This window comes from Lithobates pipiens, unplaced genomic scaffold (genome assembly GCF_037356315.1).
Source record: "Lithobates pipiens isolate NorthernLeopardFrog02 unplaced genomic scaffold, aLitPip1_a1.2 Scaffold_16, whole genome shotgun sequence".
NCBI classification, from domain to species: domain Eukaryota; kingdom Metazoa; phylum Chordata; class Amphibia; order Anura; family Ranidae; genus Lithobates; species Lithobates pipiens.
In genome coordinates this window covers 258,958,770-259,247,127 of record NW_027507748.1, presented here as the reverse complement: position 1 = coordinate 259,247,127, position 288,358 = coordinate 258,958,770, and the positions used below count along the sequence as shown (strand labels likewise).

At 44.4% G+C, this 288,358-nt stretch overlaps 1 protein-coding gene across 1 annotated transcript; it reads right to left on the bottom strand.

Moving 5' to 3' along the window:
- Window positions 1–91,860: 91,860 nt before the first annotated feature.
- EPS8L3 (EPS8 signaling adaptor L3) lies at window positions 91,861–278,652 on the bottom strand. The gene is made up of 20 exons (XM_077481329.1): window positions 278,317–278,652; window positions 231,297–231,339; window positions 208,779–208,855; window positions 194,803–194,867; window positions 185,289–185,444; window positions 177,984–178,127; window positions 177,829–177,905; window positions 175,171–175,280; window positions 146,474–146,586; window positions 145,293–145,368; window positions 143,091–143,161; window positions 136,852–136,926; window positions 136,623–136,771; window positions 135,429–135,528; window positions 131,718–131,752; window positions 122,495–122,585; window positions 113,062–113,160; window positions 112,877–112,965; window positions 110,010–110,142; window positions 91,861–92,129 (listed from the first exon to the last, which is right to left on the bottom strand). The coding sequence occupies exons 2-19, from the start codon at window positions 231,320–231,322 to the stop codon at window positions 110,019–110,021; spliced, it is 1,677 nt and encodes a 558-aa protein (XP_077337455.1). The 5' UTR covers window positions 231,323–231,339; window positions 278,317–278,652; the 3' UTR covers window positions 91,861–92,129; window positions 110,010–110,018.
- Window positions 278,653–288,358: the final 9,706 nt, after the last annotated feature.

The following is a 288,358-nucleotide window of genomic DNA, read 5'->3' as shown; positions in this document are numbered from 1 at the left end:
CTCCTCACACACCGATCGTGTGTGAGGAGGAGATTGCGGTAACATCTCGTTACCGCCTAGTGTACACAAATCACACTGATTGCGCCCTCCCAATAAAGAGGACCTGTCACCACCCCTCATAGTACCTGTCAATCACAGTCCATCAGAGTATTTGAGTACCTGTCACAGCCAGAGTACCTGAGTACCTGTCCCAGTCCATCTGAGTACCCGAGTACCTGTCACGGCCCATCTGAGTACCCGAGTACCTGTCGCGGCCCATCGGGGTACCCGAGTACCTGTCGCGGCCCATCGGGGTACCCGAGTACCTGTCGCGGCCCATCGGGGTACCCGAGTACCTGTCGCGGCCCATCGGGGTACCCGAGTACCTGTCGCGGCCCATCGGGGTACCCGAGTACCTGTCGCGGCCCATCGGGGTACCCGAGTACCTGTCGCGGCCCATCGGGGTACCCGAGTACCTGTCGCGGCCCATCGGGGTACCCGAGTACCTGTCGCGGCCCATCGGGGTACCCGAGTACCTGTCGCGGCCCATCAGGGTACCCAAGTACCTGTCGCAGTCCATCAGGGTACCCGAGTACCTGTCACGGTTTAACAGTGTACCTGTCACAGCCCATCAAAGTATCCGAGTACCTGTCACAGCCCATCAGAGTATCCGAGTAGCTGTCCCAGTCCATCTGAGTATCCGAGTAGCTGTCCCAGTTCATCTGAGTACCCGAGTACCTGTCACAGTTCATCTGAGTACCCGAGTACCTGTCACAGTTCATCTGAGTACCCAAGTACCTGTCACAGTTCATCTGAGTACCCGAGTATCAGAGGAATTTGGGAGTATGGCCTCAGTTAGGAAAATATTTATTTAGACAAAGAATGTACCATCATCCATTAATGATTCAGAAAGGAGTGTTTTGGGGTTATGGGAATGGTAGGGGAGCTGTACAGGCTAGTCTCCTTATACCAAACCCAAAAGGGTTGATGTTGGACTATACCGGTACTTTTTTACATGCATAAAAACCAAAAGAAATTATAAAATAAAATTTCATATAAAGTTTAATGAATAACAGAAATAGAAAAAATACAAAAAATAACAATTAAAAAACAAATACACCCCAGATTCGTATGTACAGTTACTCATGGTGGAGTTCCATTCTGGTGGTGTAAGTGGACAGTTCCTCGACTAGTTTCGCGGAGTTATCTGCTTCTTCAGGAGGAGGTCTATAATTAAATAAATATTGAACAATACATAACAATCAATAGTTCATATAATTATACAGTTACAATATATATAAAACCTATAAAGATAATATTTAAGATGAAGGGAATATAGGAAGATTTTGTTCACCCAGAGATACTGGGAAAAAAAAAAAAACACACAATAAAGAGGAGTTAGGTCCTCTCTGTATTTCCCCTGCGGCGGGCATGGGGGATAAAATGCATATGGTGATGGGAAGAAAAAAAAAGGGGAAAACTTTCTATAACTTGGGTACATATGTGTGCATACCTATAGTAGAGTGCACATATACTCTCACTAAGACATATATAGTTAAGTATTCCAAATAATGCATTAATTAATACCTGCCAGGGGGATATGTATAAGGCAGACACAAATATCAAATAGTGTTGCATATTTAGAATCTTGAGCCTATGGAGGTATGTAATTGCTATAGATATAAGCCGTTGCTGCAAAGGATAAAAGAAAAGGAGAACCAAAAATATGTTGTAATGTGTTGTAAAATCACAAGCTAGATCAAAAATGTATTAAAATATATCAACTACCTGGCTGATAAAAAACGTCCCAATGACAGGAGCGATAGTGTGTAATCGGCGTCGGAACTCAGTCAATGATGGTGAATGGAATGGGTGTGTATAATACCCACACCCATCCAGAGATGATTGTCATCAATTTTGAATTCCAAAGTTAAGATTGGCTTCAATAATTCCAATAGGAAGTATAATGTTACTGCAACTAAATATGCAGGAAAATCAAAGATCAGTCTATGTAATAATAAAAATGCCTCATGCAGCCATATCAAGTAGATGTAATTGTTAAAGAATGTCTAGGGAAGCATTACCTGATAAAGTAAGCAGCAGGAGCAGCAAAAGAAAAGATCCATCACATATCGCAAGCCCAGAACAGCGGTCTGAACTGACCGCTGTTTTATGGGATCCCCAACGAATGTGACGTCAGACGCCGCCGGCGGGGAAGCCCGACGTCACATCGTCGGCACCTCCACACTGCGCAGGTGCGGCGCAATAGAGCGTCGCACCGGAAGTGTGCTGGGAGGGACGAGAGACACCGAATTAACTGGTGTTGGGTCCTAAGAACCTGCAAGCCAGAAAAGAGAGAGGGGAGGAAAGAAATAACTCCCCACCCGGCCAGGAGGTGCACATGTCCGCCAGGGAAAAAAGGGGAGAGGAACAAAGAACTCCAAGACAAAAAAAAAATATATATTATTTTTCAAGTAAGTCTGAGCGAGAGGGATCTCCCGATAATACAAATGTTGAAAAATAAATTTTAATTGACATATTATTATAAATATATATATAGCAAAATACAATATTAAATGTTATCAGGCAAAAGATTACCATAATATTAGAGGGAACAAGGGACAGTAGAAGAAGAGAAAAAAAAAAGGGTAGGACATAGTTAGGGTCATATTAACTAAAGAAAATATTTGTACGAGATGGTTTCATTCAATCCCGGGGGGTGGGTAGCATTGAGACGTTCGATCCAGAGGGTCTCCCTCTGAAGGATCGTTCGATCCCAATCCCCACCCCTGGGGTTTGGGGGGACCACCTCCAATACAAAAAATTGGACAACAGAGGTGTCGAACCGATGGTAAAGACCAATATGTCTCCCAATAGTTGTGAGTTTACCATTCCCTGAATCATAAAGGTGGTCACCAATACGTTGTCTGAACTCGAAATGTACGTGAGCGTAGTAATTCACCATTGGGTAGTGTAAAATTGTTTCCTTCCATAATCCATGGGCATCAAGGACACTCGTTACATTTGAATGTTCCTCAAGTAGTGTGCCCTGCCAGAGATTGTGTAGTATAATGGCCTTTGGTTAAGTGGTCTCGTAGAGACCGTGCACTACGAAATACTAGCTCTGGGGTAGGTCAGACCAATTGAGATAATATATGATGATCAGTAAGGAGGTGCCAGTTCCTATTTAAGATATCCCGAAGGATTGAGTGATGTGCGGAATAAGTAGTAATAAATCTAACAGACTCTTTTACAGTAGATTTAGGTTGATGATGCAAGAGTGTATTACTAGGATATAGATTTACTCTATTGAAAGCTTTCCTAAGACAGGTTCGGGAGTATCCCCTCAATAAGAGGCGATCACGCAGCGCATTGGCTTGTAATTTAAAATCTGTATCTAACGAACAGTTTCTGCGTAAATGCAGATACTGTGCATAAGGAATGCTGCGTATTAGTGGTTCCAGGTGGGCACTGGTGGCATAAAGGAGCGTGTTCCCTGCCGTAGATTTGCGAAATAAGTCAGTGTAGAGAGTACCATCAGGATGTTTAATGATTAGCAGGTCTAAGAAAGAAATTCTTTCAGGATCCAAATTGAACGTGAATTTTAAATTTAAATTGGTTATTACCCAGAGTTTGTATAAATTGCAGGAGTTTGTCCCTAGTGCCCGTCCAAACCAGGAACAAATCGTCCAAATATCGATACCAAAGTAAGGTGTCTTCTAAAAAGGGGGCTAATTGATCACAGGAGTGAACATATCTCTCCCAGCCACCTAGATATAAGTTTGCATATGCAGGTGCACACGACGTGCCCATTGCGACACCTTGGGCCTGTAAACAATATTGGTTATCAAACAAGATTTTTTTTTTGGTAAGGATAAATTGCAATAGAGACAAAATGAATTTATTGAATGGCCATGTATTCAAATCCTGTTCATCCAAGAAGGATCCAGTTATCCGGATGCCCAACTCGTGGGGGATACTCGAGTACAAAGCCTCGATGTCTATCGCCACGAGGAGGGCGTCCGGAGGAACCTGGATCCCATCAAGGTGTTGTAACAAATCAGTAGTATCCTTAATATAAGATGGTAGGCTTCGTACATGAGGCATTAAATATGCATCAACCAATTTACTGGCATTATCCATTAGGGAACCCCTTCCTGAGACAATTGGTCTACCTGGGGGAAATTTAAGATTCTTGTGTGTTTTGGGGAGAGCATAGAAGGTGGGGACAATGGGAAATTTAGGAATCAGGAACTCTAAAGTATCCTTGTCAATGAGGCCTAAATTGTAAGCCTCAGTGCAAAGGTCACAGAGCTTCTGATGGAATAGTGTAGTAACCGATTGGTCAATTGGTTGATACCAGATATTATTATTAAGGATAGTCCTGCACATGTTTTTGTATTGGTCATAGGTCATCAAAACAATATTCCCACCTTTATCCGATGGTTTCACTATTAGGTCTGTATGTCTCTGTAGGGACCTAAGTGCCCGAAATTGTTGGGGATCTAGGTTAGGATGGATTTTGTGCCACTGTTGTTTTTTAAGAGATCGTAAGCGGAACTTTTTAGGAATAACTTCCAATGGATTGGAAGTAGTAGGTTCAGATAAATAGGGAGGTTGGGAGGAGGGGGGAGAGAGAGGGGAGTCCTCAATGTCACCCTCATCATAGAGAAGCATGAGATCTCGAAGTGCCCTAAATTCAGCCATAGTAAAGTGCTTAGTGCTTTCTGTGAGTTGACGCTCAAGATTAGAATTCGTGTGATCTTTACTAAACATAAATTTGAAAGTGAGGTTTCATGCAAATAAATACAAACCTTTGATAGTCTCAGTGGTTTTTAATCCATCTAATGGGCAAACGCCCAATCCTAAATGAAGTACAGATAATTCATCATTCGAAAAAGAATAAGGAGTGAGGTTTACGATATTGTGATCGGTGTCGGGTTGGGAATGTGTAGTGGGGTTTGTGAGGGTTTGAGGATGTATGAATCCAAATTGGCTTGTTGTTTTTTTGAGGTCTAAAAAAATTTGATCCTCATTAATCTTGGTGTATTTGTTCGTTATAAGTGAAGAGTTTAGAACCTTGGGAATGGTACCATGTAATGTGGACTGGCTACTAGTTGCCTCTGCAATAGGTAGTGTTCCACTAGGAGTTTGTGTGGCTGGTACACGAGTATTTTTTGTTGTCTTAGAGTTTTTTTTTATCTTTTTTTAATATTGGCTGGAGGAGTTCCTCCAGCATAGCGCAATCTTTTTCGGGATGAACTAGTCTCAGGCCTTGTATTGCTCTGTACTGAATATACTGATGATAGTGAAGAATCTGATTCATTTTCAGTGACTGTATTTGTAGTTGTATGATCTAGTATGGGCAGAAATTTTCTCCCTCTTTTTCTTCCTAACCATTGGTATGCATAACCTTCACCAAATGCAGCCTTGTCCTTACCAAATTTAATCTGTTTCTTGATAATAATGGTTTTGTTTAACGCTTCCAAACGGGTTCTCAATTCTATCCATTTACGTTCAAATAATGGATTGTCCTTTAAATGTAAATAATTCTGATTAAGACATTCAATTTCTTTGTCTAATGAGATCATATCAGAGTTATATTGTTCAATCAAGGTCCTCATCAAGTCTAGGCTGCAGTTGGTGAGGATAGTCTCCCAAGTTTTCTTAAACTCGCATGAAGATTTGATTACGTAAGCCCATTGGGCAAATACAGTTAGTGACATACATTTTAAAGTATTCTATATGCCAATATAGGTGGGACTTACGTTTTAAGTAGACCATATTGCTTGTAAAAGTATGTTTTTAAATCATCATCAATTTTATATTCATTCAAACAGGTAGTTTGTATATTCTCCATGAAACTCGCCCATTCCATATTTTGAGGTTCCATAGTGAAAAGGAGAAGACACCCCAGTGATGAGGGGACGGAGGGGAAAGAGAAAAAGGGAAACGAGCATGTGGTATCGTTATACTCAGGAAGAGTAGCAGAATGTATTTTGGGGTGTAATTTGTTGTATGCATATGTTGTGTGTGAGAAATAACCTGATAATATGACAATTTTGTAAAAAAAAAAAAAAATAATAAAAAAAATCTACATTTTGCAAAGAATTGTGGGAAAAAATGACAACTTAAAAAAACTCATCATGCTACTTACTTAATACTTTGGAATGTCTACTTTGTAAAAAGGGGTCATTTGGGGGGTATTTGTACTTTACTGACTTGTTAGGCCCCTTTCACACTGGGGCGGTGCGGCCGTCGGCGGTAAAGTGCCGCTATTTTTAGCGGCGCTTTACCGTCGTTTTAACGGCGGTCTGCGGGCGCTAGCGGGGTGGTTTTAACCCCCGCTAGCGGCCAAAAAAGGGTTAAACCCACCCGCAAAGCGCCGCCGCAGCGGCGCTTTGCCGGCGGTATTGCCGCGCTGTCCCATTGATTTCAATGGGTAGGAGCGGTTTAGGAGCGGTGAATACACCGCTCCTTCACCGCTCCAAAGATGCGGCTAGCAGGACTTTTTTCACCGTCCTGCCAGCGCACCGCTTCAGTGTGAAAGCCCTCCGGCTTTCACACTGGAGTGAAAGGGGCCGTTTTTTTCAGGCGCTATTTTTAGCACTGTAACGCCTGAAAACCGCCCCAGTGTGAAAGGGGCCTTAGTGTCTCAAGAAATGAGATACACCTGATGTACTGAAGGCCTGATCAGATGTGATACATTTTCAGCGATTGGCACCATAGTTTGTAGACTCTATAACTTTCACAAAAAACAAATAATATATACTAATGTGGGTTATTTTTACCAAAGATATGTAGCGGTATACATTTTGGCCAAAATGTATGAAGAAAAATTACTAATTAGCAAAAATTTATGACAAAAACAAAGAGGCATTTTTTTTCACAAAATTTACATTTTATTTTATTTATAGCACAAAAAATAAAAAACTCACTAGTGATTAAATACCACTAAAAGAAAGCTCTATTTGTGTGGAAAAAAGGACGCAAGTTTCATATGGGTACAGTGTTGCATGACTGAGTAATTGTCATTCAAACTGTGAGAGCGCTGAAAGCTGAAAATTGGTCTGGTCAGGAAGGGGGTGTAACTGCACTGTATTGAGGTGGTTAATAAACTGCGTGACAGTACCTCACCTATTGACATCATCCCCACAAAACTACTGAAAGAATGCTCCGACATCGTGGCTCCAACCATAACCTCCCTCATAAACCGATCATTCCACAAAGGGATTGTTCCCAGCATCCTCAAATAAGGCATTGTCAAACCTCTACTCAAGAAACCAAACCTGGACCCTCAGGATCCAAACAACCGTAGGCCAATTACAAGCCTCAACACCATTTAGAAGATCATAGAGAAAGCTGTAGTACATCAGCTACAACTTCACCTGGATACTCTCAAACTCCTGGACCCGCTGCAATCAGGCTTCCGCCCAGGTCATGGAACAGAAACAGCTCTCCTCAAGATTTGGGATGACGCCCTCGAAGCAGCAGATGACGGAGAGCCGTGTCTCCTCGTACTGCTAGACTTAAGTGCAGCGTTTGATACAGTAGATCACAATAGTCTACTCGTCCGCCTCACAGAAGTAGCCGGAGTCCAAGACATAGATCTCCAATGGTTCGTGTCCTTCCTAGGAAATCGGTCACAGACAGTGAAACTAGGAAAATTCCTCTCCGAAACTCGGGCAGTCACCTGCGGAGTCCCTCAAGGCTCTCCTTTGTCACCCGTTCTCTTCAACATTTACATTCGCCCACTCCTTCAAATCATCAGATGCTCAGATCTCTGCTTCCACTCTTACGCTGATGACACGCAACTTTATTTCCGGATCAATGGAAAAAAAGATCACCAACAACAACTTGAAAACTGCCTCAAATCAATAGAGGACTGGATGACCACTAACTCGCTCCAACTGAACGAATCAAAGACAGAGCTTCTTATCTTACACCCAAATCATAAGCCTGCAACCAAAACCTCCTGGTCTCCACCAACCGTCTTTGGGCAGACTATCTCCCCCAAAGACCAAAGCGAAGACTCTCGGGGTTATTTTAGATGCACAAATGTCAATGGATGCGCAAATAGGATCTGTAGTCAGTGGATCTCACCATCTGCTGCGCATGCTTCGCAGACTCATCCCTTTTATCCCAAAGAATGACAAAGCAGTGGTAGTTGGAACAATCATTAATTCACGTCTGGACTACGCAAATTCGCTTTACATAGGATTACCACAATATCAACTTGCGCGATTACAACTGATCCAAAACACGGCGGCAAGGCTGATAACAGGAAAAAAACCCTGGGAATCCATCTCTCCTTCGCTGAGGAGCTTACATTGGCTAACCGTAAAAAATCGGATCACGTTCAAGACCCTTTGCCTCACCCACAAATGCGTGCATAGAGAAGCTCCGCCATACCTAATGGAGAAAATAAATCATTACACACCAAACCGCAGTCTTCGATCAGCCAACAAAAACCTCCTCCTCGTGCCCAAAGCCCCGTATAAATCCAAGGGTGATCAGAGATTTGCTGTCCAAGGGCCTCGGCTATGGAATGCTCTACCAACCAACATCCGCCTGGAAGAAAATCACCTGGCTTTTAGGAAAAAACTCAAGACCTTCCTCTTTTAGCAGATGATCAAAGCTCGCCACAGCGCCTAGATGCTATTCAGTTCGCATTGTGCGCTATACAAGTATTTCATTCATTCACCAAGTCATTAGCCGTAACTCAATGTAGGATGAAAAACATCAAACTCTTTATCCAAAACACAAGTAACAACAGATATACAACTCAGGGACAACCCCCTCCCTTGGATTCAGGGCAGGTTAAAATGTCCAAACATCAATAAGGAACACAGAAGCATTGAAACATTTCAACAATAGATCACCTTATCAGCAGGGAGGTCTAATGGATCCTCCCCTCCCCTCTCTGCCCTGCTCCCGGTTTACATGCCAGGAACACCAATACAAACATCCATTCCATAATACACTTCTTCTAAAGCATACAGACACAACAGAACAATGGGACACAGCCACACCCCAAACGATCCAAGCAATGAGTTCAACAGCATGAGATAACACCCAATATATACATATATACAATATTTCAGTGTAGCTGTACAGCGAGTCCGACTAGTACAGATCAGACTAATGGACACAGGGTGATTTACACATAGGATGGGCCAGGGCAGCTGTGAGTTTCCAGAGCTCTCAAAGGTGAGCTGAGTTCCACAAGCCTCCCACCCAAAGTGACTCCTTCACACATCCCCCCTTTCAGCAGGGGACTAACACAGAAGGAGATCCCAGATGGGTTGACTCTGAAGTTAGTCAGTAGTTCCAGTCCCCCAAATTCCGGTATCCATACAGTATCCAAATTGTCGCAAACATAGCATTTCTCCCCAAGCCCACCTTTGCCTCTCTCCGAGAACATACCTGCCACTGGGGAGAAGTCTGGACCGGGCTCCCTGGAGTCCTTTCAGCCGCTGCAGAGAAGACAGGGTGACTGGGCTTACTCCTGCATGCTGTAGGGGATCTGGGCCGACTTCCCAGCATCCCTGGGGTATACAGATGGGGACTGTAGTCCCATACACTTTTGGTAGATGAGAATCTCCCAGTGCTTGCAAAGCATGGCTGACATCCTCCTGTCTTAGTGCCGCACCATTTTCTGGGGTTGTGTAAGTGGAGACTGAAGTCCCATCCACTTTCACAGGAACTCCCTCTTCTGTTAATTGAGGACAGAGGCTAGCAGCACTCTGTCCTGTTGCCAGTCCTTCTGCTGGATTGCTGGCATCATTCTGGGGTGCTGTCTGTTGCTAGGAAGGGAAGCCGGCTGCTTCATCTCCCTTACCCTCATCTGGCTGCTGGGATGACATGTCTCTGGTACTGTCTCTCAGGTGCATAGATCCTTGCTGGTGAGGAAACACTGCCGCTTTCTTACTATGGGCCCCTGGAACTGCTGCAGGTGTGGGGCAGAGGTCCAGTGGCCAGCGCTTCAGCTGGAGGAGTCTCTTGTAACTCCACAGATGCTGCTATTGGTGCTGGGCAGAGCTCAGTGAATTTTGGCCCTGATCCCAGCTCTTCTGCTGGAAGCTCATTCTTCCTCAGGAAAAAAGTCTATCAAATCCCCACTATCTATAACTGGTGTCTGGGGATAGAGGTTTACCATCTCCTGTCAGAACGAAAAAGAGGTTACTGGTGCTGGGCAGTGCTTAGTGATGTCTGGCCCTGATGCCAGCTCTTCTGCTCACCAGGCTGTTCTTCTTCAGCACAAAAGTTTATCAAATCCCCAGTCTCTGCAACTGGTGTCTGGGAATAGAGGTTTACCATCTCCTGTCTGTGGAACCCAGAAGATGCTATCAGTGCTGGGTTAGCAGAGCTCGGCCCTGTTGTAAGCACTACTGCTTTGGGGGGATAGCAATCTCTGGATTTTCCACTGCTGATTCTCTGACATGCTGCTCGACAGGCACATTCCTCCATCCAACCTTGTCTTGTGCAGAAATGTGATTGTCAAGGTCAGTCAGCACTTGCTGCATTCGCCATAAGACCTCTGCATCCAAAGCTGTGGGGGCAGGTGGGCAAAGCATACTGTTACTATGCCACATTGCCGACTCTTCAGCCAGGATTTCAGAGCTGTTGGCTGGTACTTCTGGATAGTCCCAGGCAAAGGGAGCCCCACCCTGCTGCTGAGCAGAGTCTAGAAGCTGTCACTTCCGAGACATTCAGTCTTCGCTCTCTGTAATCCATTATTTCCTCCAAACGCCACTCCAGATCACTCCCAAAGTCGGGGTCCTAGTATAGCCTCCAGTACAACAGTCCCAGGCCACCATGGTCAAAGCCTTCTGTGGGGCTGTCACCCACTGTCCATGAGCACACTTGGGGTACATACCACTGGAGGGCTCTGTAGGTCTCATCCAACCGCATCTTTGCCTGGATCAGCCTGCTCAACTCAGCTGTCCACTCCTGGTTCGGTTGTTCCCCCGATGACAGCATTTACACTTCATACTGCAACCAGTACCTTACATGGACGGAGGAGAGACTTTTTCCCCGGTGGTGTTGTTTGCGACCTGGCGCTTTCTTCCAGAGTTGTAGGCGGACAGAATCATACCATCCCAGCAGGACCTGCACTGATACTGGTCCCCTGTGCTGTATCCGCATCTCTTGCAACCTCCTTTGGAATTTCTCTTCTATGATGGTTGGTATCTGTACCTCTGCTCTCCTGCTATCAAGACCTTGGATCTAGGTGGTGGTTTGGTTGTGTTCACAGCAAGAAAGCATGATCCCACCACTGCCACCAATTGTGACAGACCCCTGTCCCCAACAGGACTATGTCCACCATAAATGCTTCCTTTGTCCAACCATGACTATCCAAAACCCCTTAGCACACCCAGTCATTAGCTGTAACACAATGTAGGATGAAAAACATCAAAATCTTTATTCAAAACACATGTAACAACAGATATACAATTTAGGGTCACCCCCCCCCCCCTCCGAATTCAGGGCAGGGTAAAAACTGTCCATTCAGCAATAAAGAACACAAAGGCTTTGAAACATTTGAACAATAGACCCCCTTATCAGCAGGGAGGGCTGTTGGAGGGATTCCCCCTCCCCTCTCTGCCATGCCCCATTTTTTTTTTAATTGTTTATTTATACAGAAAAAGACTTTTGAAAGTACAGAGCAGAACTAAAAGTCGTATGTGTAACACATCATGGATAAAGGTATATTCAGATGAAGCTTTTTCCAACAAGGGATCATCAAAGCATATTTAACATACTGTATCTTATGGTAAACATAACATGGAGAAAATATTTAGCTCTAAATAAAAGAAAATAAAGAAGAAAGGGAAAAAGATAACATAGTAAAAGGTGGCACCAGGAAGGTCAAGTGTCATGAAAATTTTCAGATTCAAGTGGGAATTCTGAATCATCCCATAGTTTCCATGTTTTATTAACGAGAGGTAATGTGTCTTCTATCTTAGCAGTCAAATGTTCCATCCTACGTGTATCAACCATTATTGAAAGACCATGATGGAATGTCCTGCCCCGGTTTAAATGCCAGGAACACCAATAAAACATCCATCCCATAATACACTTCTTCTAAAGCAGACAGACACAACAGAACAATGGGACACAGCTGCACCCCAAACGATCCCAGCAAAGAGTCCAACAGCAGGAGACAACAAACAATATATACATATATACAATTTCCATTGTGGCTGTTCAGCGAGTACAACTATCACAGATCAGACTGGGGTTCTCGGTCACCCTGTGCCCCTAATGGACACGGTGATCTGCACATAGGAGGGGCCTGGGAAGCTGGACACGGAGTTTCCAGAGCTGTCTAAGGTAAGCTGGGTTCCACAAGCCCCCCACTCAAAGTGACTCCCGTCGCATGGAGCATCTGGAAAGTCTGTTCAACTACTTGATCCTCATTGTTATTATTAGTAACGCCATTCAGCTATTGAAAGCCTGTGATAGGTAGGGATGGGTCGAACGGACCCCTGTTCGGTTCGCACCAGAACTTCCGAACATCGTAAAAGTTCGGACCCAAATAATGAACCCCATTAAAGTCAATGGGACCCGAACGTCAAAAATAAAATGTGCCCATTTTGAAGGCTTACATGCAAGTAATTGGGCATATAATGGTTATAGGGGTCCAGGTGCTACCCTGGGGGATATTAATCAATAAAAAAAGTTTGTGAAAAACTTCATTTTTAAATGAGCAGTGATTTTTTGATTTTTAAAGTGGAATCCAAAAAAATGAAAAATTCCTTCCAATATAGTGCCTGGGGGATCCCCTTAGTCTACCTGTAACATGGCAGATTTGTACCATGTCTAGAATCTGCTGCAGCAATAATTGCATTTATAAAGCCCCAAAAAAATTAAATTTTCCCTGCAAGCTGCCTTTATTTTGCTCAGCAACATCTGGGGAGCCAGTGTGTATGATAAAGCCCAAATTTTAGTGCATTGGGAACAAGATTAGAGATTTTTTGGATACATTCTGCTGTCACTTTAACTTTGTATAGAAGTAATGGTTGCGTAAAAATTGGTCTTTGGGTGTCAGTGCCGCCTTCCGACCGTAACCCTATAGAGCTAATCTTGATGAAAGCAAGAATTGGCATTGCTGTAAAAAATTGCAATGATATACACCTGTCAAACAGGTGCAGAAAAATTGGTCTTAGGGTGTCGGCGGCGCCTTTCCACGTTAACCCTATAGAGGTAATATTGATGAAAGCAAGAATTGACCTTGCTGTAAAAAATTGCAATGATATGCACCTGTCAAACAGGTGCTGAAAAATTGGTCTTTGGGTGTTAATTGTGCCCATGAAACCTATTCCAAAAACATTCTTCCAGATGAATTGATTGAACACCCTCAAAGCTAGGCAGCCTTGAAGTCCTCCACAAATTTCACATCCCAAAAAGTTTTAATCAGTGACATCGGCATCAGAGGCTTCATAGCTGATAATCCAGGACTGATTCATTTTTCTAAAAGTCAAAGGGTCAATGGAGTCTGTGGACAGACGCATTCTATGATCAGTGATGAAACCTCCTGCAGCACTGAATGCTCATTCTGAAAGCACGCTGGATGCAGGGCAGCCCAGCAACTTAATATCACACTGTGCAAGTTGTGGCCGAGGTCTATTCTCATGACCCAGTAAGTCAGTGGATTGTCAAATGGAAAGCTCTCCATCTCTGTTTTGGCCCCAAGGTAATCGTCCACCATGTGATGCAGACGCTGCCGATGGGATGTGGAAGCTGACAGCCCTGGGCAGCGAGGACTAAAAAAAATCCAAAATGCCTCACTTAGGTGGACGCCTTCTCCAACACTCTTCTCTTGGCCAACAGAAGACTCAAAACAACACTTTCCATGACATTGTACCCTACTGGAGTCAGGAAAAATGTTCAATAAAATCCTCTTTAACGTGTCCTCAAGAGATTTTATCTTCTGCACTCTTTGTGGGGACAGAATGAGTTCTTGACCACCGTTATAAGGGGAAGGTCTCAGGAGAACTGCCAACAAGCAGCATCTGGAACTTCCTCCTCCCAGCCACGTACTACTCCCAAGGGTCCTGGGGTTGGAAAGCCACTGCTTACAGATTGATGCATATCTTCCTCTTTTTTGAAGACTATGAAAGCGCCAGAATCCTCATCCTCCTCCCCTCTCTCATCCTGTGTGCTCTGTGACATAGGAATAATGGTGTCTGGATAAAGTGGGCCTTGAGAGGAAAGGAAGTCCTCCTCTTCCTCCTGCTGCTTTGCCTCCAGTGCCCTGTCCATAATGCCACGCAGAGTCTGCTCCAGCAGGAACACAACATGGATTGTTTCACTGATGCTTGCACTGGCTCACCATCCTTGTGGCCTCCTCAAATGGTGACAGTACAGTGCATGCATCCTTAATGATCAGCCATTGGCGTGAGGGAAAAAAAGTTGAGGCTTGAGCATGTCGTCATGCTGTATTCGCACAGGTACTCGTTGATGGCCCTCTGCTGCATGTATAGCCATTGCAGCATTGACAAAGTAGAGATCCACTGATCCACCTGGTGGGCATGTTTATGGGCAGGTGGATTTGCCACTGAATTTCAGGCAACCAAGCACTGGCTGTGTATGACCGCCTGAAAAATAGCTACAGACTCTTCTGGCCAGCTTTAGCACATCTTGCAACCTTGGGTAACTACAGTATTTAGGAAACGCTGCACCATCAAATTGAGGACATGTGCCAGGCATGGCACATCTTTTGACTTTCCCTGTCTAAGTGCAGACAGGAGGTTTGAGACATTATCGCACACCACCATTCCTGGCTCCAGCTGACATGGTGTGAACCACCTCTGGTCCTGTCCCTGCAGAGCTGCAAGAATCTCTGCTCCGGTGTGGTTCCTGTCCACTAAACTCACCAGCTGAAGCACTGCATGGCACCTTTTAGCCTGACTCTGGGAATAGCCCTTTGAACGCATAGGGGGTACCTGATGTTCATAGGACAATTCTGCAGAGGAGGGTATGGAGGAGGCAGAGGGGAAGGAGGGGGTAGAGCTCACAGATCTGGCATCATCATCACCACCAGCTGTATGGAGTCGTGGGGGCAAAAGAAGCTGCAGCACCAAGCCCTGTCCTGCATCCTTTTGAGTTGCAAGCAGCATTACTCGGTGTGCTGTGAACAAAATATATCGTCCCTGTCCATGCTTGCTGGACCACGTGTCAGTAGTAAGCTGGATTTTATGGCTGACTGCAATGCCCATTGATGCCAGACTATTCCCTTCAATGTGATGGTAGAGAGATGGAACGGCCTTATATGAAAAGTAGTAGCGACTGGGAACCTGCCATTGTGGTACAGCACATTGTGTGAATTCACGGAATGGGGCAGAATCCACCAGTCTGAAAGGCAGACGTTGGAGAGCCAACAGTTTGACAAGCTTGCATTTAGATGGGGGGCATGTGGGTGGCAGGGATTGTATTTTTTTTTCAGTTGCAGCAGATGGGGCAGAGATATTTGCCGGCTACATTCTATAGCTGGTGGTGTGCTGCTGGCAAATGTGCTGATAGGACCTGGAACATCCTGTGCTATACCATCATCCCTATCAGTGGAGGCTGCTGAGAGGTAATGACTCAGTATAGCAGGGGCAGACTGAAGTGGGTAAGGAGGAGGAGGGACAGATTTGTGCCCCTTTTGTCTGGCTTTTATGTGCTCTTGCCAACGGGCTGAGCGGTTGGATGTTAAATGCCTTGTTAGCATGTGGTACCCAAATGGTTGGTATTTTTGCCACATTTGATGTGCCTGAGACAGTTTGCAGATAGCAACAGTGCCATCTGCTGCGGATGTGCTGAAAAAGGCCAAACAGCTGAGCTTTGGGGAGTGGGCCAGGAGATAACAGCTGCAGAATGTGATGGTGCTGCTGGCACCCAATTCGCATAAGTGACCGCATCATCATTATCATCCTCTCCATCTCCTCCATCTTCTTCATTAACACTGGAGACAACTTGGCAATACGTTGCGGCTTGGGGGACATGAATGCCAATTTGTCTACCAGTGTTCCGCCCTCTCTCTAGGCTCATGTTCCTGTCATCCTCAACCTCAGAACCAACATCTGAATCCAGTAATGGCTCATCAAGGAGCAAGTGGCTGACACTGTGGTCAAATAACTCAGCTGACTCAATGGCTGATGTTGGGGCTATGGCAGGAATAGACGTGGACAAGGAGGCAGGTTTATCCACTCTGGCATCTGCAAGAGATGGCACACTTGTCTCTGCTTGCGTGACAGAGGAGGAGGAAGGTTTAGTAAGCCAGTCCACCATCTCCTCTGCATGCTGTGGCTGGATAGCACACGCAAACTAACGAAATTATGCCCTGCCTAAGGACTGACCACCACGTCCACCTTTGCCTGTTGGCACATTTGTTGCTGGCCCCCTTACAGTGCCAAGGGAACGTCTGCCTCCGCTTGTTGTCCTCCCAGACATTATTGGGAGGGAGGGGGCGGTGCTTATAAGCAAATGTAAAGAAGAAGTTGAAATCGGTACGTAGATGCACTTTAATCCATTTAAAGAGGTGTTTGGTGCACTTTAATTTGAGTACTCACACTACACAGACACACTCCATGGATACACTATAATATACTGCGATATAATGTGCCAAATGTACAGTGACGCACAGAACTATATGGCATTAAACTGGTAGTGAATATAAAGGGGTGGGTCCTGCGCAAATCGTGCCACTCAAATAAAATACACAAATTCAAAATAATATAAATATGTGCATACATACAATGCCGTGAAAAAAAAAAAAATATAGTCCAAAAAACAGCATGCATAAAAATATATAAAAAAAAATGGAAAAAAGGTTTAATGATAGAACAATAATAAAATGTCCGCTACTCAAGGCTCCCAGAATTCTCACCTTTAAACGAAGTGAATAAGCAAATCAAACAAACTCCAGGATTCTCTTATTTCATTCATAAATAATAAATAATAGCCATCAGGAAATCCAAAGGAGGGATGCAATGATACAATTCCGCCACTAGAGGGCCAGTCCCAGCTTCCAGAATAGGTGAAATGGATCTTCACTTCTATTTCACAGTGTATGGCTCAAAATAAGAGAGAGGAGGGGGAGAGAGAGAAACAGGAGACTTCCATAGTGTAGTAGTTTAAAAAACGGCAGGTAGATTTATTAAAAAGCAGTAAAGACTCTCACATTTTAATTGCAAAAACAAGCACAATCAGGAAGAGGGTATAATGACAACTTCCTCCCGCCTTACTCTACTTCCGGTTCGTCCTCTGGCCAATCCCTACGCGTTACGTCATGTGACTTCTTCAGAACACACAGAACACACAGAAGTAAACTGGCAGTAATGCAAACAGAAGTAAATGGCGTTAACCACTTCAATACAGGACATTTATACATGAGATATGTATATGAACCGGGGCTGCCCTAGTAAGTATGATGAAGTGCGGGCCAAGTGGTTGGATAAACTGCTTACAGCATCAAATCGCCATGAGGGCCATTATCCATAACATATGAACTTTGATGATTATAGGTTTGGATCTATTGAAGAGAGAAGAAACTAATGCTTGTCTTTTTTTTTTTTTTTTCCTTTCTCCTATAGATTTATTATTGTTGGATTTTGAACTTGTTTCTATTCATATTTCTGGCTCAATGTGTGTGATTTTTTTTTTTTGTGATTTGTTTTGTTTGTTAGTTAAGAAAATTAATAAAAAAGTTTTATGAAAAAAAAAAACTGGCAGCAACGCCCAAAACTATATGGCATTAAACTGTCAGTAACGCACACAGAACTATATGGCGTTGAAATGGCAGTAACACACACAGAACTATATGGTGACTAGGAAGTTCTTAAAGAATTCCGGTCTCTTGCATGTTGGCATGGCTAAAGTGCTTTTTGTATACAGCTATGCACCCTGTTCCTGGAGTTGTCCCTATGAAGAAGGGAAACTGCTTGGCAAAGTTGTTGCTGCACCTCCAGTGGAAATATTAATGGACTTGGGGCTCCGAGGACACTTGGGATGTTTAGTTAATTAGGTAGTATATGCTGTGGCAAAAAGGGCAAGTTCTCAACTTGAAACTTGGTTTGCTGAACTAAAGTCACATAAGGAATGTTCTCTGATACTGACCACTAGGTGGTGTGAGAGTGCCAACCTGAGTGAGTCTTGATTGCAGCTTTGCTAATATGCAATGTAGATTGATAACTAAACGTTATTTTCCAGTATTGCTATGGAAAAAGGGTGGGACCTTCAAGAGGGTGGGGCCCATTTTAACTGTAAATATGTTTTAGGTATAGTCATTGCTAAAGTATATAAATATATATTTAGATATATTACTGTGTTCATTTTTGCTTCCACTTTCACTTATGTACATATTGTACAGTATTGCTATAAGAATAGAATGTTTCCTGGTGCATCATGGCAGCATACATATTGGTTGTGATCCCGCCCCCACAACCTGATAGGACTGGTTAACTATAAAGCAAAGACAGACCCGGCTCACAGCATTCTCCTTTTTTCCCCTCACCTAATCAGGACTGAAATCGCGAGGTATCCCTTACCGGTTATCGTCCCAGCCAGGTTCAGCCTCTCCTGGGTGGAAGTCCTTCCTGTACAGCCTCTAAATGAGCTAGATGGTTGGAGCCCCATTCTGGTGGTCTGGAGGGCGTATTGCAGCCTTTCCTGGTGATAATCCTTCCTGTACAGCCTCTAAATGAGCTTGACGGCTTGACGGTTGGAGCCCCATTCTGGTGGTCTGGGCATATTGCAGCCTCTCCTGGTGGAAGTCCTTCCTGTAACAGCCTCTAAATGAGCTAGATGGTTGGAGCCCCATTATGGTGGTGCAGGCTTCTCAAGGAAAGCTTTAAACAAGCTTTGACGTAAGTGACAGCGTTTCCTTTTTTTCTTTCCATATGCTTCTTACTTCTTTTCTCTGTGTTATGGGCATTTGCCATTCCCAAGATGGCTGCAACAGTGCAAGTATACTCTGAGCATGAGAGGCAGGAAGTGATGCGGCCTCTGTGTTTCCTGGCAAGAGCTTTTTCAGGATGGTGATCTGAACAGGCACTGATATCATCAGTAGTGGCAAATGTGAGTTTTAAATGGTTTTATGGCATTTTTGGGCAACAATGGTGGAGCTCTCTACTCATGCATGCTGGATGCTTATGTGGTCATTGTTTGCACGTATGTTTTCTCTTTTTTTTATGGCTTTCACCTATGTTTTTCTCCATCTTCTCTCAGTGTTGCTCTAGGTTCTTTGTGCTCTTTATGGCATTATGGCCCGTTTCAATGCTTGCTCTGGGATCTCTGTGTTGGGCTCAGTTTCCACTAGTGCGACTTGTCACTGCAAAGTCGCATGACATGCCGTACACCATGATTTACCATTCATATCTGTGTTCATAGACCTTGAGAATACAACAGGCATTGCTTCAAGTCGCATCAAATTTGCAGCAAAATCATACGACTTTCAGGTCGCCATAGTGGAGACTTAGGCCGCGTACACACGGGCGGATTGTCTGCCCAACTAAGTTCGTCAGACAATCCGACAGACAGTCCGTCCAAATTTTGAATGAACGGACTTGACCACACACGATGAACAGACAGTCCGCTGAAAACTTGCGCGATGACGTGTACAGCACGTACGACGGGACTAGAAAAACAACGTCCAATACACTGCAATGCAACCTTCGGCCGTGTAAATCCTTTCTGAGCATGCGCCATACTTAGTCCGTCCAACTTGCCTACACACGAGCGGACTGTCCGCTGAAACCAAGTTTGGACGGACAAAATTACGGAAATTCCGAAAGACAAAGTCCGTCAGACTGTCCGCTGAAAAAGTCAGCTGAAGCCCACACACGAGCGGATTGTCCGCTGAAACACGGTTCAGCGGACTAAGTTGGGCAGACAATCTGCCCGTGTGTACGCGGCCTTAGCATTATGCTGTTTTTCATTTCAGTCTGCTGCTTTGCTCCTGTTTCTATGGGAAACGCTGTCCAGTCAGACCACCCATTGCATTTAAGGTATAGGGATTAGGTAAGTAGTGAAGATTGAGAAAAGGAGAGCCAATATCTATAGTCATGTAAGGACTACAAGATGGGGGGAGCCTTCTGACGGTCCAGACAAGTCACCATCTAAGAACAGACATCAAGGCAATATTGATTAAATCTCATTACCTCACCCCTCATTATCATTGCTCCCTGTTTACAAACATCACAAGTTACCAGCCCTAATGGTTCCTGCATTTGTTGTGGAAAGTCATTGCCAGCCAAGCTAGTATGTCAAATCTGCCTGGAACAAGCACTATAGTCCCTGCAAGGACCTCAAGATGAAGAGAGCCTGCTAAAAGCCAGAACCGTCACTGTTCAAAGCGCAGACATACAGGCAGCATTGATCATCATCTCACCTCTCATTTTGTTTGCTCCCTGTTTACAAACACCACAGATTACCAGTCCTAATGTTGCTGCATTTGTGGTGGAAAGTCATTGCTTGACAAGCTACAGTGCATAAATTGCCTAGCATTTCCAACCAGAACCAGTAGGTGGTGTCCAAATAGGAAAGCTTGCCATGAGAAGAAAGTGTTAAAGGGGCCACAAGCTTTGAAGATTGCCCTATAGAGACTTTTTGCATAGGCAGCTAAGGACGCAATTGCCTGGGTTAAAGTGGAGGAAACTCTCCACAAGGTTAGAAAGTACTAATTTCCTTCACTGAACAACTGGAAATTAATCCAGGAAGAATTGAAGGGGTCAAAGAAAAATGCCCTTATAAACAGGCTGTCAAAAGTTTATACCCCGAAAAAGCTAGAGGTCAACCTGCTGCAGTCTCCTTCGATGATGGATGCATCATGACTAGAGATGGCATTACGGTTCGCGGCAAATTTTGCTCATTCGCAATTCGCCAAACCGGCGGACTTCTGGCGCCGTTCACGGCGGCCATATTTGTTTACATTGTGAAGAACTTTGACTCATGACACATCCATCATGGGGTACAGGACAGCGAATTGAGACATTTCAGCACATGGACAATTGGACATTTCCCCTACCTTATAAATAGAACTGATCTGGCAACCATTTTACATTCTGTCTTTTGTCAGTGTAGGGAGAGATTGCTCTGTGGAGCAGGGACAGACTGTAGTGACACAAATCGCTATTAGGTCCTTTTAAGGACTGGTATAGGTGTACAGTATAGGGTTCTGGTGCACTGCTGCTGCTTGCTGTGCTGCTGATTGCTGAGTGAGTGCACTGCTGACCGATTCTGCAGCTGTCTTTTGTCAGTGTAGGGACAGGACCCCATGTGGAGCAGGGACAGTCAGTTTAATCACTAGCTATTACTATTAGGTCCACAAAGGTCCTTTTAAGGAGTGGTATAGGTGTACAGTATATAGGGTTGTACACGTATAATATACTTTCTTTCAAATATACTAAGTATATTATGGTGCACTGCTGACTGCTTTGCTGCTGATTGCTGCCCGATTCTGCAGCTGTCTTTTAACAGTGTAGGGACTGAGGGACAGTTTGGTGTTCTGAGCAGGGACAGTCTGCAAATCACTAGCTAGCTACTATTAGGTCCACAAAGGTCCTTTTAAGGACTGGTATAGGTATACTATTTGGTGTGCAGTATATAGTGGTGTATTACACGTATAAAATACTTGCACATATAGAAAGCATAGTATAGTGCATTGTGACTGCTGAGCATTTCAGCAGCGATACTACAAAGCGTGACAAACGCAATAAAAAAAAGTATTATAACTGTTGTGATAGACCAGTGGCCCCCAAAAATAACAGATTGAAGCAGGGTGTAATATACCGTCTTCCACATACATACTGCACTTCTCTAGAGACTTTTGTCACAGGGTCATTTAAAAAATGACAGGCAGAGGAAGAGGCAGGCCCTTCCGCAGGGGTGGTAGGGGTAGGGCAGGAGCAACAGGCTTGAGCCAAAGTGGCAATTTGCATAAGGTGCGTGCGATTACGTCAAAAGATGCACCAGACTTGGTTGAGTGACTCACTCAGCCTTACTCTTCTGCACCCTCCTCATCCTCTTGATCTGCACCCTCTTCTTCACTCTCTACTGTGTGCACCCCCAAAGACACTACCACCACCAACACCACCACCACCATATACCCTCCGCTTGAGTCACAGGAATTATTTTCCGATCCATCACAAGACATTGCCAATGCGCAGCCACTCTTGGCATTGGATCAGGAAGAGGAGGTAGCAACAACCGCTACTCAGCAGTCTGACAACAGTACCCAGATCAGCCCAAGGAGGAGGTTGGTCCCCGGTGTTGCTGCCTACTCCGAGATCTCTACTTGTAGCGATGGGGAAGGTGACCTTGATGATGACGTGTCTAGTGATGTCACGTGGGTGCCAACAAGAGAGGAAGAGGAGGGGAGTTCAGAGGGAGATATGGACCAGCAGATAGGGAGGAGAAGCAGGCAGAACTTATATTGCACAGGAGGGACAAAGCAGACTAATGTATCAGGAGCGAGGCATCAACCATGTATGGTCACATCTGGCGCTCCCAGGACGCCGGCACATGGCTCCGCAGTGTGGGCTTTTTTTTAAAGTGCCGCTGCGGACAATAGTGTTGCCATCTGCATCCTTTGCAGTCAACGCATAAGTCGCGGTAAGCCCAACACTCACCTAGGGATGACCGCCTTAAGAAGGCACATGAGCCGCCATCACCAAGCCCAGTGGGAGCAACGGAACCCACAAAGCCACACTCCAGGCTCTCACTGTCCAGCCTCATCTTCTACTTCTCCTCTCTCCTCAGACTGGTCCTCCACTTCACCTTCCATCATGCCGTCCTCACATTTTTCTGCAAAAAGGCAGGCTTCCGTGGGCCAAATATTCGAGCGTAAAAAAATGATGACGCCGGATAACCCTCTTGCCCAATGGTTGACGGCTGGCTTGTCAGAACTGATAGCCCACCAACTACTGCCATATAAACTGGTGGACTCGGAGTCCTTTCGAAAATTTGTGGCCATTGGAACACCACAATGGAAGGTCTCAGGAAGGAAGTATTTCTCACAGAAGGGCATCCCAGAGCTATATGGCCATGTTCAGCAGCAAGTGAATGTATCTCTGGCACACAGTGTCGGTGCCGAGATACATCTGACCCCAGACACGTGGTCTAGCAAACACGGGCAGCGAAGGTATATAACTTTTACTGCCCACTGGGTGAACCTTCTGACGGCCGTCAAGCATGTAACCCGTGACACCCGTGTAGATTTGGTTTTACCACCACGGATTGCATGCAGGCCTGGCTCTTCTTCTCCTCCTTCTCCTCCATCCTCCTCGGCTGACTCCTCCTTTTCCGCTGCTAGCGTCTCTTCCGGTGCGCCGCCCAAGCTCCCCAGAACCCATTCAACATGCCAGGTGAGATGTTGCCATGCTGCGTCTGTTGTGCCTGGAAGCCAAGAGCCACACTGGCCCTGCACTTCTTTCAGCTTTGCGTTCACAGGCAGATCAGTGGCTAACACCGCTCAATTTGACAGTTGGTAAAGTGGTGTGTGACAACAGTGCCAATCTGCTTAGCGCATTGAAACAGGGCAAAATTCCGCACGTGCCATGCTTGGCACACGTCTTAAACTTGGTCGTGCAGCGATTCCCTGTCAAATACCCTGTGGTCCAGGACATCTTGCGGCAGGCAAGGAAAATCTCGGCCCATTTCAGAAGATCTTACACGGGCATGGCTCGCCTTGCTGACATTCAGCGGCGACACAATCTGCCGGTCAGATGTCTTATTTGCGATTGCCCGACACGATGGAACTCAACCTTCTATATGCTTGATAGACTGCTCCAGCAGAAACGTGCAGTTAACGACTACCTGTACGAACTCTGTGGCAGAACAGATTCTGGGGAGCTTGGTTTTTTTCACCGCGCCAGTGGCTGCTCATGCGTGACGCATGCAGACTTCTGCGGCCATTTGATGAGATCACCAAACTGGTCAGTCGCAGCCATGGCGCCATCAGTGACATCGTACCTTATGCCTTATGGAGTGTGCATTGCGAAGTGTCATTGATCATGCCATGGAATTTTTGGTATGGGGGTATTGAGATAGCCGTTCACGCTAGCTTTTTATACTCAACCCAGACCAATGATCGGTGTTTGGACTATACTGGTACTTTATATATAGAGAGAAAAAGGAAAAGTAGATAATAGTAAATTTTAACACATGTTTAATAATTTACAAAAAGGACAAAATACAAAATATCATAAATAAAATCATAATACACCCCAGATTAACATATACAAGTACTCATAACAGTTCAATTCTGGTGGCGTATAGGGAAGGTTCCTCTACTAGTTTCGCGGATCATCCGCTTCTTCAGGAGGATGTCTATATAAATGAATAATATACAATTCATTAACAGCCAACAAATTAATATAGATAAAGAAATAGAACATTATTCAGCCAATAATTATATAAAAGTAAGAATAAGTATGGGGACACTTACTCACTCAGAGGATCGGAGAAGGGGAAGATAAAAAACAAACTTCGGGTAGGTGGTCCCCTTTTTATATTCCCCCTCCGGCGGGCATGGGGGATGGAATGCGTATGGCACTAGTAGAAATAAAGTATTTAAATCAATTAGCGGAAAAAAAAAAAAAGACACACAGCACCACTCCCGACCGTCAAATAACAGTAAGAGCTTACCGGTCACAGAGTATGCAGATATTTGTGGTAACCAAGGTGAGTTATCACACAATATTCGATGGTATAAGCAGTTAGTAAAAGCAGTTAATGAGACTGCAGATGATTCAGCATGTTGGATAAAGGTAAGATTTCACTGCATCTGAATCAAAAAATTTGAAAGAGAGGAAAAATATATATATTTTCCTTTTCTATAGCGGTAACACATATTTAACAATCTAGATAGAGTAAACATATTACCTTATATCCGAAAGGACGTTCAGCGCAGCAGGGGGGATCGTGACCGATTAAGCGCACACGCCTAGCTCACGACAGTGTTGACTACCTCACATTTATAAAAATGAATGAGGCATGGATCTCGGAGGAATTCAACACATGTGACCAGTAGACCATGTACAGTGACTTGCGAAAGTATTCGGCCTCCTTCAACTTTTCAACCTTTTGCCACATTTCAGGCTTCAAACATAAAGATATAAAAATTTTATTTTTTGTGAAGAATCACCAACAAGTGGGACACAATTGTGAAGTGGAACGAAATCTATTGGATTTTTGAAACTTTTTTAACTAATAAAAAAATTGAAAAGTGGGGCGTGCAAAATTATTCGGCCCCCTTGCGTTAATACTTTGTAGAGCCACATTTTGCTGCGATTACAGCTGCAAGTCACTTGGGGTATGTCTCTATCAGTTTTGCACATCGAGAGACTGAAATTCTTGCCCATTCTTCCTCGAGCTCAGTGAGGTTGGATGGAGAGCGTTTGTGAACAGCAGTTTTCCGCTCTTTCCACAGATTCTCGATTGGATTCAGGTCTGGACTTTGACTTGGCCATTCTAACACCTGGATACGTTTATTTGTGAACCATTCCTTTGTAGATTTTGCTGTATGTTTGGGATCATTGTCTTGTTGGAAGATAAATCTCTGTCCCAGTTTCAGGTCTTTTGCAGACTCCAACCGGTTTTCATCCAGAATGGTCCTGTATTTGGCTGCATCCATCTTCCCCTCAATTTTAACCATCTTCCCTGTCCCTGCTGAAGAAAAGCAGGCCCAAACCATGATGCTGCCACCACCATGTTTGACAGTGGGGATGGTGTGTTGAGGGTGATGCGCTGTGTTGCTTTTACGCCAAACATATAGTTTTGCATTGTGGGCAAAAAGTTTGATTTTGGTTTCATCTGACCAGAGCACCTTCTTCCACATGTTTGGTGTGTCTCCCAGGTGGCTTGTGGCAAACTTTAGACAAGACTTTTTATGGTTATCTTTGAGAAATGGCTTTCTTCTTGCCACTCTTCCATAAAGGCCAGATTTGTGCAGTGTACGACTGATTGTTGTCCTATGGACAGACTCTCCCACCTCAGCTGTAGTTCATCCAGAGTGATCATGGGCCTCTTGGCTGCATCTCTGATCAGTCTTCTCCTTGTCTGAGCTGAAAGTTTAGAGGGACGGCCAGGTCTTGGTAGTTTTGCAGTGGTCTGATACTCCTTCCATTTCAAAATGATCGCTTGCACAGTGCTCATTGGGAAAGTAAAGGGGCCGAATCATTTTGCACGCACCACTTTTCAGTTTTTTATTTGCTAAAAAAGTTTAAAATATCCAATAGATTTCGTTCCACTTCACAATTGTGTCCCACTTGTTGGTGATTCTTCACAAAAAATTAAAATTTTATATCTTTATGTTTGAAGCCTGAAATGTGGCAAAAGGTTGAAAAGTTCAAGGGGGCCGAATACTTTCGCAAGGCACTGTATATGCATAACCCACTTCCTTGTACAAAAAAAGCACACCGTACTATATGCCCGTACCCTCCTGTTTGAAGAGGTTGAACGGTGTCATATTTTTGGGTCCCGCAGCGAGTTGCTGGTATCAGTGCTGCTGTCAGTGCTCTCTATCTCGGTGCTGGTGTCAGTGCTCTCTATCACCTTGCTGGTGTGGTGTCAGTGCCCTCTATCTCGGTGCTGGTGTGGTCTCAGTGCTCTCTATCACGGTGCTGGTGTGGTCTCAGTGCTCTCTATCACGGTGCTGGTGTGGTCTCAGTGCTCTCTATCTCGGTGCGGGTGTGGTGTCAGTGCTCTCTATCTCGGTGCGGGTGTGTTGTCAGTGCTCTCCATCACGGTGCTGGTGTCAGTGCTCTCTCTCTATCTCGGTGCTGGTGTGGTGTCAGTGCTCTCTATCTCGGTGCTGGTGTCAGTGTTCTATCTCAGTGCTGGTGTTGGTGAGGGAGATAGCAGTGGAGAAGCCAATCAGCAGGCAGTGCCAGCACCATGGCTGAGGATCACCTCCGGACCACCGCAGTGGAGCCCTGCATAGGTGGGGGTAAGGGCCAGAGAGAGGGAGGGGCTCAAGCACAGGTTGGCACACTGTAACACTGGCAGATGATCTCCTGCACCCCCTTCATAGCCTGGCCTGACCTTGCCTCTCCTCCATGGCCTTCATGTGCTCCTGAATTGTCAAAATTTCACAGATAAAAAAAAGAATGCTTGTCGTTTGTCGATCCCAGATTCACTTAATACTTTTGTTATGTCAGTGTCCATGTTGTGGGACTATGTGTGCACAGCTAGTAAGTATTTTGTGGCTGAAAATATGACCTGGAGGTTTTTAAGGTTCGCCTGCCATTAAAGTCAATGGGGTCTGCCGCAAACTTTGCGGTTCGCGAACTTTTGGCCGCGTTCGCGAAGCGTCCCGTTGGAAGTTCGTCCATCACTAATCATGACTGTAGCTGGCAAGACATGTCACATTCAAGGAGTTTCTAGTCTGAAAATTAGATCTAGCTCTGAAGTGCTCCTACATACTGTAGCATCTGCAGGTGCTGGCACACCAGCAATAACCAGCCCATGTGCTGAATGAGTCTAATGGGAGCAGTTTCATAATTGTCAGCCAGCTGCTGCACCTGCAGGATTCTGAGGAAAGTGGCAGGGTCTGCATCCTTTTAAACGTGATTCCCTATTGGGAGTATCTTAACAAAAATGAAATTTTTATTGCAGTGGATGCCAAAAAAACTGACTTTTATCTTGGTGCAGACTTCTGGGAAAATCAGTGAACCAGTCCTACAAACAGGAAATTATGTTTCGGGGGGGGGTGTTCTGTACACATTTTGTGTACAGAGCACCTTCAGATAGTCATGTTTCATCGCATTTTATGGAAAATTGCACCCCTACAGATAAAAAAAAAAGTGGAGTAACCCTTTAAATAAGCCCGTCTGGAAGAAGTGAAGAGACATTGTGGTAACAGCTTTGTAAGAGCTGAAATTGGCATCATACTCCATGGTGGATGTGTCAGACATCAATTGATGGTTTTTCAAGAGCGGTGTTTGCAGCGGACATGTCAAGGAGTGCATTATGGCTGAAGCCATGGTTGGTGGAGCCCTCCAAAAATTTAAAGTAATGGTGTAAGACAGCAGAACACAAATCAAATCTATTTGGGAGTAGACAGGATACAGCCATCTCAAGCGTGACCATTAGCAGGTAAGGGTGAATATCATCTGACAAAAACTGAAAATTCAAAGGTCCAGCATACAGGTGGCAGCTCCCAAGTAGACACCAAGAGGCAAAATCCTACAAACCGGGAAAAAGATAAGTAAACTAACTAGAGAAGTACCCAATCTTCATTATTGAAGCCTTAACGATCTGTCTTAGGAGAACAGCGGAAGTCCTTTTTTAAGGGTGCACTAATCCATGCGGTGCCTGTGCGAAGTTTTACGCACACACCTGGAGGAAAAACCTTCAGGATCAGTGGGCCATATCAGCTATATTGGCGTGACATTGGTGGAAGTTTAAGGGAGGTCCGCCTTTCTGGTACAATCATTTTTATTGAAAAAGTATTACATGACAAACTCACCCATGCAGGGGCATAATTCAATGAGCATAACGATCATATAACATTGACAGGTGGGAAGTCCACCTTTCAATCTCTTCCAGTCAGCCGGGCTACCAGGGTTGATGGAAAAGTAAAAATTCTGTTCCAGTTTATAGCTGGATTAAAAACAAAAACAAATAAAGAGCAATTGTGAAGGTTACAGTTACCCACAGGTAATCTGTGCCCAGTGCTTAAGTTAAAAAAATAAAAAAAATAACATTTTTTGACAAGCAGCACATGAAGTTAGAGTCGTGCAAAATGGAAAACCCCCAATCAATTATATTATTCATAAATCTGGGAGACTGGATTCTCCCATAGGTTTATCAGGCACCTACTTGTCCCAATTCTTCCTCAATTCCTCTACTAGTTGAGTCCCCCCCCCTCCAGTCTGTACATCTCCCCCAGGGCATTCACAAGGTCTTACTGTCTTCAATAGCGATGGGAAAAATTCAGTAGAACTTGCACAATTTCCATCCTCTGATAGAGAAAGCCAAAGGTGCTTTGGGAGTGAAGTCTCTTCCAGCAGAACAGTGCCGGAGTATCCTTGGTTCTTCGTAACTGACCAATTGTTTTCAGATGGAACATTACCACATCAGACCCCAGCTAGAAAGGTTGGGTGACTAATTTCAAAGACCAGGCTGCTTAAGGTCATGGGATGTTAAACTTATGAGGAATAGTATTGAATTTTCTTGAACCGAGTAGTGTTCAAAGCACTTCTGTCATTTACTCCTTTTAGCAAGAGGAGCAAGATTTGTACTGTGCCTAGACCAGTGTTTCTCAACTCCAGTCCTCAAGGCGCCCCAACAGGTCATGTTTTCAGGCTTATTTTGCACAGGTGACTTGATCAGTTCCACTGCCTTAGTAATTACCACAGCTATTTCATCTGAGGGAAATCCTGAAACCATGACCTGTTGGGACGCCTTAAGGACTGGAGTAGAGAAACACTGGCCTAGGCAGCAGTGGAAGGTTAGAATTCTTAGGCTGTCAGTGGAGCTTCCTGTATAAATAATTGCAAATATACCATTTTGGCTTAGGAGGCTCTTGTGTGTGTCTCTCTCCCTTCTACTCTTAAGCATTGAATCACCACTACCATTTCCAGTGATGACGGATTCGCTCTCTCATGTACAGTTTTGCCATCCAGCTCCAAGAGATTACTTTTGGTGGCCTGGAAGTTGAGAGGCAGTGGCTACTAAGTCAAGTATGCTCAGTGCAGGTAGTGCCTACCTTGTGTCAAACCAGAGAGGTCTTCATGAATACGATCTACCTAGGAATATGGGAAAATGATGCAGATCTCACACAGCAAAAGCCTGGAGTCCTTTATCACTTAAACCAGCCAAGGTTCCACAGTTCTTACAACTGGGGCTGAACAGGGGCTTAGGTTCAAATATGTTTAAAGCTCAAGGTTCAGCCTTGTCTGCATTTGCAGGGGGTTAAGGAGTCATTGACCCTTTAGTGATGCAATTCTTAAAAGGCTTGCATGAAGTTATAGGCCTCCCAGGAAACCATTGTTCACTATGTGGAACTTGCTTATGGTCTCCATTTCTATCAAGGCCTCATTTCTATCCTACAGAATTTATTACACTCTGCAAACCCTAAAGACTGTATTTCTGGTTGCTACAACCTTTGTGACGGATGTCATAACTGCAGGCTTTGTACTCAGGGAAGCTCACTTATTATACCTGGATAGAACAGAATAGTCCTAAAACTCCAGACTGCTTTTATCCATGGGGTGTCTTTCTCATTCCAATTTAACCAGGAAGTCAATTTGCCGTCTTTCTTGGTTGAGATGAGAGAACCACATCACCTGGACATTGAGCTAATGCTGGCGACCTGCTTGGCAGCTACCTTTCCATTCAGGAAAGCTGAAATATGTTCTTGGTTCCAGCGTGGCTTAAGACAGGATCAGTAAGCATCAACACATTTAGTCACCTCCTAGATTGTTAAGACAATTAAAAGAGCCTACTCTTCCGGGACTTCCTGTTTTGGAGATCTTAGGAGCACATTTTAACTAGAGCAGTGCCAGCTCTTTGGACAGCTCAGCGCTGAGTGTCTCCTGAGGTTATCTGCAAGTCAGCAATATGGTCCTCCCAGGACACCTTCATTACACTTTTAAAAGTGAACCCAGCTTGCGACAGTAAAATTTGGAAAAATCATGGTGCATACTTGCGCTACTGAGGATTACAAATTTTTCTTGCGCCCTCCAGTATGGCGAGTTAGTCCCCATATATATGCTGCCATGATGCACCAGGAAAACGGAAAATTGTATACTCACCTTTCCGTAATTTTCCTTTCCTGGTGCATATTCATGGCTGGTTTAAGTGATAAAGGACTCCAGGCTTTTGCTGTGTGAGATCTGCATCATTTTCCCATATACATACATACAGATTCCCACCCAAATGGTGAGATTTACAGAGAATGCTGTGAGCCGGGTCTGTCTTTGATTTATAGTTAACCAGTCCTATCAGGTTGTGGGGGTGGAGTCGCAACCCATATGTATGCTGCCATGAAGATGCACCAGGAAAGGAAAATTACGGAAAGGTGAGTATACAATTTTCCATTTTCTATGCTCTGTTTTCCTCTCTTTCAGATGTTCCAGCACCCATCGCATCTTCCTTGGCTAAAGAGAGACAATGACCACAGCCTGTATAACAATGTTAAACTTTCTGTTCTTTACAGGTGTATATAGTAGATAGATAGATGCCTCATACACACGATCGTAATTTTGATCGGAAAAAGCTCTGATGGTTTTCCTGACAGGATTTCGCTCAAGCTGTCTTGCATACACACGGTCACACCAAATTACAACCGTCAAGAACGTGGTGACATACAACACATGACGGGACTAGAAAAAGGAGGTTCAATAGCCAGTAGCCAATAGCTTCCGTCTCGTAGTTGAATCTGAGCATGCGTGAGTTTTTGCGTGTTGGAATTGCATACACACGATTGGAATTTCAAACTTTTTCTGTGAGGAAAAATTGAGAACCTGCTCTCAATCTTTTGCTGGCGGAAATTCAGCCAGCAAAATTCCGATGGAGCATACACGCTGTTGGATTTTCCAACGAAAAGCTCTCATCTGTCTTTTGCTGGCCGAAATTCTGACCGCGTGTATGTGGCATAAGACTACTGTCAATGTATTTTTTCCACACTTGTTCGGGTGGTACGCCACATGTAAAACTGTAAATACTGTCTTCTATTTATCTGCCCTTGTGGGAACTGCCGCTTGCCTATGTACATATGTTATGTATACCTACTTAATGTGGTATGCCACATGTATTGTTGTTACTTTGTTTGTCCTTCCCTGTTACCCCACCTATCCCAGTTTTTGCCTGGACATCCTCTCTCAGAGAGGCTTGAGAGTATTTTTTTTTTCTGCAAACTCCAAGATGTATTTTCCCTTGGCAGGGGGAGGATGTAGCACACTGGTATTAGGCAGGGTTGCTAACAAATTTAGTTATGCTAGACGGTAATTAGTCTGGCTAATTTGTAGTTGTATCCCCTGACTTTTTTTTTTCCCTAAGCCTGAATCTGGTGCATTTTTCTCTTCTGTCAATAGATGGCACAGCTGCCTTTGACATTAGAATGACAAGACCACAGTGAGATCAGGTTGTGAATAGACATAATTTCTCAGCCAATCATATTTGTGGCTAAGCATGCTGGGAGAGTCTATTTAAGGGGAATGAGGCAGGTGATCAGTATTCTTTTAGCCCCAGGCTGAGGCCTGGGGGCTGTATGTGAAGCAGCAGCTAAAGGTTAGGCCTAAGCCTGAGGCCTAGCCACGTGTTTAGAGGCTCAGCCTGAGATGAGCCTGATCATTGCAGAGGTTTTCAGCTGGATGGTGAACCAAGTGTTGCCAGAGGTAAAAGAGAAGCAGTTTCCACATGGGACAACCACTGCTGTTACCAGAAGCAAGTGAGAACCAAAGGCCAAAAATAAATTGGACAACTACTCCTGTTATCAGAGGCCAGGTTGGTGAAGTATGCAGAAGTACCAGAGCAGCCTTTTTCACTATCCGGGGATGGTGAACAAGTTGGGAAAGCTTCAGTGTTCAAGTCAGGGACCCAGCGGGTGAACGTGGGTGACACTTGAAGAGGATTCAGTGGGTTAGCTGGGAGCCAAGCCAGGAGCCCAGCGGGTTAGCATGGGTGACTCTTGGAGTGTACAGTGGGTTAGCTGTGGAAGAGCTCAGGGGATCCAGCAGGTGGCTGGGATCTGAAGGTCTGGTGAGATGACCGGAAGCTACAGCGGGAGGCTGTCTGCTGGAGGCCAGGTCGTACACAACAGGGAAACCAAGTTTGATATGTGTACAGATCTGTGTTAAAGTCAACCTATAAGTTCAGTTGCCATAGGAGACAGCAGTTCTACAAATACAGTGCAGCAACCACCTTATAGCCCTCAACCTGTATCGCTGTCTGCCTTTTTTGTCTCAGAGTCTGGCAATTGCTATTGCATCTGCCTAAGCCCACGTACACACGGTCGGAGATTTTGGCAACCAAATCCGTCGGATTTTGCCCGTCGGATTTAGTCCGACGGATTGTGTCCGAAACTGTTGCATACACACGGTCAGGCCAAGTTGTCTGATTTCGCAGGTGACCAAGAACGCGGTGACGTAAGCTGTGTACGGCGGGACTAGAAAAAGGAAGTTCAGCACCACGTCCGGCACCCTTTGGGCTCCTTCTGCTGTGTTTTAGTAGAAGTTTGGTGAAAGACGATTCGCGCTTTTCAGATTAGTGATTCAGATCGCTACTGCTTGTCTTTGCGTATCTGATAATCAGTGCGTGCAGTCATTAAGTATTTGCTTCTCATTGTGGACTCTATCTTGGTATAGTACGCTTTGAAAGGCATTTTTTATTGTCTGCTTGCTTCTGCTATTCAGGTCGTCCTTTCAGGTCTTGCTGTTTAGCGTTGCTTTCTGGTGTCCGTTCTGACCAGCCGACCGTTTTCCAAACATGTTTCGTCTACGTACTCATCGTACAGTTTATGCTGTGCAGGGGTTCTTACTTTGACTTTGACACAAGCCAAAGGGCTTGTGTCAAAGTCAAAGTAAGAACCGCTGCACAGCACAAACTGTACGATGAGTACGTAGACGAAACATGTTTGGACGACCAAGAATTGGTTGCGCCAGCGTCACCAGTTCTCCCACATGCCTTTGCTCCGTGAGATCCGCGAGAATAATCCTGATCATTTCTGGATTATTCTCAGGATGACAGACCCCGTTTTTCACTGTCTGCTTGCTTTGCTGTCCCCTTATATCACCAGGCAGGATACCTGCATGCGGCAAGCCATCACTCCGGAGCAGAGGCTCATCACCACGTTGCGCTACTTGGCGACAGGGAGAAGCCTTCAGGACCTCAAGTTCTCTACAGGCATCTCCCCCCAGGCTCTGGGGATCATTATTCCAGAGACCTGTTCTGCCATCATTCAGCTCCTGCAGAAGGACTATATTATGCTAAGTTTTATCCTTAAACATCACATTCTATGTATTTCATGATTGCTAATGTCTTGCATTTCTTTCCTCATTCCCTAATTACCATCATTGCAATATGCTCTAATTCATATGCGCTGCCCTTTGTCCTCATGCAGATTTGCCTCACTAACTTCCCCACCATGCTCTTCTTGGCCCCTAAAACTATAGTCTAGTCACTTGACAATGTCTTTTGTCAGCTCCATAGTATTGCTTTCCCCTAAACACCCCCTAAAATCTCTACAAATGTGATGTGTGTGCTTCAATTCATGCAAAGTGACCTTTTTTTGTGTTTTTTGGAGTTGTGCCAAACTCATTAGGAACCCCCCTCTCCCCAACTGCTACCTCAGCTGATAGCAATCTTCTATCTCATGACTTGACCCAACCCAATACACACTCTAAATACCTTTTTCATGATAACATTTATGGACAAATTCACCAAAGCACGTAGTGTAAGGGCCTGCCTCAATACTTTCAAATGCTATTTAGATTTTTTGAAGACATGAATTTTCTTGCTATGTAATAGCAGAATGTCAAAATGTGCTTCCATTTTGTTATTCTGTCACTTCTTACCTGTCCAGTGGGCTGCCAATAGTGTAACTAAGGAGGGGCTTCACAAAGTATCACACATTATTTAGGCATTCAGCTCTCAATCAAGTGGAGAGGGTTACCTGTCCTAAACATCCCCCCTCATTTTTTAGCAAGGGCCCATCAGATGGGGGGGGGGGGGGGGGGGTTAGGACTCTCATAAGGGGACCTTATACTTTAGGCTTTAAATACTCAGTTAAAAAAATGTTATACTAATTTTGTCAAAAAATGTGGGTGTCTAATCTGCATGCAATGTTGATTTGTAAAATTACTATTTTTTTTTTCTTGTGTCACTACACAGTGTCCTTCAACGCCACAGGAATGGCAGACTGTGGCCTCCCACTTTGCCATTTTTCGTCAAGTTGTGCCTTTTCCAGAAACAGTGCAAACCCAAGTTCAGAGTGAGATGAGGGGACAGTCTCTTCTTCAGATAATCTTATTATGTTGTGGGTCTGCTACACACACACCTTCTTTTTGTTAACTAATGTGTAGTACATTACTGATCTAAATCATGCTCATTTTCAGCACCATGGCAGGAAAATGGCATGATTGTCCAAATTTACACATCACTGTGGGTGCTTTTTACTAAAGGCACATCCACTATGCACTACAAGTGCACTGCAAAAGTACACCTGAAACTGCACTTGGAGTGCAAAGTGGAGTTGCCCTTTAGTAAATTGCACTCCTTCTCAGCACAAACTCAAATTTCACTACAAATAAATTTTAAGCCCAATGAAAAAGGAAGCCACACATTGTTGAGAATTCAACTTTTTAATACAAGCACATTCATATGTGCGTTTAGTAAAGGTTTTTACAACAAACCAAGAGATTTGGGGGATCCAAAACCGAGTTTAATTATATTTATTTTTTACTTGTTTTTTTCTGTAAACAGGCATGTATCAAAGCGTAAAATACAGAACACAGGAACTTACAAAGTTCAACTTGGAAAAGTGAACACAATATCAGACATGAGTATGTACAAACTGGGCTGATATTGCCTTCATCACATGGGGTGTCACCCCTGAAAAATACAAATTTGGAAGATGCACACAGTGTGTCAACATGTGCTAACTCCCATCATGGGGGATCAATGTACATGCTTTGGGGCTGCAACCCCTTCATCTCAGACGCTTTACACAAAACATGTACATTGATCCCCCATGATGGGAGATAGCGCATGTTTACACACTCTGTGCATCTTCCAAATTTGGAATTATGCAAAATACAACATTTTTTTTATAAAAAGCAAAAATAAAACCCTATCTAGTTTTTTCGTTTTCACACTCTCCCCAAAACATCAATGATGTTCTTCATTTTATTTTTAACATCATTGATGTTTTGTTGTACAATTTCCAAATCCCTATTGCACCCCATTATCTCCCCGATCAAGATCTGGGCACTTTCACTGGTAAAACGGGAATCTTCCTCCACATCACCTAGAAAAAAACAAACACACCATGTAATCCAAATATGGTGATATACAGTGGTGTGAAAAAGTGTTTGCCCCCTTCCTCATTTCCTGTTCCTTTGCATGTTTGTCACACTTAAGTGTTTCGGAACATCAAACCAATTTAAACAATAGTCAAGGACAACACAAGTAAACACAAAATGCAATTTGTAAATGAAGGTGTTTATTATTAAAGGTGAAAAAAAATCCAAACCATCATGGCCCTGTGTGAAAAAGTGATTGCCCCCTAAACCTAATAACTGGTTGGGCCACCCTTAGCAGCAACAACTGCAACCAAGCGTTTGCGATAACGTGCAATGAGGCTTTTACAGCGTCCTGGAGGAATTTTGGCCCACTCATCTTTGCAGAATTGTCCTAATTCAGTTACATTAGAGGGTTTTCGAGCATGAACGGCCTTTTTAAGGTCATACCACAACATCTCAATAGGATTCAGGTCAGGACTTTGGCTAGGCCACTCCAAAGTCTTCATTTTGTTTTTCTTCAGCCATTCGGTGGTGGACTTGCTGGTGTGTTTAGGATCATTGTCCTGCTGCAGAACCCAAGTTCGTTTCAGCTTGAGTACACGAACAGATGGTCGGACATTCTCCTTCAGGATCTCTTGGTAGACAGCAGAATTCATAGTTCCTTTTATCACGGCAAGTCTTCCAGGTCCTGAAGCAGCAAAACAGCCCCAGACCATCACACTACCACCACCATATTTTACTGTTGGTATAATGTTCTTTTTATGAAATGCAGTGTTCCTTCTACGCCAGATATACTTGGACACACACCTTCCAAAGAGTTCCACTTTTGTCTCATCGGTCCACAGAATGTTGTCCCAAAAGTCTTGGGGATCATCAAGATGTGTTGTGGAGAAATTGAGACGAGCTTTGATGTTGTTTTTGCTCAGCAGTGGTTTTCTCCTTGGAACTCTGCCATGCAGGCCATTTTTGCCCAGTCTTTTCCTGATGGTGGAGGCATGAACGCTGACCTTAACTGAGGCAAGTGAGGCCTGCAGTTCCTTGGACGTTGTTGTGGGGTCTTTTGTGACCTCTTGGATGAGTCGTCGCTGCGCTCTTGGGGTAATTTTGGGCGGCCGGCCACTCCTGGGAAGGTTCACCACTGTTCCATGTCTTCGCCATTTGTGGATAATGGCTCTCACTGTGGTTCGCTGGATTCCCAAAGCTTTGGAAATGGCTTTATAACCCTTTCCAGACTGATAGATCTCAATTACTTTCTTTCTCAATTGTTCCTGAATTTCTTTGGGTCTCGGCATGATGTGTAGCTTTTAAGGATCTTCTGGTGGACCTTACTGTGTCAAGCAGCTCCTATTTAAGTGATGCCTTGATTGTGAACAGGTGTGGCAATAATCAGGCCTGGGTGTGGCTAGAGAAATTGAACTCAGGTGTGGACAACCACAGTTATAGTATGTTTTAACAAGGGGGGCAATCACTTTTTCACACAGGGCCATGATGGTTTGGATTTTTTTTCACCTTTAATAATAAACACCTTCATTTACAAATTGCATTTTGTGTTTACTTGTGTTGTCCTTGACTATTGTTTAAATTGGTTTGATGTTCCGAAACACTTAAGTGTGACAAACATGCAAAGGAACAGGAAATGAGGAAGGGGGCAAACACTTTTTCACACCACTGTACATTGATGAGCTTACCGGAAGCTGTGTTCTCTGACACTCACCTGTTGTGGTGACAATTTGGCCAACCTCCACAATCTCTCCTTCTTCCTCCTCCTGCTCCTGCTCCTCTGTTTCTTCTTTTGGAAGTTGCCCTTCTTTGGGAGGGGTGTGATCCCTGGTGTCCTCATGGTCCCTGGTGTCCTCATACTTGCTGAGTCTTCTCTCCCCTATGAGAATGTAAACAAAGATTAATTAGCACACAGAGGGCAGAAATAGGAATCTGAAACATTGCTTGGAAGTGTTGTACAATTGTGTTTTTGGGCCGAGTTACAAGGTGAGAACATTATTGGGGCCACTTTGTTAAGCTGGAATACTTCCCTGCAGAACGATGTTTCATACGAACGAACGAAAACCATGAACTTGAAAGTGGCCATTTTAAAATGCACAACATGAAATCAAAGCACATGGAGCATGTATGCAAGCAAGAATAATCATATGAACACACGACAACTACTTACTTTTTTTAAGAACACGCTTGATCCTTAGGTACTGCTCGTGCTCCCTCAGTTTCAGGTCTGACCAGCGTTTTCTCAGTTGATCCTTAGATCGACGTACCCCAAAATTCTTCAGAAGACTCTTCACAACTTTATTCATGATCTTGGCCTTTCTGATATTTGGGTTTGGGTAAGGTCCATACTTCCCATCATAGTCGGTCCTGTTCAATATGTCGACCATCTCCAACATCTCTCCAAAAGACATATTTGAGGCCTTAAATCTTGTCTTCCTGGATCGGGACGTTTCAGGCTCCGGGCTTTCCTCACCCTCCTCCTCGTTAGTGGAACTATTATTGCGCACCTACGTTCTCTCCGCCATGTGCTCTCCCCACTGCGCAGGAAACTAAGGGGCGGGGAATAGTCTGGAAAGAACGTCAGGGGCGGGCGGAGTTTCACGCATGCGCACTGTATATAATATCCGTACGATCTGGGAGGAGAGTGTGAGTCACGGACGCGGCGAACGTGGAAACGAAGGTAACATTTTTAACTTTGTGCTTCACTAGACTAGACTGCTTGTATCTAGGCCACTGTTGGGACAAGATTAGGAGGGATTTTAATTGCATTATTAGTATTTGAGGGTTTGTCTTGTGTTGTGTCTTGCAGAAAAAATGGACCCATTCAACAATGCCAACTTTATGGGGCTATTCCTCGAGCTCTACATGGAGATGCCCTGCCTGTGGCAGTTCCACAACAAATTTTATAATGACAGATCAAAGAGGAACGCAGCACTGGAGAAACTGCTTGCTTTGGTGTAGATCAGGGTCCCCACGGCAGACATGACATATCTGAATCGCAAAATTGTGGCCATGAAGCTTACATATTTCAGGGAGAGAAAGAAGCACCTGGAGTCCTTGAGAGCAGGAGATCCAGATGCTGTTTTTTACCCCAGGATGGTGCACTTTGACAGGCTGCGTTTTCTGGTAGACCAGGGGGTACCCAGGCCACCACTCAGGGCACCGCTCTCCAGGCTTCCTCCAAGGCATCCTTCACCCCCAGCTGAGGCTTCTGATGTACAACCTGGGCCTTCCAGGCAGCACCATGTGGTGGGGCCCAGCTTGAGACAGGTATGGCATTGTTGAACATATTTCTTGTGTTACATTTAATGATGTTAACTAGATGTTCTTATTGATCAGTAAGTTGAGATTTTTCCAAGTGGTTTACATCTCAATAGACAGTAGTGACCAAAAATGATTGGGACGGGAAAGAAAAATGCTGGTGTCAGAATGATAGTCTGTTCTATTTGGTAACAGTCAAATAGCAAAAGCCAGGAGCACAAAATGTTGTGATTGATGATCAAAAAACTAAAACTATGTCCCCTTTTCATACACAGGAAGACCTCAGTCGGGGGGAGGCTGTGGCAAGTGGCAGCCAGGAGGTCCACCAACGCCCTCCTTCTTCTCCTGCCCCAGCTACAGGAGCCCAGCCACAGCCTGGAAGGATGCCTGGTGGGAAGTCACAAAGGAAGACCAGAGAGTGATGGCCTGGGTTGAGTCCGGTGTGCCAGAAGATGCAGCCTCTTGAAGATCACCATCCTGGGGACAGAAATGGCATCTGAATTTCCTGCTCTCTAGGACTTCAGGAGCAGACTTCTCTCCCTGAGATATCTACTCCTCAGGCCACCAATTTTTTTTATATCTCATTTAGTCATGTCTGCCCTGGGGGCCAAAGGCTGCACCAAAGTTAAGAAGTTTCTCCAGTGCTGCGTTCCTAGTTTTATTTTCGAGCAAACAAAATAAATTTTATTTTTGTTTGATGAAATACTTGTGTAATGTGTTTTCCTTCAAAAAGTTGAGTTTATTTGTGAGCAGGCAGGTACATTTCCAAAATACAAAGTAAACTAAAGAACAAGGGGTACCAACACTAAACAACCTCCTGTAGATTAAAAAAGAAAAAGGTAATATAAAAAATACAATAATGTTGTTGTTGTTGTAAGTTTACAAAAAAAAAAAAGTAAAAAAAAAAGGATAAATGACCAGTGTCATTAAAGGAGATTTTTAGGGAATCCCCCCCCCCCAAAAACATCCAAAAAAAACAAACAAAAAAAAAACATTGTGTAGATGTGACTTAAACTAAAATTGTATTGCTGAAATGGTTAAAAAAGAGTAATGAAATCCGTTCGGGAGAAGTGTGTGTGACTATGAGCATCAAAAGAAGTTGGTTCTTGCAGCATTGTAAAGAACAAGAGAATGCGCTTGATGAATGATTTTTTAACATTGCAGCGTGACGAATGTGCTATATCGCTTACGAGCAGTAGTTTTACCTGAACGAGCGCTTCCGTGTTGGAATTTGAATGTGAGCATGCGTGGCACTTGGTCCGATGAAAATGCTCTACACATGATCGGATTAGGTCCGTCCGGCCCAGTTGGTCGGGAAATATTTCCAACATGTTGGAAAATTGGGTCGGACGGAGATTCGGACAGAATCAGTCCGATGCATACCACACACAGTCGGATTATCTGACGACGCGGTCCGATAAGACTCATTCCGACAGATTCTCCGACCGTGTGTACAAGGGCTAAGGGTGTTCAGGCCCTAATCTTCTTGTTAAGAGGCAATAACTCTCTTTTGTTCACATTCAAATGTTGTCAGCTCTCCCTGACTCGGGAGAACACCATTAGGCCTCTAGGGGTTGAGGCCGTTGCTACACTATAATTTGTACATATGTTGAAATGTTATGTGTAGCCTAGTTAGGGGTGTTCAGCTATTTCCCCATCAATTTTTATTTGGTGGGGGGTGCAAAAACCATGCATTTGGCAAAAATACTCTTTAAAAACCATGTAAATATTTGTACAGCAAATGTCTATATTTTTCTACGTAACTTATTGTACTAAATAGCCACATATGGGGTAAGCCCCATGGCCCTGTACATATGTTATCTACCTTCTTCCCCTTTCCAAGTTTGTGTGATACTCCTTGTATATTTTGTACAGGTATTTTTGGACATAGCTTGTTTTTTTTTTTATATAGCACCCTCGTAGGAAGGTAGGCTTTTTATGACCGTCACCTACTGGTCCAATAGGAAAGTGGGTACACAGGCTTTGTTACAGCCCTGACAATTGGCAGAGGGAAAATGCTTCATTGCATTGTGGGATGTTGTATAAAAGGCCAGAGTACATGTGCTCATAGTTGCATAGTAGGTGAGGTTGAAAAAAGACACAAGTCCAACCTATGTGTGTGATTATATGTCAGTATTACATTGTATATCCCTGTAAGTTGCGGTAGTTCAGGTGCTTATCTAATAGTTTCTTGAAACTATCAATGCCCACCGCTGCTCAGAGGTTGTTGAGTCTGGGAACAGAGTCTAGGAGGGAGAGGAGCGGCTGCCCTCTCCTTTGTGGAGGCTATGCGGCATTTGATGGTTGACCCAGGGGTCTGGAGTGCCAGAGAGAAGCTCATCCCAGAGGTCCTGCAAAGCTGAATAGAAGGGAAACACCAGGAAGGTTCTGCTTCTGCCTACTGTGAGTACAGATCTGTGTCTTTGGGGGTCTGAGTGAGGGCCACCCCCCTTCATCTAGAAGAGTCAGTAGACGAATGTCAGTAAAGTGGATGCTAGAGAGTGTTCTGAAGATTAGATAGTTCATAAAGTCTGCTGCTAGTACTAGTACTAGCCATAGCACCAGTACTAGCTATTACCATACATGTGGCTGTACAAGTACTCATGCAAATGCTCGGTATCGGCACCTTACATAGTTACATATAGTTACATAGTTAGTCAGGTTGAAAAAAGACACAAGTCCATCAAGTTCAACCAAAAAAAAAAAAAATATATACTATATATATATATATATATATATATATATATATATATATATATATATATACACACACATACATACATATATACATATACCAGCCCATATACCCAATTCTATACCCACAGTTGATCCAGAGGAAGGCAAAAAACCCCAGCAGAACATGATCCAATTTGCTAAAGCAGGGGGAAAAAATACCTTCCTGATCCCCCGAGAGGCAATCGGATTTTCCCCGGATCAACTTTACCTATAAATTTTAGTACCCAGTTATATTACGTACACTTAGGAAATAATCCAGGCCTTTCTTAAAGCAATCCAGTGAGCTGGCCATAACCACCTCTGCAGGGAGTCTATTCCACATTTTCACAGCTCTTACTGTGAAGAAACCTTTCCGTATTACTAGTATCGGCATCGGTGCTACCCTGAATGTAACTATACTCTCTCCCTTTATATTGAAAAACACTGTAAACTGTTGGCGGTTAGACATTTGCAATTAGTTTCGGTCCAAATGTAAATTTGGATACATTTTTGGTTATTTGGAGATTCAGATGTATCCGAATCTCCAAATAAAATAGTAAGAAATTTAGTTGAAATTAATTTAATTTAATTTCGTATATTCGTTTTCTAATGAATTCCAAATTTTGGGAACGATTCAAATTCAGATCAGTCAAAAAATGTTTGACCAATTTGAATTCTGTGTGAAGAATAGCTGGTTGTTAACTCCTTACAGACCAGCCGCGCAGTTTTACTGTGGCAGGTTGGCTCAGCTGGGCAAATCAACGTTGCCTTATGTCGCTTCGCCTTTTGGCCACTAGGTGCCCGCAGCCGATGTGAGTACCCGGTGGGGCGCGATGACCACCGGGCATCTGCGTTCGTTCGTGACAGAGCGAGAACTGGGATCTGTGTATGTGTAAACACACAGATCCCGGTTCTCTCAGAGGAGACAGATTGTGTGTGCATACTAAGTATAAACACAGATCTCTCTTTCCCTAGTCAGTCACACCTCCCCTATAGTTAGAACACACCCAGGAAACACAGTTAACCCCTTGATCACCCCCCTAGTGTTAACCCCCTTCCCTGCCAGTGACATTTATACATTAATCAGTGCATTTTTATAGCACAGATCGCTGTATAATTGTCAATGGTCCCAAAAATGTGTCAAAAGTGTCCAATTTGTCCGCCGCAATATTGCAGTCCCAATAAAAATCGCAGATCATCGACATTACTAGTAAAAAAATAAATAATAAAAATGCCATAAATCTATCCCCTATTTTGTAGACGCTGTACTTTTTGCGCAAACCAATCAATATACGCTTATTGCAATTTCTTTTACCAAAAATATGTAGAAGAATACATATCGACCTAAGCTGAGGAAAAAAAATTTTTTGGGGAAAAAAAAATGTGCGATATTTATTTATAATAGCAAAAAAAGAGAGATGGATAGAGCAAAAAATAAAAACCGCAGAGGTGATCAAATACCGCCAAAAGAAAGCTCTATTTGTGGGGGAAAAAAGCATGTCAATTTTGTTTGGGTACAGAGCCTCATAACCGTGCAATTGTCAGTTAAAACGACGCAGTGCCGTATCACAAAAAATTGCCTGGTCATTGAGCAGCCAAAGCTTCCGGGGCTGAAGTGGTTAACCACTTGAGATCCGCGCTATAGTCAAATGACGGCTACAGCGCGGATCTCAAATGCCGGGACGACATCTATTGACGTCGTCCCCTTTAAGGGCTCCCCGCGTGCTCCCGGGAGCGCGCATCGGGGAAAATCTGTGTTGGCCGTGTCCCCTGGACACATCCAATCACATATTGCTGTAAACGGCCAATCACAGCGGCCGTTTACAGCGCGATCGCCGCCTCCAATAGGTGATGATCTCAAATGTAAACAAATGAGATCATCACCCATTGCCGAATCTGTCTCCTCACACAGAGATAGCGTGTGAGGAGAGAGATACCGTGAGTGAAAAAAAGTGTTTTGTGCCATCTGTGCCCGCCAGTGCCCATATCTACCCTGCCAGTGCCCATCTCTACCCCGCCAGTGCCCACCTGTGCCCACCTGTGCCCACTAGGGATGAGCTTCGTGTTCGAGTCGAACGCAAGTTCGACTCGAACATCGGTCGTTCGTGCGTTCGCCGAATTCCGAACGTTTGGGCCGTTCGCGGCAAAATTCGTGTGGCCCACAATGCACTGCGATGGCGCAATGCATTGCTGTCTCACGATTGGCCAAGCATGCACTGTGACCCCGCATGCTTGGCCAATCGCAGCGCCAGCAGCGAGGAGAGCCATGGTTGGCCACAGGCATCCTGCCTGTGGCCAATCATAGCTCAGGCTGTTTAGTGCACGCCCCACACTATATAAGGCCGCCATAGCGGCGGCCTCGTGTAGTGTGTTGGCGTCTGAAGCAGTGGGTGTTCTGTGTACCTTCAACACAGTTACACACCAATCGTTTTTGGCTGATTTACTATCTTGCTCTTGTGTAGTGGTTACTGTCTGTGCCCTGACCGCAGTATACACCACTATATTCACCTCACCTATATAGCTAGTGATCTAGCTTTAATAATAGAGCTTGCAGTCAGTAGTGTTAGTGCGTGCTGTCTGCGTGCTCTGTACCCAGTACATACCACTATATACACCTACATAGCTGTTCTCTATTTGAGCCCAATTGTCATCTGCAGGAGTTATTGGAAGTTGTGTGTGCTTCCAGCACAGCACAGTATACATCTGTATATACCCCTTTAACTCTGCTGTTTTCTGGTTATTGTCTGCGTGCCCTGACCACAGTATACACCGTGATATTCACCTCACCTATATAGCTAGTGGTCCATCTTTAACAATAGAGCTTGCAGTCAGTAGTGTCACTCAGGAGATAGTGCGTGCTGTGTGCGTGCTCTGTACCCAGTACATACCGCTATAATCCACCTACATAGCTGTTCTCTATTTGGGCCCGATTGTCATCTGCAGGAGTTATTGGAAGTTGTGTGTGCTTCCAGCACAGCACAGTATACATCTGTATATACCCCTTTAACTCTGCTGTTCTATAAAAAAGGCATCTGCAGGAGTTAGTGGGTGTTGTGTGCCTCCAGCACAATATAAACTACCCAACTACTGTTTTACCCAACTCCCTCCAGGCCATTACCATGTCTGGAAGGCCAGCAAGGAGAGGCAGACAGGCGCGAGCCGATAAAAGAGGGCAAGCAGGCTCTGTGTCTAGAGACAACAGTGCTGGTCGTGGACGCGGTGCATTGTCATCAGCACGTGGCCATGGGACATGCTTGTCCTTCTTTTCTGCAGCTGGACATGTTGAACCGCAACATGCCAACGACTTGGTAGAGTGGATGACCAAGCCCTCTTCATCCTCCTCATCCTCTCTCACCCAGTCTCAGGGTAGTAGAAAAGCAGCTGCCAACACATCGTTGTCCCTCCTCTCAATGTCATCATCAGTGACTCCTTCCCTAGACCCACCACGTCCTCCTGAGGAGTCTCCTGAACTCTTTGAGCACAGTGTTGGGTACATGCTCCAGGAGGATGCCCAGTGTTTGGTGGGCTCTGATGATGACACTCAGCTAGAGGAAGGCAGTAGCGTGAGCGCAGAGAGAGAGGATGCTCAAGAAGCACAGCAATCTGGCAGTCATGTTCCACAAGCTGCAGCATACTGCCAGGTTTGCTACAGCGATGAAGAGGGAGGGGATGATGAGGGCACTGACTCCACGTGGGTGCCTGGAAGGAGGGAGGAGGAGGAGGAGGAGGAGGAGGTACATGTCCAACGAGGCAGGATGCCCTCCGGGGGCCAGCTTAGGGGCAGCACACCGACTGAATCACACCGCAGAGCTCCGCCTGCGCAGAGCGCTTCCTCTGCGCGTTATTCTAAAAGTTCTTTGGTGTGGGCCTTTTTTGAGACGAGTGCATCAGATCGCACCGCTGCTATTTGCAACATATGTCTCAAGCGTATCTCACGTGGCCAAAACATCAGCCGCTTGGGCACCACATGCTTGACCAGACATATGTTGACCTGCCATGCAGCTCGTTGGCAAGCATACCTCAAAGACCCACACCAAAGAACAAAGGAGACATCTGCTTGCTCCTCATCAGCTGGCATCTCCAACCCCACTAGACCTTCAGTCCTCTCTGAAACCTGCTCTGAGAGGAATGAAGGTGTAGAATTAGGTGTGTCACAGCCAAGTGCTTCCGGGAACTCTGCTAGTGGTACATCCACGTCCGATTATAGCAGGCAAATGTCCCTGCCCCAGCTGCTGGACCGGCGGAAGAAATTTACTCCCAGCCATCCACATGCCCAGCGGTTGAATGCTAGCTTGGCTAAATTGCTAGCACTTCAACTGCTGCCTTTTCAGTTGGTAGACTCGGCCCCCTTCCGTGAGTTTGTACAATGCGCGGTTCCTCAGTGGCAGGTCCCCAAACGCCACTTTTTCTCAGGGAAGGCGATTCCGGCTCTCTACCGGCATGTGGAAGGCAATGTCCTTGCCTCGCTGGACAGGGCGGTCAGCGGTAAGGTGCATATTACCGCTGACTCATGGTCCAGCAGGCATGGACAGGGACGTTACCTGTCTTTCACGGCCCATTGGGTCACTCTTCTGGCTGCTGGGAAGGATGCAGGACAAGGTGCAGTAGTGTTGGAGGTTGTTCCGCCACCACGCCTCCAAAATGCTACTATTGGTTGTGACACACCTCTCTCCTCCACCCCCTCCTCTTCTTCTTCCTCCATGGCCTCTTCCAGTGCTCTGTCCTCAGAACCAGCGGTGCTCTGTAGGCGTTGCAGGGGCTACGCAAGTACGCAGGCAAAACGATGCCATGCCGTGCTTGCGCTGGTTTGTTTGGGGGACAGGAGCCACACTGGGGCGGATGTTTTGTCAGCTCTGCAGGGGCAGGCCGAGAGGTGGTTGACGCCACGCCAGCTTAAGCCAGGAATGGTGGTTTGCGACAAAGGCACCAACCTCCTCTCCGCCCTCCGACAGGGACAACTGACCCATGTGCCCTGTGTAGCTCACGTCCTTAACCTGGTGGTGCAGCGGTTCTTGGGCAGGTACCCCGGCTTACAGGATGTCCTGAAACAGGCCAGGAGAGTCTGTGTGCATTTCCGCCGATCATTTAATGCCTGTGCTCGGCTGGCTGAGCTCCAAAAGGAGTTGAACCTGCCCAAGAACCGCCTTATATGTGACATGCCCACCAGATGGAACTCAACATTGGCCATGCTGCAGCGGCTGCACACGCAGCAGAGGGCCATCAATGAGTACCTGTGCGACTACGGCACCAGGACAGGGTCAGGGGAGCTTGGTTTTTTCTCACCACGCCAGTGGGGCATGATCAGGGATGCATGCACTGTCCTGTCACCGTTTGAGGAGGCCACAAGGATGGTGAGCAGTGACAGTGCATGCATCAGTGACACTGTACCTCTTGTCCACCTCCTTGGAGCATACGCTGCGTGGAATAATGGACAGGGCACTTGAGGCAGAACAGAGGCAGGAAGAGGAGGACTTCCTTGCCTCTCAAGGCCCCCTTTATCCAGACAGTGTTCCTGCTGTGCCACCCATCACACAGGAAGAGGGTGAGGAGGAGGAAGAGGAGGAGGAGGATGATTGTGTCAGCATGGAGGTGGAGGCTGGCACTCAGCATCAGCATCAGCAGCAGCAGTCTTATAGGGATGATTTACAGTCCCAAGAAACACGTGGACTTGTACGTGGCTGGGAGGAGGTAGCTGCGGATCATGTTGTCCTTAGTGACCCAGAGGACTCCGGACCGAATGCCTCAGCTAACCTACGCTGCATGGCCTCCCTGATCCTGCAAAGCCTGCGGAAGGATCCTCGTATTCTTCGGATCAAGGAGAGGGACCATTACTGGCTGGCCACTCTCCTTGATCCATGGTACAAGGGTAAGGTTGCCGACCTTATCTTGCCATCGCAGAGGGAGCAGAGGATGAGACATCTCCGGGAGGCCTTGCAGAAAGCTCTGTGCAACGCGTTCCCAGAGACTGGGAGGTCACAAACTCCTGGTCCTGGACAACGTGTTGCTGAGGCATCAGTCAGAAGGAGCGGTGGAGAAGGTGGCCGTCTGACTGATGCTTTCAGACAATTTTTTAGTCCGCAGCCCCAAGGTATGATTGGTTCCAGCACCCATCGCCAGCGTCTAATTTACATGGTGCAGGAATACCTAGGGGCAAGGTCAGACTTGGACACCTTTCCCACTGAAAATCCTCTGGCTTACTGGGTCTTGAGGATGGATCGCTGGCCAGAGCTTGCACAGTATGCAATTGAGCTACTGGCCTGTCCTGCATCCAGCGTTCTTTCGGAACGCACCTTCAGTGCTGCTGGTGGCTTCGTTACCGATCACAGGGTGCGCCTGTCCACCGAATCAGTTGATCGACTGACCTTCATCAAGATGAATCAGTCTTGGATCACCCACAGCTACCAAGCACCTGAAGCTGATGTAACCGAATAATTTTTTTTGAAATACCACATCCCTTCAAGACTGCCTATGCTGATGCTGAGTGACTGTCCTGTTATGTTGATTGTCTATCCTCTTCCTCCTCCGCTGATATGTTGGAAGAACATTTTTGGCTCTGGGTGATGCCAGCAGCCCAATTTTTCTGCCCCTGTTTAACAGGGGCGTTTAAGTACAATTTTTGATGCAATGCTGTGCAGCAGGGCTAATTCCTGCAATAAAACTAGAGTATATGGCAGAGGTTGCAGTGTGATGGCACCAGTGCCTAAGGCCCAATTTTTCTGCCCCTGTTTAACAGGGACATGTAATTACAATTCTTAATATAATATTTCACAGGAGGGCCCCTTCCTGTGCCCACCCAGAGTAACGGTGAGGACTTATAGTGTTGTGGCACCAGCACCACAACCACCAAAGGTCAATTTTTCTACCACTGTTCAACAATGGCATGTAATTACAATTCTTGATATAATCGTTCACAGCAGGGCGCTCCAGCGCCCACCAAGAGTCACTTTGAGGGCTTACAATGTTGTGGCAAAACCAACACCTTGTTCCGCCATTTCTGCAGAGCATATAGGGCAGGCCCCTACTTTCAAACATCCAATTTACAAACATCTCCTACTTGCAAACGGAAGGAGACAACAGCAAGTGAGATGAAAAAAGATGGACGACAAAACAAATTATACAGGGGTAATAACCCTTCCCTATGTTTTCCAAAAAGCTTAAAAATAGTTTTTTTGACTGGAGCTACACTTTAAAAATGTACCAGTTGAAAATTACAAACAGATTCAACTTAACACAACAAACCTACACAGTCCCTGTCTTGTTTGCACCGCCTGTATACTGCTGTTCTGAGTATATAGGGCCTGGGGGCCACACACATTTCCTTTTTTTAATATGGGTACGGGGTTCCCCTTAATATGCGTACAAGACCCAAATAGGCTGGTAATGGGCAGGGAGGGCTACCCATGCCATTTTTCTGAATGATTTTCAACCATATTGCAGGAACCAGATATAACATTAAAACCGCAAGCAGTTTTAAATGGTGTTATTTCCGTTTAATGTCATTTTGTGCAGGGACTGTTCTAAACACGGGAAACACATGGCACTTCACAGGCATACTACAGACACCCCCCAGGCACCATATTTAAAGGAATATTTCATTTTTTTTTCACTTTAATCGTCATTAAAATAAGTGCTTCCGCCAAAACGGCCGCTTTTAAAACTTTTTTTTGCATTGACCCATGTCCCCTGAGGCAGGAGTCAGGTCCCCAAACCCTTTTTAGGACAGTATCCTGCATATCAGCCGTTAAAATTAGCACTTTCCATTTCGAACGTTCGAGTCCCATAGACTTCAATGGGGTTCTAACGTTCGTTACGAACGCGGGGTCCGTTCGAAAGTTCTGGTGCGAACCGAACCGGGGGGTGTTCGGCTCATCCCTAGTGCCCACCTGTGCACCATCTGTGCAACGTCAGTGCCCATCTGTGCACCGCCAGTGCCCATCTGTGCACCACCAGTGGCAATCGGTGCCCATCTGTATCAATCGGTGCCCATCTGTGCCACCTCAGCAGTGCCCATCTGTGCCGCCTCAGTGCCCATCTGTGCCGCCTCAGCAGTGCCCATCTGTGCCACCTCAGCAGTGCCCATCTGTGCCGCCTCAGCAGTGCCCATCTGTGCCCATCTGCTGCCTCATCAGTGCACATCTGCAATAAATCTGCACATCTGTGCAATAAATCAGTGCACATCTGTGCCGACCCATCAGTGCCCATCTGTGCCGACTCAGCAGTGCCCATCTGTGCCGACTCAGCAGTGCCCATCTGTGCTGCCTCAGCAGTGCCCATCTGTGCCCATCTGCCGCCTCATCAGTGCACATCTGTGCAATAAATCTGCACATCTGTGCAATAAATCAGTGCACATCTGTGCCGACCCATCAGTGCCCATTTGTGCCGCCTCAACAGCGCCCGTTTGTGCCGCCTCAACAGCGCCCATCTGTGCCACCTCAACAGCGACCCATCTGTGCCACCTCAAAAGTGCCCATCTGTGCCACCTAAACAGTGCACATCTGTACAATCTGTGCACATCTGGTGCCGACTCATCAGTGCCCATCTGTGCCACCTCTGTGCTGCTTCAACAGTACACATCTGTGCCACCTCATCAGTGCACATCTGTGCCACCTCATCAGTGCCCATCAGTGCAGGCTTAACCAGCAACCATGGCTAAACGAGTCTTTTCCGCCGAGGAGGCGTACCAAATTCTTTCCACGGCCGACGAGAGCAACGGGGAGCTCTCCTCTTCAGATTCCTTTTCAGATTCGGATTCTGAAGCCGACATAAATTATGAGCCAGTCCTCAGCAGTGAAACACTGACTGAATCCGAGGAGGAAGATATCCGGCCCATCAAACGAAGGCGTTCTAGCACCGCAGTGCCGTCCACCAGCACCGCAGTGCCGTCCACCAGCACCGCAGTGCCGTCCACCAGCACCACAGTGCCCCGGCAAGAAAGGCCAAGTACCAGTGGGGTGTCATCTCAGCCCCAAAGGGTTAGGAGCCATGCCAGCCTTCCCTATGCCCTTCAGAACCCCCTGTGGCTTCCTCCTAATTCAGGAGAGGCCAATGTTCCCCCTTTCACTGCCCAGCCAGGAGTCCAGGTGGACACGGAGAATTTTACCCCAATAGATTTTTTTAATTAAATTTTTACAGGGGATATGTTGTCGTTAATTGTGGCCCAGTGCAACCTGTATGCACAACAATTTATTTTGAAAAATCCGACATCTTATTATGCCCGTCCCTACGAAGGGAGAGACCTAACGGTGGAGGAGTTCAAGGTTTTTTTAGGCCTTACATTTAACATGGGACTCAACAAAAAAAATCAATTGCGTACCTATTGGTCAACCCACCCCCTCCACCACTCACCACTCTTCTCCGCGGTAATGCCCAGAACCAGGTATCAGATGATCCTGAGGTTCTTACATTTCAGCGACAATTCCCAGTGCCTTCCACGAAATGATCCAAATTACGACAGGCTTTACAAAATTCGACCAATACTTAATTATTTTTCAGAAACATTCCCCAAATTGTTTACCCCGGACCAACACATATGTGTGGATGAGTCCCTTATTAAATTTAGCGGCAGGCTTAAAATGAAGCAATTTATGCCCAGCAAAAGGGCCCGCTATGGGGTGAAGGTCTACAAATTATGCGACCGAGCCACAGGGTACACATATTCATCCATAGTGTACGAAGGGAAGGACACCCAGCTGCAGCCCCCTAATTTTCCGGACTACTTGGGATCCAGCGGAAAAGTTATTTGGGACCTCATATACCCCCTATTGGATAAAGGCTACCACCTGTATGTAGATAACTTCTACACATCTCTGCCCCTGTTCCACAACCTTCACTGGAAGAAGACGCCAGCATGTGGCACCGTAAAAAGGAATCGGAAGGGCTTTCCTCAAAGTCTTGTGAATAAGAAGCTGCGAAAAGGAGAAACCGCAAGTCTGAGAAACAAGGAGGTTCTGGCAGTGAAGTGGAGGGACAGAAGGGATGTGTATATGTTGTCTTCTATCCACAATGATACCTTCGTGGAAATCCCCAGAAGGAATGGCCCCGTAAAGAAACCAAAATGCATTTACGAATACAATTTGTTCATGGGGGGAGTCGACTTCAACGACCAAATGATGGAACCATATCTTGTCACAAGACGGACATACCATTGGTACAAAAAAGTAGCAATTTATTTTTTTCAATTGACCATTTACAATTCCTATGTCATTTACCGCAACTCCACCCAAAACCCCAAACGTTTCTTTGGCTACCAGGAGGAAGTTTTCACTGCCCTTATTTTCCCAAACGGCCCACCAGAAAATATCTGATCAGATGTTATTAGTCGACTCTCCGAGCGCCACTTTCCCGATAAAAACCCTCCCAAAATAACAGGCCAAAGACGTCAAAAAAGATGTAAGGTGTGTACCAGAGCAGGAGTCAGAAGAGACACATCTTATTATTGTACACAATGTCCTTCCCAACCAGGCCTCTGCATAGGCGACTGTTTTTGGCGTTACCATACTTCAATAAATTTTTAGTGAAGTATGGTAAACATAATCCTCAGTTCCTGCATTCATACACCTTCACAACCGTTATGCCACTGCCTGCTCTGTAACTGACCCTGGCTTGTTATTTGACCACTCTTATGCCTGCCGATTCTGTACATACTGCTGCCTGATCTGGAACTGACCCTGGACTGTTATTCGACCATGCTTCTGCCTAACGATTCTGTACATACCTCTGCCTGATCTGAAACTGACCCTGGACTGTTATTCGACCATGCTTCTGCCTAACGATTCTGTACATATCTCTGCCTGATCTGGAACTGACCTTGGACTGTTTGACCACGATATTTGCCTGCCTATTGGACTGATCTTGTATTCTGCAACTGGACTAGTGGGATTCAACACGGGGTCTCACATATGTGAGGGGCTCCAGTATAGTTTTTCTGGAAGAAGAAAACAATTTTCTTGGTTTTCTTATTCCTAGATTAGGGTCTGGAGACTCGGAGGCTTCAAAGAGATTTGGGAGGGAGAAGCCTCTACCCCTATCCCCATTCTGTCCTGAACGAGGCTCTACTTCTGTCTGCTGCCTGTAGGAATTACTGCCATCATGCCGCACTGACCACACCACAAGGACCTGCCTACTACCAGGACCAATATTTTTGGCACTGCTGACATCTCTGCACTGACCCTGTACTGTAATATGGACAGTATCCCTGCCTGCTGCCTGAAAAACTGTGTTCGCTGTTGCTGACCAAGTCCCTGCCTGCTGCCTGGACCAGTGATATCCTCCTGTGGACAACTGCGCTTCTAAAACCACAGGTAATCTTTTCTTTACCCTTTGCTCAGCATAATGTATTCGGGGGGGGTAATTCTTGGTATGTGCAGGCTATGTGTCCCTGGAACGCCGACAGTGTTCCTTGCATGTTACGCCTCTGTATGTGGCCATTGTCCTGGTGTTCCAGGGCCTTCAAAACTGTAATAGGTGGTTGAGAAATGAAATGTGTAATTTATGCTCCTAGAATGCCTGAAGGTGCTACTTCAAAATTAGGCCTCTGTATGTGGTCAGGCTGTGTAAAAGTCTCACACATGTGGTATCGTTATACTCAGGAGGAGTAGGAGAATGTATTTTGGGGTGCTATTTTTGCTATGTAAATGCTATGCTTTGGAAATATCTTATAAACGGACAACTTTGTGTAAAAAAAAATGCGTTTTCATTTTTTTTCACATTTTCCGAAAACTTCTGGAAAAAAATGAACCATTGAAAAGACTCATTATGCCTCATAGATTATACGTTGGGGTGTTAGCTTTCCAAAATGGGGTCATTTTCTGGACGTTTCCATTGCCCTGGTGTTCCAGGGCCTTCAAAACTGTAATAGGTGGTTGAGAAATGAAATGTGTAATTTATGCTCCTAGAATGCCTGAAGGTGCTACTTCAAAATTAGGCCTCTGTATGTGGTCAGGCTGTGTAAAAGTCTCACACATGTGGTATCGTTATACTCAGGAGGAGTAGGAGAATGTATTTTTGGGTGCTATTTGTGGTATGCACATTCCGTGTGGGAGAAATAAGCTATTACAATGAAAATTTTGTTAAAAAAAAAAAATCGTAATTTTGCAAAGAATTGTGGGAAAAAATGACAACTTAAAATAACTCACCATGCCTCTTACTAAATACATTGGAATGTCTACTTTCCAAAAAAGGGGTCATTTGGGGGGCATTTGTACTTTCCTGGCTTGTTAGGGTCTCAAGAATGGAGATAGGCCTTAGTACATCAGATGTGATCTTTTTTTGCAAATCTTTATGATTTGCACCATAGCTTGTAGACTCTATAAATTTCACACAGATCATATAATATGCAATAATTTGGGTTATTTTTACCAAAAATGTGTAGTAGTATAAATTGTGGCCAAAAGTTATGAAGAAAAATTGCTAATTTGCTAAATTTTGTCACAGAAACAAAGAAAAATTCATTTTTTCTCAAAATTTTTGGTCTTTTTTCATTTATAGCGCAGAAAATAAAAAACCGAGAGGTGATCAAATACCACCAAAAGAAAGCTCTATTGGTATGAAGAAAAGGACAAAAAAATCATTTGGTTACAGTGTTGCATGACTGAGTAATTGTCATTCAAAATGTGAGAGCACTGAAAGCTGAAAATTGGTCTGGGACTGAGGGGGGTTTAAGTGCCCAGTAAGCAAGTGGTTAAGGAGCCGATTGGGAAGCCCGTTGCCATGCCTTTAACTGATGACTCATTAGGTGTCAGTGGACTTCCCCACTGACAGCTGAAATGTAAACAAAAGAATGGCAGCAATAAAAGAAAAAAAAAAGCATGGGATCCCCTCCCCAAACCATACCAGGCCCTTGTCCACAGACCAGAAAAGAGTGGGACGAGTGAGCACCCCCCCCCCCCTCCTGAATCATACCAGGCCACATGCCCTCAACATTGGGGGGTGCTTTTTGGCAGGGTGGCTCTCCAAAGCACCTTGTCCCCATGTTGCCCAGGGGCTTATCGGTATCCCACTAGCAAGTGGGCCCCCAGATCCCATCCCTCCATGTGAATGAGTATGGGGTTCATAGTATCCCTACCCATTTACAAAAAAAAGTGTAAAAAGTGAGTAAAGAAAAAGTCCTTTATTAAAAAAAAATATTTAAAATGTTCAGATCATCAATCACAATGCTTTCAGCAGTAACTGACCTGAAAAAAGAAAACCCTCCGCTTTCATTGAAAGCCTTAGCTATCTGTCATTTCTTACATAGCTAAGGGGTGGGGCCAACCAGCGACATCACCATAGTTGCCCCACCTTCTTATGATGTCATTGAGTGAGGCATGTTGGGGGATGACATCACAAGGGGGCAGGGTCACCCGATGATGCTGCCTGGTGACTCCGGCACTTAGTTATTTAAGAAATTTCAGACTGCAAAGCTGGCAGGTGCCGAGAGCCTTCCACAAGACTAGAGGTTTTTTAATTTTTTTAATTTTTTCAGATCTGGCAGTGCGGCGGGCATTGTGATTGACTATGGATCTATACCGGACATTTTCTTATTTTTTTTTTTTTTTTAAATAAAGGACTCGTGTTGTGTGTTTATTCACTTTTTTTGGTAAATGGGTAGGAATACTATGTAGCCCATACACATTCACATTTTTGGATGTGGAGAAGAGGCCCTTGTCCCTCAACATTTGTAACAAAGTGCCCTATAAGGTAAGGAGGCTTTGCTGGTTCTCATCCTTTCAAAGTACACCAGCAATGTTGAAAGGCATATGGAACTCTTAGAAAGGGGACTGTCATGTTCTCACTGCCCTCCCTTTCCTTTCCACCCAGACTGCATATATGGAGAAGAGGCTGGGTGAAATGTTATAGGGGAAAGTGCACACTGTTTTTTTCAATATACAGGTTCTCTTTACTTAACGACCAGGTTCCGTTCCAACAATCAGGTCGTTAAACGAGGAGCCACAAGTAATCAATATTTTAAGCATTCTTAACTACTGTATTCAGGAAAAGAAAGGTCTAAACACAAAACTCCAACTCAATAACCTTGTTTTAATTTGCAAGTACAGAACACAAAAATATAAACCACAAAATCCTGTACTGTACTGGATACAATTATGTACAGTGCCCAAAAAGTAAATGTACACAGTAGACATTTAGAGTAATATTTTGGTCATCAAATCCTTCAAAGGGTTATAGTGCTTCAGGGTCATCTTCATCTTAATTTTCATATCAAGATCAATAGCTTTTCTTTTTTTTCTGAGCACTTTCTGCAGGTGCAAGCACGCTTTTTCTTTTTTTCTGACATGGTGTGGGCAATATACACAGGGCTGTCTTTATTATTGATTAGACCCTGGTCAAACATTTTCTTACGCCGCCCCCCCCCCCCCTCCCTTCCATACAATTTCATTTTCCACCTGCTCTGAGACGTACAAAAAATAGCAGTTTACTGAATCCGATCATGCAGCAATTGCGACTGGTTACCAGAGGTTACAGTGTATCATTACCGCTCACTGACTGGCTACTAGAGGTTACAGCACACATTGTGGCTCACTGATTATTTGCTATAGCTTACAGCGCATGACTTCTGCTTATTGATTGGTTTCTAGAGATTACTGTACATCAATACTGCTCCCTGATTGGTTGCTAGAGGTTACTGGACATCCTTACTACTCACTAATTGGTAGCAAGAGGTTAGCGTACATCATTACTGCTCACTGTTTGGTTGCTAACAGTTACAGCAAATCATCTCCTCGCTGCCTGCACACCATGGACTTTGGGAGGTGAGGAGATCCATCAATAAACAGAAACCTCCTAGGGAACCTAGGACTCCTGTCATCAGTGGCAATGCTGGGGGGGATTAGTTAGGAGGCAGTATACTGTGGCAAATTCTAAATCGCGTAGAGCACAGCTGGAAATCTTTTGCAAGTACAGTTTATAGTGGTGGATTCTACACTGAATAACAATCTAATGGGGAATACAGTCTGTTGTTTGTATATTGTAAGGGTCCTGACCAGACCCCTTGGGCCTGAGCTCCCCATCTCCCCCTTCATTACCTCTTTTTAGTGTCCGTCTGTGTTATAGGAGGAGTGAGGGTTGCCACCTCATCCCTTTAAACCCCAACACATATGAATTACACAGGTTCTGAGGCTAATTTAATGCCGGAACGGCACCAAGTGAGTTTAATTACCACCATAATCAGCCACAGAACCTGTGTAATTAATATGTGTTTGGGTTTAAAGGGATGAGGTGGCAACTCTAGCCAAGGAGTCCTTATAGATCTCCCATAAAAAGGACTTTGTCTCCCATGGTTGAGATGCAGGATATTTCATTCTATGAATAGTGTAGGACCCACCAGGGCCGTCTTTACTATTGATTGGGCCCTGGGCAAAAAAAAATTCTTGGGCCCCCCCCATGCACATTGTCTCTCCACCCCCAACATTCGAAAAAACAAAACACACACATAAACTTATGTATTGCATTGTATTGTAACTGTACTGTCTGCCCTCATGTTGTAAAGCACTGCACAAACTGTTGGCGCTATATAAATCCCTAATAATAATAAGAATGATGGGGGAAGAGATAGAGAAGTCCAGCGTGATGGGTGATTTGGGGGGGGATAGCGGAGTCGAAGATGATGGGGGGATCGGGGAGTCCAAGATTATTGGGGTGGAAGAGATGGGGGAGTTCAAGATGATGGGGGGAAGGGGGGAAATAGGAGTGCAGGATGACACACATGGATTGGGGGTGTGTACTTTGAGGTGTTTGTATCATACAGGGCACAGAAAAAAATCACCAAAAGGGGCAGTACTTGCATATCCTCCCCCCTCCCCCAAAGTAACCATCTATTGGTCACCTCTACACATCAATTTGCTTACCTCTGCTCCCTTATCTACAGCTCACCTCTGTACCCCCCTCCATCCACAGCTCACCTCTGTATTCCCTGTCTACCTCTGTAGCCCCCCCCCCCCCATCCACAGCTCCCCTCTGTAACCCTGCATCCACCTCTATATCTTTCCGTCCACCTTTGTACCACCCCTTCACCTCTGTACCCCCTATCCATGTTCATCTCTATATCTTTCCGTCCACCTCTGTACCCCCCATGTGCACCTTTGTTTTCCCCATCCACTTCTGTAGTACCCCCCCATCCATGTTCACCTCTGCATCCCCCCATCCACAGATCACCTCTATATTCCCCATCCACCTCTGTATCCCCCATCCACATTCATCTCTTTATCCTTCTGTCCACCTCTGTACATCCCCATGTCAACCTTTGTACCCTGTCCACCTCTGGGTTCATCTCTGTAACCTCCCCCACCTCTGTACCCCCCATGTCCATCTGTGTACCCCCCATGTCCACCTCTGTACCTAATCCACCTCTGTACCCCCCATGTCAATCTCTGTACCCCCATGTCCACCTCTGTACCCCCCCATGTCCACCTCTGTACCCCCCCATGTCCACCTCTGTACCCCCCCATGTCCATCTCTGTACCCCCCCATGTCCACCTCTGTACCTCCTCCACCTCTGTACCCCCCATGTCCACTTCTGTACCCCCCATGTCCACTTCTGTACCCCCCCATGTTCATCTCTTTACCCCCCATGTCCACCTCTGTACCCCCCCATGTCCACCCCTCACTTCTGTACCCCCATCTCCACCCCTGTACCAGCAATTCTGTGCAGTCTGCACATATGAATCCCCTTCTCTCCACGTTGTTCTTTCTTACCTGATCACACGGCGGTGCAACACAGTCTCTGGAGTCCATCTATGAGACCCAGCACACAGCCAGAAAACTTCCCTCGGCTGTGTGCTACACAGGTCTGCCAGGCGGGGGTGGGGGCGGGAGGAACACAGAGCGCAGCTCTCGCTATGTCATTGACTCTGGTCCGCAGCTCCTGACAGAGGAAGAAGCGGGACGAGCGGGCTCAAACACATGAAGCCCGCAGCTGTCCCGCTCTCCTGTATAATAAATATGGCCAGAACTTGGGAGAGCGCGGGGGGTTTGAAATCGGCTGCACGTACTACTCCAGGAAAACTGCGAGAATCGCAGGGCTTAAGTGGCAGCTGCCTTGGGCCCCCCAGCAATGACAGGGCCCAGGGCAGCTGCTCCTTTTGCCCTGCGTCAAAGATGGCCCCGGGACCCACTGATAATGGGATACTTTGACGCATTAGTGGGCTTAGCACTATATGGACATATAGTGTTACCAAATCCCCATATTTTTTTAATAAGTTCAGGTGTTTTAAATAGCCTTGCAGGATTTAAATGTCATTTTTGTATGTGTGCGCTGTACTCTACAGTATTTTGTTCTGTTTGCGGTCTTATAGCAGCCCCATCTTGAATGTAAACACATTTTTATGGTGTGTCCCCCAAGTCTGTTGTTTGTTTTTAATATTGATTGGACATTTTGTTATCCCCCCCCCCCCAACACCCTTCCATGCAATTGCATTCTCCATCTGCTCTGAGACGTACAAAAAATAGCAGTTTACTGAATCAGATTAGGCCGCAATTGCGATTGGTTGCCAGAGGATACAGTGTATCATTACCGCTCACTGACTGGCTGTTAGAGGTTACAGCACACATTATGGCTCACTGATTATATGCTAGAGCGTACTTCTGCTTGTTGATTGGTTGCTAGAGATAATTGTACATTAATACTGCTCACTGATAGGTTGCTAGAGGTTACTGGACATCCTTACTACTCACTGATTGGTTGCCAGAGGTTACTGCACAATATTACTGCTCACTGATCGTTAGAGGTTACTGCATAGCCTTAACGCTTGATGATTGGTTGCAAGATGTTAGTGTACATCATTACTGCTCACTGATTGGTTGTTAAAGGTTACAGTACATCATCTCCTCACTGCCTGCACACCATGGACTTTGGGAGGTGAGGGGACCCATCAATAAATAGAAACCTACTAGGGAACCTAAGACTTCTGGGATCAGTGGCAATGCTGGAGGTTATGGGATTAGTTAGGAGGCGGTGTACTGTGGCAAATTTTAAATCACGTAGAGCAAAGCTAGAAATCTTTGGCAAGTATATAGTGCTGGATTCTACACTGACTACCAATGTAATGGGGAATTTACAATGACCACCAACGCGAGGGGGGGAATTACACTGATCACCAATGTGAGGGGGAATTTGTACTGACCACCATGTAATGGGGGATTTAATGCCACCCGCCAATTTAAAGAGGGATTTCTACACTGACACCAATGTAAGGGGGAATATACAATGACCTCCATGTAAGGGGGAATTTACACTCAGTGACAACTATTGTCGAGGAGATTTGTACTGACCACCAATGTAAGGGGGGTTTACACTGACCACCAATGTAAAGGGGGATTTACACTGACCACCAGTGTAAGGGCAATTCTGCACTTACCACCAATGTAAAGGGAAATGTACACTGATCACCAATGTCATGAAGAATTTACACTGACAACCAATGTAATGGGGGATTTTACATCAACAACCAATAAAGGGGGATTTCTACACTGGCCACCAACGTAAGGTGGGATTTACACTCCTCGATAGGGATGAGCTTTGTGTTCGAGTCGAACGTACGTTCGACTCGAACATTGGCTGTTCGTCCGTTCGGCGAAATCCGAACTCTTGGTCCGTTCGCGTCAAAATTCGTGTGGCGCGCACGGCCCACAATGCACTGCGATGGCGCAGTGCATTGCTGGCTCATGATTGGCCAAGCATGCACTGTGACCCCACATGCTTGGCCAATCGCAGCGCCAGCAGCGAGGAGAGCCATGATTGGCCACAGGCAGGATGCCTGTGGCCAATCATAGCTCAGGCTGTGTAGTGCACGCCCCACACTATATAAGGCCGCCTTTGAGGCGGCCTCATGTAGTGTGTTGGCATCTGAAGCAGTGGGTGTTCTGTGTACCTTCAACACAGTTACACACCGATCGTTTTTGGCTGATTTCCTATCTTGCTCTTGTGTAGTGGTTATTGTCTGTGCCCTGACCGCAGTATACACCACTATATTCACCTCACCTATATAGCTAGTGATCTATCTTTAATAATAGAGCTTGCAGTCAGTAGTGTTAGGAGATAGTGCGTGCTGTCTGCGTGCTCTGTACCCAGTACATACCGCTATAATCCACCTACATAGCTGTTCTCTATTTGAGCCCAATTGCCATCTGCAGGAGTTATTGGAAGTTGTGTGTGCCTCCAGCACAGCACAGTATACATCTGTATATACCCCTTTATCTCTGCTGTTTTCTGGTTATTGTCTGCGTGCCCTGACCGCAGTATACACCGCGATATTCACCTCAGCCTAAGGCCCAATTTTTCTGCCCCTGTTTAACAGGGGCGTTTAAGTACAATTTTTGATGCAATGCTTTGCAGCAGGGCTAATTCCAGCAAAAAAAATAGAGTATATGGAAGAGGTTGCAGTGTGGTGGCACCAGCAGCAGTGCCTAAGGCCAAATTTTTCTGCCCCTGTTTAACAGGGACATGTAATTACAATTCTTGATATAATATTTCACAGGAGGGCCCCTTCCTGTGCCCACCCAGAGTAACGGTGAGGACTTATAGTGTTGTGGCACCAGCACCACAACCACCAAAGGTCAATTTTTCTACCACTGTTCAACAATGGCATGTAATTACAATTCTTGATATAATCGTTCACAGCAGGGCGCTCCAGCGCCCACCAAGAGTCACTTTGAGGGCTTACAATGTTGTGGCAAAACCAACACCTTGATCCGCCATTTCTGCAGAGCATATAGGGCAGGCCCCTACTTTCAAACATCCAACTTACAAACATCAGACAGCAGCAAGTGAGATGAAAAAAGATGGACGACAAAACAAATTATACAGGGGTGATAACCCTTCCCTATGTTTTCCAAAAAGCTTAAAAATAGTTTTTTTGACTGGAGCTACACTTTAAAAATGTACCAGTTGAAAATTACAAACAGATTCAACTTAACACAACAAACCTACACAGTCCCTGTCTTGTTTGCACCGCCTGTATACTGCTGTTCTGAGTATATAGGGCCTGGGGGCCACACGCATTTCCTTTTTTTAATATGGGTACAGGGTTCCCCTTAATATGCGTACAAGACCCAAATAGGCTGGTAATGGGCAGGGAGGGCTACCCATGCCATTTTTCTCAATGATTTTCAACCATATTGCAGGAACCAGATATAACATTAAAACCGCAAGCAGTTTTAAATGGTGTTATTTCCGTTTAATGTCATTTTGTGCAGGGACTGTTCTAAACACGGGAAACACGTGGCACTTCACAGGCATACTACAGACACCCCCAGGCACCATATTTAAAGGAATATTTCACTTTTTTTTTTTCACTTTAATCGTCATTAAAATCAGTGCTCCCGCCAAAACGGCCGTTTTTAAAACTTTTTTTTGCATTGACCCATGTCCCCTGAGGCAGGAGTCAGGTCCCCAAACCCTTTTTAGCACAGTATCTTGCATATTAGCCGTTAAAATTAGCACTTTCCATTTCGAACGTTCGAGTCCCATAGACTTCAATGGGGTTCTAACGTTCGTAACGAACGTGGGGTCCGTTCGAAAGTTCTGGTGCGAACCGAACCGGGGGGTGTTCGGCTCATCCCTACTCCTCGACAATTTAAAGGGGGCTTCTACATGGACCACCAATGTAAGGAAGGATTTGAAACTGACCACAATGCAAATTGATATTTTTTTTTTACCGATTACCAATATAAAGAAGGAGTTTCTACACTGGCCACCCATGTAATGGGGATTTACACTAACCACTAATGTAATAGGAGCATTCACAGTAACCACCAATGTAAAGAGAGATTTACACTGACCACCAATCTAAGGGGGACCTTCACACTGGCCACTAGTGTGAATGAAAGGATTGTACACCAAGCCCCAATGTAATGAATAGATTTATACTGACCACCACCGTAACTGAGACACTTAGCCTGCGTTCACATTTGTGTGTGTCAGGAACACATGCAAAATCGCTTTCCTGACACCACAGAAACGTGCTGCCCTTTAGCAGGTATACAGCATTGCTATTAATTGTTAATGATATCCTCAAGCATCTGCTGAGATGTGCGTATTCACGTGCACCAAAGTTCACGGTGCATGTTATTTTAAAAAAGGGTTTCACCTCCAATTTGCTTACCCTTGCAGAACAGGCTGATGTTAAGCTTAATGACCATAGTTATAGGCAGGACTTTCATGCATGACCCTTTAACTCCCTAGTGGGCAGCATTCAGCAGAAGTGATGGTGGATTTGACCTCAGGGGGGCATTATATACATATGAATGCCACCTCTATTAACATATCAAAGCCCCCGCTCCATTGCTACAGGTATTTACATATCAATACTGCTGCTATTTACATATCAATGCAGGTTTTTTACATGTAAACACAGGGTATGCCAGTGAGTCAGTTGTACACGGCTATAGAGCAGTGCTGGGCAGCATTAGTTACAGTAACTTCACACTTATCGGGACACAGCACGGGATTACATCTTCAAGGGACAAGGGAGTTTAAACTGGGATAGTTGGCAAGTATGAGGCAGCTGCTTTGGGCCTCACAACATTGATGGGACCCAGGGCAGCTGCCCCTTTTGCCCTGCCTTAAAGTCGGCCCTGCCTGTACATTAAAAGCACACATTACATTACACAAAGACATAAAACATTACAGTATAAAGAATGCTGGAAGGGGTATTGAGGAGAGCCGAGTACAGTACAGTACATAACTGTAAAACAGAAGGCCGGTAGTGAGAACGAGGCTGATGCCATGACGTCCTGCATTGGCTGGGAGAGCTGGTCGTAAGTCTGATCAGTCGTTAAACAGTTAATTTGTTAAACGAGGAGTATTTGTATGCTTATTGGGATTTTTTTACCAAAAACATGTAGCAGAACACATAGTGGCCTAATATATTGCCGTATCGCAAAAAATGGCTTGGTTAGGAAGGGAGTAAACCTTCCAGTGCTGAAGTGGTTAAGCAGGATAAAAAGACCTATTCCATGGTGAACAGTATTTTTAACCACTTCCTGAGCGGCGCATGCCAATGTACGTCGGCAGAATGGCATGGACAGGCAAATGGGTGTACAGGTACGTTCCTTTAAATTTTCCGCCATGCCATAGCGTGCGCACCCCGCCAGCAGCGCACATCGCCCTGGTCGTGACCTCCATGAGTCCCGTGGACTCGATCGCCGTGGGGATACCTGCGATCATCTCATGGGGAGGAAGAATAGGGAGTTGCTAAAGAAAACAAGCATCTGCCCGTTCTGCCTAGCAACAGTGTCACTGATCTCTGCTCCCTGTGATTGGAGCAGAGATCAGTGACGTGTAAAACACAGCCACGCCCCCCACAGTAAGCAACACGCCCCTAGGACACACTTAACCCCTACACTGCCACCTAGTGGTTAACCCCTTCACTGCCAGTGCCATTTGCACAGGAATCAGTGCATTTGTATAGCACTGATTGCTGTATAAATGACAATGGTCCCAAAAATGTATCAAAAATATCCAATGTGTCCGCCATAATGTCGTAATCACAATAAAAATCACTGATCATTACTAGTAAAAAAAAAAAAAATTATTAATAAAAATTCCATAAAACCATCACCTATTTTGTGAACGCTATAACTTTTGCGCAAATCAATCAATAAGAATACATATTGCCCTAAACGGAGGAAAAAATTTTTTTGTTATACATTTTTGGTGGATATTTATTATAGCAAAAAGAAAAAAATAATGCGTTTTTTTCAAAATTGACGCTCTTTTTTTTTTTTTGTTTATAGCGCAAAAATTAAAAGGGGTGATCAAATGCCACCAAAAGAAAGCTCTATTTGTGGGGAAAAAAAGGGATGGTAAAATTTGTCTGGGAGCCACGTCACAGGACTGCGCAATTGTCAGTTAAAATGACGCAGTGCTGAATCGCAAAAAATGGTCCGCTCTGAAAGTGTTAACCAAAATTTATTGCATTGGTACACGTCAGCCAATGAAGTGCCCAGCTCCCTATGCCTTTTTTAAAATAATAGGTTCCCTATTACCATTGAAAAAGGCTAGAAAAAGTTTCTGCTGTATTCGCCAAACCTGGCTTGAACCAAATTTGGCCAGGTTCTCTTATACCTACATCTAGAACATTACAAAGAAAATATATTTACACAATCACTACAAAGACCATTTAAAACACTTTTTAATATTCAACTGAGAATACTTAATGCCTTTAATGAGCACATTTCTTCAGTTACCAATTCCACATTAGCTTAGAGGTGACCTACTTCTCACTGCTGCTTTTCTAGTTTCTACACAGCAAAAAAATTACAAACCATTCTGACCTTTCATCCCATCTGGCAAAAACACAGGCATTCTCTATTCATAAAGGATTGTTGCCTAGTTGCAATGTTGCTTTGACAACTCAAAGAATGTTAATCAGCAAAGAAATCAAATGCTTTCACTGTTTAAGACCTGATAACTTATTAAAGTGGTAGTAAACCGCAAAAAAATCCCCCAAAAGATCTTCTCCCTGCAAATGAATGCCATAATATGCTAACATGCACACTAGCACATTATGAAAGATTTACCTGAAAACAAAGCCCTCCAGCGGCGTGTTGTTACAGGGCTTCCATCTTCACCCAGTCTTCCTTCAGAGTTCAGGCCACTGTTGGCTGAACTACAATGACGTCACTCCCAACGCATGCGTGCGGGACTTGCAGTCGCGGCAAGTCTCTCTCTATGGATGGCATGCCATCCACTGAGAGAGCAGCGTGCATGGGCCAGTGACATCACCGGTGATGCTTAAGTAAATATCTCCTAAACCGTGCTTGTTTATGAGATATTTACTGTAACTAAAGGGAAGCCTTTTTATAGGCTTAACTGTAGTTATAAATAAAAAAAATTATAAAAAAAAGGCTACTGCCACTTTAACTACTTCTTCTCTACTGGGCCAATTCTGACACTCACGTACATGTAAAAGTCAGCATAGAAAATTACCTAGAACCCCAAATTATTATATATTTTTTTTAAGCAGAGGGATAGCAGAGCCCGGGAAAAGCGTCTGCAGGTGGGGAGGAGACATCTTCCGCCACCTACAGAAGTGCTCAAATGGCTGTATAGCCACTCTAATCACTTCTGCAGTACAGGGCATCGTAACAGGCCAGTAAACAAAGAACCAAAACCGGAATTGATAAAATCCTCATTGCTTCTGGTTTCTTTGGTCACAGAGAGAGAGAGAGAGAGAGAGAGAGAGAGAGAGAGAGAGAAAAAGAAAGAGAGGAATAATGTCAGTTCCTCTCTCTTTGTTCACTGCAGTGGATGCCACCAGTCGGAAAGTACCCGGGCTCCCCAATTAGAGAAGAGAGTGTTGGAAAGGGAGGGCACCCTCTTCTGCCACACTTTGAAGTGATTGAGTGGCTGTATAGCCACTTGAATCACTTTTACAAGAAAGAGAATTGCTGGCTGCAAATTTTAAATGATTCCTATAGCTGAAGGCATCATCCCGGTACAACCACTTAACACCTGGATATCTTATACTGTACACCTAGAGCAGCCTTTCTCAACCTTTTCAACAGAGAGGAACCCTTGAAATAGTTCTCCAGTCTCGTGGAACCCCTGCTAAAAATTAGAAATCTACAACTCATGATACATTAGTGTGATGGTCAGTGGGAAGAATGGTCCCTACACCCTGTGGTCATTGGGAAGAATTACCTCCTTACAGATAGCTAAAAAGATCAACGGTGTTAGCAACCTCTGAAGGAACCCTGGTTGAGAATCACTGATCTAGAGGGAAGTGGTTAAAGTAGGATGGCATGAACTTTAGGACAATTTAATTATTATTTGGTAAGAACCAGGTTTTGGTTACAAATTTGTGGATCACCAAGCTGTAATGTCTGAAAAAGAAAATTTAAAAAAAGATTTGTAGAGGGTGCCACTCTGCCACCCATGGCCCTGCACCTCCCACTGGCCGGTGCCGGGATTCAGACACAGACAGGCTCACTGGTAGTCAGAGCGAGCATGTCAACAGCTGTGGGGGATTTTCCCCCTCTCCTTCTCACATTGTACTGTATACTTCCCTGGTTCCTCATTGGCAGGGGGAGGGAACCAATGGGGCTTTATGGCAGAGGGGCAAAGCATTTTGGGACATGTAGTCCCCATCACCACCCCTCGGTGCCAGAGCCGCAAACCCCGCGAGTGGAGGGGGGTCGTTGGGCACAGGTGGCTGAATTTGATGGGCACAAGTGGCTGCATTTGGGCACAGGTGGCTGCATAGGACAGGCACAGGTGGCTGCATATGATGGGCACAAGTGGCTGCATATGATGGGCACAAGTGGCTGCATATGATGGGCACAGATGGCTGCATATGATGTGCAAAGTGGCTGTGTTTGATGGGCAGAAGTGGCTGCATTTGATGGGCACAGTGGCTGCATTTGATGGGCACAGTGGCTGCATTTGATGGGCACAGTGGCTGCAATTGATGGGCACAGTGGCTGCAATTGATGGACACAAGTGGCGGCATTTGATGGGCACAGATGGCTGCATTTGATGGGCATAAGTGGCTGCATTTGATAGGCACAGTGAGGTTACAATTGATTGGGGGGGGTTTCAGTATTTTTCAGTTTCTTTGCGCCTCCCCCCAAAATTTTGATCAGCGGCTGCCACTGCAGTAACGTTGCTATCTAGATGTGCCAGAGGGGTTGAGGCTGTTTCTGAGGTTGAGATGTAGAGTACAGAACCAAATATACTCAAGCAGCTCCTTCTGGGGTGGCGCTACAGATTAATTTGTATAGAATTTTTGTATGAATAATGCACAGCTGACAGACACACTGCAGTTCACAATAGCAGTTTATTTAAGAAAAAGAGAATGCACATAGGCACATAGGCCAGTTAGCACTGTCAGAGCCCTGATTGGACAAAGTGATGATTACTTTTTTCAATCACAGCTTAGTGCTCATAGCCCCGCCTCACACTATAAAAGGTAACTTCCCATAGCCAGCTCTTGTAGTGTGTTGGAGTGAAGATGCAGGGCTTAGTTTTCTACTAGCAGTTAGTGTTTTCACTTATTGTGACTCTGAATGTAATGTTAGTTTACTGTTAGTACAGTGGGTGAGAATAGTGTGTCAGTATAATGTGTTAGTGTAGTGCAGTGTTTAACACAGCTTTACATAACATTCGACCCTGAGTGTAGAGAGTTTGTATAGTGTTAGTGTTGAAAGGCAACATGGTTTAATATCATATTTCTGGAGTTTTACTTTCTGGTTGATATAGCCAGATGACCTAAGCTGGAAGTTGAAAGTTGACCCAGCAGGGTCCATGTCCACAGCCACTCCTGCCATAAACCCAGCATCATGCATGGAGGAGTCAGCTGAACTATTTAAAAACACAGTGTCAGCCACTTGCTTCTTGAGGATGCATAGATATTACTTGATTGTGATGTTGGTTCTGAGGCAAAGGAAAAGACTGACATGAGCCTACAGAGAGGGGAGAACACTAATAAACAACAAATTAGGCAATCACGTTCCCCCAGCCACACCATATTACCAAGTTGGCTCCAGTAAAGATGAGGATAGAGGGAATTCTGATGATGAGGTCACTGACGTGAACTGGGTGCAGAAAAGAGCAGAGGAGGAAAGTGAGAGGGAGAAACAAACCCCAACAAGGTAGGATGTAATCCAGAGGCAGACATCATGGAAGAGTAGAGAGGAGCCACCCTATTTTATCAGATTGTGGAGCTGTTATCTCCCAGGCCTTTTTCCAGAGCTCAGCTGTCTGGGCATTTCTTAGCACGTGTAGCCAATCGCACTGTTGCGATTTGAAATTTCTGCAGAAAAAACACCAGCCATTTGGGTACCACATGCTTGGTGGCAAGAACACCTGAAAGCTGCACATGAGGGATACAATTCTTCTCCTCTTTACTCCTCACTTCTCATGTCTAACCCCACTATTAGTGTAATTGGCAGGGCGTTCGACCATTTGTTCGGCCCGCCGAATGGCCTACAATATACTGTGCGCTGCACAGTGCATTATAAGCCTTAATTGGCTGAAGCAATGAACACTTTGCCCAATCAGGTCACAGAACACTGTCAGAGCCATGATTGGAGAAATTCATGATGATTTATCTCAATCATGGCTCATTGCTCATAGAACCACCCCACACCATAAAATGTTCCTTACCAGAGGAGCCATTTGCAGTGTGATATTGAAATGGAGATAGATAGCACAGGGCTCTGTTCATTGCTACTAGAGGGTTAGTGTGCTATTGTGATTCTATTGTGAATGTAGAGTGTCAGTGTAGTGTGAATATAGTGATAGTGCAGCGTCAGTGTAGTGCATCCATGCAGTTTTACTGCAGTATATAGAAGTCTATCAGTGTAGTGTATCAATGCAGTTTTACTGCAGTATATTGATGTGTGTCAGTGTAGTGTGTCCGTGCAGTTTTACTGCAATATATTGCAGTGGGTCAGTGCAGTTTTACTGCAGTATATTGAAGTATCAGAAAAAAAGGAAGAAAAATCGCGCTACAGTGATTGCAATAATTTCTATGCACAATTAACAAAGAGATTAATAATAAAATAACTCAATTCACATGAGGGCTGCAGTTCTATTATGTACCAACTTTACAAAGATAAGAATAAGATAGAGAAGAACCGCGCTCCTCCCAAAATTATCAACAAAAATAATCCAAAACCTCCACCCCTTGGGTCTAATACCCAAAGAAGGCGAATTGTATCAAATGGTCACAGCATACAAAGGATAGGGCCAAAATAATGAAAATTATACCCATTAACCTTTTATGAAAACTTGAATTATGTAAAAAATATATAAAGCGAAATATTAGAAAAACAAAAAGCTTGTGAAAAAAAGCAATAAGCTAAATAATTCATATGCAATAGTCCTCAAAAAAGTCCAACGGTGAAAAAATCCAAATTTAAAAAACACCTCGTGGCAAGTGGATGATTGGAGAAGATAAAGTCCTTCACTTCATATTCCTGTTGTTATTGTGAAACGTGCAAAATTTCACCACCACCAAAAGACAAGATGGCTCATTACCAGATATTTTAAATCAAATTTTGGGAAGAGTGCAGTTCTTCTCTATCTTATTGTATATTGAAGTATGCCAGTGCAGTTTTACTGCAGTATAGTGTAGTGCGTTAGTGCCATTTTACTGCAGTATATTGAAGCATTTCAAAACAGTTTTATTGCAGTATATTGTAGTGCATCAGTCCAGTATTTCTGCAGTATATTGTAGTACATTAGCGCAGTTTTACTGCAGTATATTGAAGCATGTTAGTGTAGTGCGCCAGTGCAGTTTTACTGCAGTATATTGAAGTGCGTTAGTGTAGTGTGTCCATACAGTTTTACTGCAGTATATTGCAGTATGCCAGTGCAGTTTTACTGAAGTACCGTATATACTCGAGTATAAGCCGAGATTTTCAGCCTCTTTTTTGAGGCTGAAAGTGCCCCCCTCGGCTTATACTCGAGTCATCGCTGTCTGCCCGCTCGATCAGCGTGTCGAGCAGACAGACAGCGGCCATTCTGATTCAAAAGCCGCGCCTCCGGCTCCGCCTTCGCCTGTGATAGGCGGAACACTGAATTTCCCAGCAGCCTGTGTTCCGCCTATCACGGGCATCCGCTCATCCTCGTACTACGGACGAGGATGATACGACGTCCGTGATAGGCGGAACACAGGCTGCTGGGAAATTCAGTGTTCCGCCTATCACAGGCGAAGGAGGAGGCGCGGCTTTTGAATTTTACAATGGCCGCCGACGAAGAGGGCACGGGACGGAGGCAAGGCAAGGCACGGCACGGGATGGGACGGGACGGGACGGGACGGGACGAAGGCAAGGCACGACACGGGACGGAGGCTCGGGACAAAGGCTCGGGACACAGGTAGGCTGGACACACACACACACACACACACACACACACACACACACACACACACACACACACACACACACACACGGATGGATGGATGGAGACACACACACACACAGGGATGGATGGATGGATGGAGACACACACACACAGGGATGGATGGATGGATGGAGACACACACACACAGGGATGGATGGATGGATGGACACACACACACACAGGGATGGATGGACGGACACACAGGGATGGACGGACACACAGGGATGGACGGACACACAGGGATGGACGGACACACACACAGGGATGGACAGGCATGTCTCACCCTCGGCTTATACACGAGTCAATAAGTTTGCCAGTTTTTTTGGGGGTAAATTGGGGGCCTCGGCTTATATTCGGGTCGGCCTATACTCGAGTATATACGGTATATTGAAGTGTACCAGTGCAGTTTTACTGCAGTATATTGAAGTGCACCAGTGCAGTATAATGAAGCGTGTCCATGCAGTTTTACTGCAGTATACTGTAGTGAGTCAGTGCAGTTTTACTGCAGTATATTGAAGCATGTCAGTGTGGTGTGTCAGTGCAGTTTTATGGCAGTGTATTTTTTGTCAGTGTAGTGTGTCCGTGCAGTTTTACTGCAGTATATTGAAGTGTGTCAGCACAGTTTTACTGCATATATTGTAGTGCGTCAGTGCAGATTTACTGCAATATATTGTAGTACATTAGTGCAGTTTTACTGCAGTGTATTAAAGTGCGTGAGTGCATTTTTACTGCAGTATATTGTAGCGAGTCAATGCAGTTTTACTGCATTATATTGACATGCGACAGTGCAGTTTTACTGCAGTATATTGTAGTGTGTCAGTGTAGTGTCCATGCAATCTTACTGCAGTGTATATAAGTGTATTAGTGTAGTGCGTCCATGCAGTTCCATTGTAGTATATTGTAGTGCGTCAGTGAAGTTTTACTGCAGTATATTGAAATGTGTGTCAGTGTAGTGTGCCTGTGCAATCTTACTGCAGTATATAGAAATATAGTTTGTAATCCGTCACTGCAGTTTTACTGCAGTAGATTTTAGTGCATTCGTACAGTTTTACTGTGGTATATGGAAGTGTGTCAGCGCAGTTTTACTGCAGTATACTGAAGTGACACCAAACACCACTTTCCATTGATTAAAGTGCAACCAATTACACATTTGCCTGTCTCTATTACATTTGGATAATAAGCCCCCCCCCCATCATGTCTGGGAGGCCAACAAGGATAGGGGGCCAGCAGCTTCTCTGTGTCCACAGGCAAAGGTGGACATGGTCTGTCCTCAGACGGGACACCATTTTCTGTTTAGTGATGTTGCCCATGCTATCCAGCCACAGCATGCAGAGAAGGCGGTGGACTGGACTTACTAAACCATCCTCATCCTCCTCATCCTCTATCACCCAAGCAGCGACTAGTGCACGGTCCACCGCATCTGCCAGAGTGGCTTATTCTGCCTCCTTGTTCACAGCTACTCTTGCCATCATGCATGGAGGCATCAGCTGAGTTATTTGAACACAGTGTCAGCCATTTGCCCCTTGATGATGCACAGGCATTACTTGATTCTGATGTCGGTTCTGACCTCTGAGGTTGAGAAAGGTAGGAGTATGAGCCTACAGAGAGAGGGGAGTACACTGATAAACAACAAATTGACAGCCATGTTCCCCCAGCCGCAGCATATTTCGAAGTTGGCTCCAGTAATGATGAGGATGGAGGGGATGATAATGATGAGGTCATTGATGTGACTTGGGTGCCGGATAGAGCAGACGAGGAAAGTGAACAACCCCAACAATGCAGGATGTCCTCCACAGAGACAGTCATCATGGAAGAGTATAGAGCAGCCATCCTATTCCATCAGATTATGGAGCTGTTATCTCCTAGCCCACTTCCCACAGCTCAGTTGTCTGGGTCTTTTTTTAGCACATGTGTAGCTGATTGCACTGTTGCAATTTGCAAAATTTGCCTCAAGCAGATGTAGTGTGGCAAAAACACCAGCTATTTGGGTATCCTATGCTTGACAAGGCATTCAACCTCCCACCACTCAGCCTGTTGGGGTTCATTGTTTGTCTCCGAATTTTTGCGATGTTCACAAGTTCTGGCATGAACCGAACAAAGGAAATTCTGCCCTTTCTTCCCGCTATATCTCATGACCTCTCAGCAGCTGAGAGGAATGTCAGAGGTCCTTGCAATATGTCTGCCAGCAGTACACCACCAGCTGTAGGGTATAGCAGGTAAATATCTCTGCCCCAGCTGCTGCAGCACAAAAAAATATACTCCCTGCCACCCACATACCCAGCGTTTAAACTCCAGCTTGTCCAAATTGCTGGCTTTACAAATTACAACTGCCTTTCCATATGGTAGATTCTGCCCCCGTCTGTGAATTTGTAGAATGTGCTGTACCACAATAGCAGGTTAACACTCACAATTCATTTTCACATAAGGCCATTCTAGCTCTGTGCCATCATATAGAAGGCAATATTTTTGCATCCTTGGGAAAGGCTGCCAGCCACAAGGTCCACTCTACTGCTGACCCGAGGTCCAGCAAGCATGGTCAGGTATAATAGGGCTCAGTGCTAGAGCTTGTTTTGCCTCCACGTCTCCATACACGGTGGTGATGATGCAAGATCAGATTCACCCTCTCCCCGTTCATGCCCTCCTCCTCTGCTGGATTGTCTTATAAACCACCAGTATGCGTTCAACGGGCCATTCGAGTCAGGCTAAAAGATGCCATGCAGTGCTGCAACTGGTCTGTCTAGGTTACAAGAGCCGCACCGGAGCAGAGATTCTTTCAGCTTGCAGGGGCAGGCCCAAAGGGGTTCACGCCATTGAAGCTTGAGCCTGGAATGGTGGTGTGCGATAATGGCACTAACCTTCTGTCTTCCCTTTGACAGGGAAAGTTGACACGTGCCATGCCTGGCACATGCCCTTAATTTGGTTGTGCAGCATTTGTTTAACAGGTATACATGTTTGCAAGATCTTCTAAAGCAGGCCAGAAAAGTCTGTAGCCATTTCAGGCGGTCGTACACAGTGTTTGATTGGCTGAAATTAAGTAGGAATTCCACCTGCCTGTAAACCGCCTGATTTGTGAAATGCCCACCAGGTGGAACTCAACTTTGGCAATGCTGCAGCGGCTGCACATGCAGTAGAGGGCCGTCAATGAATACTTGTGCAAGTATGCAACAAGGACAGGCTAAGAGCACCTTGGCTTTTTTCCCCCCATGCCAATGTCTGCTGATAAAGGATGCATGTTCTGTCACCATTTGAGGAGGTGACAAGGATGGTGAGCCATGACAATGCATTAGTGACACAATCCCTGTTGTGTTTCTGCTGGAGCATACTCTGCATGGCATTATGGAAAGGCACTCACAGAGCGAGGAGGACTTCCTTTCCTATCAAGGTACACTTTATGCAGACACCATGCTGAGATGCCACAGAACACACAAAAGGAGAGAAATGTAGAGGAGGATTCTGGCAGTTTTGAAAGAATTAAAGCAGAGGAAAACATACGTCAAACCTTAAGACATGGTTTTCAGTCCCCAAAAACCTTGGCAGTAGTCCATGGCTTGGAGGAGGCAATCCAGATAATACAATCCTCAGTGATCGTGAGGACTCGGCTTTTCATGCCTCTTGAGGTACATGGGCTCCCTTATTCTTCAAAGCCTGCAAAAGGACCTGAGAATTAGTGGCATCAAGGATAAGATTCATTATTGGTTGGCAACCCTCCTTGACCTCCGTTATAAAGGCAAAGTCTCAGGAATCATCCTGCAGGGGGAGCAGAGGATTAAATATCTTGAGGAGTTTATATAACTCCTTTCTGGACTGGTAGGTTACAGTCTCCTGAATAAGCTAGTTTTGAGTCTTTGAGGCTTGGTCAAATGAGTAGTTGTGGAGAAGGGGACCGCCCCAGTGATGCATTTCAAAATCTTTTTAGTCCTTGGTGCCCACTGCTGTCAGCTTCAAGATCCAATCGGCAGTGTCTGCATCAAATGGCGGAAGATTATCTAGTGGTGAAAACAGACATGGAGAGCTTTCTAGTAGACGATCCACTGGGTTTCTGGGTAATGAGAATAGACCAATGGGCAGAACTTGCTAAGTATGCAATTGAGCTGCTGGGCTTGCCTGCATCTCAAAGCCCAGGGTGTGTTCTGAACTGGCATTAAGTACGGCCAGAGTTTTCTTGACAGATAAAAGAGCACGTCTGTCCACAGACTCTGTTGACCTGCTGACATTTGTAAAAATGAATCAGTCCTTGATTAGCAGCAGCTATTATGTCACTGATGCCGCTAATTAAGTACCTTTAGAAGGTTAAGGGGTCAAGGCACCAACAACACCCAAAGACCAATTTTTCTGCAACTGTGTGACAGGGTTGTCAAATTTAAATTTTTTTTTACAGCAAGGCCAATTCTTGCTTTCATCAAGAGTACCTCTAGAAGGTTATGGGGTGACTGAAGAACACTTGTCATGCTCCTTTTGATGGCCTCGTTATAAAAAAGATGTGAAACACCCAAAGACTCCCCAAGTTTCTTTATGGGGTTGCTCCTGTTCCATCAAGACCATGGGGATCATTTTATATCTGTTACCCTCTGCTAAACAAACTGCAGAGTTAATGGTTCGAGAAGTCTTTAAACTACATGGAATTCCTGATGATGTTGTATCTGACAGTTTACTTCGAAATTTTAGAAAATATTTTGATTAGTTTAAGTGTAACAGTTAATCTGTTCTCTGCTTTTCATCCTCAGTCAAATAGCCAGATCGAGTGGACTGATCAAACCTTAGAGCAGTACCTTCAATGTTTTGTCAGTTATCTTCAGGATGACTGGGTGGATTACCTTTCTACAGAAGAGTTTGCTTATAACAATTCTAAACATAGCTCCACTTCTCAAAGCCCTTTTTATTAAAAACTGGGTATTATCAAGTTTTTATCCCTGATCTCCCTATCTCAACTTCAGTTCTTTCTGTTACTAACAAATTAACTACATTGCAGGAGATTCAGGAGCAATTGATCAAGACTTAAGGGAGGCTCAGGGATGTTACAAGAAGGATACTGATGCACATTGCAGATCAATTTCTACTTTTCATGTATGTGACAAAGTTTGGTTATCAACCAACAATTTGAAGATTAATGTTCTATTAGCAAAGCTGAGCCAAAAGTTTGTAGGACCTTTCCAGATTTCTGCTCAAATCAACCTGGTTACTTTTCCCATAAAACTTCCAGTATGAAGATTAACCCTGTTTTTTACATATTACTATTCAAACCATTTAATGAAAATCCTTTTCCTGGAAGAATTCTTCCACCTCCTCCATCTGTTAAGGTACAGGGTGAAGAAGAATTAGTGGTGGAGAAAAGACTTGATTCCAGGTTCTTTAGGAATAAATTACAATATCTAGTTCAATGGGAAGAATAATATTCTTGGGAGCCTAAGGAAAATGTTCATGCCCCTAGATTAACAAGAGACCAGAGGTTTCCTCACAAACCTGGCCCTAAGACATCCAGGGGACATTCTGGGAGAAGAGGAGTACTGTCAGGGCCTGGACTAAAGCCTCGTACACATGATCGGATTGTTGGCCATCAAAACCGTGGATTTTTGTCCGAAGTGCGTTGGCCCAAACTTGTCTTGCATACACACGGCCACACAATTGTTGGCCAACAAATCCGAACGTAGTAACACTACATTGTTTTTCAGCTCTTTAGCGCCACCCTTTGGGCTCCTTAGTGTTGATTCTCGTTTTTCAGTTTGCACTTTTCAGTTAGTTTCTGAATGGCCGTTTGTCAACCAGCCTTGTTACGGAGTCGGAGGAGATAACGTGTTATTGGCCTTGGAGTCATTGCTTTGACATTATTTTTTGGTTGAATAATGATTTGATTTGGTATATTTATGGATACATAGAATGCACTTTTTGGTTGAGTTATATTTGCAGATAGCATGTCTAATTTTATTTGTTTTCTTTTTTTAATGCACAATAAAAAAATTGTGGAGAAAAAGCTATGTGTTTTACTTCAAATAACAGTTTGGGAGTAGGCAGTTACATTTAAAAAAATACAAAGTAAAATTGACAAGGGACACCAACATAATTGTATCTTTGATCTTAAAAACGACGGGATGGGGCGTGGCCGGATGTGAACCAGGAAGGACGCACGGTGAATGAGCTCCAGGCATCCTTTTCTAATCCTGCTCCATCCTCTCTGCTGACGGACCCGGGGACGCTGCTAGACTCCCCCCTGCACTGCGGACTATCCTCGGAACCGCCTGGGCTGTTTATTTCGGAGCCCGGCGGTGTTTCTGGAGCTCCGGTCGGCTGCGGCCTAGCTGCCTGGTGGAGACCAGCCGCCATCTTTGGGGCCTGTGAAGCCTCCGGGATGCCCGCGGTGGAGTGCCGCGCTCGCGGAGCGCATCTACGAGTGGGCCGTGCACCGGACCCCTCAACGAAATTGTCGCGGCCGCGTTCGGATCGTACCGCGGCGGCCGGCCACGTGGCGGCAGGGGCGGCGGCTCGCCTGGAGTGAGTGAAGACCGAAATTCAGGAGGGGAGGTGAGCCTTGGAGTTGGGGTCAGCTGCAGGGTGCCCCAGGACTGAGACTGAGGGAGTGAGGTGGTGGCCTGTGTCAGCTATTGTCAGCATGATTGCTCTCTCACACTGGTTGTTGGCTAGACTCTCTTAAAGGGACATATCCTGTTATGTATGTAACCTGCTGGACTGTGTTTGTTGCTGCTGAATCCTCCTGCTGAACTTATACTAAGCAAAGTATTGCGCTGCACTATACATCATTCTAGTTGTTTGTCCGCTCTGTGGCTGCTCTACTCTTAAAGGGGCGCACCTTACTGCCTGTATACCATCCTACATACTCTCAGTCTGTCTGCCTGCTCCTTCATGCCCTCCAAAGGCAAGTCTGCTGCTAAGAAGGCACCGCCGCAGCCTGCACAGAGCCCTAGTGATTTTTTTAACCAATTCAAGGTGCTGATGGCGGATATGGAACAGGCGGCACCACAGGCGGCTGCTCCGCCCGTGCCTGCTACCCCTCAAGCCAATGATACCACTGTTATTCTTGCGGCAATTGAGCAAAGCAGAACATCATTGTTGGTCTGCATAGACCATTTGGCGGAAGAGTGCAATCTCATAAGAGCTGATCTGGACAAATTTAGGGGCCGACTTTCTGAAACCGAATCCCGAGTCTCGGCGACGGAGGACACCACTAGTCGCCATGATGAAGCCATCCATGCTTTGCAGTGCACTGTTCAGAATTTGGTGGCGAAAGCCGACGACGCAGAAAATCGCATGCAGAGGAACAATGTTAGGGTTCTGGGCCTCCCAGAGGGGGCTGAGGGGGAGCGCCCTGCTGAGTTTGCGGAGAGCTTTTTCAAATCACTTCTCCATTTAACCGAGGTCTCCCCAACATATGTGGTGGAAAGGGCTCACAGGGTACCCACTGGCCGAGGTCCGCCTGGGGCTCAGCCCAGGCCATTCCTGGTACGATTCCTCAATTTTAGGGACCGGGACTGTATACTGCGCGAGGCACGCAAACACCAGACCCTGCCTTTTGAGAACACAGTGGTGCATCTGTATCCTGATTTTTCAGGTTAACCTGCAGAGACGGCGCAAGACCTTTACGGACATCAGAAGACGGCTGTGGGAAAAAGATTTGAAATACTCCATGCTCTATCCTAGTCGGCTGCGGGTACAACATGGAGGTTCGGTGAAGTTTTTTGATACTCCTGCTGAAGCGGATGCCTGGCTCCAGTCGCTGAGATAGGCGAGCCGGACATTGTCTACTTACTACACGACGGGATTGGTTCTTCTTTTTGTTTTTCTTTTCCTTTTTGCCTTCTGCCATGGCCCCCTTCAAGAGTTTGGCCGGTTTGCTCCTGGGAGGTTGAAATTACCCGTGCACTACCATAGGGTTTCCATGCCATGGAAGGTTGCTCCCTCGGGCTTGGGGGGGGGGGGAAATTTGAAGGTGGCTGCCCTTTTCTCACAAGTACATCTCTATGAACACATAGTGCAGTGCCCCTTCTTCTGCCGTATCTGTTTGGCTATCCTCTTGGACTCATCGAATCCTGGGAACTGTAGGGGGCATATGAGGTCTGGATGTGGCAGCAAAGGCGGGAGGGTCCTGAAGCAGAGTTGGGAGCTCCGGGACACCGGACACCGTGTTTATGACAGTTATTTTGGTGACACTTTAACACCCCCTTTTATTGTTTTTTTAGGGGGGTGTCAACTTTTTCTCTGTGTCTTTCGGTCCTTTTTGGCCTCATGATGGTTATGCCCTCAAGGACTGTTTTAGGACATGGTTTGGGGACAAGCTGCGTGTACCTGTTTTTTTTGGTTTGCTACACAGCAGCAGGGAGTTTTGGGGGTCAGGGGGTGGGGTTTTTAGTAAATGCAGCCCTCCAAGTCAGTTTTTTTATTTTTCATATGCTTGGTCGCACGTATGTCACACATGGTCAACTGTATTTCCTTCTGTTAATCTGTGTATTGTATCTCTTGCTCGACAGGTTTGATGGGGGATGATGGCGGGACAAATGTTTAATGTGGTCTCCTGGAATGTCCGAGGACTAAATGACAAATTCCGTAGAGCTCTAATGTTCAAATTTTTAAAACCGCTTAGTCCTCATGTTGTGTTCCTGCAGGAGACGCATCTGGATGGGAGCAGGGTGCTGGCCTTACGCAGAGCCTGGGTACAACGGGCGATACATGCAACGTACTCTACTTACTCCAGGGGAGTGTCAATCTTAATCAGTAAGGCGGTACCCTGCACTGTACATCATGTGATCTCAGACCCTGGGGGAAGGTATCTGATTGTAGTTGCTGATATTGGCACATACAAGGTGGTCTTAGTTAATGTTTATATTCCACCTCCTTTCCAGATTCAGATTTTGTATGATATTTTGGGTAGATTGGCGCCCTATATGCACCTCCCTCTCCTAATTGCTGGGGATTTCAATGCCATACTCTCTACCGCTCTGGACTCCTCTAATGCGTCTAGAGTGGCATCGGCTGACCTTTCTGCCTGGGCGGCTACGGCTTCCCTGACAGAATTGTGGCGGTGGAAGAACCCTACTACTAGAGGTTACTCGCATCTTTCCAAAATGCATAGATCCTCTTCGAGGATTGACTTGGCGTTCGCAAATGCATCAATGTTGCAGCTGGTGGGCGGAGCTACATATTTAGCGGGTGGTTTGTCTGATCATACGCCCCTGTCAATACATATTGGTCTCACCTCAGGCTCTAGGGGGGGGGCTGGAGGCTCAACCCTGGCTGGCTGGAGGTGGAGGAGGTGTCCACTCAGGTTGCGCCACACTTTGGTAAGTATTGGGAGGATAATGTGGGAACTGCCGCCCCAACCGTGGTGTGGGATGCGTTTAAAGCTTGCATGCGTGGTCATTATATCTCGGCTATTAAGCAGGCACGCAGGTCTCATAATCAGAAAGAGCAGGAATTGCAGGACAGGGAGAGGGTGTGTGCCTTGGCACATGCTAATAGCCATTCGGATGTCACGTATGGTGAACTTCTGGAGGCGAGGCGTGTTTTGGCACTCCACTATACCGAATTAGCTCACACGTCTAGGACGAAGCTGGCTGAATCCCTTTTTGAGCGGGGGGACAAAAATGGCAAGTTGCTTGCTATGTTGGTAGCGGAACAGAGAGTTCAGACTAACATACCTTGCATTAAAAATGATCGGGGGGACATTCTCACAGATCCTGTGGCTATCTTGGACACTTTTGTGGAATTCTATAGAACCCTGTATTCTCCTCTCCCGGCTTACAGTTCCCTGGAGCTGGAGGGGTTGTTGGCGTCCCTGGATGTCCCGGTGCTGTCTGAAAGGGACAGGGACACGTTGGACGCTGATATAACTGAGGAGGACATTGAGAGGGCCGTTAGGTCCTTCCCTCCACATAAGTCTCCGGGTCCCGATGGTTTTTGTGTTGAATGGTACCGGGCACATTTGGAGGACTTAGTACCCAGGCTAAAGTGTCTTTCACTACTGTATTGAACACAAGTGTCTTCCTGACTCCCTATTAGAGGCGCAGGTTATTCTACTGCCAAAGCCGGGTAAGGATCCCCTGTCATGTTCATCGTACAGGCCAATAGCACTGCTGAATCAAGATTTGAAAATCTTAACCAAAATTTTGGCTACCAGACTTTCCCAAGTCATCACTACCTTGGTGGACATAGATCAGACGGGATTTATTCCGCAGAAGTCTACGGATACCAACTTGCGCAGGCTGTTTACTCATCTGCAGGTCGAACATGACAGGACGGGCGAGAGAGTAGTGGTCTCCCTTGACATGGCTAAGGCCTTCGATTCCGTAGACTGGCAGTATATGCTAGCGGTTCTGCGGCACATGGGTTTTGGGGAGGTTTTTGTTACTTGGATTTCTCTACTTTATAGCAACCCTCGGGCGGTTATCAAAATAGGTGCCTTGATCTCCTCTCAGTTTAGAGTGGGCAGGGGCACGCGTCAAGGGTGCCCGCTGTCTCCATCCTTATTTGCGTTGGCGATAGAGCCCTTGGCTATAGCTTTGCGGAGGTCCCCTGAGGTTGGAGCTTTGGAGGTGGGGGGTATCAAGGAATGCTTAGCGTTGTATGCGGATGACATGCTTCTGTTTCTGCGGGACGCAGGGCCTTCCTCGGAGGCTGTGTTTAGGGTGCTTGACACCTTTGCCACATACTCCGGGCTTCGGGTTAATTGGGAGAAGTCAAACGTTATGGCTATTGACGGGGGGGCTCGTGCTTTGGCGACCACTAAGGTCCCCATTGCATGGGTGCAGGAGTTCAGGTATTTGGGTGTGAGGGTGTCCCCAAGAGTAGGTGACTATATGTCTCTCAATCTTCTTCCATTGCTGGCCAGGGTGAAGGTACAACTGGATGCATGGAAACATTTGCCGCTGTCCCTGATTGGTAGGGTTAACCTACTGAAAATGAAAGTTTTACCAGTGTTTTTATACTTTTTGCGAAACACGCCAGTTTGGATCCCCTGCTCCTTTTTCAGAAGGGTGAACAGTCTGTTCAGTTCGTTTTTGTGGGCCGCTGCACATCCCAGGATAAGTCTCCGTGTTTTACAGGAGCCCTGGGGTCAAGGTGGCTTGGCCTTACCGGATCTTTTTAAGTATTTCATAGCTGGACAGATGGTGGTCGCCAGGAGATGGCTAACAAGGGATGATGGGGACTCCGCCACGGTACTAGAGGCAGCCCTTATGGGCTCGTATGAGAGTTTATCCTACTTGGTGTATAGGGGTCCAGGGGCCTCTCCTTCCCTGACAGTCTCCATGCGAGTAACGGTGCGAGCTTGGGACAGGGCGCAAGTCTTGATGAAGAACAGAGGGGGGTGCTGGTCGCCGGATGCCCCTCTCTGGTTTAATCCCAAGCTGCCGCATTTTGGTGCGATTCCTGACCCGGTGATATGGGCCAGGGTTGGCATCAAACAACTTACGCACATAGTGGGGGAGACTAGGCTATACACTTTTGATCAACTGAAAACGAAATACAATCTACCGAACTGGTAATTTTTTCGCTACCTCCAGTTGAGACACGCCTTCCTCACCCAGTTCGGTTCTGATGCTTTGGAGCTGGGTGTGTCTCCCCTGGAGAGGGTGCTGCGGACGGGGGACCTTTTGAAGCCCTTGTCCGCGGTCTACAAAGAGCTGTTCGTTGATAGACCCAGTGTGGTACAAAAATGTAGGGACACATGGAGCGCTTTGGTGACAGACTTTGGGGGGGAGGACTGGGACGACATGTGGGCCTATCCTTTCCAGACTCTGGTGTCGGCCAGAGATAGACTTATTCAATATAAAATTCTATACAGGGTACACTACACACCTGCAAGGCTAGCTGGAATGTATGGTACGGGTGCGGCGGGGTGCTGGAGGTGTACGGAGGTCCGAGCTGGCTTTGACCATATATTTTGGCAGTGCCCACAGATTAGGGACTTTTGGAGGGGAGTGACGGACACCATACAAACAGTCCTCTTGGTGCCGATTCCTCTTACGGTCGCGGTTTGTTTGCTGGGGCTGGTGGAGGAGTTGGCTCCTAGAAGGGCACAAAGAACTATGATATCTCTGTCTTTGTTCTATGCGCGTAAAGCCATCCTGCTATACTGGAAAAGGCCTGAACCACCTACTGTGTCCTATTGGAAAAGCCTGATTAACAAAGCACTTCCACTTTACAAGGCCATGTACCTTAGTAGGGGATGCTCCAAAAAATTTGAGAAAGTTTGGCAGGGCTGGCTAGACGCCAAAGATACTTTGAATTAGTTTGCTGAGTGGGGAGTGGACTCCTGGATAGCCAATGGGTGCACGGGGCAGATTGATGCTATGAGCTCTATGAGTCTTTCTGTTGTGCATTCAGAGTCAGGGTGCATCGTTACTTTTTGGGGAGCCAGTTTTTCTCTGTGGGATACGGCTGATGAATATGTTCTGTGATTTGTAATTGACTGGGGGGCTGCACAGGGGTATGGGTGGGAGGGGGGGGGGGTTTGGGGCATATGTTTGTATGTGTTGTTTGTGTTGGAAAACTGTTAATAAAAACAAATTTACAAAAAAAAAACGACGGGATAATGATGTTGTGTTAACTTGCCCCCCCCCCCCCCCCCAAAAAAAGCATAATAATATTATTCTTGGTATCACTAGAAAAAAAAAAGGCTTGAAAAATGTATTTGCAATAACTCCATCAGTATCACCAGTAGGGATGAGCCTGATGTTCGAGTCTAACGTAAGTTCGAATCGAACATTGGGTGTTCGCCTGTTTGATAGCGAACAATTTGGGGTGTTCATGGCAAATTCGAAAGCCACGGAACACCCTTTAAATGTATATGGGAGAAATAAAAAGTGCTAATTTTAAAGGCTTATATGCATGGCATTGTCATAAAAAGTTTTTGGGGACCTGGGTCCTGCCCCACTGGACATGTATCAATGCAAAAAAAGTTTTAAAACTGCCATTTTTTGGGCGCAGAGATTTTAATAATGCTTAAAGTGAAACAATAAAAGTGAAATATTTCTTTAAATTTCATACCTGGGGGTGTCTATTGTATGCCTGTAAAGTGGCGCATGTTTCCTGTATTTATAACAGTCCCAGAGCAAAATTTAAATTTATAAAGGAAAAAAAGTCATTTAAAAGTACTCGCGGCTATAATGAATTGTCGGTCCCAGCAATACACATAAAAGTCATTGAAAAAAACGGCATGGGATTCCCCCACAGTCAATTACCAGACCCTTCGGGTCTGGTATGAATATTAAGGGGAACCCCGAACCAAAATGTTTTAAAAATTCCATACCAGGCCCTTCAGGTCTGGCCCCGCCCCCTCTGACACTACGGGAAAGCCATAGGGACGTCTCAGTGTGTCAGAGGGGGGTGGGGTCAGCCAACAACGTCAAATGTGGCCCTGCCCTCAGTTATAAAAGAGCTGTCACCTGAGAGGACGGTCATTATGGTGAGTGCCTCCCATGGAGGCAGGTCGCCTGTCTTTTTTTTTTTCTTTTTCGGGCCGTCAGCGGAGCAAGAAAAGAAGAAGACGACTTTGTGGGACAGTTTTATTTTTAATTTTTTAATAAAGGACTTGTCCCCAAGCCGTGTCATGTAATTTTTACCATTTTCACACTTTTTTTGTGTAATGGTAGAGGTACATTTGTACCCGTTACCATTTCACACAGGGGGGAGGCCGGGATCTGGGGGTCCTCCTGTAAAGGGGGCTTCCAGATTCCGATAAGCTCCCCACCTGCAGACCCCACAACCACCAGGCAAAGGTTGTGGGGATGAAGCCCTTGTCCCCATCAACATGAGGACAAGGTGTTTTGGGGGTACCCAAAGCACCCTCCCCATGTTGAGGGCATGTCAGGAGGGGGGGCACTCTCTTGATCCCCCCCTCTTTTCCTGTGGCCTGCCAGTTTGCGTGTTTGGATAAGGGCCTGGTATGGATTTTTGGGGGACCCCCACACAATGAAAAAAAAAAATTGGAGGGGCGTGGCCGGCGCGTGACTGGAATGGCCACCTGAGACCTGAGCTCTCCACATCCACAGCGGCGATAAGCGACTTCCCGCACACCTCAGCCCATACCGAGACCTCGGAGACCAGCGCAACCTCCCACTCTACCTCGAGAGGATGTTGCTGAAGCGGAAAGACTCCAGGCCACCCGCAAACTGACAGCTTTTATGTATCAGCCATCAGCTCGGCGAAGTCAAGATGGCGCAGCTCCGTCCGGGAGCATTACAAACGCGGAGGTCACATCCTCCTCTCCCAGAGGAATTGAATACAGCACTTCATCTGCAGCACTGGTAAGTGCAGCTAATGGAGGTGACCCTCTTCGTTCCCCTCCCGGGACCCCGACTACACATAGCCCGGTCAAAAGCAAAATGAGACTGGATGCCTCAGAGTCAGTCAGAGAAGGATGTAATGCAGGTGAGCTGCCCTATGCCTCTCCATTGCAAAGCCCCCAGCCAGACGCCATCACCTCTTTCCCCACCATAGGGCAAGCTGTCATGGACACTACCCTTAAAGAGATGCTCATATCACTCCGGAGCTCCTTACAATCTGACATGCTTTCATTCATGCAAGGCTTCGGTACTAAAATGGGAATAATGGATAACAGGGTCACTCACTTAGAAACTAACATGGATGCCATGACTGCCACTATTAATGACATAATCCACTCACAAGAAGCAAAGGCCCAGGAAACGAAATGGCTGACTGACAAGTTAGCAAATTTAGAGGACAGAGCCAGGCGCAATAACTTTAAGATTAGAGGAGTGCCAGAATCAGTGCAAAATGCTGATTTACCCGCCTTTGCAAAAGGTCTCATGAAATCTGTGCTGCCTGAGGCAAAAAACATGGAGCTCCTTGTGGATCGCATACATAGGTTGCCAAAACCTGCGTTTCTGCCAGACTCAGTACCCAGAGATGTTATTCTCAGGGTACACTTCTTTCACATCAAGGAACAGTTCATGCAGAAGGTGAGAGCGATGCCAACACTCCCTGACCCATATGCTCACCTACAAATTTTTGCTGATCTTTCCCAGCATACCCTGAGCAAACGAAGACAACTCAACAACATTACTAAAACCTTGCGAAATAACCAAATTCAGTATCAGTGGATTGCGCCTGCCAAAATCTCAATTAACCACGCAGGTTCCAAACATGTAGTAACCTCAGTGCAACAAGGGTTGCAGTTGCTGCAGGACTGGAATATTGTCCCGTCCAACAACGAAGTATTGCCTATGGATCAAAGCAACACGGGCACCATTTCGCCGCACCCCCTACCTCCGAGGGGTCATGGTCAAACTCCACTTCCATAAACAACTGAGGTTCGCCTACATTGTATGCTATGTGGATGTGACTCCTGCTCATGCTTGGTTTCACTAGACTTTTACCCCGGTCCAGGGTTCCTAGACGCTGTTGTGTCAGGCTTTTACACCCTGAGAACTGTTGTGTTTGGAATTTTTTTTGTTTTGTTTTCATTTACGGTTGTTTCCCTGGTGGAAACATACTTCCAGCTTGAGAGCAACTTTGTCTCATCATCCAATCTCAGGGCTCAACATCCCGCCAATCGCTTAGCTCCCTATTGTGACTTTTGTTTCACCCCCCTCCTCTTCCTACCCCCCCCCTCTTTTTTTTTCTTTCTACAGGTACTTCGGATCTGCTACACACTTCTCTCCCAGATCCTGCTGTCGTCACCTTCAAAAGGACACCAAGAAATTCGTTGCAAACCTTCTTCCCAACGACACTGATATCTTCAAGTACCACTCGGTTGTACGAGAATTTGTTGCCGTCTGACCTACCGACCAGAATAAAGGTACCTCTACTCGTCACTGCTGTAACCCACTATACACCATGACAATGAAAATTGGCACTATTAACACCAAGGGATTGAATTATCCTGCAAAAAAGAGCCTCTCTATGGGCCTTGGCTAAACAATCCAAATGCGACATTATTTGTGCACAGGAGACACCCTTTTTGGCTAGCAATCCTCCTTCCTGCACGAATAGAAATTTTAGCAATGTATACACTGCTAACGCACCTCAAAATAAGAAGGGAGTACTAATTGCTATTAACAATTCTCTGTCATTTCAACAAGATCACTGCCTTTCAGATCCTACGGGTCGCTACTTAATTCTAAACTGCCATATCAACAACGCACCCTATACCATTGTTAACGTATATGTCCTGAACACCCACCAAGTCTGATTTCTTCGGAAACTACATAAAAAAGTCCAGTCAATACAACAGGGCGCAACTATTTGGTGTGGCGACTTCAATTGCACCCCTGATCCAGAACTAGATTCCACTTCTCGCTCCAAAAGAGGACGTCCAGAATTGAACTCTCTTTTACACGATCTGGGACTTTATGATGTATGGAGATGCACCCATGCAGATGAAAAGGACTTCACTTTTTTTCCCCCTGCCATAATTCGTATTCCCGAATTGATCTCTTCCTCATAGACCAATGGACTTTACAAAAAATATCTGCTGCTACGATACATCTAACATCGTGGTCTGATCATTCCCCTGTAAGTATAATTGTTGAGGACACTGTCAGAAGTGCTCCGACCTACCTGTGGAGGCTGAACACTAAAATTCTGCAATCTTTGCCTTATGCCCAAATACTAGAGGACAGTCTGATTTCTTTTTTTGAACATAATGAAAATTCAGTCAATGATCCATCTGTTTTATGGTCCGCACAGAAGGCATTTAATGCGTGGACTCTTTATACAATTGGGAGCTCGGGATAGGAGGCAGAGGAGACAGCGAATGAACGAGCTACTAGCAAACATACAATCTACTGATCTCCTTAACAAGCAGAATCCTACACAAACGCTTAAATCAAAACTTATTGCTCTCAGACTGGACCTTAGATCTCTACTCTTGGAATCCCATGACAAATACCAAAGGCGGCTTAAAATTAAGTTCTATGCTGAGAGCAATAAGCCAGGTAGATTACTCTCCCACCGGATCAAGGGGTACTCCTCTAAAACCCATCCGCCCTTCATTTATCATCCTCATACTAATGCTAAATTGACCAACCCACAAGCCATTGCCAATGCTTTTAGTGCATACTACAGCTCCCTTTATAACTTGAGGGACGATCCGACTCAACCCCAACCCTTGTCAGCGCAAATTAAAGCGTTCCTAGACTCAATTAGTCTACCTAGCTTAACCTCCCTTCAACTAGACGAACTAAATGCGCCATTCACATCGGCAGAAATCACGAGGGCTATCCAATCGCTACCCAACAACAAAGCACCAGGCCCTAATGGTTTTGTGGGAGAGTATTACAAAAAATTCGCTCACATTCTCACTAAACACATCACCCCATTTTTCAATTCTGCTGCCTCCTCGGCCTCTTCCCCCCAGGAAATGTTGAAAGCACTAAATTGTCACTATACCGAAGCCAGGGAAGGAACCCACTTTTACACAAAATTTCCGTCCTATTTCCTTACTCAACCACGACGTAAAACTATATGCCATAGACTAAATGACTTAATGCCACTATTGATACACCCTGACCAATCCGGCTTTATTAAAGGATGCCAAACATCTGATGCGATCCGCCGAATGATTAATATCATTCACTATACAGTGACCCATGGAGTGCCTTCTCTGCTTCTATTTTTGGATGCGGAGAAGGCATTCGATAGGGTTCACTGGCAATATCTTAAACAAACATTTGAAAATTTGGATTCCAAGGCCATATTCTATTAGCAATCTTAGCCCTTTACTCCTCCCCATCAGCACAGGTATACTACTCATCCATGTTATCCAATGCATTTAGTATAACAAATGGCACTCGTCAGGGATGCCCCCTAACCCCCTAAACTTTGATTTACTAATAGAACCCCTTGCAGCTAAAGTCAGATCCCAACCAAATATCTCAGGTATTAGCATTGGAGACAGAGAGCATAAAATTAATCTTTTTGCAGATGACGTGATCCTCTCATTGACCAACCCTTCCTCTTCCCTGGCTTCGGTACAATATTTATTAAATGAATTTGGTTGTGTATCCTACTATAAAATCAATGCATCCAAGTCTTACATATTGCCTTTAGCATTACCTCCAAAACAGCAACAGCATCTATGCGACCACTACCCTTATACATGGTCTGCAAACTCCATCACTTATCTGGGCATTAACCTAACAAGCACTACCAAAGATCTATACAAATCGAATTTCATTCCTTTCCTCACCACACTTTCCACTGATCTAGCGAATATCTCCAAACTCACACTGTCCAGCTCAGGTAGACTTGCAGCATTCAAAATGCTCAAGCTTCCCCAACTGCTATACTTATTCCGAGCATTACCCATACCTATACCGACTTCCTTCTTCAAACAGATTCAATCAATACTTCACAAATTTATATGGCAAGGGAAGAAATCTAGAGTGGCGTGACACATACTCATAAAACACAGAAAAGTAGGTGGCCTGGCATATATCATAATTAAAGACTACTACATTGCGGCTCTCCTGGCTCAGCTCAAGGCCTGGTTTACTCCTGACCCTCACACTCACTGGAGTACCATAGAAGCTTCTCAGGTACCAGGTAATAATTTACATAATTGGCTTAAATCCACTCCCAGACTTAAGTCATCTGACCATCTACTATCACCAACCATAAAAGCATCGGTTACAGCATTCACTTACTTATCGACACACTTTCATACTTCGGTTCCCACTTGCACAATCCCCCTCCCCATTGAAACACTTTCCCTTCTGACCCAAGACATACAACTTTCCTCTTGGAAAAATAAGGGTATTAGACATATCACTGACCTATACGATAATGACTTTGTTCATTCTTTCACCTCCTTGCAAAATAAATTCTCGCTCCCTGCTAAGGAATACTTTAATTATATCAGAATATCACACTGCCTAATTCGAACCCCCTCCTTACACCGTACTATACCTAAAATGGCTTGGACATACTTTTCCAACGCTTCAACGTCTACCAAAGGAATTTCCCTCTTCTATATCTTACTAGATGGTAAAGACATCTTCGAGAAATTACCCTCTATGCTAAAGTGGGAAAGAAAGCTAGGTGCCTCATATTCCTCACAGCAATGGTGTACTGCACTGCGAGCCACTTTTCTAGCAACAAAATCTGTGAATTTATGGGACCTCTCCTTCAAGATAAATTTTAGGTGGTACATCACCCCAATGCAGATTCACAGATATAGCCCCACAACGGATTCTGCCTGCTGGAGACTATGTGGCCACCCTGGCACCTTATTTCACATTCTTTGGTCCTGCCCTAAACTAACCCAGTTCTGGAAAGATATCTTCTACATCATATCAGGTCTCACTCACATTGCCTCCCCACCAAACCCAGAACTGGCGCACCTGAATATTTGAATTGAAAGTTATCCACACCATCTCCAATACATAGTTACACACATATGCTTAGCAGCAAGATTGACCATTGCACGTAGCTGGAAATCCCCAGACCAACCATCACACACTGAAGCCATACGAGCGACACACTTGCATGGCATGTATGAACGCATGTATGCCTCAGCGGAATGTTTATTGCCTAAGTCACTCAATAGCTGGACAACCTGGCTGGAATGGTATAAAAGGACCATGCCTGTCAACCGTTGAACATTCATACTATTTAGTGAGAGAAGCCTATCACACGTGTCCTCATATGCCTCTCCCACTCCCCCCTTTTTTTTATCTTTCCCTCTCGCCATTCTCCTCCTCTCCCCTCTCCTTACATATAGAACCCGCATGATAGCCAAATGGCCACTAATAGTTCATATAATTTGGGTATCTCTTCCTTGTCCTTATCCCTTGGGTTCAATGTTGCTGTTTCCTGTTTCATATCCATATGTTGATTTACCATTCTCATAACAATTACAGAATATTCCAGGGATGTTACAACGATAGACGTTATTGTTACCCTCCGAGCGGAGGTGTTCCCTTGCTCTTGCGTACAGTGTGTTCCCATTTGGGGTACCTGGGGCGAAGGGTTGATCTCCTTTAATGCCTATATTCTGTCATGTTGATTTTATGACTTTATTGACATCGTGCTATGTTTACTCTATGTTTTTTAGCAAGTTGTTATCTTGTTATCACGTGTTGTATTATTATGGACACTTTGCGAATGTACCCTCCTTGTCCTGTAACATGCATATTTACTTTCAATAAAAAACTATTGAATATAAAAAAAAAAAATTGGCGTGAGGTTCCACAGAATGTTGGCCAGCAATTGTCCGATGGAGCATACATACACGGTCGGATTTTCTGCCAACAGCCTGTCATCACACATTTCCCCACAGAAAATCCGATCGTGTGTATGCTTTAGGGTTACTACCTCCTTCCTTTAAACCTGAACACATATGGATTACACAAGTTCTGTGACTAAGTTCTGCAGATAAGTCACCAAGTGAGTTTGATTAACACCTTAATCAGCCACAGAACCTGTAATGAGGTGGCAACCCTACCTGTAATTGAACCTGGGAATTCTGCTGTGTCTGGCAATGACTCTTCTCACTTAGCTACCTGGAAGGCTGGATAGCACCCCGTCTGATCCGTTGGAAAATCCTGCCATGTGCATTAACATCTGCTGAACCTTGAACTCTTTGCTCCTCCCATGAAATTTCTGATTTTAGCCATGTCTCTGCACTTCCTGTTTGCCAGATTATTGTGCTCTTTCCAGCCAATATCTTGCTCTTGTATTCCCTGTTGCTGTCCATATTTGCTACCACTCGTTAAGGACCTTTGGTTTGTTCCTCGACTATGCTTCTGCCTGATCCCAACCTGCAACCACTTGTTGCTGACCCTTGGCTTGGTTACCGACTAAGCTTCTGCTTGATCACTAGGATTGCAATCGGCCCGGTGTGAATGAGGGCTCTTGCCATAATGGCGCCACACATGTCAATTGCAAATTGAACACCAGCACCTGATTTAGAATACAGAATTCAAATTTCATGGGTTTAAAGCAGAGTTACCTAATGGGGTGGTTACTTTTTACAAAGTGAGAAATTGCAATTTTGTAATTGATCATGGAAATGAATAGACCAAGTCAATATTACCTTTATCTCTAGGCACTTAAGATCTAATGTTAAAATATGTTAATTAGGTCAACAACCCTCATAGGGTATACTTAGATTTTCACATGTAATAAAGACTCATAAAAAACTGTCACCGTTTCTATTTATTTTATTTCTTTATGCTGAATTTTTGTATCCAGGCGATTCCACATACTAATTTTTGTGGTTTCTATTTGTGTATTTCTATACTTATGTGAAACTGTTTTAGTTCAATAAACAGAGTTAGAAATATCGATAAACAGCATGTCACAACAATTTAAGTATTAATTAGGAGGATGAATATATTGTTTTAGGTCTTAAAATTATCTTCCAATAGAAATATCAGATCCTACATTCCTGGATGAAGTACTTATATCTGAAAAAGGCAAAAGAGAAAGAGGTTAATGATTGATTGCAGTATACGTATATACAATATATTGTCAAAAGTATTGTGATGCCTGCCTTTACACGCACATGAACTTTAATGGTATCCCAGTCTTAGTCCATAGGGTTCAATATTGAGCTGGCCCATCCTTTGCATCTATAACAGCTTCAACTCTTCTGGGAAGGCTGTCCACAAGGTTTAGGAGTATGTTTATGGGAATGTTTGACCATTCTTCCAGAAGCACATTTGTGAGGTCAAACACTGATGTGGACGACAAGGACTGGCTCACAGTCTCTGCTCTAATTCATCCCAGAGGTGTTCTATTGGGTTGAGGTCTGGACTCTGTGCAGGCCAGTCAAGTTCCTCCACCCCAAAGTCACTCATCTATGTCTTTATGGACCTTGCTTTGTGCACTGGTGCTCAGTCATTTTGGAACAGGAAGGCTAAACTGTTCCCACAAAGTTGGAAGCTTGAAATTGTCCAACATGTCTTGGTATGCTGACGCCTTAAGAATTTCCTTCACTGGATCTAAGGGGCCAAGCCCAACCCCTGAAAAACAACCCCACACAATAACCCCCCCCCCTCCACCAAATTATTTAGAAGGGTGGCCCAATATTTTTGGCAATATTGTGTGGATGAGCGAGTTTCGGGTGGAGAAACTTTACTGACCATAGTCCTGACTTCAACCCAATAGAACACCTTTGGAATGAATTAGACAGCGAGCCAGGCCTTCTTGTCCAACATCAGTGCCTGACCTCACAAATGTGCTTCTTGAAGAATTGTCAAACCTTCCCATAGACACACTCCTAAACCTTGTGGACAGCCTTTCCAAATGAGTTGAAGCTGTTATAGCTGCAAAGGGTGGGCCAACTGAATACTGAATACTGAACCCTATGGACTGCGACTGGGATGTCATTAAAATTCATGTGCGTGCAAAGACAGGTGTCCCGATACTTTTGACAATATTGTGTGTGTATATATATATGCACATATAATTTTCTTTTAAACAATATGTACCTGACACATATCATGTCTTACCCACAGGAGCAGCTAAGTCCCTATTCACACGAGTGCATTTTATTCTGCCTTTGTTGTTGAGCTGCACTGCACTGTATTTTTTGAAAAGGTGCAGGTGCTTTTTTTGGTGCAGTGCAGCGCAATTTTTGCCTTTATAGACATCAGTGGGAATGCATGTATGCGCATTTTTAGCGTGTTTTCTTTTGTGTATAAAATCCAGTCTCTTTCCCTTACAAAAAATTTAGATACTCTTTATTCATTTTCTTCATAAATACAATCTTTATATCATATTATATCAAAATTTTAAACATATATAAAAAAAGAAATCGCTAGAACACCAAGGGTACAGTCAATCCTTTATAGTTTTAACGGTTATCTGACTTCACAGCATTATTTCCCTTCAGACAAAAACAAAGACAAAAAAAAAGGAAGGAGAAAAAAAGGAAATGTTCCCTCCCTCCGTCGCCCTCCCTCCCCACCTCCCTCCCCCTACATTGAATATCCTATCCTGTCCATCCAGGGCTTCCATATTTTTTCAAATTCCTTCAGATTTCCTCTTTTTATATATACTATCCTTTCCTTCCATATTGTTTCTGTTATTAACCTCGTCCAATCTATTACCGAGGGGGGGCTCTCTGCCTGCCACCTCTGTGCTATAAGCTTTCTTGCCTGAAACATACACCTCAGTATTACTTTAGTTGTACAGGATGAGCCCCCTATTCCCTCAACCAGTCCCAGCACACATAGTCTGGGATCTCTCCCTACTCCCACTCCAAACGTTTCATTCAGAGTGTGGATAATTTCTGACCAGTATCAAAATAGTCTGGGACATCTCCAGAACATGTGCGCTAGGTCCCCAGTATCTTGACATCTTGGACACTTATCATCCTCTCTTTTCCCAAAACCAAACAGTCTCATGGGGGTATAGTATGATCTATGCAACAGCATCAAGTGAGAAACCTTCTGTGCAGGCGAGATTGAAATAAAATCTCCTGCCTCTAATAACTTCCTCCATTGCTCATCCGAGAATACCCCAAATTCCTCCTCCCATTTCCCTCTACATTTAAGTTTCTCTGGGTTTTCTATATTCCCTTCAGATATGTATGGGTATATTTCTGCTATAGTTCCCCCTACCTTTTCTTGCACGTTCAATCTGCCATAAAAAAAGCAAAAAAATTACAAAAAATGTAAAAAATGCACCAAAAGTGCGCAAAGTCACACTACAAAATGCACTGAAAAATGCAGCATAATTCGTGTGAATCTATTCCAAGGCACAATAATTTTGTGAAGAAAAGGCCTTTTGAATATCCACTACTGATGCTTATTTAAAAAAAAAATTGCATTGTTATTGAAACCTAACATCTAACCAACTGTAGATACCTGCAATGGTCAGCAGTGGAGAAAAGTATACTCTAAACACATACACAGCTTAAAGTGGAACTATACTGCATCTGTAGCCAATTGATTAGTATTAATGTTTATTTGTAACCAACAACTATATATACTTAGACTCTGTTCATACTGGGGCGACTTGTCAGGTGACTCAGTTGTCTGACAAGTCAGGCTCCATTCGGTGCAATGGAACCGTTCTAAATCAGAGTGACACGGGTTGCTTTGACTTAGAAAAAGGTAGTTGCACTACTTTGGAGCGATATCGGAGTGGCTGGCATTGACTTCTATTACAGAAGTTGTTTGCGAGCCGTGCTGAAGTTGTGCTGTATGGGGCGGCTTCAGAGCCAGGTGACTTTGAAGCCACCCCAGTGAGAACTGAGACTAAACGGTGTTTCTACCATGTAGAAAGCAATAATCTGCAACATTTGCCGTTTTGACTAAATTAATTGAAATCAATTTTATAGCTGAAATGAGGGAGAGTTTAAGGTTGCTAAAAAAAACAGCAAGGACGTTTCTAGGACATATCTCCTCTCCTTATTAACCCTTTATTATGTTTATATAATTTTTAAAAAATTTCAATCATTTTGTTTGCAATTTTATTTAGTGTAACATAGTGTGAAATATCATTTTAGTGTCTTAAATTAAACTGATTATAAAATGAAATGTATGTATTTTATTTATAGTAAAACTTTTTTTTAAACCAACACTGGTAAACATAGAAACAAAACATATTTTTTTTTTTGTCTGCAGATTACATAGAATTATTTTTTTCTGGTTTGACCCCCAAACTGAGCATATGCATAAACAGTATGTGGCACAAAGGTAATGGGCTTTAACAGCACAAAGCTACTTTATTCGTACAGCCAGAGATGCCGTTTGGTGCTGGGCGCATGCTCACACAGGAGCCCCCAGCACTGTTTCCAATGGGGAGCCAGTAGGATGGGTGATTACTGTGGCAGCCCAGGAAATGTCTCCAGAGTTAAGTGAGCCAATTGGAGCTGGCAGTTAGGGCTCAAGTAATGACAAAGTTATTGTTGACTAAATAGACCCATTGTAGAAATAATAAGAGACTTTATCACAGTCTAATTGGACCTATTTATTGGATTCTTTGCGGACTCTATTACTAGTTATAGTTTTTATTTATTATATATTTAATAAATCAGTTTTGTCACATTTCACTGATACTTATGATTTGCTTGGTTGTAACACAACACTTTTTATATATATATATATATATATATATATATATATATATATATATATATATATATTCATTGGGAGGGATACCTTCTCTTATGTGTTTTCAGATAAACTTCTTTGTCTTTTGCATGGTGTGCACTTTTTTAAAATTTTTAAAATTAATTTATTTTTGGTGTAACTTGATCTTTTTTTTTTTTCATCTTGACTAACTATAAATTGGCATTTCAATTTCAACTTCAATTGCCCAGCCATTGCGATTGGTAGTGAAAAGCCAGGCAGAAATAACTCTGGCCTTGTAGGCAGGGGTCACTGCAAAGTAGCAAGCAATATATTCCATAGTTTTGCAGTGATTTGCCAAAAACCTTGGAAATGGGCTCAAAGAGCCACACGAAAAAGGACTTAGGTATTTGCCTAAATGGGAATTCATGTTCCTAATAGGAGCAATACAGCCATACAGACTATAAAGTCATTCTATCAATAGTAGATTTATATATAGATATATATATATATATAACACAACATTGAGAGATTTATATTTCTTTCTATAAACAGGGTGTTCCATCTGGCTCTTCACATGGCTTGACATTGTTGGGTGCAAGAGAAAATAAATAAGAGATAAACACAGGAGAGAAAAGTGAGATGCAGGGTTCAAGGGGTCCATGGCTGTGGAGCATGCCAGGCCTAGAGGGCAACCATGTGCACCTATATGGTCTCAATCAAAGAGCCATTAAGTATCACTCAAAGGTTGGAGGGAAGTAGTGCTTGATCCACGGAGACCATGTTTTGTTTTATAGGAAAGTATTCTATTGTTCCATATAGTGGTCAAATTTTTATGACGATCATCCAGTATACTCCTGTTTTGACCTCCTGAAAAATCAATGGACTTCCTTGTCTTTTGCTATGGTCTGTTTGTTTTCTGTGAGGATATAGATCATTATTTAGAATGTGGAATGTGTTTGCCTTTCTGTGTTTTATAAATAGCAGAGCTTCAATTGGATCTTTGACAAGGGGATGTTGTAAGATGGTATTCAGTATTCGGTAAGTGTTTCTCCATAGGTTGATCACCACCAGACGAGTCCACCTCATTTGACGGAAGAATCCAACTCCATTGCACCACTTAAAGCCCACTGGTGATTAGTTCAGAGTGATTTTTGCTGAAATACCTTGAAATACATTAAGGGCATGAATTTAAAAAATAAATACATATATATATATATATATATATATATATATTTATGGTCGAAGCCCTATGGCCGATACGGATATGAACCAATATACTTTACCATAGGATTAACAACATGAAATGGACCTGAAGTGTGCCCTGGTCTGATGGTCGGTATACCAAAATAAGGGGGCATACCCTAGATTAGAAATTAATATATTGTGAAGAGAAATGAATTTGAGAAATGCCCTGAAAAGGGGATGGGAGGGTGGGTGCCGCGCACCGGAAACCGACAAAGACCACAGGCGAGCGGGCTGGTTAAATACCCTCCGGGCTCCTCCCATAAATTCAGGCCACCATACTGGCCTTCCTACTTATGGTCGAAGCCCTATGGCCGATACGGATATGAACCAATATACTTTACCATAGGATTAACAACATGAAATGGACCTGAAGTGTGCCCTGGTCTGATGGTCGGTATACCAAAATAAGGGGGCAAAAACATTCAGGTAGGGGTGTAGTTTTATTCGTTTTAGCTAAATTAGATGAGCGAGTTTGGTGAATGCTTGTGCCACTTCCGCACGAGGATTGGGGATGTACTGGGCGAGGTAGGCAGGGTTCCAACTGCTTAGTCTCTCAATGACGTGATTTGGGACCCAGGCCAACATGCTGCCAAGGGTGCTCAAATACTAAAGAGTGACCACGTTATGGACCGGGGTCGAGGTGTAGGCTGCGTAGAAGGACCTAACCGAGAGCGGTCCTGACCTAGCTTCATCAACAAGATCAACCTCGGCCCAGTTGTCGGTGGTGAACGCCATGGCCTGTCCTGTCTTGACATGACCCCAGAGTCGAGAGGCTGTCATGACCGGGTATAGCTTGAAGAGGGAGGAAGTTCAGGTAAACCCGGGGTTTAGGAGTATCCCTGATGCCATGGTTCTGTAAGCCAGTGGTGGCCAAAAATTGCAGCGAAGCCTGTGGAGGCTGCGGCATCCGTCACTACCAGGGGTGACAGGGCATCGTAGATGGTATACACATCGCTATACCAATCCATGCAGTAAGGAACCTTCCGACATAGATAGGACTGCTAATGCTACGACATCTAAATTAAGGATCTAAGCGGGGTCCTGCGTCCGTGAGAGGGAGACCAGGAGGCGTGACATAAAGATTGACCCTGGGGGATGGTCCGTATTGTAGATTTTGACCATTCGTCAGGTGGTGTCTGTGTAGAACTTGGCTGTCAGTGCTACTAACGATAAACTGGGTAGGCCGTGAAAACACAAAGGGCCCGGTAGATGGCCGCTTGGACGACCAGACTGGGGAATGTGCGAGGATTTTATGTGTCCCTAAAGATGGCAGATGTGATGGGCGAGTGTATGCCGTTGGCTATGGGCTGATGCCTCTAGATGCCTCGTAGTGGGGATCTTACTGTATGGGCCGTAAAGACAGATGGCTCTCCGAGTCCTGTAATGATAAGAAATGCTGAACGCTGGCTAGGTATAGCCTGACTGTGTAACAAGAAGAAGCCAGTTGCGTGTGTCAACACGATCCCGGTGCAGGACGGAAGTTGAACTCAACTGTCCTAAGGGAGAGATGACAGACAGGGAACGGTGAATGGTTTGTAAGAAAAGCCACAGAAGACAAGTGGCCAATTAAGTGCTGCTGAAAACAACGTGTAGCCAGTTTGTGGGCCACTGAGAATGTGCTAGCAAAAGAATGATTGCAAGAAGTTATGCTAAGTCGCAAGCCTTGGCACGATTGCAAAAGTTGTGTTTAAACATGTGCTTGCGACAATGGCACGGGAGTTTGTCACTGGAGATGTGTTCGTAGTGACTCTGAGAAATTCGTGTTACCGCATGTGCTTTGCGAAGACTGCAGGAGTTGTGCTTGAACGTGTGTTTGGATGCGTGCTTGCAACGATTGCAAGATGTAATGCCAAGATGCGTGCTTGCAACGATTGCAAGATGTTATGCTAGGATGCGTGCCTGCAACGACTGCAAGGAGTTCCCCAGGATGCGTGCTTGCCATAGTTGTAAGGAGTCATGCCAGGATAGGTGCTTGCAGCGATTGCAAAGAGTTATGCCAGGATGTGAGCCTGCAACGATTGTAAGGAGTTATGCCAGGATGCGTGCCTGCAACGATAGCAAGGAGTTATGGTAGGATACATGGGTAGCCAGGTTGAAAAAGACAGAAGTCCATCCAGTCCAACCACAAATCAAATAAACAAAGTATCGCACAACCCAACATATCCAATTCTACACCCACAGCTGATCCAGAGGAAGGCAAAAACCCCCAGCAGAGCATAGTCCAATTTGCTACAGCAGGGGAAAAAATTCCTTCCTGATCCCTCGAGAGGCAATCGGATTTTCCCTGGATCAACTTTACCTATAAACATAAGTACCCCGTTATATAATGTACATTTAGGAAAGTATCCAGGCTTTCCTAAAGCAATCTATTGAGCTAGTCAGAACTGCCTGCTAGAAATGATTGCAATAAGCTTGTGCCTGGACATCTGCTTGCAATGATTGCAAGAGTTCTATGCTTGAATGAGGCCGCGTACACACGCGCGGACTGTTCGCCCAACCTTGTTCGGCAAACAGTTTCGGCAAACAGTCCGCTCAAAATTTGCATGAGCGGACTTGCCCACACACGAGCGGACTGTTTCAGCGAACTGTTTGCCAAACAGTTGGCTCAACTTTTGAAATGAATGGACTCGCCCACGTATGGAGGAGGCAAATCCGCCCATTTCGAGCGCGTGTACAGGTAGGCGGGGCCCGCGAAGGAGACGTCGCGGGCTTCCGCCGCCTGGAATGGGCTTAAAGGGGAACCCCAACGCCGAAAAAAATCGGCGTGGGGGTTCCCCCAAAGTCCACACCAGACCCTTGTCCGAGCACACTACCCGGCCGGCCAGGAAAGGGGGGGCGAGCGAGCGTGCCCCCCCTCCTGAGCCGTACCAGGCCGCGTGCCCTCAACATGGGGGGGTGCCTTGGGGAAGGGGGGGCCGCGCGGCCCCCCCACCCCAAAGCACCTTGTCCCCATGTTGATGAGGACAAGGGCCTCTTCCCGACAACCCTGGCCGTTGGTTGTCGGGGTCTGCGGGCGGGGGGCTTATCGGAATCCGGGAGCCCCCTTTAAGAAGGGGGCCCCCGGATACCGGCCCCCCACCCTATGTGAATGAGTATGGGGTACAATGTACCCCTACCCATTCACCTGTGAAATAAAGTACAAAAAAAAAACACAACACAGGGGAAAAAATATTTTATTGCACAGCTCCGGGGGTCTTCCGTCTTCGGGGGTCTTCTCGCCGGACTCCTCCGCTATCTGTGTGTAGCTCTTTTACTAGCGGAGGAGTCCGGCTTTCTTCCTCCCCGCCGCCGGCCTCTTCTCCCGACTTCGGGGGTCTTGTCCCCCTCTTCGGTTCTTCTGCCGGGCCACCGCGCCTTCTTGTAGCTCTTTTGCAGGCGGTGGCCCGGTCTTCTGTCGCCGCTGCCTTCCGTTCTTCTGTCGCCGCCTTCGGTTCTTCTGCCGGGCCACCGCGCCTTCTTGTAGCTCTTTTACAGTCGGTGGCCCGGTCTTCTGTCGCCGCTGTCGCCGCCGACTTCCGTTCGTGTTCTTCTTCTTGTTCTTCTCCAGGAGATGTTGACACGTCGCTCCCTCCGGCCGGAATGCCAGAGCCGCGCTGTGCGGTCACTTATATAGTGACAATGGGGCGGGGTCACATGGTATATGTCACATGGGTTGGTCACATGGTGACCCCGCCCCCTTACGATGTCATAGTCCCCATGTGACATCAACCCATGTGACCAACCCATGTGACATATACCATGTGACCCCGCCCCATTGTCACTATATAAGTGACCGCACAGCGCGGCTCTGGCATTCCGGCCGGAGGGAGCGACGTGTCAACATCTCCTGGAGAAGAACAAGAAGAACAAGAAGAAGAACACGAACGGAAGTCGGCAGCGACAGCGGCGACAGAAGACCGGGCCACCGCCTGTAAAAGAGCTACAAGAAGGCGCGGTGGCCCGGCAGAAGAACCGAAGGCGGCGACAGAAGAACGGAAGGCAGCGGCGACAGAAGACCGGGCCACCGCCTGCAAAAGAGCTACAAGAAGGCGCGGTGGCCCGGCAGAAGAACCGAAGAGGGGGACAAGACCCCCGAAGTCGGGAGAAGAGGCCGGCGGCGGGGAGGAAGAAAGCCGGACTCCTCTGCTAGTAAAAGAGCTACACACAGATAGCGGAGGAGTCCGGCGAGAAGACCCCCGAAGACGGAAGACCCCCGGAGCTGTGCAATAAAATATTTTTTCCCCTGTGTTGTGTTTTTTTTTTGTACTTTATTTCACAGGTGAATGGGTAGGGGTACATTGTACCCCATACTCATTCACATAGGGTGGGGGGCCGGTATCCGGGGGCCCCCTTCTTAAAGGGGGCTCCCGGATTCCGATAAGCCCCCCGCCCGCAGACCCCGACAACCAACGGCCAGGGTTGTCGGGAAGAGGCCCTTGTCCTCATCAACATGGGGACAAGGTGCTTTGGGGTGGGGGGGCCGCGCGGCCCCCCCTTCCCCAAGGCACCCCCCCATGTTGAGGGCACGCGGCCTGGTACGGCTCAGGAGGGAGGGCGCGCTCGCTCGCCCCCCTTTCCTGGCCGGCCGGGTAGCGTGCTCGGACAAGGGTCTGGTGTGGACTTTGGGGGAACCCCCACGCCGATTTTTTTCGGCGTTGGGGTTCCCCTTTAAGCCCATTCCAGGCGGCGGAGCCTGCGACGTCTCCTTCGCGGGCCCCGCCTACCTGTACACGCGCTCGAAATGGGCGGACTTTCCGAGCGGGAACAGTCCGCTCATTTCGAAAGTACAGCGGACAGGCCCACACACGGGCGGACTGTTCGCTCAAACACAGTTTCAGCGGACAGTTTTTCGGAATTTCCGAAAGACTTTGTCCGTCCAACTGTCCGCTGAAACTGTCCGCTGAAAGCCCACACACGAGCGGACTGTCCGCCCAAACACTGTTCAGCGGACAAGGTTGGGCGAACAGTCCGCCCGTGTGTACGCGGCCTGAGTGTTTGCAATGATTGCAAGAGGTCCATGCTTGAATGCGTGTTTGCCATGATTGCAAGAGGTCTATGCTCGAATGCGTGCTTGCAACGATTGCAAGAAGTCTATGCTCGAATGCGTGTTTGCAACGATTGCAAGAAGTCTATGCTTGTATGCGTGCTTGCAACGATTGCAAGAAGTCTATGCTAGGATGCGTGCTTGCAATGATTGCAAGAAGTCTATACTTGGATGCATGCTTGCAACGATTGCAAGAAGTCTATGCTTGGATGCGTGCTTGCAACGATTGCAAGAAGTCTATGCTTGGATGCGTGCTTGCAACGATTGCAAGAAGTCTATGTTTGGATGCGTGCTTGCAACGATTGAAAGAAGTCTATGCTTGGATGCGTGCTTGCAACGATTGCAAGAAGTCTATGCTTGGATGCGTGCTTGCAACGATTGCAAGAAGTCTATGCTTGGATGCGTGCTTGCAACGATTGCAAGAAGTCTGTGCTTGGATGCGTACTTGCAACGATTGCACGAAGTCTATGTTTGGATGCGTGTTTGCAACGATTGCAAGACGTCCATGCTTGAACACGCGCTTGCAACGACTACAAGAAATCTGCGCCTGGAACATGTTTGCAATGATTGCAGGGAGCGTATGCTTGGGTGCATGCTAGTAGTGATTTGCAAGAAGTTGTTTCTTGGATGTGTATGGAATGAATCCGATATGAATCGGTCGAACAAACCGAATCTTATATGAGCCGATCGCATGAAATTAATCTGACAAAATCCGTTTTAGAGTGTATGAATTTAATCTAATATATAAGAGACTGTGGAGAGTACGGGATGAACCCGGTGCGAATCAATTTGCCGCTGGGGCGACTGGAATTGAAATGGGTTGTAGCGTGTATGAAAATGAAACTGACACGAATCTTTGTATCTATATGTAACAATCCTGATAGGAACCGATCGTAAGATGTATGAAAGGAAACCAAGATGCATAGGATTGTGCGACTATCAGGGGGAGTAGTAGTGAGGTGAAGGTTTTAACGAACGAATCGAGACCCTTGGCTGAAATTCGAAGCACGAAGGATCGATCTATAGTGAGTGTCGGACTTGGAGGAATGACAGGCAACATGCGAACGATACCTATAATGCTGACATGACGGGTGCGAACCAATGTATTGTTGGTATGAGTGGATTAGACTCAAGTGACAAGAGTGCGCAGTGAATGAGTGAAATGTTTGCTGTGACATAGGCTGATTGCGATAACCGACGTTTCAGACGAAAAGTGATGAGATGAACTGTGGAGCATGTAACGAAATGCGACCGAGCCAATTCGGAACAAAACAATTGGAGCACACCGGAACAAATCGGTGCCTCACGGATGCGACTGACTCGAATCGGGGCACGGTATGACGGTCAAATTAATGAAATATGTGTTATGACAGAGGCATAAGTCGATCGTGCCGCGACTGCGACTGATGAGGAACCGGACCCTGGAGTATGCACTGAAATTAGGTTAAAGCACTGGGGCACACCGTAACGAATTGGTGCATAACGTATGCAACCGGATTCGAAACAGAGTGCGGTACGTGGCGGCGAAATTATTTTGATTGCCATGACAGAGGCACGAATCGATCATGCCGCTATTGCGACTGACCGTTAACCGTGTACGCTCTGGAGCATGTACTGAAATGTGGCTGAAATACCTGGGACGCGCCGAGACGAATTAGCGCACGATGCGACTGGATTCGTATCGGAAGCGTGATACGTGACAGTGAACCGATTTCCCATGACAGAGACATGAATCAGAGAACCGAAACCTGCAACCAACAATGAATTATGACTCTGGAGCATGTACTGAAATGAGGCCGTAACAACTGGGGCACATCGGAACGAATCGGTGCATCATAGATGCGACTAGATTCGAATCGGAGCGCGGTAGGTGACAGTGAAATGAGTGACAAAAGTTTGCCATGACAGAGGCCCGAACCGGTCGTGCCGCGATTGCGACTGACAACGAACGGGACTCTGGAGCATGTACTGAAATGAGGCCGAAAAAAAAACCTGGGGCCGTCCGGACGAATCGATGCACGGGGATGCGACCGGATTCGAACTGAACGTACTATGTGACAATGAAATGTTTCCCATGATAGAGCTACGAATCGGAGAGGACGCAACCTGCGACCGTCAACGAACGGGCTCTAGAGCATGTACCGAAATGAGGCCAACGCAACTGGGACACGTCGATCGAACCTGCGCGTTTTGAGAAAAGCGACTGGTTTCGATTCGAACGTAATAGGTGAGGTGAAATGACTCCCATGACAGAGACCCGGGTTGTTTTAACAACGAGCGGGCTCTGGAGCATGTACCGAAATGAGGCCGAGCAAGTAGGGGCACACCAGAACGAAACGGCGCATTTAGCGGATGCGACTGGTTTCGAATCGGAGCGCCGTGCGTGACAGAAATGAGTGAAATGATGAAATGACCTACGTGAGCCAGCTATGGCAGAGGTACGAGTCACTGTGCCGTGGGACACGACTGGCAACGATTTTGACTGTGGAACACGGTAACGAGACTATATAACAAGTACTAAAACAGTGCAGTTTTTTCCTACCAGCAATATCTACCGAAATGACGCCCGTGAAATGAAGGGCGCTGCGAACTTGGAGCGTATTGAGTGATAACAACCGGTATCATAACGAACGATTCGATATTTCAGGTTTTAACGACACTAAAAATAGTGCAGGAAGGTCAATCGAGACCCTTACCTGCGGCAGTCGAGCTGGCGACGTTGTACAGAGCCGGCGATGTTGTGCAAAACGAACGGGAAAGAAAACCACGAGAGAGACGTTTTGTCCGCATGGAAACGAAACACGAGCCGTCGGCCTAGTGACGTAGTGCCGTGCACCGGAAACCGACAAAGACCACAGGCGAGCGGGCTGGTTAAATACCCTCCGGGCTCCTCCCATAAATTCAGGCCACCATACTGGCCTTCATATATATATATATATATATATATATATATATATATATATATATATATATATATATATATATATATATATATATATACATATATATATATATATATACATATATATATATATATATACATATATATATATATATATACATATATATATATATATACATATATATATATATATATATATATACACTACCGTTCAAAAGTTTGGGGTCACATTGAAATGTCCTTATTTTTGAAGGAAAAGCACTGTACTTTTCAATGAAACTAACTTTAAACTAGTCCTAACTTTAAACAAATATACTCTATACATTGCTAATGTGGTAAATGACTATTCTAACTGCAAATGTCTAGTTTTTGGTGCAATATCTACATAGGTGTATAGAGGCCCATTTCCAGCAACTATCACTCCAGTGTTCTAATGGTACAATGTGTTTGCTCATTGGCTCAGAAGGCTAATTGATGATTAGCAAAGCCTTGTGCAATCATGTTCACACATCTAAAAACAGTCTAGCTCCTTCCCGAAGCTACAAAACTGACCTTCCTGTGAGCAGATTGAGTTTCTGGAGCATCACATTTGTGGGGTCAATTAAACGCTCAAAATGGCCAGAAAAAGAGAACTTTCATCTGAAACTCGACAGTCTATTCTTGTTCTTAGAAATGAAGGCTATTCCATGCGAGAAATTGCAAAGAAATTGAAGATTTCCTACAACGGTGTGTACTACTCCCTTCAGAGGACAGCACAAACAGGCTCTAACCAGAGTAGAAAAAGAAGTGGGAGGCCACGTTGCACAACTAAGCAAGAAGATAAGCACATTAGAGTCTCTAGTTTGAGAAACAGACGCCTCACAGGTCCCCAACTGGCATCTTCATTAAATAGTACCCGCAAAACACCAGTGTCAACATCTACAGTGAAGAGGCGGCTGCGGGATTTTGGGCTTCAGGGCAGAGTGGCAAAGAAAAAGCCATATCTGAGACTGGCCAATAAAAGAAAAAGATTAAGATGGGCAAAAGAACACAGACATTGGACAGAGGAAGACTGGAAAAAAGTGTTGTGGACGGATGAATCCAAGTTTGAGGTGTTTGGATCACAAAGAAGAACGTTTGTGAGACGCAGAACAAATGAAAAGATGCTGGAAGAATGCCTGATGCCATCTGTTAAGCATGGTGGAGGTAATGTGATGGTCTGGGGTTGCTTTGGTGCTGGTAAGGTGGGAGCTTTGTACAGGGTAAAAGGGATTCTGAATAAGGAAGGCTATCACTCCATTTTGCAACGCCATGCCATACCCAGTGGACAACGCTTGATTGGAGCCAATTTCATCCTACAACAGGACAATGACCCTAAACACACCTCCAAATTGTGCAAGAACTATTTACAGAAGAAGCAGGCAGCTGGTATTCTATCGGTAATGGAGTGGCCAGCACAGTCACCAGATCTGAACCCCATTGAGCTGTTGTGAGAGCAGCTTGACCGTATGGTACGCCAGAAGTGCCCATCCAACCAATCCAACTTGTGGGAGCTGCTTCTAGAAGCGTGGGGTGCAATTTCTCCAGCTTACCTCAATAAATTAACAGCTAGAATGCCAAAGGTGTGCAATGCTGTAATTGCTGCAAAAGGAGGATTCTTTGACGAAAGCAAAGTTTGATGTAAAAACAATGTTATTTCAAATACAAATCATTATTTCTAACCTTGTCAATGTCTTGACTCTATTTTCTATTCATTTCACAACGTATGGTGGTGAATAAGTGTGACTTTTCATGGAAAACACAAAATTGTTTGGGTGACCCCAAACTTTTGAACGGTAGTGTGTATATATATATATATATATATAGCAAACTTGATGGACCACTAGTCTTTTTTTGTGCCATCTGCTCTATGTTTCCATGTTGTCCACAGTTCTCTTATATAAAGACCTACTTTCTGGTGTCTTTCAACCCATAGTTTGTGGTGCTTAAAGCAAGATGAACTCAGAGGCTGGGACCTGGGGTCAGCACACAGCCTCTGTAAGGGTGTCCCTGGTGAATACCATCTGGTTCTTAGACTCTGTGTCCTGGGAATCCTGCATCACTTTCTCTTGTGTACTGTAGCAAGTCATTATCTGTTCCAAAGTGATCCCACTCCAGTTGACAGGTCTTACCTTTTCCAGTGTGATCTAGCATGGCTTTTCCTCTATAGATCGAGCTCCCAGGTGTAACTTTTCCTGTGGTGCTTTGCACTACTGAAAATGCTGTTGGCCTACAATTCTCAGGTATACCGGTAGGCATATGAAAGGAGCTATCCTTTCATTGGCTATCCCATCCACTTTAGTTGGAGAGTCCACATTGGGAGTTACCACCTTGACACTTGGGACTAGTCTTCCACTTCCAGAGATATCCCCAGTTCCTCTTCCCATTTGAAGGTGTATGTTGGTAGCATGGAGGGTCACAGATTTAAAAGAGAGTCCAAGAATGATACCATACATTTTAAGTGTAGATCATTCAGATATCTAGATAAGGATGAAGTAAATGAGATGGAATGTGAAGAGATAATAATAATCATTCAAACTATATTTTACCTATAAGTAGCGGAAGAGCTCACAGTAGAGCGTGTGAACTGCTGATGGATGGCAAAGCTTTTAATTGCGGATCCAGTTCACAGATGGTGTAAGCGAGAGAGGCTCAGCGAGAGCCAGTCCTTAAAACTTTGTGGGCTCTCCAAGCCTAATGTATAGATTGTGAAAAATAGATTGTAAGTGAGGGGATATAAGGGCTCTCGTGTATTTAATATTAACCTTGGGTTTAGGGGAATGGGCTGTAAAGTGGTTGATGATGTTCTGTCTATATTAAGAGGGGATAGAACATAGCCCCTCTATGCTCTATCCCCTCTTAATATAGGGGGTTAGCTAATATAGGGGTTAGCTGATTTATTGATATCACTTTGTATGATTCTGAGGACTTAAGCAAGGACATTGTCCAGGAATATCTTAAAGGGATAAAACTATTTTAGAAAAAGTGTTGTTCTGACAGCTGCTATGCATCCAAACCAGGACAAATTAATAGGTCTCCAAGGGGTAAGACTCCCAAATATGGGAATTTACAGGATTCCCAGTGAAAATCAAATGTTTGTTTCAAGAGGTCTAGAGTGGGACCTGGTAATGAGATGTTCAGAGTTTTGAAAGTGGTACTATTGATTTCTTGCCCTAAGAGTTGATCACATTTATGGAGTGTTTGAAGTGTAATGAGATGTAATGCATCATACACAAAAAGGCTCAATTTATATTGTATGCCTGTGAGTTCTATGCTGTGGATGCCAATATTGTTTCTGGCCATATAAGCTAGGAGTTCTATGGCCAGAGGGAGAGGCAGCAGATATCCCTTATTTGGAATGGGGTGGAATAAATCTGGAATATTACAGAGGGGGGATAGATTTTATATATATATATATATATATATATATATATATATATATATATAGTATGGTGCGACTCAAGAATACTGAGGCCACTAGGCAGGGTTGGGAGAGAATGCAAGTGTCCCGTGGTTAGCAATCTATCCACTGTGTGTCCCCAATGGTAGCTGGATGATTAAAGTTGGATTATAGGGATTGATATTGGTTTAGGGGTCCTAGGGAAGAAGGCAATATTATGTGTGTAAGGTAACAATCCAATGTTTCAACAGGACAGCAGCAATTCCATCAAAAATTAAAAACTGCCCTGGGCATGTTTTATATGCAGGTGTTAAAAGTGCAGAAAAGTAAACTGATGACATTAATGGAAAAAGTTGACTGAAGAGGATGAGATAGGTGGCAAACAGAGGATTGTGTCATCAGGTAATCAGCCTATTGAAGGTAGTGAGAAATGAGCATGGGCTCAGACTCATGTTGGTGCACTCTTGGTCGGTGCAGCATGCTCTTGGTTGAGCCATAGTGTAGTGAAGTAGGTTTGGAGTTCCTATGCAAATCTGAAAACTGGTGGGGGCCCTTGAAGGCAAAAAGGTAACCCAAATCTGTAGGGAGATGTGGTGTTTTCAAGTTTTCAGGTTTTGTGACTCTTATCTTCACAATCTCACTGGGTGCGATGTCAGGATATATGAAATACTTGAAAGACCAGTATTGATTTCTCATGTGCTGCTTGCAATAGTGGTTCTTTTGAATGATAATACCTGGGGGTTCCAGATGTTGTTTTTCCTGTTAGGGCCCAATGAACACTTTTTACCTCTAAGCGTTCAGCTGGGATTACTCTGGCTAACTCCTGGAAGAGAGCAATAGAGGTAAAAAATAGGTCCATTACTGTATTTGGCATGCTCTGAAGCTGCTATGCATACAAAACAGAATAAATGACTGGGTCTTCAAGTGGTAAGCAAAGACTCTCAATCTCTTGGATATCAGTCCTGCGGGACCTGTTTTCTGTGCCTTTAATCTTAGAATGGAATAATGAGTTCTCCTTTCTGAAGGCCCCCAGATCAGACTTGTAGCCCTTTATGTCCATTGTCATGCGGTCTATGCTATCGAATGTCCCAGTTCCCTGATCTCCTTCAAAAGCTTTTCTTTGATTTATTTGGATGTTGTTTGTGGCACTTTCAGGAGTGTATCAGATTTAGGCAGTGAGTCTTTTTCACAGCTGGCATTGTAGATTTTTACTCGTGAGTGCTGTCGGACTCTGGCTGTTCTCAATGAGCTTCTGCCTCCCTGTGTGCAGGCACCATCTTGAATTAAGCGCATGCCAATGCTCCTTCTATCAGTTTGGTTTTAGACTTATATGTGCAGCCAACAGAATGTGACATGGTGATGGACTGGAGAAGAAAATTAAAAGGGTTCCCAGGCCATGTGGCTGAAAATGCCAGGCTGATTGAACTAATTGCCTGGCTGCAAGGCTAGCTTAGAACATGTGTATCATTGACCACTGTGTGCATACAGCCCTCTGTATTTTAAATAGTAAACTAGATAAAGAACAAATGTAAAAAGAAGCCCATTCTATAACATGCCATTACCATCTTGCAAAACAATCCTTAGGAGTATGTCTTACTCCCAATATTAAAAATATAATCTTGATCTTCATGTACAATGTATTGCTAGTGCACAAATATTTAATGAACAGCTTACTCCTAGAGATTATCGAACTTCATTGAGCTGAGAAAATACACGACCACCTTCTTCGGGACAAACTCTCTTTAGGTCCTCACGGGACAGTTCCAGCAGCTGACTACCAGTCAGAATTCCTAAGGACTTGACAGTGCTGTAAAATAGGAAACATTAAGGTTATTTTAAAGGAGGATGTAAAAGGATGTCCTTGTGATAGCATTTTAGGAAAAGTTGAACACTTATTTCCTTAATTTGTTCAAAGGCATTCTTTGAGGACTGCAATATGGGAGCTGACATCGCTAACTTAATTTTAAACGTGCTTGTTCTACTCATATTACACTTATCCCTGCTTCACTGGTTAGTGAGTTACTAATCCAGAGTAAGCATGTGCATATGGAGCATCATGACATTATGCAAATGTTTATTCCAGGTCATTGAGGTGTGCACACAATGCTCATTTACAAGCTGCAGCCCCTTTACCTTCTTTTCCAATAACTCCCTGGGTTCCTGGACACTCCCAGGGAGGAAAAGTTCCCCAGCTTCCCTCCCTCAGAAGCTCAGAGGGGCCACACCTGATAAGTCAGAGGTAGCTGGGGCAAGTGATCTATAGCCAGTTTAATGGCCTTCCACAGTCAGAACTGGCATACAGGCTGCTGGGCCAAAGCCTATTTGCATGCCACTTATCCAAAAGACCCAACTGCTGTGAAGAGCTCCTCCCCAACTGCTTCCACAATCTTCCTGTTCCAATAGGGTGTGGCTTTGTCTATAGGCCTTGTATACCTCCAGCTGTTTACCTCTGTTACCAGAGCTATTCTAGACTTTACTGTGAGAGACGCTATCTATAAGGATAATCAAAAGTAGCTGTGTTGTGTATTGTGTTACTGAAGTAGTGATTCTCTGTTGTTAGAGGTTATTACAGACTATGCTATGCAGTAAATTGACCCTGAATCTGTCAAAGAGACAATGCTGTGAGGAGTCCATGTTTGTGCAGCTTTCATTATTCTGAAGAATATGCATGTTTTTTGCCATCCCAAACCTGTTTTTCCGTATTAATTAAAATTTTTCACCTGTTTGGTAAAGTACAAGTTACAGTTACTTCCTGCCTAATCATTTGGCCGATTACCCATTCTATTAAATACTCACAAATTTGAGGGGACAAAAAATGAATAACAGTACTTTAGTATGTCCCTTCAAAAATAAGTCAGCTACAGTGGTGTGAAAAAGCGTTTGCCCCCTTCCTCATTTCCTGTTCCTTTGCATGTTTGTCACACTTAAGTGTTTCGGAACATCAAACCAATTTAAACAATAGTCAAGGACAACACAAGTAAACACAAAATGCAATTTGTAAATGAAGGTGTTTATTATTAAAGGTGAAAAAAAATCCAAACCATCATGGCCCTGTGTGAAAAAGTGATTGCCCCCCTTGTTAAAACATACTATAACTGTGGTTGTCCACACCTTAGTTCAATTTCTCTAGCCACACCCAGGCCTGATTATTGCCACACCTGTTCACAATCAAGGCATCACTTAAATAGGAGCTGCTTGACACAGTAAGGTCCACCAGAAGATCCTTAAAAGCTACACATCATGCCGAGACCCAAAAAAATTCAGGAACAATTGAGAAAGAAAGTAATTGAGATCTATCAGTCTGGAAAGGGTTATAAAGCCATTTCCAAAGCTTTGGGAATCCAGCGAACCACAGTGAGAGCCATTATCCACAAATGGCGAAGACATGGAACAGTGGTGAACTTTCCCAGGAGTGGCCGGCCGCCCAAAATTACCCCAAGAGCGCAGCGACGACTCATCCAAGAGGTCACAAAAGACCCCACAACAACGTCCAAGGAACTGCAGGCCTCACTTGCCTCAGTTAAGGTCAGCGTTCATGCCTCCACCATCAGGAAAAGACTGGGCAAAAATGGCCTGCATGGCAGAGTTCCAAGGAGAAAACCACTGCTGAGCAAAAAGAACATCAAAGCTCGTCTCAATTTCTCCACAACACATCTTGATGATCCCCAAGACTTTTGGGACAACATTCTGTGGACCGATGAGACAAAAGTGGAACTCTTTGGAAGGTGTGTGTCCAAGTATATCTGGCGTAGAAGGAACACTGCATTTCATAAAAAGAACATTATACCAACAGTAAAATATTTATTTGTTTTGCTGCTTCAGGACCTGGAAGACTTGCCGTGATAAAAGGAACTATGAATTCTGCTGTCTACCAAGAGATCCTGAAGGAGAATGTCCGACCATCTGTTCGTGTACTCAAGCTGAAACGAACTTGGGTTCTGCAGCAGGACAATGATCCTAAACACACCAGCAAGTCCACCACCGAATGGCTGAAGAAAAACAAAATGAAGACTTTGGAGTGGCCTAGCCAAAGTCCTGACCTGAATCCTATTGAGATGTTGTGGTATGACCTTAAAAAGGCCGTTCATGCTCGAAAACCCTCTAATGTAACTGAATTAGGACAATTCTGCAAAGATGAGTGGGCCAAAATTCCTCCAGGACGCTGTAAAAGCCTCATTGCACGTTATCGCAAACGCTTGGTTGCAGTTGTTGCTGCTAAGGGTGGCCCAACCAGTTATTAGGTTTAGGCTTTTTCACACAGGGCCATGATGGTTTGGATTTTTTTCACCTTTAATAATAAACACCTTCATTTACAAATTGCATTTTGTGTTTACTTGTGTTGTCCTTGACTATTGTTTAAATTGGTTTGATGTTCCGAAACACTTAAGTGTGACAAACATGCAAAGGAACAGGAAATGAGGAAGGGGGCAAACACTTTTACACACCACTGTAAGATAGCTCTTATTCTTTTGTCCTAGCATCTTTCTTTTATGACTATTAATGTATTGAGCCAAGTCTGGTCAGTAAATAACAATACTTACATCCTTGAGAATCCCCTATTTTTTAACCATGCTGACACTTCTTCTGGGGCTGAACTTGGTTTTAACGATGTCACTGATTGTTCCGGCAACTGTAGTGCAGCAAAACAGATATAGTTTTCAGTAGCAAACTACCAAACTCATTTGTTGAGTCATATACAGCAAAACACATTTAGCCATCTATATACCTGTCCATTATCTGTGCTCTCTAGTATATTGCTTGGGATGAAACCCCTGTGCCCCTGGGAATTCTCAACCAGCCACCACTGTCTGCTCTGATCTAGAACCTGCAATACAAATAAACAATAAAATAACAAGACAAAAGTGGGTTACATTCTTCTAAGCAAAGGAAACATCCATGCTATAAGACAGTGATCTATCGTGGCATATTCAGCAAAGCATTGCAAAGTGAAGAAACTTTTGAGAAACAGGTTATAGTTTTTGTAGTAAGGTCAGAAAAGGATGATTTTTTTATTGGATGCTGTTGATTACTGTACTTTTTACATCTTTATTTGTCACCATTTCTCGTTTCATTTTATTCCTAGCTACTCCTGTGGCCGGTTCCTATGATTCTTTGCTCCATGACTGTATATATTTGATTTACTATAAAAATAACAAACAGGAGAGTGCAAATGCCTAGCGCATTACCATAAGCTTTTATTGAACTAAAATACAAATACCAATTGGATACTCACAAAAGTGATAAACAGGCAGTGTATCAGACCAAACACAGACCAGTGGTAATGGAACAATACTTAATCCCATGCATCACTCGGTTGGCAGGCTGACTAATTTCAGAGGTCACACCCCCTTAATCAGAGCTATGCCAAACAGACTTACCTCCTCTTATATATACACACTCATGGGTACAATCTTAACCTGCCTTACTTTGGGTGGATGGCTGACACCACAGCAAAAAACTGGGGTTAAAGGAAATGTACAAAATAATAAATCTAAATCAACCACAAAATACCCTACAGTCACAGCCAATGACTTAGCCCATAGATAAATAATAAAAAAATATATAAAAAAGGGTAAAAAAGGATGGAGGGTCGTACCTGTATATCAAAAATGATGTACAAGTGAATGTGAGAGATGACATCACTCAGGGCGCAAATTAGGAGGTGGAATCCTTATGGGTGCAGCTACAAAGGGAGAAAACTAAGGGGAAAGTAATATGCTATAGGTCCCAGAGGGGAGAAGAGGAGGCAGACCTCCTATCGCAATTTGGATTAGCGGCAAGAATGGGAAGTGTCATTATAATGGGGAATTTTAATTATCCAGACTTAGACTGGGTGGAAGGAACCATGCATTCATCTAAGGCTCACCAGTTCCTAAATGTCTTGCAGGACAATTTCATAGGTCAGATGGTAAATGCACCAACTATAAACAAAGCATTACTAGACCTACTGATTACCAACAATACAGACCTGATCACAGATGTGGAAATATGGACCAATTTAGGAAACAGCGATAACAGGTCAATTCGTTTTAGTATAAATCACACAAATAGGAAACATAAGGGGAATACAAAGACTTTCAAAAGAGCCAACTTACCTAAACTATGATCCTTGATAGAAGATAATAATTGGGATAAATCTTAGGAACAAAGAACACGGAAGAAAAATGGGTATGCTTTAAGAGCATATTAAATAAGGGCATTAGCCAGTGCATCCCAATGGCCTTCAAAAAATACAAGGCTGAGGGATCATCATCAGCATTCCAACTTTACAAAGAATGCAACAAGAAATGTAAAGATGCAATCAGGGTGGCTAAGATAGAATACAAAAGGCACATAGTGGAAGAGATTAAACAAAATCCAAAGACATTCTTTAAGTACATAAATAGTAAGAAAGGGAGGTCAAATCATATTGGTCTCCTAAAGAATGATGAAGGGAATCTGGTTACTAAGGATGGTGAAGGTATTGCATTTATTCTTCTCCTCAGTTTTCACAAGGGAATTGTGGGGCTTCAGTAACCCAAACTGCAATGTTTATCCTCATGACACGTCACAGGAAGCACTTTTATGGCAGAGGACATAATTAGAAATAGACTTGAAAAACTGAACATTAATAAGTCACCAGTGTCCAGGACCAGATGGCTTGCAACCGAGGGTCCTTAAGGAACTCAAGTAATTGCTAGACCATTTTCCCTAATTCTTATGAATAGTCTACTGGCTGGAATGGTACCAACTGAGTGGAGAAAAGACAATGTAACACTAATATTTCAAAAAGGGCCAAGATAAATCCCTGGGAATTGCAGACCAAAGAACCTAAAATCAATTGTACGCCATCGCTTGGAGGGGATGATAAGGGACTATATTCAATATAGCATTTGATACAGTTCCCCATAAATGTTTACTGTACAAATTAAGGTCTGTTGGCATGGACCATAGGATGGGTACATGGATTGAAAACTGGCTACAGGGGCGAGTTCAGAGGGTAGTGATAAATGGGGATTACTCAGAATGGTCCAGGGTGGAAAGTGGGGTCCCCCAGGGTTCTGTCCTGGGACCAATCCTATTTAATTTATTCATAAACGACCTGGAGGATGAGATAAACAGCTCAATCTCTGTATTTGCGGACAATACTAAGCGAAGCAGAGTAATAACTTCTCCGCAGGATGTGGAAGCTTTGCGAGAAGATCTGAACAAATTAATGGGCTGGGCAACTACATGGCAAATGAGGTTTAATGTAGAAAAATTTAAAATAATGTATTTGGGTGGCAAAAATATGAATGCGATCTACTCAGTAGGTAGAGAACCTCTGGGGGAATCTAGGATTGAAAAGGACCTGGGGGTCCTAGTAGATGATAGGCTCAGTAATGGAATGCAGGGCCAAGCTGCTGCAAGCAAAGCAAACAGAATATTTGCATTAAACACTTAGAGCCCATTCACACAGGAGCAACACGACTTGTAGGCGACTTGAGTCAGGCAACTTGGACACGACTTGAGTTAAGATCACAGCGCGACTTGGGACGACTTCAAAACGACTTGTGATGACTTCAAGCCCGACTTGGGACGACTTACAAGTCGCCCCAGGCCAGGCGACTTTTGCCGAGGCCAAGCAGAGAATGAGCTCAAGGGGGAAATCCACGGCAAATTTCTGAAAAAAATTTGGCGTGGGTTCCCCCTCCGAGAGCATACCAGGCCCTTAGGTCTGGTATGGATTCCAAGGGGAACCCCCTACGCCGAAAAAACGGCGTGGGGGTCCCCCCCAGATCCACACCAGACCCTTATCCGAGCACGCTACCCGGCCGGCCAGGAAAGGGGGTGGGGACGAGCGGGCGGCCCCCCCCCTCCTGAGCCGTACCAGGCCGCGTGCCCTCAACATGGGGGGGTGCCTTGGGGGAGGGGGGGCGTGCGGCCCCCCCACCCCAAAGCACCTTGTCCCCATGTCGATGAGGACAAGGGCCTCTTCCCGACAACCCTGGCCGTTGGTTGTCGGGGTCTGCGGGCGGGGGGCTTATCGGAATCCGGGAGCCCCCTTTAATAAGGGGGCCCCCGGATACCGGCCCCCCACCCTATGTGAATGAGTATGGGGTACAATGTACCCCTACCCATTCACCTGTGGAAAAAAAGTACAAAAAAAAAACACAACACAGGGAAAAAATATTTTATTGCACAGCTCCGGGGGTCTTCCGTCTTCGGGGGTCTTCTCGCCGGACTCCTCCGCTATCTTCTTGTAGCTCTTTTGCTAGCGGAGGAGTCCGGCTTTCTTCCTCCCCGCCGCCGGCCTCTTCTCCCGACTTCGGGGGTCTTGTCCCCCTCTTCGGTTCTTCTGCCGGGCCACCGCGCCTTCTTATAGCTCTTTTGCAGGCGGTGGCCCGGTCTTCTGTCGCCGCCGCCGCCGCCGCCTTCCATTCTTCTTCTTCTTCTTCTTCTTCTTCTTCTTCTCCAGGAGATGTTGACACGACGCTCTCTCCGGCCACAATGCCAGGGACGCGCTCCGCTGCCACTTATATAGGGACAATGGGGCGGTGTCACATGGGTTGATGTCACATGGGTTGGTCACATGGGTTAATGTCACATGGTGACCCCGCCCCCTTACCATGTGACATCAACCCATGTGACCAACCCATGTGACATCAACCCATGTGACACCGCCCCATTGTCCCTATATAAGTGGCAGCGGAGCGCGTCCCTGGCATTGTGGCCGGAGAGAGCGTCGTGTCAACATCTCCTGGAGAAGAAGAAGAAGAAGAAGAAGAAGAAGAAGAAGAAGAACGGAAGGCGGCGGCGGCGACAGAAGACCGGGCCACCGCCTGCAAAAGAGCTATAAGAAGGCGCGGTGGCCCGGCAGAAGAACCGAAGAGGGGGACAAGACCCCCGAAGTCGGGAGAAGAGGCCGGCGGCGGGGAGGAAGAAAGCCGGACTCCTCCGCTAGCAAAAGAGCTACAAGAAGATAGCGGAGGAGTCCGGCGAGAAGACCCCCGAAGATGGAAGACCCCCGGAGCTGTGCAATAAAATATTTTTTCCCTGTGTTGTGTTTTTTTTTTGTACTTTTTTTCCACAGGTGAATGGGTAGGGGTACATTGTACCCCATACTCATTCACATAGGGTGGGGGGCCGGTATCCGGGGGCCCCCTTATTAAAGGGGGCTCCCGGATTCCGATAAGCCCCCCGCCCGCAGACCCCGACAACCAACGGCCAGGGTTGTCGGGAAGAGGCCCTTGTCCTCATCGACATGGGGACAAGGTGCTTTGGGGTGGGGGGGCCGCACGCCCCCCCTCCCCCAAGGCACCCCCCCATGTTGAGGGCACGCGGCCTGGTACGGCTCAGGAGGGGGGGGCGCCCGCTCGTCCCCACCCCCTTTCCTGGCCGGCCGGGTAGCGTGCTCGGATAAGGGTCTGGTGTGGATCTGGGGGGGACCCCCACGCCGTTTTTTCGGCGTAGGGGGTTCCCCTTGGAATCCATACCAGACCTAAGGGCCTGGTATGCTCTCGGAGGGGGAACCCACGCCAAATTTTTTTCAGAAATTTGCCGTGGAGTTCCCCCTTCAGAGCTAATAATTCTGTCAAAGTCGCCTCCGTATAGACGGAGATCCAACTTGGAGGCGATCTCCATTGAAATCAATGGGTACCGGTCGCCTACAAGTCGGATAGAAGTAGTACAGGAACCTTTTCTGAAGTCGGAGCGACTTCAGTAGTGTGCATTAAGACGGCTCTCATTCACTTACATTGCTTTTTAAATGTTGTCCGACCTGAGGCGACTAGGGGCGACCTGAAGTCGGATCAGGAGTTGCCCCTGTGTGAATGGGCTCTTAAGGACCAAGTCTCTTTCTGAGATTTGTTGTTTACAAGTTAAAAACAGTTTTCTTTGCTAGAAAAGTTTGTTTGTTTTTTCTCCCTGTCTCTTTGTCTCTTTTTCCCCCTCTTTTACTATCTATTTTTTTATTTTTATTTTGGTTATGAGTCCTGAGAATATCAACAACATCTTCTTTTTCAATGCCCCCCCCCTCCCTTCTCCCCTTTCCTCACTCTCTCTTCCTCTCCCCCACCCCCCATTTTTGTAATATCCTCTCTCCCCCCATTGGCCATAACAATTATTTAAATATAGTGCATGTTACATGTAAACTTACAAATGGTGTATACACAAAATATTGTTGTTATTGACCTTTTATGATTTATTTTGTACTTCAATGATCTGAATTTAGTATCTCTTTATGAATTGCTATCAATATATTTTGTTTAAGTATACTAAGTATTGTTTTTTGAAAATTGACTTCTAATATTACCTTTATTAACAACCAATAATTCAAAACCAATTTGTAAATGCATCTACGTCTCCCTGCTTTTAGGCGACACTTTGTCACCCAATATCCATAGCCTTTTTTTCCCCTTGTTTTACATCAGTTAGATCGTTTCTGCCATTATGGGGTGTTTTCGTGCGCTAACATTCCCCAAATGCCTCTTTGGGTGATTATATGGATGCCCAGAGTGTTCCTGTGTATATACAGGAAACCCGATTCACTGTGCAGCCGTTGCGTGTTTTTTTTGCCAGTTCCCAGAACCCTCATTTGTCATGGACATGCGAGGAGCTCCTCTCCAGTCCATTGGAGGAAGCCCGAGGTTCACCTCTCTCGTGCATGCCTTAGGACCTGGCGGCAGCGAGTACGCCTTTGGAACGGCAGGCACACGGGCATTCGGGGCACATCCAACTGGATGGATGGTACAGTATATAGAGCCTCTGTATGCAGGGAAATGACGCTGCGGGAACCAAAGGATACAAGCATGCTGTTATATCTCCTCCAGGTAATTGCAAAGACTTCTTGAATTTTTAGAAATGTCTTTTTCTTTACTCCACCAACGACAAGTGCAATTGCAAAGCCGCTGCTGGAGGACCAACCTATATACATACTGCCTTCTTACTGATGTATTTGGGCAAGTTATAATTATTATTAATTATCCATTGATAGTTTCAAAGCAAACCTTAGCAGAAGGAGGTGTGGGGTCCTTGTTATCAAGTCAGTTGCAAAACCCTGTCAAGTTAGTTTAGTTTATTTAATTTCCTGCCTTTGTTTGCTGGGAAGGCATCATCCCACCCAGCATTCATGGGACAATTATTATTTATTTTCTTCTCTTCTTTTTTAGCTGGCCATTATTTGCCATCTGTGGCCACCTTTTGGCACTGTTTTTTTTTTTTTTTTTGACGTAGCTGAACATTTTAGGAAATAGTGGTAAGCAATGGTGGCCTGATAGGTGAGAAGCCTTTGCACAACTTTAAACCGTAGATATAAAATTTTGTGTATCCATATGCTTTTTGAATTAATTTAAAATATTCTATTGTTCTTTACTAGAAGGCATTATATTGTACAAACAGACAGCATCCCCTGAGGAAGCCCAATATAGGGGTGAAACATGTTGGGAAGTATCACCTTGCTGCATAATTTTTAATGCATAATTTACTGTACTAGCCATCATGTATTTCCTTTTCTCTTGTATATTTTAAAGAACAAATTCTTGTTTTTGTTGTTCAAAAATAAAATATTTTTTTACATAATATATTTGATTTATGATGTTTCACCTTTTAAAGTCCCTATGTACCAGTGACCTAATTTACTTAGACCCCCCCCCCCCCCAAACATTATACTTTTTTTTTTCTAACACCCTAGAGAATAAAATGGCGGTCATTGCAATAATTTCACACCGTATTTGCACAGCGGTCTTACAAGCTCGCTTTTTTTGGGGGGAAAAATACACTTTTTTTAATTAAAAAATAAGACAACAGTAAAGTTAGCCCATTTTTTTTATATTGTGAAAGATAATGTTACACTAAGTAAATTAATAACCAACATGTCATGCTTCAAAACTGCGCCCGCTTGTGGAATGACGACAAACTTTTACTCTTAAAAATCTCCATAGGCGATGTTTACTTACAACTTACAACTTAAATTTACACCAGCAGAGAGGTTGTTAAAATGAAGTTTTTAGGCAGCAAAGATAACCTGGAAGGAGAAGTGAGGGTTTAAGAAAAAAAACACTGATCCATCAACGTCACATAGGAATGCTTCTTCCAATGTAAAATCCTAGTGGACGATCCAAATGCAACCACTACCTGTACATATAACCTGGCAGTTATGCGCCCAGCCCCTTTCAGGACGCCGGATGCATGAACTCCTATGGCAGGGGTGGGAGGGGGTGTTTTTTTTAAACACCTTATTAGAACCAGAGGCTCTAATAGGCTTCAAAATAGGGTGGGCTCGAGGCACAGAGAGTGCGCCCTGATCCCACCCATTTGTGTGATGATAGTGAATTTATTTTTGCTATTTTCACACTAACCTTCTTCCCCGTCAATCAGGAGGCAGGGTGTCCGACATGTTTCCTGATTGGCCAAAGCACTAGGCCACCCTATTGGATGACTGGTGCCTAGGAAGAGGAGTGGAGGAGGCACACGCTGGACCAGAGGAAGGATACCTCTGCCGCTGCTCTGGTAAACTTGGAGAGGAGTGCCTGATCAAAGGGTGTCTGTCAGAGATAAGAGCCACGAGCCACACAGGGGGGTTGGGGGTGCCGCCAGAGCCGCAAGCCCCACAATGGGGTGCTGTTAGAGCTGCAAGGTGTAGTGTCAAATCCGATCCCCCACCCCCCCAGCACCCTGTCCTCTACTCTCTCAAAGCACTCCTCAGCACATCCTCTTACCGACAATCTATCTCCCTTCCAGGTGTATTCTCATATTTCCTCCCCCTCCCCCCCGAAGCAAAATACACAGACCTCAGCAGCGTGGCTCTTCCTGTTCCATACTCCTCCTCCCCAGCTCCTCCTGTCTGTATACAGGAAAACATAGGAGTCAAGAGGGAGGAGCCAGCTTCAGTGAGGTGTGTGTGATGTGTGCAGGCAGTCGGCTATTAGACATACCCGCACCCTGTTAGTCAGGGAACCAGAACTTAGTGCTGGAGCTTGCTCCCCGGCACTGGACTCCGTGAATTAGCACAGTGTCTAAACCGGATTTTTCTGGGGGAGTGGCCCAGGGCCCCCCAAGGTGGAGGAGCGCCAGGGCCCAGTCGCAACAGCGACTTTTGCGACCCTGGTAGTTCCAACACTGTTTGAGGTTAAATGATAAATTAATGGGAATATCATGCTACGTACTGTATATATTTGTGGTACTACTAATGAAAACAATATTCTATTCTTTTATGTATGTTTTAATAATATTTCGGTATAGTTTTATCAGGTTTAAACAAAAATTATAGTTTTCCAGTTTTGGGACACAAATGTTCCTGTGGTAAATGATGTGACACCTTAAGGCTTAAGGCTGGGTTTTTAACCACATCCAATTCGCATAACATGTGAATGTGACCGTCTCTCAATAAAGCCGGTTCACACATGTCCGGGACGGCTGTGGTGCGGTTTTGAAAAGGGTCATGTGCGGTTTTGAAAAGGGTCATGTGTGTTTTTGGGTGCAGTTCAGGTGTGAATTTAGGCAAAAATTTGCACCTGAACTGGTGAAATTTGCAAAACTTGGTCCCATCAAATTCATTCTCTTATTTCATATTGAAATTCAGAGAAAGCCGAATTCCTACCACACAAGTAGAGATTCCATATTGTGATATGTGATATCAACAAAGTCTCTACTCTTTAACTAAGACTATAGCACACTTCTATGCAAGTCTCAAAAGCAAAAAGTAGCACATTCATTAAATTTATTAGAAAAGTGGGTGAAAAATGGGCACAATAATTCGGCAGCAAAGCAGGGTCATTTAGGAAGCAGAGGAAGACTTATTCATTATTCAGGGACAAAAAGGGCCACATTCTGTGGGTATATTCTGAGACAAACAGGAGAGCATTCTGGGGACGTGCTCTGCGAAGTGCCACCACAGTCTGCAAGGTGAAGCCTGTGCAATAAGAGATGACTCTTTCTTTTCTGAAAGCGCACCATTCAGCAAACAGGCAAACTGTACATATACTAAATAAACTCTCTTTTTAATTAATTAAGTTGAAGGTGGTTTTCAATTGATTTGGTTTGATTCATGTGATAAGGTTGGTGGAAAAGTTATTGTTGAGTGCATTAGGCAATACTATTGGTTGCTATTGTTTAAATCATTGTAATTTGTGAGACTTCATACTAAAAGAACCACATACTGCATTGCAAAGCACATCTGCAAAACAAAAATCATTTGTTACCTTTACACTATCTTCTTTTCTTACTGACAGTTCACGTTCATTTCTGGCTTCAAAGTCGTGAAGAACTCTTACAGGTATTTTTTCAAAATTTCTGTATATGATTCAATTACAAAATTGTCAGTGGACTCAATTTAAACAATTGGCAAACTGTTGTAAAACTGGCAGATAAGATAACCAGAGTGAGTTTACACTGTATCTAATATAAAGCATTTTGTGATATACAGTATTGCTTCAGTACAATGTACACTAGAAAGATTAAAATTAAGCAGAAAACATTATGGAAATTTTGTTTCCTCCACATTTAACATCAACAATACAAAATGCATATAAGAGCAATGATACATGTTATTTTTCCAAATAACACCTAAATCAGTCGACACTGAATAACCCCTGAACATTAAAACACTTAAAACATGGGGACACAATTTATCCCTCAAATGTCCAGAATGTTTCAATATTTTGAATATAAATACATGAAACGGGGCATGTGGACAATCTAGATAATGCTGGTATTAGCAATCTACAAAAAAGGTTAATCAGATCATTCTCACACTCAGGTAGATTTGCGTTTATCATACAGTAGGCCAGCTACACATTCCTTTCATGTCATTTCACTCTGCCAAGTGAAATCAAAACGCTACTAAACAGTCCTTGTTCTGTTGCTCAACAGCAAAGTTAGTCAGGTCTATTTGCTATTAAACAGTTACCCTTTGAATGCTTAAAAGACTAGTGCCTTTGTTAAGTACGCTGAGAATTGCCTGAGCGTTCCCTCAAAAGAAGCAGGTTGGCCAAGTATCCTATGTTAGGGATACCCCAAAAACACAACAGGATATGCATAATATCCAGCATCATGGTGAACATCCAAAGTGTCAAACAGGCTGAATGTCAGGGCCATGTACTTGTAGTATAGGCTTGCTATGGTAAAGTACGGAAAGCCTTGGTGAGCTGGAAAAAAGAGCACATGTTAAGCATCTTTTTTTGTACAGGGGAAGGGAGGTAATGACAGATCTGGTTAATTTTATGTGTAAATTTGGGGCATGAATATAAACATTCAAATCCAATATCAGGCAAATGCCTTTTTTTGAAGTTTGTTGTAAACAGGTTGGAGTAAAACCCCTGAAATCTAACACCCTGGTCCAGAAGTCTTGAGAGAGAACAATGGACACACAGGAAAGTCTGAAGAAACAAAAAAAAAAAGATGGCATGAACAAAACTTGCATCCTGGGACATTACCTCTTGCACGCTGCATATAGAATGCAAGCTGTTCAAGTCTCTGCAAAGGTTTTACCCAGACCACGCTATTGCCTGCTCCTCTGTACCTGATTTGTCCTGCCAGTGTATGACCCAGATTGCATGACTCTGCTTTCAGACACATCCTGCTGTGCCTGCTGTTCTTCAGTCTGCTACCAGTGCATGCCTCACCTGCCTGCTGTCTCCAGTACCAGCGTGCTTCAGTCTGCCATTCGCCAGCTGCCCGTCTGCTCACCTGCTTGTTGAAGCCATCTCATGGCTTATCCTGCCTTGCTGCTAGCAAGACTTTCAGGCAATTGTGGCACTCTGCACTCCTGCACCTCCTGTCTACACTACCAGGGGCCCGAGTCAGAGGTGTAAGAGAGGCCTTCCTCATCGTATAAGGCTCTGCTACCAGTTACATGATAGAGACAACTTCACAGCCTTCTCCTTAGGCTTTTTCAGCTGTGAGGAGGGGTACTCTTGTCCCTATTAACATTCTTGAAAAAAACATCTAGAGCTGGTATTAAGAGGAACCGTCCGTTTAAAGGCTATGTGAATCAACTGCTTCTTACAAGACAGTTCCGTAGTCCAGCCAAAGTGCCAATGCATATGTACTGTTAGGGGACAAATGCAAGAAATAAGGCAGAAGGTTTCAAGTAAGCCATTACAGCTGAAATTTATTCCAAACATTGTTGGGACTCGTGCTTGGCTGTGAATAGCGAGACTGCTGCATAAAAAAAGTAGCTGAATACTGTGCTACATAAGCATTTCATACAACATACAATGTGCAAGAAGATTTAAAAATAAATCTCACTGTATTTCATGAACCAATTATGCCATATAAAGTGCAATGTGCAAAAAACGAATCATTCTATATGAACAAGGGCAGCACAGTGGTGTAGTGGTTAGCACTCTCACCTAGCAGTAAGAAGGGTCGCTGGTTCAAATTCCAACCACGACACTACCTGCCTGGAGTTTGCATGTTCTCCCTGTGCCTGCATGGGTTTCCTCCAGGTACTCCGGTTTCCCCCCACACTCCAGAGACATGCAAGTAGGTTAATTGGCTTCTCTCCAAAATTGACCCTAGTATATGAATGGGGACCTTAGATCATGGGCTCCTTGAGGGTAGGGACCAATGTGAGTGTGCAATGTACAAGGATAGGGACAATTGTAGACACTCACTCAGGTTGAACTGGATGGACTGGTGTCTTTATTCAACCTTACTAACTATGTAACTATGTAACAAAAAAAATTATAGGCAAAAACATAATTGTATGTGCAAATTACATCAATATAACTGTGGCAGTACATAAATGAATGAAACATCTAATTCCAGTCGACACCTTCTAAGAAGAAACGTGTCGGACGGAGCTAGTGGTGAGACATCAGCACGCACATGCCGTTTAAGTAGTGTGGCAGCTGTGTCTGCGGGTGTTTGCCTAAAAACTCTACTAGTCTGTAAGTGCAATACTTTATGGTTTTAATACATGGCAAATCAGTAATGCACTATGAGTTCTCCCCCTTTGAAAAAATATATCTGTTGGACCGGTATACAAGGGGATCTTATTGGGTCATCCGTGAACCAGGTTGGGAGCGAACTGTCGTGTTTCCTTATAGGGGATAATTTCTAAGTGTGGTTGATCCTGGTGGGAATTATATGCTCTGGTAAGCAGCATGCACGAGCACTAAGGTGAAAGTGAAGCGGTGGATAAATTGAGATTGTGCACAAAGTATAACACTTTATTGCATGGAGACAGATATAATTTGGACTGATATCACAATATGTGTTGCAGTTAGATGTTTCATTTATTTATGTACTGCCATTGTTATATTGATGTAATTTGCACATACAATTAAGTTTTTGCTTATAATTTTCTTGTTCATATAAGGTGATTGATTTGTTTTTTGCCCATTCGAATTTATATGGCATAATTTGTTAATGAATTACTGTGCGATTTATTTTTAAATCTTTTGCACAATTAATTTGCACCATATACTAGTGTATGTTGGATACAATTACAGCTAAAATTTATTGCCACAGCCATCTGCTCCATGTATTCAACGAGCAGAGGGTCAATGGCAACAGTTCTAAGATTCCTTTTAAGGAATTATGTCCAGTCAGACATGGTTTGACAAAACTAAAGTCACAAAAAATGGGTGTAGGGTAGGACCCCCCAATGAGAGCAAATTATTGGAAAGGATTTTCAGTTGGGTCCTTAAAAGCAGGTACAATTTCCACCAGTATAGCAGTCGTTTTGTCAAGGTGAGTCATGGGCAGACCACTTCTACAAAAATCTGCACCAAACGAATGCAGGACCCGCAAGCATTTTGGAGGAGAAAACAATCTAGCAGGACACTTACAATTTTCATCTAGAAATAGCAGGAAAAGTAGAGGCAAAGGGAAAGTCTTTGCAACCTTAGGAGCCTTATATGACTCAATGCTGGAAACAGCACTGATGAAACTCATCTAGCTTCAGGGTGGTGTGTATTGCATCAATAAAAGCTGAAATGGTCCTCTTTAACTTGGAGATGATAGCAGAAGACTACAACTCCTCAGAGGTAAGCTCAACCATTGAGGAATTAAAGGGTAAATCAGATATGGAATCTGCTGGAGGTGGCGTAGGAGCACCCTTGTGGTCTCTGCATACAAAATCAGCAAATGACTCTGTAATCTGAGTCATAAATCATTCATGACAGTAGTAGTAGTAAATTACAGCATGGCTCCAGGTTTCACACATTGACACCATAATTAAGCATGCTGCAAGCAGTCCCCCATTAGAAGAAACTGAGATGGGGGACAACAGCAGGGAGATACTTTCTTAATGCTGTATGGCGGGAATGAGAACACAAAGCTGTGTTAAAGATTCTGTGATTTTTCAGACTTACATACACAAATTTGTTGTTTTTAGAAATAAACATCAGTTTTCTTGTGGAAATATCGATTATCCCATTGGAGCAATGCTTGCACATGACTAGTTTTGCTGTCTTCTTATACAATGGGGAATAGATACCATTGTATTATATTTGGGCAATGCAAATATTTTTAGCTATTGCCATTATTTTAGAGGGGCTTTATAAAACACTGGACCCAAAGCTAAGTCAATAATGGCTTGACTTTTTTGACATTTTGTTACCCATGACATGTATGATACTACAGTGCTATCTAGAGTTTTTGTTATAAAATTCTTCTCTCTTGAAAACTGATGTAGAAAGAAAGAGATAGATAGGACTACACCGTGTGGGAATGGCTAACAAAAATGTACAAATTAAAAGGCCAACATCACAAACTGAAAGTGGGACTCCACAAGATTAAGGAAGGGCTCTGCACGAGAAGACTTTACAAGAACAAGGAAGACTGTCATAGGGGAATAACACTAGAACGCAGAGATAAATGGCAAGAACCCAGATTCCTGCAATCGCTTGAAATGTCTGGAGTCCTGTTTGCTACAGAAACTGGGGACAGCTATAACTTAAGCTAAGTAAAATGTTTGTGTATTCCTACAGCATACAGAACATTGTCAATGCTCATTTGCTAGGAAGGTTAGATAGTATGTGTATGTGTGTTGTATAGTGTTTTGTATACCTTGTATTTTGATAAAACTGTAAATAGGTTGTATATGTAATATTTTTGCGTAGTAAAAGCACAATAATATACTACAGGTTTTTTTTTTACATTTCCTTGCTTTTCCAAAAAATACCTTAAAAAATACAAGCAAAACAAAGCACACACAACTCTTCACACAGAGGATGACATCCCACAATGTTAAAGTGGTAGTAAACTGCAGTTGTTTAAAAAAAAAAAAAAAAAAAAAAAAACACCTGTAAGGCATTTGCATAATGTGCTATGTATCTCATACTAGCACATTATGAAATACTCACCTTGGAATGAAGCCTCCCAGCAGAGCTCTGTCACCGCTAAAAGGGCTCACATCTTCCCCCCCAGTGGCTGGAACTGTAATAAGGCATCACTCCTGCACATGTGGGCCGGAGCCATTGGTTCTGGCACAAAGCTCTGAAGGTCCGGCAACATATGCTCGACCTTTAGAGTGCATGCGCTGGTGGCGTAACTGGCTGCATCCAGGGAGAATATCTCCTAAACAGTTTAGGAGATATTCATTAGGCTTACTTGTAGGTAAAAATCAGTGGGTCCCTGATGCTCAGTCTGACAGGCCCACTCACTGGATGAGTCTTTAGAGACTGTGCAGACACAGAAGCAATGTCAGTGGCTCTGGACCTGGAAGACACTCCACTTCACATCTATCTCAGTTTCAGATAGATGCAAATTGGAAGGGAAACCTCCAGCAGTATTGTAAAGAAGAGTCTTGATTAAAGAAAAAAATGATAAAGAAAAACTAGCAAAATTGCTGGTTAGTCTTTAAAACAGCAGAAGAAAAGACATCCACCATCCTAGCACACTAGCAAATGACTGAGGTATGTTGGTAGTAGGAAGGGTTATACCATGGGCTTTGTTTGCCAGTGTCCAAACCTCCTGTAGGTTGCAGTATAACCTAAAGCTTTAAGAATTTCTGGGTCAAAGGAATTTTGAGAATTTTTTTTTAAGATTTAGACATTTTTGTGAAGGAAGATAAATGATTAACCAACATTTTCTTAAAGGTGACAGACAAATACATAAATCCAGTTGTCATCACCCTCGGTGGGTTAATAATGGGTCAATCATTGTTTTACATAAAGGAGAAATTGTGGCAAATTAGAATATTATTATGAACAAGCTGAGATATTAGCAGAGGTTTGTCAACAAAGATTACAATAGGACAGGGGTAGGCAACCTTTTGTACACAGTGTGCCGAAAAATATTTTCAAAGAAATTGAGCGTGCCGATTTTATAAAAGACATTTTATAAAGTAAATGCTGTAAACTACTTGAGTAGTGGGAAATTAACAACCTGCACTCTCACGCCTCAGATCAGCCCCAATTCCTACAACTCCACACTCCAGATCAGCCCCAATTTCTGCGACTTCACCCTTCAGATCAGACCCAATTCCTGCAACTCCACACTTCAGATCAGACCCAATTCCTGCAACTCCACACTCCAGATCAGCCCCAATTCCTGCAACTCCACACTCCAGATCAGCCCCAATTCCTGCAACTTCACACTCCAGATCAGCCCCAATTCCTGCAACTCCACACTTCAGATCAGCCCCAATTCCTGCCACTCCACACTTCAGATCAGCCCCAATTCCTGCAATTCCACACTCCAGATCAGCCCCAATTCCTGCAACTCCACACTCCAGATCAGCCCCAATTCCTGCAACTCCACACTCCAGATCAGCCCCAATTCCTGCAACTCCACACTCCAGATCAGCCCCAATTCCTGCAACTCCACACTTCAGATCAGCCCCAATTCCTGCAACTCCACACTTCAGATCAGCCCCAATTCCTGCAACTCCACTCTTCAGATCAGCCCCAATTGATGCACCTTCACACCTCAGATCACTGTCCCCCCTGCAAATCTGTTTCACCACTGTACCCCCCTGCTCATCTGTCCCACCTCTGTAACCCCTTGCACATCTGCCCCACCACTGTATCACCCTGAATATATGCCCCACCTCTGTACCCCCTGCTCTTCTGTCACTGTAACCCCCTGCACATCTGCCCCACCACTGTATCACCCTGAATATATGCCCCACCTCTGTACCCCCTGCTCTTCTGTCACTGTAACCCCCTGCTCATCTGCCCCACCACTGTACCACCCTGCTCTTCTCTCCCACCACTGTAACCCCCTGCTCATCTGCCCCACCAATGTTCTCCTTTTCTCACCTGCCCCACCACTGTACCCCCCTGCACATTTGCTCCACCGCCGTACCCCCATGCTCTTCTGTCTTACCACTGAACCATTTTCTCATTTGTCGTAACACTGAACTTATCTGCTCATCTGCCCCATCACTGTAACCCCCTTTCTCATCTGCCCCACCACTATACCTCCTGCACATCTATCCCACCTCTGCTCCCCCTGCTCATCTGTCCCACCAATGTATCTCCTTTCTCCTCTGCCCTGCCACTGTACCCCCCTGTACATCTGCCCCACCTCTGTGCCCCCTGATCTTCTGCCCAACCACTGTAACCCCCTGATCATCTCTCCAACTAATGCACCTCCTTTCACGTCTGCCCCATCGTTTACTCCCCTGCTCTTCTGCCCCACTGCTGAACCCCCTTCTCATCTGCCCCAACACTGAACCCCCCCATTCATCTTTCTTACTACTGTAATCTCCTTCTCATCTGGCCCAACACTGAACACCCCACCCCCTTCTCATCTGTACCACCATTGTAACCCCCTTCTCATCTGCCCCAATAATTTCCCACCGCTGTAACCCCTTCCCAACTGGCCCAAGACTGAAACCCCCCACTCATCTGTCCACTGCTTAACCCTCTTCTCATCTGCCCCAACACTGAACCCCCCTGCTCATCTGTATCAACGCTAAACCCCCTTATCATCCCTCTGACCACTATACCTCCTGCATATCTACCACACCACTCTATCCCCGCTGCTCATCTGCCCCATCAATGTACCCCTTTTCTCATCTGCCCCACCATGACACCTCCCTGCACATCTGCTCCACAGCTGTATCCCCATGCTCTTCTGTCTCGCTACTGAATCGCTACTGAATCTCATCTGTTCTAACACCTGAACCCATCTGCTTTTTTGCCCCATCAATGTACCTCCTGCACATCGGTCTCACCTCTGTACCCCACTGCTCTTCTGCCCTACCCCCTGCACATCTCTCCAACCAATAAACTTCCTTTCACATATGCCTGACTGCTCTATCCCCCTGCTTTTCTGTCCCACCACTGAACCCCCTACTCATGTGCACCACCACTGAACCCCCCTGCTCATCTGTCTCACCAATGTAACCCCCTACTCTTCTGTCCCACTGCTGTGGCCCCTTCTCGGCTCTTCCACCACAGTAAGTCCCTGCACATCTGCCCCACCGCTGTACCCTCCTGCTCTTCTGCCCCACCTCTGAACACCTTCTGCTCATTTTTCCCACCGCTGTACCCTCCTGCTCATCTGCTCCACCGCTGTACCCTCTTCTCATCTATGATATGCGTGATATGCAGAGCGATGAAAGGAAGCAGAGATGAGACACATCTACCTGTCCTGGCACACTCATCTTGCTGATCCAACTCTCGCATCCAGCCGACGTGCTTGTATGGGATGTATGGGATGTATGTGATGTCACATACAAGCATCTGGAATGGATGCAAAATAATGAGCAGTTGGGCCTCCGCAGCTGAGAAAAAGTGCAACGCTCTGCGCCACAGCAAGAATTGGGTGTGATTTTCATTGCACTGAATACTGGCTGTAGCTTAAATGGACACAGAGTGCAGGAGTTCAGTAGTAATGCAAAGGTTCAAGAATAATTTCATCAAATTTCCCAGAAGCACAACAGTGATTGCACAAATTGTCACCTGATTTTGGTTTTCTCAATCACAGTTCACATCCCCTTCTTTCTGAGATTGGTAGCGGCAACCAAGTGAGTCATCTTCCTCCAGAGGGCAGGGCTAGCAGATTGGCTTTAGCAGTGACAGCCCTCCTCCTGGAAACAGGGACCACCAACCCCCCCCCCCCCCCCCAAAGAACTGCATCCGATATCTTCCCCATCAAAAACACTGACGATTGCAGCTGCCACAAAGTTAGAGAACTAAACAATGTTTCCCATCTTTTAAAATGTGTGTGGGCACAGTGCCTCCCCCTCAGTGCAGGTGCGGTGTGGGGAACTCTGAAATTGGAATGTATTATTGTCTCACTGACACTTCCCTGCGCTTCTCTGCTGATGGGGAGGGAGTCGAGTCCCGGCAAAAGAGGCTTTATGTGCCCCTTTGCTGGGGGTTGCCTACCCCTGCAATAGGAATATTTTGGAAAAATAAATTATGTAAGCATTAACGCACCAAAATAGAACATGCAGGTATGAAAGGGTCTTAAATAATTAGCAAGAGTTAAAGACTTTGCTTTCTATATTTACACACTTACTGATTGGTGGACGGAGTCTGCAGGTTTTCTTGGACCTATAGATTAATGAAAAATAAATTCAGGTATTCCTTTTGATCATTACTAATATTAATTTACATATAGTTTATAGAACTAGTAGGACTAGTGAAGTAGAAGCAGAAAAGAAGGGTGTTAGTGGAAGGAGTGTATATACCTCCGATTTATTTAGCCCCTTTCAGGATCAAGACAATTTTGCATTTCAGCTTAGCCAGTAAGAGTGCTTATATTTTGTAAGATATCCATTTACATTTGAGAGTGATCATCAAGAACAATCAGGCTTTGCATTAATAGTAACATTATCTCAATTACTGGTTACTTTAACCCATGTAAAAAAAGCAAGCAAACACTGTAATAATAGAATGTATTGGAAATTCCTTCACAGCCAACTTTTAAAACACTGATTCACCTAACATAACCATATTCAATATTTATTCAACAAATTATTTACTTTGTAAAAACATGAACTACGTGTCCTTGGTATCATTTAATACTCCCAAAGCACATTTCAAATGGATGTACCGTATATACTCGAGTATAGGCCGACCCGAATATAAGCCGAGGCCCCCAATTTACCCCCAAAAAACTGGAAAACTTATTGACTCGTGTATAAGCCGAGGGTGAGACATGGCTGTCCATCCCTGTGTGTCCGTCCATCCCTGTGTGTGTGTCCGTCCATCCATCCCTGTGTGTGTGTCCATCCATCCATCCATCCATCCATCCCTGTGTGTGTGTCCGTCCATCCATCCCTGTGTGTGTATCCATCCATCCATCCATCCCTGTGTGTGTGTGTGTGTGTGTGTGTGTGTATTCATCCATCCATCCATCCCTGTGTGTGTGTGTGTGTGTGTGTGTGTATCCATCCATCCATCCATCCATCCCTGTGTGTGTGTGTGTGTGTGTGTGTGTGTGTGTGTGTGTCCGTGCAGCCTTGTGTGTGTGTCCAGCCTACCTGTGTCCCAAGCCTCCGTCCCGAGCCGCCGTCGTCCCGAGCCTCCTCCGTCCCGTGCCTCCTCCGTCCCGTGCCTCCTCCGTCCCGTGCCTCCTCCGTCCCGTGTCGTGCCGATGGATCGCCGCTCCAGGATCGCCGCTCTTCTCGGCGGCCATTCTACAATTCAAAAGCCGCGCCTCCGCCTCCGCCTGTGATAGGCGGAACACTCAATTTCCCAGCAGCCTGTGTTCCGCCTATCACGGACATCCTCTCATACTCGTCCGTAGTATGAGAATGAGCGGATGTCCGTGATAGGTGGAACACTGACTGCTGGGAAATTCAGTGTTCCGCCTATCACAGGCGGAGGCGGAGAAGGAGGCGCGGCTTTTGAATTTTAATGTCCGCCGTCTGTCTGCTCGATACGCTGATCGAGCAGTCAGACAGCGGTGACTCGAGTATAAGCCGAGGGGGCACTTTCAGCCTCAAAAAAGAGGCTGAAAATCTCGGCTTATACTCGAGTATATACGGTAGGTTCTTTTTAAAACAAACAGTAGGCCTGAAAAAAAGCTCATGTAACACTGGGCATTGTTACTGGGAATGCAGAACTCTATTTGCCCACAAGATGACCAATGACTTCCAGCGCCACCAGATTATGATGGTCAGATGCTGGTTTACCAACATGCCTGTTCGACAGAAGCTGGTTGTAAGCAGTGCACCAAGACCCAAAGTTGACCGTTTTAGTGTCCGAACATATTTTCATCCTCTTGTAAAATTTCTATATCCTGTTATGGCCTTGTTTAGTTTTATATCATCAGCAAACACTGAGATTGAACTATTGATTCCAACCTCTATATTGTTTATGAACAAGTTAAACAGAATTAGTTCCAGGACAGAGCCCTGGGGTATCCCACTCATATTGTTTTTGCTCCTTATGCCTGTGTACATAGAGGTGGTTGATATTTACACTACAGGACACATTATTTTCTGTTATATTGTTCAAAGGACCTTTATCAACCAGTGTTTTAGCATGTATTTGGGGACTTGGTGGATTGTTAGGGACTTGGTGGATGAGGATTTTTACTACATTGTATAAACACTTGGGCATTTAACTGCCAGTAAAAGGCTTACTCCACACCCCCTGCATGAGGTTACGTGTTACGTGGCTTTTGGATCTGTTTTGAAGTAAGCATTGGGGATGATATGTACTTAACACTTGTACGCTTTATTAAATGGGAATGATTCTAATATATGTGAATCACTGATACCTTATGGAAGGCTATAGTTGCAAGCATATTGCAGATACTAGTTCAGGGATTGGACTGAGCACACCTTATGATCTATTGCTTCTGTGGCTATACATATTTGGTGCACTTGCGCTATTTGATCCTAAGATGCAGAGTTGATTCATAGTGGAAGGAGTATCTATACAGTTAATGGTGCGAGTGCCTGGCGGTCTCGAATGCCGCCGGGCTCCGGCGATTGCTCGGGGCACACAGAGAACTGGCAGAATTTCCGGTTCTCTGAGCAGGGAACTGACAGATCGTCTGTCCATACAGAGTACGGACAGCGATCTGTTAGTTTTCCTGCACAGTCCCATACCCCCTTCAGTTAGAACACAAAATAGGATACATAGTAACCCCTCCCCTGCCCCCTAGTGTTAACCCCTTCACTGCCAGTGACATTCTTACAGTAATCAATGCAATTTTAATCACACTGATCGCTGTATTAATGCCAATGGTCCCAAAAATGTGTCAAAATTGTCCGGCGTGTCCGCCATAATGTCGCAGTCATGATAAAAATCGCAGATCGCCACCATTACTAGTAAAAAAAAAAATATTAATAAAAATGACATAAAACTATCCCCTATTTTGTAAACGCTATAACTTTTGTGCAAACCAATCAGTATATGCTTCTTGCGATTTTTTTTTTTACAAAAAATATGTAGAGGAATACATATCGGGTTAAACTGAGGAAAATAAATGTTTTTTTATATATTTTTTGGGGATATTTATTATAGCAAAAAGTTAAAAATAATGCTTTTTTTTTTTCAAAATTGTCACTCATTTTTGTTTACAGCGCAAAAAAACAAAACGCAGAGGTGATCAAATACCACCAAAAGAAAGCTCTATTTGTGGGAAAAAAAGGATGTACATTTTGTTTGGGAGCAACGTCGCACGGCCACGCAATTGTCAGTTAAAGCGACGCAGTGCCAAATCGCAAAAAGTGGTCTGGTCAAATGGTCTGGGACTTAAGTGGTTAATTGGCTCCATACAATGCATTTATTTTTTGACAAAGCTACTGGAGGAACTGGATCCTTCCTAGATTTCAAGAAGCGATCATCTCAGCCATTTTGTTTCCAGAAGGAGCTGTGGCCAAAGCCCATATCCAGATGCAGTTAGCCAGAATATTCTGATGAGGATGTACTCATGCAATCCACAGTAGACACTGTTGGGTTGATGTACTAAAGGCAAGGTGGCTGTTGACTTTGCAAGGGAATTTGCACCAGAGCTTAGTGAATAAGGTAAAGCACTGCTGACTTCCATCTTCTAGCCATGATCAAAATTTTTTTTATTTTTTCTTTGCACATGATTGGGTATTCTTTGAAAGTAGACTCCACCACAATCACTGAACTCTGGGGCCTTTTTTCTTGTCAAGTGCAACTGTCCTTACAAAGTAAACAGCTTAATTACCTGTAGTAAATTGGCCCCTATATGTAGAGTCATTTTTTTAAAGTTTACAGCTAACATTTTGATACCTCCGTTTACCTTTGGCTGTCCATTTACTGAGTTTACATTTGGAAGAATCCATCCATCATAGAATACTGGTATATATGGTGGGATCATCTTAGCATTAGGCCAATCAGCTCTATAAAGAAAGTAACATTTGAAAAGATAAAGCTGCTAGTAACTTTTATCTAATTTTAAAGCCTCATAACCATAGAATACAATACGATATACATATATGAAGATGACAAAAATACACAAATTTTATGGTCCTAGAAAATGCCATCTTCCAACAGGCAATTGACTTTCTGTTTAGTGATCTTATTGAGGGCAAAATCTGGAAGCCCCTATGTAGCCTACAGTCAGTAGTTTACATATATTAATTGAGGTTAAACTCTATATTTTTAGGTTTTGAGTGCAACTTATTATTTTTTAAAGTAGAGCTATCATTGAAATTCATACATAATATGAACAGTGCATATGTTAGCATTACCAAATCATATTATTATTTTAAATAAAAACATACATAATTCTTGACAAAAACCTCCATAAATTCATCTGGTCATTTAGGCTTTTATTACATTATTACGAATATTTCACATCATTAGGTACTTTAGGTTTTGCACCTATAACCCTTTATGGACGTGAGCAATTTTTACATATTCACCTGTAGCCAGGTGCTTGGCTAAGAATTTTTTCTCTAAGCATTTTTTTTCTCCAAACATTCTCTGAACCCTTGTACACACGGTCGAACATTCCGACTGACAATGTCCGATTGGACCGTGTTGTTGGATAATCCGACTGTGTGTGGGCTCCATCGGACTGTTTCCATCGGAATTACATGGACGGACAAAGTTTTAGAGCTGGGCTATAAAACTTTCCGACAACATGATCCGATCGGACTTTGTGTGTAGAGAACTCCGATCGGACAAAGTGCCACGCATGCTCAGATCAAATTCCTAGAACAAAGCTATTGGCTACTACTACAAGGTGCTGGATATATATTATAAAAGGCAAGTATGTGGGGTCACTAGCCAAGAAAAAGCAGGGCAGGACCTGGAACATCTTTATCAATTACTGTTCAATCCAGGACCCCTACAGTCTGACAGACATAACAATCCATCCCTATTCTATCCAACAGCATTTCTGCTTGACATACATTTTAGGTATCAGTTCAGTGGCTGTAATTGTCATTGGTCCTCAAATTGACCTCTAGTTCCACTCTGGTTTCAGTACCTTGTTCTTAACCAAGCATCCCCTAAGCTTTCCCATAGTTTTCTTTCTTTATCCGTCACACATGAGCTCAACAACAGCAAAGCCTTTTGCGTTGGAAAAGGAGACACTACAGAACTAGACATGTCCTTCCTGGGGCAGTTGGACAGAATCTGCAAGAAAGTTCCATAGAGTTACATTTTAAATGCAAAAACACAATTTTGCGAAAGTAAACTTAGCTTATGAGTCTCACCTTGGGCAATATATTAAACAGCATATGGACCAAGTCTGTAGGAGCTGGTTGGAACATATCATCTTGTACTTTTCCCTGGTGATATAAGAGTTGTGTTAAGTAATTGCAATTCACCTAATAACATAAAACTTTATCAAGACATAAGTACATAGTAGGTGAGGTTGAAAGAATACACAAGTCCATCAAGTCCAACCTGTATGTGTGATTATAAGTCAGTATTACCTTGTATATCCCTGTATATTGTGGTCGTTCATTTGCTTATCTAATAGTTTTTTAAACTAACGATGCCCCCCCCCCCCCGCTGAGACCACCGCCCGTGGAAGGAAATTCCACATGCTGGCCGCTCTTACAGTAAAGACGCAGTGGGGGAATAATTATAAGACTCAAACAGGCTGAAATGCATGCTGGGTGTAATGTACCAGTGATTGTTCATTATATTATGTCAGGTTGTAGCGCATGATCTATTATTGCTGTATAGGGATGAGCTTCGAGTTCGAGTCGAACTCATGTTCTACTCGAACATTGCCTGTTCGCCTGTTCAGCGAACAGTGAACAATTTGGGCTGTTCGCAGCAAATTCGAAAAGCCCTATACAAGTCTATGGGAGAAATCTAAAGTGCTCATTTTAAAGGGTAATATGCAGGTTACTGTCCTAAAAAGTGTTTGGGGACCCGGGTCCTGCCCCAGGGGACATGGATCAATGCAAAAAAAAGTTTTAAAAACGGCCGTTTTTTCAGGAGCAGTGATTTTAATAATGATTAAAGTGAAACAATAAAAGTGTAATATTCCTTTAAATTTCGTAGCTGGGGGGTATCTATAGTATGCCTGTGAAGGGGCGCATGTTTCTGGTGCTTAGAACTGTCGCTGCACAAAGTGTCATTTGTGCAGGAAAAAAAGTCTTTTAAAATCACTTGCGGCTATTGTCGGGTCTCCGTAATACAGAGAACACTCAATGAGTGTTCTCTGTATTAGCCGACAATTCATTCATTCATTGATTAAAAAAAAAAAAAAAAAAAAAAAAGCGTGGGGGTTCCCCTAAATTCAATCAAAAGGCCCTTCAGGTCTGACATGGATATTAAGGGGAACCCCGTGTCAAATTTAAAAAAAAAATTGACGTGGGGGTCCCCCCAAATATCCATACCAGACCCTTCAGGTCTGATATGGATATTAAGGGGAACCCCGCATCAAATAAAAAAAAAAAATTGACGTGGGGGTCCCCCTAAATATCCATACCAGACCCTTTATCCGAGCACGCAACCTGGCAGGCCGCAGGAAGAGGGGGGGACGAGAGAGCGGCCCCCCCTCCCTCCTGAACCGTACCAGGCCACATACCCTCAACATTGGGAGGATGCTTTGGGGGTCTGTGACCCCTCAAAGCACCTTGTCCCCATGTTGATAAGGACAAGGGCCTCATCCTCACAACCCTGGCCGTTGGTTGTGAGGGTCTGCGGGCGGGGGGCTTATCAGAATCTGGAAGCCCCCTTTAACAAGGGGACCCCCAGATCCCGGCCCCCCCCTGTTTGAAATGGTAAGGGGGTACAAAAGTACCCCTACCATTTCACAAAGAAAGTGTCAAAATGGTTAAATAAGACAAACACACTTTTGAAAAATTCCTTTATTAAAAATAAAAAAAATAAAAAAAAAATTCCAGCGGTGCTAATCCACTCTTGCTATCCAGCGACGGGTCTCCGGGGTCCAGCGATGGATGATCATATCCAGCGACGGGGGATCTCTCAGTCCAGCGCTGTCCATACAACCTTCTTATGTCTCCACTGCGGAGACACTGCAGAGAGCCGAGCGCTGACATTTCTTATATTGGGAGGGCGGGGCCACCCGTCACCTGACCCCGCCCCTCTGACGCAGGAGAGGGAAGCCAGGGGTTCCCCAGTGACGTGTGGGTGACCCCGCCCCCTCTGATGTAACGCAGGTTTCCGTTACATCAGAGGGGGCGGGGTCACCCACACGTCACTGGGGAACCCCTGGCTTCCCTCTCCTGCGTCAGAGGGGCGGGGTCAGGTGACGGGTGGCCCCGCCCTCCCAATATAAGAAATGTCAGCGCTCGGCTCTCTGCATTGTCTCCGCAGTGGAGACAGAAGAAGGAGGTATGGACAGCGCTGGACTGAGAGATCCCCCGTCGCTGGATATGATCATCCATCGCTGGACCCCGGAGACCCGTCGCTGGATAGCAAGAGTGGATTAGCACCGCTGGAATTTTTTTTTTTTTTTTTTAATTTTTAATAAAGGAATTTTTCAAAAGTGTGTTTGTCTTATTTAACCATTTTGACACTTTCTTTGTGAAATGGTAGGGGTACTTTTGTACCCCCTTACCATTTCAAACAGGGGGGGGCCGGGATCTGGGGGTCCCCTTGTTAAAGGGGGCTTCCAGATTCTGATAAGCCCCCCGCCCGCAGACCCTCACAACCAACGGCCAGGGTTGTGAGGATGAGGCCCTTGTCCTTATCAACATGGGGACAAGGTGCTTTGAGGGGTCACAGACCCCCAAAGCATCCTCCCAATGTTGAGGGTATGTGGCCTGGTACGGTTCAGGAGGGAGGGGGGGCCGCTCTCTCGTCCCCCCCTCTTTTCCTGCGGCCTGCCAGGTTGCGTGCTCGGATAAAGGGTCTGATATGGATATTTAGGGGGACCCCCACGTCAATTTTTTTTTAAAATTTGATGCGGGGTTCCCCTTAATATCCATATCAGACCTGAAGGGTCTGGTATGGATATTTGGGGGGACCCCCACGTCAATTTTTTTTTTTAATTTGACACGGGGTTCCCCTTAATATCCATGTCAGACCTGAAGGGCCTTTTGATTGAATTTAGGGGAACCCCCACGCTTTTTTTTTTTTTTTTTTTTTTTTAATCAATGAATGAATGAATTGTCGGCTAATACAGAGAACACTCATTGAGTGTTCTCTGTATTACGGAGACCCGACAATTTAGCCGCAAGTGATTTTAAAAGACTTTTTTTCCTGCACAAATGACACTTTGTGCAGGGACAGTTCTAAGCACCAGAAACATGCGCCCCTTCACAGGCATACTATAGATACCCCCCAGCTACGAAATTTAAAGGAATATTACACTTTTATTGTTTCACTTTAATCATTATTAAAATCACTGCTCCTGAAAAAACGGCCGTTTTTAAAACTTTTTTTTGCATTGATCCATGTCCCCTGGGGCAGGACCCGGGTCCCCAAACACTTTTTAGGACAGTAACTTTCATATTACCCTTTAAAATGAGCACTTTAGATTGTGAACGTTCGAGTCCCATAGACTTTAATAGGGTTCTAAAGTTCACACGAAGTTTAGGTCTGTTCGCAGGTTCTGGTGCGAACCGAACAGGGGGGTGTTCGGCTCATCCCTATTGCTGTATGTGATTACATTGTTAATTGTGTTTTTAATTACTTACTTACTATGGAGAGAGGCACAACAAATCTTACATTGGGCATCATTTAACCTAAGGCCAGCCCTGGGTGTTTTCTACCTCTTTGTGACTCTTTACTACTTTTGAAGAGAAAAAAAATACATGGATTCCCAGAGAACTAACTCTAAGTGACAAATGAATTCAATATTTGTAATACTTTCATTTCACCAAAGGTTCCTACGCATCACTGAACAAAATCTACCCTTTAAAATTGCAAAAGGAAACTCCTTTGAACTCTATGCTATATCAAACAAGAAGCATACACAAAAAACATATGCATCCAATTTAAACCTTACAATAATATACTGACAAGCAACTCAAATAAAAGTAGCGCTATGATAAGAGCATAACAATAAAATAAACAACAAAAAAGAATGAAAGTCAACCACATGAATTAAAAGGTGATAAATAGACCAAATGTAACTCTTCAGTCCCAAACTAAAGGGGTAATGAATTCCTCTTCCACCTTTTGACTTCAGTGCAACGCCATTCCCCACAGACTGTAAGGCTGGGTTGAATTGCATGTGGATTTGCCAGCATCAAATTCGCAGGACAGGAGATTGAGACCAGCTCTCTATGGAGCCACGGAGTGGCTTGCACAGGAGTCCTGAGTGTCTTTGGATCTGTTTCAGGGCCGAATTCAAGCAAAAATTCAGCCCTGATTCATCCCTGAAACAGAAAACAGGGACGCACTGGATCCCTGATGCGAGCCGCATCCGTCTGCAGTTTGAAACCAGCCTAACTCATCAGAGCTATATGCCGCTCATATTAATGATTGGCATCAATGGTCATCTATACACCCCGGTCTATAGATTTCCCATGCATGCTAGGAACTAAAGATAGCTAGTAGCAGGTTGTCATTTTATTTCAAGCAAATTTCAGGATAGCACAGAGCGTGGGCCATGTAAAACAGAATTCAGGTGGTGGAAGGGGAATTGCTCACCCACTTCTCTTACATATAATACACCCTAAAGAGAGAGCATACCGAGCTAGAAAATCATTTAAAATTAGACAAGACTCGCAAAAAAGCAGCAGCATACAGTGCGATAACACAAGCAATCAAATACAATAAAAAAAGCTGCGCTAAAAAGTCTCAATGTGATGAGTCCACAGAAAATAATATAAAAACAAGAAAGTCAATATACTGAGCCACTTAAAAGCTTGGAACCACCGCAGTGTGCACACAAACAAAAAAGGGTGCCCGACCACCGTAGCTGTAAATTCTGCTTACCAGAAGGCAAGCTTAAAGCGCAAATGGCTTTAGCCCAGCCTAGGCCTTTAAGCTTGCTGATGACCACAATAGGAACGGTAAATCGGATGGTGCAGATCTCTTCCTCTGTCCATATACACTCAAAAAGGTGCTCAGGGAAAAAGGAAACTGGCCATAGTGTAATATAGTCTAGATTCCAAATTTATTAAAACAAAGTATTGCACTTACATTTAAAAGAAAGTAGAATTGCGTATAAGAATGCCGGCCGGCACAAACAAACGGAGCCCGTCCTCCTACTCCAATCGCGTGGTGACGCTACTACGTGCCTTCCTCCATATAATACACCCTAAAACAAAATCTGTCTCTGCCAAGAGATCAGTAATTTCTCTGCAGACCCTTCTATATCTTATATTTTATGGGCATAAGAAGCTAAACTCTAGGTCTTACAGAGAAATTGTATAGGCCCTTTAGTGATGTGCAAAATCTGGTGCAGCTCTGCAAAGAAACCAATCAGCTTCCATTTTTTTCCAAGCTTCATTGAACAAGCTGAAGTTATAAGCTATTGGCTATCACGCACAGCTGCACCAGATTTTGCAGTTTTAGTACATCGATCCCTTATGTTCAGAGTAAGCCCAGGTTCACACTGACAGCTAGAATGAAATTGTGTGAACTGAACTCGCAAGATTTCATTCCTGCATGTCAGTCCCGACTTCGGGGGCGATTTCAGAGACATCCGTGCGGGTTGCTGCACAGATGTCTATAGAAATCGCACCTCAAAGTTGCCAAAAGTAGTACAGAAACTACTTTTGTGAATCGTTGCGGAACCGCAGATGCTGCGTCAAACTTTGGATTTGGATGGTGCCATTACTGCCAAATCGCTCCAATGTAAACCTAGGCTAAAATAAATTTTACACATATGGAACTAACTTTGGCCAGCTCAGTAGACTGTTTTAAAAAAAGAGCTGGATGCATTCCTAATACACAAAATACTGAATACTAACATTTATAGTTAATAACACCAAGGATTGTTGATTCAGGGAATATCCCATTGCCTTCCAGGAATCAGGAAGGAATTGCTTTCTCCTATTTGAGCAAATTGGACCATGCTTTTTAGGGGTTGCCTTCCTTCAACTGTGGGCGAGTTCTGTATAGGGAGGTTTTCTATTTGTTTATTTTTTTATTGGTTGAAGTAGATACACCTGTGTCTTTTTTCAGCATGTAAACAATACTCTTTTTAGCCAAAAGCATGCATATTGGCCATGAAAAAACCCCTAAAAGAAAAAACAAGATTTGGTTCCCAAAAACTTCAGTTGAATTGGTAGTTTTCAAATTTTTTCAGATTTTTGTCATACGGCGAATGTCCAGCAAACCACACTCAATTCACTCAATAATAATCACAGGCTGGGATTCTTAGATCACTAGATTACCAACAAAAATATGGATGGTGATTTATAAAAAGCGTCCATCTGGTATGCAGTACTGTCTGTATGCATATCAAGTTTGTTATTAGTTTTTCTGGTAATATTAGTTTTTGTTGTTGCTTAGTATCTTAATTGTCATCCACTAGTGTTTGTATGCTGGTGAGTTGTTATATATGTATACTCACCAATAAATTAAAAGCATATTTTATCTTCTGAAGACATTCAAAAAAATCGGATTCTGGAATAGCAGATTTTCCTTTTGATACAGAAACAAGAGGGAGAGATATAAGATATTATGTCATATATTATCAGTCTGTCCCCACATGCCAGGGTGCTAGGGGTAACCCTAGACTTTGAACTGTCCTTTCGGGCCCACATCCAATCCCTGTCCAAATCATGCTGCCTTAGCCTCTGCAACATCTCTAGAATATGACCCATACATAAAATGTGTGCACTTTGAAGATGTGAATGGGTTCTCAACAGGGGCGGACTCACCATTGGGCCACTCGGGCTCTGCCCGAGAGCCCCATGCCACTAGGGGGCCCCATCAGGGTTGCCAGCCTCCGTAAAACCAGGGACAGTATGTAAAAAATGTGTGTTTTTTTTTTTACATCTGTCTTTGAAATGTCCCTTACAGACATCCCTTTGGTCTAAAAATCCAGAGATTATAGCTGCCTCACCTCTCCAGTACCTTCTCAGCCAATAGAAACATGTCTGTGTGTACTGTGTGATTGTATAGTGTGTGTGTGTGTGTGTGTGTTTTTTTTGTGTATACTTCGTGGCCCCATAATCTCTGATTGCCTGAGTTGTCAGTCCACCCCTGGTTCTTAAGTTATATAATATAACAAAAAGGATTGTTTAAGGAATGCTTTAATTAATGTTTAGGCTTTTATGCCTCTATTTTACCTAGTGATCTACCCAATAACTCTCTTCCTGTGTTAGAGTGTCTCCACTCCCCTGGTGGAGCAATGGAGACCACTTTGGTTAGTAGTATTGCCAGTCTAAGATAGAGTAATATTAGATGCACTAGCAGATTTAAATGGACTTGCCTAACAAATTAAAGCCAACCAACAACTATTACAATTTAAGTAGTTACCTCAACAGTCTATTTTTCCTGGAAGTTTTACATAAATGCATAAAGGGTTTACATAAATAAACTTGTTAAAAAAGTTTTACATAAAAGAATAAAAGCTGTAAAAGTTGACAAATGTAAACAACCCAGTCAATGTTAAATGTTTTTTTTTTTTTTCAACCTTCTAACTGCCACTTTTGATGCACAGCTTGGTTTCTTAAAAGATGTTGAAAAATAACAGACTCACAGACCAGATCACCAGGTGAAAATAAAGGAAAAAGCCTAAAAAAGAAACCTAATGCTCCAGCACATCTAAGCCCTTGTACACAACACACGGTTGGAGAATCCGTCGGAATGTGTCCTATCGGACTGTGTTGTCGGATAATCCGACTGTGTGTGGTATGCATCGGACTGATTCCGTCGGAATATCCGTCGGACCCAATTTTCCAACTTGTTAGAAATATTTTCCGACAAACTGGTCCGATCGGACATACTCCGATCATGTGTAGAGAATTCCGATCGGACAAAGTGCCACGCATGCTCAGATCAAATTCCTACACCAAAGCTATTGGCTACTAGCCTGAACGTAGTCCCGTCGTAACGAAATAACGTCATCACGTTCTGAATGATTGGATTTTCCGACAACTTGGTCCGACCGTGTGTATGCAACAGTTTCGGACACAATCCGTCGGACAAAATTCGTCGGCCAAATTTCAACGGATTTGGTTGGCAGAATGTCCGACCGTGTGTACAGGGGCTAAGAATTTATAATATATTACATTTTTGTTTTTGGGTGTAATTCTGCTTTAAAGAGCACCTAAAGCTCTAGACTTTGAGCCTTTAAAGAGGAAATTAAACCCAAAGCCAAAAATGTATTTTACTGCAACTTACAAATCCTTAGATGTGCATTAGGCTGATGGTGGTTTCACTATTTAGCAAAATTACTTACCTTTGTGTCGTATCTGCTTACAGGTAAACTGGTGTTTTTATCAGTGAGTGCATTATTTGTGGTAATATTGTAGGGTTTACATTAAAGTAATGTATGTATGGATTTAATCTTTTTACAGATTACAGGGATATCCAGTATAGCAAAATCATTGGGTGGTTCTGAAAAAGCAGGAAGCAGTACTTGCATACGCAATGGGTATATATGGTTACCCCCATGTACAGTATGCATATAATTGCAAATTATTGTATAAAACATTAACTCATTTGGGTAGGATGATGTATATCAAGCTGATCTATTTTACATGTTTATCTAAACACATTAAAATAGCCAGCATAGCCAGATAGCATTCATATTTACTTTACTCACCCTTTCTTTTCTTTTTATTTGAATCCAATAATCCAACAAATATTTCAATATCCCTGAGAACATGATTTAACACTTCCTAATGTGGAGACAAATAAAATAAAAAAAAATAAAAAACTAGCATAGTATTGTAAGCAATATACAAAGTCAAATAACTGTGCTAAAGTGCTTAGTACAAATATAAATGTAAGCCCTTGTACACACGTTTGGAAATTCCGACGGAAAATGTCCAATCGGACCGCGTTGTCGGATAATCCAACCGTGTGTGCGCTCCATCAGATTTTTTTCTGTCGGAATGTCCGACCAACAAAGTTTGAGAGCTAGATATAAAATTTTCTGACAACATGATCGGATCGGACTTTGTCTGATTGTTTGTAGAGAATTCCTATCGGACAAAGTGCCACGCATGCTCAGATCAAATTACGAGACCAAAGCTATTGGCTGCTAGCCCCAACGTAGTCCCGTCATAACGAACGAACTTCATCATGTTCCGAACGATCGGATTTTCTGACAACTTTGTCCGACTGTGTGTATGCAACACCAGTTTCGGACAAAATCCGTCTGAAAAAATTTGACGGATTTTGTGGTCGGAATTTCCGACTGTGTGTACAAGGGCTAAGACAACAGCACTCTATTGTTTGAGCACCAACAATGCAAACGATTTGAATCAAATAAATTTGTTGTACATATCTTTTTAAACACTTAATTATGTAAAATAACAATCAGAAACTGACAATAAAGAAATAAAAAATTGTGAAAGCGTGATGATGTCACCGCCCAACGTACATTTCATCTCAAAAGATGTCTTCCAAGGGCATTCAGGGAGCACAGTATGAACTTTGCACCGCCATACCTCTCAAAATCATTCAGTCTCAGAACACCCGGGGGGGGGGGGGGGGGGGGGTTATTTACTAAAGACAAATCTACTGTGCACTATAAGCGCACTTGGAAGTAAAGTCACTGTAGATCCGAGGGGGACATGCAAGGAAAATAAAAAACAGCAAATTTAGCTTGTACATGATTGGATAATAAAATCATCAGAGCTTCACCTCATTTCAGAGCTTCCCCTCAGATCTACAGCGATCTACTATATATATATATATATATATAATATCCAAGCATGAGATATTCTGATAGCAATGAAAGGGATATAGTTGCAACGGTATCAAAATAAATAAACCTACAATATCACGTGTTATCTCGTTTTCTGCTTGTTTGAAGTCCGGTGACTGAGTTCGCGATGGTGGCTGGAAATGTACAGGCCCTGGTTCAAACTTTCTCTGTGAAATAGGTGAATCTACAATAAAACACATAAAAAAATTACAGTTACACAGAATATTTTAGTCACTATAGTCCCCATAGAAGTGAATTACTAGAATAGAAACAAACAAAAAAACACTTTCTCTCCCAGCTTTTATTGGGAGACATTCTTCTATGAATAAAGTATAGTCACCACTCTCTGGAGGTTTTGGCACTATGCAAAGCAGAAAGGGCACAGTCCTATATAGTAACTATATACTTGCAGATGAAGTAAAAGCTCAGTCCAAATATTAAAGAGAAGAAAGGGCGCCTCTCACCAACCCAGTGCATTAGTATTTGAAAACCAAACAAGAAACACACACACACCACTTCAGGCAACGCTCAGGTGTATCCAGCTCCAGGTGCAGACCCCGGCTCACCACCATCCTGTAGCAAAAGAAAGAAGAAGAAATGGTCGCACACGAGAGCCAACAGGATACTTGCTGAAAAGTCTTTATTGTCATAAGCCAGACAATCATGCAGGCTTACAGTTGACGCATTTCACACAAGTGTAATGTGCTTGTTCATGAACAAGCATGGTACGCTCATGTGAAACCCGTCAACTATAACCCTGCATGATTGTCTGGCTTATGACAATAAAGACTTTTCAGCAAGTATCCTGTTGGCTCTCGTGTGCGACCATTACTTCTTCTTTCCAGTGCAATAGTATGTAGATGCCACAATCCTTTGACATGTTTCGCCCCACTTACCAGGGCTTGGTGAGCATCACCCTTTCTTCTCTTTGATAATGCTTTTACACCTGAATGATGGACTGACACCAGCTCACTTCACTGCAACCAGCAGGGAGATCTCTGTTGTAGCTGTGAGAGGCACTAAAAATTTAATTTGGATAAGCTCAATCTAGCTTTGTGTGCTGAGAAGGAAGGAAACCTCTCCCCAGCTCTGAATTTATAGTTGAAATTTCATCTATCAAGCATCGGCTGAGTGCTGACAGAAATTTTTGGTGCACACTGTTAGGTAGTGAGTGGGCCCTGCCTCAGGTCGCAATATTTGTAAAACATCTTTCTCCCTGTGAACAATGGACAAAGAAAATGCTGGACGGCCACACTCCGATGCGGCACCTTTATTATATCAAAATCCATACAGTCACAGAGGTACAGGGACAATAGTTGACGTGTTTTAGTCCACTAGTGGGTGCTCAGTCATAGCTAATGAAACACAATTTGATTGTGCATGTATATAGGGATAAAAAAACAATCAATAAAGAAATTCATTAAGGCCACCACCAAGCACAATCAAATGCAAATGAAAAACACATGAGAAAATCCTGCGGAGATGCAGGTGTGCAGAACACCAAATTTCAAAGTTCAGGACAGGTAAATACACCACTACCTCTACATCAACATCAGGGATTTCCAACCCTGAACAAAGTTTCATAAAAATAAAAATAGAAATGAAAATAAACACCAATATATAAAAAAGTTCTATATCAATAAAAATAAACCATATATTTACTAAAACAAATTGTTAAATTCATGTTCCATATAAGTTCAGGCCGCCAGAGAGCAATTACGAATATATATCTATATCAAAAGTATCAAATCTCCTCCGGTGCACCTGTAAAAGAAAGACCCTATGTTGCATCTAAAGAGAGAGAATATTATGCAAAACCAACAGAGATTCATTTATAGAACCTGAACTGACTCAGTAGAAAAAATATGGAAACCAAATAGCAATGCCTATACCTATATATTGATTTAAAAATCTATAGTTATGAAAACTTTATTCTTGAGCATGTATGTACACAAGAAAAAGTTTATGGGTCCAATTATTGAAACCCCCCAAGGAATAACTAACAAAGACTATATTTTATATATATATATATATATATATATATATATATATATATATATATATATATATATATATATATATATAACAAGTATATACAGTTTTATAGGTCTTAATGTCCCTAAGGAGGGGCAGACAGAAGCTAATAAGACTGACATATAGCTGAATAAACACATAAAAAAACACATAATAGACAATGTCACAAAAACTTGTTCTATGTTAGACCTCAGGATTAGGCCCATGAAATCATACTAGGGTACACTTTAGATCACAGAGAAACCACAAACCATGTGCTATGTATACCACATATCATGGGGCCCCATCACTCGTAAAAGTAGGACACATCCCACTCAAAATTCATACCTGCTGGCTTTCTGGTATTTAAATGAAATATCCAGAAAACCTACTTTTTGCATAATATTCTGAATTTATCACCCCCCCCCTAGGTGGCAAGTTAATTTTCTCTATGCCTTGAATCACCAGGCTGGATACATCTTTGTCATGATGTTCATTCCAATGCCTAGCCAGTAGCCACATTGGTTCAGTGCTTTTCCTCTATGTCATATAGAAGGTCATCGAGTCAATCCTTTACTCTATGGGTCATCCGACCTACGTATTGAATTTGGCATGATAAACACGTAATAACATCCATCAAAAATTGTGTATTGCAATTAATGAAAGATGTGATTCTAAAGGATCTGCCCACGGTTACTGAATGGACTGTGTCCCCCCTTCTAATGAATGAGCAGCATGCACAACTATTCATACCACATCTAAATGTGCCTTTGAATTGCAACCAATGCATGGTTGGTTGATTACTAGTGTCAAAACTAGAAGACAGCCATCTGATCAGAGTAGGTGCCCTTCTAGAAATGGTCCATATCCCACCCGGTAGGATCTGTGCATAAACAGGATCATTGGATAATATGGGAAGGTATTTGATGATAACTTTCTGAATATTCTCAAATTCCACGCTACATGGAGTTGAAAAAAACAGGAACATTTGAACACTGGCCATGTTTACCGCTACGTTTGCCTCTATTTTAGGACTTTTCTATTAACAATTCAGCTCATGGAACCTTTTATGCAATATTAAATGCCCTACAAATAGTTGACTTGGGGTACCCTCTTTCTTCAAATATAGAGGCCGTTTCTATGGCCTCTTTATTGCAGTCAACATCCCTGCTGCATATTCGTTTCAACCTCGAGAACTGACCTACTGGTATGCTATTTTTCATGATATGTGGTATACATAGCACATGGTTTGTGTTTATTTTTTCTCTGTGATTTTTCTCTGTGATCTAAAATCTTAGTATGATGTCATGGGCTTTAACCTGAGTTCTTCTAACATAACACAAGTTTTTGTGACATTGTCTTTTATATGTTTTTACTGTCTGCCACTCCTTAGGGATGTTAAATAATAAGACCTTATACAACGATTATTTTTTGTGTTTTATATATATATATATATATATATATATATATATATATATATATATATCTTTGTTAGTTATTCCTTGGGGGGTTTCAATAATTGGACCCATAAACTGACTTTTTTGTATACATACATGCTTTGTTTTTCTAACTATAGATTTTTAAATCAATATATAGGTATAGGTATTGCTATTTAGTTTCCATATTTTTTTCTACTGAGTCGGTTTAGGTTCTATCAATCAATCTCTCTACGTTTGTTTGGCATAATATTCTCTCTCTTTAGATGCAACAAAGGATCCTTCTTTTACAGGTGCACCGGAAGTGATTTGATACTTTTGATATAGATATCTATTCGTAATTGCTCTCAGGTGGCCTGAAATTATATGGAACATAAATTCAACAATTTGTTTCAGTACATACAGTGTATATGGTTTGTTTTTATTGATATATAAGTTTTTATATATTGGTGTTTATTTTCATTTCTATTTTTACTTTTATGAAACTTTGTGGTTTATTTACCTGTCCTGAAATTTGAAATTTGGTGTTCCGCACACCTGCATCTCCTCTGGTTTTTTCTCATGTGTTTTCTTTTACATTTGATTGTGCTTGGGGTGGCCTTAATGAAATTTTTTTTGATTTTTTTTTTTATCCCTATATACATGCACAATCAAATGTGTGTTCCATTAGCTATGACTGGGCACCCACCAGTGGTGTGAAACGCATCAGCTATTGTCCTAATGATACAATAAAGGTGTTGCATCAGAGTGCGGCCATCCAGCATTTTTTTTTCTTGCCTTTCCTACATGACTTCTCTAAGCAGGGGTATACTGCCAACCTCAGTGAGTACTTATAGCCAAGTAGCCTAGTACTTCTCCAACGGTCAAATGTCTGCCATTTTTTTTTACCTTTACTACATGTATTGAACGTTGTATTCTTTGCTGTGTATTGAATTTGTAATTGGTTAGAGACACTCACCCACACTTTTAGTTACATTGGTAATCTGTCTGCCATCAAAAACAGGATCAGTTGTTATGATTAAGGTTGCAGACCTTCACTTGAGACCCTGTTTTATGCCTGATAGCACCCAAAAACATGCAGGTCCTGCTCTAACATATCCATTTACTCTACCACAGCTGATGTTTCTCTGGATCCCTCCAGTGTGACTGTGGCTAGCATTTCAGTCTTTCTGATCTTCACTGTTATTAGAGGGCTTTGAGTCTTAATGGCCCAGTGTGCCTTAAACAGTCCCTGGCTTTCCTGATTCACACTTTGATTTTTGTTAGTGCACATGAATCTTGTTCTAATTCTTTCCCTTCCCTGAGGAAAATACTAACTGTTAGAGCAAACTTCATTTAACATAAGATAGCCATGGATAGAGCTTCTTCCCTTTTGCCCATCTCCTTCTATTCTATAGAGGATTGTCTTGCATTGACTAATGTAGTAAGGGCTGCTTGTTTGCCATCAACAGCCTCCCTTCGAAAGACTCCTTATTTGTCAACCTGGCTGGTCTCTGGAGGGATTTCAGGCTTCCAGTGCAATCATCTCTAGATGGTTTATTCCAGCACCAGGCATCCATCTCCTAGGTATACACATCTACTAACTGATATTCTATTACTCACCAAGTTTTAGTGTATGGATGTGATGTCATCCATGAAAGCTAGTTTTGGACTTAGGGCACTGAAGTGTGATTCATTCAAACTATTGTATTTGAGATTTGCCATTGTACCTTTCCTGTGTCATGCCTGCTCCCCTTCTCTGGGGCTTCTTTTACACAGGTTGGCCCTGATGGACTTGTATCTTTTTTCAACCTCATATGTCACATCTCCTATGATGTCCTGTTTGCACCAATGAATGCTGTGAGAAAATATTTTCTTAGTACTCATTATAAAAAAAATCATTTTACTCAAATGTGGGTATCTTTTTAAATTATTGGCCTGTTTCCACAGTTAGGATACTTTTTTGTGATCATTCCTTTCAATGTTTTTACTCACTACATGTTACTCCTGAGCTTGTACAGTTAACCTGTTAACTGACATATCAGCGTGGATGTCACACCATTTCCTTAAACTAAACCTCTCTAAAACTGAGCTATTAATAATCCCCCCTGCACATGCCCCCCTCCATGACTTTTCCATCAAAATCAACAATGCAACCATCAGGCCCTCCCCTCACGCCAGGGTACTAGGTGTAACCCTAGACTCTGACTTGTCATTTCAGCCCCAAGTCCAATCGTTGTCAAAAGTTTGTAGATTTCACCTCCGTAACATCTCTAAAATTCGCCCCTTTTTAACAATTAAAACTACCAAGATCCTCATTCACTCCCTTGTTATCTCTCGCCTTGACTATTGCAACTCCCTTCTCATTGGCCTGCCTCTCCATAGGCTATCTCCTCTTCAGTCTATCATGAATGCTGCTGCCAGACTTATCCACCTTACCAACCGCTCAGTGTCTGCCAACCCTCTCCTCCAATCCCTACACTGGCTCCCAATCACCCAGCGAATTAAATTCAAAATACTAACCACCACATACAAAGCCATTCACAACTCTGCCCCGAGCTACATCACCAATCTTGTCTCCAAATATCACCCAAACCGTCCCCTCCGTTCTTCTCAAGACCTCCTACTCTCAAGCTCTCTTGTCTCCTCCTCCCACACTCGTCTCCAGGATTTCTCCAGAGCCTCTCCAATCCTCTGGAACTCGCTACCTCCACCGGTCCGGCTATCCCCTACTCTTGCTACCTTTAGACGATCCCTGAAAACTCATCTATTCAGGGAAGCCTATCACGTCTCAAACTAATCTCCTACCACTTCCATAAACTCATTCCCAACAATTATAACCTTCTGTACCACCTGCCCCACCCTTTTAGATTGTAAGCTCTTCTGAGCAGGGTCCTCTTAATCCTCTTGTATTTAATTGTATTGTAACTGTATTGTCTCCCTTTTATATTGTAAAGCGCTGCGTAAATTGCTGGCGCTATATAAATCCTGAATAATAATAATAATAATACTGTATGTGCAGTTATATAGCCACTAGATGGTGCTGTGCCCATTCTGCTGCAGACTTCCTAGACGTTGTTGCTATAACGAAATTCATAGAAGAAATACGTTTTGTGTACCCCAAAAACTACTGGAGAAAAGGATGCTATGGTAAATACAAAACTCCTATCTGCACAGTGGGGAAATACCAGAACCCCTAGTAGCTTTTATTATTGCAACCTGTGTCCTTCTGTGCAGTAATACTGCTCATGTTGTGCTTGTCTGCAATGTGAACACAGACTACAATAAAAGCCTGGCAAATTCCAACACTTCTTCCTCACTCTATTGAATACAAATTAGGCTGCAGTTCTACTTTATATTCATAGCGGCACATGAACTTTTTCTTGGTTAATTCTTAGATATTATAGTATATTCAAACATTTACATTATATTATACAGTTGTAGATCAAGCACAGTATCTCAGAATCTTTCAGGGACAGCAAGAGTGAGGACATCTCCCCTGTTACAGTTTTGGAGGCACACAAAGCCACCATATGGTGCAAACGTATTTATATCTCTGCCCAGAATAAACGTGAACACCAAGTTGATATTAATGGACTTGATCGCACCTTCCAAGACCTCGTCAAAGGACACAATTGTAAACCTGATCCGAGGCTTCTTCACTGAATTGAAATGACCAGACTAGATCTCAACTTAGCTCTTACTACAAAAGCCAAAAAAAACAATCACTCGCATGCCGCTAAATACAATTTCCATAGGGACAAAATCAACACTATGCTGGCTAACAAGCTAATGCCTAAAACTAGACTACTGTATATGTTGTTTCTAAACATAAACCTCAAAAGGTCTTGGAGGTCTTTCAGAAATGTTACTCGACCCTATATGTTGTCTCAAAGGCCAAGAGTCAGGGGAACAGTGTTTCCTTTTTAGCAGACTGGAAGGATTTGCCCCCTTAATGACCAGGCCATTTTTTGCGACATGACACTGCGTTGATTTAACTGACAATTGTGCAGCCCTAAAAAAAAAACACATTTGTTTAAACCAATATGTATTATTCCACATATTTGTGTTAAAAAAAATTCAATAAGCATATATTGATTGGTTTGCGCAAAAGTTATAGCATCTAAAAAATCGGAGATATATTTATGGCATTTTTATTAAAACATTTTATTTTACTAGTAATGGCAGTGGTCAGTGATTTTTTATGGGACTGCAACATTGCGGCCGATAGATTGGACACTGACACTTTTTTGGGACCACTGACATTTATACAGCGAACAGAACTAAAAATAGCCACTGATTATAGTATAAATGTCACTGGCAGGGAAGTGGTTAACACTAGGCAGCGATCAAGGGGTTAAGTGAGTTCACCAAGCCTTTGTTGAAGGAACATTATAGTTATTTCCAGAAGAAGCCGAATGTACTGTGACAAAGGACATGCTGTTGCGAAGGGGTGTTGAAAGAGCAACAGCATGATTGCATATAAACTCACAATAGGTTATTCATTATACCTATCTATGCAGCAGGTGGCGCTGTGGTATTGGGCAGATTGATAACAGCGGGAGCCATTTAACACATTTATTTTGTGAATGAGCATGGGTTTCATGTACCCCTTACTCATTTACATGGGGAAGGGTTATTAGCTGAGTACTGAAATCATTATACGTGGAAGCTTGTTGTATGCAGAGTATACTTTTACTTTCATGGAGGATATCAAAGCATGTCTTACAGCATTAGAAACATGAAAACTGGAAGAGGGAGCATACAAGTACATGCACTGAGATAGGCAATACATCCTGTTATATCATAGAAAACATGAACTATACACTATATGCACTACACTGATTGATTTTCAACACCTTTAATGAAAACAAGAGGAATTAGTATGATTACACCTGCTCTTGGCTGCATGAATGAACGAACAAAAGCGATAGTTTGGGTATATCAATCACATCATGATTGGTGGCAGAAGACATACCCTGTTTAACATTTTAAAATATTTAATATTTTTTATGTTTCTAGCAATCTTTATATAGGTTCCATTGTGATTGTGATGTCTCCTTTCCCAAGATGTCTGGTCCTATTATCAAAATGGAAAATCGTCAGAGGGAGAGAAGTTTTCCCTCCCACATCAAGTTGACACATGCCTGTGGGTGCAAGCACATATGTACGTGTATATGCATGTATGTGTGTGCTACTGCATGTTCATGTATATGTGTGGCCACTCTGTATCCCATGTGACTTACATCCACATGCGCACATTGCACTGGCACGCCGGCAGGTGCGTATGAATTCTGCTGCGCATACATCATGGACATTTAGGGGGACATAGCATCCTTTGAACGCACGGCAGTGGCAGCCCATGGGTGTGTCAACAAGATCCCAATGGACATTTGTATTTATTGTATTGCAATGTATTTAATCTATGTCAAACTATCATCTGTGAAGTTCTATAAAACTTCTCTAGTAGGATTTATTCTAATGGCATGGACTACAATCACTGTTTGTCATCCACTGCATTGTAGCAGGGGCTACAATGAGGGGATATGGCCATGTGATACATTGGCATATTGGCAATATGACCCTGGTAGATGTATGGAAAACCTCCCTGCTATTGGGCATTGGTGGGGAGGCTGCAGGCTTAGGAGTTAGCAGGTGGATTATTGACCCTCCCGCACCTCCGGGTTGTATGAGGGAGTTGTGTCTCCCCCACACACACACACCAGTGCCTGCTTGATACATCCAGGTCCCTGCTGAGCCACCTAACCAGAAGTGACGCAGCTGAAACCGGAAGTGGCATATCAAGGTTTAGGAACAGTGCTAGGCCTATTCCACCATGAGCCTAGATGGCATATAACACACCACATTTTGCAGATGCCAGAAGGACACATCAGAGGTTATGAACATCTCCACAGGTTAGATTCACTATTTGTGACTGCTTTGCTGATCACACATTAGGCTTTGTTTGCATGGGTTGATTCTAATTTTTACAGACAGTCTACTGACTGAAATGGTACCAGGTGATTGGAGAAAATTCAATGTAGCACCAATATTTAAAAAGGGCCCAAAATACATCCCTGGGAATTACAGACTAGTTAGCCTAACATCAATAGTATGCAAGCTCTTGGAGGGGATGATAAGGGACTGTATACAAGATTTTAGTAACGATAACGGTATCATTAGCAGTAATCAGCATGGATTCATGAAGAATCGTTCTTGCCAAGCCAATCTATTAACCTTCTATGAGGAGGTGAGTTGCCATCTAGATAAAGGAAGGCCCGTAGACATGGTGTATCTGGATTTTGCAAAAGCATTTGACACGGTTCCCCATAAACATTTACTGTACAAAATAAGGTCTATTGGCATGGACCATAGGGTGAGTACATGGATTGAAATCTGGCTACAAGGGCGAGTTCAGAGGGTGGTGATAACTGGGGAGTACTCGGAATGGTCAGAGGTGGGTAGTGGGGTGCCCCAGGGTTCTGTGCTGGGACCAATCCTCTTTATTTTGTTCATAAATGACCTGGAGGATAGGGTAAACAGTTTAATCTCTGTATTTGTGGATGATACTAAGCTAAGCAGGCAATAACTTCTCAGTAGGATGTGGAAACCTTTCAAAAAGATCTGAACAAATTAATGGAGTGGGCAACTACATGGCAAATGATTAATTTATACAGTGGGGGAGAACCTCTGGGGGAATCTAGGATGGAAAAGGACCTGGGGGTCCTAGTAGATGATAGTAGATGATAGGCTCAGCAATGGCATGCAATGCCAAGCTGCTGCTAACAAAGCAAGAAGAATATTGGCATGCATTAAAAAGGGAATCAACTCCAGAGATAAACACACTCATAGATTGGACTTAATGAACTTGTGTATTTTTACCTACTATGTAACTATGTATGGTTGAATGTGCTGTGGGGCCGCAATGCTGTACGACTGTATGTGTAATGCCTATGCGGGCAAGATAAATCTGAAATGTCTGACAATGGCACGTATCCTCCTCCCCCTTATTCACAGGAGTAATAAAGTCAATATGGATGGGTTCTGCTTACGCGGGCATGTATATGGGTGTGTATTTATACAGATAGTTAGAAGAGGCCATTGATCGCTTTGGCTCTGAGGTAGAGGATTCTCCCTCAAAACATGTTAGCCACCCTGTACTACCATCTGATCATCCAGCATCTATTGACCTAAGAGGAACCGTTTGTTATTGCTGTTGCCTTGAATGCCTGTATACCACATTTGTAGGTTTGTATAACCATTGCTGTTTTTACCTTTATATTAAACTATTTTTGGTAATGCACAAGGTCAGGGCACCCTCCTTTTTTCTTCATATGTTTCAGTTCCAAGGCCACCCATTGTTCTAAGGAGGGCAGCAAGGCCATTGACATTCCCTACTATAAGAGTTGATTACATCACACATCCCTAGACCCAGCACCCAAGCGCAGGAGAATTGTTTTGTGAGAGAGGCCTCTTCCCCACAAGCCTGGCCGGTGGTTGTAGGGGTCTGCAGACAGGGGGCTTATGGGAATATGGAAGCTCTCTTAAACAAGGGTTCCTTGGTTCCCACTCTCCCCCGTGTGGATAAGTAGGGGGTACATAGTACCCCTATTCATTCATCAAAATAAAAAGTGTAGTGTAAAAAAGACAGTAGCCAGTTTTATTCCTTTATTTAAAAAACAAAAATAAGAAGTGTCCCCCCGGTGTAGATCCATTGTCAATCACGACGGCCGCCCCCGCTGAATCAAAAAAGAAGAAGAAAAAAAAACCTCCGCTCCTGAAGAAGGCTCCTGTCGTCTGACAGCTCCACCATCTACCAAATCCACTGACAGCTGAAGACTCATCTGTTGTTAAGGACGTGGCCGCCGGCTTCTCAGCCTGCTCCTTAACTGGTTCCCAACCAGCTCGCGTAGACATACTGCGGCACAATGGCACCGCTGAGCGAAACCCCTGTGTATATATCCGGGGTTCCTTTAAGAGCTGCCAGTTAGAGGGCATGCCCGACCGGAGGGACTCATGTGCGCCTGCTGCACGGCGGGGGACCCGATGCGCATGGCCCGGCGGGGAGAGGAGACATGTCATTTGTTCCTACGATGTAGGAACAGTGAAATGTCTGCTCTCCTACTCAGTCTTATACCCATACCATTGGAACACACTGAGGGAACACACATTTAACCCCTTGATCACCCCCTAGTGTTAACCCCTTCCCTACCAGTGTAATTTACACAGTAATCAGTGAATTTTTATATCACTGATCCCTGTCAATGGTCCCAAAAATGTGTCAAAAGTGTCCGTATGACAGTGTATCTGTTCATCGCAATACCGCTAAAAATCGCAGATCACCACCATTACTAGTAAAAAATAAATAAATAAATAAATAAATCTTTCCCAGTTTGTAGATGCTATAACTTTTGCACAAACCAATCAATATACGTTTATTGCGATTTTATTTATTTTACCAAAAATATGTAGAAGAATATATATTGGCCTAAACTGATAAAGAAATTTGTTTTTTAAAAACATTTTTGGGAATATTTATTATAGCAAAAAGTAAAAAATATTGTTTTTTTTGCAAAATTGGCACTCTTTTTTTTTAGCGTAAAAAATAAAAACCGTAGAGGTGATCAAATAGCACCAAAAGAAAGCTCTATTTGTGTGAAAAATAGGATGCAAATTTAATTTGGGTACAGCATCGCATGACTGCGCAATTACGCAGTGACCACGCAATTACGCAGGGACGCGGTGTAAATTGGAGATAGATGCGCTACCAAAAAAAGAGAAACAATGGGGGTTATTTACTAAAGGCAAGTCCACTTTGAGTGCACTTGGAAGTAAAGTCACTGTAGATCCGAGGGGGACATGCAAGGAAAATAAAGAACAGCATTTTAGCTTACACATTATTGGATGATAAAATCAGCAGAGCTTCCCCTCACTTAAGATCTACCCCTTAGATTTAGAGCGACTGCACTTCCAAGTGCACTTGCAGAGAAAAGTGGATTTGCCTTTCATAAATAACCCCCAACATGTATAAATTCAATTAACAATTGATATACTAAGTGAACCATGAAGTTATGTTTAAAAAGAAACAAAGAAAATATTAATCTATATGCATACATTTCAACCTAAGTTAGTCTAACACCGTGATATATAAAAAAAATTATATATATATCCAAAAAATATTAAAGGGGTTGTAAAGGTAAATGTTTTTTCACCTTAATGCATTCTATGCATTAAGGTGAAAAAACATCTCACAGTGCCAGCGCCCCCAGCCCCCCCCGTTTTACTTACCTCACCCCTCGAAGGTCCCACACTCGTCCCCCGACGTCCTTTCCACCGTTCAGCCTGGCCTCTGATTGGCTGGAGTGGATGGATGGAAAGCAGCGCAGCCATTGGCTCGCGCTGCTGTCAATCACATCCACTGACTTGGAGCGCCGGGGGCGGGGCCGTGTGATACAGCGAGCGGCTATAGCCACCGGCTGTATCACGGGAGCGTGCCCGCAGATGCTTCTCACCATGCGAGGGAGCTCGCATGAATGTGAGAAGCACCTGCGGGAGGAAGCCGAGACATCCGCCGAGGGACCCCAGAAGAGCAGGTTCGGGGCCACTCTGTGAAAAACGAGCTGCACAGTGGAGGTAAGTATAACATGTTTGTTATTTAAAAAAAAAAAATCACTTTACAATCCCTTTAAGGTGTACACAATAGTCCATAAAATGAATCCTTGACCATAAACACCCGAGTTTCATCTCACAGCATAGTCCCACCCTATAGCCGCGGAATAATAATTGCCAGATGGCTGCTTACCAGAGCCATAGGATCTCTATTACGGAGGTCAAGCTGGTACAAATAGGATGGATCATTCAAGCAGGGATGGCACCTTCAGACATCCATCCATCCAGATCCTCTCCTCCACTGGTAAAGCTGAACTTCCGCTCCACTCAGTGATGCTCACATTTGGGGGTAAGGACTTTCAGAGGGTGACTCAAAAAATGAAGAAAGAGGGCTCCATAGTGCAGTAAATGTTGTATAAAATCAAATTTCCTTCCTTTCCAAAAAAAAAACAATACAAACACTGCGCCACAGGTATTTCTGAGCGAAAGACACAGGCTAGCCTCCTTCCTTATGGATGCCTCTTACGGGGAAATGCAGCGTTGTGCGGAGCTAGCTTACAGGATGTCACACTACACCTCACACGAGCCAGCTTGCGTGAGCCACGGATGTGTCTTTCGCTCAGAAGCAGGGGCGTACCTAGAGCATTTGGCACCCGGGGCGGATCCTATGCCTGGCACCCCCCCCCACCTTAAAATGTAAAAACACCTCACTTTGCCCCCTGCATCCTTCAATATCTTTTTGTCAGCACCCTGCACCTCTGCATCCCTTTACATTACACAGCCCCTCACAGCTCTGGACCCCCTGCATGTTACACAGACCCCCTACAGTACAGACCCCCCTCCCTACCGTACAGACCCCCCATCTTCAGTGTAGACCCCACCAAATAAGAGGACTACATATCCCAGCATGCAAGGCTGCAATGCATTACAGAGGAGGGCTACAAGTCCCAGCATGCACTGTACTACAGAGGAGGGCCACAAATCCCAGTATGCAAGGCAGCACTGCACTATAGAGGACTACAAGTCCCAGCATGCAAGGCTGCACTGCATTACCAAGGAGGACCACAAGTCCCAGCATGCAAGGCTACTCTGCACTATAGAGGACCACAGGTCCCAGCATGCAAGGCTGCACTGCACTATAGATGACTACATGTCCCAGAATGCAAGGCCTCCACTGGATTACAGAGGAGGACCACAGGTCCCAGCATGCAAGGCTACTCTGCACTATAGAGGGCCACAGGTCCCAGCATGCAAGGCTGCACTGCACTATAGAAGGGGACTACAAGTCCCAGTATGCAAGGCTGCACTGCGTTACAGAGGAGGACTACAAGTCCCAGCATGCACTGTACTACTGAGGAGGACCACATCTCCCAGCATGTGAGGCTGCACTGCACTACAGAAGAGGACTACAAGTCCCAGCATGCAGAGCTGCACTGCGCTACAGAAGAGGATTACAAGTCCCAGCAAGCAAGGCTGCACTGCATTACAGAGGACTACAAGTCCCAGAATTTCCACCTTTTCTTCAAGCCAAACCCGAACATTTTAGTGGTGCACGGCCCTGCGCTTGCTTAACTCAACCCATTCACCTGAATGGGGCTGCGCTATAACTGTGTGCAATGCACATGGCTACAGCACAATGGCAGGGTTTTTTTTAGGGTTTTTAGGGATTTAAAACAGGTGATGAGGAGGCAACATAACTCTTCTTCCCCACCTGTCAAATACCTTCAAAACACAATCCGCTATGGATCACTCTTCAGAGTGCTTTATGACTCCGTTTACACTTGTGGTTGGGGGTAAAATTTTGAGGTTGAGCTGTGTTTTAACTGCTACCAACCATTCCCCTTAAGCTGAAAAGGCAGCAGAGGGGGATGTATACCCGCCGGCTGCCACAGCCAAAATGTTTTGCATCGAAGTGCGGCAGAACATGTCTGCACTGTTGGGATCAGTGAGCATATTGCCTGCCAAATGTGGACCATTCAAGTGAATTGGTGACTTCCCGCTTCCATGTGCAATGCATTCAATTGCGGGGCGATGCTGTGGGGTTTAAACAGGTGGTGAGGAGGTGATATAACGCCTCCTCCCTGCCTGCCAAATGCCATCTGAAGAACAACACAAATGTGGATTCCTCTTCAGAGGGCACCACATATGCAAATGAGCCATAAGGCTGTTCAGCCATTCCACTATATTCTGTGGAATCATCTGGCGGCCAGGGGAAGGAACAGGACTGTTTAACCCCTGGGCTTAAGCACTTACCTTGTTTTTCTCTGCACTGTTCCATGTTTATCAGGCGCCAGTGGTCTAATGCTTGTGAAGCGGTTCAGACACCCCAAATCAAAACCAACACACATGGGTGTATGATTTTATATATATATATATATATATATATATATATATATATATATATATATATATATATATATATAGCTAGCAGAGTGACAGGGTGGAGGGGGGCAGGCAGAGTGACATGGAGGGGGGCAGGTAGAGTGACATGGAGGGGGACAGGGAGAGGGACAGGTAGAGTGACGTGGAGAGGGACAGGCAGAGTGACAGGGAGGGGGGCAGGCAGAGTGACATGGAGGGGGACAGGCAGAGTGACATGGAGGGGACAGGCAGAGTGACATGGAGGGGGCAGGTAGAGTGACATGGAGAGGAACAGGCAGAGTGACATGGAGAGGGCAGGTAGAGTGACATGGAGAGGGCAGGCAGAGTGACATGGAGAGGGCAGGCAGAGTGACAGGGAGAGGGCAGGTAGAGTGACATGGAGAGGGCAGGTAGAGTGACATGGAGAGGGACAGGCAGAGTGACATGGAGAGGGCAGGCAGAGTGACAGGGAGAGGGCAGGTAGAGTGACATGGAGAGGGCAGGCAGAGTGACAGGGAGAGGGCAGGTAGAGTGACAGGGAGAGGGCAGGCAGAGTGACAGGGAGAGGGCAAGTAGAGTGACATGGAGAGGGCAGGTAGAGTGACAGGGAGGGGCAGGTAGAGTGACATGGAGAGGGCAGGTAGAGTGACATGGAGAGGGCAGGTAGAGTGACAGGGAGAGGGCAGGCAGAGTGACATGGAGAGGGCAGGCAGAGTGACAGGGAGAGGGTAGGTAGAGTGACATGGAGAGGGCAGGTAGAGTGACATGGAGAGGGCAGGTAGAGTGACAGGGAGAGGGCAGGTAGAGTGACATGGAGAGGACAGGCAGAGTGACATGGAGAGGGACCGGTAGAGTGACATGGAGGGGGACAGGCAGAGTGACAGGGAGAGGACAGGGAGGGGGACATGGAGAGGGACCGGTAGAGTGACAGGGAGGGGGACTGGTAGAGTGTCCCCATAGTGTTTGAGGGCACAGAGGGCAAAGATTTTGAGCCACTGAGCATTACAGACCTTCCCCGGGTGATGCCCCCACCCTGTTAGCTCTAAAATCCTATCATACAGTGCTCACCTCCCCCACCAACAGAGCAAGAACCCCCCCCCCCCCTGTAAAGATGTAAATGCGAAGTGGGGGCGGAGTCTATCACCATGCTCTCTCTCTCATCGCGTCCCAGGTTGCTAGGAGACCAGACAGTTCCATGCACTGTCTATGGCTGGCATCGACGCTGGCCGGTGGGGTAGAGAGCGCAGGCGCAGAGTCACAGACAGTGCAGTGTGTGACCCGGGCGGCTGTTGCAGGACATTGGCCACTGGAGCGGGGAAGAAGGGGGGCCGTGCTGCTGGCTGTAGAAGACGAGAGAGAGAGAGAGAGGAGTTCTGCAGCTGCCCGAAATATACACTGCGGGGGATATCATCTTCTTCTTCTGGAGAGGGGGGGGGGGGAGTCTGCTGGCGGGAGAGGAAATCTGTTCATACACTGACAGTCTGACATGACACAGGGGGGTGGTGATCTCACTGGAGCCTGGGACTGGTCTACAGAGCGGAGCTACTGCATTTCTAATGTGTCCGGATGTCGGGAGATCCGGGACCCGGTGCAAAAAATCCCCTTCTCTGTGGTTGCGTCGCGCCGTTCTGATCAGTCTCGGGCAGCGGCTGTCACTCACAGCCGAGAAGAGTGAAGCCGCCTCCCCCTCCTCCTGTATGTCTACACAGTGCTGTGCATGGAGGAGGAGGGGGAGGCGGTTTCACTCTGCTCGGCTGTGAGTGACAGCCGCTGCCCGAGACTGATCAGAACGGCACGGCGCAACCACAGAGAGAAGGGGATTATTGCGCCGGGTCCTGGATCACTGCCAGCAGATGTCACTCCACACGGGTGCTGCTCGCACCTCCCCCTGCAATGCCGCCCGCAGCTCTCTCTGTGGTCAGTCTAACACGCGGTGCTGTCTCCTCTTCAGTCGGAGGGGGAGGGCGCTGGCCTGGCACCCCCCCAGGGTGTGGCACCCGGAGCGGCCCGCACCCCCCGCCCCACACTTAGTACGCCACTGCTCAGAAGTACCTGCTTGTTATGTGTGGCCCAGTGTTTGTATTGTTTTTTTTTTTTTGGACATAAAGGAACTTCAATTTTATACAAAATGTACTGCACTATGGTGCCCTCTTTCTTCATTTTTTGACTCACGCTGGAGGCATTGCATTTAGGAGTTTTGATTCGCTTTCAGAAAGTGCACCAAACCCACAGGGTATAATAGAAATCTATGGCTCAGTGTTGTAAATAACCCACAAGAAAGCAGTGTGAAAGCATCCTAATAACCCCCGGCTTATGCAGCTTTTGCTCTCTCCCTGACCACCTGCCTACTCCGTTTCCGGTGCTGGCTCTATGCATTCTGATGTTCTGAGATGGGGGGTCAGACACCCATTGATTGCGATCTGGGCATGCCGACCCACCATCCCAGAGCATGGGCATGTGCTTCCCTGGTTTGAGGTTGGGGGCCACATCAAATGTGGCACACGGGCTACAGGGTGAGCACCCCTGGATTATCCCCCTTAGTTCAGGAGAGAGATTTATCAGGAGAGAGAGTATTTATCTAGCTTATAATGGGTTAATATGCAAATGATTTCAATTGCTATATAGGAGGAGTCTGTAGCTGTGGTGCCAAAGGCTTGAAAAAGGGGGACACAACCTCAAAACGCATTGCTATGACAATCATATGACTTGCAGTGCTTCTCTTGGTGTCCTGTGTCTCATCCCTCAGTTTATACAGGTTTTGCTTCCCTTCAGCTGAGTGAAGCTGCTTGGCTCTGTTCTTCTCAGCACATGAAGCTGTATTTAAAAAGCTCACAGTGGCTAAAGGACTTAGATGACAAGCATGAAAGCGTTGTTTGCTTGTATTCATCCACAGCTGGGAGCATCTGGATTGGAGAAGTATTCATCGACCTACAGATGACTGCCTACCCACATTGGATTCCCCTACAACAGTGATGGTGAACCTTGGCATCCCAGATGTTTTGGAACTACATTTCCCATGATGCTAATGCACACTGCAGTGTAGTTGAGTATCATGGGAAATGTGGTTGCAAAACATCTGGGGTGCCAAGGTTTGCCATCACTGCCCTACAACATTGAAGTGCCTGCTTCTTTTCATTAAATATGAATGCATTGATTTTATCTTGTTTTGGTATTCATAATAAACAAATTCACTGTGCTAGGATTTGTGCTTCCCTTTGTTTTCCTTCTTTTTTTTTTCCAGCCATCCCTTACTCAAAAGGAAGCTGCAGAGATGTTATATTCCAGTCGTCAAAAACACATATATGACTTTTGGACTTCACTGGGAGTGGGACACTGTTGGCTTAAACTTAGTGCAATGATATTTCTTATTTTTTCTTTTTTTCTTTTTTTTAGGATTACTTACTTACTTGACTACCTCCCCACATGCTCATGCTCCCACCCCTTCTTTACATCCCCTGCCCCTTGAGTCAGCACCTTTTGCCAAAGAAACACACCTGACCATTCAGATAATGGAGACAGTGTTGCTTTTTAGTGATTGGTCACTCAAGGACCCAGCTGGCAGAGGGTAGGGTACTCAACTAACAGCAAGGTTTGAGTTGTGGTTCCCAGCAGCTGAATGGTACGTGAGTTGTAGATAGTGAGGCTGGGTTCACACCTCTGACGGATGCGGCTTGCAGCAGAGGTCCGGTGCATCCCAGTACTCTGTTTCAGGGATGAATCAGGTCCGAATTTTTGCCCGAATTCAGTCCCGAAATGGAGCCAAAGACGCAATGTTCCTGTGCAAGCTGCTCCACAGCCGCAACAGAAATTTGTGAACGGACTCCATAGAGAGCCAGTCACAATCTCTTGTCATGCGAATTGGATGCATTGGGAAACCCGCATCCAATAGGCAAAGGTGGGAACCCAGCCTAAATCATGGGCAGCTGGATTACCAGTGTCATATGCTAGCTGTATGGTGATAAGGGAAATGAGAGCTCAGTTACAGGTTAACTATTCATGAATTATCTTTAAGATAAAGCAAACAACAGTATGATGCAAATATCTTGTGTTGTATACCTGTGATAACATTAATATTTTAAAAGAACAAACTTTACTACTCTTCTGTATGCAAATGTTCTGTATTTTTTGCACCAATATGTGATAAATACAATGAAATGTATATTTTGTCTTGTGTTGTGTTGTGGCATCAGGAACAAAGGTAATATTATTGGATGCGCACATTGCACAGTTGTGTTATAGAACTTGATTGGTTGCCCAAGTGAACCCCAAGACCTAACTTTCTCTAGTGGGACCGAGTGACCCAGCTCACACCTAGGTTGAGGACGGTCTACACAACACTGCATAACAGCACACTGTGGCAAAGAATGTAAACACAAATGGTTTTACATTATGTTTACATAGTAAGAGAACTTTTGTAACAGAACATTCTAACAGTATTGGGGCTCAGGCAAAGATAAATAGATAAAATATAAATAATAATAATAAAAATGCCATAAATCTATCCCCTATTTTGTAGACGCTATAACTTTTGCACAAACCAATCAATATATGCTTATTGTGATTTTTATTACCAAAAATATCTAGAAGAATACATATCGGCCTAAACTGAGGAAAAAAAATGCTTTTTTAAAAAGAAAAAAATGGGGTTATTTATTAAAGCAAAAAGTACAAAATATTGTGTTTTTTCAAAATTGTCGCTCTTTTTTTGTTTATAGCACAAAAAATAAAAACCGCAGAGATGATCAAATACCACCAAAGGAAAGCTCTTTGTGGGGAAAAAAAAACAACATTAATTTTGTTAATTGATAAAAATACACTATTAACACTTCTATTTCTAAAAGCATTCCAAATTTACACCATTTTTTCACACATAAAACTTTTGCACAGTAGTGTATACAGTTAGAATAGAAGAATATTCTATTGATGTTAGACTTACTTGTCTGTAGTTTCCTGGTATATATATATATATATATATATATATATATATATATATATACCGTATATATATATATATATATATATATACATACACATACACTGTAATTTTTTGAATGTTGGCACCACATTTGCTTTCTGCTAATTAGTTGGTACCATTCCAGTCAGTAAGCTTTGCTTACAAATTAGGAAATTAGGGTCTGGCTATAACTTGACTAAGTTCCTTGAGAACTCTTGGGTGCAAGCCATCTGGCCCTGGTGATTTGTTCACATTAAAGTGTTTGTTAAGGTAAAACATTTTCTTCTATAGTTCCCTTTGATATATAACAGTAAGCTCCTCAGTGGTTGTAATTCATAAATATATGCGGTATAATAGCTTACTTCAGAGTGTCGTTCATCACTCAGCTGACTGCCGTTGGTCTCCTCTCCCAATGCGATAGCTGCAGGTCCAGATGCTGGGAGACGAGTCTCAGCCGAGACGAGCCGAGGAGAGGAGGAGACCAGCGTGCAGTTACGTGAGCACCGAACGGCCCTCTGAACTAAACTATTATACTGCATATATTTATCAATGACATCCCCTTGGGAGCTTACTGTTATATATCAGAGGGAACTATAGAAGAACAAAACAGAAAAAGAAACAGAACAAAAAAATACACAGACACAAGAGAGCAGGGTTGCAGACGACAGAGGCACGTACTCTGACCACAGTATCAGGGCTCAGCCGTTCTGATTATTGTGGTCAGCGTACGGGGGAGGACAGAAACTGGTGGGATCACCCAATTATTTTGGGTGTTACAGGGGGCCAAATTATACAGCACAAGCACTGTGCTGTATAACATGCTTTAACCACTTAAAGGGGTTGTAAAGGTAAATGTTTTTTCACGTTAATGCATTCTATGCATTAAGGTGAAAAAACATCTCACACTGCCGGCGCCCCCAGTCCCCCCGTTTTACTTATCTGACCCCTCGAAAATCCCGCGCTCGCCCCCGCCGTCCTCTTCGCCGCTCAGCCTGGCCGCTGATTGGCTGGAGTGGATGGATTGAAAGCAGCGCAGCCATTGGCTCGCGCTGCTGTCAATCACATCCAATGACGCAGCGCGCCGGGGGGCGGGGCCTTGTGATACAGCGAGCGGCTATAGCCGCCGGCTGTATCACGGGAGCGCGCCCGCAGTGCTTCTCACCAATGCGAGGGAGCTCGCATTAACGTAAGAAGCACCTGCGGGAGGAAGCTGAGACAGCCGCCGAGGGACCCCAGAAGAGCAGGTTCGGGGCCACTCTGTGCAAAACGAGCTGCACAGTGGAGGTAAGTATGACATGTTTGTTATTTTAAAAAAATAAAAAATTTTACTTTACAACCCCTTTAAGGACTGGGAGGATTTGCCCCCTTAAAGTGGAAGTAAACCCATCGATTTAAACAGTTAAAAAAAAAAGGCATACCGGGAATGCTAACTGCACATTGGCTGTGCTCTCAGCCAAACTATCAAACCATCCAATGGCTGGTGTCATAACGAATCACATGTGCAGCACCATAGCAGTTGAAGATTAAACAAAGGCAAAGATGGCAGCTTCCTTGGCTGAAAAAGGCAATTTTTTGCGGTATGGCACTGCATTGCTTTAACTGACAATTGCGCAGTCATACAAGGCTATACCCAAACAAAATGTATGTCCTTTCTCCCCCACAAATAGAGCTTTCTTTTGGTGGTATTTGATCACCCCTGTGTTTTTTATCTTATGCGCTATAAACAAAAAAGGGCGACAATTTTGAAAAAATAATAATCTTTTAACAATTTGCTATAATAAACATCCCAATTTTTAAAAACAAAAAAAACACATTTTCCTCAGTTTAGGCCGATATGTATTCTACATATTTTTGGTAAAAAAAAAAAAAAATTGGAATTAACGTATATTTATTGGTTTGCACAAAAAGTTATAGCGTCTACAAAATAGAGGATAGATTTATGGCATTTTTATTATTATTATTTTTTTTTTACTAGTAATGGCGGCGATCAGTGATTGTTAGCTGGACTGCGACATTGCACGGACAGATCGCCCACTTTTTACACTTTTTTGGGGTCCATTGACATTTATACAGCGATCAGAGCTAAAAGTAGCCACTGATTACTGTATAAATGTCATTGGCAGGGAAGGGAGTTAACACTAGGGGGCGATCAAGGGGTTAAATGTGTGTCCTAGGGAGCGTTTCTAACTGTGGGGGGATGGGAGTGCCAGGAGGAGGAGACCGATCGCTGTTCATAATCAGTATGAACAGCAGATCTGTCTCCTCTCTCCTGACAGAACGGAGATCTGTCTGTTTACATTGACAGATCTCCATTCTGTCTCTCTCAGTGATAGCAGGTGCCCTGTAGACTTCCCTGCCGTCAGGCATGCGCATCGGCTCCGGCGTCGCTCCGTGCTGTGCAAAGCTCTTAAAGTGACCAAAGCACAGCTACGGTGACTGTGATATAACTGTGGCGACTTCTTCTTCACTAAATAAAGAAACGGGATCAATATTTTTTTTTTGGGGTTAACAAACCCTTTAAGTTTTTTCTAGTCTGTTTTGAACACTGGTCTCTTTTAGCCACAAGCGTACATTCAATACACTTTTATGTCGCTTGTCACCAACTTCCCCCTGTTCTGACCTCACCTTTTTAATTGTAAACAAATTTGAAAAAATTGGAGGGATTTTTTTTACATTCCTCAGCAATGTGTGTCGTACTCTAAGCAGTTCTGATCACGTATGCATTTCTTATTGCACTGTTTGTAGTTTTGAAATGCCAATGATGACCCTTTGGCCTTATATTTATTAAAGAGGAAGTAAACCCTGATGGGTTTATTTCCTCTTTGATTCCCTGCAAAGGTAAAGCATAACGGACTACTATGCATCGCATAGTAGTCCATTATGTGTCACTTACCTGACACAGGAGCCAGCGAAGTCACCGATGTCCCCTGTAGTTCCGAGCGTCCATCTTCTTGGTGGGTCTCGCTGCTCCGGCGCTGTGATTCGACAGAGCAGCGATGACGTCACTCCCACGCATGCACATGGGAGCCGACACTCGCGGCATATCGCCACGATCTGCGGCTTACCCAGTCCGCCTGTGTGCCGCTGTCTACGGCGCATGCGCCGTAGACAGCGGTGGCTGTCTTCAGGTAAATATCTCCTAAACCTTATAGGTTTAGGAGATATTTCTTGGACCTACAGGTGAGCCTTAATCTAGGCTTACCTGTAGGTCAAAGTGGTTTTTAAGGGTTTACAACCACTTTAAAGGACTACCTTTTGTTGGTAATATGTCTTTTTATGTTAGTATTTAGACACCCAGGGCTGAGGTTGCTCAGGGGAATGCACTGACAAATGCTGTTGTTTAATATACAGTGCCTTGCGAAAGTATTCGACCCCCTTGAACTTTTCAACCTTTTGCCACATTTCAGGCTTCAAACATAAAGATATAACATTTTCTATTTTTTGTGAAGAATCACCAACAAGTGGGACACAATTGTGAAGTGGAACGAAATCTATTGGATTTTTGAAACTTTTAACTAATAAAAAAATGAAAAGGGGGGCGTGCAAAATTATTCGGCCCTCTTGCGTTAATACTTTGTAGAGCCACCTTTTGCTGCGATTACAGCTGCAAGTCGCTTGGGGTATGTCTCTATCAGTTTTGCACATCGAGAGACTTAGGCCGCGTACACACGCGGGGACTGTTCGCCCAACTTTGTCCGCTGAACAGTGTTTCGGCGGACAGTCCGCCCGCGTGTGGGCTTTCAGCGGACAGTTTCAGCGAACAGTCCGCTGAACAAGGTTTTTCGGAAATTCCGAAAAACTGTCCGCTGAAACTTTGTTTCAGCGAACAGTCCCCTCGTGTGTAGGCTTGTTCGTCAAACTAAGTTCCGCGCATGCTCAGAAAGGATTTACACGCCGAAAGTTATAATGCAGTGTATAGGACGTCGTATTTTTCGTCCCGTCGTACGTGCCGTTCACGTCATCGCGCACGGTTTCAGCAAACTGTTCGTTCGTCGTGTGTGGCCATGTCCGTCCATGCTAATTTTGAGCGGACTGTTTGCCGAAACTGTTTGACGGACAAAGTTGGGCGAACAGTCCCCGCGTGTGTACGCGGCCTAAAATTCTTGCCCATTCTTCCTTGCAAAACAGCTCCAGCTCAGTGAGGTTGGAAGGAGAGCATTTGTGAACAGCAGTTTTCAGCTCTTTCCACAGATTCTCGATTGGATTCAGGTCTGGACTTTGACTTGGCCATTCTAACACCTGGATACGTTTATTTGTGAAACATTCCTTTGTAGATTTTGCTGTATGTTTGGGATCATTGTCGTGTTGGAAGATAAATCTCCGTCCCAGTTTCAGGTCTTTTGCAGACTCCAACGGGTTTTCATCCAGAATGGTCCTGTATTTGGCTGCATCCATCTTCCCTTCAATTTTAACCATCTTCCCTGTCCCTGCTGAAGAAAAGCAGGCCCAAACCATGATGTTGCCACCACCATGTTTGACAGCGGAGATGGTGTGTTGAGGGTGATGAGCTGTGTTGCTTTTACGCTAAACATATAGTTTTGCATTGTGGGCAAAAAGTTTGATTTTGGTTTCATCTGACCAGAGCACCTTCTTCCACATGTTTGGTGTGTCTCCCAGGTGGCTTGTGGCAAACTTTAGACAAGACTTTTTATGGCTATCTTTGAGAAATGGCTTTCTTCTTGCCACTCTTCCATAAAGGCCAGATTTGTGCAGTGTATAACTGATTGTTGTCCTATGGACAGACTCTCCCACCTCAGCTGTAGTTCTCTGCAGTTCATCCAGAGTGATCATGGGCCTCTTGGCTGCATCTCTGATCAGTCTTCTCCTTGTCTGAGCTGAAAGTTTAGAGGGACGGCCAGGTCTTTGGTAGATTTGCAGTGGTCTGATACTCCTTCCATTTCAAAATGATCACTTGCACAGTGCTCCTTGGTATGTTTAAAGCTTGGAAAATCTTTTTGTATCCAAATCCAGCTTTAAACGTCTCCACAACAGTATTACGGACCTGCCTGGTGTGTTCCTTGGTCTTCATGATGCTCTCTGCGCTTTCAACAGAACCCTGAGACTATCACAGAGCAGGTGCATTTATACAGAGACTTGATTACACACAGGTGGATTCTATTTATCACCATCAGTCAGTTAGGACAACATTGGATCATTCAGAGATCCTCGCTGAACTTCTGGAGTGAGTTTGCTGCACTGAAAGTAAAGGGGCCGAATAATTTTGCACGCACCACTTTTCAGTTTTTTATTTGCTGAAAAAAGTTTAAATTATCCAATAGATTACATTCCACTTCACAATTGTGTCCCACTTGTTGGTGATTCTTCACAAAAAATAAAAATTTTATATCTTTATGTTTGAAGCCTGAAATGTGGCAAAAGGTTGAAAAGTTCAAGGGGGCCGAATACTTTCGCAAGGCACTGTATAATTAAAATGGATTTGAGGTAGAGTTTACACTTATTATTTAGACACCCTGCATGTAGCGTACATCTGAACTATGTGCATGATGCAATCATGATATTCAACAAAGCCTTTATAAAACCCTTTAATGCAGGGTGCTCTGCCTCTAGGGGGCTAGAGTGGGGGGTGGGGTTAAATTCCTGCACCTATTCTCTGAGAAAAAAAAGCCCTGCCTACATGTATAAGTGAAATAACCAATGGTCAATTTATAAGACAATTTATATAAAAGCTTGACAATTCTTTAATCATGTCACAATGCAAACAAATACAGTGCAATAAATATGTGCAAATTACATGTAACCAAAATACAGAATTAATAGCAGACCCGGACAATAATCACGTCACAGCTCCTTTCTCCTTCTGACACTTTTCCCTGTAAAAGGCTACGTCTGGGGAAACCTTTTACAGGGAAACACGTTGAAAGAAGAAAGGAGCTGTGACATTATTATTGTCTGGGTCTGTTACTGATTCCATGGTTGGATTATCCTCTCTCTACTGCTTCACTGCTTTTACTTCATTAGAGATGCAATACTGAGCTCAATAAACCCCTAAGTTTTACACATTACACAATTAGCCTTCCTTTTGCTTTAATCCATTACATGGATCAAGTGTGAGGTATATAGCGGGTCTGCAAAATTGGATGTGGAGCTGAGATGCCAATCTTCTGGCTTCTTATCCATTTGTCACGGAGATCGTGATATCCAATGGACGAAGCTACGCACAAGATACCTCAGGCTTACCCTTTTATCTCAGGCTTAATATGATATTCTATAACATGGAGATCATGTGGATCTGGTAAGAGGCACATTTATTTATTACACTGGTGGAACACGGATTTATATTCATCTTTAAAAAAAAATAATAATAATTTACTGCGCTCCTAACCTAAAAAAAAATTAATAAACCAACCCACAGTTACAGCTGCAGCTACCAGGATGTGATACACATCCAAAATACAGTGCATATAAAGAATAAATGTGGTTGCGCTACCTACCCCACTCTATATTCAACCCACTGGGACTATCACCATTTGTGAAAAAAGTGAAAAAATTAATCAAGTAATCAAATAATTACAATTAATTGAGTGAAATCAACCAATATCAAATTATCAAACCACAATACATCTAGAAAAATTCATATACAATCAAAATGATAAGAAAATAGGTGATAAATGCTCAAAAATAAATATAATTAAATTAATATAGTGATTAATTAACAATTAATTATATTCAAAAAATAAATAAATAATTATAAGTAAATAAATACAGTGATTATTGATTAAAAATAAATTAAATTAATTATATTCAATAATTATAGATGAATACAGTGATTATTAATTATGAATAAATTAAATTAAAGAAAAACCCAGTGACAAATTAATAGATGAAAGGTTATATACATAAAAAAGGTGAACCAATAACCCACAACCAATGAGAAAGAGTCCAAATAAAAAGTCTCTGTAATGAAAGGGATATCTCTTTAAGAGGGTGCCAATCAGCCGTGCGATCCACCTTCACCAAGCTACAAAACCGTGAGTAATCAGTGGGAATGCACACTTACCAGATAGCGGTATGTAAACGCTCACTAAATCTATCACCCAAACTGCACCAATCCTGACTCCTATTGCAGAAATACTTCCGAATGGACCATGGAGATTTTCATATAAGCAGGCAGTGGTTTAGATGGTAACTCGGAAAACACAAAGAAAGCCTCCCATAGCGTAAAACAGGCAGGATTTTTTTATTTAAATAAACAAAATATACTCACAAACATATCAATAAAAAATCATGAAATGCCGGCCGGCATGCGAGTGCCCGTTCGCTCAGAAGGTCAATGTAGTTGCGTCAGCACATCTGGACCACCCGACGCGTGTTTCATCATACAGTGACGTCGTCTGGGGTCTCCATGGTCCATTCGGAAGTATTTCTGCAATAGGAGTCAGGATTGGTGCAGTTCGGGTGATAGATTTAGTGAGCGTTTACATACCGCTAACTGGTAAGCGTGCATTCCCACTGATGACTCACGGTTTTGTGGCTTGGTGAAGGTGGATCGCACGGCTGATTCGCACCCTCTTAAAGAGATATCCCTTTCATTACAGAGACTTTTTATTTGGACTCTTTCTCATTGGTTGTGGGTTATTAGTTCACCTTTTTTATGTGTATAACTTTTCATCTATTAATTTGTCCTTGGGTTTTTATTTAATTTAATTTATTTATAATTAATAATCACTGTATTCATCTATAATTATTTATTTATTGAATATAATTTATTTATTTTTAATCAATAATCACTGTATTTATTTACTTATAATTATTTATTTTTTGAATATAATTAATTGTTAATTAATCACTATATTAATTTAATTATATTTATTTTTGAGCATTTATCACCTATTTTCTTATAATTTTGATTGAATATGAATTTTCTAGATGTATTGTGATTTGATAATTTGATATTGGTTGATTTCACTCAATTCATTTTAATTATTTGATTAATTTTTTCACTTTTTTCACAAATGGTGATAGTCCCAGTGGGTTAAATATAGAGTGGGGTAGGTAGCGCAGCCACATTTATATTCATCTTTAATTGTCACTGGGAGCGGTGCACTGTGCTTTTTCCTGTTGGAATACGACATAAACACACATCTCGAATATGGACACCTGATTACTATTGATGTTTATTTGATGAAATTATATAGTGTTTGGTCACAATATATTCAGATTTAATTTTTTTAATTTTTTGATTTGACACTTTTATCACAGGCAATTTTTTAAAATATTTTTTGGCACATTCTGGTTTATTTCCTGCATTCATAAAAAGTGCAGCAGTCTATTTTTACACATTCTTTGTGTAGCATGATATATTGTATAAATACATTTACTCATTTGAATTTTTACCTACATGTAAAGCATACAAATGAAATGCTTAAAATTGTAATCTTATAAAAGTAATACCTACCTTGTGCGACTTCTCTGCCACTGCGCGCTAATCTAGGGCTTTCCGCACCTAAACTGGATTGGGAGGAGTAACCACGTTCATTTACGTCACTGTGAAGCAAGAGTCTATTTCTGACAAAAGAACATGTGATTAGAAAATTGAACTAAAAAAAATTAAATTATGCTTAACCTTAACCTACTTATATTAAGCAGCTTCACTAAAGTAAAAAAAATAAGTATTTTGGCATGGTGCAAATCTCAATCAATCCTGCAGTAAGAACCAATTTTACTGCAAACCATAACCTATTTAGTTCACTTATGCCCCGTACACACGATCGGACTATCCAGTGGACTTAGCCCTTGTACACACGATCGGAGATACCTACGGAATGTTTCCAATCGGAGCGTTTTGTCGGATATTCCGACTGTGTGTGGTCTCTGCATTGGACTGTTTCCGTCGGAATATCCGTCGGACCAAATTTTCCAACTTGCGGAAATATTTTCTGTCAAAATGCTCCGATCGGACATACTCCGATCATGTGTAGAGAATTCCGATCGGACAAAGTGCCACGCATGCTCAGATCAAATTCCTACATCAAAGCTATTGGCTACTAGCCTGAACGTAGTCCCATCGTAACTAAATTACGTCATCACGTTCTGAAAGATCGGATTTTCCGACAACTTTGTCCGACCGTGTGTATGCAACAGTTTCGGACAAGATCCGTCGGACAAAATCCGATGCATTTGGTTGTCGGAATCTCCGACCGTGTGTACAAGGGCTTAGTCCATACCAGGTGACGGGGCCAGCGAGGTGGCGACACTGACTTCCTTCGCTAGTCCTGGCTAGCTGGAGCCGTGTTCAAAATGAATGGACTTTCCTCCGTGTGGGGAAGAAGAAAGAAGATAGTCCGATCGTGTGTACACGGCATAAGAAATGCCTAAATCAGGCATATGGTTGATCTCTTTGAAGGAAGCAGGGTGGACAAAAAAAAAAAATATCAATTTTTTTTTTTAATTGAAATCGATTTTTTGGGATTTGTATTCATTTTAATAAAATATCGTTTTCTATTTAAGATACATTAATAACATAGTTCATTCAGCATGAAATGGAGCATGAGGCTGTATATTCTTCAATGAATCCAAGCTCTGCAAGCTGAGATAACATGCACTGCATTAATGCAGTCACACAATTTCACAGTAACCATGAGATAAAACAAAGTTCAGGAATATTCCCTTATCCCATTGTTTTGCAAAATTATGTACACTACAAACTGTATGATTGAATCAGGTCTGATATCGCAGTTATACTAACTTGAAAGCTTATTATTCTAAATAGGAAACCTTCAGTTTGTTTGCAAATATTAAAGATTCTAACTACCAGCGAGAATAGGTCCTTATTTTTAAAAAGCACATGTCATTTCAGATTCATCATGGTAGTGCCTGGTAGCAGGCATCCACTCATCTGCTGCTACCATGTCCCTGTGTCACTGCCACATCACCAGCTGTCCCATTAAAGTGATTGGGACTGTCGGTGAGTAAACAGCGGGTCAGAGGAGGAGCCGCTGTGGGACAGAGGTGACAGTTGATGTTTAAAAATTATGATTTAAATCAAGTTTATTTAAATCAAGCCTTTTTACTAGTGATTTAAATCATGAATCGACTTGATTTAAATCAAATCCACCCTGGAGGGAACATGACATTTCAGCTTACACAAAGTTACAATGACTGCATTTCCCATAAGAATGAACAGGCATTTTCTGTACATGGAAAAAAGTTTTTAGTCAGAAAAATGAAAATGAATGCAGCTTGTATGTCTAAGGACTGGACATCTGCAATTTATTATAATTTTGTTCTTGGGCACTTTGTGGTACTAAAGTTTACCTTAATGTATTCTCTGTATTAAGGTAAAAAAACAAAACCAAAAAAAAAAAACACTCTTCATGTTCTGCCCCCAAGCCCCCCTATATACTTGCCTGAGTCTGATCTTGAACCAGAGCTGCCCTCTCTCTTCTCACAGGCTCACAGAGAGTGCAGTCAAATCCCGTGGGGGGTAGAGGTGGGTGAGCCACGCTGCATTTGTTACATAGTAGGTGAGGTTGAAAAAAGACACAAGTCCAACCCATGTGTGATTATATGTCAGTATTACATTGTATATCCCTGTATGTTGCGGTCATTCAGGTGCTTCCACATCCTTGTCGTTCTTACAGTAAAAAATCCTCTACACAGTTTAAGGTTAAACCTGTTTTCCTCTCATTTTAGTGAATGGCTACATGTCTTAATAAACTCCCTTTCGTAATACCAGTGAGGGCTGGTTGTATATATTTTTTTGGGATTAGGAGGGCGGCGCCCCTGCACCCAACATGGACGGGCCATCGCTGATAGATGCACACATTCTAGCTCAGGATTGAGCCAACACAAGTGTCCCCATAGCAAATAGCTTGCAATGGGGGTACTCCGAAAGAAGGGGGAACACAGAGTGCCAGCAGAGGACCCCAGAATAGGAGGTTTGGGGCCGTTATTTGCAAAACCATTGCACAGAGGAGATAAATATAACATGTTTATTATTTTTATTAAAAAATAACAAACTTTACAATCACGTGAAGTATGGAGATATAGATTGAAATGAAGAGTCAAAGTTATTGTGCAGAGTGCCACACTGAGAAGAAGATGAATGGTATACCCTGTGTTATCTTTGTACTGTTGGTTTCCTTTGAATTGTGTCAAAGCTCTCTCCAAATTCTTTTGTACAATGGAAGCCTGAAAAGAGAATCATTACACTGATGTGTACAGCCAGTTGACAATAAAAAAAAAAATTTATTATCTGAACTGACTTACCGGTTGTTCCTCACAATGGAACAGCAGTATGCTTGATTTTCCCTGGTTCTGGATAGTAACTGCAAGAATAGAACTATAGGAGGCATACCCGATCTTTGAACAGCAGCTTTCTATATTTTGCAGGGGAATATTTTCAAGACTGTCCTGTAATGAATAAGTGGCATAAAGTCAAATGATTTGCATATGTAGCAAGGTCCCAGGCCTCCTTCGGTCTATGAGAACCTCCAGGGCCAGAGACAACTGACATCCTTCTGTATATGGTGGGTTGTGAGGCATAGTGGGTGCAAAGCAATTAGATTCATTGGATGACAGAAACTTCTAGAATGCAAGAATGCAAAAGAGATTTTATACCTCTTAACAGAGCTTTGGGAGAGAGGGTTAGGACCAGGAAACCCTTAGGTAGTTGCAAGATTAATTAGCAGACTCCGAGACTTCAACAGGATGACAGTCATGCAGGAAAGGCATCCAGCAAGATGCCACATCTGCATGTGTGGGAATGCTGTCTCTCAACAGCCTTTAACAGTTCTTAAGACAAATTGTAACAGTTCCTTCACTTCCACTACAATCACTTCTTGTAGTTATTCAGTCCACTGAGCTCCCAGTCATTCACTAGACTAGATGATCCACTGCCACTGAATCCCTTGAGCTCCTCCAATCTTCACAGTAGTATCTTCCTCAAGCTTCACCCATGCCTCTGTCCTGGGTCCCTATCTTGGCACTCAAGATACTTCACCCCACTGGCCTGCTTGGTCCCTGGCTTGACATACAAGGCTGCTCTGCAAGTGTTGCCTCCGCTGGCTAGGTCCCTGGCTTGATACCCTTTGAAGTTTCCAGATTCTTCACTGTCCCCGGTTGGTGCGACTATTGCTCTGGTACTTGCTTCAGCTACTCACCGTGGTCCCTGGTAATATGTGGTTGGTCCCTTAGTGGCAACAGCTTCCTCTCTACCTCCGATCACGACAGGTTCTCCAGGGGGCAGAACTGCCACTTCTGGTTGGACTGCAAGCCGCAATCCCAATCCTGCGCTGCTCCCTTGCTTCTGGATAGGCCCTCAGACAGCCTAGCAGACAGATGTGCCCGGGATAGGCCCAAACTATGGTCTAGCAGCCGGGGCAGTACAACACACATCCACTCAGACAGCCGCCCAGGTGGCACAGAACACTGATCACCTAACTCCACCCAAATATATAGGTTCTCCCAGCAGGCCAATGGATTTAAGAAAACCCCTGCCCATTGGCTGGGATACCCCATATACCCATAATCTGACCTTGCATTGCCCTTCTCATATCTGATGCCACCATGTACCCGGCCACCTAGCGGCAAAAGAGAGAAGTGCAGCAATTACAGACTGAAATCAATTGATCCTCAACAATTAGCCAAGATAACTATAGCTAGCAGGTACATTTAGGGGCGACCCTGCCTAAACACCAGGGTGCTACACATATACATGAATTCTATGCAAAAAAGACATACTGGTTCATTCACAGTATGATAAATATGTATTGCAGACATCTGCGATGCAAATGTTAAATGAAGGTCATGTACAGTAAATGATGCCTGTAAACAGTGGCAGCTTGTGGTATATTTTTGGGGGGATGGAAAACAATCCACCAGGCACTCATCCGGTCGGCCGGTCGGCAGCCCCGCATCTAGGTCGTGGGCAGCGCTTTCTCCGGGCGGAGTCTCCTGGTGCTTCTCCTCCTTCCTCTCCTCGGCAACTAATAGAACCGATTCTCCTCTCAGGCCAATGGGGTGACAGCCTGCTTCCTGATTGACTGGGAGGAGAATCGGGAAGACAATAGAGAATATTGATGTGCTATTTTCACACAACTGGGTGATCTCGGGGAGCAGTGCTCTGCCCCCTGAGCCCACCCTTTTTTTACGCCTATTAGAGCCTCTGGCTCTAATCAAGTGCTTATAAAAAAAAACATTGGAATCCACGCGTCCGGCGCCCTGCATGTAGATTAGGGGGCCGGACACATGGATTAGGGGAGTGGTGCCCCTGTGCCCTGCATTATGGGCCGCTAATACCTGTAAGCCTGTTGCAGAGTTCACTCTAGCAATAAGCATGTTGCCTCTTTCTCAGTGGCCTCACCATTTTCTTTTCTGTGATTTCTCTAGATGGTAACCATTTAAGGACCAGTCCATTAAAGTGTTATTACCGTATATACTCGAGTATAGGCCGACCCGAATATAAGCCGAGGCCCCCAATTTACCCCCAAAAAACTGGAAAACTTATTGACTCGTGTATAAGCCGAGGGTGAGACATGGCTGTCCATCCCTGTGTGTGTGTCCGTCCATCCCTGTGTGTCCATCCATCCCTGTGTGTGTGTCCGTCCATCCATCCCTGTGTGTGTATCCATCCATCCATCCATCCATCCCTGTGTGTGTGTGTGTGTGTGTGTATTCATCCATCCATCCATCCCTGTGTGTGTGTGTGTGTGTGTGTGTGTATCCATCCATCCATCCATCCCTGTGTGTGTGTGTGTGTATCCATCCATCCATCCATCCCTGTGTGTGTGTGTGTGTGTGTGTGTGTGTGTGTGTGTGTGTGTGTGTGTGTGTGTCCGTGCAGCCTTGTGTGTGTGTCCAGCCTACCTGTGTCCCAAGCCTCCGTCCCGAGCCGCCGTCGTCCCGAGCCTCCTCCGACCCGTGCCGTGCCTCCTCCGTCCCGTGCCTCCTCCTTCCCGTGCCTCCTCCGTCCCGTGCCGTGCCTCCTCCGTCCCGTGCCGTGCCTCCTCCGTCCTGTGCCGTGCCGATGGATCGCCGCTCTTCTCGGCGGCCATTCTACAATTCAAAATTCCGCCTCCGCCTGTGATAGGCGGAACACTCAATTTCCCAGCAGCCTGTGTTCCGCCTATCACGGACATCCTCTCATACTCGTCCGTAGTATGAGAATGAGCGGATGTCCGTGATAGGTGGAACACTGACTGCTGGGAAATTCAGTGTTCCGCCTATCACAGGCGGAGGCGGAGAAGGAGGCGCGGCTTTTAAATTTTAATGTCCGCCGTCTGTCTGCTCGATACGCTGATCGAGCAGTCAGACAGCGGTGACTCGAGTATAAGCCGAGTATATACGGTACTAAGAATTTTTCCTCAGTTAACATCAAATTCAAACCTGCCATGAAGGTGGGTCAATAGCATCAGTATGTTTGGAGAAAAAATAATTTTTAGGAAAATAGGGAGTTTGGGGATAAAAATAAAAAATAATGAAAGAACCTTCACATAAAAGACCTCAAAGAAAAGTGTAGGTTCAATTGGACTTTTTAGGCACAAAAGACAGTTGTAGAAACAACCGAAATATTCAAGAAAATATTTTTTTATTTAAAAAAAAAAAAAAAAAAGAGAGAATTAATATTATTATAAACATTTGAAATGTAAAAGAAAACAAAGAATTTTCTCCTTATAAATACACATTAAGTCTCATTTGATATCCTGTCAAGGTTAATACAGTCTAGACAGAGTTCATATCTAAAAACTAACAGTTTGTACATATATAAAAAAACATAGAGGATATCAAATATATAACCGAAACTTAAGTATGTTCTGGTGCTCTACATGTTTCGCGTTTTTTGGATAACGCTTCTTCAGGAGCTTTTAACAATATTATTTCTTCGTGGATATGCCCCAGGAGAGGACAGAACCAGAAAGGAAGCAAAAAGATTGAAAAAAGGGGGAAAAAAATGTTTTCCCAAGGGGGTTAAAGATAATAATACAAATTTAAGTTGGTAAAACCACTTCAAATTGCGTTGAGCCCTAAGACTTCACATATGAAATTCAGGTGAATGTTTGTGATGTGTTGTAGCCAAAGATCACATAATGGTAAGGATTCTGGTATCCCGTGCACTTTAAATGAAGTGGTCCCTTACAACGATTTCCTAATCCAAGTAAGTAAAACAATATGGTATCCCGCAATCATGCAGAGTAAAAACGAGGGGGGGAAGGAAACAACCTGTTCCCTCCTATAGTAATTATTTTTTGCCTTGTGTGGGGCCGCTGTTATTAAGAACATACTGTTATATCAGGTCCAAAGAATGGACCTGCTGGTGTCCCATGTGACTCCGGCAGTAATATTGGGTCAGGTAGAGTCTATTTTCAGATCCTTGCTCCCCGGTTTGGGGCGCATTTTGCATGCGACTACAATAGGAACAAGTTCCAGACACATATGGAAAGTGCAGGGACATGCCATCCATCCTGAAAGCCTCTCCACTTGGGTACGGACCAGCCAGGCCATATTCCAGCCTTTGAGAGAGATGCTGTTGGCACAACTGAGACCTACTGCTACTACCTTGTTGTGCATTACTGAACTTAAGCAATATATCACACAGAACTGGCAGGTAGTGTGTGAGTCATTGCTCACTGGCAGCTATAAGGTGGACCATAAGGGAGCAATAACGGGGGGTGGGGGTGAAACAACAAGATATACCAAAATAATAATAATGTATTAATAAGAACTAGTCCATACAGTCCATAGTAGTAAAGAATATACAAGGAAAAGTCCACAGGATGGATGGATCCACAGAAGAAAATGGGAATTCCCTCAGACACAAACAAAAACAGCAGAAAGAGGCCGACTGGGTCAATGTGATAGTAAGAACAAGTAACACTTTATTCAGATACACTTACATAAAAGTATCTTGCAAACTGCACACAGGGTGGATGTGGATCACCAATCAAGCAGTCAGCCGTCATGAGGGATGAGAAGACCACTGTGGGAATAAGCTCAGACCCACCGTATGGAGGTATATAACCGGCAGCGTCTTCAGTTCTCACACCTGCTCTCACAGACCTATCAAGAGACCAAATCAGGACGGGGCGGGCCACAACGCGTTTCCAACTGCTTGATTAGTGATCCACCTCCACCCAGCTTGCAAGATACTTTTGTGTAAGTGTATCTGAATAAAGTGTTACTTTCTTTTACTATCACGCTGGCTCAGGCGCCCTCTTTCTGCTGTTTTTGTTTAATACTGTTTTTATTTTGTTTATTACTGAACTTAAAGTGGTTGCAAAGCCTTAAAATTGTTCACCTTGCATTCTATGCATTAAGGTGAAAAACTCTTTGTGCTGCAGCTCCCCCCAGACCAGCGATGTAGACGAGCGCAGCGGCTCCAGCTCCTCTCTCCAACTCCTCATTGGCCATTGGCTCCCACTGCTGTCAATCAAAATCTGTGATACAGAAGCAGGGCTGAGACATACAGCAGTGGGACTCAAGAGCGAGCCTGCTCGGATGACTCCATTGAAAGCGTATTTCCGTGAGGCCACCTGATGAAGAGGAGGGACCTGAAGTGCCAGTGGGGGGCCCCAGAAGAAGAGGATCGGGGCTGCTCTGTGCAAAGGCATTGCACAGAGCAGGTAAGTACAGGCATGTTTGTTATTTAAAAAGAAACAAGAAATAAATAAAAAAGTTTAGAACCACTTTAAAAGTGAAGCATGGGAATATTCTTTATTGTAGTATTCTATTTACATAGTTGCATAGTTAGTAAGGTCAAATAAAGAAACCAGTCCATCCATCAACCTGAGTGAATGTGGGTGCTTGTCTACAATTCTCCCTATCCCTGTACATTGTGTCTCTTAAAGATGCTCATCTATTATATTATATTATTATTTATTTATTTAAGGTACCCATATAGCGCTGTCAATTTATGCAGTGCTCCACACATACATTGCATACTCACATTGGTCCCTACCCTCAAGGAGCCCACAATCCAAGGTCCCAAACTCACATTCATATACTAGGGCCAATTTTGGACAGAAGCCAATTAACCTACCGACATGTGTTTGGAGTGTGGGAGGAAACCAGAGTACCAGGAAGAACATGCAGGCTCCAGGCAGGTAGTGTTGTGGTTGGGATTCGAACCAGCGACCCTTTTTACTGCTAGGTGAGAGTGCTAACCACTACACCATTGTGCTGCCCTAATTTACCTAGGCGGATGCTGCATCTGTCCCCCGCTGGCTCCAAGACAGAATACTGAGCGATCAAACACTGTCGAATGCTCGGTTCTCAGAGCTCCTTGAGCAAAGAGCTGGTAACTGTGTCAGCTACAGTCTGCTCAGTCTGCTCTGCCCCCCCCCCACCTTTGCTCACTGGAGCACTGGGCTGTGGAGGAGGCGGGGTTACCCGCTCAGGCTGTTTACTGCTGCCGCACCCTGCTGCACCTACTCACAATCTGACCACTTTTTTTAAACCGTGTATCTACAGTACCTTATCACTATCTCCCACACCTGACACCCTCTCCTTCCCATTGTCACAGCACCATTACTCTTGCAGACTTTCTTCTAACTCTGATTGACTTCTCCTCCGAAGCATCGGACTTCCAAAATTACTTTTTGTGATAGGTGTATTGCCCCTCTAAAGCATGATTTGATTGGCTTATTTGCAGTAAGGTGTCCATTTATGAAACAGAGAAAAGCCAAGATCCTGATGATCACAGCTGATCTCTCAGGTGTGCCAGTTTATGAAGCCGAGATGAGGAGTGGAGAACATGTTCTTCACTTCTCAACACAGGACACACCCTTCTGTCATTCACTTTTAGTCCTTGCACACACACACTGGACATTATAAAAAAGCCAGTAGTGTTAGCTGTAGAATGAGTTTTTCAGTGTTTTTGCGGTAGCGTTTTTCAGTGTTTTTTTGGCTGCAGCTTTGGCTTTCTTGTTGTTTTTTTTGTCTCTGTTTTGTGTTTGTTTTAGAGACTTTGGCTCCTTTCACACAGGCTTTCTGATCAGGTCGCCCATCAGTTTTTCAGGTGGACCTGATCAGATACTCCATTCACCTCTATGGAGCGGTGGATGTCAGCAGTAACATGTCCGCTGATATCAGATCCGATCCTGTCCATGAAATCCAGATGGATGGTGGGCCTATTTTCCATCCTTCTGTCAGATCAGAGCGGTTGGGATCAGATGAAAATGGACAGGCGGTCCATTTTCATCCGATCACCCCATAGAGGGCTCTGACAGGTCTGTTTCAGCACAATGAGCAGAGACGGACCTGTCATCCACCTGCTCAGCGGGGATAAGCAGATCGATTAGCAAAGCAAGGTCCGTCGGACAGACAGCCCATGTGAAAGAGCCCTTTGAGTTTTTTTCCCCTTGGGTGGCACTTGGATATTTGCATAGTGCCTTTCAAGACTCATGGACATCACTGGGTCAAAAACAAAGTAGGTAATGAAAACAAAAAGGTTTTATTTAAAATTTATCATTAGCATGTTAATGAGGGAAGAGAGAAGTACAAGGAAGAGAAGCAAAAATATAAGCAAAATATAAACGTTATCTGTAAAATAACATGCAGCAAAAAATAATATCTTACCCTCGATTCCAGATCAGTTAAGACGAATTCTCCATTTTGTACCTGAAGTATCATTTCCTGGCCCCATACTTTTCCCTCTGCTTTTAGCAACTGGAGGCGTTTTAGACAGTCTTCTACATATCTCAGATTATTATCCAATTCACATGTTAGCAAATGCTGACATAAAAAAATAGTTTTACAAATCAGAATCAAGTGTAAAAAAAAAAGTTTTCATATTTGGTAACAATATACCATTGACTGGTTTGCTTCACCTTTAGGGCCGGTTCACACAGCGATGCGCGGCGAGGCGTCTCCGACTTACCTCGCCGCGACCTGCGGGGAGCTCAGCGGCGACTTGCAGAGGACTTCTGTATAGAAGTCAATGCAAGTCGCCCCCGAAGTCGCCCCGAAGTAGTACAGGAACCTTTTTTCTGAGTCGGAGCGACTCGAGTCGCTCCTCTCAGAACGGTTCCATAGTACTGAATGGGGGCGACTTGCGGGAGCGAGGCGAGGCGAGGCGAGCCGTGTCGCCTCGCCTCGCCTCGCTGTGTGAACCGGCCCTTATTTGCCATTTTGTTACTGTTTTTATTATTTACTTGTCTTTGTTATGCTGCATAACAAAACACTGCAATTCTCAATTGTGCTACTTGGTGGATGAAAAGGCCTTTTGAATTATCACTAAAATTAAATTATTTTCTTGGAATCTAGTACAGAACACAGGTTCTTATCATTAACCATAGATTACTTTCAGGTGACTAGGTGGAAAAAAAAAAGCCGTGGAGATATTCCCTTATGTAACATCTCCCACTCCCACCAAGCCTCAGTTATATAGAAAGAAATAGGAAGATCATTAGGAACAGAGGGTAAGTTCCTGTGTCCTGTCCTCCAAGAAAAGGAATTTACTAATAAGTAACCATGATACATCCAAAAACAGTTTAAATGAAGGGTAGACAGCAAACACTGCCAAAAGGCTCAAAGAACAAATAAGTCAAAAAGGGGCTTGAGAGAACTTAGCAGCTTGCTGAACCTTGCATCAAAAATTGGCATCAGAGGAGGCCTGAATATCCTTTGCATAAAACTTAAAGGCTAGCCTTACAAGTCTGAGAAACAGATGTTTTATACTTAAAAGCCCATGAAGAACTAAGAGATCTGGGAGAGTGAGTCTTAACAAGGAAAGGGTGGAATCCTATCCTTTAGAACAGTGTTTCTCAACTTCTTTTCAGTCAAGGTGCCGTTTAACCACTTGCCGACCAGTTCACGCCATATATACGTCGGCAGAATGGTACGTACAGGCCTATTAACGTACCTGTAGGTTGCCCATTAAGAAGTGGCTTGCGGGCATGCCCGCTACGAGATCCGTGAGTGTGATCGTGGGTCCCACGGACTCGATGTCAGTGGGGATACCCGCGATCATCTCACAGAGAGGAAGAATGGGAAAAGCTGATGTAAACAAGCATTTCCACATTCTGCCTAGTGACACTGACCACAGCTCCCTGTAATCCGGAGCGGTGATCAGTGTCGTGTCACGCGTAGCTCCTCCCCCCCACAGTTAGAATCACTCCCTAGGACACACTTAACCCCTACAGCGCCCTACTAGTGATTAACCCCTTCACGGCAAGTCACATTTACACAGTAATACATTTGTTTATTCTGTTCGTTTGATTACCCAATTTTCTAAACAACATGCCCAAGTGGGGGAAATATTGAACCAGTTTTGGCACTTACTGACTGCTGATTCGATTATTAGTAAATATGTCAGGTCTTATCCTGACCTGACATACCGACGGTCCCTCTCATTGAGGGATCGTCTAATTACCAGTCACCACTCTGCTTGAAACTCACAGTCCCAGAAAAATGTTGCCACCTTTTCGTGTGGCAATTGCGATATGTGTCCGTATATATTTCCAATTCTAGGAAAATTCTTCTTCTCAATGGAAGCACTCATACCATTAGACAGTGAGTATACTGCAAGACAGTAGGAGTGGTATACTTGGCGTCTTGCCTATGTGGTTCCTTTTATGTCGGCAAGACGAAACCACCCTTTCATGTACGCACCAGGGATCACATTAAACCAATGTATAAACGCAGCACAACTACTGCTATAAATAGACATGTGAGCACTCAACATAATTTTGATTTGTATGCTGTCAGTTTCACAGCCCTGGAACATGTACCCATGCATGCGAGAGGGGGCAGAATTGACAACAAACTACTTCAACTTGAAACTAAATGGATTCATAATTTGGATGCGATTTAAATGAAGATATAAGCTTCAAATCCTTTTTATAGTTGGTTAATATCTATTTAGAAAATTATTTGGACAGTGGTGCAGGCGTTTGGATTTGTGATCTTCTTCATTGATTTTTTTTTTTTCAGTCATGGTTGAATATACTGGACTGCCATTTTCTGCCATTATATCTGATAATGTTTTCCTTTCTTTTTTTTTCTGTTATGACTATGATTAAATGTGGCATATTTATTATCAAGATATGATTATGGTTTTAGTTCTCATATTTGTATATTTACAGTATTTAAAAATTCTGTATTAATGTTTCTTTATTATGTTGCTATTGATCTTGTGTTCTCATCACAAAATATTTTTGGGGTATGTTATGTTGTTTTGGAATGCGTGTCACGCTTGGTGGCCCCTCTCTGCCCATACTTCGGGAGTGCTGCTGCTGTTGGCCCCCACGCCGTGCACCTGTGCAAGGTGCAGGGGCCCTCTAATTAGGCCACTGTCCATTGCGCCGCTGTTTGCTGTATGGACACCCAAGGGCTGCTGCCGTTTACACAGCATCAGCCCGTTTTTAGCTCCTGGCTGCTACCCAATCCCCCCTTTTTTACATCCACATGCATGTCTATTTCGTCTGGCAATGCACATGTTAAGGCTGACACATTTGCTGCTTATTGCTCGCCATGTCATAGGGCTGGTCTGGGTTCCTTGACTTTGGTCATGTGATGCGGGCGCGCTCTGCATTATGGGGGATGTAGACTTTCGGCCATTTGATCCCCCAGCACATGCGCTTGAGCTCCCTTTTTGTTTGCATGGCTGTCAGCCATGTAGTGCTAAGATGTTGACGCTCTGCATTATGGGGATTGTAGGCACGCCCCTGGATTTGTGTTGGTGCATGCGCAGGAGCTCCGAGTGTCCGCTCACTGATCGGCTTGATGCCGATCAGGTGTGGGCGGCTTATAAAACCAGTTTGTTTCACCTCATTCTCTGGTGGACTCTGGACTCTTTGGTGGCACTGACGCGTGTAGCTACCGGAGGCTAGGTATGTCTTTACTTTGAGTTGGTTTTTTCATGTCGTTTTAGTGATTTTTTTTCCCCCCTCATAAATTAAAACTAAAAAAAAACTTTTTTTTTTCTTTTACAGCCAATTGATAGCTTAACTGCTTAAGGACCACCTCCTGCACATTTACGTCGGCAGAATGGCACAGCTGAGCACAAGCACGTACAGGGTCTTTAAGTGCCCAGCTGTGGTTCGCACGCGCGCATGTGACTACGGTCCTGAGCTCCGTGACCGTGGCCGCGGGACCCGATCGCGGGACACCAGCAGCGATCGGGTCCCGTGGCCACGGTCACGGAGCACAGGACTGTGGTCGCATGCGCACCGCCGGTGGCGCGCGCGAACCACAGCTGGGCACTTAAAGACCCTGTACGTGCTTGTGCCCAGCTGTGCCATTCTGCTGACGCAGAGAGCTGAAGAACAAAGAGAGGTCTGTGTAAACAAACCTCTCCCTGTGCTTCCTACTGTGGCTGTCACCTGTTATAGGGAAAGACGATCAGTGACATCACATGCCAAGCCACGCCCCCTACAGTAAAAAAAAACAACAACACACAACGTCACACATAACCCCTCCTCGCCCCTTAGTGGTTAACTCCTTCACTGCCAGTGTCACTTACACAGGAATCAGTGCATTTAAATAGCACTGATTGCTGTATAAATGACAATGGTCCCAAAAATGTGTCAAAAATGTCCGGTGTCCGCCATAATGTCGCAGTCACAATAAAAATTGCTGATCGCCACCATTACTAATAAAAAAAAAATATTAATAAAAATGCTATAAAACTATCCCCTATTTTGTAAAAGATATAACTTTTGCGCAAACCAATCAATAATCGCTAATTACAATTTTTTTTTACCAAAAATATGTAGAAGAATATGTAAACTGAGGAAAATAAATGTTTTTTATATATTTTTTGGGGATATTTATTATAGCAAAAAGTAAAAAATATTGCATTTTTTTTCAAAATTGTTGCTCAATTTTTGTTTATAGCGCAAAAAATAAAAACCGCATAGGTGATCAAATACCACCAAAAGAAAGCTCTATTTGTGGGAAAAAAAGGACGCCAATTTTGTTTGGGAGCCACGTCGCACGACCGCGCAATTGTCAGTCGAAGCGACGCAGTGCCGAATCGCAAAAAGGGGCCTGGTCCTTTGGCTGCAAATTGGTCCGGGGCTTAAGTGGTTAATTGACGGTTATGCAAACTTTACATCGGGTCCCTGAATGGGCAAGCACGTTTGGCAGTTTGCTTTTTTGCAAATTTAGGTGAGCTCTCTTTTGTCTCGCTTTTTAGCGCATTTTATTAATTTTTATTAATGATATATATATATATATATATATATATATATATATGCTTAATAATTAATACTATAATTCATTTCTAGGTTTCTATTCGCCCCCTGCAACAATAGACGCGGCGCGCCTGGTCAGAAGTGCCTGTTTGTTTCTGGGGTTCCCTGCCCTTGCTTTGGTGGTCCTTGCGGTTTGGGGGTATGTACTGTTGGCGCATCCTCTGGGTTAATGGTCTTGGGGGGGTCTGTGGCAGTGCCATGCATTCTGAATTGATATAATCATGTTTTGTGTATAAATTGTAGTTTATGCAATAATTCTATACTGTTTTTACTGTCTATTCCTAGTGCAAGCAGATATAATTTCCCTGAGGAAGCCAATGGTTTGACGAAACATGTAGGAGCTGATGTCTCAAATCACGGGCTAATATAAGATCTGTGCCTGTGTTTTTTCTGCTTAACAGTTGCAAATTACCTGCTTAGTACCTATTTGTACCAACCCTTGTCTATGTGAGATTGTTCCTTTTTATATTTTTTGTTTTTGTGATGTGTATTTAAATAAAATATATTGTTTATTTTTATTTTTTTATATAATTGTGTCCTTGGAACCGTTATAATCCCCTTCCTCATCCTTTTTCTCCCTATACAAACTATCTAAACACAGTAATAAATTCATTTTTAAACACACTCATCACTGTATAAAAATGAATGGTCCCAAAATAGCTCCAAAAGTGTCCGATCAGTCCACCAAAATGTCGTAGTCATGATAAAAATCGCTGATCACCACTATTACTAGTAAAAAAAAAAAAATTATTAATAAAAATGCCATAAAACTATCCCCCTATTTTGTAGATGATGAATACATGCTTATTGCGTTTCTGTTTTTTTTTTTTTTACCAAAAATATGTAGAAGAATATGTATTGGCCTAAACTGAGGAAAAAAAAAATAGATATTTATTATAGCAAAAATAAAAAATAATGCATTTTTTTCAAAATTGATGCTTTTATTTGTTTATAGCGCAAAAAAAAAACAAAAAAACGCAGAGGTGATCAAATACCACCAAAAGAAAGCTCTTTTTTTGTAGGGGGAAAAAAATAATTTTGTATGGTAGCCACGTCGCACGACCTTGCAATTGTCAATTAAATAGACACAGTGCCGAATTGCAAAAAGTGCTCTGGTCTTTTGCCAGCCAAATGGTCTGCGGCTGAAGTGGTTAAGATGATGCCTATGGCAGTGAAAATCCATGTTTGCCCACACAGGGATGCACAGTTGTCCTATGCATCTTTATGCAGTCATATTCATGTCCACTGGGATGCAGTGGCTGCATGGACACAGCTGCTGCTCCCAACTTGACATCTGTGTGGGTGTGTTTCCCCAAACCCATGCTGTCTGCGTTCAGGGACATGCACCCATTTCTGCATTTTGGATATCAAAATTGGAAGGAGGCTGTGTCCATGCAGCTTCTCTGTCACAATTAACATAAATAGGACTGCCTGCACCGAGATACACAGGACACCTCTGCATCTCTGTGCAGACAAACATGGCCCTTGCATGGGAATGTGAATGAGCCTAAAATGTAGTTTATGGCAGATTTCAGTGGTCAGTAGTTTGTAACGCAGTTGCCTTGTACAATATTCCAATCAGTAAGCAATATGTAGTGGCAGGGCATTCAGTGATCAGTAGTAGCAGGGTGGTCAGTGACCAGGCTGCATGAAAAAAAAGAATATTACATATATGCCCGACAAGGACTAGCTGGCGGTCAGCAGTTAGCCAATACATTGCTTTTACAAGCAGTAAGAGGGGATAAACCCCCTAAACCCCCACCTTCCCCCCCCCCCTCGCCGCCACCTTCCACGGTTTTCTCTGGCTCTCTTGTCCCACCAGGGAACTCAACAATGTAGCCAGCAATTCTGCCAGCTGACCATATAGCTGATCAGAGCCCAGAGCGGCTCCAATTATCTGTGGCCTAAGGAATCGGAAGCTACGGGCATCACTTTTCAGTTTCACCAAATATAAACTGCATTTTTAAATTGGGAAACCATCTGAATTGCAACACCCACCATTTTATTCTCTAGGGCACATGTGTCAAACACAGGGCCTGCAGGCCGAATTCATGTTGCCCTTGCACATTTCCTGCAGCTGCGCCACACTCCTTGTCTCTGCCCCCCGCTTTGTCTCAGCAGTTGTCAGCAGAGAGGAGGACAGAATAAGTAGCAATAATAAATAACTCCTTTGCTAGATACTGTGGTTGTCTGTGCAGCAGGTCAGGAAAGGGAGGTGATGAGCGAGTCCCCCCCCGCCTTCCCCCCGAACCATACCAGGCCACATGCCTCAACATTGGAGGATACTTTGGGGCATGTTGATGGGGACAAGTTGGTTGTGGGAGTCTGTGGGCAAGAGGCTTATCGAAATTTAGAAGCCCCACAGATTCCGACCCCCATCCCCCCCCCCCCCCCCCAATGTGAATGAGAATATGGTACATAGTACCCCTACTCATTCATCAAATAAGTGTAAAAAAAGTAAATAAAAACACAACACAAGTTTGAGAAGTAATTTATTAAAAAATAATGTAGATACATCTTCAATCATGATGCCTGCCGCCACCGCTGACACCCCCCCCCCCCCCCCAAAACCCCCTATTAACAAACCCTCCGGTCTGAATGAAGGCTTTCACCATCTGACCGCTCAGAAATAACTAAGGGGCAGGGGCCACCCTTGTGATGCCATCGGCCGATGGCATGCTGGATTGGTGACATCACAAAGGGGCTGGGCCACCCGGTGATTTCACTGGTTGTCGCCGCTCCTTAGTTATTTAAGAGCTATCAGGCGGCAAAAGCCTTTGCCGGGACCAGCGGTGGCGGTGTGCAGCGTTATTGACAATGTATCTACACTGGGGGACATTTTTTTTTTTTAAATAAAGGAATTGTCAAAAACTGCCTACTGTCATTTTTTATTAATACCTTTTTTTTTTGGTGACTGTACCCCATACTTATTCACATGGGGGGTGGGATCTGGGAGCTCCCTTGTTAAAGGGGGTTTCCAGATTCTGACAAGCCCCCCACCTGCAGACCCCCACAATCACCGGCCAGGATTGTGGGGAAGAGGTCCTTGTCCCTATCACCATGGGGACTAGGTGCTTTGGGGGGGCAGAGCCCCCCTGCTCCAAAGTCTCCCATGTTGAGGACATGTGGCCGGGTAGGGTTCAGGAGGTGAGGGGGCGTCCGCTTGCCCCCCTTTTCTTACCTGCATGCTTGGATAGGGGTCTGGTATGGACTTTGTGGCAACCCCACACGTTTTTTTTAAAATGCTGGCGTGAGGTTCCCCTTAAACTCCACACCAGATCCCAAGGGCCTGGAATGGATGGGGGGGGGAACCCCACACTGTTTTTTTCATTTCCGGCATTCTTTTCACACACAAGTCTATTGCCCTCAAGTCACATGAAAGTCTGACCAAAGTAGTACAGAAACTACTTTAACTGGTTCCCGACTGGCGCACGCCGGGTTTTACGTCGGCAGAATGGCACGCGCAGGCATATTGGCGTACAGGTACGTCCAATGTTCAATGCCGCCCTGCCATCGCGAGCGCGCCTGCGGCGGGACCCCCGTGAGTCCGGTCACGGGTCCCACGGACTCGATCTCCGCGGGGATACCCACGATCGTCTCACGGGGCGGCTGAATGGAGGAAATGCCGTGTAAACAGCATTTCCCCATTCTGCCTAGCAACTAGTGACGCTGATCTCTGCTCCATGTGATTGGAGCAGAGATCAGTGTTCACTAAATGAAAGCCCAGTCCCCCCACAGTTAGTAACACACCCCTAGGAACACTTAACACTGACACCCCCTGGTTAACCCCTTCACTGCCAGTGTCATTTACACAGGAATCACTGCATTTATATAGCAGTAATTACTGTATAAATGACAATGGTCCCAAAAATGTGTCAAAAATGTCCGATGTGTCTGCCGCAATGTCGCAGTCACAATAAAAATTGCTGATCACCACCATTACTAGTAAAAAAAAAACTAATAAAAAATTATTAATAAAAATGCCATAAAACTATCCCTATTTTGTAAACGCTATAACTTTTGCGCAAACCAACCAATAATCGCTTATTGCGATTTTTTTTACCAAAAATATGTAGAAGAATACGTATCGGCCTAAACTGAGGGAAAAAATGTTTTTTTATATATTTTTGGGGGAAAATTAATTTTAACAAAAAGTAAAAAATAATGCGTTTTTTTCAAAATTGTCGCTCTATTTTTGTTTATAGCGCAAAAAAAAAAAATGCAGGGATGATCAAATACCACCAAAAGAAAGCTCTATTTGTGGGAAAAAAAGGACGTCAATTTTGTTTGGGAGCCACGTCGCACGACCGTGCAATTGTCAGTTAAAGCGACGCAGTGCCGAATCGCAAAAAGTGGTCTGGTCTTTGACCAGCAAAATGGTCCGGTCTGTAAGTGGTTAAAGGTACAGAGATATGAATGGTACTCAATGGGAAACATGGGTGTGATTTGTCATGTGGCTTTGGGGTCCAAAGTCGCATGACAAGTCACACAAGTGTGAATGGGGCCTCACCGACTACTTCTACACACACACACACACACACACACACACACACACACACACACACACACACACACCATTAAACTCTGGGCTCCAGTCAGACCATGATGTGTGTCCCAAGGGCCTCATAGAAAATAGGATTTTTTCTGTGCATCCGCACACGAAGGGAGAGATTGACCTGGGAAGGCTTCCCTCTAAATCTAGCAGGAGCATGGACAGGTGAGTATAATACTTTAAGTGAAGGAGGGAGTAATGGGTTAATATAAAGGACAACTTTATAACATGTAAAGTGATAGTTATCCTTTAAATTTTTATTTATTGAAACTATATTATGTTTTTTCTTAACATCCTCTAATTAGACTAAGAATATATGGTATATATGTTGAAATGTCCTTACCTCCACTCTATGATGAAAGTTGGTGACTTCTGTTGATAATGACTTTGCATACTGTTTCCTTTGCTCTGCAGAATGATCCGAACAAAGTAAAGTAAGCTACTTTATAATACGGCAATTTAAATATTGGAGCATTCATTTTATTGCATGCATAACAAAAACAAAAATGATTCTGCTTGAATTGGAAAGGGTATGAGGCAACATACGACACTAGGATATGCCACTTTTTCTTTTATCCTTCATTATTTCTTAGGAATAATATTAGAGCAAATCTTTTAAGTTTTCGTATTAGTATATATATATATTTATACATATTTTCTCTCTATGGAGAAGGGGTTCCTGGTTGCAAAACATGTAGTTTACAGAAAGGAGCAGTGACTTGCACACATCATCATTTCCTTCTGTAGGTGGGCACGATCTCTGTAGCATTTGCTCATGACCAGACCAGTAGCGGCTGGTGCTCAAAATTTTTGGGGGGGCGCAGCAGAAAAATACTGAACCCCCTCCTCCCATCAATTGCAGCCTCACTGTGCCTATCAAATGCAGCCCTGTGTGCCCATCAAATGCAGCCCCGTGTGCCCATCATATGCAGCCCTGTGTGCCCATCATATGCAGCCACTGCTCATTTCTTTCTGTAGGTAGACACGATCTCTGTAGCATTTGATCATAACCAGACCGGTGGCAGCTGATGCTCAAAATTTTTGGGGGGCGCAAACAAACAGAAAAATACTGAACCCCCCCCATCAATTGCAGCCTCACTGTGCCCATCAATTGCAGCCCTTGTGTCCATCAAACGCAGCCCTTGTGCCCATGATATGCAGCCACTGTGCCCACCATATGCAGCCACTTGCGCCCACCATATGCAGCCACTTGTGCCCACCATATGCAGCCACTTGTGCCCATCATATGCAGCTACTGTGCCCATTAAATGCAGCCACTTGTGCCCATCATATTCTGCCACTGTGCCCACCGACTCCCCCCCCACTCGCACCCCCAACCTCCTCCCCCTGACATTGTGGCACTTACCGCGAACCTCGGCTCCAGCGTGTGTTTCTGAGTCCTCCGGTGCTCTTCCTAAGCACCAGGCATCCAATAGGGTGGCCTGGCACTTTGGCCAATCAGAAAACAGGTCTGACGCCCTGCTTCCTGATTGCTATCGTCACACAATTGGGTGGGATCAGGGCAATCTCTGCATCCCGAGCCCATCCTATTTTGAAGCCTATTAGAGCCCCTGGCTCTAATCAGGTGCTTCAAAAAGTACCACGCAATCCCGCCCTCGCCATAGGAATCCATGAGTCCGGCATCCTGAAAGGGGTCGTGTAAAAAGTGAGTGTTTGTAGAGTAGTAAAATGCAAATTTAGTGTAGATACAATGTTAGAAAAGTTTTAAATGTTTATTGTGTGACTATTAGAAAAACAATAGTCCTGAGACTGATTTGTTAAAAAGCTTACTTCTGAGCACATTATTGTATTAACTCATTGTATTGTTTTGTCTTAATTAACTCCATAGTAAGTAGGATGATTAGATTTAACTAAATATGATAGCCTAAGAATGTACGGGAATATGTATAGCTTATAAAGTGCCAGCCTGTGCCATGACACGTTATTTATGTTCCCTCAGCCAATAGAAGCACAGAGATGTTATTCTTGTGGGATATGTGAGGGCGGAACACTTTCTTTTGTTGAGACTTTTTCTTCAGCTTTCGTCCTGTAAGCATGTCTCCCTGTTGTGGGCCACATCAGAAATAAATTGTTTGCTTCTCAGAACACCTGGTGTTTTTTATACTGATCACAAGGGAATTTCCTAACATACAACTCTACATACTCACTCACAGGGGCGTTTCTTAATGAATAGCAAAGTCTTTGTGTAATATGTGAATCAGTAAAGTCTGTCTTCCTTCAAGGCATTTCAAACGTACTTTCAGGAGTAGAAATTGAAGAATCCTTCGTTCATCCAATAGTTTGTTTATTGTTCAGAAAGACAAGCAAAGACAAGATTGACATCTGGTAACATATGGCATGGTGATGGCCTCAGAAGGAGGAAAGGGTATTCTGATCTACATTCTCCAGTGTAGAATCCTTTCTCTTCCCACCGATCCTCCACCTCTCTCATAATCCTACCCCATTCTTATACTGTTTCAAGATGTTATGTCAGCATATCCTAATAACTCCCACATTTGCATATATACCCAATATGGTTCAGTCTATAGATAAGTAACATAACTCCACCCATTGTTCTGACATAGTAACTCAAAAAATAGAAATACCTACTCAGCAAAACCACTCCTCTCTATATGATCTGCTGTTGTGTGACCTTCAGAAACCATCACTTACCACTGAACATATAACTTACATATATTTTCAGAAACCTTTATCTTTTAAGATATTAATTACCTCAAAAACTTCTAACATTCCCCCTCAATGCACTATATTCAACAAATAATAAGTGCATTCATCTTAAATAATAAATGTCTCTGATTCTCTTTTTTCCAATACAAACAATACAATAAACATTAATACAATACTCATTAATACATTTTAGTGAGTCAGAATTTGTACATAAACATTTTCAAAAATTCTGAGATGTTTCTATGAAAAATATTTAAATATTTCATTCCATTGAGAAAGTATAAACTATTATATTTAATTTTAATTAATTCTCCATCTAAATCATGTAATATTAAATATTTTCTTCTTTCAACTTTATAAATGTATTTAACTTCTTGTGAAACTCTTATAACTTTAACCATATCATATAAATATTTTATGGATAATCTATGATCTTACTTTAAAAATTATCTTCTTTTCAAGTATATTGTTCCATTATATGACACATTCTCTATGTGTATTCTTATCTGTGAAACCACTGACCTACTGACCTTTAGTCATAAACTCTGAACATAGAGAACAACTGGTACCAAAATGACATTCACACAACTTAAATATTACGTAAATCACTCACACTTCATTTATGGCCCTTTCATACACATTTTGAATCAATTGCTCCAGATGTACCATAGCTAATCACTGGATCAGATAAACCAGAAGTAATTTTCTGACTAAAAATACTTGTCATAATTTTTTCACCTTTTTTCGTTTCTTCCTTAATCAATTTATAAAATCGTTTCATTCTAACCCTAATATAGATTTGAAACAAAATACATAAAAACTTTCCCATTATTCGATTGTCATATTTTATTTATTTTCGATTTATTTATCCATCTATCCATGACCAGCAAGCAACTTTTTCTATTTTTTTTTTTTTTTTTTTTTTAACAAAAATTATTCCAAAATTATTTAATTCAACAATAACTTTGTTTAGACACATTGAAATCCTTTTCTTCATATACTCTAATTATACCTTTTTGTCTTTCCTATTATCTTATTACTATCATCATTATTCAGATAATTCATAAAAAAATTCTTATGAGAAGTACATCCTAACTCCCCCTCACATAATGATCGACCGATCAATATGTCGCTTTTGATGCAAATTCACCAAAAAATGATAGTCCTAGATAACATAATCAAAAAATTATAATTTTTCTGAAAAAACAAGAAATAGTAACAAATAGAAATGTAGTTGTGCTTGTAGCATTGTCATAGAAGAATTTAAAAAAATAAAATAAAAAAAATTAAATAAAATAGTTTTCTTTAAATTTAGAAACGAAAGATATATCTATAAAAGAAAATGAAAACAAGTATCAAATTCTTTTAAAAATTATGTTTTCCTAAATAATTTTCATTAATCAATGTAAACCATTTTAGAATGATAATCCTTTCTGTGTTTACCCATTTTATTCTTATTTTTAACAATTATTTTTATTTTTACCAATACTTTTTTGAAACAAAAAACTATAATCCCAATGTACCTTAAAAATAACAAAATAATCTCCCCAACTGATATCCCAGTTGACATCTCTGTTGAGATCCTTGGTACCTTCAGATCTATAATTCTTAACCATAACTTTAGCTACTGGAATAAATTACTAAACATACTCATTAGAAGTAGAAATCTCATTCAAGACATCATTTCTTTTTAAATTTAGCAAAGGCCTAGCCATGTTTTGTGAACAAACTTCTGAAATACCTATACCTGTTGTTTGCAAAATTTGCAACCACACTACTTTCTATACAACAGATAATATAAAAAACTAAGTATGCTAATCTCAAAAGACTGTCATTAACTCAAAAAATTAACAAACCCTATGTTTAGAAAATAATAAAGTTTTTAAACTAAAACTATAGCAGGTAAATACGTCACCCAATATTTACCTTTATCATCTTAACCAATACTATTCATACGTTCTACAATACCTGAGTACTTAAGATGATAAGAAACAAAAACTTTACTAAACCTAAAATAGCATACATGTCCTTCACTACCTGTCCTATAAAATTTTAAATCTTTAACTGATTCCATGGTTTGAAAACCAACCCCAATGGAATATGACATAAGTTCACAACAACTTAGCTTTTATAAAAAATATTATTTTTTCTAGAATTACCTCAATTAATTTATCAAAAAGAAACATTAACTAAAAAAACAATATCCTTGTAATCCTCCTGTAGCAAGTGAAAAAAACTAATATAAATCAATCTATATAGATTTGCCAAATCCCTCAATACTTTGTAGTATCAGGTTAGGCCTCTTTCACTTTAGATAATTCTATAAAAAAATAAAACTATTTTCAGAAGTTTGATGACAAAGTGTTCTAAAATGAGTAGTTCAGAATTTTTATAAGCTAAAACAAAAAATCAATCAATCAGGTACCTGGATATGCAAAAAGAAATATTTTTCATTTAAAAATAACTCTATCCATTATTATTGTAATCCAATTATTTTTACAATACATTTTGTCTTTTATCAGTCTGTACTGATTCTAACTAATACAACATGTCTCTTTATCCTGTGACTAATATTAAATCCTTGTAAAAGAATAATCTTGCCAGATTACTGTTTTTTTTTTTCTCTACACTGAGAATTTATTTAAATTTTGTAAAAGAACATTAATTTAGGTTGGGCTTTCCTAAATATTCTGTTTCTGAAAGAAATTTGATCATGTTGAAGTTTCTTTTCAGAACCCAGCATTCCCCTCATACAGTATGATTGAATGAACCACACCTGCTCTGTCACTGACTGCTAAACCAACACATGGCAGTCTTAAATTCAGCTTTCAATGCGTCCACTAAAAGTTGAAAAAGTGACATTCTCATGATTAATTTACACAACTGTGGCTCTGTCCCTCACACTACAACTGATCTTTTTAACGTCCAATTGCCATTAGACAAAGCTGTGTGTATTGACACCTCCTGTTTTCCTTGAAATAACACCTTTAGTGTAACATAAGATGTTTTTCAAAACAAATGGTGCTAAACCCACAATGTCTTAGGTCTGTAGCATAGGACAATGCACCCTTAACACATTTATTTGAGGTTTCTATATTTACCAAAAATACTAAATTTATAAGGGCTTTCTTCAGATCTTCAAATGTTTGTATATAAGTTATCTTTTGTTATTAAAAATATATTTGCCCTACAGTAAGCTTATATAATTCATTAAAATTTACTCAGACAGATACTTTGTCTGCAAAAATCTCAATGAACTCTCGAAAAAAGTTATTAAGGCCTAAAAAATCGTATTTTTCTAAACAATTACTTTTAGTAAGTAATAATACCTTTTAAATATATTTTCCTCATCAGTGAACCCTCTTCCAAGTATCTGTAAAATTTAACACAAAAATGTATTGTGCTTTGATCCATTAAAGTGAAAAATGTCATGGCATGACTGACCAGTCTGTAACTTGATCTGCATCTCTCTGTTGGTAATACACTCCTCACATGTCACATACTCTTCAGAGAATGATCTGTTACTGACAGTCTTGGCTACCATGCTTTGTACACCCTACACTGTACAATTCGGTAACAATCTTGTTTCTCGTTTTTTAAAATATTTAACCTTTTTATCACTTTTTAAACATATTTTGTTTGTACATCTGCGAGAAATCATGTACACCATGTTATATGACTTCCCTGATTATAATAATGACAAAAAATTGTTTAGAAGACAATCTCGTGAAACTCACAGATTGGATCCTTCCCATGACCTGCGATTGGCCATTTCCCCGAGAAAACTCCTCCCACAACAAAAGTCCTTACTTTTACCAGAAATACTAATTTACAAAAACTTTTAACAATAGTTATTTTAAAAATTTTTTAGATTGAACAAAAACTTTCATATTTTAATATTTTCTCTGGGTAACCTTAAGTAAATTAGAACAATTTACTACTTTTAATTTAATAACCAAATCCAAGTTTGTAAAAATTGCTCAATCCTTAACTTATTATTTCCTGCAACCAAATCTGTAGAATTTTTGTAAAACACTAAACATCATGTTTTTTCCATTATCTCAATTTCATACAGTTCTTTCCACAATCTTAATCAATAATTTTTCTCTGAAAACTTTGTTCAGGGCTTAATACATAAAGATATACATGCAGCATTAAACTTAATTTTCTTCTTAATGAACGTCTTTACACTCTGGCATAAATTAATTAATTACCTTACTACTGCATGTATTCCTATATTCCATACATATGAAATATATCAATTTCCCGATCGTACTGAGACTTACTTCTGAGCCTAGAGATGTTAACCATTGCCATATTACCCTTTTATATTAACAAACACACTCACCCCTTGTTAGTATGATAGTCCTGTGTGTACTTAAAATAAAACAAGAGATGAATAATGTCCCTTTAACTTTGTTGTTCGTTGCTTTATCTTCCTTTTTCTTCTTTTCTTGTAGCTCTTTGCCTTGTTATATGAATTATGTGCTGTAGTGTGCTGTAGTGTCTTGCCTGTTGATCTATTCTTTGCCTTTGTGCTTGGACCTTCCATCTTCAAACATCAAAATCCGACTTCCATATTAGCTCACCCAAAGTGTACATTTGCCTTTGTACCTACAATGGTGACTTTTTCAAATAACGTGAAGTTTTTGTTCCTATTTCAACACTTTTTTCTTCTTGGGTAACAACCCAATATTTTCTTATGTGAGACTCTCTCACCTTCTTAGGAACTAACCTTGGCAGATATCTTCACGTACGTAACTAAATTACGTCTTCACAAAGTCCTGGATTTTCCAAAAATAACTTGAAGTATACCGTCCAACTGGCCTTGTCAATAAACTTCGTAGGCTGTATCTTTTTTTTAATTTTATTCTGTGTACAGAGAGGTGAGAAAACAAAGAGAAAAAACTCACCCTCCTTTTCTGGACCGTTGTACGCATCTGACGCAAACGCCTCCTTCTAGGTTCTTTGATCATTTGTTCCCAAAACTTGAAATTTGTGTGCATATTCCCCCTTTTTCAAGGAGTAGGGAAAATTGATCATTGTGGCTGGCACGACAATGTAAAAAGTGAGTGTTTGTAGAGTAGTAAAATGCAAATGTAGTGTAGATACAACTCTACATACTCACTCACAGGGGCATTTCTTAATGAATAGCAAAGTCGAAATTGAAGAATCCTTTGTTCATCCAATAGTTCGTTTATTGTTTAGAAAGACAAGCAAAGACAAGATTGACATCTGGTAACATATGGCATGGTGATGGCCTCAGAAGGAGGAAAGGGTCTTCTGATCTACATTCTCCAAAGTGTAGAATCCTTTCTCTTCCCACCGATCCTCCACCTCTCTCATAATCCTACCCCATTCTTATACTGTTTCAAGATGTTATGTCAGCATATCCTAATAACTCCCACATTTGCATATATACCCAATATGGTTCAGTCTATAGATAAGTAGCATAACTCCACCCATTGTTCTGACATAGTAACTCAAAAAATAGAAATACCTACTCAGCAAAACCACTCTATATGATCTGCTGTTGTGTGACCTTCAGAAACCATCACTTACCACCGAACATATAACTTACATATATTTTCAGAAACGTTTATCTTTTAAGATATTAATTACCTCAAAAACTTCTAACAGGTCGGGTGCATGGATGGGGGGCGGCGCCCGTATGCCCACAGTGCACGGGTCACCACTGGACCAGACATCAGTGCATTTCCCACTGAACCATGGGAAATGTTGTCTCTATAAGCCGGTCAGATATGACATGCAGCACCTGCAAAGATCCACCCACTGGTACAGTTTATAGAATATGCAGTGACATGAAAATGCAGAAAATCCCATTTTTTTTTATTTTATTTTTTTAAAAGCAAGACATTTACTTGAAACATGTTGGAAGGCTGGCCGCAGGCTAGCCTGAATTTGTAGGAGGAGTCTGAGGGCTTTAAATCCCTCCTCCTCCTCCATCAGAGCCTTTGTCGGCTCATTTCTGGGGGGCGGGGCCGCCTTTCAGAGCGGTGTTCGGCCGCAGCATGCTGTCGGTTCCTCTCTCGGGCACCATCGAGGGACCACTCGCTCGTCCCCCCTGTCACCCCCGGGGTTCTACCTGCTTCATGGAAGCCGCCCTGCCCGTTCTCCCTTGCAGCCATGTTCCACACTGCTTCCTGGGGGGGGGGGGGCAGCCAGCCGCTTCTCCCGGCACACACGAGGGGGGGGGTGTCCATCTTGCCATCCTCCACCTCTCCACTCAGCTCCTTCTGGCCAGCGTGTGGCCCACCCGCTTCTCCCGGCGCTCATGCCGGGGGGAGCGGGGGAGCATCCATCATTCCACCCTCCACCTCTCTATGCTGCTCCTTCTGGCCAGCGTATGGCCCGCCCGTTTCTCCCAGCGCTCATGCCGGGGGGAGCGGGGGCCATCCATCATTCCATCCTCCACCTCTCCACTCGGCTTCATCTGGCCAGCGTGTGGCCCGCCCGCTTCTCCCGGCGCTCATGCCGGGGGGAGCGGGGGGCGTCTCTCCTTCCAGCCTCCACCTTACAATCTCCCGACAGCTCCAGTTGGCCAGCATGCAGCCCGCCTACTTCTCCCGGCGCTCATGCCGGGGGAAGCGGGTGGGCATCATTCTTCTATCCTCCACCCACTAGTCTCCTTACTCGGCTCCAGCTGGCCAGCGTCTACCACTTCTCTAGGGCTCTGCTTGGCCAGGGTGCCACCCGCCTGCTTCCCACGGTGTATAGGTGGGGGGGGGTTGTCTGTCCACCCATCACCTTCGCTGGGCTCAATCATGCAGGGTGGGGGGGTGCCTCCCACTTCTCCCGGCACTCATGTGGGGGGTTTCGGCCGCCCGCCAGCTCCTCTCCCCCTCCCAATGGGCATACAGTAGGGACCTACATAGGGACAATATGTCACTGCATCTACCTACTTCTTGTTCAAGTCCTCCAAAACTGTTTCTAATCAAGGTCAATGCTAGCAGCAGCTGTGAATTCTTAACACTGTACGGTATATATATTTCTTTCTCAGCTCAGGCTAGCGAGCTGCTACTTTCATATGACGAGGAATGTTTTTTGCCCAAACGCTTCTTCTAGAGCATTTCTGAATAGGGGTATTGTTGTTCTGTTAATCCACACCAGGCACATTGGTCACGGGTATGGCAGTCATGGGGTCATAGTTACTTCAGGGGTGCATTCACACTGGCGGTTGGGGGGTGGTGGTTGAGTCGTTTTTTCCTCCACTCAACCATTCCGCTTTAGTTGGTTAGTCAGCGGTCGGCGGTGTAGTCAGGACACAGGAGATATCCCCCCCCCCGGTTGCACTCAGCACACCTCCTGCATACTCGGCCCATTGAGGTGTTTGGATATTTTACGTATTTCTGTCATTAGCGTGTTCTGTCAGCGTGTTCGGTCATTAGCGGGTTCGGTCATTAGCGCAGTTTCTCTTGGTGAGGGGGAGGTGATCGGCCGCATCTCCCCTTGCATGTGCAGAGCACTCGCCATTTCTCCCAGTGTGTGTGTGTGTGGGGGGATTGGCCGCCCGACAGCTCCTCTCTCCCTATGCACTCTGCTTGCCTCTGGCGGCCTCCCGCCGATTCTGGGGGGGGGGGATTGGCATCTATCCCCACATCTGTGCCGCACACCTGGTGGGGGGGTCAGTGTTCTGTCCCCTCCTTCTCCTCTGGCTCCACCAGTAGGGGGGGGGCGACGGTGCTCTGGGGGTGAACAGTCACTAACATCTCTGCTGCTGTGACAGAGGATGTCAGACCAACCACAGCAATCTTTAGTACGGCAGGTCTGCCAGGGTTGCTGCTGTCTCTTGTTAATTTGCTGCTTTGGTCTATGTGTCGATCGCAGCCTGCGTTCTGTCCAGGTTTCGGTCATAAGCGCTTTGTCCAGCATTTTCGGTCACAGCATTTTCTGTCCAACATTTCTGTCATAACGTTTCTGTCCAGCATTTTCTGTCATAACGTTTCTGTCCAGCATTTTCTGTCATATATGTTTCTGTCCAGCGTTTTCTGTCTCAGCGTTTTTCTGTCATAGCATTTCTGTCCAACTTTCAGTCGTAGCGTCACCTTACACCCACCACTTGTCGCTTGCCAGCCAGTTCACCTCCCGGGAACTCTCGCCATGCTCCATGGAGGGGATGCCAACACGCTTCCTGGTTTTCATGGGGGGGTTCTCACCCACCTGTTCACCTCCCGGCACTCTCGCACCCCCCCAGCACGTCCAGGTACCCATTTCAGTCACGGGGGTTTATCACGGCGTTCGGCCCCAGGTTTCTGTCTCTGCATTCTTCTGTCATCACGTTCTGTCCAGGGGTTCCCGTCATATCGTTCGGTCCAGCTTTCTGTCAGTTTGTTCAGTCCAGTGTTTCTGTTATATCGTTCGGTCCAACTTTTCGTTGGTCCAGCTTTTCTGTCATTTCATTTGGTCCAGCTTTTTCCGTCATAGCGTTTCTGTCCAGCATTTCCGTCATAGCGTTTCTGTCCAGCATTTCCGTCATAGCGTTTCTGTCCAGCATTTCCGTCATAGCGTTTCTGTCCAGCATTTCCGTCATAGCATTTCTGTCCAGCATTTCCGTCATAGCGTTTCTGTCCAGCATTTCCGTCATAGCGTTTCTGTCCAGCATTTCCGTCATAGCGTTCTGTCCTGCATTTCTGTCATAGCGTTTCTGTCCAGCATTTCCGTCATAGCGTTTCTGTCCAGCATTTCCGTCATAGCGTTCTGTCCTGCATTTCTGTCAGATCCATACAGGCTGAGGTTTGTTTCATTTTGTTTGTCGTCCCTTTATTTTCTCTCCCATATAACACACATCATACGGTGCACGCTCATTTCTTTGCACGTCTACCCACCACGGTTTGTGGGTATACTAGGCCGGAGGGTTGTTGCTACCTGTCTGCATTCTGTCATGGCGTTTTGTACGTAGCTTTCTGTTAGCCAGGGCTCATTTCCTGGTCTGTCACGCCTACGGACCATACGGGCTGAGGTTTCGTTTCAATTGATTGCCGTTCCGCAATCTTCTCGCCTGCATACCATACGTTATACGCTGCATGCTTTTTCATCTCACTTGTACATCTACCCACCACGGTCTGTGGGTACACTAGCCCTGAGGGTTGTTTGCTATCTGTCTCTGTTGTTCTGCCATAGCTTTTCTATTCGTAGCATTATTGTCGTTCGTAGTTTGTTAGGTGGGGCTCACATCCAGGGTCTGTCATGTCTATGGACTCATACGGGCTGAGGTTTCGTTATTAATTGATTGTCGTCCCACAATCTTCTCACCCGTATACTGTACGTCATACGTTGCATGCTTATTTCTTCACTCTTGTATGTCCACCCACCACGGTCTGTGGGTACACCAGCCCGGAGGGTTTGTTTGCTATCTGTCTCTGTTGTTCTGTCATAGCATTTTGTTTGTAAACTTTCATGTCATAGCTTGATGTTTGTAGTATGTCTGTTAGCTAGGGCTCACATCCAGGGTCCGTCATGTCTACGGACCCATACGGGCTGAGGTTTCCTTTTTAATTGATTGTCGTCCCACAATCTTCTCGCCCGTATACCATACGTCATACGTGCACGTTCACCATACCTTTAGTACTACCCACCACGGTCTGTGGGTACCTCAGCCCTGAGTGTTCGTTTTTTAATTACACTCACTACATACATTAGGGTTGTGTCAGCATTAGGTTCATATTCACGCGCTGTTGGTATTGTCATTTCTGCACTTACATCCTCATACTTGTTAGGTACGTAGGGGTATTGTTTAGTGTGTTGGTTGTCTGTTCTCTTTTCGCTTGTTGTGTGTTTTCTTGGTTCAGGGTTTGGGGTGGGTTGCGGAGGAGGCCGGTGCACATTCATCCCTCCACCGTCGCTTGGGGGTTCAGTGCTTGGTAGCACCCCATTTTTAGGGGTGGGACCAAACTCTCTTAGCTCAGTTGTCGCCGGGGTACCCCTTTCCCGGCCTCAGCTGGGGGGGGGGCAGTATTCAGTGGGTTATTCCCCACTCTGTTCAAACCTCTTACATCCACCAGTGCAGCGCATGTTTCGTGCAGGATTCTTTAACCCAGTTCATGAAGTTTCTCTATGCGCTCTTATTTGTTAGTCAGGATGGTGGGGTTCATAGCCCGTTAGGCTTGCACTGAGGTTTCATCTGCGGCTCCTGTTCTTCTCAGTGCGCCTTCAGGTGTTGTTGGAATTTCTCACAGTGGCTTGTAGAACTGGGGGCAGTGTGGTCTCGCATAATCAATCTGGCCATTGGTTCTTATCCAGAGTTTGCAGTGGGCTTCTCACAAGGCGGAATGGTCTCAGGTTCATGTTTATGGCTTTCACTGGGTATTGCATCGGCAATTTGGCCTCATCTGCCAATTCCATGAAGTTTCTATCAGGTGACCAGTTTTCAGGACCTACAAACTCCTGTCAAGCTGTCCATTTTTGCGGCTTACCCTCTCTAACCATCAAGGGAGGAGAGTCAGGGATGTTTCTCTTTGGCACGGCTACCAGTTACCGGACAGGTTTTCGTGGTGTTTCAGACTTCCTGTCTCCTTCCATTGGCAGTTCCCAGTTAGTGCTCTAGGCAGTTTCTCTCTTACTACTTACTCATCTATACCAATGAAGGGGATGTTGTAAGCTAGGGGTTTGTGGTCATATTTCGGTACCTTAGCCTTGGTGTCAGGCAAGTAAGTTGGCCTTCTCTGCTTCATTCCGTGGGTCTGCGCTTTCTCCATCCTCTCACTACAAACAGTTGTTCTCACGCCCAGGTTACTTGCCAAACCAGGCTGGAATCCTAAACCCCCTTTTTTCTGGTTATTCATCTGGTTCCTGGGAAATGTTGGTAGGTCTTGCAGGGGGTCCTTTCTTTACATCAGGTTCATGGGGCGCTGGAGATCCTCCATGTTAGCAGCTACATACGTAACCCCCTTTTCCTGTAGTCAGCCGGGCATTCGCATTTTCCGGACTTAACGATTGTTGCGGGCCTTCTTTGTAGCTTTCACATCACACCTACTTTGTGTCCTTTTTGCCCTCTTTTAGGCATACTGTCCAGCCAGGCCAAGGCACACCTCAGGCCTTGGTAGTTGGGGTTATCGTATTTCCGTATGAAGACTCTGACTACAAGTTGGAAGGCCTGAATTTGTAGGAGGAGTCTGAGGGCTTTAAATCCCTCCTCCTCCTCCATCAGAGCCTTCGTCGGCTCATTTCTGGGTTCCCACCCAACCGTTCCTCCATATTTTCATAATTTCATTTACATTCAATACATTCTTTCAGGGTATGCCCTCTTTTAGGCATACTGTCCAGCCAGGCCAAGGCACACCTCAGGCCTTGGTAGTTGGGGTTATCGTATTTCCGTATGAAGACTCTGACTACAATTATTAGTGTTTCACTGTGCACGTGGAAAGTGAGCTATAACAGGAACATGGTCAGGATCCTGGAGTTCAGCTTTAAGCATTAATTGATATTTTAACAGTACGAGTGACTCCAGTAAATTCTCACTACACTACAATTAGTGTGCACAATGTAACTGTGTATAATAATGCACTTCAGTGCTATCATCTCTTGTTGTCTGTGGTTTAAAAAATATGTACTCTACAGCAATTAAAGAATAAAAATTGAGAAAACATTTGTAAATGTAGAAATATTTCCCACCATAGATGTTTTTCGCACTTGGTCTACTGGCAAAATTGCTGGAACTGGAAGGTTCTCCATGCTGCGCTAGCACACCACTAAATAGAGAGAAGAAAAAAAAGAAAGTTATTCTGAAAAGACAATACTGTTGACTTTTAATGTAATACAGTACTGATGTATGTTTTCACTATGGTAATGATATGGGCATTAATCACAATCATAAATCATATATAAAAATAAATAAATAAATGTATGCATGTAAGAAAATAAATAGCAACAGTTACAACTAGCTGCAACATAACAGTAAATTGAATGCAGATGCAAGCTCCATGGCAGCACAGCTGGGTATAGTCCCCCTCATGCTTTCAGGACCTTAACTCATAAATTTGGGCCCACCTGCAGCCTCTGTGTTCTGTAACTAGTCCTAACAAGCTGGGTGGAATCTGTGCTACCATGGAGCTCGTCAGAAAAGGAAAATTTTGATAAGTGTCTACCATATTGGTTTTTCCATTTTGCTGACAGCTCCCTGTCATTACAGTTAGGAACTAACTAGTGTGATGGTACGCGAGGTGAGATTCATGATAATAGGTATATTTCACTTCACATTTGTTCCATTGTAAGGGACTGAACCTGAATCCGGCCTGGTTTTTTCAGCCTCTGTGGCAGGCTGGGTTTCGGTCCAGATGTTCGGGTCAACTGGAGTCCACAGTCAGCTGGACTTTAAATATCCAGGAAGAGAGCACACCCGGTCGCTCTGGAAGGAACCTCAGTGAGAGGAGCTCTGGGTAGACTAAAAGGTTTGCTTTTTTTCTGCATGTTTTGTGGGTGACGGGGACCAGACCCGCACTGTATAGAGAGGAGACTATTTGTTTAGTTAGCGCCAAATGGCAAGGATTTAATTTACTGTTTGTTTTTATTTTGAAAACCTCCTGCAAATAAACCTGGTATCCGCCAGATTTTTAAGAAAGTGCCCGTTTTGCTGACTGTCATTCAGAAAAGGTGATCCCCATGATCTAATTCTCCCACACGTGGTGGATTCAGTGGGCATTTTCTGAAGATAGAGGAAATGATAAAGGCCCTGCTACAGGCCAGTGCAGCTCAGCGGTAAACCAACTGCCAAGTTGCAGAGGCTACTGAAGCACAACAGGCGGTCGCTGAAGCACAACAGGCGGCGCAGCAGGAGATGAACCGCCAAGTCGCCAAGGGTCTGGTGGAACTGAAAAAAGGGGTCTGCACCTCCTGTATCAGCGGAACCAAAGATGGTACGTGCCTCCTACACCCTGCAAAAGATGACATCTGCGGATGATGTTGAGTCATACATTGTGACTTTTGAGAGAGTCGCTGTCCACGAGGGATGGCCCCATTTCTAACAGGAGAACCCCAAAAGGCCTATTTTGATCTAGAACCAGATAAGTCCCAGGACTATGAGACTCTAAAGACAGAGATATTCGCACGCTTGGGTGTCACCATGGCAGTCCGGGCCCAGCGCGTGGATCAGTGGTCCTACTCCAGCAACAAGCCACCCCATTCACAAATTGATCTGGTCCACCTCACCAGGAAGTGGTTGCAGCCAAAGACCTTGACAAGCCCTCAGATCGTGGAGCGTGTGATAATGGACCGCTACCTGCGTACGCTCCTTACTTCCCTGAGGAAGTGGGTTGGACAGGGGGCCCCCAAAACTGCAACCTAGTTGGTGGATCTAGTGGAGAGGTACACTGCCACTGGGGAACCCATCTACACCCCACTTCAGTGTCTCTAGGGGTGCAAGATCACCCAGCGATTCTGGTAAGACTGTTCCAGGGTTCAAGAGCATGGGGAAGGTGGATAAGACTGTTCTTACAGCTAATGAGACTGTGGGTCCTATACCTAGAGACTGGCCAAAAAAGCCAGGAAGGTCTTTGGGGCCATTAAGAGGACTGGGGGTAGGTCACATACGGTGTTTTCATTGCCATGCATTAAGGCATATTGCTGCAAACTGTCCTATAGATGATGAACCTATGCAATGTGATTATGCTTTTATGAAAAGATGCATTGCTCTGCCTGCACAGGTCACATGTACTGCATCATGTCAAAATCGCATTGAAAAACAGATGTGTGTTATTTCAGTGGATGGAAAGCCACTCACAGCCTTGCTAGATTCTGGTAGTGTGGTGACCCTAGTCAGGAGTGATTGTGTGAACCCCACAACTCCACCCCAGTACTATTGGGGTCATTTGTATCCATCGGGACACTGGGGACTACCAGACAGCGGTGGTTAAGGTTGATATCCCCTGGAGCAGTGATTATACAGTTATGTTCATCCATATGCTCCCTTTTGGAAGAGTCGGAAGAAGATTGTTTCCCTGGAAGGCTAGGAGACTGCTCACTGTTAGAATAGATAACCCCTTCACAGGGTGAGTGGAAACCCTCCTTTAGAGTGTATTAGTATCATGTGACAATCTGTTTGTTTTTTGTTTTTGTTTTTTTTATCCTTGGTTGCTTGAACAAAGCAGTATTCATTCAGTCATGTCCATCTGCAATGCCCTCTTTGGAAACTCTGAAGGGGGCATTTTTGCCTGGTATGGCTAGGCAGCTTCTCATTGCCAGAGCAGATAACCCTTTCAAAGGGTGAGCAGAAACCACTCCTTTAGAGTGGATTGACAACATGCTTATTGAATGTGACATCCTGTTAGGTGTCATCATCTCTATCCCTGGCTGCTTTAACCAGCAGTATACACGTAGTCATGCTCATCCACATCTTGCTCTTTATAGAGTCTGAAGAGGGCTGTTTTGTCTGGGAAGGTTATCAAACTACTCATTGCCAGAACATATAATCCCTTCACAGGGTAAGTGGAAATAACTCCTTTTGAGTGTATTGGCCACTTGTTTATTGAATGTGACAACTTGTTAGATGTCATCATCCTCATCTCTAGTTGCTTGAACAAAGCAAGATTCATAGCACTTTACAATATAAAGATAGACCGTAACTTACAATACAATAAGATATAAGAGGGTTAAGTGGACCCTGATCATAAGAGCAAATAATCTAATAGGGAGTGCTGTGATAGGTGGGAGAAGAACCAGGATAGAGCAGATTTCTGGAGGCCAAGGCAGTGAAGTTTATGGAGAAGGAGTGGGTTGTCAATAGCAGTGGCGCCCCATGCACTGTGGGCGCACGGGCGCCGCCCCCCATTCATGCGCCCAACCCCGACACTGGATGCATAGATTCTTATGGTGGGGGCTGGAGGGGGTGGTACTTTTTGAAGCACCTGATTGGAACCAGAGGCTCTAATAGGCTTCAAAATAGGGTGGGCTTGGGGTGCAGAGAGTGCGCCCTGATCCCACCCAATTGTGTGACAATAGCGAATTAATTTCCGCTATTTTCACACTAACTTTTTTCTCCCCGCCAATCAGGAGGCAGGGTGTCAGACCTGTTTCCTGATTGGCCAAAGCGCCAGGCCACCCTATTGTATGTCTGCTGCTTAGGAAGTGGGGCGGAGGAGACACATGCTGGAGCGGAGGTTACCGCCACTCTGGTGCACTCTCTTGGAGAGGAGCTGGTGCCGTGGTAAGTGCCAAAGGTCTGTCAGAGCCATGTGCGGTGGCGGCGGGGGTTGAGGGTGCTGCCAGAGCCACGAGCCCCACAAGTGGTTGCATTTGGTGGGCACAAGTGGTTGCATTTGGTGGGCACAAGTGGTTGCATATGGTGGGCACAGTGGCTGCATATGATTGGCACAGTGTCTGTATTTGGTGGGCACAATGGCTGCACATTTTTTGTTTAATACATTTTTATTGAAATACGAAAAGACAAAAGACAAACAATAAGCAGAAACTATGCAATGTTACATGTAAAGTGGAACAGATAGACCTCTCAATGCCATCAATTGCTCAGGCTAATATAGAAGGTGATGGATTCTATGCCTATGAGAGGACCATCAACCACGTATGTGACGTTGGTCAGGCAGGAATACGATTCCAATTGAACTTTTAAGACCTTCCAAATGCATAGAAGTTATCATAGAGCGAGAGAAGAGAAAAGAGACGAGGTGGGGGAACAGAGAAAGAGAGGGGGGAGGTACGTTGGCATGCGTATCGACCTAATAACGATGAGTATACCTAAACCATTGGGTCATGTAAGAATAAAGTAGAGCTTAAACCACATAGGAACCAGCCTTCAGGTAGATGAAGTAATGAGAACAGTCCAAGGAAGGTGGTTCCAGTCTCAAAGTGTTTGTGTTATGAGCTCCTTGTAATGAGGGGAGGTTGTGAAGATTATCCATGGAGACCAGGTTAGAGTGTGTCATTGAGAAGTATTCCTGTTGCGGTGAGTAATGTCTTCCATGAGGTGAATGTCTGATATTTTTTTGTAGCCAGCTTTTTACTGATGGGATCAAGGGTTGTCCCCAGAGGAAGGGTATTAAGGCCTTAGCCGTGTTAAGCAGGTGGGGCACAAGTGAGTGTTTATAAGTTCCGATGGGTTACTTAGTTGCGTGAAAAAGGATGATCCACGGGTCATTGGGAAGATTGACATCTGGGATCTGTTGTATGAGCTGGATAACTTTGTACCAAAAGGGCGAATAATTGGGTACGTCCACCAGATATGCGCAAGTTGCTTTGTTTCCGCAATTCCGCCAGCACAACAGGGAATTGGCAGGGAACATCTGATGTAGTTTGATGGAGTGTAGTGCCACCTGGTGAGTAGTTTATAGTTGACCTCAGCCATTTTTGAAGCAAGAGATGTGATGTGTAGGGATGGCCGAACGGTTCGCCTGGCAGTCGGTTCACGGCGAATTTTGGCTGTTCGCGGTCCGCCCGATTGGCGAACTATTGCCACTGTTCGCCCGGCGGACTTACGTGTTTACTGTGTAAAAGAACTTTGACCTATGATGACACATCCATCATGTGGTACAGGATAGCCAATTGAGACATTACAGCACATGGACACTTGGACATTCCCCCTAACTTATAAATAGACCCAATCCGGCGGCCATTTTACATTCTTTCGTATGTCACTATAGGGAGAGGTTGCTGTGTGGAGCAGGGAGAGACTGCAGTGACCCAAATCGCTAGCTATTAGATCCACAAAAGTTCTTTTAAGGACTGGTATGGTATAGGTGTAGTTCAGGATATAGGTTTGAGGCACTGCTATTCAAGTCATTGTTGCTGCAGCCTGTCTTTTGTCAGTGCTGAGAGAGGGACAGGACGCTGTATGCAGCAGGGACAGTCAGTTTAATCATTAGCTGTTACTATTAGGTCCACAAAAGTCCTTTTCAGGACTGGTATGGTAAAGTAGTACAGGATATAGTTTTGAGTGCTCTTCAAGTTATTGTTGCAGCAGCCTGTGTTTTGTCAGTTTAAATAGGGACAGGCAGGAAGCTATGTGTGGTAGTGAAGGACAGTCAGTTTAATCAGTAGAATATTATAGTTGACTGCTGCCCTTCTGCTGCAGTAGTCCTTTATGAGTATAGGGACTGAGGTACAATCTGCTAATCACAACCTACTAGTTGCACAAAGGTCCTTCTAAGGACTGGTAAGGTATAGCATACTAGAGTATATAGGGTTGAGTGAGGTACAGTCTGCTAATCCTTAAGGACTGGTATAGGTCCACAATATATAGGGTTGAGGTGCACTACTGCTGACTGCTGCCCTATTCTGCAGCAGTCCTTTATCAGTATAGGGACTGAGAGTTTTGTCACAGGGTCATTTAAAAAATGACAGGCAGAGTAAGAGGCAGGCCCTTCCGCAGGGGTGGTAGGGGTAGGGCAGCAGCAACAGGCTTGAGCCAAAGTGGGAAATTTCAGAAGGTGCGTGCGATTACGTCAAGGGAAGCACCAGAATTGGTTGAGTGGCTCACTCAGCCTTACTCTTCTGCACCCTCCTCATCCTCTCGATCTGCACCCTCTTCTTCACTCTCTGCTATGTGTACCCCCAAAGACACTACCACCACCAACACCACCACCACATACCTTCCGCTTGAGTCACAGGAATTATTTTCCGATCCATATCAAGACATTTCTGATGCGCAGCCACTCTTGGCATTGGATCAGGAAGAGGAGGTAGCAAGAAACACCACTCAGCAGTCTGACGACAGTACCCAGATCAGCCCAAGGAGGAGGTTGGTCCCCGCTGTTGCTGCCTACTCCGAGATCTCTACTTATAGCGGTGGGGAAGCTGACGTCGATGATGACATGTCTAGTGATGTCACGTGAGTGCCCACAAGAGAGGAAGAGGAGGGGAGTTCAGAGGGAGATATGGACCAGCAGATAGGGAGGAGAAGCAGCAATAACTTACATTGCACAGGAGGGACAAAGCAGACTGCTAATGTATCAGGAGCGAGTCATCAACCATGTATGGTCACATCTGGCGCTCCCAGGACGCCGGCACATGGCTCCGCAGTGTGGGCTTTTTTTAACGTGTCCGCTGCTGACAATAGCGTTGCCATCTGCAATCTTTGCAGTCAACGCATTAGTCGCGGTAAGCCCAACACTCACCTAGGGATGACCGCTTTAAGTAGGCACATGAGCAGCCATCACCGAGCCCAGTGGGAGCAACGGAACACACAAAGCCACACTCCAGGCTCTCACCATCCAGCCTAGTCTTCCTCTTCTCCTTCTCCTCACAATTGTCCTCCATTCCACCTTCCATCACGCCAAGCTCACATTTTTCTGCAAAAAGGCAGGCTTCCGTGGGCCTAATGTTCAAGCGTAAAAAAATGATGATGCCAGATAACCCTCTTGCCCAACGGTTGACGGCTGGCTTGTCAGAACTGATAGCCCGCCAACTACTGCCATATAAACTGGTGGACTCGGAGGCCTTTCAAAAACTTGTGGCCATTGGAACACCACAATGGAAGGTCCCAGGAAGGAAGTATTTCTCAGAGAAGGGCATCCCAGAGCTATATGGCCATGTTCAGCGGCAAGTGAATGTATCTCTGGCACACAGTGTCAGTGCCAAGATACATCTGACCACAGACACGTGGTCTAGCAAACACGGGCAGGGAAGGTATATCACTTTTACTGCCCACTGGGTGAACCTTCTGACGGCCGTCAAGCATGTAACCCGTGGCACCCGTGTAGATTTGGTTTTACCGCCATGGATTGCATGCAGGCCTGGCTCTTCTTCTCCTCCTCCTCCTACTCCATCCTTCTTCCTCTCCTCCTCGGCTGACTCCTCCTTTTCCGCTGCTAGCGTCTCTTCCGCTGCGCCACCCAAGCTCCCCAGAACATATTCGACATGCCAGGTGAGACGTTGCCATGCCGTGCTGCGTCCGTTGTGCCTGGAAGCCAAGAGCCACACTGGCCCGGCACTCCTTTCAGCTTTGCGTTCACAGGCAGATCAGTGGCTAACACCGCTCAATTTGACAGTTGGTAAAGTGGTGTGTGACAATGGTGCCAATCTGCTTAGCGCATTGAAACAAGGCAAAATCACGCACGTGCCATGCATGGCACACGTCTTAAACTTGGTCGTGCAGCGATTCGTTGTCAAATACCCTGGGGTCCAGGACATCTTGCGCCAGGCAAGGAAAATCTCGGCCCATTTCAGAAGATCTTACACGGCCATGGCTCGCCTTGCTGACATTCAGCGGCGACACAATCTGCCGGTCAGACGTCTTATTTGTGATTGCCCGACGCGATGGAACTCAACCTTCTATATGCTTGATAGGCTGCTCCAGCAGAAACGTGCAGTTAACGTCTACCTGTATGAACTCTGCGGCAGAACAGGTTCTGGGGAGCTGTTTTTTTTTTCACCACGCCAGTGGCTGCTCATGTGCGACGCATGCAGACTTCTGCGCCCATTTGAGGAGATCGCCAAACTGGTCAGTCGCAGCCATGGCGCCATCAGTGACATGGTACCTTATGCCTTCTTTATGGAGCGTGCATTGCGTCGTGTCATTGATCAAGCTGTGGAGGAGCAGGAGTGGGAGGATGAGGAAGTCGCAATGCTGGATGAATTCCCAGGGGGGGCTACTCTGAGACAAGTGAACAACAGGAGTCTGAAGAGGAGTCCGAGGAGGATGGTGCCAGGGCGGATGAGGAGGAGCAAGAAGAGCATGCTTTAAACCTTTCTGGGATCCCTGTTGTTGTGCGTGGATGGGGAGAGGAGAATGAAGAGGACGACATTATCCTGGATGATGAGCAGGAGCCAGGCCACCACACCGCTTTCAAGTTTAGTGCAAATGGGGGGCCTTCATGCTCCAGTGTTTTAATAGGGACCCCCGTATAAAAAGCATAAGGTTCAAGGACCAGTACTGGGTGGCAACGTACTTAGACCCCCAGTACAAACACAAAATGGCGGAAATGTTACCGCCGTCACAGAGGGCTGTCAGAATGGAGCACTTCCAGGCCTTGCTTCGAGAAATGCTGCATTCTGCTTTTGCGTGCGATGGCAGAGGAGCAATTCCCACTCCCAGAGAAGGAGTTGCGGGTACCAATCCAACAGCTCCTGCAAGAAGAGGCCGGTTTGAAGATGTGTTGGTGACTTCGGATATGAGGTCATTCTTTCAGCCGACCCATCGACAGGTGTCACCCGGATCCAGCATCAGGGAACGCCTAGACCGTCAGGTGTCCGACTACATCGGGTTAACGGCCGATGTGGATGCTCTGAGGAGTGATAGACTACTGGCCAGACCTCTGGCCAGAGCTTCCCCAATTTGCAATCGAACTGTTGGCTTGCCCCTCGTCCAGTGTCCTGTCAGAAAGGACGTTCAGCGCATCAGGGGGGATCGTGACCGATAAGCATACTCGCCAAGCTCATGACAGTGTTAACTACCTCACATTTCTAAAAATGAATGAGCCATGGATCTCGGAGGAATACAACACATGTGACCAGTAGACCATGTATATGTCTATAAACAATTTTTTAAATCAAGTACGCAGACCTTCTTTCTTCATTTGGCTCAGTTCCTTGTCCAAAAAAGCACACCGTACTATATGCCCGTACCCTCCTGTTTGAAGAGGTTGAGCGGTGTCATATTTCTACTGGGGCTGCTTATTATGAGGGGCTCCCACCATCCCTGTGCTATGCTGACATCCTCCTGGAGCTGCTTATTATGAGGGGCTCCCACCATCCCTGTGCTGTGCTGACTTCCTCCTGGGGCTGTACCTCTGCTGTGCATATTATGATTGGCTCCCACCATCCCTGTGCTATGCTCATTATGAGGGGCTCCCACCATCCCTGTGCTATGCTGACTTCCTCCTGGGGCTGCTTACGGTGCTGGTGTCAGTGCTGTATATCACGGTGCTGGTGTGAGTGCTTTGTCACGTTGCTGGTGTCAGTGCTGTATATCACTCTGCTGATGTCAGTGCTCTCTATCACGGTGCAGGTGTCATTGCTGTATGTCACGCTGCTGGTGATCATCTCCTGCACCCTCTTCTTTGCCTACCCTGACCTTCCCTCTCCTCCATTGCCTTCATGCGCTCCACAGTCCTGAATTGTCACAACAATTTCACATATAAAAAAAGAATGCTTGTAGTTGTCGATCCCAGATTCACCTCATACATGTGTTATGTCATTGGCCATGTGGTGGGACTATGTTTGCACAGCTAGTAATTATTTTGTGGCTGCAAATTTGACCTGTAGGTTTGCAAAGTTCGCCTCCCATTGAAGTCAATGGGGCCCGCCGCGAACATTATGGTTCGCAAACTATCGGCCGCGTTCACGCTTCACGAAACGTCCCGTCGGAAGTTCGTCCATCACTAGTCTTGTCCCACTCAGGTATCTGTGGGCCAAACTGCGCTACCAGGGCATGCCGAAGCTGTAGGTATCGATAAAATGTCTTCTGCGGTACATCATATTCCCTTTTTAGGTCCATAAATGTTTTCAAGATTCTACCATCGTATAGTTGGCTCAACCTAGTTATACCTGTCTTCTCCCATGTATTAATTTTCCCAATTAACAATACTTCCTGCAGATACTTATTGTCCCACAGGGGGGTATATTCTGACCATCCTGTACATCCCAACAACTTTTTTGCCATTCTCCATACTTTTCTCATCATGTCTATTATGGGGTCCTTGCGCTGGAAAGAACTTGCCTCCAGTGCATCCACCAAAGTTTTATGTGGGGCTCCTGTCAGCATTGCTCTGCCATTTAACTTACCCTCTCCCTCCTGATCACTACCCACCAGGTGCTGCAGCTGCGCTGCTAAATAGTAATTCCTGGGGCAGGGTACCGCCAATCCCCCTCTATCCGTTGGCTGTTGCAATGCCTGGAGCCGAATCCTCGCCTGCCCCCTTTTCCAAATCAGCTCCCGAAAGAGTTTCAAACTTTTTAAACCACTTTTTGCATATCCAAGCCAAGGCATTATGCAGGACGTATAGCAGTTGTGGCAACCATATCATCTTTATCAGACTACATCGGCCTGCTACCGACAAGGGAAGCCGACTCCAGGCATCACAACTTCGCTTAAATTTGCCCAGTAGCGGAACTATGTTTTTATCAACATACTGATCTAAATCTGTTGTTAAATATATGCCAAGGTATTTCATTGCATCTACCACCTCTAAATTGCGGTATCCCCAATCGCAATTGCAGCGCCTGGGGTATCTACTTGGAGCAACTCTGACTTCCCCCAATTTATTATCAAACCCGTAAATCCTCCAAAGTCTTCTACTAATTGAATTGCCTTCTCGAGAGATTGACCAGTATCCCCTAAAAAGAGGAGAACATCATCCACATATAATGCGATTCTCTCCTCCCTACCTCCTTCCCTTTGAAACCCAGTTATCTCAGCATTTGACCTAACGGCAATCGCCAACGGCTCCATTGCAATTGCAAAGAGTAACGGGGAGAGTGGCCACCCCTGCCTTGTTCCTCTGCTCATTTCTATTCTTTCAGATTGTTCTTTATTTATTCTTAGGCCACGTACACACGGGCGGACTGTATGGCCTACTTAGTCCGTCGAAACACATTTCAGCGGACAGTCCGCTCGTGTGTGGGCTTCAGCTGACTTTTTCAGCGTGCAGTCTGGCGTACTAAGTATTTCGGAATTTCCGTAATTCTGTCCGTCATACTTTGGTTTCAACGGACAATCCGCTCGTGAGTAGGCTAGTTCGACGGACTAAGAATGGCGCATGCTCAGAAAGGATTTACACGGCGAAAGGTTGCATTGCTGTGTATTGGACTTCCTATTTCTAGTCCCGTTGTACGTGCTGTACACGTCATCGAGCAAGCTTTCGACGGACTGTTTGTGCATCCGTGTGTGGTCAAGTCCGTTCATTCGAAAGTAGGACGGACTGTCCGTCGGATTGTATGACGGACTAAGTAGGCCATACAATCCGCCCGTGTGTACGCGGCCTTATTTTTGCGCTGGGGGCACTATACATCATTTTAATCCATCCGATGAACATGAGACCAAATCCACACCCCTCTAGGACACGCCATAAATACTCCCACTCTAGACTATCAAAAGTCTTGGTCATGTCCAGAGACAGGATGGCTCTCGAGCCCACATTCACCAGTGACGTTTGAATATTTAGAAATGCCCTTCTTATATTCATACTGGTTGATCGTCCCGCAATAAATCCTGTCTGGTCTGGATGTATAAGCCTATTAATAACCGTATTTAACCTATTTGACAGTACCTTGGCCAGTATTTTAACATTGCAACATAAGAGTGATATCTGTCTATACAAGGCTACCTCTTGAAGGTCTTTTCCTTCTTTAGGTATCACAATGATAATCGCCTCCATCATGGATGCGGGTAATCTCCCCTCAGATTTTGCCCCTCTCAAGGTCCTAAGCAACTCTGGGAGTAGGATTTCACTATATTTCTTATATCTCCACCGGGAGGCCATCTGGCCCTGGAGATTTTTGGTTGGCCATTCCGGTCACCGCCTGCTGTAACTCACTCAGGGTTATGGGGGGCCTCCAGATCCTCCCTCTCCTCTTGAGTGAGGGCTGGAAGTTTCACTTTCTCCAAGAATACACCCATATCTTCTTCCTTTCTCTGACCTTGAGCACTATATAGTTCCCTATAGAAGGCCCTAAAGGTTTCTACAATCTCCCTCCCACTTGTAGAAACTGTCCCATTCATGGACTTGATCATTGGAATTATAGATGAAGGGGAATTAGTTTTCACTAGCTTGGCTCCCCACCCTCTCTCCTTCCCCGAAATGGCATTGCTTCTGGAATAACTGCTTATGTTCTTCCCTTTTAATAATTACCGATCTATACCCCTGCTGTTTATTTAACCATATCACTTGTTTCTCATAGGTAGGGTCATTAACATAATTATCCTCCGCCTCTATTACTTCCTTCCTAATTCTTTCCTCCCAGCTCCTAGATTTTTGTTTCATTTTAGCCACCTGGTGGATCAGAATGCCTCTGATATACGCTTTTAATGTATCCCATGTTATATTGGTTGGGGCAGTATCTGTATTGAACATTATAAACTCTTTTAATCTCTTTGGAATTTCTTCTACATCCTTCATTAATTCAAGCCAAAATGGGCTTATTCTCCAACCCCCCGGTGTTTGTTTTTTTTTTTTCCCTATACTCATTGCTATTTTCAAAAGTGAATGGTCCGATTTCCCTCTAGGCATGTACTCTAAATTCCTTACACTTTGTAACGCTTCTTCGTTACCCAGGGCCAAATCTATTCTGGATAGTGTTGAGTGCGAACTTGAAAAACAAGAATATTGCTTAACATTCACATTCCTCACTCTCCACATATCCAACAGTCCTACTTCCTTCAAGAATTGACTTCATCTTGTTGACCCTGTCTCCCCCGTTTGGGATTTAATGGGAAATCTATCAACCCATCTATCAAGCACTTCATTAAAATCCCACATTATTATAACCGGTACGTCCTCCTTATCCGCCATAAAGTCCATGAGTCTATACACCACCTCCATCTTAAACGGGGGCGGTATATAGACACACGCCAAAACATAGAGTTTATCCTCCAGGACACAGCACAAAAAGACATAACGACCCAGTTCATCAATACTGGCCTGTCTGCAGAAGAACCTCACCACTGTTCCTATAATCACGCTTACTCCTCTCGAATAGGATGTGTGAGTGGAGCGGTACTGATTTTGGTACCTCCTATTTTTGATTTGGAGTATAGTTAATTTTGTTAGATGTGTCTCCTGCAGACGGGCCAGTCCAATCCCATGTCTCTCCAGCATAGAAAAAACTGTTGCTCGTTTAATCGGGCTTCCCAAGCCTCTTACATTTCAAGAGGCGATATTAAGTATTTTGTCCTGCACTATTCAACCATAGGGTAACAATAGAGCAAAAAGGGGATGAAAATACAAGTTTTGTGAAAGGAGATCCTATAATATCTCATTCTACCCGTGCTCCATCCACTTCCTCCTAAATTACAAAATCTCCACAAGTGTATCGCCTTTATAACAATAACTTCCAATTGAACTACTATTTGTGTACCAACTGTGCAATGTTCAAACTTAAACCTCTTTATAAGCCTCTGTATTCAAAATTTCTTGACCCCTCTTACCTGCCCTCCCCTGCCTCCCCCCCCCAACCCACCACCTATCTAGGTATTCCCCTAGGGGGGTACACGTGACCTTCTCACACTCTTCCCTTCCTTCACTTTCCCACTCTCAACACTCTTCCTCCAACAGGGAAGGAACACAAATCAAAAGTGATAAAGAACAAGTAAGAAAAAAATAAAAACCCTTTTCCCCTGTCTCCCCTTCTATCATAGTTTCATACCTCATTTAAATCTCCCTCACCTCTCTCCCTGTGTTCCAAAAAATTCAAAAACACCCTTTCCTCCCCTCTCACCCCCCTCCCATCCCTCCTCTCACTTCCCCTCTACTTGTCTCCCTTTCTATCCCCTTAATGCATTTGTAATAACCCCTTGTTAGCTTCTAACCATGAAGTTACATCAACCGCAGAATCAAACAACTGCATTCCACCCAGTGTTGCTATTCGCAATTGCGCTGGGTATAGAAGTGCATATGTGATTTTGTATGACCGCAAAGTACGTTTAATCTCCAAGAATTCGGCTCTACGCCTCTGCAAATCTGGGGAATAGTCTGGGTAAAAAGAAATCTTCGCGCCATCATATGTGACATTTCCCAAATCTCTTGCCATATGCATCAGCATCACTTTGTCATTTGTAATTAAAGAATTTCAAAATCATTGGTCTAGGGCGGCCGCTAGGGGGTGGGGCTTTAAAAGGAACTCGATGGGCCCATTCTATTGAGAAAAAAGATGAGAAATTCTCTCCACCGAACAGTTCTATAAACCATGACTCTAAACATTTTATGGGATCAGGGCCTTCACTTCTCTCGGGTAGTCCCAACATCCTAATGTTGTCCCTTCAAAGTCTATTTTCTATTTCATCCATTCTGGCGGTTTGGCTAGCTAGTTGTTTTCTCATACTATTAACCTCTTGGTGTAGTGGATGTAAATCATCTTCCATTTGACTTATCCTTGTTTCTAGTACTGCCGTTCTTTCCGCTGCTTTCTGCATGTCCTGTCTGATCAATAGTAACTCCTCCTTCATGCTTTTAAATCGACCCCATAATTCTCCCAGCAAGGTTTTACATGCATTGACAGCTTGAAGGACCTCTCTTAATGTTGGATCCTCCTCAACGGGGGGCTACCTTTAGCACCAACTTCAGTCTCACTTTTGGTTACCCCTTGGCGTTTGCTTACATTCTTTGAACCTGGTACTGCTGCAGCGTTTGAGCCTGAGTGACCTATTTTTTTTCTGTCCGCTAAGCCCCCCTGTTGTGTTTTTACTTGTATAGGTTGGGCCTGTTGTACCGTTTGCTCTCCCTTTGTTGGAGACTGACCCGGTGTACGAGTATACCGTTCTAATTTTGCTGCAGCTGTTGGGCTACCTGAGCATTATTTTCTTTTGAGGAGCTGAGATGTTGTGTCCCTTCATTCTCCTGCGGTACCTGCTCCTCTCCTCACCTCCTTGACATCTTTGCTCAGGATTACTATAGGAGTGTAAGCCTAATCAACAAGGTAGCACAACCAAAAAAAAATGGAGGTAGTAGTAAAATAGCAGCCCAAGGCAGCTTAAAGCAATGAAATAGAGACGGGGGGGGGGGGGGGGGGCAAAAAAAGGGAGGGGGGAACCCCTGTGCTGGATTAACTGAATATATATAAATAAATTATATATATATATATCTATCAGTCAATTTTCCTTCAGTGAAAGCGTGGTTCAGGGTCAGTGTCCTGTCGTAAACAATTATACAGCACTTACACAGCACTTATAGATTATTAGCTTTTAAGTGACTGTCATTTCAGGGTTCTTTTTACCCAGATAGAGAGACTCTAATGTTCACACAGTCCCTGTTCCTCCCTGTCAGGGTTATCAAATGTTAACCAGCCTAGGATGTCCTTTAAGAATTTCCTTAATACACAGCTTTAATTCCACTTAAAATGCATGAATCTTCTTGCCAAGAACACCCGTATCTGAGGTGGGAGACATAGGTAACGCTTACTCCATTGCCAGTATCACCTGCTCACCGCTCTGCCTCTGTCCAGTCTCCCCACCTCCACATCACATACCTCGGGAGCCTTCAAGCTTGCTCCAAGTCCCACCGGAGCCATGCTCAGCCACCGGAGCGTCCCTCAGGGCGGTACTCAGCTCACCGCCGTCCGTGCCGCGTCTCACTGTAGTCTCGTGGCTTCACTCTGCTTTCCTGCGGTCCTCAGCTGCTCTCAGCGACCTTCGGCGGGTCTCGGCGACCTCTGGTAATTTCCGGGAGACCTCGGCTATCTTCGGAAATTTCCGGAATCTCCGGAGTCTCTTAAACATTCACACGTCCCTCCAATCGCCGCTCCACCGCTCCACCTTCCCAGCCAGGGTACACTGAGCATCAGGAACACAGGGAGAAAGCCAGCTGGCGGATCATTCACATCTCCTCACCGTCTCCAAACACACCCTCCACACCTTCCACATCCGGCCACTCCCCCCATCCTCTTTGATACTCTCTAATTCTTATTATTACCTGAATGCTGGTCCATGTGCTTTTCTTTACTGTTGTACAGTTTAAAATGGCAAGTTTCAGGTTCGTGGGCACAGTAATCGTTCATAGAAAACATTGTTCTTTCGTCCACTAATACAATGTTTTTTGACAGATGCAGGTTAACTACATTTGTTCAGGCCTATTTGTATTAAAGTGGATGTAAACCCGGAAAAAAAAAATTGATGTCATAATGTTGAGAATAAGATTTCCTATCAGTCTTGCCACACAGAGTTACTCCATTTCTGAGCAATTGTCTTTTATTGTTCAGTGAGAGAAATCTTGACAAAGTCTTAAACTTTGTCAAAAACTCCCCCTTGCTGTGAGTGACAGGTTATTTACATATCTCGTGCACTAGCCTGAGACAGGCACATCGTGTGTAAAAAGATCACAATTCACATTCCCCCTCCCCTCTTCCCTCGAGCTCTCCCAGGATTGGCTACCTTTACATACACAGCTGTCAGTCAGATGCACACTGCGCCTGCACTCTCCATACCAGACAATGCCGCTCGCTCCTGATATTCTGCATGGGGCATGCTTAACCTCTACACTACACAATGCCTACAGGGATACATTTACAACATATACATTTACAACAATGCCACGCGCTCACAATGCTCGTGATACTCTCGATATCACAATAATACACCCGCCACTTCCACAGTAGAACGAGCCTCGGGAGCGTGCGGAAGCATCGGGGCACAATGTCCTGCTTATTACGCAGGCCCCGTCTTCAAATCACTCAAAGCTATTCAGCTTTGGCTATTTTCGGGTGGCTCCCTTCTTCATACTGCGCAAGCGCTGCACCTGCACAGTACAAGGGGGGCATTATCCGCTGAGGGGACTGTTTTCGGCTGACATGGGGAGTGTTGCGGTGGGCCGAGGAGTCAGTCCTCTGATGTCACGATTACGCCCACCGTGCGCCAGGAATGAGAAACGCCCACTAATTTGGCGGTATTAAGGGGGCAAATTACAGCTGAGGGGGTGAGTATTAAAACAAAACGATACATGCAGGAGGCATGTATATCATTATAGATATTAACTATGTTAATATCTTGCAAATGATGGTAGTGGGTTTACATCCACTTTAAAAGAAGTTTTAGTACATTGTTGTATAGATGTTTGTAACTAGAATGAAATGCAAACTTGACTCGGTGTAAGGAGAGGACACTCAGCAGCTGTTTACAAATCTGGACGCAGGAGCACTAGTGTGGGACATCAGAACACACTTTTTAGGGTGTCTCCATGTGTGAAACTTTTCCAAAAAAAGGTAAGTATTTCAGCTTGAATAGAGAGAAAAAAAATCATGTCTTTAGCTTGTAACTTTGCCAAAACAGACAATTGTACGTCACTTCCAAACAATGTTTCATAGTCCTATTTCTTGCCTCAAATATCTGTGTGCTAAGTATACCTTATTTTTTATTCACATAGGGGAGAAAAGACTCAGGTCATCTGAGGACACCAAGAGCACCTCCTAAAGAAGGGGAAATGCCCACATCACAACCTGAGGATGTGGTTTCTGAGGTACATGAATTAGAAATAGTGACCATAACAGGTCCGTGTCTGAGACCACAACTTCAGGAAATAGATGTATGCCTGCATATTATAATACATGGTGTGTTTTTTATTTTTATTTTAGGGGATGTGGATGTTGTGGAAGAAGAAACTCATTTCACCACAGTGCAAGTGCACAGATCTTCATGGGGGAGATAATGGTGTGCAATTGAGATTTAGAGAAGATAAAGGAAAACGTCAATGATGTTTAGGTAGAATCTAAAACACACAAATATTGTACCATTTGTGGAATTTGTTCTTTTAAATCAAGTTTTACAATTTAATTTGAAAGCCAAATTTTGAAGATATACGCAGTGTGTCAACATGTGCTATCTGCCATCACAGGATATTGTCAGGGCTGGCTTAGCCCTTCCTCCTCTGGGCTGGCTGCTCAGCTGTCGGCTAATTGCCAGCTCTCTTCTCTTTCCACAGTTACCAGCTGTCCCAGATGATGCTCGTCTGACCTGCCTATTTAAAGCCTTTCTGCTCGCTTTTTCATTTGCCTTCGCGTTGGTCATATCACAGGGAACCATCTCCTGCTGTTTGTGTCAAGACTGGCTTGCTGACATCCCACCTGGCTTCTTCTTCTGCTTGCGGTTGCTCTCCTTGGATCCCTGACTTCTGGCCTTGCTGATTACCCAATCTGGTTAATGAACTTTGGACTGGCTGACTACCCGATCTGTCTACAGGACTCTGGCTATGCTTGACTACGCTTTTTTTCTATTTACCTTTTTATTTTTATTAATAAACAAGTGTGATTTGATTGTACTTCTGTCTCAGTCTGTTTCATGGTTTCTGACAGATATCAATGTACGCGTTTTGTGGGTGCAACCCCTTCCTCGCAACTGAAGTAGGTAAGAGAGGAAGGGGTTGTACCCCCGAAACACGTCCATTGATCCCCCATGATGGAAGCATGCACATTAGGCATGGGATCAGGAGTGAAATCCACATTTTGACTCCCAATTTGTGTGCATCTTCAAAATTTAGCTTTCACAGGGAGTGACATCACCCCATCCATTGAAGGCAAGATCAACGCAGTTTGGGCATACTAATGTCTGATATTGCCTACACTTTTTCAAAGTTGAACTTTATAAGTTCCTGAGTTGTGTATGTCATTATGGTTTGAAACATGCCTGTTTAACCAAAAAAATACTATTTCTACTGTCAAACATAAATGTTATACACCAAAGATGTTGGTTTGTTCGAAAACCCTTTTCTAACGAACATGTGAATGTGCACAGGGTAAAATTTTTATACTCAACAATGTGTGGCTTTTTCTTTCAATGCTCAATACCAGTTTTTGGAGTAAGTTGCTGTTTACAGTGACAATAGTGGTTATTTCCTAAAGGCAAGTGCACTTTGCACTACAAGTGCACTTTCAGTACAGTTTCAGTGCACTTGTAGTGCAAAATGTATTTTGCTTTAGTCAATAACCCCCACAGTGCTCTAAAATTTGCCCCATCATGCTGAAAAGGTTGATTATTTTTTATCATTAATGCATTACATACATTAACAACCAAAACAAGGTGTGTGTGTGTGTGTGTGTGTGTGTGTGTGTGTGTGTCAGATCTACAGCATAATAGTTAGCTGAAGAAGAGATTGTCACCTCATGTATCAAATAAATTACGTTTGCACTATTGAAGTAAATGGCCAAAAAGAAAAGCCCATTGGAGAACCTAGGAGATAGCTAAAAGAAACACAATCAGTAAATCAAATGAAATATTAGTTCAGTTTATAATAAAAATTTATTTGTAAAATGTTTCACACATTCACTGGCAGATTAATGCCCCCCCTACCCGCAAAGTACTCAAGATAATTTTGTCTCACTTCGCGGATGCTTTGGGGGGGGGGGGGGGGCAAACCAGGATGGCCAGCATCAAGTGCCGTCAAATTACTATTTGGTAATTTGACCTCAGCCCCAACTGAGGCCACATAGTTTGTAGCATTGTTGCGGAGATATTTGTGTAGAATGCAGCAGGCGAGCACAATATGGTTCAGTTTATATTCTGCCATGTGGATTGGTGTCGGAAATGGGCAGAACTGACTGGCCATTATTTCAGAAACATTCTACACCACTCTTCGGTCTCTGGCCAGCCGGTAGTTAAAAACCCTCTGGTCCGGGGTGAGGGTCCTCATCGGAAATGGCCTCATGAGATGGTCACCTAGCGCAAATGCTTCATCAGCGACAAACACAAATGGAAGACCAGTCACGTTGTCTTCCAGAAGGGGCAAGCCCAAACCACCATTCAGGAGCCGTCTTTAGAACTCCGTCTCGGGGCGATGACTCCACCATCCAACATCCAGCCATTCTTCCCCACGTCCACATCCAAAAACTCGTATGTCGCTGACACCACCGCCATAACACAATACTATTAAACCCCTTATAATTATAATAGTATGACCCGAGTTGGGGGGGGGGGGGGGTGGGATGACGTGGACGTGTTTCCCATCTATTTCCCCTCCACAGTTTAGGAAGTATCACTGCTGAGAAAACTGAGATGCCACAGGCTGCCATTCCTGTGGGTTTAAAGGAAACTCTGGAGTGAAACAAGCAAAAAAAATGAGTACTTTTGCACATAAACATTGCAAGCAGATTAGATATAAACATTCTTGGTCAACATAAGTATAACATTTATTGAAATGAGTCTTTAAAGATAAAAGTATAAGGTCCACTTATCAGATTCCTCACCCTCTCTGATGGCCCATTGTAAAAATGTTATGGTGGTGGGGGGGGGGGGGGGGGGAGATGTTTTGGTAAGGTAACCATCTCCACTTCATTGAGTGCTGAATGCATAAATAATGTGTTTTACTTTGGCCAGCCCCTCGTTGCTTACACTATTGGCAGCCCACTGGACAGTGAAGAAGTGTCATAATCCAAAAATATGAATACACACTGTACAAATTGAAGCACATTTTTTACATTCTGCAATTACCTATCGAGCTAATAGGAGAACACAAGTTTAAACAGTACCATTTGAAAGTATTCAGGCAGGCCCTTGCACTATATGCTCTGGTGAATTCATCCATAAATCTGACCACAAAAGAGGTAGGTATAGTATGTATGGGTTTGGCAAAGTTAGCAGATAGAGGATTGGTATCAGCTGACTTAGTGGTTAGGGGGGAGGGTGGGTTCCAAATGAGTTACGCCCCCCCCCCCCCCAAAAGCCTCTTGCACTCTGCCTGAATTTAAGGATAAAAATAACATTTGGACATATTTTAGGGGGTGTTTAGGGTAAGCACTACAATGGAGCAGGCACAATACATTGTTAAGTGACTAGGCTAGGTGTGTATGGGCCCAGGATAGCATGCTGGGGAGGTTAGTGAAGGCAAATATGCATGAAGGACAAAAAAAGGAGCATTAAAAGCTTCCAGGATGCATGAGGACAAAGAGGACACTCACAGCATATTACAATCATGGTAATTAGGGAATAATTAAATAAATACAATATATTAGTAAACATTAAATACATAGAATGTGATGTTAAAAAATAACACTTACCTTAATATAGTCCTTCCAAGGGACCTGTATTAATGCAAAACAGGCCTCTGGAATAATGATCCCCAGAGCCTGGGGGGATGCCTTTCAAGAACTTGAGGTCCTGCATACTTCTCCAAATCGCCAAGTACTGCAAGGTGGTGACGAGCCTCTGCTCGGGAGTGATGGCTTGCTGCATGCAGGTGTCCTGCCTGGTAATATAAGGGGACAGCAAAGCCAACAGATGGTGAAAAATGAGGTCCATCAAAGCTATTTCCTGAAATCATCAGGATTATTCTCATGGATCTCCCGCAACAAAGGCATGTGAGGCAATTGGTCACGCTGAAGCAACCAATTTTTGTCAATTAATTTCTCCTCCCCCTGTTCATGGACTGGGCTTGGGTCAAAGTAAGAAGCCCAACACCAAGCCCACAGCACAGCACAGCACAGCACAAACTTTACGACGAGTATGTACCCTGGCTAGAAAATGGTTGGCTGGTCAGAATGAACTAACAGAATGCACTGAAAATCAGAAAGAAGCTGAGAAGAATGATCTGAAAATCAGAAACAAGTGAACAAGAACGCACTGGAAAACAGATGCGAACTGACAACATGCACTGAAAAACAGATACGAACCCACAAGCACAAACTGAAGAACATTAACGAACTGAAAAGCAGGAGGCTGAAAAGCGCGAATCGTCTTTCACCAAACTTCTACTAACACGAGATTAGCAGAAGGAGCCCAAAGGGTGGTGCACATGGTATTGAACTTCCTTTTTATAGTCCCATCGTACATGTTGTACGTCAGCGCGTTCTTGCTGATTGGAACTTCTGACAACATATGTGTGACCGTGTGTAGCAAGATAAGTTTGAGCCAACATCCTTCAGATGTTGTTGGAATGTGCGATTGTGTGTACGGCCCATTTTAGTTAAATGCTCTTGAAACTTTTTTTCTCTTAATATTATTGATGGCTTTAGTGTGAATGCTATGATAACTTTTTTATTCATAGACCCCTAATTGTGTATAGAACTGTGTACAGCAATGTATATAGCACTGCTCAGGACTACTTAGTATAGCATTAACTATCTTCCTGCAAACACTAAAACCTGAGTCTCATGCCTAATTTAAGACCCAAACTATTTTTATTTGGAAACATTCAGCAAAAATCCACACAATTAATAAGAAGGCCAAAGCTTAAATATTAAAAGATTATTTAAAATATTAAGGCCCTGTTCAAACAAGTGCGATTTCAGATGGGACTTAAGTTGCACAGAATTGCATGACAATGCAAAGCACATTGTTTTCAAAGGTGCCTGTTCACATCAATGCAACTCAACACAACGCAGTCTTGGAAAAGATTCCTGTACTTCTTTGGTGGCATTCCAAGGCAATTTTGGTCCCATAGAATATACAAACCACATCCAACTAACATCAAAGTTGCACTAATATTTGCCCTGAAAGTCAGACCAAAATCTAATTGTAGCAGTGGAAACCTAGCCTGAAACAGATTATGGATCATTTATAAAAACATGCTTTGTGCGTTTACTTTGACTATGCAATTCAGTAAAATTACTTACTCGATCGCATTCAGGAAATCATCCATAATTGTAGTGGTTAAACCTGTGCGAAAAAATAATATTTAGTATATAGGTAATTAGTATCCTTTTATGAATATTTTAACTGTTACCTTAATTTGCCATTATTTATAAAAAGCTTCTAACAGAAATAATCTAAAGTTTTTAGAAGAAACATTGTCTGCAAACAATTAAACTCTTACAATGTAATATTTCCTTTCATGGTACATGCCAGTGGTTAGGTATGCATGTGTGGCAGTCATTAACCTTGAAGTCGTTTTGGAGATCAGTGAAGTAGCATCAAGTTGCTCAGGTGAACTTCATAAAATCTTTTTAATCTGCTAGTAGTATTTGCCTGTAGCTTTCCCAATTTAACCACTTCCTGACTGGCGCACGCCGATGTATGTTGGCAGAATGGCACGGGTAGGCAAATGGATGTACCTGTACGTCCCTTTAAATTTGCCACCCTGCCATCACTTGTGTGCCGGTCGGGACCCTTGTGAGTCCGGTTGGGGGTTCCGCGGACTCGATCGCCGCGGGCATACCCGCGATCGTCTCACGGGGCGGCTGAACTAGGAGATGCCGTTGTAAACAGCATCTCCCAGTTCTGCCTAGCAACACATGACGCTGATCTCTGCTCCATGTGATTGGAGCAGAGATCAGTGTTCACCAAAAGAAAGCCCAGCCCCCCACAGTTAGTAACACGACCCTAGGAACACTTACCCCTTACACTGCCACCCACTGGTTAACCCCTTCACTGCCAGTGTTATTTACACAGGAATCACTGCATTTGTATAGCAGTGATTGCTGTATAAATGACAATGGTCCCAAAAATGTGTCAAAAATGTCCGATGTGTCCGCCATAATGTCGCAGTCACAATAAAAATCGGTGATCGCCGCCATTACTAGTAAAAAAAAAAATATTAATAAAAATGCCATAAACTATCCCCTATTTTGTAAACGCTATAACTTTTGCGCAAACCAATCAATAATATTTTTTTTTACCAAAAATATGTAGAAGAATACGTATAGGCCTAAACTGAGGGAGAAAAAATGTTTTTTATATATTTTTGGGGATATTTATTATAACAAAAAGTAAAAAATGCGTTTTTTTCAAAATTGTCGCTCTATTTTTGTTTATAGCGCAAAAAATAAAAACTGCAGGGGTGATCAAATACCACCAAAAGAAAGCTCTATTTGTGGGAAAAAAGGACGTCAATTTTGTTTGGGAGCCACGTCACACGACCGTGCAATTGTCAGTTAAAGCAACGCAGTGCCGAATCGCAAAAAGTGGTCTGGTCTTAAGCCAGCAAAATGGTCCGGGGCTTAAGTGGTTAATATGTTCCTGGCCAACTGTTATTTTTTTTTAATACCAACAATTTTTATTGGAGTTTATGGTAACAATACAAAATACATCAAGAAAGAATGTTGTATACAAAGTTGGGTCTAATACCATCACAGGTCTCTGTATACATAGTACAAGCAGTGAAGAACTAAGGTTTGTATCCTCACCGGATATACCAATGCATATATAAGAACCAATCACCTTACTAACTATGTAACTGTAAATCTCTCAGTAAAGCATCAACTATAGTTAAAGAGTTCCAATTAAAAAAGTTAAATTTATATAAAGTCAAGTATATCAGTCAGCCCTATTAACTTCTAAATAAGAAGACCAAGTTTTCTATTTACAGTATGTTTATAAATATGCATGGCATTCATGATAGTGTGATGAATTCTCTGCATAAGTTTAATGGCCTTCATTCTCTGTAGCACCTGAGAACAGGGAACTATATGGGAGCACCAATTCATGGCTATTGCCCATTGCACTAAAAAGAGCTAAACTTTGACTTAGGGGTGGCACTTCTGGCAGAATTTGACCACGGTAGTCCTAGGAGGTAGTACGAGTTAATCGAAGAGTATTCAAAATGAATCTATTATATTTGGGGTGAAGAAGCAGGCCATTTTGCCAAATGGGCAAATCTGACTGCAAGATAATATTGCTAGAGGTTTGGTAATCCCAGACCTCCCTGAAATTGGGCTCTGTACATTAAAGACTTCCCAAAGCATGTGTTTTTTTTTTTTTTTATCACGCCATATAAACTTGTTCACTACGATTGAACCATCTCAATTGTTTGACGTGAGATATATATATATATATATATATATATATATATAGGTAAGGGCTTGAAAAACAATAAAAAGCAGCAATTTTGGAAGAATGGACATATTTATAGCTAGCACTCTGCACAGGAAAGAGATATGTCGACCATAGCCTTAGCCATTGCTAGATGTGAGCTATTGTCTCTGGGTTGTTAGAAAGATACATATTATGTAGAGACCAGGCCTAACAGATTCCCAAATAAGGGAATGATCCATCACACCAAGAAAATCGGAAACCATCCTGAATACCATTGATCATAGATGGAGGTAAATTAATAGTTAAAGCGGAGGTCCACCCTAAAGTGGACCTTCCGCTCATTGGAATCCTCCCCCCCTCCGGCGCCACAATTGGCACCTTTCAGGGGGGAGGGGGGTGCAGGTACCTGTACAGTACAGGTATCTGCACCCACTTCCGGGATAGCTCTCTGCGGAAAGGGGCGTAGATTATGTCCCTTTCCGAAAGTCCCCCGCTGCCTGCTGGGAAACACACAGATCCCAGAGGCAGCGGGTCCATCCTTATTGTGCAGCGTGACTCGCGCATGCGCAGTAGGGAACCGGGAAATGAAGCCGAAAGGCTCCACTTCCTGATTCCCATACCCAAGATGGCGGCAGCAGCACCCGAGAGACGATCGAGAGATCGGCTTCGGGTGCCGACATCGCGGGCGCACTGGACAGGTAAGTGTCACTATTTTAAAAGTCAGGAGCTGCAGTGTTTGTAGCTGCTGGCTTTAAAAAAAACAAAAACCGCGGACTCCCGGCGGACTCCCGCTTTAAAGCTACACATTTGGAAAAATTAACTGCCAAACCAGTAAGGTCAGGAATTTTTTTAAAGTGGATGTAAACCCGATTCATGAAATTTGAGCTGAGCACATACAGTATCTCACAAAAGTGAGTACACCCCTCACATTTTTCTAAATATTTTATTATATATTTTCACGGGACAACACCGAAGAAATTACACTTTGCTACAATGTAAAGTAGTGAGTGTACAGCTTGTATAACAGTGTAAACTTGCTGTCCCCTCAAAATAACTCAACACACAGCCATTAATGTCTAAACCGCTGGCAACAAGAGTACACCCCTAGATGAAAATGTCCAAATTGGGCCCAATTAGCCATTTTCCCTGCCCAATGTCATGTGACTCATTAGTGTTACAAGGTCTCAGGTGTGAGTGGGGAGCAGGTGTGTTAAATTTGGTGTTATCGCTCTCACTTTCTCATAGTCACTGGAAATTCAATATAGTATCTCATGACAAAAAACTTTCAACTCTCTGAGGATCTGAAAAAAAGAATTGTTGCTCTACATAAAGATGGCCTAGGCTATAAGAAGATTGCCAAGACCCTGAAACTGAGCTGCAGCATGGTGGCCATGACCATACAACAGTTTAACAGGACAGTTTCCACTCAGAACAGGCCTAGCCATGGTCGACCAAAGAAGTTGAGTGCACGTGCTCATACATCTATTTGGGAAATAGATGTATGAGTGCTGCCAGCATTTCTGCATGGGTTTAAGGGGTGGGGGCCAGCCTGTCAGAGCTCAGACCATATGCCACACACTGCATGAAATTGGTCTGCATGGCTGTCGTCCCATAAGGAAGCCTCTTCTAAACATGATGCACAAGAGCCCGCAAACAGTTTGCTGAAGACAAGCAGACTAAGGACATGGATTACCGGAACCATGTCCTATGGTCGTATGAGACCAAGATAAACTTTTTTGATTCAGATGGTGTCAAGCATGTGTGGTGGCAACCAGGTAAGGAGTACAAAGACAAGTGTGTCTTGTCTACAGTCAAGCATGGTGGTGGAATTGTCATGGTCTGGGGCTGCATGAGTGTTGTTGGCACTGGGGAGCTACAGTTCACTGAGGGAACCATAGATGCCAACTTGTACTCAGAGTCACTCTGTGGATAGTGAGGAAAGGAACAAAGAGCAACAAGGAAACAAAGACCTGAAGTGTGCCAGGGTCACGTGGACAGTATGCCTAAAAGGGGGCATACCCAAGTATGAAATGTAATGAATGAAATTAAAAGAAAAAGGGAATGGGTGGGTGGGACACGAGACCCAACGTCCACGAGGAGGAGGCAGAGGAGGGCAGGCTTTATGCAGCCTGACACCTCCTACAAATACAGGCTTAACCTGCGGTCAGACTTACACTTGTACTCAGAGTCACTCTGTGTCACTCTGTGGATAGTGAGGAAAGGAACAAAGAGCAACAAGGAAACAAAGACCTGAAGTGTGCCAGGGTCACATGGTCAGTATGCCTAAAAGGGGGCAAAAAATAACACAGTAGGAAGAAAGCTCAACAACCAGATGACACCATGAATAACGTCTAACCTGGGGTGGCGGCAAATGAGTTATGTATTCAGCCGCAGAGAAGGATCGCTAGGTAAGGCAGTAGAGGACCAACCCAGCGTTAGTAATGTAACACACACATGCTTGCTTTGACCCTACACCAAGCACCACACCTTGCCAGGCTCCAGGGACCTGACAACAGTGCCGCTCCGAAAGCCACGTCCCGCGAGCATGCAGATGTAACAGAAAAGGCTGGGGTGCCAACTAGTAGATTGGCTAAAGTAAGTGAGACCCTGGGCCAGAAGAACCACTCCCCTGGCTTTAGGAACCACAAAGCCAGCTATAGCACCCCCTTGAGCCCCAACCCGGTGACCAACGCAAAAGGAAACCTGAGAGTACGTGAACGTCATAAAAATAAAACCCACAATGGAAAGTCAGCTGAGCACAGCAGGGAGTCCACACCGCTGGAACCCTGGATGGCTTCAAACGAAAGTGCAGAAAAATAAAACAACCTGACGGATCATTCAGCATGAAATGCTGAGACTTAACTCGATACGCCCAGAAAGTGCTGAGGGCTGATACAAGCTGGAGGAGGCAAAAAAGGAAACAAAAAACAAAACAAAACAGAAAAGCAAAAAAAGGAACTCGATGTTTAACCATCAGGACTGGAAGCCAAACCTGGAAACATGCCAAGCAGTGTCATGGGCCTTCCTGGAATTTAAAACAAAACCCAATGATCAAGGCTGCAGTGCCAGCCAAATGGAAAACCAATCTACCACAACTGGAACTGAAAATAAAGTGCGACACTGGAACCTGCCCCTGAGACCCGAGCCTACAGATACTGGCCCGGGCCCTGAGAGGGCCCCGGGACCCACGAAAGCCACTGAGCCAGTAGAAGCTGCGGATCAGCGAAAGGCTGACTAACCAATCGTTCTACACCCCAGCGCAACTCCTGGCCGGACGCAGCTAGGAAATTTAAAGATAGTAAGGAATGACACCCAACTGCTCAGGAACACAACTAGCAAGAGAACCATGAACAGACAAAGAATACCTGCGACAAGAACGAAACCTGCGATAAGGAAACGTGACTGAACGAGAAACATGAGTAGCGTGATCTGATCACCGTGAGCGGCATAAGAACCGAGGCTGCTATAAAACACAACCTGCCTAGGAAATGCAGGTTGCACGAGAAACGCGAATCGATCAAGCCACAAGAGAAAACCCTGGGGGTACCCAAGAGAAAACCCTGGGGGGTACACAAGAGAAAACCCTGGGGGGTACACAAGAGAAAACCCTGGGGGGTACAAAAGAGAAAACCCAGGCAAGCGAGAGAAAACCTGGAACGCGAGAGAAAACCTGGAGAAACGTGACATTGCATGAGAAAACGTAAGTTACATGAGAAACGTAAATTGCATGAGAAACGTAAATTGCATGAGAAACAAAAGTTGCATGAGAAACGTAAGTTGCATGAGAACAAAGTGTATGAGAACTAAACTGCAAGAGAAATGTGAGTAAGAACAAAAAGTGAGTGGTGTAAGAACAGATGAGAAGACTTGTCATCGACCGAGCCAATTAAAAACGACCACCTCAACCCGTCGAACCCATAGTCGTGATGGGTAACCCGCGGTGGAAGAACACGGACAACCCAACTGTGTGTGACAACCAGAAAACCTAACAACAACCTGCCCGTGACACAACAAACCGTAAAGGACGTAGGACCTAAAGTGTAAGGACAAGGATGCCAAAATTACAGGACCAACAGCGCATGAATGTGAAACTGATGACACCACCCTAATGAATGCAGAAGTAAGCCCGAGCAACCTGCGGTACCAAGACAGGTAATTAAAACGAACACTCAGGGCTATGGTACCCACAGACCGTGGTGGGTAGTAGTAAAAGGTGTAATGGTGAATGTATACGTATGATGAGTGGACTACAGGCAAGAAGATTGTGGGACGACAATCAATTAACAACGAAACCTAAGCCTGTATGGACCTGTAGACATGACAGATCCTGAATGTAAGTGCCAGCTAACGGAAATGCAGTGAATGAAGGGCAATAACATGAAACGTGCGACACAAGGAAAACAAAAAAAAGTAAGAAACATGGTAAAAACGTAAGAAACATGGGAAAAAACACATAAGAGACATGGGAAACGTAAGAGAACACGGGAAACGTAAGAAAACACGGGAAACGTAAGAAAACACAGGAAACGTAAGAAAACAAAACATAAAAGTTGCCTGAGACACGTTAAATCGCATCAGACACATAAATACCACAGACACGTAAATTGCATCACACACGTAAACACAACAGACACGTAAATTGCATCAGATACGTACAATCCATGAGACACGCAAATTGCATGTGAAAGGTAAAACCTGAGAACCAAAAAAAAAAAACATGAAACCATATAAGAACCGTAAATGTGTAAAAACTTCAATTGCCTGAGAAAAGCAAAACGCATTAGCAAGGCCAAACGCATGAGCCATGCAGATTGCATGAGAAACTCAAATAGCAGAAACTGTAACCTGTGTAAGAAACCGTAAAATGCAGAAAACTGTAAATTGCATGAAACCATAAAAAGCACGAGAAACCGTAGCTGCATGAACCGTCAACTATATGAGACACACAAAATTGTACAAACCGTAAATTGCATAAAAAATGTAATTTGCATAAAGCCGTAAATCGCAGACAACGAAAATTGCATGAGACCGTAATTTGCATGAGAAAAACTGTAAACTGCATGAGAAACTGTAAATCGCATGAGAAACTGTAACTGAATGAGACCATACCAACCTGGAACCCTGCCCCCCATGGAAAACGCACCATTACACAGGTATTTCTCTGAATGATTCCCTGACCAAAACCCCAAACTGCAAGTAACTACACCATGCATGGTCACATATGAGCACTGACTGTAGCTCAAGATTGAATTGGCCACACGCACACTGCCGAGGGGCCCCAACAGGAGACCCTAGCCCAGTTCACTCCATACAACTAAACCCTGCCCCAGACAGCCCCTGAGAGAGATGACAAGATACAACCAATGTTGTGTTCAGGAAGCAAAAACCTTTGTTGTCTATGTACAATAATCCTTTTTTTTTTTGACGGTTTACATCTATGTTATAGTTTCCTTTTCTTAATTATTGCTACAGATTTCCTATATACAGTCCCAAATACTAAAAATATTATTATGGCGCAAGCTGTTTGCATGATACACTGGAAATCTATATTGTGATATATATCCATGAACTCGGAGCCGGAGTAGTTGGGAGAGAGAGGGAGGATAGACGCCCCCCCCTTTACTCCCCGGAGTGAGCATGGCTATCCCCGAAATGTCGGATGGCATAACCCCATGTGGGCAGGCGGCACCGGAAGAAGCGGCGGGCGAACACCCCCCCCACCCAGCGCAGGCCCCGTGGAGCTCAGGCGGGGGGAAGGCACGCCACGTGGAGCTCAGGCGGGCGGGAGGCATGCCATGTGGAGCTCAGACGGGGGGAGGCACGCCACGTGGAGCTCAGGCGGGGGGGGGAAACACGCCATGTGGAGCTCAGGTGGGGGGGAAGCACGTCACATGGAGCTCAGGCGGGGGGAAGCACGCCACGCGGATCTTAGGCGGGGGGAGGCACGCCATGCGGAGCTCAGGCAGGGGGAGGCACGCCACGTGGAGCTCGGGGGGGAGGCACGCCACGTGGAGCTCAGGAGGGGGGAAACCCACCACGTGGAGCTCAGGGGGGGAGACCCACCACGTGGAGCTCAGGGGGGGAGACCCACCACGTGGAGTTCAGGGGGGGAGACACGCCACGTGGAGCTCAGGAGGGGGGGAGGCACGCCACGTGGAGCTCAGGGGGGAGGCACGCCACGTGGAGCTCAGGCGGGCGGGAGGCATGCCACGTGGAGCTCAGGCAGGGGGAGGCACACCACGTGGAGCTCAGGCGGGGGGGAAACACGCCATGTGGAGCTCAGGTGGGGGGGAAGCATGTCACATGGAGCTCAGGCGGGGGAAGCACGCCACGCGGATCTTAGGCGGGGGAGGCACGCCACGTGGAGCTCAGGGGGGGAGGCATGCCACCTGGAGCTCAGGAGGGGGGGAAACCCACCACGTGGAGCTCAGGGGGGGAGACCCACCACGTGGAGTTCAGGGGGGGAGACCCACCACGTGGAGCTCAGGGGGGGAGACCCACCACGTGGAGCTCAGGGGGGGAGACCCACCACGTGGAGCTCAGGGGGGGAGACCCACCACGTGGAGCTCAGGGGGGGGGAGACCCACCACGTGGAGCTCAGGAGGGGGAACAAAAGATTTCCTACTTTGCCTTTTAGGAGCTTGAGTTAAAGCATGAACAGCAACAAAAGATACTGAGGATCAAAACTGAGGAAATAGCGGCTTTTCAAAGGAAGAGGAGAAGTGGGAGCAATGGATCACTTATCAGTCTGGAGCAGCAGCAGGTAAGCTTCATGGATTTCACAGCATCTTATAGTATACAACTGTTTGATGAAAACTGGTTGGTATAATTGTTCTTTTATCACCAGCCAAACAGGTTTGCTGCTGTTAACTGCCAGGCGGACTAACCCCCCCTCCTCCCAGCAGAAGCAGGGCGAACTAATCCTCCCCCTCCCCCGGTAGACACACCGGGAGGAGGGGGCGGGAGAAGCGGCTCCCCCGCAGCCCCCAGGCGGACTAACCCCCCTCCCCCCGGCAGAAGCAAGGCGAACTAATCCTCCCCTGGTAGACACACCGGGAGGAGGGGGGCGGGAGAAGCGGCTCCCCCGCAGCCCCCAGGCGGACTAACCCCCCTCCCCCCGGCAGAAGCAGGGCGATCGAATCCTCCCCTGGTAGACACACTGGGAGGAGGGGGGCGGGAGAAGCGGCTCCCCCGCAGCCCCCAGGCGGACTAACCCCCCCTCCCGCCAGCAGAAGCAGGGCGATCGAATCCTCCCCCCTCCCCCGGTAGACGCACTGGGAGGAGGGGGGCGGGAGAAGCGGCTCCCCCGGAGCCACCAGGCAGAGGCAGGCAACCTAACCTCCCCTCGGCCGAAGCACCGGGAGAAGGAGGCGGGCGGGAGAAGCGGCTCCCTCCAAGAGACCGGAGCCAAGCAGACGAACCTCCCCCTCCACCGGCAGCATGCCAGGGGAGGGAGAAACGAGCAGCTGTCCTCTCGTGAAGCCGGACGAGACCCAACGTCAACGAGGAGGAGGTAGAGGAGGGCAGGCTTTATGCAGCCTGACTCCTCCTACAAATACAGGCTTAACCTGCGGTCAGACTTACACGTGTACTGTGACATACTAAAGCAGACCACGATCCCCTCCCTTCAGAGACTGGGCCACAGGGCAGTATTCCAACATGATAACAACCTCAAACACACCTCCAAGACGACCACTGCCTTGCTAAAGAAGTTGAGGGTAAAGGTGATGGACTGGCCAAGCATGTCCAGGTGGAGGAGCAGAAGGACTCTAACATCCAGCAGCTCTGTCATCATGGAGGAGTGGGAGAGGACTCCAGTGGCAACCTGTGAAGCTCTGGTGAACACCATGCCGAAGCGGGTTAAGGCAGTGCTGGAAAGTAATGGTGGTCACATAAAATATTGACACTTTGGGCCCAATTTGGACATTTTCACTTAGGGGTGTACTCACATTTGTTGCCAGCGGTTTAGACATTAATGGCTGTGTGTTGAGTTATTTTGAGGGGACAGTAAGGCTTTGCAGGATCAGGGAGGCCATGCAGAGTAGGCTAGCTGAGGCATTCAGTCATTCAGTCCTATGGATCACTAAGGACGACATGATCTGCAGCCACCTCCTCCCAGCCGTGTACAAATCCATGGGTTTCTTGGGACTGTAAATGATCCCGAAATGACTGCTGCTGATGCTGAGTGCCAGGCTCCACCTCCATGCTGACACAATTCTCCTCCTCCTCCTCTTCCTGTGTGATCGGCGGGGCAGCAGGAACACTGTCTGGATAAAGGGAGCCTTGAGAGGTAAGGAAGTACTCCTATTCCTGCCTCTGTTCTGCCTCGAGTGCCCTGTCCATTATTCCACAGAGCGTGTGCTCCAACAGGTGGACAAGAGGGACAGTGTCACGGATGCATGCACTGTTACTGCTCACCATCCTTGTGGCCTCCTCAAAAACCAAGCTCCCCTGACCCTGCCCTGATGCCATAGTCGCACAGGTACTCATTGATGGCCCTCTGCTGCATGTGCAGTCGCTGCAGCATGGCCAACGTTGAGTTCCACCTGTTGGGCATGTCACAGATTAGGCGGTTCTTGAGCAGGTTAAATTCCTTTTGGAGGTCAGCCAGCCAAGCACTGGCATTATATGACCGGCAGAAATGCACACAGATTTTCCTGGCCTGCCTCAGGAGATCCTGTATCCCCCGGTACCTGCCCAAGAATCGCTGCACCACCAAGTTAAGGACGTGAGCCAAACAGGACACATGGGTCAGTTGTCCCTGTTGGAGGGCGGAGAGGAGGTTGGTGCCATTGTCACAAACCACCATTCCTGGCTTAAGCTGGCATGGCGTCAACCACCTCCCAGTCTGCCCCTGCAGAGCTGACAGAATCTCTGCCCTAGTGTGGCTCCTGTCCCCCAAGCACACCAGCGCAAACACCACATGGCATCTTTTTGCCTGCGTACTTGCTTAGCCCCTTGAATGCCCACGGAGCACCGCTGGTTCAGAGGACAAAGCACAGGAAGAGGCCATGGAGGGAGAAGTAGAGGAGGGGGTGGAGGAGAGAGGTATGTCAGAATCACCAGTAGTAGCATTTTGGAGGGGTGGTGGAGGAACAACTTCCAACACTACTGCACCTTGTCCTGCATCCTTCCCAGCTGCCAGCAAAGTCACCCAGTGTGCCATGAAAGATAGGTAATGTCCCTGTCCATGCCTGCTGGACCATGGGTCAGTGGTAATATGCACCTTACCACTGACCACCCTGTCAAGCGAGGCCAAGACATCTTCCACATGCCGGTAGAGAACCAGAATCGCCTTCTGTGTGAAAAAGTGGCGTTTGGGAACCTGCCACTGAGGAACCGCACATTCCACAAACTCACGGAAGGGGGCAGAGTCTTCCAACTGAAAAGGCAGCAGTTGAAGTGCTAGCAATTTAGCCAAGCTAGCATTCAACCGCTGGGCATGTGGATGGCTGGGAGTGAACTACTTTCGGTGGTGCAGCAGCTGGGGCAGGGAAATTTGCCTGGTACAATCCGACGTCGGTGTACTATTAGCAGATTGCCCGTAAGTACTTGGCTGTGACACACCTAATTCTACACCTTCATTCCTCCCAGTGCAGGTTTCAGAGAGGACTGAAGGTATAGTGGGGTTGGAGATCCTAGCTGATGAGGAGCAAGGAGAGGTCCACTTTGTTCTTTGTTGTGGGTCTTTTAGGTACGCTTGCCAACGAACTGCATGGCATGTCTGGTCAAGCATGTGGTGCCCAAACGGCTGATGTTTTGGCCACGCAAGATACGCTTGAGACATATGTTGCAAATAGCAGCAGTGCGATGTGATGCACTTGTCTCAAAAAAGGCCCACACCAAAGAACTTTTGGAACAATGTGCTGAGACAGCAGCTGAGACAGCAGCGCCCTGCACATGCGGAGCTCTGCGGTGTGATGCAGCCAGCGTGTTACCCTTAAGCTGGACCCTGGCCGGCATCCTGTCTCATTGGTGATGTGCCTCCTCCTCTCTCCTATCAGGTACCCAAGTGGAGTCAGTGACCTCATCATCCCCTCCCTCCTCCTCACTGGAGCAAACCTGGCAGTATGCTGCAGCTGGGGGAACATGACTGCCAGATTGCTGTCTTTCTTGGGCACCTCCTCTTTCTAGGCTCACATTACTGCCTTACTCAAACTGGGTATCATCATCAGAGCCTTCAAAATGCTGGGCATCCTCCTGGAGCATGTACCTAACACTGTGCTCAAACAGTTCAGGGGACTCCTCAGGAGGACATGGTGGGGCTAGGGAAGGAGTGACTTATGCCATTGAGCCGAGGGAAGAGGCAGAGTTGGCAGCTGCTTTGCCAGTATCCTGAGCCTGGGTGAGAGAGGATGAGGACGGCTTGGTCATCCACTCTACCAAGTCTTTGGCATGTTGTGGCTCAAGACGTCCAGCTGCTGAAAAAAAAAGAACAAGCGCGTCCCATGGCCAGGTGCTGATGAGGGTGCACCGTGTCCACGACCAGCACTGTTGCCTCTAGACACAGAGCCTGCTTGCCGTCTTTTATTGGCTCATGACTGTCTGCCTCTCCTTGTTGGCCTTTCAGACATACTAATGGCCTGCAGGGAGATGTAGCTGCACAAAGCTGGGACATATATACTGATTATACTGCAGCTAGCAACTGCCTGCATGTAGTATTATTAGTATGAGAACGCCAGCAATTGGGGTAGCTTTATGTGCACACTGTGCGGAGTACACAGTACACCAACTGTAATTACTGCAGCTGCCTGCGGATAGGATCAGAAGAACACCAGCAATTGGGGAGCTTTAGGTGCACACTGTGCAGATGACACAATACACCAACTGTAATTACTGCAGCTACCTGTAGTATAGGATCAGAAGAACACCAGCAATTGGGATAGCTTTAGGTGCACACTGTGCAGATGACACAGTACACCAACTATAATTACTGCAGCTGCCTGCAGTATAGGATCAGAAGAACACCAGCATTTGGGATAGCTTTAGGTGCACACTGTGCAGATGACACAGTACACCAACTGTAATTACTGCAGCGGCCTGCAGTATAGGATCAGAAGAACACCAGCAATTGGAGTAGCTTTAGGTGCACACTGTGCAGAGTACACAGTACACTAACTGTAATTACTGCAGCTGCCTGTAGGATAGGATCAGAAGAACAACAGCAATTGGGGTAGCTTTAGTTGCACACTGCGCAGAGCACACAGTACACCAACTGTAATTACTGCAGCGGCCTGCGGTATAGGATCGGAAGAACACCAGCAATTGGAGTAGCTTTAGGTGCACACTGTGCAGAGTACACAGTACACCAACTATAATTACTGCAGCAGCCTGCGGTATAGGATCAGAAGAACACCAGCAATTGGAGTAGCTTTAGGTGCACACTGTGCAGATGACACAATACACCAACTGTAATTACTACAGCTGCCTGTGGATAGGATCAGCAGAACACCAGCAATTGGGGTAGCTTTAGGTGCACACTGTGCAGATGACACAATACACCAACTGTAATTACTGCAGCTGCCCTTTAGTATAGGATCAGAAGAACACCAGCGATTGGGGTAGCTTTAGGTGCACACTGCGCAGAGTACACATTACACCAACTGTAATTACTGCAGCTGCCTGCGATATAGGATCAGAAGAACACCAGCAAAAGGTGCACACTGTGCAAAGGACACAGTACACAGGAAAGAATCTAGCTAAGCTGAATACAGTGTATATGTATATATATATATATATATATATATTATATACACAAAACACCTAGGATGCATATATATATATATATACACAATACACTGACTGCAGCTAACTGACTAGCCTCCTGCCTGCTCTATCTAACTCAAATGAAATTAAAAAACACTGTCTATCTCTATCAACACGCCGGAACACACTACACAAGGCTGACTTCCAGGCGGCCTTATATAGTGTGGGGCGTGTACTAAACCCCCTGAGCCATAATTCGCCAAAGCCACCCTGGCTTTGGCCAATTACAGCTCGCTAGACAGGCAGCGCTGTGATTGGCCAAGCATGCGGGTCATAGGCTGTTGGCTGTTGGTGAACCTTAGGGGTGCACCATAGTCTGGGGGGGGGGGATGACTGCAGACTTGGGGCTCAGGTGCTGGAGGGACAGTCTACAATACATGGAGGATATCCTCCCAGGAGGCACAGGAGCAAATGTGAGGACAGCAGGAGGAGGCCAGCATGTCCAGGAGTTCTCCAGGAGAGTCAGCCGGGTGGACTGGTAAGTATGCAGTCTGGGAGGGCTGTGGTGTCAGTCTGGGAGAACTGAGGAAAAATAGCCAGGAGGGCTATTGAAAGGTGCATGTGCAGCCAGGTGAGCTGGCAGTGCCTGAAGAGATGGTGCTGGGATTAGTAGCGACAGGGATGTAGGCTGGACACTGGAATTTGCTACACAACCAAAGTGCCTGCTTGTAAAGTGCTTTTGCTTTGATTTGACTGAGCACTTTTCCAGATTCACTAGAAGTGTCCAAGCTGAGTCTGTCCTTTGCAAGCAAGTGAATTGCTGGAGGAACATAAGGGAGTGTATATAGACTGCATATAGGAGAGTTGTCCCTGAAGTTATCTCAAGTGGGCATCCCATAATAAAAAAAAAACATCAAAGAAAGAACGCACCTACAAAGGCTATGGATTTCAATACAAAAAAAAGCAACCATGGCAAAGATGGCAATTTGGCAAACCCCTACCCCACAAATTCCCTTCCCCCCTGGCCCCCAACCAACACAACCCACCCCACTCTGATCTCCCCAGATCCTTGCCCCCAAAATTGCTGCCACCCCTCTATCTCCCACTGCAGTGAATATGCTCCCCCTGCTGATGGTAACAGGTCCGGTTGTAACCGTTATCTGTGTGCAGTGATCTGTAGACTGAATGGCTAGATGTCTGTAATGAAAGTAAGTCTGCCTGCTTATTTGCCTGGTTCAATCATCCGCAAGTAAACCCATGTCCAACCCACTCAAACCAATGTCAATGTAAACAACGACAAATGGGAGTTGTAAACAGACTACATGGGGCTGCAGCGGCATATAGCAATGGGGATATTGGCAGGGCTATAGACTTGATTGATTATTGTGATGAGCATGTATTGCAATAGGCGATAGTATTAGGTTGTCATCCAAAGTGCACATACATGGGTTGGTGTCGGGTCATGGTATAGGGATCTGTCATACCATGCTGAGTGATAATCCCATAAGTATAGTTCTCATACACGCTTCCATTGACTCCTTTTTGGACCAGCCTGTCTCACACAGCGCCTCATGGTCTTTCCTAAGATCAGCGTAAGCTAAATTAAGCTCATCATGTTTAGTTTTAAGCATGTCAGTTCCTCTGCCCAGAGCAGCCAGCTCCTGAGTGAGGGTATTAGTGGATTAATGCCAGCTTGTCAAACATGGCTGTAAGGCTCTCGTCCAGATCAGCTTTAGTGAGATGAAGTGAGTACTCACTGTTCCCTAAAGAAGCTCTTGGTGAGGACACTGTATCTTGAGCCTGGGCTTGCCTCCGCTAGGCACAATCTTGAGACATCCTGCCCAGTAGAGATGGGCCAAACCCCCCCCCCCCGTTAAGTTTGTGCCAGAACTTTAAAACATTGCAAACGTTCGGAGCTGAATTATAGTCTATGGGACCAGAACTAGAAAGATCAAAAGTGCCCATTTTGAAGGCTTATATTCAATTTATTGGGCATACAAAGGGTATGGGGGTCCGGGTACTCCCCTGGGGGACATATATCAATTGAAAAAACGTTCCTTAAAAAGATAACTTTTAAATGAGCAGTGATTTAATGATGCTTCAAGTAAAACAATAATAATTTAATTAAACAAAAAATTCCTTTAAATATAGTGCCTGTGGGGATCCCCTTAGTCTGCCTGTAAAGTGGTACATCTGTACCATGTATAGAACCTGCTGCAGCAAAACTGAAATATATATATAGAAAAAAAAATGACATTTAAATTGATTTTCCTAGCAAGCTTTGTTTATTTTGGGAATAATGGCTTGGGGAGCCAGTCTGTATGATGAGGTCACAATTTAGTGCACTTGGAACAAGATTCGAGTCTGTTTTGCAGACTTTGGATAGATGTAACAGGTGTGGAAAAATTGGGTTTTGGGTGTTGGTGGTGCCTTCACATCAAAACCCTATAGAAATACTGTTGCTGAAAGAAAAACTTGGCCTTGCTGTATAAAAAAAAAATGAATTATATGCACTGGTCAAACAATGGCATGCAAATTGGGCTTTGGGTGTTGGTGATACATTCACACACACAACCCTATAGAGGTACTCTTGATGTAAGCAAGAATTAGCCTTGCTGTAAAAAACTGAAATTGTACACACCTGTCAGACAGGTAAGGAACAATGGGTCCTTGGGTGTTAATTGTGCTCATGACACCTACACCAAAAATATGTATTCCAAATAAAATCAACACCCACAAAGCTAAGCAGCCTAGACAGTCTTGCAGAGATTCCACATCCCAAAAATATTTAATCAGCGACATCGGCATCAGGGGTTTAATAGCTGCTGCTATTCCAGAAATAACTAATTTTGATAAATGTCAGCTGGTCAACAGAGTCTGTGGACAGACACGCAAATTTTTCTGTTACAAAATCTCCAGCAGCACTAAATGTCTGTTCACAAAGCATGCTGGATGCAGGGCAGCCCAGCAGCTCAATTGCATGCTGGGCAAGTTTTGGCCAGTGGTCTATTCTCATGACCCAATAACCTGATGGAACATCAACTGGAAAGTTCTCCGTGTCGGTTTTCGCCCCTAGATAATCTTAAACCATATTATGCAGACACTGCCAATGGGACGTGGAAGCTGACAGCCCTGGGTGCCGAGGATTAAAACATTTTTGAAATGCATCACTGAGTCGGCCCCTTCTCCACTGCTCCTCCTTTGACCAACAGAAGTCTAAAACTTAGCTTTACCATGAGACTGTAACCTACCAGAGTTTGGAACGGTGTTACATAACCTCCTCTTTATGTCCTCAAGATATTTCATACTCTGTTCCCTCTGTGGAGACAGGATGAGTTCCGAGACTTTCCCCTTGAAACTGTGGTCAATAAGGGTTGCTAACCAATAATGATCCTTCTCCTTGATGCCACGAGTCTTTAGGGTCACTGAGGATTTACAGTACCTGGAACTGCCTCCTACCAGTCACAAACTACTCCCAAGGGTTCTGGGGATGGAAAACCATCCCTTAAAGTTTGAGGCATGTCTTCCTCTGCTTCAATGCCTCCAAAACGGCCATAATCCTCCCCCTCCTCCTGTTCTCTCTCCTCTTGTGTGTTCTGTGGTGTCGCAAGAATGGTGTCTGCATAAAGCTCTGCCTCGAGTGCCCTGTCCATAATGTCACGCAGAGTCTGCTCCAGCAGGAGCACAACAGGGATTGTGTCACTGATGCATGCATTGTCATGACTCATCATCCTTGTCACCTCCTCAATTGGTAACAGTACAGTTCATGCATCCTTGATCCGCAGCCATTGGCATGCAGAAAAAAAGCAGAGGTACCCTGAGCCTGTCGTTGTACCTTACTCACACAGGTACCCGTTGATAGCCCTCTGCTGCATGTGCAGCTGCTGCAGTATTGCCAAAGTCAAGTTCCACCTTGTGAGCATGTCAAAAATCATATGGTTTATGGGCAGGTGGAATTCCCACTGACCTCCTGAAATGGCTACAGACTCTTCTGACCTGCTTTAGAAGATCTTGCAACCTTGGGTACCTGTTTAAGAAATGCCGCACCACCAAATTAAGGACATGTTCCAGGCACTTTCCCTGTCGAACGCGGGTGGACAGGAGGTTAGTCCCATTATCGTACACCACCATTCCTGGCTCAAGCTGGCGTGGCGTGAACCACCTCTGGGCCTGCCCCTATAGAGCTGAAAGAATCTCTGCTCTGGTGTGGCTCTTTTCCTTTAGACAGACCAGCTGAAGCACTGCATGGCATCTTTTAGCCTGACTCATTGAATAGCCCCTTGAACACTTGGTGGGTACTGGTGGTTCATAGGACAATTTAGTAGATGAGGGCATGGAGAAGGGGGTGAAGCTGACAAATCTTGCATCATCACCACCAGATATATGGAGATGTGGCAGCAAAACAAGCTCAAGCACTAAGCCCTGTTTTGCATCCTTCCTAGTTGCAAGCAGAGTTATCCAGAGATATAGCTGGCGGTGTGCTACAATATACTGCAGTAAAACTGCACGGACACACTACAATATACTGCAGTAAAACTGCATTAATGCACTTCAGCATACTGCAGAATAACTGCACTGACACACTACAACATACTGCAGTAAAACTGCATAGACACACTACAATATACTGCAGTAAAACTGCATGGATGCACTACAATATCCTGCAGTAAAACTGCATGGATGTGCTTCAATATTCTGCAGTAAAACTGCACTTGGGCACTACAATATACTACCGTAAAACTGCATAGACATACTACACTATACTACAGTAAAACTGCACTGACGCAGACTGAGTAAATGCTGTAAACGACTTTAGTAGTGAGAAATTAACATCCTGTACTCTCATGCCTAAAATCAGCCCCAATTGCAAATCAGTTTCACCACTCTACCCCCTTGCTCATCTGCCCCACCACCGTACTACCCTGCACATCTGCCCCACCACTGTAACCCCCCTGCCCATGTGCCCCATCAATGTACCCCTTTTCTCATCTGCACCACCACTGTACCCCCTTTCTCATCTGCCCCACCACTGTAACCCCCTGCACATCTGCCCCACCACTAAAACCCCCTGCACATCTGCCCCACCACTAAAACCCCCTGCACATCTGCCCCACCACTAAAACCCCCTGCACATCTGCCCCACCTCTGTAAACCCCTGCACATCTGTCCCACCACTGTACCACCCTGCTCTTCTGTCCCACCACTTTAACCCCTTTCTCATCCTCCACCACCATACCCCATGCTCTTCTGTCTCACCGCTGAACCATTTTCTCATCTGTCCTAATACTGAACTTATCTACTCATTTGCCCCACCACTGTACCTCCTGCACATCTGTCTCACCACTGTACCCCCTGCTCTTCTGCCCCAACAATGTAACCCCCTGCTCATGGGTTCCAATGATGTACCTCCTTTCTTCTCTGCACCCCTCTGCACATCTGCCCCACCTCTTTACCCCCCTGTTTCTCTGCCCCACCACTGTAGCCCCTGCTCATCTGTCCCACCAATGTACCTCCTTTCTCCTCCAGCCCTGCACTGAACCCCCCTGCTTTTCTTTCCCACTGCTGAACCTTCTTCTCCTGCTCATCTGGCCCAAAAACTGAACCCCCCTGCTCATCTGCCCAAACACTGTACCCTCTGCTCATCTGCCCAAACATTGAACCCCCTGCTCATCTGCCCAAACACTGAACCCCCTGCTCATCTGCCCAAACACTGAACCCCCTGCTCTTCTTTCCCACTGGTGAACCCCCTTCTCATCTCTTCCACTACTGTATCTCCCTGCACATCTGCCACATTGCTGTACCCTCCTGCTCATCTGTCCCACCTCTGAACCCCTCCTGCTCATTTTTCCCACTGCTGTACCCTCCTGCTCATCTGCTCCACCGCTGTACGCTCTTCTCCTCTCTGGTATTCGTGATATGCAAAGTGGTGAAAGAAGCAGAGATAAGACACATCTATCTGTCCTGGCACATTCATTCTGCTGATACAACTCTCGCATGCAGCCCACACGCTTGTATGTGATGTCACATACAAGCAGCTGGAATGGATGCGCAATGATAAGCTCAGGTCACAGGAGCATTTTCTGAAAGCAGTGAGTCTGTGTGCAGGATCATAAGTTGGGTCCCCGCAGCTGAGAAAAAGGTGTGACTTTCATTGCGCTGAATACTGACTCTGGCTTAAAGGGACACAGAGTGCAGTTCAATAGTAAGTGACGCAAAGGTTCAGGAATAGTTTCAACAAAGTTCCCAGAAGCTCAACAGTATTTCCACAAACTGTCACCTGATTGCGGCTTTCTCAATCACAGTGAAATCCCTTCTTTCTGAGATTGGTAGGGGCAAGCAAGCGAGTCCTTTTCCTCCAGATGGTGGGGGAGGGGGGGAGCTAGCAGGACTATGATTGGCTTTAGCAGTGGCCAAAGATAGTCCTCCTCCTCCTAGAAATGGGGACCTAGCCCCCCCCCCCAGCAGAACTGCACACAATATCTTCTACATCACAAAAGCTGACGATTGCAGGTACAGCAAAGTTAGAGAACCAAACAATGCATCCTGCCTGTGGCCAATTATGGCTCTCCTCGCTGCCGGCGCTGTGATTGGCCAAGCATGCGGGGTCACAGTACATGCTTGGCCAATCATGAGTCAGCAATGCACTGCGATGGCGTACTGCATTGTGGGCCGTTCATGCCACACGAATTTAGTGCAAACGGTCCACAAAATTCTGAATTCGCCGAACAGATGAACGGCTAATGTTCGTGTCGAACATGCGTTTGAGTCGAACACCGAGCTCATCGCTACACACAACATTTGAATGAACACAAGTTAAGCACAAAACACAGATTTGGTAAGTCAGTCAAAATGAAAAAAACATTTTAGTTTTTCCCCACATTGTAAGTATTTGCTTACAACGTAAAAAGGACATGCACGGCTCACAGTTGGGCTCTACACATTTATTCTCTAAACAGGAAACACTTTGCTCTCTACTCCCCTCAGAAACAAAGTGGTAGACCACAGAACACCACAGATCCATTTGCCACAAGCCTTCGTATATACTTGAATAGCCTATCCACTTTGTACCATCTCAGGGGCCCAAAAATTTACCATTTTGCCTGCGTCTGTCCTTCTGCTGTAAATGCCCAGTTAAGGAGCTTGCCTTTTTCAGTGAGGTTTTAAAGAGGAAGTAAACCCTGATGAGTTTACTTCCTCTTTCATTCTCTGCAAAGGTAAAGCATAATGGACTACTATGCATCGCATAGTAGTCCATTATGTGTCACTTACCTGACACAGGAGCCAGCGATGTCACCGCTGTCCCCTGTAGTCCGGCGCATCCATCTTCTCGGTGGGTCTCGCCGCTCCGCCGCTGTCATTCGGCGAAGCCGCGATGACGTCACTCCCGTGCATGCGCACAGGAGCCGCCACGCGCGGCATATCGCCGTGGACGCCGCTCAGTGCGCCTGCGCGCCGCTGTCTATGGTGCATGCGCCGTAGACATCGGTGCCTGTCTTTCAGTAAATATCTATATTTCTTGGACCTACAGGTAAGCCTAAATTGAGGCTCCAATGTGTGTTGTAAGGTTTTACAACCACTTTAAAAAGGGACACTTTCTGCAAATTTTCTAAGTACTGTTCCCAAATTTAAACATGTCAAACACCAGAAAGAGGACCAATCACCATGCTCACACTGATGATTCCCTACAGCCAGCCTTAAATTTGCTTGTGTTAGCGGTTTTCTTATATTAGCGGTTGCGGGCGTAATGCCAAACCTCAACCCAACAGGTCAGGCAATAGAGATTACAGAAAGCATCCCCTTTTTCGTCTTCTCCTCCTCTTTATGAGTGAAATGTAAGCGTGTACTACCTGTTGACATGTGGAAGCCATTGACAGATTTATAAAGGTGGTGATGGACACTCAAAGTTAAAGACCCAAGTGTCTCCTGGGTGTGATTACTACTCTGTGGCCCCAAAGGTCTAGACACCCTCCTAAGGTCTTCCCTAATCATCAAAATTTGATATTCTTTCTAAACATTCAAAGCAACCCAATAGACTTTTCTATATACCTAAGTGATTTTTCACATATTGATTTCCAGAGGAACTGAAGAAAAAGTGGTTGACAGCACTCTAGGTGGTCCTTTTCACTGTTTCACCTTGAAAAGGAAGTAGTAAATTGTCTCACAGACTTTGTATCTTTGTATCAGGAGAAAAAGAAATGGGAATCCCTAACTATATTGATCCCCCCCCCCACTGCTGGGGTAGCAAGTAAATAAATAACCCTCCCAGTAATGCTATTACTATGCTACAGGTAGAGAGTAGGGATGGGCAGAACGGACCCCTGTTTGGTTCGCACCATGTGTCAATTTTCCCTGTCTAAGGGCAGACAGAAGGTTTGAGCCATTATCGCACACCACCATTCCTGGCTTCAGCTGGCATGGTGTGAGCCACCTCTGGGCCTGTCCCTGCAGAGCTGCAAGAATCTCTGCTCCGGTATGGTTTCTGTCCCTTAAACTTTAGCCTGACTCTGGGAATAGCCCTTTGAATGCCAGTGTGCTTTGAATGAAAATATATATCGTGCCTGCCCATGCTTGCCGAACCACATGACAGCATTAAGGTGGACTTTATGGCTGACTGCCTTAGCCAACGATGCCAGAAAATTCTCTTCCACGTGATGGTAGAGAGATGGAACAGCCTTACGTGAAAAGTAGTAGCTACTGGGAACCTGCCATTGTGGTACAGCACATTGTCCGAATTCACGGAAGGGGCAGAATCCACCAGGCTGAAAGGCAGAAGTTGGAGAGCCAACAGCTTTGACAAACTTGCATTTAGACAGTGGGCATTGTCACGTACCTGATGGTTTTGAGCCCGAATTGCAGAGGAAGGCTTCCCTTACGGCTCCCACTCACGGCCCCCTGGTAAGGTAACATAAGGCACAGGAGTTAGGAGTGGCACGGGTACCTTGCAGGGTAAACAGACTGGATCAGCTCAGCAGACTGGATTAACTCAGCAGACAGGAACAGCTCAGCAGACAGGAACAGCTCAGCAGACAGGAACAGCTCAGCAGACTGGATCAGCTCAGCAGACAGGAACAGTTTGGCAGGCTGGATCAGCACAGCAGACAGGGACAGCTCAGCAGACTGGATCAGCTCAGCAGACAGTAACAGCTCGGCAGACTGGATCAGTTCAGCAGACAGGGACAGCTCAGCAGACAGAATCAGCTCAGCAGCCTGGAGCAGCCCGGCAGGCTGAATCAGCTCAGCATACAGGGACAGCTCAGCAGACTGGAACAGCTCAGCAGACAGAATCAGCTCAGCAGCCTGGAACAGCCCGGCAGGCTGGATCAGCTCAGCATACAGGGACAGCTCAGCAGACTGGAACAGCTCAGCAGACAGGAACAGCTCAGCAGACAGGAACAGCTCGGCAGGCTGGGTCAGCTCAGCAGACAGGGACAGCTCAGCAGACTGGAACAGCTCAGCAGACAGGGACAACTCAGCAGACAGGAACAGCTCGGCAGGCTGGATCAGCTCAATGGACTGGATCAGCTCAGCAGACAGGAACAGCTCAGCGGACTGGATCAGCTCAGCGGACTGGATCAGCTCAGCAGACAGGAACAGCTCAGCAGACAGGAACAGCTCAGCACAGGGGCGTAACTAGAAATCACAGGGCCCCATAGCAAAATGTTGTATGGGGCCCCCCCTTCAAACAGCCCCCCCCCACAAAAAAATGGCGGGGCTTAAATTAAATAGTGGGCGTGGTTTAAAATGCGTGGCTCAAAGGGGGTGTGGTTCGAGTCTGAGATGAAGGAGGAAAGAAGGAAGGAAGCAAAGAAAAGGGATGGAGGGACAACAGGCCCAGATCCTACACCACAATAGCAATATACATATTCCAGAACGTTTAACAATCAACAGATAAAGATACTCCAAACAGCTGGTGTTAGCGCTTCAATAATCCTCACCTGTACCCAATGTGGCCTGCCTGTTCCCAATGCAGCGTGGCCTGCCCATGCCCAATACTGCCTCACCTGTGCCCACTTGTGCCCAATGCAGCCTGTCCAGTGCCCAATACAGCCTTACCTATGCCCAATGCAGTGTGGCCTGTGCCCAAAGCACCCTCCCCTGTGCCCAATGTAGCATGACCTGCCTGTGCCCAATGCAGCCTCACCTGTGCCCAATGTGGTCTCACCTGTGCCCAATGCAGCGTGGCCTGCCTGTGCCCAATACAGCCTCACCTGTGCCCAATGCAGCCTCCCCTATGCCCAATGCATCGTGACCCATGCCCAATACAGCCTCACCTGTGCCCAATGCAGCGTGACCCGAGCACAATGCAGCCTCACCTGTGCAGAGGGAGAGGCGAGCCAGTGGCGGAACTACCGGGGAGGATGAGGAATGCATACTGGAGCCCTCAAATGGCTGCTGGCAAGTGTGGGGCTGTCTCACAGTGGGGGGGCTCTGGCTCTACATCCAACTCCTGGCATGTCTCTTCCAGAGCTTTCCACTGTGATTTCCACTCACCGACACCTGGCCTGGATCCCTCCTGAATGACTTTACTCAGGACGTGCTGACCGCGCTGGTCGGGACCCCTGTGAGTCCGGTCGCGGGACCCGCGGACTCGATCGCCGCGGGCATCCCCGCGATCGTCTCACGGAGCGGCCGAATGGAGGAAATGCTGTATAAACAACATTTTCCCATTCTGCCTAGCAACTAGTGACGCTGATCTCTGCTCCATGTGATTGGAGCAGAGATCAGTGTACACTAAATGAAAGCCCAACCCCCCCACAGTTAGTAACACACCCCTAGGAACACTTAACCCCTACACTGCCACCCACTGGTTAACCCTTTTTACTGCCAGTGTCATTTACACAGGAATCACTGCATTTATATAGCAGTGATTACTGTATAAATGACAATGGTCCCAAAAATGTGTCAAAAATGTCCGATGGGTCCCCCACAATGTCGCAGTCACAATAAAAATCGCAGATCGCCGCCATTACTAGTAAAAAAAAAATAATAAAAAATTAATAAAAATGCTATAAAACTATCCCTATTTTGTAAACGCTATAACTTTTGCGCAAACCAATCAATAATCGCTTATTGCGATTTTTTTTTTACCAAAAATATGTACAAGAATACGTATCGGCCTAAATTGAGGGAAAAAAATATATGTTTTTTTATATATTTTTGGGGGATATTTATTATAACAAAAAGTAAAAAATAATGCGTTTTTTTCAAAATTGTCGCTCTATTTTTGTTTATAGCGCAAAAAATAAAAACCACAGGGGTGATCAAATACCACCAAAAGAAAGCTCTATTTGTGGGAAAAAAAGGACGTCAATTTTGTTTGGGAGCCACGTCGCACGACCGTGCAATTGTCAGTTAAAGCGACGCAGTGCCGAATCGCAAAAAGTGGTCTGGTCTTTGACCAGCAAATTGGTCCGGTCTGAAAGTGGTTAAAAATGCAAACACTAATACTGTTAACTTTATAGCTGTAAAAAAAAAAAAAAATAATAAAAAATCTGAAATATGTAGTAAAGAAAATTCCTACATGCAAAAATGCACTGTACATTACATGTTCTTTAGACATAAATTTTTTTTCAAACATTAGTTTCCTTTGCCAATTCAAATTCAAAAAATTACCATATAACACGAATTAAAAGATCAGCATTTGTAATTTTCCTTTATGTAACCAATGACTAATGTTAGAATTAGAACAACTAGAGAAATGCTGAATGAATGTGCAGTCACAATTGCAGCCTCACCTGTGCAGAGGAAGAGGCGAGCCAGTGGCAGAACTACCGGGGAGGATGTGGAGTGCAGTCCAGTATGGAGCCCTCAAATGGCTGCGGGCAAGTGTGGGGCTGACTCAGAGTGGGGGGGGGGGGGGGGGCGAGCACCGTCCGCATGTTCCCCCAGCCAGGGGAAGCGAGGAGAGGAAGAGGCAAGCTGTCTGTACGAGCAGAGAGCTGTAATAGCTTTCATTTGAATGTCCTGTGTTCCCGGGGCTCACCGTCACATAGCCCCACCTCTTGGCCTGCAGCCTTTGATGATGTCACATGTCCCGCATTGGACCGGTGTTCTGTCTATCAAAGACGCCGGGCCAAGAGGTGGGGCTATGTGACGGTGAGCCCCGGGAACACGGGACATTCAAATGAAAGCTATTACAGCTCTCTGCTCGTACAGACAGCTTGCCTCTTCCTCTCCTCGCTTCCGCTGGCTGGGGGAACATGCGGGAGGTGATGCCCCCCTCCACAGTATGCATTCCTCATCCTTCCCACGGGCCCCTTTCAGCTGCGGGCCCCATAGCGGCTGCATGTGCCGCTATGGCGGTAGTTCCGCCACTGGCTCAGCAGACAGGAACAGCTCAGCAGACTGGATCAGCTCAGCAGACTGGATCAGCTCAGGGATGGTCAGGCCGGCCAAGTCGGATGTCAGGCAGGAAGCAAAGGTACAGGCAGGCAGAAGAATAATCACAAACAGGCCGAGGTCGGCTGCAGGCAGATAACTGGGTGGTCATAGCAAAACAGTCACAGATTAGGTTTTCAGGCACACAACGCTGTAGAGCAGACAGCGGGGACTGTCTGTAACAGGCAGGTTTAAATAACACGTCTGGTGCCAACAGAGGTGCGCATGCGCAACGGCACCCACGAACTGGATTGCTTGATACTGGCAGGATCTTTATGACAGGCATGTGGGTGACAGAGACTGTATTTTTTTTTCTGCTGCAGCAGATGGGGGCAGAGACATTTGCCGGCTACACTCTACAGCTGGGGAGGTGCTGTTGGGGCCTGAGACACCCTGTGCTATACCCTCATCCCTGTCAATGGAGGCTGCTGAGAGGTAATGACTCAGTATAGCAGGGGCAGACTGAAATGAGTAAGGAGGAGGAGGAGGGACAGATTTGTGCCCATTTTGTGTGGCTTTTAGGTGCTCTTGCCAACGGACTGAGTGGTTGGATGTTAAATGCCTTGTTAAGCATGCGGTACCCAAATGGCTGGTGTTTTTGCCACGTTTGATGTGCCTGAGACACAGTTTGAAGATAGCAACAGTGCAAGATGCTGCAGATGTGCTGAAAAAGGCCCAGACAGCTTTGGGGCGTGGGCCCGGAGATAACAGCTGCAGAATGTGATGGAATAGGGTGGCTGCTCTCTACTCTTTCTTGATGTCGGCCTCCTTGGGGTTGTCACCCCTCACCTTCAGTTTCCTCCTCTGCTCTATCTGGCACCCAAGTCGCATCACTGACCTCATCATCATCTTCTCCATCTCCTCCATCATCATTATTACCACTGGAGACAACTTGGCAATACGCTGTGGCTGGGGGAACATGAAAGCCAATTTGTCTACAAGTATTCTCCCCTCTCCAGACTCATGTTCCTTTCATTCTCAACCTCAGAACCAACATCTGAATCCAGTAGTGACTGGGCATTATTAAGAAACAAGTGACTGATGCTGTGGTCAAATAACTCAGCTGACTCCTCCATGGTTGATGTTGGGGCTATGACAGGAATATATGTGTACAAGGAGGCAGGTTTATCCACTCTGGCAACTGCAGGGGACTACACACTTGTCTCTACTTGTATGACAGAGGATGAGGATGATGAGGAAGGTTTAGTAAGCCAGACTGCTACCTCCTCTGCATGCTGTGGCTGGATAGCATGGGCAAACTCACTAAACAGAGGAAATGGTGCCCTCTCTGAGGACTGACCACTACGTCCACCCTTGCCTGTGGACACATTTGTTGATGGCCCCATTACAGTGCCAAGGGAACGTCTGCTTCTCCTTGTTGTCCTCCCAGACATTATTGGGAGGGAGTGGGCGGTGCTTATAAGCAAATGGAAAGAAATGGAAATCTGTACATAGGTGTACTTTAATCAATGAAAAGTGGTGATTGGTGCACTTTAATTTGAGTACTCACACTACAAAGGCACACTCCACGGATACACTATAATATACTGCAAGATAATACGCCAAACATACAGTGATGCACAGAACTATATGGCATTAAACTTGCAGGAATGCACACAGAAGTAAATGGCATTAAACTTGCAGTAACGCACAAAACGATATGGTGTTAAACGGGCAGTAATGCACACAGAACTATATGGCGTTAAACTGGCAGTAACGCACACAAAACTATATGGCGTTAAATTGCCAGTAATGCACACAAATCTATATGGAGTTAAACTGCCACTAATGCACACAGAAGTAAATCATGTTAAACTTGCAATAATACACAAAACGATATGTCATTAAACTAGCAGTATTGCGCACAGAACTATATGGCGTTAAACTGGCAGTAACACACACAAAACTATATGGCGTTAAACTGCCAGTAATTCACACAGAACTATATGGTGTTAAACCGGCACTAATGCACACAAATCTATATGGAGTTAAACTGGCAGTAATATACACAAAAGTAAATGCCATTAAATTTGCAGTAAAGCACAAAACAACTATATGGCGATAAACTGTCAGTAACCCACAAAAAAGATATGGCATTAAACCGGCAGTAACGCACACAGAAGTAAATGGCATTTAAACTTGCTGTAACGCACACATAAGTAAATGCCGTTAAACTTGCTGTAACGTACACAGAAGTAAATGGCATTAAACTTGCAAAAATGCACAAAACGATATGGCATTAAACTGGCAGTAACACACACAAAACTGTATGGCGCCAGTAACTCACAAAAAAGATATGGCATTAAACTGGCAGTAACGCACACAGAACTATTTTTGTTCAGTGTTGTATTTATTCTGACATTCACTTTCTCTGTTAGTATCTATGTTACTGCTGGTAATTGATGTGCTTTTCCATGTGGTCTGCGCTGCTACTGTAAAGAAAGTAATCATCTGTATAATGTGATCCATTTCTGTTGAAACATTAAACTTGGTAAGCAAATGAGCAAAAGTGTTTTGTGTCTTCACTTTAATACAAATACTGCAGGCTGCATCTTTGTCATACCTAGCACTCAGATTACAGATAATCCTGCACTGGCACTGCTCTCAAGACAGGAGTTTCCCAGTTGAAAAATCTGCATAAGGAACTCGTTTCTGAGGGTTCTCCCCAACATCTGACCAATCACACAGTACAGGCAGAAAATGTTATCTGTGATGCCTCTGTGTAATCAGGGCATGTGCTAGCCTGACTCTAAAGCAGTGATATGTAATTAGCGTACCTCCAGCTGTTGCAAAACTACAAGTCCCATCATGCCTTTGCCTTTGGGTGTCATGCTTGTGGCTGTCAGAGTCTTCCTATGCCTCATGGGACTAGTTTTGCAACAGCTGGAGGTCCGCTAATTGTATATCCCTGCTCTAAAGCTTCGTACACACAATCTGATTCTCCGCAGACAAAGCCTCTGAACTTTTGTCTGAAGGGCGTTGGCCAAGAACTTATCTTGCATACAAACTGCAAGGAATTGTCGGCTAATTTCATGTTTGTAGAAGTTTGGTGAGTGTTAATTAGAGCTTTTCATTTCGCACTTTTCAGTTCGTTTCTGAATGGCTGTTCGTCTACCAGCCATGTTGCGGAATCGGAGAAGAGAAAATGTGGAGAATAATACTTGGCTATGTGTTTTACTTCAAATGACAGTTTGGGAGCAGGCAGTTACATTTTAAAAAATACAATGTAAAATATTAACAAGGGATACCAAAATAGTTGTATCTTTGATCTTAAAAACTATGGGATAATGGTGTTGTGGTAACTTTCACCAAAAAAAAACAAAAAAAAAACAAAAAACAAAAAAACAAGCATAATAATATTATTCTTGATATCACTAGAAAAAAAGCCTTTCAAAATTAGTTTGCCATACCTCCATCAGTATCACCAGCAAAGTAGCTTCATTATTATCCCATTAAAGAAGAAGAGAATCTACGCTGCATTTTGAGATTCCATAATTTGCAATGTCACAAATGTTAATTCTCCATTACGAACACTAGTTTACAAGACCGACCGCTTCCAGCTCCTCCTTGCTTCCGAGCATTCGGAAAATCTGACAACTGACCATTGTCCGCGGAAAATTTTAAAGCCTGCCATCCAACATTTGTCTACGGAAAATCCAACAACAATTGTCTAATGGAGCATACAAACGGTTAAATTTTTTGCCAACAGCCTGTCATCACATAATTCCCGTCGGAAAATCCGATTGTGTGTATGAGACTTAATTCTGCAGAACTTCCGAGGGTGCTTTGGCTCAAATGCTAGTCTGAAGACCAGGTATGTTTTAGCTCCCTTTTACAGGGGAATAACTATTGAGGACTAGGGATGAGCTTCGAGTTTGAGTCAAACTCATGTTCGACTCGAACATTGCCTGTTCACCTGTTCACCGAACAGCGAACAATTTAGGGTGTTCACAGCAAATTCAAAAAGCCACGGAACACCCTGTAAAAGTCTATGGGAGAAATCTAAAGTGCTAATTTTAAAGGCTTATATGCAAGTTATTGTCATAAAAAGTGTTTTGGGGACCTGGGTCCTGCCCCAGGGGACATGTATCAATGCAAAAAAAGTTTTAAAAAACAGATTTTTTTGGGAGCAGAGATTTTAATAATGCTTAAAGTGAAACAATAAAAGTGTAATATTCCTTTAAATTTCGTACCTGGGGGGTGTCTATAGTATGCCTGTAAAGGGGCACATGTTTCCCATGCTTAGAACTGTCCCTGCACAAAGTGTCATTTCTGCAGGAAAAAAAGTAATTTAAAAGCATTCTCAGCTATAATGAATTGTCGGCTCCCCGTAATACTGATAACAGTCATTAAAAGTCATTGATAAAAAAAAAAAAAAAAAAGAGTGGGGTTCCCCCAAATTCAATTACCAGGCCCTTCAGGTCTGGTATGGATTTTAAGAGGAACTCCAGGCCAAATAAAAAAAAAATGGCGTGGAGTTCCCCCCAAAAATCCATACCAGACCCTTTATCCGAGCACGCAACCTGGCAGGCCGCAGGAAAAGAGGGGGGGGACGAGAGAGCGCACCCCCTGAACCGTACCAGGCCACATGCCCTCAACATTGGGAGGATGCTTTGGGTCCCCCTCAAAGCACCTTGTCCCCATGTTGATGATGATAAGGGCCTCATCCCCACAACCCTGGCCAACGGTTGTGGGGGTCTGAGGGCGGGGGGCTTATCAAAATCTGGAAGCCCTCTTTAACAAGGGGACCCCCAGATCCCAGCCCCCCCTGTTTGAAATGGTAAGGGGGTACAAAAGAAAGTGTAAAAAGATGTTAAAAAAGCACACACACACACCATTGCAAAAGTCCTTTATTAAAAATAAAAAAAATAAAAAAAAGATTCCGGCGGTGGTAATCCACTCTTGCTATCCAGCGATAGATGATCATCGCTCCGGGGTCCAGTGATGGGTGATCTGATCCAACGATGGGTGATCTGACCCTCCAGCGCAGCGCATCCATCCTTGGTCTCCACCAGAGACACTGCGGGAATCCCAGCAGCCTGACACAATTGAGGAGGGCGGGGCCACCCGTCATCTGACCCTGCTGATGCAAGGGGAAAGCCGGGCTTCCCCAGTGACGTGCGGGTGTCCCCGCCCCCCTCTGATGTAACGCAGGTTCCCTGGCCGGTGGTGGTGGGGATGAGGCCCTTGTCCTTATCAACATCGGGACAATGTGCTTTGGGGGGGACCCCAAAGCATCCTCCCAATGTTGAGGGCATGTGGCCTGGTATGGTTCAGATGGGGGGTTCTCTCGTCCCCCCTTCTTTTCCTGCGGCCTGCTAGGTTGTGTGCTCAGATAAAGGGTCTGGTATGGATTTTTGGGGGAACTCCACGCTTTTTTTTTATCAATGACTTTCAATGAGTGTTATCTGTATTACGGGAAGCCGACAATTCATTATAGCCGCGAGTGCTTTTAAATGGCTTTTTTTCCTGCAGAAATTACACTTTGTGCAGGGACAGTTCTAAGCACGGGAAACATGCACCCCTTTACAGGCATACTATAGACACCCCCCAGGTATGAAATTTAAAGGAATATTACACTTTTATTGTTTCACTTTAAGCATTATTAAAATCTCTGCTCCCAAAAAAATCTGTTTTTTAAAACTTTTTTTTGCATTGATACATGTCCCCTGGGGCAGGACCCAGGTCCCCAAACACTTTTTAGGACAATAACTTACATATTAACCTTTAAAATTAGCACCCTTGATTTTGAACGTTCGAATCCCATAGACTTTAATAGGGTTCTAAAGTTCACACGAAGTTTAGGTCTGTTTGCAGGTTCTGGTGCATACCGAGCCGGGGGGGTGTTCGGATCATCCTTATTGAGGACCTGTCCAGACGCTATCCTCAAGGACGCTACTGGGTATACTCTACTGAGTATAGCTGCTGGTATTCCAGTGCAGGGACACCAGTGTATTTAGTCAGAACCCAGTATCCTTATGTCAGCTAAATGGGCCATAGCCCATGCATGGAAGACCCACAGCGTAGCCTTTCAGGGGGTGAAGATGCACCTGGCTGCAGTGATGCTTCATGAACGAATGTCCAGTATTGTAAATGATTCACATGCCAAGTTTCTCAAGATCTGGGAACCATGGATCTCTTATGAGTTCTCTTAACTCCATCCAGCCCATTCAGGTCTTGTCTGCCCGCTCCTCTCGGTGCCTCTGAGTCCGAACTACAGCCCTCCCTACCACTTCCCCCTTCTCTGTGCCCTTTCTTCTTTCCCTCACTCATTCTTTCTAATCTCATGCAGCCCCAGCCCAGCGTGGTTGTTTGCAGGAGAAGAGCCTCCACCCCCCATGTGACTGTGAGTAGGTTTTTGGGACATGGCATTTTTGCATTTCCAGTGTTTTATTAACATCCTCGTGTTCCAGAATCCCTTTATCTCAATTGACATGACTATATTCTTTATTGTTCTTTGTAATATTTAACCAGGATTTAGCCCCTGTGCTTAATTTATTTTTGTTGTTGTTAATTTTTAAAACAATAAACAAATTGAAACAGACACAGGGAGTACCCCTAGTAGGGATGAGCCGAACACCCCCCGGTTCGCACCAGAACTTTCGAACAGACCGCAAATTTGTGCGAACTTTAGAACCCCATTGAAGTCTATGGGACTCGAATGTTTGAAATAAAAAGTGCTAATTTTAATGGCTAATATGCAAGATGTTGTGCTAAAAAGGGTTTGGGGACCTGGCTCCTGCCCCAGGGGACATGGGTCAATGCCTAAAATGTTTTTAAAAATGGACGGTTTTTTCAGGAGCACTGATTTTAATGGCGATTAAAGTGAAAAAAAAGTGAAATATTCCTTTAAATATTGTACCTGGGGGGTATCTATAGTATGCCTGTGAAGTGCCACATGTTTCCCGTATTTAGAACAGTCCCTGCACAAAATGACATCTAACGGAAAAAAAGTCATTTAAAACTGCTTGCGGTTTTAAAGGGATTGTAAAGTGAAATAATAAAAAAAAAAAATAACAAACATGTTATACTTACCTCCACTGTGCAGCTCGTTTTACACAGAGTGGCCCCGAACCTGCTCTTCTGGGGTCCCTCGGCGGCTGTCTCTGCTTCCTCCCTCAGATGCTTCTCACGCTCATGGTGAGAAGCATCTGCGGGCGCGCTCCCGTGATACAGCCGGCGGCTATAGTCGCTCGCTGTATCACACAACCCCGCCCCCCGGCGCTCGGCGTCAGTGGATGTGAGCGCTGCTTTCCATCCATCCACTCCAGCCAATCAGCGGCCAGGCTGAATGGTGGAAAAGATGTCGGGGGACGAGCGCGGGACATTCGAGGGGTGAGGTAAGTAAAACGGGGGGGGGGCTGGGGGTGCAGACACTGTCAGATGTTTTTTCACCTTAATGCATAAAATGCATTAAGGTGAAAAAACATTTACCTTTACAACCCCTTTAATGTAATATCTGGTTCTGGCAATATGGATGAAAATCATTGAGAAAAATGGCATGGGTAGCCCCCCTGCCCATTACCAGCCCCTTTGGGTCTTGTACGGATATTAAGGGGAACCCGTACCCATATTAAAAAAAGGAAAGGTGTGGTACCCCCAGGCCCTATATACTCAGAACAGCAGTATACAGGCGGTGCAAACAAGACAGGGACTGTGTAGGTTTGTTGTGTTAAGTAGAATCTGTTTGTAATTTTGAACTGGTACATTTTTAAAGTGTAGCTCCAGTCAAAAAAACTTTTTTTAAGCTTTTTGGAAAACATAGGGAAGAGTTATCACCCCTGTATAATTTGTTTTGCCGTCCGTCTTTTTTCATCTCACTTCCTGTTGTCTCCTTCCATTTGCAAGTAGAGACGTTTGTAAGTTGGATGTTTGAAAGCAGGGGCCTGTCCTATATGCTCTGCAGAAATGGCGGAAAAAGGTGTTGGTGTTGCCACAACATTGTAAGCCCTCAAAGTGACTCTTGGTGGGCGCTGGAGCGCCCTGCTGTGAACGATTATATCAAGAATTGTAATTTCATGCCATTGTTGAACAGTGGTAGAAAAATTGGGCCTTTGGTGGTTGTGGTGCTGGTGCTCACAGTTACTCTCGGTGGGCCCAGGAATGGGCCCTGCTGTGAAATATTATATCAAGAATTGTAATTACATGCCCCTGTTAAACAGGGTCTGAAAAATTGGGCCTTAGGCACTGGTGCTGGTGCCACGACACTGCAACCTCTCCCATATACTCTAGTTGTAGTGCAGGAATGAGCCCTGCTGCAAAGCATTGCATCAAAAATTGTAATTAAACGCCCCTGTTAAACAGGGGCAGAAAAATTGGGCTGGTGGCATCACCCAGAACCAAAAATGTTCTTCCAAGATATCAGCGGAGGAGGAAGAGGATAGACAGTCAACATAACAGGACAGTCACTCAGCATAAGCATAGGCAGTCTTGAAGGGATGTGATATTTCAAAAAAAATTATTCGGTTACATTAGCTTCAGGTGCTTGGTAGCTGTGGGTGATCCAAGACTGATTCATCTTTATGAAGGTCAGTCGATCAACCGAGTCGGTGGACAGGCACACCCTGTGATCTGTAACAAAGCCACCAGCAGAACTGAAGGTGCGTCCTGAAAGAACGCTGGATGCAGGACAGGCCAGTAGCTCAATTGCATACTGTGCAAGCTGTGGCCAGTGATCCATCCTCAAGACCCAGTAAGCCAGAGGATTTTCAGTGGGAAAGGTGTCCAAGTCTGACCTTGCCCCTAGGTATTCCTGCACCATGTAAATCAGACGCTGGCGATGGTTGCTGGAACCGATCATACCTTGGGGCTGTGGACTAAAGAATTGTCTGAACGCATCGGTCAGACGGCCACCTTCTCCACTGCTCCTTCTGACTGATGCCTCAGCAACACGTTGTCCAGGACCAGGAGGTTGTAACCTCCCAGTCTCTGGGAACGCGTTGCACAGACCTTTCTGCGAGGCCTCCCGGAGATGTCTCATCCTCTGCTCCCTCTGCGACAGCAAGATAAGGTCGGCAACCTTACCCTTGTACCGTGGATCAAGGAGAGTGGCCAGCCAGTAATGGTCCCTCTCCTTGATCCGAAGAATAAGAGGATCCTTCTGCAGGCTTTGCAGGATCAGGGAGGCCATGCAGTGTAGGTTAGCTGAGGCATTCGGTCCGGAGTCCTCTGGGTCACTAAGGACAACATGATCCGCAGCTACCTCCTCCCAGCCACGTACAAGTCCACAGGTTTCTTGGGACTGTAAATCATCTCTAAAAGACTGCTGCTGCTGCTGATGCTGAGTGCCAGCCTCCACCTCCATGCTGACACAATCATCCTCCTCCTCCTCGTCCTCTTCCTGTGTTATGGGTGGGACAGCAGGAACACTGTCTGGATAAAGGGGGCCTTGAGAGGCAAGGAAGTCCTTCTCTTCCTGCCTCTGTTCTGCCTCAAGTGCCCAGTCCATTATTCCACGCAGTGTATGCTCCAACAGGTGGACAAGAGGTACAGTGTCACTGATGCATGCACTGTCACTGCTCACCATCCTTGTGGCCTCCTCAAACGGTGACAGGACAGTGCATGCATCCCTGATCATGCCCCACTGGCGTGGTGAGAAAAAACCGAGCTCCCCTGACCCTGTCCGGGTGCCGTAGTCGCACAGGTACTCATTGATGGCCCTCTGCTGCGTGTGCAGCCCCTGCAGCATGGCCAACGTTGAGTTCCACCTGGTGGGCATGTCACATATATGGCGGTTCTTGGCCAGGTTCAACTGCTTTTGGAGCTCAGCCAGCCGAGCACAGGCATTAAATGATCGGCGGAAATGCACACAGACTTTCCTGGCCTGCTTCAGGACATCCTGTAAGTCCGGGGAGCTGCCCAAGAACCACTGCACCACCAGGTTAAGGACGTGAGCCACACAGGGCATATGGGTCAGTTGTCCCTGCCGAAGGGTGGAGAGGAGGTTGGTGCCATTGTCGCAAACCACCAATCCTGGCTTAAGCTGGAATGGCAGGTCAACATATGTCTGGTCAAGCATGTGGTGCCCAAGCGGCTGATGTTTTGCGCCCTGCACATGTGGAGCTCTGCAGTGTGATTCAGTCAGTGTGCTGCCCCTAAGTTGGCCCCCAGAGGGCATCCTGCCTCATTGGAGATGTGCCTCCTCCTCCTCCTCTCTCCTACCAGGCACCCACGTGGAGTCAGTGCCTTCATTATCCCCTCCCTCTTCATCGCTGTAGCAAACCTGGCAGTATGCTGCAGCTTGTGGAACATGACTGTCAGATTGCTGTCCTTCTTGAGTATCCCCTCTCTCTGCTCTCATGCTACTGCCTTCCTCTAGCTGAGTATCATCATCAGAGCCTACAAAACACTGGGCATCCTCCTGGAGCATGTACCCAACACTGTGCTCAAACAGTTCAGGGGACTCCTCAGGAGGATGTGGTGGGTCTAGGGAAGGAGTCACTGATGATGACATTGAGACGAGGGAAGAGGATGCGTTGGCAGCTGCTTTGCTAGTACCCTGAGCCTGGGTGAGAGAGGTTGAGGAAGATAAAGAGGGCTTGGTCATCCACTCTACCAAGTCTTCGGCATGATGACTTGCCCTCTTTTATCGGCCCGTGCCTGTCTGCTTCTCCTTGTTGGCCTTCCAGACATGGTAATGGCACACAACACCCACTAACTCCTGCAGATGCCTTTATTATAGAACAACAGGAATTAAAGGGTAGATACCGGTGTATACTGTGCTGTGCTGCAGGCACACAACGCCAACTAACTCCTGCAGATGGCATATGGCTCAATTAGAGAAGAGCAAAATAGGTGGATAATGGTGTATACTACACTGAGGTCACTCAGACAACACCCAGAAACTCCTGCAGATGGCTGATAGCTCAATTATTGACGAGCAATATAGCTATATAGGTGTATAATGGTGTATACTGCACTCAGGTGACACAGACAACACCCACAAACTCCTGCAGCTGGCTGAAAGCTCAATTACAGAAGAGCAATATAGCTATATAGGTGTATAATGGTGTATACTGCACTCAGGTCACACAGACAACACCCACAAACTACTACAGATGGCTGAAAGCTCAATTATAGAAGAGCAATATAGCTATATAGGTGGATAATGGTGTATACTGCACTCAGGTCACACAGACAACACCTAGAAACTCCTGCAGATGGCTGAAAGCTCAATTACAGAAGAGCAATATAATTAGCTATATAGGTGGATAATGGTGTATACTACACTGAGGTCACACAGACAACACCCAGAAACTCCTGCAGATGGCTGATAGCTCAATTATTGACGAGCAATATAGCTATATAGGTGTATAATGGTGTATACTGCACTCAGGTGACACAGACAACACCCACAAACTCCTGCAGCTGGCTGAAAGCTCAATTACAGAAGAGCAATATAGCTATATAGGTGTATAATGGTGTATACTGCACTCAGGTCACACAGACAACACCCACAAACTACTACAGATGGCTGAAAGCTCAATTACAGAAGAGCAATATAGCTATATAGGTGGATAATGGTGTATACTGCACTCAGGTCACACAGACAACACCTAGAAACTCCTGCAGATGGCTGAAAGCTCAATTACAGAAGAGCAATATTATTAGCTATATAGGTGGATAATGGTGTATACTGCACTCAGGTCACACATACAACACCCAGAAACACACATACAACACCCAGAAACATGCATTCGACTCGAACACCAAGCTCATCCCTAACCCCTAGACAGTCTCAAGTCAGTTATGTGTACTATCAAACCAGGTCTCTGTTATTGGCACAAAATTGAAATCCTCCTCATGTATTAGTAGTTTCAATTCCTCCATTTAGTCCAAACTAATTATAGACCAGTTAGCCTAACATCAATAGTGTGTAAACTCTTGGAGGGGATGATAAGGGACTATATAAAAGATTTTAGTAATGAGAATGATATCATTAGCAGTAATAACCTTGGATTCATGAAGAATTGTTCTTGCCAAACCAATCTATTAACCTTCTATGAGGAGGTGAATTGCCATCTAGATAAAGGAAAGCCCGTAGACGTGGTGTTGTAACATAATATCCCACACTCCACTTGAGTGCTTTCATCATATACCACCTCCTCCCAGTCTGAATATAGATATCAGATATTCCAACCACTCACAAGCACAAAACAAGACAAACCTTGTTTAGTTGCTGAACATAGACTGTTTATTAGAGCCAAAATATTCATATTACTCTAACAATACAACTGCAACCAGAAACCTAATTAACATGAGCTAATTAACGAATCCCTTAAAGAAGCCAACGTGACTCCGTGCCCTCCTGAAAATTGTTATGATTAATCAGGATTTCACTGGTCAGACTTGTTGTCACCGAGCTTCACACAGTAGGTTATACATTATCATAAGTATAAACGCAGGACACCTTCACACAATAGCAGGAGCTCCAGCAGGAGTCGGCCTGTCTTCTACATTGTACAAAGGCCAATGTGATCAGCTCTCTCAACTAACATGTTGAGTTCAGAATCAAACAAACCAAGAATAGTCTTTACATGTATCCTGGGAGATATTGTAGATAAATATTACTGTCCCATTTTAAGTAATCCAAGATATATTTTCTCAGTTACCCTGTGCCAGGATGGTATAGGGTGACTTAGACATAAGTGGTACATGGGGAGCTAAAACAAGGGTTTCCCAACCTTTCCAAAGGATTCTGGGTCCCATGGGCCCTCTCATCACAGGTGTATCTGGATTTTGCAAAAGCATTTGACACCGTTCCCCATAAACATTTACTGTACAAAATAAGGTCTGTTGGCATGGACCATAGGGTGAGTACATGGATTGAAAACTGGCTACAAGGGCGAGTTCAGAGGGTGGTGATAAATGGGGAGTACTCGGAATGGTCAGGGGTGGGTAGTGGGGTCCCCCAAGGTTCTGTGCTGGGACCAATCCTGTTTAATTTGTTCATAAACGACCTGGAGGATGGGGTAAACAGTTCAATCTCTGCATTTGCAGACGATACTAAGCTAAGCAGGACAATAACTTCTCCGCAGGATATGGAAACCTTGCAAAAAGATCTGAACAAATTAATGGGGTGGGCAACTACATGGCAAATGAGGTTCAATGTAGAAAAATGGAAAATAATGCATTTGGGTGGCAAAAATATGAAGGCAATCTATACACTGGGGGGAGAACCTCTGGGGGAATCTAGGATGGAAAAGGACCTGGGGGTCCAAGTAGATAATAGGCTCAGCAATGGCATGCAATGCCAAGCTGCTGCTAACAAAGAATAAACAGAATATTGGCATGCTTTAAAAAGGGGATTCATTCCAGAGATAAAATGATAATTCTCCTGCTCTACAAGACTCTGGTCTGGCTGCACCTAGAGTATGCTTTCCAGTTCTGGGCACCAGTCCTCAGGAAGGATGTACTGGAAATGGAGCGAGTACAAAGAAGGGCAACAAAGCTAATAAAGGGTCTGGAGGATATCAGTTATGAGGAAAGGTTGCGAGCACTGAACTTATTCTCTCTGGATAAGAGACGTTTGAGAGGGGATATGATTTCAATATACAAATAACATACTGGTGACCCCCACAATAGGGATAAAACCTTTTTGTGGAAGGGAGTTTAACAAGACTCGTGGCCACTCATTAAAATTAGAAGAAAATAGGTTTAACCTTACATAGAGGGTTCTTTACTGTTAGCCCTTGTACACATGGTCGGCCTTTACGACAACAAAATCCGTCAGATTTTTTCAGATGGATTTTGTCTGAAACTGGTGTTGCATACACACGGTCTGACAAAGTTGTCGGAAAATCCGATCGTTCGTAACGTGATGGCGTTATTTAGTTACGGCGGGACTAGGTTCAGGCTAGTAGCCAATAGCTTTGGTCTAGTAATTTGATCTGAGCATGCGTGGCACTTTGTCCAATTGGAATTCTCTACAAATGATCGGACAAAATCTGATCGGATCATGTTGTCGGAAAATTTTTATATCAGCTCTCAAACTTTGTTGGTCGGGCATTCTGATGGAAAAAGTCAGATGAAGCCCACACATGGTCGGATTATCCGACAACACACTCCGATCGGACATTTTCCGTTGGAATGTCCGACCGTGTGTACAAGGGCTAAGAGTGGCAAGGATGTGGAATTCACTTCCACAGGCGGAGGTCTCAGCAGGGGGCATCAATAGTTTCAATAAACTATTAGATAAGCACCTGAACGACCTCAACATACAGGGATAATCAATGTAATACTGACATATAATCACACACATGGGTTGGACTTGTTTCTTTTTTCGACCTCACCTACTATGTAAATATACTATGTAACTAGATCACTTCCTGCACAGCAGTATCCACCCTGGAGCTGCTCTTCAAGGAATGTCATATCACCACACCTTTTGGACATTTTACCCACTACCCAAATGGGGATAATCAAGGAAAAAATAAGAATTGTTTTATATAATTTGCTGTTGAACGTCCTACATACATACCTTATTCTACTCTGAGCAAAATCTGTTTCCTTAACTGTTTAGGTTATCTTGATCTCTAATAACACGGCCCATGGCGTCCTCTTATCCTGCTCCTGCCTTATTGATCACTAGGGCCACATTATCTTCTCCTCCTGGTACCACATACTGATTACCCAGCCTACGCAGACCTCTCCTCTTGCTTCCATTCACTGATCAAACAGTCCCCAGTCTCTCTTCCCGTTTTGCTCACTGGCCACATGGAATCCTCTCCTTCTGCTCTCGCTCTATACAACCAGTGCCTCAGTACCAACAGTGACTCAGTCCTCAGTGCACAGTTACCCACAAAGTCTGAGACTTCCTATTCCCCCAGATTATGCACACTGTCTCAGTACTCCCAGTGATCTGGTGCTCCAAGTTACAGTGCCTCAGTTAGTCACACTGCCTTAGATACTCACAATACTCAAGTTACTCTCCATGCAACTGTTACACACAACTCGCAGTGCCTCGAGTTACAGTGATCCCAATTAATCCCTAAGTTACTCCAAATTACTCACAGTACTCCAAGTTACTCCCAATGCCCCAAGTTATTTCACTCCACTGTTACAATACTCCAAATTATTCACAGCTCTCCTTGCAGTGCTCCAAGTTACTCATTATAATCACAATACTCCAGATTGCTCACAGTAGTCCAAATTACTCACAGTACTCCAAACTACTCCAAGATTCTCACAGGGCCTTAGTTACTACCCCTGACTCAGTACTCACAGAGCCCTCCTATTGTTCCAGCTCCCTTGTATATGTGTCCTGTGCCCTAACTTACAGGCTCCACTCACAGCCTGCCTGCCTGTCGCTCCTCCTGTCCCACGCCCTACAGCATGCTCGCTGCTCCTGTCCACTTCTGTCCCAGGGTGTCCGCCTGTCTGCCTGGCTCCTCACACTGCTCTCCCAGTGCCCTTTATCACAGCATGCCACCACTTCTGTCTCTGCATGTCTGTCTGCCTCCTCTTCTCAGCATGCAGGATATTATGTACCATTGAAAAATGTTGTGTCTGTTTTGGGGTGGTGTTTCTCAAATCTAACCCAGAGGGTCCCATGGTTCCGTCCCACAAACAGAAGTCCACAATGGGATATTAACACCTTGACGACCAGCTGCCATCGTTGAACGGTGGCAGGTTGTCAGGTCACCTTGAGGCGAGGTGACAGATGCACACCGTAGGGATCAGGAGTGCACCGCAAGGTTGTGGACCCTACGGCTGACTGCTGCAGATGGGAGACAGATCCCACTGAGGTTAGAGCGTAAGATTCCCTGGGGTGCAGAGTCTAAGAGCCAGCAGGTGTTCACCAGCGCCTCTAGTAGTGAGGATGGACTTGGCTGCAACTGGCTCCAGGTCGCGACCCCCAGGGTTCCCCAGCTCACACCCACAGTAGGCAACAGGAGGATAGGGATGGTGAGGGACAAAGCCAAGGTCGGGGCCACAAGCAGACAGGAATAGTCAGGGACACGTCAAAAGGTCAGGATCACAGGCAAACAGGGATAGTCAAGGACACGCCAAAGTCGGTAACAGAATAGCAGCAGAGCACACGGCAGGTAACAGGAAGCTAACACACAAAGGTTGATCAGCAGGGTTGGCTTGCAGTGCACAGGTTAATATAGAGCTCTCTGATAGGAGCTAGGGTGGAGTCATGCCAGAGGATGGATTACAAAAGCAGTCAGGTGAGGGTCGGCTGGTCTCTAGAGATGAACACATGGAAACAGGTAAGCAAACTATTGCAAAACCATGACACAGGTTGGCTCCCCTGCACGAATCATCATAGCTGTACAGCGGCCACTTTATGCCGCCGGCTTTATGCTGGAGCCGATGCACGTGGCCGACCCACGATCACTCCTGAGAGAGACAGATCAATCTAAACAGACAGATCCCCATTCTGTCAGGGAAGTAGAGAGAGCTCTGCTGTTCCTAGCGATTACAAACAGCGAACTCTCTACTCCATGTCTGTCCACTCCCCCCACAGTTAGAAACAAATCCCAGGGAACACATTTAACCCCTCGATTGCCACCTAGTGTTAACCCCTTCCCTGCCAATAACATTTATACAGTAATCAGTGGCTATTTTTAGCTCTGATCGCTGTATACACTGGGTATAAAAAGTCTACACACCCCTGTTAAAATGTCAGGTTTCTGTGAAGTAAAAAAATGAGACCTATATAAACAGTACAACTCAGTTAAACAACCAATTGAAATCTTTTAGGTGGAGGGAAGTAAAACAAAAAAAAAAATAATAATATGGTTGCATAAGTGTGCACACCCTTAAACGAATACTTTGTTAAAGCACCTTTTGATTTGATTTCATGACTCATGCCGCGTACACATGATCGGAATTCTCGTCTGAAAAAATCTGATGGTTTTTCCGACAGAATTCCGCTCAAGCTGTCTTGCCTACACACGGTCACACCAAATTCCGATAGTTTAGAACGCAGTGACGTACAACACGTATGACAGGACTAGAAAAAGGAAGTTCAATAGCCAGTAGCCAATAGCTTCCATCTCGTAGTTGAATCTGAGCATGCAGGATTTTTGGAGTGTCAGAATTGCATAGACACAATCGGAATTTCCGATAGAAAGTTTTTCCGTCAGGAAAATTGAAAACATGCTATCAATTTTTGGCTGGCGAAAATTCAGACACCTAAATTCCGATGGAGCATACTGATGGTCGCATTTTCCGATGAAAAGCTCTTATCGGTCTTTTTCTGGCCGGAATTCCGATCGTGTATACGCGGCATTAGTCTTTTTGGGTATGAATCTGAGTCTATCAGCATAGCACATCTTGACTTGGCAATATTTGCCCACTCTTCTTTTCAAAAATACTCCAAATCAGTCAGATTGCAAGGACATCTCATGTGCACAGCCCTCTTCAGATCACCCCACTTTCAATCGGATTCAGGTCTGGGCTCTGGCTGGGCCATTTCAAAACTTTAATCCTCTTCAGGTAAAGCCATTCCTTTGTTGATTTGGATGTTGGGTCGTTATCATGCTGAAAGATGAAGTTCCTCCTCATGTTCAGCTTTCTAGCAGAAGCCTGAAGGTCTTGTGCCAATATTTACTGGTATTTGAAACTGTTCATAATTCCCTCTACTTTGAATAAGGCCCCCTGTTCCAGCTGAAGAAAAACAGCCCCAAAGCATGATGCTGTCACCACCATGCTTCATAGTGGGTATGGTGTTCTTTTGGTGATGTACACTGTTGTTTTAGTGGCAAACATATCTTTTAGAATTATGGCCAAAAGGTTAAATCTTGTTAGACCATTTTCCCACATGCTTTTGGGAAACTTAAGATGTGTTTTTGCAAAATTTAGCCAGGCTTGGATGTTTTTCTTCTTAAGAAAAGACTTCCATCTTGCCACTCTACCCCATAACCCAGACATATGAAGAATGTGGGAGATTGTTGTCACATGTACCACACAGCCATAAAGCCACACAGCCAGTACTTGCCAAATATTCCTGCGGTCCTTTAATGTTGCTGTAGGCCTCTTGGCAGCCTCCCTGGCCATTTCTTCTAATTTTTTCATCAATTTTGGAGCGATATCCAGTTCTTGTCCAGTGACTGTTGTGCCATATTTTCTCAACTTGATGATGACTGTCTTCACTGTGTTCCATGGTATATCTAATGCCTTGCAAATTATTTTGTACTCTTCTCCTGACTGATACCTTTTAACAGTAAGATCCCTCTGATGCTTTGGAGGCTCTCTACGGACCATGGCTTTTGTGACCAGGAAAATGCTGGGAAAGACCTACTAGAACAGCTGAACTTTATTTGGGGTTAATAAGAGGCACTTTAAATGATGGCAGGTGTGTACTGATTCCTATTTAACATGGGTTTGAATGTGATAGCTTAATTCTGAACACAGCTACAGTTATAAGAGGGTGTGCACACTTATGTAACCCCATTATTTTATTTTTTTATTTTTACTTCCCCATCCTAAAAGATTTCAGTTTGTTTTTCAATTGAGTTGTACAGTTTATAGGTCACATTAAAGGTGGAAAAAGTTCTGAAATTATTTATCTTTGTCTTAGTTTTTTACAGCACAGAAACATGACATTTTAACAGGGGTGTGTAGACTTTTTATATCCACTGTAAATGTCAATGGTCCCAAAAAAGTGTCAAAAGTGTCCGATCTGTCTTCCGCAATGTCTCAGTCCCACTAAAAATCACTGATCGCTGCCATTACTAGTAAAAAAAAAAAATGAACAATTAAAAATGCCATAAATATATCCCATATTTTGTAGACGCTATAATTATTGCACAAACCAATCAATATACACTTATTGCGATTTTTTTTTTACCAATAATATGTAGATGAATACATATTGGCCCGAACTGATGAATACATTTGTTTTGTTTTGTTTTGTTTTTATTTTGGTATATTTATTATAGCAAAAAGTAAAAAATATTGTTTTTATTTTTCAAAATTGTTGGTCTTTTTTGTTTTTAGCGCAAAAAATAAAAACCGCAGAAGTGATCAAATACCACCAAAAGAAAGCTCTATTTTTGGGGAAAAGGGTTGTCAATTTTTTGGGGTACAGTGTCGCACGACCACGCAATTGTCAGTTAAAGCGAAGCAGTGCTGTATCGCAAAAAATGGCCTCGTCAGGAAGTGGTTAAATCCTTCTGGTCCTTAAGTGGTTAAACAATAAATATTTTTTTGGAGGCTTGTCCACAATGGACAAAAATATCTTACTAGAGTATCTTCTGCTATATTTGCCTTAGGGTCAGGTAACCATTCTGGTGCAAAATTAGACAATGCTGACACACTACAATTAAAATAGTAGGGGTCAATGCCCCACATAAAGCTGTGACAATCCAACTGATAGGCTCCATAAAGGGATAAAAGGTTGTGTCCCAAAACATGTTGCCACAGGAACAGCGTGATTATCTAAAAGAGAAGGGAGATTTTTTTTCCCCCTCTCGGCAGTGGGTATGATGTGCATGTACAGCTTTAATACACATTCGTTGTTTTACAGCTTTCCTTGTTCTTTGGCCAGCCCCAGTCCTTCTACCCTTCTGAACTTCTAAATTCCCCAGCTCCTCACAAACCAATATCCTGATCCAGAATATGAAAAAATATGAGCATGTGTTAATTGTCCAAATAATATGCTAGTTGTTCAATATCTGTAATTAATCATAAAAATCATTCATAAAGGGATATGTTACATACAAGTGCAGTATGTCTTCTTCTCCCATGCTCATGTCCAGGATTTCACCCATCCTCTGAACCTCTCTACATCAATATATCCAGCTAACTCCTACTCTGTCCCTCTTTAGGTGATCCCTGAAATGCATCTCTTCAGGGAAGCCTATCTCACCTCCACCTAAAAATTAAACTTTTCATTCTTTAGCCCATCCCTCACAGTTATTACATTATGTACCACTTGCCACTCTCCATTAGATTTGTAAACTCTCATGAGCAGGTGCCTTCTAACCCTCATGTATTGTAACTGTCTGCCCTTTATATGGTTAAGTGCTGTGCAAGATGTTGGTGCTATATAAATCCTATATTATAATAATAATGTAGACAGGACGTGCCTGCAACCATTTATGATTTACAATGATTTAGTAAACACAATGTCATCCCATTAGAGTTTACATCTACTTTAAAGGGGTTGGAAACCCTTTTGTGTGACATTTACCTATAGGTAAGCCTAGAAGCAGACTTACCTATAGGTAGTGGAAATATCTCCTAAACTAGTGCCGTTTAGGAGATATTTCACTTGTAGTGTGCCAATGTCATCATTGGCGTATGCGCTGTGAAGAAACGGACCACTGCACTGTTTCTTCCCCCAGCAATGCATACTAGCCCATTATCCTTTTCATTTGCAGGCCTTGCAAAAGAGGAAGTAAAGCCTATCTGGCTTTACTTCATCTTTAATTTGTTTTAATATAATTTAAGGATTCAAGAATATGTAAGGTTTTGTAAGGTTTTGTTAATTAAATTAAAATTAATTAAAAATAGAATTGTGCCAGTACTTATACAACTGAGAAAGCTCTAGATGCAGTGGGTCTCACTGACTCCAAGCATGCATATTTAAAATAATAAGTACATGTAGAGGTCTTAAAGATTGGCTGCCTTAATTGAGAGCTTCTCCGTTAACATCGACATGATGAATTCCCTTTAAAACAGTTTATATTTGTCATTTTGAACTTCAAAATTTTTTGTAATAGGCCGGTATGTATTAAGAATAACCTGCCTGCAATAACCAGGTATTTTTATAATTTCTTACGAAAATGCATGAAAATTATTGAATAAAAAAAAAGTAAAAACTCATACACCTAGTGATTTGATTACCTCTTGACTTGATCCTGATAAGCTATCTTCAGTTAGAAGTCCATCCACAATACAATGTCCAAATGATACTTTAGCAGGGTTCTAGAAAATCTTCAATGTAACGATGCAGGTATGGTGCTAATAGACACATGCACTATGGTTAAAAAGGATACAATTATCTCTCTACTTTGAGGTGACACTCCCTTTGCCCTTTGCCCAGGACATACACTCAGGCCTTTGCATAATCGAGCGAAAGGCAATTATACCTAAGCAGATAATACATGTTACTGTTCACAGCACCATTAGCCCTGCGTGGTCATATGGGACTTCATTTGCACCTCGTGTGTTGGCCAATTCTCAACCTTTAATTCCATTTAAACAATAATATATGGGTGTGAGCAACTCAGCTGTGGTATTTTATGTGATACATCATCCTGGCAACGCTTGTGTGATCCTTAAGCAAGTGCTAAGAAACTGTTTACGATCACTGTTATTTGTTAAATATTAACCCTGGTTTATGCCTGATTAGTGAAAGAATGTGAACGTATTGACAGCAACATTTGTTAATACATACCCAAAGTTAAAGAGTAATGCCGTGTACACATGACCGGACTTTCCGGCAGAATAGATCAGACGGAATCATTCTGTTGGATAGTCCGATCGTGTGTGGGATAGTCTGATCGTTTTTCTTTAAAAAAATTCAGACAGACCTAGAAATAGAACATGTTTCAAATCTGTCCGACATCCTCAATTCCTATTGGGAAAACCGTTCGTCTGTATGCTGGTCTGATGGACCAAATACGACACAGGGGCAGCTATTGGCTACTGGCTATTGAACATCCTTTTCTAGTCCCATCGTATGTCATCACATTCAAAATGCACAGACTTTCAAATGGACTTTAGTTTGGAAGTTCATCGTAACTCCACCGAAGGTCCGTCAGGAAGACCGTCGGACCTTTTCTGCCGGAAAGTCTGGTCATGTGTATGCGGCATAACTGTACTTTTGTTGAGGACAACAATCCCCTCTGTTCATCACAGGGATTTTAACAAACTTGTTTCTGCTCTGAAGTAAAAGTTGTTTGCTTTCTGCAGATTGAATCTGAATGGGAATTACTTTTTTCCATTATTAATCAGCTAATGCAATTACAGAGTTCTAATGAGGAAAATGCAGAGTCTGCATCCCTTTAGACGTGATTAACCCTTTGGAAGTATCTCACTAAAAATTTAATTTTTGTTGTTGAGGATGCCTATAATCTGACTTATATCTAATGCCGGCCATATACGGTTCAAATTTCGAAAGAATTTTCTTTCAAAAATCTTATCTAAGAATTTATGTATATGAATTTTGCACCATTAGTGGGCTACAGCAATGGGCGATTTTTTAATTTGGGAAATCGGACATGTTGGAAATTTTTTGAAAAGCAAACGATTTTCTAATCAATGATGGGAGAATCGTGCGAGAAATGTAATAAGAAAAAAAAATGCGCATGTGTAAGAAAAGAAAGGTTTACAGAGAGAAAAGAAGATTCCCGGCTACAAAAATTATTTTCTCTAGCAACATAAGGTGAAATTGAAGGCTTGGTTGGCCGAATTTCAAAAAACAATGGTGGCCTCATCGGATCACAAAAAAAAAAAACTTTCTGATTTTAAAAAAATTATTTGTTCGAAATTCGACCATGTATGGCCTGCTTTAGTACAGACTTCTTGGAAAGTCAACCAGCCAAACACACCAGTACATTTGTGAGAGCATTTTGTCACCAATGGTTGGTATACTGAATGCCTCCAGGTCACCAAATTGCATTGAATTCTAAGAAAATAAAGTGCTGAAGATTGAAAAGGAAAGGCAATTTTTCAAATAACATTTTTTTTAATAACATTCAATTACAATATGGCTTTTATAGCTATATGCTATATTATTGTTTTTTTATTTGCTATTTTTTTCCACCAAAAGAGAAGTTACCATTAAGCCTGACTCTTCAATAATATCTAGAATAGGAAGAATCTGACAAATATTTCACAAATAAGTCAAAATGATCCTTGTTTATCTATATGCGTTTGTTCTTGTGTATCATTTCAAAAAATGTTCTTTGCTCATGACATTTCAAATAAAAGGCAGAGAGCAAAAGAGGCAAAAGATAAGACCTTACTAAGTTGCATGACGTATTTGTGATAAGCCTAGATGCAGGAAAGGTTATGCTTATTTACATAATACACAGGAGAAAATTTAAAGCTGAATCAAGGCAAATAGCTTGGCAAAAAACAAAACACATGTGTAAAATGTATTTTAACAGGTTTCTCAGTCACTTTTGTGATTTATACTCCTTTGCCAGACAGCACAGGTAGGTGGGTAACACCTTTTTTTTGTGATGGTTAACCACTTCAGCCCCGGACCAATTGTCAGCCTAAGGACCAGAGGTCTTTTTACAATTTCGCACTGCATTGCTTTAACTGGTAATTGCGCGGTCATGCAATGTTGTACCCAAACAAAATTTGCGTCCTTTTCTTCCCACAAATAGAGATTTCTTTTGATGGTATTTGTTTGCCTCTGCGATTTTTTTTTGCGATATAAATGGAAAAAGATCGAAAATTTCGAGAAAAAAATATATTTTCTACTTTTTGTTATAAGAAAAATCGAATAAACTCAATTTTAGTCATAAATTTAGTGCAAAATTTATTCAGCCACATGTCTTTAGTAAAAAAAAGTCAATAAGCGTATATTTATTGGTTTGCGCAAAAGTTATAGCGTCTACAAACTAGAGTACATTTTCTGGAATTTACACAGCTTTTAATTTATGACTGCCTATCTCATTTCTTGAGGTGCTAAAATGGCAGGGCAGTACAAACCCCCCCCCCCCCCAAATGACCCCATTTTGGAAAGTAGACACCCCAAGGAAATTGCTGAGGGGCATGTTGAGCCCACTGAATATTTTTTTTTTGTCCCAAGTGATTGAATAATGACAAAAAAAAAAAAGTTTACAAAAAGTTGTCACTAAATGATATATTGCTCATACATGCCATAGTTATATGTGGAATTGCACCCCAAAATATATTCTGCTGCTTCTCCTGAGTACGGGGATACCACATATGTGGGACTTTTTGGGAGTCTAGCCACGTACAAGACCCCGAAAACCAATTACTGCCTTCAGGATTTCTAAGGGTGCAAATTTTTGATTTCACAATAGCACAAAACCCCCCCAAATGACCCCATTTTGGAAAGTAGACACCCCAAGCTATTTACTGAGAGGTATGTTGAGTCCATGAAATATTTTATATTTTGCCACAAGTTGCAGGAATATTACAATTTTTTTTTTTTTGCACAAAGTTGTCACTAAATGATATATTGCTCACACATGCTAAGGGCATAAGTGAAATTACAGCGAAAAATAAATTCTGCTGCTTCTCCCGAGTACAGGGATACCACATGTGGGGGACTTTTTGGGAGCCTAGCCACCTACGGGACCTCGAAAACCAAGTACTGCCTTCCGGATTTAGATATAAAACGCTACCAAAAAAAACTGTTAGCGATCGCAGGGATCAGGCCTGACTCTGCGAACGCTGCAGTTATGTGTTTAGTGTTTTGTAAGTGACAGTGATCGATCGATACTGCACTTGGGAGGGCTGGGCGGAGGGGCAAAACGCAGGTGCCAGCAGGTATTTGGGCTGATCCCGCTAACAATGCGTTTTTTTGGAACCCTAAACTGCTGGGGACGCTAGTATAGATCTGATCAGATCAGATATTGATCTGTTCAGATACTATACCACTACGGGAGGTTTATGCTTTGCGCGTGGGTGTTAGCGGTACTGGCACTAACCTAGCGCTGCCTGGGGCGACGCAGACCCTGACCCTAAAACCTAATTGATATCACCCTCCAGGTGATCAGGGGGTTAAACCTTTATTGGGTAATAAATGGTGGGTGCCCTGATGCTATAAAAAAGCAAACGAACTAACCAGAGTCACCCGTAACACTTATACGGTGATCACTGGTGAAAGGGTTAACTAGGGGCAATCAGGGGGTTAAAATCTTTATTAGGTAGTATATGGGGGTCCCTGGCGCTATATAAAAACTTGACGGGGGAACCTAAACAACTAACTGGCTAACCAGCGTCACCAGTGGCACTTATAAGGTGATCGCTGGTGAAAGGGTTAACTAGGGGCAATCAGGGGGTTAAAACCATTATTAGGTAGTATATGGGGGTACCTAGCACTATAAAAACCTGGCGGTGAACCTAAAAAAATAACTAGCTACCTAGCGGCACTACTGACACTAATGCAGCGATCAGAAAAATGATCGCTTAGTGACACTGGCAAAAGGGGGTGAAAGGGTTAACTAGGGGCAATCAGGGGGTTAAAACCGTTATTGGGTAGTATATGGGGGTACCTAGCGCTATAAAAACCTGGCGGGGAACCTTAAAAAATAACTAGCTACTTAGCGGCACCAGTGACACTAATGCTGCGATCAGAAAAACGATCACTTAGTGACACTGGCAAAAGGGGGTGAAAGGGGTTAACTAGGGTCAATCAGGGGGTTAAAACCATTATTGGGTAGTATAGCGGGGTACCTAGCGCTATAAAAACGTGGCGGTGAACCTAAAAAAATAACTAGCTACTTAGCGGCACCAGTGACACGAATGCAGTGATCAGAAAAACGATCGCTTAGTGACACTGGCAAAAGGGGGTGAAAGGGTTAACGCTAGGGGCAATCAGGGGGTTAAACCTTTATTGGGGGGGTAGGGGGCTACCCTGGACCTAACACTAACTGCCCTGACAGTTTTTACTGTCACAACAGACACTAAATGCAGTGATCAGTAAATAAATGATCACTGCAATCGGTGACACTGTGACTGGGAGGGGGGCGATCGGGGGGGGGGGGTGATCGGGGGGGGTGATCGGGGGGGGGATTTGTGTGCTTATGTGTACCTACATGTCAGTGTAGTGTTGGTGCACACTTACTTTCTGTGTTCTCCTCGCAGTCTGGTCAAAAAGACCGCCCCGAGGAGAATGACATCACTTCCTCCCTGACTGTGCTTACTACACAGCGGGGGAAGCTTCTCATTCGCCAGGAGCGTTCGAGAGGGGATGGCCAGAAACCATCCCCTCATCCTGGATCGCTCCTGCAGCGAAACGGACTGCTGCATCCAGCGGGAGGGGGTCCGATTGGACCCCCCACCCGCTGGAAGGCGAGCACGTACATGTACGTGCTTGTGCCTGTCGGTGCCATTGCGCCGACGTACATTGCCATGCGGCGGTCCTTAAGTGGTTAAGGAATACAGTAATGTCACTGCCCCCACAGCATGTTAATTGGCCAAGGAAGGAGACGCAACACACTAATAAATCAACATCTCTGCTCTCTCCTCCTGTCAGTATGTTCCTACTCAGGTCATGTACGTGATTGGCTTCTGATGTCATCTCGCCCAGTCTAAGTGTTGCTGTGCAGACAGCGAGATTTTAAATCTGATATCCAGGAAAATTGATTTACCTATATACTACTTGTATGTAGAAATACATTATAATTATTTTAAAAACATACATAGCTGCACTCATTTTTTTTTTTTATCTGTCTGGAGGTCAGCTTTAGTAATCTTGCTTAACTACTTGCTGACCTTTTTTTTTTTTTTCAAAATTGTCGCTCTCTGTTTATAGCACAAAAAAAAAAAAAAACACAGAGGTCATCAAATACCACCAAAAGAAAGCTCTAATTGTGGGGGGAAAAAAGGACGTCAATTTTGTTTGGGTAAGCGTCGCACGACCATGCACTTGTCAGTTAAAGCGATGCAGTGCCGTATCGCAAAAAATGGCCTGGACATTAAAGGTGGAAAATCCTTTTGGTTACTAAACCCAGTAATATGAAAATAGTTCATCCCCCCACCACAGTGCCCAAAGCATATAAATCATCTTTTTACATTAAAATACTGCCACTATATAGCTTTTTAGATGATTTGTATACCACGTTTACATGATAAACTGCACAGTTTCTCCAGTGCTGAGAGTTCAAGTAGGAGGAGATTTCCACTACAGCCTGTATACACGCTCACATGTGTGATGTCAATATCATATGACCTGGCTATCTCTGAGAACAAGTAAATGTTCTCTCCAGCATAAAAGACACAACTGAGCATGTGCAGGTCAACTACCCTTCCTGTGTTATCTGGCCTTCCCCAGATAGACAGTGCAGGAGGGGGAGGATCTGTGCATACAGGATAAAGCAGCATTTTTACACAATGCAGGGGATTAACCCCTTAAATTCCACAGTGAGTACAAGCATGCTATGCTGCATATACAGACCAATTTTACTGTTGTGGGTTTAGGAACACTTTAAGTGGTTAATATATGAGCATCTACTTGTGGGTTTAAAGTGGTTGTAAACCCTTACAAACCACTTTGACCTACAGGTTAGCCTAGATTAAGGCTTACCTGTGGGTCCAAGAAATATCTCCTAAACCTACACGGTTTAGGAGATATTTACAAAAAGACAGGCACCGCTGTCTACGGTGCGCAGGCACACTGAGCATCCCGCTGCTAATGGCGATATGCCGTTAGTGGCGGCTCCCATGTGCGGGAGTGATGTCATCGCTGCTCCAGCGCTGCGAGTGGCCAGAGCAGCGTTACCCAGAAGAAGATGGATGCCTCATGCGACAGAGGTGACATCGCTTGCTCCTGTGTCAGGTAAGTGACAGATAATGGGCTACTATGCGATGCGATGCACATTATGCTTTACCTTTGCAGGGAGACAAAGAGGAAGTAAACCCATCAGGGTTTACTTCCTCTTCAACTGCTTAAGGACCGCCTCTCGCCGATATACGTCAGCAGAATGGCACATCTGGGCACAATCACGTACCTGTACATGGCTCTTTAAGTGCCCAGCCAGTCCGGAGCTCCGTGACAGTGGCCGCAGGACTCGTGGACCCGATCGCCACTGGTGTCCCGCGATTGGGTCACAGAGCTGAACAACAAGGTCTGTGTAAACAAACCTCTCCCCGTGCTTCCTAGTGTGGCTGTCACCAATCGCCTGTTCCCTGTTATATCAGTGACGTCACATGCCAAGCCATGCCCCCAACAGTAAAAAAAAAAAAACACACACGTCACACATAACCGCTCCCCGCCCCCTAGAGGTTAACTCCTTCACTAACAGTGTCATTTACACAGGAACCAGTGCATTTAAATAGCACTGATTGCTGTATAAATGACAATGGTTCCAAAAATATGTCAAAAATGACCGATGTGTCCTCCATAATGTGGCAGTCACAATAAAAATCGCTGATCGTCGCCATTACTAGTAAAAAAATTTTTTTTATAAAAATACTATAAAACTATCCCCTATTTTGTAAACGCTATAACTTTTGCGCAAACCAATCAATACTCGCTAATTGCTATTTTTTAACCAAAAATATGTAGAGGAATACATATCGGCCTAAACGGAGGAAAAAAATGTTTTTTTATATATTTTTTGGGGATATTTATAATCGCAAAAAGGGGCCTGGTCCTTTGGCTGCACATTGGTCTGGGGCTTAAGTGGTTAATGACAATTTCCTAAAAAAAAAAAAAAAATTATCTAAAGTCACTGCATACACTTTCCTTTTAAAACATCAGCATTGTGATAGCAAAGGATATTTTTGACTATTCAGTATAAGCTTACTTGAAAAACTACCTTTCATGTTGTGAATGCTGCCTTTCTGCTAATCATCTCTTTCCACAACTTCCTGGATTCTGTACCAAAAAAGTGGCAACTTTCCCAACCTATATCTAGTATTTGCAGTACAATACACATGGAAGGTGTTAGAAATTCTATATAAGGCACTACAGAACAAACAGTGCACAGTCCACTTGAACTTTGCTGCTTAAATGCAGGCTGGAAACAGGAACTTTATTCATGAAAAAGATATAGAGAATACCATAGATGTAGCTACAAACGTATAAACGCTGCCATCTACTGGTTGAAGAATATATCTCTACTAAATACTGATGTACAGTAGTTTTTACACAAAATACAATTCTGTATTCCAACACCCCACTCAACAACTACTCCTTATATTGGTCCCATTTCGGATCTTTGCATCTCATCCCATTAATCTGGCTCTGGTTTTAAATATAAGCGAGCAACATAGGACAGATGTTGGGCTGGGATGCCTTTATTGCTTCTAGTGGATTTACAGATTTCTTTTACAGCATTTGTATTATCTGCATTATTTCTATTTTTGTGTCCCTTTGATGCTTATCTTCATGGGACACCGATGTGGAATTTCCCTCAGTTTGAAGTGTTTTTTTTTTTTATAAATAACAATTTTATTTAGTAATATTCCAGATACATTCCAATTGCAGTGCTTATACATTTATACATGAAGTACTTGTTTTCTTAGCATACACGGTTGCAATATATCCTAAGTGCTAAGTTACTCTCTATCTGGAAACCAAGATCTTAAATGTTAATGTCAGGCTATTCATTATCCAACTCAAGTAGTAAGTAACCATATCTTTTACTCGTAACATTTGTATAAGTACAAAAAAGAAAGAAAGAAGAATAGAGGAGGGGGGTGGTAGGGTAGGTCGTCATCATCTGGTGCCACTGCCTGGGTCTCTTTGTTCCTCCCAACGATGCCACAACTCCCAGACCATATTGTGTGCATCCAGGCGGTCCCGAATCCTCGCCATAATTTTCTCCATTAATTTTATATCCCTTATTCTAGCGTATAAAGCTCCTTCAGTTGGGGGGGAGCTGCGCCTCCAATTCAGCGCCACCAGGCAGCATGCCGCTGTGAGGACATGCCTAACTAGTTTTCGCTGTGGGGGCGGTGCTTTCAATGGAAGCAGTCCTAGCAATAAAAATGTAGGGGTACAAGGGACTGCCCTTTCAAGGAGACATGTCAAAAGGTGCTGGACTAATGTACAAAAAGGGACTATCTGTGGGCATTCCCAGTAGATATGGAACAGTGTTCCCTTGGCTCCCATGCATCACCAGCAGTGGTCTGAACTAGTTGGATAGATGGCATGGAGCACATCTGGGGTCATGTACCAGAAGTATAGGATTTTGTAAGTGTTTTCTTTATACCACGTGCAGATCGAGCTCTTGGCCGCCTGGATCCATATAGTCCTCCATTGATCCATGGGTATCTCCTCACCCAAAGTCTTTTCCCACTTAAGCATGTATGCATGCTTGCCCGTTGATGCAATAGGTCTTTCGGTAAGAATTTTATAAATGTCAGAGATCAGGCCTCTTTGGGCGGAACCTGCTAGGACGAGATTTTCAAACGGAGTAGGTGGGGAGAATTGCAGGTTTGGTGCAAAGGTTAAGGCGTAATGGCGGATTTGGAGGTACCCATAGAATGCTTGCTTCGGCAAGTCAAATTTGGCCTGTAGATCCATGAAGGATTTCAGTTTATGTGTGCAGGGGTCTACCAAACTTCCATAGTGGAATAGGTCTCTCGTGGTCCAGGGAGAGGACATCTGGTGGGTCAGGCTGTCTGGCATCTCGGGGGTTACAAGCAAAGGAAGTCAGGAGCGAGTTAACTGAGGATAGATTATGTTGTTGCGCTAATTTGCGCCACAACTTCCTGAGCTGCGCCATGGGACCAAGCAGCCGTGAGGGGTCTACCTCCGCGTTTGCACTCCAGAGAAGACTATTTTGATGTATTGGGGCCAGCCACAGTTTCTCTAGTTCGGTCCATTTATTATAGGATCGAAGCGTGAACCAGGAGGTGATCGCCTTCAGTTGCGCTGCCTGGTGGTATTTAATAAGGTTGGGGAACGCTAATCCCCCATCAGTCCGGGCCGGCTGTAGTACCGAGCGCGGGATTCTGTGTCGTTTATAATTCCAGGTATACTGCAAGAGCTCGGCCTGTAAGTGCTTTCATTGGCCATAAGGGACAGGGATGGGTAGGGTTTGAAAAAGATACAATAGTTTCGGGAGGATTGTCATCTTCCCCAATGCTATCCATCCTAGTAAGGAAATGTGGTGTTTTTTCCACTGTTGTAGGAGACCTTCAATATTCTGAAAAAGGGGGGGATCATTTTCCTGAAAGAGGGTAGAGTACTTCGGGGTGATTTTGATCCCCAGATATTTTAAAGCAG

Excerpts from the sequence above, each read along its gene's own strand:
- EPS8L3 (XM_077481329.1), bottom strand. The coding sequence starts at position 231,322 with ATGGATGATTTCCTGAATGCGATCGA. Across the intron at positions 177,906-177,983 it reads TCCATTGTGAGGAACAACCG|GCTTCCATTGTACAAAAGAA; the intron begins GTAAGTCAGTTC and ends TTCTCTTTTCAG. Across the intron at positions 136,772-136,851 it reads TGTTTAATATATTGCCCAAG|ATTCTGTCCAACTGCCCCAG; the intron begins GTGAGACTCATA and ends ACTTTCTTGCAG.